This window comes from Corvus cornix, chromosome 1A (genome assembly GCF_000738735.6).
Source record: "Corvus cornix cornix isolate S_Up_H32 chromosome 1A, ASM73873v5, whole genome shotgun sequence".
Classification (NCBI taxonomy): Eukaryota; Metazoa; Chordata; class Aves; order Passeriformes; family Corvidae; genus Corvus; species Corvus cornix.
Window position 1 is genome coordinate 32,446,233 of NC_047057.1, and position 241,907 is coordinate 32,688,139.

General features: G+C 40.8%; 2 protein-coding genes across 3 annotated transcripts; both read left to right on the forward strand.

Annotated features, from left to right (window-relative positions):
* The first annotated feature begins 32,161 nt into the window (after positions 1 to 32,161).
* On the forward strand, positions 32,162 to 43,791 carry RXYLT1 (ribitol xylosyltransferase 1). Its single transcript, XM_039571195.1, is given in 7 exon segments — positions 32,162 to 32,270; positions 32,272 to 32,338; positions 32,726 to 32,905; positions 33,899 to 34,001; positions 39,208 to 39,522; positions 41,143 to 41,313; positions 42,350 to 43,791. Coding segments are annotated over 7 exon segments (1,329 nt in total). The 5' UTR covers positions 32,162 to 32,195; the 3' UTR covers positions 42,768 to 43,791.
* Positions 43,792 to 76,765: 32,974 nt separating this feature from the next.
* SRGAP1 (SLIT-ROBO Rho GTPase activating protein 1) lies at positions 76,766 to 223,640 on the forward strand. Of its 2 annotated transcripts, none has more exons than XM_039570768.1 (22): positions 76,766 to 77,041; positions 149,728 to 149,923; positions 152,340 to 152,502; positions 160,710 to 160,772; positions 170,781 to 170,963; positions 171,352 to 171,480; positions 178,618 to 178,839; positions 179,606 to 179,707; positions 181,341 to 181,538; positions 181,658 to 181,742; positions 185,983 to 186,010; positions 188,363 to 188,465; positions 192,332 to 192,392; positions 192,554 to 192,631; positions 194,159 to 194,293; positions 204,445 to 204,550; positions 207,753 to 207,977; positions 209,103 to 209,182; positions 217,452 to 217,632; positions 218,188 to 218,322; positions 218,449 to 218,794; positions 220,524 to 223,640. In XM_039570768.1, exons 1-22 carry the CDS (start codon positions 76,975 to 76,977, stop codon positions 220,899 to 220,901), a joined length of 3,264 nt encoding a protein of 1,087 aa, XP_039426702.1. In that variant the 5' UTR covers positions 76,766 to 76,974; the 3' UTR covers positions 220,902 to 223,640. The 2 variants fall into 2 exon arrangements, with proteins under 2 accessions (XP_039426702.1, XP_039426703.1); XM_039570769.1 differs by lacking the exon at positions 188,363 to 188,465 and adding an exon at positions 188,974 to 189,007 and having other exon boundaries at positions 76,770 to 77,041.
* Positions 223,641 to 241,907: the final 18,267 nt, after the last annotated feature.

The following is a 241,907-nucleotide window of genomic DNA, read 5'->3' on the forward strand; positions in this document are numbered from 1 at the left end:
GAGACTTATCAGCAGGACAAGCTCTTCAGCTGTCCTTGGGACCAGTTGCTTCCTGCCCAGTAGCCACAGCAGCAACAGAAGTGAAGTAGGGGTATGGGGAAAATTTTTTAGGAACAAAGAAACTGAATAAAATTTCAAAAATCTTTTTTTACAAATATCTTTGGCCCAAATTTGTGTCAGTAAAAAATTTAGACTAACCTTTACTGTGAATGGAATAATAAGGAAAGACTTTTTAAAATTAGTAATTACAATCAACCCCAGATAAACTTTCACCCCCCATCAAACACATGCACTTGTCCTTCCGTAATGGGACCACATACAGCGACCCAGGGCCACATCCATAGCTATTCATTCTTCATCTTACCTTTCTTTGGACTCCTTCCTTCAGCTCCCAGCAGTGTCTTCGCATAAATAATCAATTTTGTTGGGATGAATTATTACTGGCCAGAATATGCCTTCCTTTTTCTCTCAGAAAAATCAATGTCAAGTAATAAAAAGGAGTCCCTGAAGATGAAAATCCTGTCTAATATCAACTCTCACCTTGAACTCAGCTGGAGGCTTGCATCTTCCTTCAGAGTACTCTGAAAAGTCACAGAGTGCTATTGTTAGCATCACGTACTAGCTACATTAGTTTGCATTTTATTTCCTAGCACACTCCTTTCAGAAATAGTACATGAAAATATTCATGCTCAGGTTTTATTTTAACTAATGCATGTAAATACAGACGTTAGTAATTCAGAAATATATATGGAGGAATTTGGCCAAGAAAGTTAGAACCAGTAATATCACTGATAGTCCAGAACAGAAAACGCATCTTTTATACACTGAAATTTATCCAATTTAAATATGATCTTGAGTAGAAAATCATTTCAGAGATTTTTGTGGGGCTTTCAAAGAGAGATGGTAAAGAGCCGTGTTCAGTTCATTCTGAATATGAAGCAAAATAGCTGGTAATTGATGTCCAGAGACCACCTAGCAAAAGGAGGAGAGCTTTGTTCTCAGTACATTAGGGATAATCCGGAACACCTCATGGCATAGCATTATTCACTGCCTGTGTTTGTTTGAACAGAGTTCATTGCAGCTAAATACATTAAACCCACAACTTCCATCTGAAAGCCCTTCACTTCAACATAATGTGCTCCTGCTGAAAATACAGCAAGGCAGGCAAAGGGAAATTTTTGTTCATTCAGAAGCTGTGGGAATCACAAGGGGGGTGTCAGGCCTTTCTTTTTATCCTCCCTGATAACATTCAAGTGAGGGCTAGAGTCACTTTATAAATAGCAACAGAAAAGCATTTGATCATAGTATCAACTAACTAATATGTCATTTTTTTTCTCTTGGCTGATGATAAGATCATCATTTCAAAGCACAAGTTTTAATTATTCAGTTGCAAAACAGTGAATTTCAGTGAACTTCTGTCACTCTCTAAAGAAATCCATATGCTCTGAAGCTGCATTTATGGACCAATTATTTCTAACAGAAACACCCCACATTTGGCAAGGCAGGTTTAAGTCATCTGACACAAGCCCCAACAAATACAGAAAATGAAAGCATCCTCTCACTTTTAGTATTTCCATGAAATGTGCTCTCAGTGGTGGAGGAGGCTAGGTTGTTTGAATATGTTAGAGTACATATTTCATACAGTATATATCTATTTTTAGAAGATAAGCTGCTATTTTTTCCTTAAGGACACATCAAAACTTAGGAACAGTCAAATAAAAAAGGTCTTGTATGCCAAAAGTTCATCTTTTTCACCCAGATGTCTACGATGACCCAATAAGAGATATTACTTTTCACAACCAAAACCCCACTAAACATATGATAAATGCACTTTTTGAGAGATGCTCTCAACCTCTACCTGCAATAAATATTTACTGTTTACACATAACAGCCTGTGTTAGGGCTTTTTGTGAGGGTACTTTTATCCTTCTGGCTGGTGTCTCTAACACCAAAATAAACAGGGAATAGGAGGACAAACTCCTCCTGGTTTCTAACAGTTATCTAGGGAGCTCCGCAAACACTTTGTCATTTCTAGATGTCATTCCGGCATTTGCAGTCATGAGCCAATCATTGAGTTAATTATTCTACAGCCAGACAGTACAGGTTGTTATGTGAAGGCTGTTGTCCTGATTGCTTTTAAGCATTGTTTTTTGAGACAGTTCCACACCCAAAATTCATTTGAAGAATCAGTTTCAAAATTTAGGGTGTCTTTCACAAGGACTCTGCAGGGGAAGTGCCCTTTACAGGCTGTAAATTTAGATTAAATTGTCAAAACCAAATGACAAAATCAAGTCTGATTCTGTGCACAATGGGTACCATAAATTTCTAAAACATCTTTCATTCACATAAGGCAAGAAATTGATATCTTAATTAACAATGATGGATGGATGGCATCCTTGTTCTTTTCCCTGTGCCATGTGCCCTACCTGGCTGCAGAAGAGGGTAACAGCGTGTGGAGAAGTGCAGCCACTCAGTGCCATCTGATGCTTTCCATACCCAGCACGGGAACCAGGAGACATAGTGTAACATTTCATTGCCCTTTAAAAGAGTGATTTTGGGAAGAATTTCTGCACCACAGATCCTTTTATCCATACTGTGCCAGTGAGCATTGCAGGAGCTGGAAACCCTTCTTAACATGTTAGAAAAGCTTCAGAATGTGCTCATTGCCATCAAGCTCACAAGGCTCCAGTTCTGGGTTTCGGGGGCATCACAGCTCAAACTCTCATTTTTTAATCTACTTTTCACTGTTTTCTGTTTATACCACAGTGGAAACTAGCATTCAGGAAATCAGTATGTCTGACGAATTGGTGAATTATCCAATAGCAGCATAATCTTCAAAGTATACTTCTAAACTTATGAATCCAAGATTTTACTGAAATAAAGAAAATCTCAAGCTGAAATCTTGCCAGTTGGTTTGGAGTTTGACACTGGGGCTGTCCTTTCCCTCCTTTGCCCTGAAATCATCCCCACAGAATTAGTTGCAGGTCACTGGCACTGGAAATGCTGCTCTGTGCTGTTCCAGCAGCCCTGCACTTGTCTGGACTGGCAAGAGAGCCAGCCAGCATCCAGCATATTGTGTTGCCAAAACAAAGTAAAATAACTGCAGTGAACGGTTTTCCCTGCTCTGCATTTTTTGCATATGTTTGTACTCCAGGGAAGCAAACGGTTTTGCAAGATTCCTATTCTTTTGCATGTGTGTATGCAATGAAGTGAACAGTCTTCCTGCATTGCTTGAGCACGTGCTTTTATAGGTATATATTCGCCATGAATAGTCCCCCTGCTAGTCCCACCAGGTAGGCAGCAGACTCCACTGAGGTGCATGGCTTGTGCTGAAATCAAGCAGCATAGGTGGCAGGTGGAACTTAGACATCTGTATTCCAGGAAGATCGTGGCTAATGTTGCTGAGTTAAGTTGCTAAGCACTGTCTTTGACTAATAACGTGAAAAGGGAAGTGGCCAGCTTTGGCAGACTTTGACAAGCTGTGTAAATCAAGCACTGAGTACACAGAGGGCTTTTAGGCCATGCCAGATGTTCACAGGCAGTCTCCCCCTCCTCATTGCCCTGTTAATGGATTAAACTGTCACGGCATGGCCCAATATAAATACCATATGAGAGCAGAGCCTTCAGCAGCAGGTGGCTAGGTTCAGAGCCCCTGAAGCCCTGGGGGTAACAAGGAAGGTTCTCTGAGCCCAGCTACGCCATGCCCCTGCTGCTGTGTGATGCCCCCTCAGGCATCCCATGATGGGATGAACCCTTGGAGTGGCAGGTGCCAAGGGAGGTGAGCCCAGGGCCCCCTGCTGTCCTGACACTGCAGAATTGCTCTGCTCCCTTCTCTCATGTAGCACACAGTTTCATCTCAGCCCCATTAACATTACCGAAGAATTTATTAGCACCATCACTAGCCACCTGTATAAAATTGAACAGACTATTTGCAGCCTTCTGTCTTCCATTTGCTGGCCCTCTTCTGAAGACAGAAGCCCATCAGACCATTCCCCTACTCAGTAGCCACAAATCTGCTGAGTGATGGCATACATCCAGTTTTATCACAAGGAAGCAGAACTGATACATGTTCTCATCAAATGCAATTAAAAAGTATTTCTTCTGGGCGCAGACTCAGCAATTGGTGATAAGCTTTGGCTGCAGGGCTCCATCTCCTGGTTATAGGAAGGTATTGTCTGACACAAGGAAACAGCCCATTTTCAAAAATACTTGAGAAATCAGGACATTATTGATACACTGGAGAGATACTGAGATGGGTCAAAGAGCTATGTTATTCTTTATTTCTGAAGTACTACAAACATTACCAAAATTTTATGCTAATATATGTTGCTATGTGTAGCTTCAAACTTGCTTCCTTGAGATTAAATGCAAACCCTTTGACCAGTTAGGATACTCCTGCTGTCATGGAGCAGCGTGCTAAGATGCAAGGGGCTTCATTTCTGCCTGAGCCTTTAACTAGTTGCTGTAGCTGAACTTTAAAGGTCCCTTCCAACCCACACCATTCAATGATTCTATGGTAACATTGCAAAGCGGCATTTTGCTGTTTTTCTTTTCCTTGGACAAGGTCACTGGGGACATCATCTTAGATGTGGGAAGTGGAACAGCTGTTCCTCTGGGATGTGCAATTTTCCAGACCCCTGTCATCTTTTTCTATAGAATTCATCTCACCACCTCTGTCCAGACATGCTGGAAATACTGACCTTTAACATGGGTATGTCCTCACTAGCACTCACTCACCAAATAATTTTGTAATGCATCTTTATTGGTGTTTTATCTCAATCAAATGAAAAGACTAGGAGAATACGTTCACATATTTATCATCCACACACTACTCAGGGACAGATAAATAGCAATGTGGTCAGTTCATGGACCCAAAGCTGACTAACAGGACAGGGATTGCCACTTTTCCCTGCACTGCCTCAATGCAAAGGCTGAGCAACTAAAATAAAAGTAATCACAGCAGAGCAATTTGGAAAAACCACTCAAACAACAATCCTTGTATGAGAAGTGAGACCCAGCTTTACTCCCAAATACTGTTGTTCATGCTAGCTCCAGACATACATAAAACATCTCTGGAAGGTAGGATGAAGGTCAAACCTTAAGGTGATCTACAAAGGCAATGTTAGCAGAGGAAATGCAGTACTTGCTGTGAAATGAGTAAGACAATCTGCTATGTAAGAAAGCAGAGATCACCTCACGTAAAAGCTCTGTTTCTTTATTTTTAATTGCTGAAGAGAAAGGCTTTTGAAATACTGAAATAGTGCATTGAAAATGCAAATAGTGCATTGAAATATTTTTATTTCAAGCTATGTATTTTAATGATGACTTACGGTGCAGAGTAAGTGCCATAGAAAAGTCAGCATTCATCACAGTCATCATTTACAGTTACTATTTGAACATCAGTCCAAAAGGCAGAGCATATCAAGGAAATAGCAGATTCTTACACCACAAACCCTGCAGTCTGAGCTTCTCTGTTACCTGTCATTCAAACAGCCAGAAAAATCCTTTCAGTTCTTCCTGTACAATATTCTAAGGGGCCTGTCCTTATCTTCCCACTGTCTCTGAAGTCAATGGCAATCTCCTACTTTGCAGTGGTCATGCATCTAGTCCCACCTCTTTAAAAAAGCTACTACGAGCAGAAATTATTCCTCTTCAGAGTAGATAATACTCCACGTGGATCTGACATTTTCAAAGGCTGCAAAGGTAGACATGCAGGACCTTAAGACATTTGACCCTAGTTTCAAATTGCCCTGTCCTTCTCACAGTCTCCTTGAATGTCACGTGTTTTTCATACAACTGTGGGCACAAAAAAAACCCTACAATTTTCTGTCACGAAGTGCTGTATCTCTGTTGCTGTATCTCTTTTCCCCAAAGAACATTTTACCTGTCAATGGATGACATAAATATAACCGATGGTGTGATGTTGAAAGGCAATTTCAATGTAAATGAGCTACAAGAGAACAAGATTTGAAATGTAGCAGCTTTCTTGTGTCTGTAATAAATGACAGATTACTCTGCTCAGTGATCTCAGTATACACTGAGGAGTGTTGTGGCAGTGCTCAAGCATTTTGCAATGCAGTAAAGTGACCCTTTACAAATACTTTTACACACCCTTTTGATGAGGTTCTGGCACCTTTTTTCTGCTGCATCATTCCCATAAAAACATGAAAAAGGCATGGGAATGAGTCACCATATGGTACTTTTTTCTCTTTTCTCTTTTTTTTGGAGGATAGTACTTACGCATAATCAAGTTACAAAATAATTTGGCCAAAACAACTATTTTGTAAAGATAAATTAGGCATAAGGCCAAATGGAGGTAAGAGCTTCATAATAGCTTGAAATCAGACAGCCTTAGATTTGCCTGCATTTAAAGTGGCAAATGAACCACTGGGAACCAAATTCTCACAATTTTATAAAGGCAAGATTTTATTAACTTCAGACCCTACATAAGTTCCAGATATTAGCCATGAGAGTATTGTGCATGACTACCACCATGTTCCTCCAACTTACACCTTTAATTGTTGCCTAGGGTGGTGGCTGGTGGCTCCTTGCTTGTGTGATGCCGGGAATTGGCAGGGCTGACTTTAGCAAAGCTGCAGCTGAGAATATGGGGTAGGGTACTGCACTGCCTTGCACAGGGGATGCTAATGATAAAGCAAGGGGAGAAGGGCCCTACAGGCAAACTGGGTAGACCTTGGCTGGCCACCAGATGACCACCAAGTCATTTTCTCGCTCCCCCTCTTTAGCAGAACAGGGAGAGAAAATATAAGGGAAAGCTTGTGCGCTGAGATAAGGACAGGTAGATTGCTCACCAATTACCACCATGGGCAAAACAGACTCAGCTTGGGGAAGATTAATTTAATTTATTGTCAGGTAATGACAGAGTAGGATACTGAGAAATAAGAATAAATCTAAAAACCTCTTCCCCTCACCCCTCCCTTCTTCCTGGGCTCGACTTCACTCCCAATTTGTCTATCTGCTTTGCCACAGTGGCACAAGTAGACAAGGAATGGGGGTTGCAGTTAGTTTATCACATGCTGCCTCTGCTGCTCCTTCCTCCTCACACCCTTACCCTACTCCAGCATTGGGGGCTTCCCACTGAACACAGCCCTGCATGAGCTACTCCAGCTTGGGTCTGTCCCTCAGACTGCAGTTATTCAAAAACCACTTCAGCATGGATCCCTTTCCACAGGGTCAGTTCTTCAGGAACAGAGTTCTCCAACATGGGTCCCCTGCCAGGAACCTTCACTGCATCCTCCTGCATGGCATATCTGCCTAGTCTGGCATGAAGTCCTCCACAGGCTGCATGTGGATCTCTGCTCCACTGTGGACTTCCACAGACTGCAGAGGGGCCTAACCATGGTCTTCATCACAGGCTGCAGTGGAATCTCTGCTCCAGTGCCTGGAGCACCTCCTCCACCTTGATGTCTGCAGAACTGTTTTTCTCTTTTTTTCTCACTTCTTTTCATCACAGCTCTTGCTCAGCAATTTTTTACTCTTTCTTAAATATGTTATCACAGAGGTTCTACCAACATTGCTAATGGGCTTGGCTTGGGCCAGCAGCAGCTCCATCTTGGAGCCTGCTGACATGGGGCAGTTCCTGGTGTCTTCTCACAGAAGCCACCTCTGTGGCCCTGCAGTACTAAAACCTTGCCGTGCAAACTCAATAAAAAGGCAACCACTTCAGTAGTCCACTCTAATCATAAATGTCAATCAAGACCAGAACTACCATATTTAAAATCTGCTTATGTGAATATGGTATCAGCTTTTGGTCAACGTTACTAGTGATACGGAGCTGCAGCTCTATGAATGTACATCTGATGTCATGAACAGCACATCACTAGATGCAGTGAAAAAAACAAGATTCACCTGAGCAGAGAGCTGGAGACTGAATTCTGGATTTTCAGAGAGCAGTCCATGCTTCAAGACAGTAGAAATCAAATGTGCCACAAATTCTCCCACTTCATTCTCCAATTATATTTCTAGATAATTTAAAGCTGAATTCAGAAAATTATTCTACCAGTATACGATGCTTTATGTAGCCTGTACAAAACACTACACTGCTTCTTTTGTGGTAATTGTTTCTTTGTTTACTTTTTCCCTCTTTTTTTTCCACATGTTTTTGTATGCATCCTTTCTCTGTACAGCTTTGAAATGCATAATGAGATGCCAAAGAGCAATGAGGTCAGAATAACAGCTTCAACTTTCCTGATCTTATTTACTATTGAATTTCAAAATGCACATTTTCTGTTGCCCTGTGAATAATGTAATTCAACAGAACTATTTTAAAAAGATGGAGAAATCAATAAAATGTTCTGTTTTGTTCTAAGGAAAGCTGCATCTGTGAATCACTAAATTTCCATTTTGTCCCCAGACTACCATTACTTGCTTTTCCTCCCTACCACATATTATTCTCTGGTGTCTCAGGTGTACCATAAGGATCAGTATTTGTTTCCTGAAGGCAGGAGAGAGCTTTCTAATCCTCAAGTTGAAAGAGCTGGTGTATCATTCATGCCTGCATTACCTAAAACAGTGTTTCTCAAGCAAGGGGCAGGGGCCGATAAGGATGTATGTCAGTCCCCAGTGCAGATAGCACCCCACAGTAGCTGAAACCATTGAGTGGGTCTCTGAAGATTTCAAGGCAGACACCAGCCTGTTTTTCCCAAACATATTCCCTGGTGTGTCAGTTGTGGCACTCTTAAATATAAAGGTATGGATCAAGCTCTTTATTTTTGTTCCCCCTTCCCAGTAGCTGAATTATTATGGGGACATGTTGTGCAAATTACATCCTATTGGTATTTGGTACTTGCTAAAGGAACATTATTGCCTACAAGCAGCTAATTCCACATCTAATATGGTGATTTACAGAGACCACAAGTTTTCCCACAAGAATGTTTTCCTTCAGTATCATTATCATGTATCTATGGAGAGACTTTTATCTGCTTTTTTCCTCAGTCATAAAAAATGTTGAGCCTGTTTCTGACACGTACCTTTTATACAGGAATTATTTCAGTGGGATTTTTGCTGCTTTTCAGTGGACACCACCTTTGCCTGATGTAACTCTTTGCAACTAATTTGCTTTACTTCCTAGTGAATACAGTATGTTCAGTCAACAAGAATGAATAATCTGAGGCCACTTTTTGTGACTCTGAGGTCCATGCCCATAGTCAATCACAGGACTCAGGGAAAGAGCGTATAACTCACGGCCTGAAGCCAGGTATTTTTAATATCACCTCCTTAAGGACTCAGTTTGATGGTGATGAATAAACACCTACTTCATAGTTTACTTCTGGCATAGCACAGAGTTAAAACAAGACAGAAATTACTATTATACTTCTATGAAACCAAAATCTTGCTGCTTTAGCTATAAATGATTTGTGCTATTTCGTTATGCCATCATAATTGACATAACTATTATTGAAACTTACTTATTCACAGAATTGCTATTGAAACTTAGTCACACAGAGATCCTAGATATGCAGATAAGTTCTCATAGCCCTTCCAACAAAGAAAAAATTATCCAATATGAGAATCAACAAAACATTTTTCTTTTTATCTTTTTCAGCATGACTGTTGAAGCTTCCAAGAGCTTCCATTGCTTTGCTGAGATAATTTTGCCTCTGGAAGAAAAGGATGAGACCACTGGGAATTGCTGGTGCAAGATGAATGGGAATCTCTCTCACAAATGTCTGCATATTTCCAGCCTCCTGCAATGACGTCAGTCCTCTCCCTGTCATTCAAACGCCAGAAACAACAGAGGTAGGCAGTAGATGCTGAGGACGTCAGAAGAACTTTTATGAGGTGGGTTGGCATCCCTTAAATGTCACAGCAGTTATGATGAGAGACAGGATATAGTACACACAAATATAATTGAGTTCCAGTTTCACCACATGACATATTTTAGTCAAAGAATACTACATTTTTTTTTTTAATTGCATGTGTCATTTGAGAAGGTTTTGGAGGGAGAGACACTATGTTTTTTTAAACCAGTTGATGGACTTGGGAAAAGTGAGCAAGTTTCCTTGTTTGGAGTTCCTTCGTTAGCCCTGACAAGTTGCAAGTCCCTGCTGTTGTTTGTTCAGATGACTCTGCTTGACAATGAGCAGGAGGAGAGAAGAAAGAAGGGTCACAGGAAGGTAGCACACTGAAACACACTATCTGAATGTCTGCTGTGAAACCTTCCCATTTTCTCATTATCTATCCACCAGAAACTGTCTTTTCCTATACATATATATAAATATGTTTATTTCAGAAGCTTCAGTTGCAATATTCTCATTTGATTAGTGCTTCAGTTAGAAAAGCAGTATACAATTATACAAAGAGTGTTATATAAAAGTATAAGAATAATGTATGCAATCTACTGTCAGTTGCTACTAATTCCCTCCAAATCTCAAGTTTTCAGGAAAATGTAGAAAATGCTGTGTTTGAGTTAAACACGATACATTTCTGGATCCTCAACCCTCCTCAGAATTCTGAAAAATATACTGACCCTGGCTTTCCGCACAGTTGCTGCTGTCCATTTGAAGCCAGAGGGATGTCTGAATTCATGCCCTGCCACTGAGTTGTGGGAATGATTGCTTCAGCTTCGCCACTCTACCATTGGTCTGCAGCGTCCTAGTTATGCTACAGTTTTAGGAAAATCACACACAAAAAAAGTGAACTTCCTAGTTTCACACGAAGATCTCTGCAAATAACAAGCAATAGGACAAGAGGAAATGGCCTCAAGTTGCACCAGGAGAGATTTAGATTGGATGTTATGAAAAATTTCTTCACCAAAAGGATTATCAAGCATTGGAACAGACTGCCCAGCGAAATGGTGAAGTCAACAACCCTAGAGCTATTTTAAAGACATGTAGATGTGGCACTTAGGGACACACTTTAGAGATGGACTTGGCAGTGCTGGGTTAACAGCTGGGTTTGATGATCTTAGAAGTGTTTTCCAACTTAAATCATTCTATGATTGTATGATTTTATGATTCTATAGCCCTTTATGAATGCAGATCATGATGCAAATCATAAAGGAGCCTTGTGTCATGGCAGTGCCATGACACAAGGCACCACAAAATGCTGAGTACTGCTACAAGCTAAGAAGACACAGGGAACAGCACAGTTTGCACCAGGACTCTGCAGCAAGTATTACTCATCCAAATACATATGAAGGGTTTGCATCCTGAGTGTGATGTAACAGAACAAAGAGGGCTGTAATTTTAATTCAGTCTGTTTTAAGGCAAATACTCAATCTGAAGGCATCTCCCTTCCACACATGACATGCTGTGATTGACACTACCTTGAATTCAAAGACTGGAACAAGCACAGCTTTTTCCCCAAATGTAAGGTCTGTTTTCCTTGGGCAACCATATGAAATTCCTCAGGGAGTGAGGACCTCTTTGCTAAGGGAAATGAACAACTGGCCAGGCAGAACAACACCAGATCCCACCTGGCTACAGCACTCTCCCAACTACTGCATGAATTCAGCTTCCCAGATGGAACTTGGGTGTGCAACAGCAGAAACTAAGGAGCCAATGTACAGAAAACAAACCCTGTCACAGAGAACAGCTCCCACACAGGTTGCTGTCATTTTCCAAGCCTGACTTGTGTTAGTCATTTCAAAGGACAGAACTTGTTCTTCTTTGTATTTAAATCCCTAGGTGAATTCCTACTGAATCCCTGCATGGCTGTGTGTTCAGCAGAATCTAGATCTGGTCATGGCAGTACACATGTACTCACTGGTGCCAGCAGCGAGCTCCACAGTTTTATATTTGCAGTAGTCCTGGAAGGCAGCATCGGAGGGAGAGGCAGCACAGGCTCACAGTTCCCGTGTGTTTCCCAGCAATATCTTTAGCACCATGAATAACTATTTAATGCTGATGAGTAGAGCCCTCAAATCTGGGTGTATTTAAGGAGAGGAGAGAACCTATGTTATTGCAAACCATAATTCAGCACCAAAATGAAATTAAAAATTTAAATAAAAAATACATTGTTGTATAACCAAGGGAAATGGTATTGTCAGAACTAAGAAGACAACAGGAAAATACGGCTATAGAGTGTGTTCTGTCACATGGCAGGTAGCATGTTGCTGCATGTCCAAAACCCCAGTCATAATCTTACACAGTACTAGCTTTTTCTGTTCCCCCACCATCCTGTTATCAAGAGGGAGCAAGCAAGGGGAAATCTGCTCAGAGCCTTTGCTTGTGTAATCTGCAAACAGAGCTACAACACAGTGGTGGTCCAAGTGAGAGCATGGTCTCATGGCACAAAGTCAGTTCAAGGAGGCCTTGCTTTACTCATCTGGGCAGCCCACAGGCTTTCAGTGGGGTAACCCAAAGAAAGGCTACTGAGTAGGAACAGTGCCCTTGAAAGGTTTTCCCTGCTCCAGTGGAGTATTTGTAAATTACTTCATGCCCAAAGGAGCACCAGATGAGTTTCAAAGGAATGTTTGGGGGAACACTTCCTTTCTATAACACTGTAAGTATAGCAAGAATTTTCTACATTTTGGCAGCTGGTGACATTGCAGGATGAGAACCTCATTTATGTTATAAAAAACTTTGGCTAGATAATACTTTAAAATGAAAAGAATGTTCATAAAATACATTACCTTTAACTACATTAATCTTTGTTACCTTTTAGGGTATTAAAAAGGGTATTTATTTTATTATGGTGGATACCATATTAATTCCTGTTACATTAACATCGAACACTGCATTTTTCTTAAAAAGTCACTGAGGTCTAATAAAACAGGGAGAAAAAATCTGCGAAACTAAATAAAACTTAAAACACCATTACAGCAGATATAACTTGCAGAAGCTGGATAAAATAAATAATTAACATACATTTCTTTGCTCAAAATAACTCAACTGCTGCTATAAAAATATTGTTAGTGCCTTCTGTTCCACAAAGAAGGCACTAACTTAAAGATATTAAGGCTTTAAGTAAAGATATTTCAGGCATTTTCTTCTTCACTGCGACATCAGTGGCTAGGCACGCATTAATTAAAATGTAATTAATCTTTCCCCACAGTCTGTATCAGCTTCTGTCCTTCTTCTGCCCAGTGCATTTCAGCACTGGAATGTTACATATGGCACATGTATGCTGAGCTGCAAAAATTATTCTGCTAGAAAATGAGGAAACCTCAGAATTAATGAGCAGCTGAGTTTTGTCTGCATTTTAACTTTTCACATGTAAATGTTTGCATCTGGGGTTTCAGCTCATTCAGAAAGAGGAATGAATGTCAGGCTTGTACCTCAACTGCTGTGAGATGCAGTGTTTTGACCTCAGGCCAAGTTTAATTTGTCAGTGGCTGCCAAGTCTTTTACACAAGATTGGACTTTAGAAGGTGATCCTTAGAGGTCACAGAGGTCCTACTCATTTCAGTGAAGACCCGATGTCCTTACCATGAGCCAGACTGCAGAGGTAAATTTGGTCACTGATGAGAATCATCAGAAATTTAATTTATTTTATTAATTTCAATCTAAAGATGTTTCTATTTTACCTTATTCATGATTTGAGCACTTACTTCTGAAGCCTGTCTAGTGACTTTTCAAATGTCAAACTCTCAGGGCACCTTGAGGGCATATGGTACACACCACTGACAGCATCTCAGGATCAGGTGCTAGGACTATTCTAGTATAAGTAAAATAATAAGAGTTTAAATCAGACACAAATGATCACACTATCAAGGATTTAATATAACTCCCCAGAATTTCTTGCCTAGGCTTACCTTTCCTTGTGTTTCTAAAGATGAAAAGTTGTCAAAAGCTCTCACTCCTACTGCCTGCCTTATCTAAACACAAGAATGGTAAAGTCAGACACATGTTCACAGAGTTTTCAATCATAAACAGTTATCTTCTTCAAATCATTTGTAGACTGTGTATGTGGTTAGAAGACTATTACTGGTAAGAATGTGTAAGTTAGCAATAGCTGAGAAGAAGAAACTTTCACCCCCAGATTAAAAGGGGGAAAAAAATCCGTGAAGTCACAAAATGTTTAGCAAAGTTCTTTTACACTTCATTTTCTCTGGCCAAGTTTAATCCAAACCTTAATATCTTAAGTGCTATTAGCATTAATTTCCAGACATGTGATATAGATGAGGCCTAATCAGTTTCTATGCCATGTCATCTAGCATTCATATGCAAATGTGCCCAGATCATTTAATCACATGAGGTATTGTCCCTTAATCAAGCTACTGAAAACAGAAACCCTGCTAGAGAAAGGAAATTATCCCCACAGATAAGACAAAGATATATATCTTCAATTACAATTTTTTTTTAATCTCTCCCTCAAGAATTCTTTTGAGTTATTTTAGGAAAATTAGGAAAGCACATATTCTGTGGCCTTTAGATTTTTTTCCTAAACATTTTTTTAACCTGTTCATTCTTTTCTTTGACCCAAGTTCCCAGATCAAAGTGAGTTTGATCTCTCCAGGCACACCTCTCCTGGGGCTATACAGTGTGCAAGGGAGGTTATCAGTTAATGCTGTAGCTAAAATGAACAGTAATTAATTAGCTAATCCAGTTGTTAAATAGCTGCTGGATTAACAAATAAAACATTGTTTAGTAAAGCAAAACATTCAGAATTCTTTCTTAGTTTCCATAAAATTGAATTTGTTTATAGACTTCATTATCAGAACAGAAAAGCAAGAATCATTATGGAATTCTGTGGGCTTTGTTTGGGATTCATCTCATCTAGCCTTGGCCAGCTCACATCCGCATTTACATCTGAGCTGATTATACGTTCTCTCTCTTTCTAGTGAGCAGCAAGAAACATGCATTCAGGGAATGCAGTTCATTGCAATTTATTTTATACATTTACACTTATATTTGAGTGAATGAGGGCTATCCTAATCAGTAAATATTTAAAACTGTATCAAAACCGTCCCTCAATGTCCTAGTTTAAAAACAGTCTAGTTTTTGGTGGGCAGGAGCAAGCTGTCAGAGTTTCTACTATGTCCAACACAGAGCCAGCCACTGAAGGCTCTGATGATGGGCAGGTTACCAGCCCAATTAGACAAGCTGGTAACACCTCTGTGATGACATATTTAAGAAAGGAAAAACCATGGGAAGCTCTGTTTCTTCTCTTGAGGGATGGTGAGGTGGTCACCAGGGCCCAACCCAGTGGGGGCCACTGGGGGACACATGGCCAGGGCCTTCCCAAGGCTGAGACCATGTGGCTGGAGCCCTCCCACGGCAGAGACCAGGTTGCCACCAATGAAAATGTGACAAACAATTCCCCAACACAGAACACACACGAGATCAACCTTTTCAGCGCAGTGAAGATCTGTAAGAACTTTTCAATTGATAGAACTTGAGAACAATAATCCCTATGGACAACAATTTTCTTCAGAGTCAGGGAAAAGGAAGAAGTGAGGACACGTGAGGAGAACCAACATGGCAGCACTGAGTTCTGTGAAAAGAAGCAGAGGGAGGAGGTGCTCCAAGAGCCAGAGCTGAGATTCTCCTGCGAGCCATGGTGAGGACTATAATACAACAAACTGTTTCCCTGTAACTCATGAGGTGCATGGGGAGGTGCACAGATCCACGGGCAGCCCATGAGGAAGAGTGCTCATCCTGGAGTACGTGGATCCTGAAAAGCTGTAATCTAGTGAGGAACTTGAACAAAGAGAGAGGACCCTTGCTTCCAGAGATAAAGAAAGAGAACCCTTGCTTCCAAACTAGAACAGCTCATCCTTAAAAGACTAAACCATATGAACTAAAATGACCCACACTGGGCAGTTGTGGGGAAACTGCACCGTTCATAGGAGGAACTCAACGTTATAGCAGGTTTGGGTGGGACTGCTGTTTGTGAAAGTTAAAATCATGCTGGAAAAGTTCGCAGAGAACTATCTCCCATGGGAAGGATCCCACAGCACAGTAGAAGAAAGAAACTATTTTCCTTAAGTGTACCAAAGGAAGATCTTTTTCTAAGAAGTGAAAGACTGACCAAAACCCCATGTTTTGTCTCTTTGTGTGGTCAGTGGAAAGAGGGAGGGACTGGGAAAGAAAAGTGTTCTAAAGGTTTATTTCAGTTCTCATTACCTTTTTTTTTTTACTTTAAATTCCGTTAATAATAAATATTCTTTATACTGTTTAAGTTTTGAACCTGGTTTGCCTTAAAGTGTTTTTCCCCTAATCCTTACCTCAACTCATGAAGCTTTTAATTCTCCCTCCTCTGCTCACCTACAGCAGAGGAAGATAAGTGAATAGTTTCATGGGTGCCTGGCGCTTAGCTAGCGTCAAAACCCCGACACTCACACAGACACAGAAGCCCTTCATATTAGAAAAATTAAGACCTAAAATCCAGCACAAGTTTAGATATGTGGGGTTTATGACGGCTTGAGTATCTTTAATTCACCTGTCTTCAATGCATTTTGGCACACTCTTTAATTAAAAGATCACATGCTTTTTTTCCCATCAGATGTCTCCTTCACTTCATGCATGATTAATGACCTCACATTCAGTGACTGAGAAAGGGAATAGAGGCTGTGTGGAAAAGTCAGAATCCTTGGCACTATACAACATTTTGATAATTAAAACAAAAGCAGTGTGGTATACAGAAAATGAATTTTTAAAAGCTGTTGACAGGTTGCAAAACACATTTGTAAACAGTGAGGTCTCATTAAGGGCATGTATTCTTGAGGCCATGTTAGGGTCAGTTCTTGGCCTTTGGATTTTTATTAATGCTCTGGAAGAAATGAGAGAATCCTTACTGATCAAAGCGTGCATGTCAGTCATGAAGAGGGTACACGGAAACAAACTAATTGATAAGCTGCTGCAAGAAAATGACATGGCCATCAATACAGATAATTGTAATTCAACAATATTCAGGAACTCAAAACATAATGAGACACTGTGTTGGGAACAGTAATTGAAATGATTGGGGCATTGTGTCAGTCAAATGCAGATTAGCTCCTAGTGCAGTATGAAAAGGGTATAACAGCAAAACAAAATGCCAATCACATGATGAATGAGCAGAATAATACCAAAAACTGTTAGAAAGGTTATGCAACCTGGGACTAACAAGTCTCCTTCTGAGATGCTGTTCAAAGTCCCAGCACCCACAGCTGAAAAAGGAATAAATTGGGTCTCTCTGGTTCAGAGGTGAACCAGGAGAAAGATCAAAGGACTGGGGAAACTGCCATGGTGGAAAACTGAAGTTCAGACTATTTATCTTAACAAAAAGGCTAAAGGGTGTCTTGATCACAGCTTCTAATTACCTCTAAGAGAAATAGAAATTCGATAATTGAGGGCTCTTCAGTCTCAAAAGCACAAACACAAAAAGATCAAGTGCCTGGAAGTTGAAAGCAGAGACATTCCGAAGCAGAAACTGAATGTATTAGTACTATGAAAATTAATCACTCCAATAATTTAACAAAATAATGATAGTTTGTTCATACTACAAATATTTAAATGGAGATTTTCTAACTTTTTAAAAGAGGTGCTGTAGTTAAACTAAACCTAATTCAGGGAAGAACTGACCTGTGCTACGATGGAGAGTAATCTACCATCTCTGAATTTAGGATCTAGAACACTGTTGCTTCATTTAATTGCTGAATAGGGCCTCCATGTCTTATTTACAGTACATTATTCAAAACCTCATATGGTTACAAAATATTCTTTTTTCATGGAATTTCTTTTCCTATATTGTTAGGGTGTGGCACCAGCATTAATCTGTACAGCAGGTCAGTTCAAGATAGAGAAATGGAACTGTGGGTATTTTGGGGAAAGAGTATTAATATGAGATTAAATTTGAAAGCACCTGTTAATTGTGGATGCACAATTTGAAAGGTTTGTACCTGATCTTTGAAAATACCTCGCACTTCTTAGCAATTCACATATATAAAGCACAGCTCCTACCAGCATCAGTCATGGCTCTGAAATATCAATACTCCCACAAATCAAACCCTAGCAATTCACATGGGAACTCAGAAATTAACACGACACAGTTAGTGACCACTTGTGGATGAAAACTTATTTCAAATTACTCCTGCATTAGAGAACTGCAGGAACTCTGCGTCCAAACCCAGTTTGAAGCAATGTTCAAATACTTAATTCAGAATCAGTCTTTCCTGTTCTGAAATCCCTTTTTATGATCTGTACAGACCATTTTGCTCCTGTAGTGTAGAAGGCAGGGATAATAAATGGCAGTCACCCTCACTACACAATCCTAGTTAATCCTTAGGATATACCCTGTCACCACAGTCAGTCTCATAAAGGTCCTATGAGAAAATGATGTATAAAGAGGAAATGAAGGTACAGTATAATGCATATATATCCAGGATGCTGTAGAGACTTTTTCTGCCATTCTGGTATTTCTTAATTATCAGGAGTCTAAATTGGCAATCTTGGTGGTTTTTCCTGTTTGTAACAGTTCAGTTTTAAAACTATTAGTTCCTAGGTTCTTCTATTAAGCAGAAAAGGTACCACTGTCATTTTACCAGCTGGTTCTTCAACAGAGTAAAGATTTTTCAGACCTAGAATTGTGCCATACAGGCTAAAGGAGGAATGAGCTCCCAATGGGCAGCTGACATTCTTCTCTATCCCTACACACTTTCTCACTGAATTTCCTACACAGCTGTCTAAGGAGAGTGTTCTGCTACCATAGATCACTCCCTCATCAACTGCAGTATGTCCATCCCTCACAGCTTGTCTCTGGCCCAGACCTTCCTTGGTTTCACCCACGACTTCCTATCCATCCCTGTGTTTGCACGGATGTAAGGATATAACTGTGAGCTCTTGCAGGTGCAGAAAGTAAGGGGAGGATCTTCTTGGCATGTGTCTGCATGCAAGAAAGGTAGGACAAAAAGGGGAAGTCCAGAGAAAACAGAGAGAGAAACCGGGAGAAACAGCTTCTCTGGACACCTTATGTGCTAGAAAGGTAGTCGTGGGATCTGAATCAGAGAGCAGCCACCAGAGCTTTGTATCAAAAAAAATTCCTTTGGCTGTTAAGTACGTTGGGATGCAGTGGGTGCATGGAGCAAGCTGAAGGCCAAGCAGAGGTTGATGAGGCCATCGGGTGCCAGCCACCCCTGCAAGGCTGCTGCAAGCCAGGCTCTGCACAGCGTCCTGGAGCCGAGCAGCGAATGCTTCCCTAAGCAAGCTGGGGCACCAGCATGGGCATGGTACTGCTGTGTATGGGCAGCACTGCAACGACATTGGGAACACCAGACTGCCCCACCATCCTGGCCTCACTCACCAGACACGCATTGCTAACTTGACTACTTTACATGTTACATAATTCTTTTAATAGCATAAAGGTGCCTGGGAGAAAGAGACTTTCTCTAATACGCAGGGAATATATTGTGCCTGACTAATTTATGGGTACTTATTGACAAAAGGCTTTATCTGTGTTTTCTATCCATTTAATTATAAATCTCTGTGAGTTTTGACTCATGGGGACCCATATAATAGTTTGATGAATGATTCTGTATTTTATGATAAGGCAATGAAATTTTTTGGTAGGATACAGCAATTCATTTCTTCATAACTAATGGGTCACAGACAACACATTACAGAAATAACTGATTGTTGATCAACAAATATATAAAGGTGAGCCAAAGCCTAAATAAACTGCCAGTTATGAACTAGACAGTGTCTTTGTAACAGTATGAAATCCAACACAATGTGTAAAATTTAATTATAAACAAATTTCCAAGCAGTCTTGGTCCTAGATATTTACTGCCTTACAGATGGATACTGCCTGTATCCATCTGAGACACCCTTTCCTCCTTCAGTGCCTTGTGCACACTGTGGTGCCACCCACTGTGTGTAACACCTGGTCTCACAGACTGTGGGCCTGGAGTTGCTACAACTGCCTTCTCCTTCGTCATCACCTCACATGCTTGGTGATTTCCAAGACCCTTTGAGTGGACAGTTTTGACCACACAGTTGGAGGGATGGCCTGGGTCTGCGTTGTTTGCAATGGAGAGGCAATTTGTGTCAGGAGGGCAGATGCTTCTCCCCAGAAACATTCCCATGACATTTGTCATCTAATGAATATGCCATTTGGGTCATTACATGTTCAGTAACTAGAAACTTGTACAGACCATTCTAGAAACTTGTATTTCAATCAACACTTAATGACAGTGTGAATATCAGCCATTATCAAAAGCTTTTTATTCTCTACATAGAGGCTCTCAAAAAGATAATGTTTCTTCATCTCATTTGTGGAAAGGTCAAAATTGTATTACAGAGGATCCTGCTTGTATTCTGTTTATATTTATTATGTATTTGGAGAAACCAAAAGTACCTCCCATGGCTGACAGGCTAGATAGGATAACAGACGTTGATACCTCCAAACAAAACAAGCTCTCCATAATTATGCCTTAAAGTATACAATTGTGCAAATCTATTTTAAAATACTAATGTTGCCTTGTTTCCATCCAGTAGCCTAAGGTAGTGCTTCTACAGTTTATTAAGAACATGACCAAAAAAAATAAGCAATTTAGAAGCTTTCAGTTTCTTGCCACTGGAATATCTCCACAGAGAGTCTCCTTATAATCAACGTAATTTTTGAAATTTGTGCATTCTTTCATCAGCAAAGCCTTTGTCTGACTTGTCATATATGAACAGATGCTTTCCACTGCAAGTGTTTGGCCCCTGTGCCCTGGATCAGCTCCCATTTGTATTCTGAATATAATGAAAGGTGGTGGGTTTAACATTTAAATCAGGCCAGAACTCCCAAAGCTTGGTGGTACCCAAAGGAGATAAGATCACATGCCTGATGTACAGGACAAGCTGTAAACTCTGCATTGCTGAGTCACACAGATAAATTCCACTTACCAGCATTTCTCTGTGATGACAAATACTGGGTGCACACCTGCCTGCCTCCTTGCAGGATGTGCTGGCAGGTGCAGACACCACAGCTGCTGGAAGTCATCTGCCTCTGGTACAGCAACAAAGAAGGTGGAACAAAGCCAATTCATCCTGAAAGGTTAATGAGTTTGTCACCTTGGATCATGAGGCTACAGACATTCTGCTGTGAGGAACAGCCAGCACCACATATGGCGTGAGAGCCAAATTAACTGCTGCTGTCTGTTGTCTGTCACAGGGTATGTCATGACATGGTGTCAACAGAGAGGGGATTTTGCTCTACAGCACTCCTAGGGTATCCTTACTAGCACCATATATGTGTCTGATGCTCTGTGCAGTGGCTACCTGTCCTGCAGGTCATGACATCAGATAGTCCAGTGACACAGGGTCCTTCCATGAAAGTCCCTGGCCACTCCTGCTGGAAGGGTTATCATTTGCAGGCAGTCTGGGCTGAGGCTGAATTTGGGAAGAACCTGTCTGATTCTGTGCTCAGGAAGCAAGAAAAACTGTATACTGCTCATCTTCAGGGTGGTCTGTTGAGGGCTGCAGACAACTTGATAGGGTCTTATTTACTTAACGGGTCTTACATTGTCTCAGCTGGTGACCTCTATCACTGGCAAGACACTTAACAAGGTAAATCTTTCATCTGATCCATACACAGGCAGTCTTGCCTTTGAACATACTGACTTTTAATGCAAGAGAGGCCTTCCCAAAATTTTATATCTATGAACTAAATTTGGAAGTAGAGGTCAGATGTTAACATAGATGCCACCAGTGTAAGGGCAGGACGTGGTATAAGGGATATGCTGGAAAGTTAACTTTTAAATCCTGTTCACTACATTAATTACTTTTGCAATCTGCTTAGAATAATATCAAGACATAATAAAGACTAATTCTAAATAGAATAAATAAATAAGAAACAAGGCAACTATTTTGGGGAGTTTGCTGTAAAACTGTTATAAAAGGGGAGTGAATGCCTGTGATGGGACTTCAGTATCTGATTAAGAAACCAATCAACAGTCATTAGGTCTCAGTCTTTCCTCCCAAGACTAGAAGATAAATCATTTATTTTTTCTAGATCTATTATTAATCTAATCTATTATTACTAGAAAATAAATGTCATTTATTTACTCAGTGGCACAATGACTTCTTTCCTGATAATATTTAATGTGAGGCCTTTTTGACATTCTCTGATGGTTTTAGAGCACTTGTGATAATTCTAGGTCTTTTCCCCATGTATCAAAACAACTGATTCAGAGACAATCACTCTGTATCCTCAGTTAGAAAGAGTCTTTCTTTTTTCAAACCAAAAGCATTAACAGCCCTTACTGGCACTGAAATTCATCTGCCCTATTGCTGTGCAGTTATTCAGATGAGGTCTTCTCTACCTTAAATGAAGCATATTGTAATGCATACAACAGCCAAGCTAATCCTTTTACATCTTTGTACGGACATCATGTAAAACATAGCAGAAACAAAGATAAGAATTTACAATCTAACACACACTATGGTCATTCAAAAGACTAAACATAATGTAACCCTAAGAAAAATATCTCTCCCTCTTTCTCTTTCCCTTTTCACTCTTTTTTCCTGTTTCTCTCTTCTTACCTGGTAGATTTCTTTTTTACACAGATTGTGGCAGAAAAGGATTTTATATTCAAAAACATCATCAAGCTGTACTCAGTATTGCCAAACATTTCAAGTTTAATGAACTGTATTCCTTCAGCAACTTCATACAGACAAAAATTAGAAATAAACCCCTCTCTATTCATTGTACTGTTAGAATAAATAGAAGGGGTGTTCATGAGATACTGTATTTGAAATTAAAATCTCTATAGAGTTCTCAAAGAATGTATATTACTGAATACTGATAAAACCAAACTATTAATCATAATTGAAATATTCAAGGGATTTTTATAGTGGTTGTGTGAATTTTTATGAGGAACTGTTATCTTGTAAATAAAGATTAAAAATGCTCTAAAGTTAACTGGAAAATAAGGGATCAGTCCCAACAATGAGTGAAAGACACTGTCAGCTGACCCCATACTGTCATGCCTCTGTCAGCTTCAGGCAACTGCTATTCTGTTGCAGCAGTACTTAACAGTGCTGATTGCTCTTATGCAGGTCATGCTGCCCTAGAAAGCAGAACAGATATGCTGTTATGGGGATCAAGACAGTGACTGGGAGATGAGTTTTTCCCTCTTCTTTTATTGAGCAATGTTTTAATGTAAAGAAAAACAAGGTGTTAAACAGATTAGAATAGATTCCTGGCCATACTCATCATGTGTTAGGAGGTTCAGTGCTAACACAGTCTCTTTCCCTCTGCTTTCTATCTTGGCTGCCTAGTTTGTAAATTTGTTATGCAATTTTCTTGGGATTTGATAATTTAACTTCTTACAACAACCACTGAACAGCTCTTTTACCAAATTTGCAGCTATACCATTCTCAGAAGTTCCAAGGACTTCCAAATCAGGAGGCACTGGAAAAATTCCCTAAATGTATCAATTCATCTGAGTGTCCCTCAACAGCAGTGTTGGTCCTGCGTCTCCTCTCTGGATCATTTCCCTGTAGAGGCCCCAGACTAGAGGCACCGACATCATAAACCTGACAGCATGTAATCTAATTCTCCTCAAATATTTGCTCAAACCAGCAGAGGTTATGGGTATTCCCACCAAGAATGTCACAGTCTCCAACCAAATAATCTCTCAGAAAATGGCAAATGTCCTTTATGAATTAGTGCAAGCACTGCTAGTGTCAGCTATTTGGACATGGCAACCCCCATACACAGCTGAAATTAAACTCTGTAATCAATATTTATAAATCTGTATTTAAATGTGGGTATTTCAATATGTATAGGTTCATTACATCCACAAGCAGCATCCTTGTCTCAACAATATACTACCCTGCACAGTGAACTGTCGACATGTCCATCCAAAAGATTTTAGAATGGAGCAAATACATACAGGTGGGTCAAATATGCACCATCAGAAACACAAAATAAGTATATCAAACATATGCTAAAGTCTGCAACATTGACACATAAACTCCTTTCAGTGGATTAGAAATCAGTGCACAAACACTCACTCATCCTATTCCTGCTCTGGTGGGTGCACCATGCTGGCTGTGTAACTCCTTGCTGGTAGAAAGTGAAACGGCGCTACGGGAATATCTGAACTGTCTTCACCTAAGAATGGTATGAGCAGAGAATGCCCTTCCTCAGGCCCAATACTCTGCGTTGGATTTTACCTTCTCATGACAGTAGGTGGTGGATTAGAATTTAACTCTGGAGTATACACAGAGTATTCACAGAAAACCTAAACTGGACTTCAGCTTTAGGAAAATTGAAATCATTCATGTGGGACACTTGCAATTTAACTCCTTCCCAAAGCCTGTAAAGATGCTCTCATTAAGATGTAGCAAAAACTTCTCCTCAAACTGCTAGAAATGTGGTAACTGACTTAATTCAATCAGATCTTCTTGTCAATGAAGCTTGAGTGACAAGTCTCACAGCAGCACCCATGAGACCCTTGAGGAAAGAGATCCTGTTACCTCTGGCCAGTACAAAAGATGCAGCGTTAAAAAAACACTTCCTTCATCATGTCAGGACATCTAAACAGCTTCAACAGGAGAATAGATTTGTCTTTCTGTTAGAGCATGCCTACCTGATGGACAAGCAGTGCTCCCATATTAAAAGAGAAACATTCTGTTCTGATTTAAATAGCTTCACTTATTCATTAGGGAACTGTGAGATTGAATAAATAGATGCCATTTGGAATATAAATGGTGGAGTCACTTTATTTGTTCCCTTGTGGCAGAGTACAGTCTGAAAGGATGATAAGCAAAGATAACTTACCTTGACATTCCATCCTAACAAGCAGTAAATTACCCTGCTGAAAGCAGGCTTTCAAAGTACAGTTCACACAATTTCTCAGTCCAGCACTCAGCCAGATGCCTTGAAAGCCATGTAAGCCACTTTAGAAGCAACGGTAGATGGCAGGCCATGCTAATGGGCAAAAATGAGACAATCACATCAATCTCTGAAAATAAGAGCAAATTAATTTCAGAACAGTAGAAGTTCTGATGCTAAAAAGCATTTTTAATAGTCTTCCATTTATTATCAATCCAAAGACTCTGAAAGAATTTGCCATATAAATAAAACCTTTCAGTGGGATGAAAGAGCTGAACAGGAAGAATCATATGCTCAAAAATAAAAATGTGGCTTCTAAATATAAAATCATACTGCTTGCTACAGCTTTAATGATTAGCTTTTTTTTCAGTTCTTTCAACTCATTTCCTACTGGGATATGTTCAGAAAGCCTGGGGCTTCCATTATTTCCATGTCTAGTAGGAAAAAAATACAAAAAAAAAATTAGGAAGATAAAATAGACACAAAGGATTTGATTTAGACTGCATACATAAGAAGAAGGGCACAGCTGTATTTCCTTAGGTAATTCTGGTATAAATAGCTGAGAGAAATGCTCACAATCACAAAAAAAAATGTGTTCGTGTTTCAAAAAAATTATCTTTGCTGAAATTAGCTGCTTCTCAGCTAAGCAGCAGTAACTAACTGATTTTGTGCGTCTTCTTAAGACTTAGTGAGAAGTAAACTGGAATCTCTTAAAGCGCCTTCAGGCTGACCACCAACATGAAACCCAAACAGAGCTGTGACTGTACTCTTCTTGGTAGCTAGCCCAGCTAGGGCATGGAGGAGTGAAGATACTATGCTTAAGGAAGACAGAAGCTTACTTTGGTTCATCTCAGAGCATTTCCTTCTGTTTTATCACTACAGATCAAAAAAACCCAAACACAAAAACCCCCAACACCATGACACCCAGCCTATAAACGTTTGAGCCAGAACAACTTTCACACATACCTGCTCTGCCTACTGATAAACCCCCAGACAGAGGAAGTAAATGAACCAGAGCTCCCATTAACTGTTCAGACAGGTCACTCACTGCTGCACTTTGCCAAGTGTTCCTTCTCTTATCACCCATGTAACTGCAATGTAAATGAAGCCCATACCCAAATATCATAGAAAATAGTCTGATGAAGTGCCAGAAGCAGAGCTGTTCCTGTGCCAGGGGGAACCAGAAACTACAGCTCTAGAATTCCTCCATGAGAGATTAAGTTCCTTGCCTTCCAGAAATTGTTTTCTAAAGAATTTCAGTGTCAAGTGATTTTTAAATGGCACTGTAAACACCTCAATTAACACTGCAGACTTCAAATGATCCCTTCTTCCCCATGACACAGAAACTTAGATGACTCACACCACAGTGTGATATGCTAATATAGTTTTATTTTAAAATATAGCCAAAATTCCTGCTACTGTAAAACCCACTGCAGTTCTTCCTGTAAGAATAAATTCTTTCTGTTTGAGTCTGCTAGATGACAGTGTCATACAAATATGTCTTTATGTTACTCGGTAACAATGGGGTGAGGAGATATTATAATCCTATTTATCCACAAAGAAATCATATATACCATGAAAACATTGAAGATCTATGCAAAAGGCCAATGCAAGGATGTTGGTTTTATAAATGTTTATTTATTTCATAAATGTTAAAACGTTTCTGTCTTAGATTTGTACAGGAGATTGGAAAAGATTGTGAAAAACAATGATTTTTAAAAGGGTGTATTTAGCCTATTGAAATAGCAAATGAGCCATAAAATTTTTATCTGGGTGGAAACATCCAAAGAAATGTTAAAGGAGCAGAAATGTTAAATGTTAACTGTTAACTGACTTTACTGCCTTCCTTTATTATATACCAACTTAGAAAAATACTGGAGATGTGACAGTTCAGGAAACAAGAGGAAGCACGGTTCACAATAGTTTGGTATGTTTAGTAATACATGTGTGAGAATGAGACAACTCTTAAAAAGATTAATTTATTGAAAACAGAAAAATTGAAAAATTACAGAAATTAGAAAAATATAAAAATTTGGGATCCTATAGCTTGGTAGATGGTATGCCCCAGGAGCGCAGGGATTGAGATCTTTCTGGCTGAGACAGCACTAAGACCTCAGGTAGAGAAAAAGAACTTGCAGTGCTGGGCTGACTTTTAAAAAAATTACTAAAGGCCCCTTAAAAGCAGTAAGGCTTTGAATGCCCAGCACCGACGTCTAACCACAGCTAGCCTGCAGAGAGCGAGAGAGGAAAGAGGCCCTGCCTCTCTGCCTTGGTTTTTTCATAGTGTCTTGCTCCGCCCCCCCCCCAGTTCCGCCCACAGCCCGCCCTTCAGTTTAAAGTGATTGGTTCTTTCCCCTTTGATAGATTCATCTCCATCCACCAATGGCTCATCATTGTCGGGGGGGGGGGGGGGGAGGGGGGGGGAGGGGGGGGGGGCGTGGTATTAGTTGAGATAAGGGAGCTACAATGCCTTCATTAAAATTGAGGTATTCAGGTTGCCATGGAGCTTGCCTGCAGAGTAATGGCTCTGTAGCTAAAAATAGCTGCTGGCTGTTAGAACTGGGGTTTTTGGCCTTGGAACCAGAATGTAAGTGAAAACACCTAAAAAAGGTATTAAAATACATCCAACACATCTTAAAACACTTGTAAAAGTATACAGTAAACACAGGAAAGGTAACTCTTATGGTATACAGACGGTTTGAAGTTTGAAAAGGGAGCAGTAAGTTGGGGATTTTTAACTGGGGAATTTTTAACTGGGAAGGGTGCAACTCTCTTCATAAACTACTTTGAACAATTGAAAACACTGATAATGGAACTGGAATTTTGTACCTGGGCTGATGGGTTAATTTTAAGATTTCAATTTAAAAATATTTAACTCAAAATTAATTAATTAAAGCACTTAATATGCAAAGACCAAGCACAAATAGGGATTTCATGTATGACACATGGCTTACATCAAACCCATTTCTGTTGTTGGAAAGGTCTAACCCAGTCCTGACACAGATATTCAAAATGTATAAGACATGAAAACAGTCTAGAAAACAGCAGCTATGAGTCCTTTCTTTCCGTGTCTCAGGAGGAAACACAGTTTTCTGAGAGGCTTTATGCTTTCACAGAATAGAATATAATGGAATAGAACAGTTTCTGTACAGACTTCAGCCTGGAGACACTCTAAATGTAACACATGGGACCACTACCCTTTGTTATCTAAAAATGTCTTCAGATAGATGTATCTTGAATGTGAGCGCGATACTGAAGTATGGCAACTGGTTTTGCCATTTCATTAGGCTGAAAAATTACTTTATTCTGATGCTCCTGCAGTGCATTAGTTTCTCAAGAAGACTGTCCTCACTTATACTATGAACTTAGAAGGCCACAGGTGAACACCCTCCTATTGATCCATCTGTACCAAAAAATAAGAGCTCACTGCCCTTAGTTTTTTACCACCACCAGAAGTTCCTTACCATCACCTCGCTGCCTCAAGCAATACCCTGTTGAAGTGACAGGGCAGCCACTGTAATTAGTTTCAGGTAAAAATGAAATTAACCTGAGCCTTGTTCTGCCTGAAGGATGATGTCAGGGTGTACTCCCACAAACCAGAGCCAGCAGAATGGAGCATTTCTATTAATCCAGTAGTAACAAGCACCAAAGACTGTTACTTCTCTCATCACAAGAGACTTACCCACAGCACCTCTGCCGAAGGCTAGGAATGGGCACTGTGATCTGTGGCCAGCAGAGAGGCCTCTCCAGCTTCATATCTCTAATTGTCTGCTGCAGAGTTCTCACTTTCATTCATCCTTGTATAGGGCAGCCTTAAGAAGAGATTCAGGCTTTTGTAGACAAATTTTAACAGCGGCTGCCTACAACACTCTGCAGGTGGCAGAAGAAAACCCTGCAAACTTCTTAATTAATGAGAACAGGACCAACAGAACAGCAACTGCAGCTCAACACCTTTCTGCAGGGATTCTGGCAACAATTGTCTTCATTCCATGTTCTGGTTAGATGTCTAACTGGTGCTTTCTTTCATTCCTAATTCTGCTTTAAAACCTTGCTCAGATCTGCCTGTATCACATGTTGATCAATACAGCTTCTTAAGACTTCCCAGTGACATCTGCAATTCTAACCCAATAGTCAATGAGCAGAGACCAAGATAAGACAAGCAGTTCTGCAAGAATTTTGTTGGGAGTAACAGAGACTGAAGAATAATTAATTGTAGGCAGTCATGAATAGTAAAAACAAGTATCAGGAAATACGGCTTTTATCATAATATGTACAGAAAAGGAATACTTTTCACAAGAAAAGACCTTACTTTTTGAGTTGCTTACTCAAATTACCTGATGTACAGCAGAATGTATTTTGATTTAGGCTTTAAGCTGCACTCAGTCTTAATTTTGAAACTCCAGGTTAATTTTCATTTGTTTCAATGAATTCTTGAACAGAATAGACATTTGAATGTCTCTTTTATATTTTTATATTATATCTTTCTGTGCTCTTTTCTATTTTTCTTGTCTCTAAACAGTTACTGAACCTGATGATACATTTTTAAACTGTCTCCTAATTTATGATGGCTGATATGAAAAGAATTCGTAAAGCTTAATTGTTTACTGCTCAAAATCCTTGTTATTAAATACACTCTCCTTTTTTGTTAAAACTCTGTCTTTATTGAGTAACTTTCATTCAAAGAAAACATCAACTATTTTATATCAGCTAGGATTCCTAACGGTCCAAGAAGCTCAGTTTTGTACATTTTACAAGGGGTCAGTTGGAGCCCCATGAGACAAGATAAGCTGCCAGAAGATCATACAGCAAGCTGTCTCAGAGCTAAGAAAGAATCTAAGCCTATCAGATCTGGGTTCAGGATTTTCCGAAGTGTCATTAGCTGTGGCTCTTGGACTTTTCATCCTCTCCTACGCTGTAGGGCATGTCTGCTTCTTAATGCCATCTAGAGATATAATGATCTTGTCTTTGACAGAGGTCCAAGACATCACTGATGCTTTTGATCTCTCTTCCCTTCTTGTGACATAACACTTGGCTTTCGGTCTTCTACAACAAATCAGAAATTTGTTATAGACTGCTAGAAAGGAGTACTTGCTGGGCTTTGCAGGCCCCTACAGACACTGTGCATGAAATTGACTTCCAAAATTTGGTATCTGCTGCACGTTTTTCCATGATTTCAGGGAATACCCTGGTTAAGGTGTTCTTCCAGTTTAATGTTTCCGTAAGTTTTACTCCCATAATCCCTAGACAAAGCTCCTACTCCAAGATCTTAATTCATGTAGGCATTCTGTTAAGTCCAGCCCATCACACACACACTCTCCCCCTTAGTACATTCTTAACATTATATTCTTAATTCCCACTAGTTTCTCTGTGTACAGGAAAACCATTTATTTGAGTCTGTCCTGAACTGGCTGGAAAAGAATATAAAATTTTATAAAATTAATATCCTTTTTTACATTATGTATAGCTTTTTACATCTTGTTTTGCCCATGAAACGAGCCAATGCAACTTGCAAAATGTATGAGTTAATAAGGGTAGGAAATATAAGATGCTATGCTCAAAAGTATATGCTCTTCCTTCTCACATGTTTTCACTTCTGGATTTGGGGTTCTTTCCAAATGATCAAGCATCGCCATCTACTATAATTGTTCTAAGACTTTGATTGATATTACCTGTTTACCTCACTTTGGTTAGTTTACCTTTCTTCTCTGCTGAAAGTAAGACTACACTATCATCACTATTGTGAAAGACCTGCTCACTGCTATTCCAAATCATATTCACTTTCTCATTTCTTATTGAAATGCACACAATTAAATGCAGACTTTTAAGACACTATTTTTGAGATGATCTATAACCAAACTCTTCTCAGATTAATTCTTCTTGACTTTTTCTTTTCAAGTCTCTTGTCATTTTTATAAGAAATAAACTGCATCTGTGTGGGAAGAAAACTTTCTAATCATCATCCAAAGCAGTGAAGTTGTGCAACAGGAAGCCTGTGTTTGCAAATGATTAAACATTTTTCATTCTTCTTTGCCCTTTGTAATTAATTTCTACTACCATCTTATTTCCCTTTGGTTCTATGTTTATCATACTTTTATTATCATATTCTGTTTTAAAGTGTTTGTACAAAGATTATTTTCCTTAAATTTTAGCAGCTCAGCACACAGACGCAGTTACTGATAAAGTCTAGAAAACAGGCTGCAGTTAAAACTGGTAACAGTTTACTTTAATATTGACCACTACAGATACCATGTTGCTGGTCTTCCCCAAGTTTGTGACTGCACCAGTTCCTTGCACATTCACACAGATGCACTAAGCTAGAAAGGCAAGAGAAAAGCTTGGTCTTCATTTTGAAAGCATTTATGAGGTGCACTTCTTTCATAAAATTGTAAATCACTATAACCAAAGCAAAGTGGCCGTGATGCCTAACCGGAACAAGTGTATTGACCTGCAATTTTGCAACAGATTAGCAGTAGTATCGGCAAGTGTTATTTGCATTATATGGGTTTTAATGGATAGGGCTTCAGTATACAAAAGAAGCTTAAAAGAAAGAGAAAACCTTTTTACCAGGGCTAGTAGCAGCATGACACAGGGCAATGGCTTCAAACTGAAAAGAGGAAATTTTTTATTATGAGTGTGGTAAGACAGAGAAGTTGTGAAGGTCCCATTCTTGGAAGTGACCCAGGGCTTTGAACAACCTGGAAGTATCGCTGCCTGTGGCAGGGGGTTGGAACTTAATTATCTTGAAGGCGCCTTCCCACCCCAACCATTCTGTGACTACTGCCACAGTGGGTCATCAGGCTAGACTTACAGTTCAGCAAACGTATAAGCAATTAAATTAGATTAAGGATTTGGCAGTAGGCTGACTATAAGCCTATTTCAGAAGGCCTTCTAAGACAAGTAGTTACATTTAAGTTGGGAACAAGCAGTGGTCCATTAAATGAATTTTAGGTCAGGGTCAGAGCAAGGTTTAGTGTTCATAAGGGTAAGAAAATTATCAAGAAAAAACCCACTCAGACCCAGAAAAGGCTGTAGGGTTGTGCAGTGCATTATGATCTATACTGTTCTACACTCTCTCTCCTTAGGGTACATGAAGGTTGCTGTGCTTTTGGCTACAATTAGGGTCATGGTGTTTGTATACAGGCTGGTAGAGGCTTTAAAGAAGCTGTAGCACCTAGCCTTAAAAAGGACTCACGGACAATCTTCCTATCTTTCTCTTTCTATGGAACATGACTCGCTCTGATCTGTCCAAGATTTCCCCATTATATAAAATTCCCATAACCTGACTGTGCTGTTCATCTATCCGTTTACAACCTGGTTACACATCATCGCACAGCTCTCCCGGGCTGCGGGCAGGAGCAGGTCATGGGCACCGGCGGCTCTGAGCCTCCTCAGCGGCGGACGCAGCCCCGGCCGGCGGGCGGAGTCTGCTCCCGCCGCCGCCTCCCGGCGCCCCCCGCCGGGCCTTCCGCCCGCGCTGGGCGGGTATGCGGGGCGCTCGCAGGCGGCTCTGCTCTGCCCTCATCGTCGCGTACGGCCTCTTCTCCCTCTACGCGGCCTACAACCGTGTTCCTGCGGCCGCGCCGCCCGGCCGCCCCTCGCCCGCACCGGGACCGCCGCGGCCCGCGAGGTGAGCGCGGCGGCGGAGCTGCTCCGAGGCGCCCGGGCCCGGGCCCGGCCCGGAGGCGGCGGCCTTGGTGCGGGGCCGGCCCGGCGGGCGGGGCCTGGTGGCGGCCCCTGGGGGAGAGCGGGGCCGGGGCCCCACCGCTCCCCATCGGGCCTGCGCCGGCCGCGGCCCATTTCCGCAGTGCCTTGGGTGGCACCGCGCGGCCCGGCGGGGGAGGAGAAGGCGGCGGTGGCGCCTGTGATGGTGGTTGTGGTGGCGATGGTGGTGGGCCCGGCCCAGGGCTGAAGGAAGGTTGCCAGGTGCTGCTTGAAATCACAAATTTCAGAAAATTCATTAGTCTTCCTAAAGTTGTGAATTTGATCTTTTTTTATATGTAATTCACGCTTTTAGGTTACACAGATCATGTTGCCTTGGGAAACGAAGAGTGGAATCCATGGGATGCAGACGAGAAAAACGAGCTGGCTGCTTCTCAGCAGAGATATGAAGCTAATCTTAAGATGATAAAATATGCGAGATCTCACCTAGAACAGACCAGTCTTAGAGTACAGATTTGGGGCAAAGCAGCAATTGGTAAGCAGATATAGTCAATGTCTATTAGTTATTTAACCTTTCTAGTAATGGCACTTTTCTCTGTTTTCTGATGACTAAAATTTATGTATATGATTCAATAGTATGTATATATGTATGTGAAGAGTATTAAGGAATGGTAGCTGTTACTCAAATTTATAGCAATAGAAGAGTAGTTGAACTCCAGTTTCTTTGTATCAGTTCTTTTCAAGGCTGTTTTTCTGCATCTGTCAAGGAAAATGTCTCAAATGGCAGAGAAACATAGTTACTTTTCTAATCCAGTGTAGTTTACAGTACAACACAAGGAGAGGCCTCTTACTTGCCTAACCAGATTATTTATTTTTGTCGCATTTACACTTCGTGAAATAAAACATCACACAGTGAGAAATAAAGCATTTCTTGTAGTGCAGTGTACTGCAGTACTGCTGCCACTGATAAACTTGGAAATAATTTTGTTGTGGAAGACACTGACCTTCCTCTGCACAAACTGGGAGCCAAGGTCTTCTCAAACTCTTTAGCTACTGCTGAAGACACATCACTGTTCTTACTTTAGCTTTTTTGTAAATTCCAGGTTTAAAGTGGAACTTCATGTAGCATTGTACAACACATAGGTATATTACCTCGTATATTACCATCACAAAAAAATGGTGTGTTTCACAAAAGCTTAAGAGATGTATGCATGTCCTGAAAATGCTGATTAATATTTGCTCATTTTTAGTGGTATGTGTGCTGGAAAGAGTTGCTAACAGAAGCAGTAGTGTAGTATATCTTCATCTACTGATATTTTATCAGCCAAAGTATCCTTTTAAATGCCAGTGTGGGAAAAATTCATCTTAACTAATTGCAAGTCTATTATGCAAGAAGCTCTGACATTTCTTTCCCAAGTTCTTATGTTGTGATGCTTTTTCATTTTCCAGAAATAATTTTATTTGTTAGGAGTGTAGAGTAGGCAAGATCTGAACCTTCAAATTCTCCATCATGTCTTCATTTGTGTAGGTCTTTACCTTTGGCAACATATTTTTGGAGGGCACCTTGAGCCGGCTGATGTGACTGCACAGTGGAGAGAAGGAAGCCAAAAAGCAGGAAAAACATACTTCAGGTGTTGTTCATTATCTTGATTTCAATTGTGTAAACTTTAACAAATAAGGCATTGGAAAGATAAACTACATGATGCACTGCTCAGGTGCATTATTTTGCCTATCTCAAAGTTGTGGTTATTTTAATACAGTTGCAAATCCTTTAATTTTGTCATGTTTTGATAACTATGGAATATGCACCCAGCTTCTCATTCAAAATTATCATTTATACATGGAAACACATACTTGATAAAACTAACCAATTCTAGTCCAAACACATCACCATTAAAAAATAGAAAACTAGGGAGCAATTTCATCTGGTTTATGGTGTTTTGTGTTATTAAAAAAAAAATGGGGAAAGACTTACCAATGCTGAGAAAAAGAGCAGCCAAGAGGCCTCAGTGGCAGGGTCAGGATGCAACCCCAAGAAAAGTGTTAAGAACTGGAGTTTGGGGGCTCGTAGTTGACAAAATCAAGCATGCATGTATGAGGCAAGAAGATGTCTCCTGCTGTTTGGTTTCTACTGTATTCAGGGGAAAGAGACTTGGCTCATTCATTCATTCATAAACAGGAATATGTCAAAACTGTAATTTGTTTCTGTTTATAACAAAGGCAATATGTGAGGCCTAGCTTCTGGTTAGCTACTTGATTTGCAACCCAAAATTTTATATGGAAAGGAACATTACGCTTAAAGCACTGTTTGCACTAACAGTGGTGTTTGATCTGTGATCATGTATGTTTTAAGATTGTTGTCAAATGTTTTATATTATTCAGTGAATGATACACAACAATTCTGAGTCCCTATTTAATACCATTTTAAGACTTTCTGTGAAGACATAGTGAAAGCTGCAGGTCTGTTTGGCCAGTTAGCCAGTCTCCAGAAGTAGGTAACATTTAGTCACTTGCTCCAGGACCTACCTGTTAAAAAAGTTTTCTTTTAATACATACATTACACACTTAAGTAAGTTTAACTTCTGAAAAGTGTGTTACTTCAGAAGGCTGTTTTTTCCATGCACAATAAGATGTGGTTCTAGTTGGAATTTGAAGATAGTAAACGTGTTGTGAATTGAAAGGAGGTTTTAAGTGATTACAAAACTTCTTTAAATCATTTTGAATTGTTTATCAAAGTTTCTAACAGTGAACATGGTATATATAGGACATAGAATCTTTTCAGAAGAAATGGATGAATTTATGTACTCTTTAACAAAAAAAGCTATATTCCTTGTCTGCAAATAAAAGATGATCCTACAAGTTTAGAGAATCAACTATGAGTGAGGCTACTGCATCTTGGTAGTCTCCTTGACAGAGCAATAGGGCTTTCCATTCACAAATATAGAGAAAGGATACAATGCTTTCTTTGAATGTGGACCAGTGCCTGCAGTGCAGTCTTGGTGGCAAAAGACTTTGTTGTTTCCAGAGTTAAAATCTCAGAAGCCGTAGAAATCCATGATACTCTGCCAGATAGGTTATCTTCTTGGTATTGACAGGAGAGTTTCTTTCAAGCTCTTGCTTTTCACGTTTATAACATGAAAATAATTTGCTGTACTTAATGAGTCTGTCACTTGACTGATTATGGTTATTTTCTTTCTAGTGTGCCTGTTTCAGATGATTAATAACCTCACATGTTTCTTTAGGGTTTGCATCTCTCAAAGAAAGACTTATGTACTTGCATTTAAATATCTTCTTGTTGTCTGGATGAACCAGGGATAATCGAGTGCTTATTTTAATTTCAACTTAGATCCTATAAAATTACTAAGCTTAAGTTTAGTACCAACATAACAGAGGTTAACTTTTGACAGGCTAGTAGAAACTTGTTGTGCAAAGTATAGAAAATATGCAATATAACTATTATTTTAACAACGAGGTTTCTGAAATTAAATAGCTACTTTTTACTCAATCTGGAAATATTAGCTTGTGTTGTGAAGAAGAAGAATGTGATTTTGGCTCCTCACTTGTTATAAGATTTTCTAGAATTGTTTACTGCCTGGCTGAGGTAAATTGTCTCCATTTGATTACTAGATGAGGCTAGAGGGAGCTAGCTGAGGTGACATATTTGGACAATGTGTGCTGCTCTGCAGTTTTCTGTGGTAAGTCTAATGATTGTTAAAAAATAGACCTCTGGTGAATGTTTTTAAAGAATGCCAAATCTAAAGACGCAAAAATGCCAAAATACCCCTTGAACACAGTTGCAGGAATAATCCCATTTTGTATATTTAGGATGGAGAATACACATAATTAATATAGATTTTGATAGCTTCACGTTTTCACCAAAGAAGTTGCCTAAAAAATGCAGAAGGTACCAGCTTCTCCATAAAATGGAGTGATGTTTATTTAAAAACAGGAGTGGAGAAGGAACTGCATAGCTGTGGGTTTTAGTAACATCTTGGCACTTTCATACAAAAATCAAGAAAGCAGGATTTAACGCTTTCTTTGACCTGAAGCAATTCACACCATTCTCTCCTGTCATCTAGGAGGATGTTGTAGAGCACCTGTTATTACTTGGTAAGAGCTTTCCTAAATTTCTATTCTACCAAGTCACACCCTCTCTATTTTATAAACATTCAGTGCTGCCTTGCCTCAGTCAACCAGCAGAGGTTTCTGTCTATCAAAGGATTCCACCAGGGATAGTTTCTGGCAATTTAATTTTAATAAAACCCTTTAGTGAAGCTTTTTGAAAATCCAAATACACTATGTCCACTGGATCCTCTTTATCTGTGTTTTTATTGACATGCTCATAGATCTTCATCAGATTGAAACAGGATAACTCATTTCCAGCAGTGCTTATCCATATATGTGATCAGTGGTGTTACCTATTGATAAGATTCAGTGATCTTACTGTTTATTGCAGACTCTTCCAGAGAGGGAATTAATACTGATTGTTCTCCAGCGTCCTCTCAAGTTGTTTTGTAGATGGAGTCTACAAAAGATGGTGAACCACTAATCAAGCACAGTGTCTTTTCATAATGACAGCTCCACACCTTTGCCAGCTGTTCTGCAATTATGTGTTTGTGTTCCTTCAAAACTCTCAAGTGAATGCTATCCAGGTCCAAATCCTCCGTTTGATATAATACTTGTGGTGTTCAACCTTGTATTTCTTGCAGAAGCGAATAAATTAGGTGTGGGAATCTCCCTTACTTTTCTGTTGAGCCAGATGGGGTTGGGGGGGTCTGTGTTGTTTACTTTTTGGATTGAAGCACACAGCATGCCTAGGCTTCTTATACACTGTTTTTGAACAGTCTACAAACTCCTTGAAACCTTCTTGTGATTTGGACTGCTCCTTTCCAAATTCTTTCTTGATTTTCTCATTTTTATGTAATTCCGTTATTGCATAATGAATATGTTTGTGCTGGATGTATTTATTATGATCTGCCGTGTTGCAAGTGTTAATCATTGCTGTTACAGAATGGCTGTCTAACACCTTCAGAATGGGCACTGTAAGACTCAGTCTAAAATAGTACCTTTTTGTATGACTGTATGACTAGTAAGGAAAAGCAAGTCACGTATTTAGTCCAAAAAACATGATCTTCCCAAATTATCTTTGATCTAGCCTTCATGTGAGTAGTTAGTACTGTTAGGACTACTCCCTTAACTTTGTAGCTTCTGTAATCTCTCTTCTGTTTCCCAATCCCAGTTGTGTTCTGATTGGGAGTTAATAGTACAACCCTAGCACAGTGTTTTAATTATTGAAGTATGGGATTTATGAGACTTGCACAGTGTTACTTTTTTTTCCCCACTGTAGTTTTATGCTGTTCAACTTCATATATTCCTACACACAGGTCATTGCTTCCTGACCTGTACATGTTGTTATTCCTGTAAAGTTGTTACCCTCTAAGTGCTGTGTCATAGAAAAAACCCTTTCTCCCCAAGTCTCTTTTTGCAAGGTGATCACTGGACCATGTACGTATCTTAGTCCCTACTTTAGCCATTCCAAAGCTCAGGGTATTCTCTCTTAGGAATCCCAGTGATTCTGTTCTCATTGTCTGTTAAAGTTTGGATTTAAGTCTTGATCTGACTTAACATATAATGTATTAGAAGTCTTGTTTCTAAGTCATGAGTCTTACGAATCTTGGCTCCAAAATACACCCTTCCCACCAAGCCAGCAGCATGTCAGCTTAACTCAGGTTTAAAATACACTTGTGTAAGGTCAGTCTGCTCCAGCTAACCTCACTGGTGTAGTTTTTACAGCTTTTGTTGTGAAGGATTTTTTTCCTCAGTAAGTATATTTGAACTGAAACTAGCTGTCAGTCTCAGGACTTCGTGAATTAAAACTTATACTCACTCTAAATTAAGTTTTGCTGGTAGCTGAAAAACTAGTAATGCAGCAGACCTAGAAAACTAGCACTTAACTGACTCCTAGAAAAAAAAATACTGTTTTCTCCCTTCCACTTTTTCCTAAGCTGTGTAACTAGTACTTCTTTACGTTCAATCAATGGTCTGTTAATACACCAGGTAACTGAAGAGCAGCAGCTGGCAAATACTGGTTTGTTTCATTGCAGTTCATAAATGGCTTTTGTCAGATACTTGCAAATGATTAAAGATTTAATGATTTTGCTACATGACTGAAATTCTTCTGTTAAATGCATTGTGCAAGATATAGAAATGCCATTTTATAACTAAAATATTTGTGCTTTACTAGCTTACATCAGAGCCTGAAGTTTGACCTGGGTCATACAACAATGCTAGGTTTACATTTAGAGAGATGCCTTTTGTGTTATTGATTCTGCTCAGCAGAAACTTAACCAAAATACTGAGAAAAGTAGTATACAAGACTAGCTAACTGTCCCTCGTAACGATAGCAGATTTAGTATAGTCTTCAGGTTTTTGGGAGGGCCTCTCTCTTGTTCTAATACAGCAATCATCAGTTATTACTGGAATTAAGAAAATGTTTAACCTTTAGTGAACATCAAGGTGCACCCTTTTTTGAAAGGTGGTTGATTTACACACATTCTGAGGTTTGAGTATGGTACTAGTTCTGATGTATTGACAAAATACCTTATTTAAGTCAATCTCCTTTTTCCTGAATAAAAATGAAAGCAGCTTTACTCCTGTGCTAAGCAGTAGATACTAACAACAGAAGCGGCTACAGTTGTACAGTGATTTTGCAGTATATTGCATTTACATTATTGAAGAAAAAATCTCTGAAGTACATACTGTGTAGTAAGACTAGTTAGAGGATCAAGGTCAATAACTTGTGTAACTTTGTTTAGTGTTGTATTTTGGTTTTCTCAGCTTCCTCACTGGCCCATCTGTGGTTCCCGGCTACTTCTCGGTGGAAGCGGAGCATGTGGTGCTGGTGCTGAACGGGAGGGAGCCGGCGAAGATCGCCTACGCCATGCAGTGGCTGCACTACGCACAAACACTGATGGAGACTCGCAAAATCCAGCATGTGGCAGTGGTGCTGCTCGGCAACGAGCAGTGCAACAACGCGTGGATTCAGCCATACCTGAAACGAAACGGGGGCTTTGTGCATCTGCTCTTTGTTACATATGACTATGCGTTTGTAAATGAAGAAGATATTTTCCAGTGGCCTTTAGGAGTAGCTACGTAAGTGCTGTAGACAGAAATTGCAATTGATTAATTAATTGTTATGCGTGTGGTATGGAAAATATGACTGAGTGATGCTGCTGCCCAAAACAATTGTAAGTAATTTGCAGAACATGATCCTATCAATCATTTTCTAAATCAGGCATTGGAGTCCTTAAAAGTTGCATTTAGCAATAAAAATGATAACAAGAAAAGAATACTAGTGTTTAGGAAGCTTTAAGAAAATGAACCTGTGTCTCCTGAGGTTTTCTATTCCTTCTTTCTTCAGTAGATTTGCTCTTGCAATTTATGACTGCTGATGTAATATTTACCAGTGATGTGGAGATTTAAAAGATATTTGTGTAATAACGCTGCAGGTACTATTTGTTCAGGAAAGGAAAGAGTGCTTTTTTTAACCTCCATTATGGCTCAAAAGGCTTCCCGTGTGGAGTTGTTATACTCTAGTATTACAGTAGTGTAAGCTGTCTTAACTGCTTGGTTAAAAAACCATTTTTGTTATATTCAAGTGCTCAAACTATTTATGTGGAGTAAATAAAGGTTTGGTTCAGCTAGATGCATTTTTACTTCTCACTAACAGAGCTGATAGTGGTTTAGCTACTTACCAGGGCAATAGAAGCTGAAAGGAATACAGGATTGTTTTCATACCTTGTGTTGAATTTGAATTCAGTATCCTGTATTGATCCAGTTTGCTGAACAAGCTGGAAAACAGTGTAGAGTTTTTTTACATGCAGCTTGAACTTGTTCACAGTATCCCTGAAATATGATATATTTGGATTATGGTGTCAAAGAATTGATGGCATTGGAAGTTCCTAAGTGGAAAGAAGTTGAGTTTTGAGATGCTGAGATTAAGGTGACAGTTAAGAGAAAGCAACAACACTTAAAGCAATAAACTAGGGTGCAAAGCTGGGTGGAGGAAGATAAACTGGGTGTCAAAATGGGGGTTTCCAGCCTTTGCATACAACGGCTGTAAAAAACAGGGTTAAAGGCATGAAAATGTGCCAGATTTTCCAAATAAAGAGAGAAAATGAAGATGTAGAATGATGCAAAAATACTTGTCATGAATGGACTAATGGTTATTAGAAACTGAGTGAATTAACATTCATCATGCAGAAGTATGAGGAAAGGACTGCTCTGTCAAAAAATGTACAACAAGCTATTTAGTAGCCAAAAGATTAGATTATTGAAGTTCACTCAGATCAAAGTGAGATTTTGCTTTGAGAGATACCAGTGGTAGTTCCAGTTGATAGGCATATCCACAGATAAAGGTAGGTGAGACTTAAGTGCCACAGTTACCATTAACCTGGCCATTTCAGTCAAAACTTGTGGTTTCATCAAGAACAGCTTCTTTGGAAAAGCATGTTAGTCAAGGACATTCTGTAATATGCACATACAATATTTCTGATGTTGAAAAAAGAGGTAAGTTATTCTGGAAACTTGGTGAAGGGAGTGGTGGGGGCAAAGGGAATAAAGATACACTTTCAGGACAGGACTTCAATTGGTTTACTTGTGGATTGACAACAAGTTGGTGTTTTTAGTCTTAATATATGATGCAGTGAAGATGAAATGCTGCAAAATGTTTTCCTTTGATATAGTTGTCTAACTTATACATTGTTTTTACAGCTACAGAAGTTTTCCAGTTGTAGAACCCAGCTGGTCAATGCTTCGTGATCCAAGATCATATCTATGTAATTTCTTAGGAACAGTTTATAAGAATTCTTCGAGAGAAGCCCTAATGGAAATTCTGAAACAGGATGGGCTTGACAAACTTTGCTGGATTGCAGCCAGAGAACAGTAAGACTTTAATTTACTTCATTAAGATACTCAGACTTTTTTGCCTGGTTCATTATTACCAATCCTTTCTTGTGTTAAAAAATAGTACAAATAAAGGTAGTCAGTCATTAAGTCAGGGAACATTGCTGAGACGCTTTGTTTAGGTCATCATAACATAACAGCCTTTCTGTTGTTATTTTACATAAAGCACGTTTTTAAATTTGGTATAGAAAATCTATATATATAACCATCAAAGACCATCTGGTTTTTTTCTTACAAATATTTGATTATGAGAAGAAGCACTTGTCTTGTATTTTGTGGAGTTTAATGTCTTTAGTAGAAGAAAGAAGACAGCCATATTTTGTTGTGTTCCACATGAGAGTGGATTTAATCTGTACTGCACAGTTGGTTTTGACTAACGAGTAGGGTTCTGATCGTATTTCTTGAATTGTTGTTTGAAAAGCAACACCTATAAAATGTTGGATAGCAGGCACAGCAGTGCTTAGGTAGACCTCACCTGCCCTAATGAAGAGTCTCAGGAGATGGATTGTATCTGTTACATAAACTCTTACATCCCAGACATACTGAGGCACTTCAAGTAGATTAATTCAGGGTAAACGGATTGCTTTATGTCCTAACTCTTGAAGAGCAAACCTCTACTGATTTAAAGTATTTGAGGCCAAACAAAGTCATTAAAAAGTCCATTGAGTGTCTCCCGTTTTGTCTGTTGCTAAACTGTGCTGTGAAGTAAATTGACATGTGCATCATCCAAGTCATGCAGAAGATTTGAAGTGGCATTTCAATTTGTTTCTTACACTTCTAAGTATTAATAATTTCCGAAAAGGGCCACATCTTACAGTCTATTTTTAACAGTGACATTTTCAATAAATTTTTAGAAGACTCCTTTAAAAGCAGTTAAGACTGTGTGTGTAATATAAAATTTTTACACTGATAGCATTTTCAGTTTTATAAATAATGGAAATTAAAGCATATCTCTACCTTTTCATTGCAGTGCCTGTGGGGAAAATATTAATTTTCACCCTTTTTATTTTCCTAGGTGGCAGCCTCAAGAAACAAATGAAAGTTTCAAAAACTATCAAGATGCCTTGCTGCAGAGTGATTTGACATTGTGCCCAGTGGGAATAAATACAGAATGTTACAGAATTTATGAAGCTTGTTCATATGGATCTCTGCCTGTTATAGAAGACGTAATGACACCGGGTGTTTGCGGAAATTCATCAATGTACCACAGTGCTCCATTGCAATTATTAAAAACCATGGGGGCTCCATTTATCTTTATTAAAAACTGGAAAGAGCTTCCTGCTATTCTAGAGAAAGAAAAAAAAATGAGTTTAGAAGAAAAGATTCAAAGGAGAAAAAAGCTTTTAGAATGGTATCGAAACTTCAAAGCATGGATGAGACAGAAATTCATTAATACCTTGGAAAATTCATTTTTGCATAGTGATAAAGGATAAATTGTCCCTTTTGAAAATCTAGAATAGATGACATCTTAATTTCCATTAACCTTCTGAGGCAGCTTTTACTCAAGAGTAACCCCACAGGACAGATGCATTCCTTTTAAAGTCAACGGAATTGCTCTAAGCTTGGCTAAGAGCTATGTTTGGCCCTCCGTCGTTAATGATTTTCGGAGAGGTTGTTGACTTAATAGGATGGTACAAGGATGCCAACAATTTCATTGCTATTTTCATAATTTCTAAGTTGCTGTGTGACCTGATAAAATTTTTAAAGGATAATATCTTTGAGCATGTGAATTTGGTAAAATCCAACATAACATCAGTTGTGTTTGAAGAAAAGAGAACGGAGGCTGTATGACAGGGTAATTTATTAGGTAGACTAAAGAAGAAAAGTATTATGATAAAATTGCCAGGTTTAGCATATTCTGGTAAGTACTTGTTTTGAAAATGTGAACTGTTTACTTGGTTGACATTTCATTTCCAAGAAAGTGACCATAAAGCTAAAGACTGTGGAATAAAAATGTCTATTTCAAGGTAAAAATAGAGAACTCTTTCTTGAAAATAGTTGGTAGCAATATATTTCATCTTTAACTTCAGATATCAAAATTGATTTCTTTTTAGTCTTGGGCCATATCTTTCTACATGTCTGCTCTTTCATTACCTGCAGTTACAGCTGCACATTCTGAACACTGGGCCTTAGACATGAACCTGCTTGTAGCTTATCTGATTCCTCAAAATCTGCTGAAACATGTCAATGCCAAAAGATGGCAGAAGTGTAATACTGCATGCTTATGGTACTATGTGTACCACAAACAGTTTCAATGCTTTTTTGTTAAATGTGGGCAAAGGCATCTGTTGCTGTTCTTGAGTGTGTGCAGTTCCCTCCAGCATGTTCTGCTGAGCAGTAGGACTGCACACACACACCACTGCCATACCAAAGGGGTGTAATAGCCACTTCTGTCTGACCACCGCATGACATGTGGGGTCATTCTCATGCAGGAATTAAAAGGCCAGTGCAACTGTACAGCTAAGTAGTACTCATTTGTGTAATGATACTGTCTAGTTCTGGAGTATGTGTCACATAAGAGCATTTCTGTGGGTAATCTGAATTGTATGTCTAACATGAACTTCTGTGACTTACCATCCGCCCATTTCATCTGAAGCATCCTGCAGTTGTGGTACAATGAAAACATACTCCATTCAGCTGAGACTGGAAGTAGTGAGTTGATGAGCACTGCTTACAGGCGGACCTTGTTAGACCAAATGCACAATAAATTTCCACACTTAGGACCTGAAGCCCATCAGTAGTACATAGCACTTGAGGATTAGAGGAAGCTTCAGTATCTGCAATGATCATAGAACCATGGAATGCTTTGCGTTGGAGGGGACCTTAAAGATCACCAATCCCCCTGCCATGGGCAAGGACACCTCCCACTATCCGAGGCTGCTCAGAGCCCCATCCAGCCTGGCCTTGGAATAGTTCCAGGGATGAGGCATCCACATCTTTTCTGGACAACTTGTTCCAGTGTCTCACCACTGTAATAGTGTAATCTCACTGCCGTATTTTTCCTCTAGTTGAATCTTTATTTCTAAACAAGCTACAAAACTGCAGAACAATGATTTAGAGCAGTGTTTCTCAACTTGTCAGCAGGAGATCCCTTGGCACTCCTGCAGGATTTCAAGAAACTGCAGAAAACAACTCTGAGAAGCCTTTACCAGTCAGCTGAGATTCTTACAAAAGAGGCTGCAGCTCCTAAAAAAATTGTAGTGGTGTGCAGGTCAAAGTCTGAAAAACAGGTCAGTGTGTTACTTGGTCATCAGCAGAAGAAACATGCTGCTATTCATGTGCTCGTTTCTAAGTAAACGTGTGAGTTTTTCTGAACTCATGGCAATTGTATTTTAAGGGAGGCTGAGACATGCACCAAAATTTTAGTAGAATTTCGTTTTGCAGCTGCTTGCCTGCTTTGGGACTTCAAAGGGAATTATTTTATGTATTTAACCAATTCTTGACACTTCAAATTCACCTTTTTCAGTCCAGCTGGAATTGGCACCAAGAGTTTTTTCTTGTGTTCTATTTCTAGTGCTAATGGAGCAAAACATCTTGAAGTCAAGGGAGGGTTCCTAACACGTTAGGAAGGTTGCTAGTGTTTTAATTGTTCTCTCATTCCACTGCTCAACTTGTGGGAGAAATTGTCAACTCTGCTCTATTTAGATCCAGAGCTGAGGAAGACAACAAAAGGGACCTTAGCAAAGAGAATGAGACTGAAGGAGGAAAGACACTGAAGTCTGCAAGGAATCAGAGAGGATGTCTTAGAGTGGTAGAGGAAACTGGTTCAAACAAGGGAAGTGGTTAAGGCACTGGCAAAAAAAGATGGTGTGCCACATCCACCTAGGAGTAGGTAGTATCTACTGTCAATGAGAAAATGATGAATCAATTCAGTTGTTCAATACTGAGAGGAGAATGAATGCTCTGGTTTTGCACTTAGCCCTCTGGTTTGAGACTGGGATGATGAAACATTGCTTTCTAGGTACAGAACAATGCCTCTAGTAACTGTGCCTGGTGTCTGGGAGAGAGGCACAAAACTGAGCCTGTCTGGAGTCGAAATGCCAACTGTAGCTCCAAATGTTAGACAGATTGCTAATTATGTGGTGTTTTGCATCACGCTTAGATTGATGTGTGGAGTATATAACTCTACCAGTTTTATTATCAGAAGCATTTCCTGCTGATGAAGACTCTACAAATTAAGCTGAATTGCCTTGCTATAAGAAGAAACATCCAGCTTCTCCCAGCCTTAGTGTGACTCTCTCTCCTACATTATTCTGAACCCATTAAGAGTGGCTGTGAACATATGGCATAAATGGTGTAAAAGATCAGCTTCTAGAGAGCAATATGATTCCACAGAAACATAACCAGTCTTCATAACTGTTTGTAATCCTGCAGATAAGGACATGGCTTGCAAAGGATCCATCTGCCATTTGCTTACCATTCTTGGATATTTGTGATAATGTATTTCAATTGTTAGGTTTACCGTCTTTCCATGGCTGAAACTTACACAAGGAGTGATACAGCTGAGAGTTTTCTAGAAGCCTTTCTCACAGCAATTACTAAGTTTGAATTAGGATCACTGTGTGCTGGAACCAGCAGTTTCTGTCTTGGCTTACTGCCCTCACCAAAACACTTGCAAAACCACAGAAATAAAATCCTGTTACTTCTTGGCAAATGCTGCATGTTAGTAATAGCCACTAACAAACTGGGCAAACTCAGGAGCAGCTTCCATGCCTAATGTGTCCTAAAATAGTTCCAGGAATTCTGCCTACTGTGATCAGAAAAATGAAGGATGATTGAACAAGATTATGCTTATTTTGGCCTGTTCATAAAGACTGACATCGGGAGAGGCAAAAGTATTTCAAATGCAGTTCCAACTGTGCTGTAAGAAACTGTTGCTTCCAAGAAAACTGCCAGCATAAGGCGTGTTGGGACTGCCATTTCCCAATAGCTAAAAAGGGGTTTAATGTTTATGTAGTGCTGTGAATCCTACACAAAGGGTTTGATGAGTAAGATGAAAAGAAGAGCTGACTTGGTGAAAATGTGCCTGAAAGGATGATGTGCAGTTTGCATTGTATCCCAGAACTCCATGTCGGTTGGGTTTTTTTGCTTTCTGAGTCCACAAAGTTAAATAGTTTGTACAATAAACCCTTCAGGGATCACTCCAAAGTGATGCTATAAAAACCATGCTGTGTAGCAGAAGTCACAGTGGATCTAAAATATCTTTCCAGCAGCTTATGTAGTTACAAAGAATTACATGGAATTCTTACTCCTCACCAGTCCATGAATTGTAGCTGATAATCGCCTTGATAAAGAAACAGCTGCAAAAGGTCATGTTAGCAGTTGATATTTAAACTATTTGGGTGGGTCAAATTTCAGGATTTCTTCAATGTCTCATAAACAATAAAAACCAGTAAATAGTTTTCAATATATTTTACCAATGTAAATTCCTTTTACTACTAATCTGAGCATGGAGGACTGCTTTGAGTGTTAAAATTTCACCACATGACTCTAGTTTTAGAGTTTTAAACTCTAATTTGAAAAGCTGAAAAGGCACTAGAGGTAAAATCTGAGGACCAAGAGGAATGCTAAAGAGAAAAAGGTTAATGCCTACATACATGTTGGATTTATTTAATTCAAGGGTGTGAAGAGACCATCCATCTTAGACTGGAATTACATGGCAGTAAAATAATGAAGCAAAGATTTTCAAAACAGGCTATGTGTACCATTAGCCCCCAGGGTCTGGTGCTTCAATTTGGCTACTATTTTAAGTGTCTCAATTCAAGTTCCCATAAATGGGTCTCAGTCTTCAGAGGAAACTGCTACACATGTTGGGAATCAAGAACCTGTTCAAATTGCTGTAGTTCAGTACCCAAAAGCCAGTGCCTGGTGTTGAGAAGCTGGCCACCCAGGCAGGTATTTGTACAGTACCATCCCTTACATCCTGCTTGTGTCAAGTGCCTTGGCAGCACAGGCGTTGGTATTCACATTTTTTTCCCTGAACCCTCTTGGAACCTGAGTGCAACTCCGTGAATGCTGCTATAGTAGAATGCAAGATATTTCTGATCCGTAGCCCCACAACACAGATGTGTTTCATCAAGCACGCCATGAAATAACATGACTCATTCTCTTAGCCAGTCTTAAACCAGATTAATCACACAAGGATAGCTTGAGGTAAGAATCTTCAAATTGCTTCCTATATTCAGCAGTCCCGTTTGACAGTGCAAAATTTCTGAATTTCACATGACAATATTCACCATTCTTATAGTCTTAATTATTTCCATCTTCAGGAAAATATCCTTTGTAGCGTGGGCTGCATTTTAAAACAAACAGAACTGAAGTATTATTACACACAGTTTCATTAAATATGTGCTTTCAGAAGATATGAGATGCAAAGCGAATGCATCAAACAGAAATGAGTCATTAAGATCCAGATGAAGACACAACCCATTGAAAGACAGCAAGTTGTGCAGGTGGCCACAGATGAAGAAAAATAAATCTCTGAATGACTGAAATTAGCCTGATTCTTTCAGATTAAGTTATTCAAACAGCACCACACTGTTCAATGTGGTGTTTTGAAGTTTGCTATGTCAAAGGGGTTTTGTTCAAGGTCCAAAATGTAAGGTTTCTACGTAAGTGATTCTCTTAATGTTTTTTCCTCTGCAGTGGAGTTCTTTTCTGAAGAATAAAGGTAGTCCATGGCCATGACTGGAGATCCACTTTAAGTAACATTTTTATAGGAGATGCTGAAACATCTTCCTCTCTGGCTGTTTATTTAATACATTTTCATATTTGTGACAACCCTTGTCAGCAATGGGGCTACCACTGTGCTATATCTTATTGCACAAACTTCCCTGGGATGTGAAATAACCTTGGTGCAGGCCTTCCATCCAGCCTGGACACTGCCGATGCCCAGCTGCCGTTTCAGAAACACAACCACAGGGAACTTCTGTGTTGAATCTCGTTGCTCCTGCTTTTGACAGGGGGCTGTGGAAGGGTGGGAAGGGATGGTAATAGGCTCCTAGGGTATTTACCCTCATTCTCACTGAATATGGAAATGGAAATTAAGGGCAGCTCTGTTTCCCCCGAGGGGAAATGGAGTGTACTGATTAATTGCTGTAGGAATTTAAATGGTGCTTCACACTTCCTTCAAATGCTAGCATAGCTTTAAGACAGCCGGTGATGTGTGTTTTCTGGTATGCAGTCTTTAATTGCATATCCCTTTTTGCTGGAGGGTTCAATTTATTAATTTAATAGTATTTTATCAATCTCTGTCAATGCAACCCTTTGCGGGTCATTGTGGAGTATCATTACTTATACAGTGAAAACTAAATAGTCTTATTAATGCTAAAATTGAAGACAATACTCCATCTGATGAGTACACAAGCAGGGATCTGTACCTTATGCCATGTTGTACCAATTTTGCTTCCTTCCCCTCTCTAATCAGACTCTGACTGTTTCTTCTTCCATGTCTCTTTTTTTTGCTGACCCCCTTTTCACATTGTTATTTTCAGATTAGAGAAAATTGCTTTCTGTCTGGTAGGGATATAATTTCCTTGTACCCATGGAGAATTTCACTGGGTACCCAGTCTCGGAGTAGATGTAATTAGGCTTTTGCTGAATTCCTACTGTAGCAAAACTCATGCTATTTCACAGCATGCTGCCAAAATATCTCTACGTGGGATATTATGTCTTCTGAGTGCTTGTTTCTTAAACATTGAGTCTGTTGTTTAAGACTTTTGACTGTCTGTATTAAGAGTTCAGTACAAAGGATTATGTTTGTAGGAGAAACAAGAGGATTAACTTCAAACATCTCTTTGTTTCCCATTTTACAGCAAGGAATGCTCCTCAATTCCCTGAATGAAACTTCATATGCAACTATAGATACCTGAACACAGCTTATGGTGTTTGACACCAAAGTCTCAGACATTGGCTCATGACTTTTGGAATGTGAATTCAGTTCCCCACAACATAAATTACCAAGGGCCAAATCCACCAGAGGATATTCTTATCCAGGGTAAAGCCTAGGGCAGGGCAGTTCTGCTAGATTGACTGTCCAAAGGACCAGTGCTTTCAACTACTGCTAGGCAGCCTGCAGTGCTTGGTCTGCCGGTGAGCTGTGAAACACCACAAAGTGGTCCTTAAAATTGTTGCTTTTTTTGTTTCTCAATTGCAAATGCACATTCCTCACATGCAGGTAAACAAGAGGTTCCCAAATCCACGTGTTGGACAGCTGTACATTTTGAAACTTGAGGAGTTTGAGTGTGCTTTGCTCTCGATAACCCAGCAATTTCTACACTTGTTTAGTATTTTCTGATCGTGATTTAATATACTGTTTACAAATGCCTTTAAAATAATTTTTCTTAAACAGCTGACACCTGGATATAATACTCTTCTGTTTAATATTTAAATCAAGCACTTAACCTGCTTCTGGGTCTATAATCAACAGGATATTTCTGCTGTATATAGCAACTACCGATCTCCCCCTATTTTGCTGTTGACTTTAATAAAAGTATTTCAGTTATTAACTGAAACTCCTTTGAACAACATTAAATTATTTTATCAAAGGAACATAGCTTCTCCCTGTTGAATTCACAACTACCAGTAACACCATCTCCCTCCAGCATCTTGATTGATCTGGTATTTCATTAAAGGCAGCTCTTCTCCTTCAGGGTTTTGACTGATTTTGGTTCCTCATACTGCAAGACTACTCATCATCATGGCTATCCTTCTGCTACCTTCTGCTACAAATAGAGGTAAGAGATGATCCTGAAGAGAAACATGGTTTTGTTACGATCTGACATCTTGGAATGACCACACATCACTGTGATATATCTAATCTCACTATGAGAAGTATAAATCTTTCAAAAACTTCTTAACAATTTGTCAGCTGTTTAATGTAGCAAGAGTAAAGTGACATTCATGTGAAACGTGTTAAATGCTTAGAACAGTTAAGGAGGCAGAGGAGCACTCACTGAATAATATGAACTTGCAGCAACACTTGACAAAGAAACATATAAGTTGCTAAGCAATAAATACTACTGCACCAAATTAAGTATGAAGTTTTTAAATCACTCAGAATCAAATATCACTCTGAGTTTTGGTGACCCTTTTTATAGTGTTTTGTAGTTTGCATTTCACATGGATGGCACTAGGGGTCAAGACTGAAGGAGCAACAGAAGGACAGAAACCTGAGGCTGCAACAGCATGGAAGAAATGCGGTCTGGGGACAGCAGTAGCAAGCTCTGCTTCGAATATCTCCAAGCACTGCCCAAGGCAGTAACTTCACTCCCTGCTGTAAGAAACTCAGCCGTGTGATACTTGTACCACCCCCATTAAGTGTATTTCCTGGAGAGCACTGCTTCAATAGTCACCTGTGAAGTGACTCAATAATGTGGTGTAGATGCATTCTTGCTAGAGACAAAAGACTGCCGTGGCTGGAGTAGATTTTACCTGGGTTTGTCCCAGATATGCTTGACCTCCTGTGGTGTGCTGGCTGAAAGCCTGCTATATAGGCTCTGAAGGGCGCTCTGCAACCATCTAAAGGCCAAACCATATCTCAGGTAAGCACTCATCAGCACTCCCTGATACATCTGCCTAAAGAGAACTACAGACATGGACAGTTACTGCGTGTTGACCATGGCCAGCAGCTAAGCACCCACACATCCTCTCATCAGGACAAGAGAGAGAACAGGAGGAGTGAAAGCAAGAACGCTCATAGTTTGAGATGAGAACAGTTTAATAAGTGAAGGAAGGAGGAAAAAACAAGTAACATGACAGCATTCATTCACCACCTCCGACAAGAGAACAGTGCCAAGGCAGTCTCAGAGCAACAGCTGATTTGGATCACAACCCCCCCATTTTTTAGTGCTCAGCATGGCATCATCTCACAGGAAATACCCTTATGGCCACTTTGGGTCAGGCAGGGGGCCAGATTTTTTACTTACCCCCCCAATCCTACTCACTGGAGAAAAAGGGGGCAGAGTGGGAAAGAGAGACAGCAACAACACTGTGCAAGCACTGCTCATTAATGGACAAAATATTGGTGGTGTCAACTGTTTTAGTCACAAACCCAAACCACAGCATGGGGGCTGCTATGTAGAACATATACTCTATCCCAGCCACAGCCAATACATCTTGTGCTGTCTACCTTCCCTAGACATTCTCCTTTCCTCTAATGGTAAGTAGTTGCTTTTCATGGCTGACTTCGATTCATGTAATTTCAGGTAGAGAAACTTGAAGAGCTTTTGCTTCAATGCAGTTATTATGTGAATTTCACCTCTGCCAGATGTGATTTCCAAGAGATTCTGGGGAGAAGCCATACTGGAATCATTCAAAATGTGTCTCTCTTCGTTGCAGTAGCAAAAGACTAGTCTTACCACGTCATCCCTTGCTGTTCACTGAAAGCTGAATCCACTGAGGCTGCAGTGAACATAATGGCATTTAGAGAAGGCCAGTGGTCCAGAACAGGCATTACTAACTTATCATAATACCCTAGTGCAAGAGCTTTTGAGTCAATTCATGAAGTTGTTCTGCACCACTGGTCCAGTAGTAGGTCTGTTACAATTTAAATATTCCTGGTAGGCACAAGAAAGACAAACTACACTTGGAACAACAAGGAAAACTTAGACATTTCCCAATATGAGATCTTTGTGATTTAGATTAATCAATCCAGATTATCAGTAGGTACATCAAACAGGTGGACAGGTTGTCACATGGGCAGCTCTGTAGACACCACAGGCTTGTATGTCCTTCACAGCAAGTATCTGAGGGAGCAGTGTGACCTCAAAGAAGATGCCAGCTGTGTTCCTACATCCATTCTCTGTTTATCATCCAAGCTTCTTGTTCCTGTTGTACTCATGGCTGGTGATTCTGATTCGTGCTTCTCCCGATAAAAGCTGAATCAGAAATAAAGAAAAAGTTCTTAGAGGTTTCTTGTTTAAAATCACATTTAATTCCTTTCACTGAAAGTAGATGAACTTCTGCTCACCCTTTCTTTCCCTCCCCTGCTGAGTTTTCACAGAAAGAACTGCTTTGCTGGAGAAATTGAATAAAAACAAACTGCAGAGAGCAGAGCTGTAACTATTTTTTATTTAAGCAATAAACAAAGCAATACTGCAATCCTTAATTAAAGGAAGTTGAGACAACTATGTGGTTTAATGATCTGGTAGAACCCTTTTTATTCCAAGAAGAGCCACATTTGTCGAGACAGCAACAATCAGGGAAATACATCTTGTTTATTTCACAGAACGACTATTATCTCCTGAAAATAGCAGAGTTCTCCATTTTAGGAAGCACAGTTAGAGTTGGCTTCGCAGTCCCCTCTTTGTGCCCCTGAGTAAATGCATGTGGGGATTTTTACACAGGAGTACTCAGAAGACATGGAGCTGGCATTGCCTGCTTGGTAGCGGCTATTCTCCTTCATCATCCCATCCCAGTAAGTTAGCTATGCTAGATAATAAATCACAGCACTGCAGAGGAGTATTGCAAAGCGTACTTGGCAATCCTGGACACTATTCTGTGTAGTTATGGGACTATCTCTCAAACCCTCCTCTGCTCAGTTCTCTTCAGCTCCTTATCCCCCAGGCCATACATGTATGAGTTGCTTCTGCACAGCAAGGTGTCCTCTGTCTCCACACTGGTAACATATTCTCTATCTCAGGTCCATGATCTTTCCTCAGCAGCAACTTGCCTATGAATGGGAATGGGAAGGGACTTGCAGAAAAGCACCTGTGTCCTGCTTTGTCTGGAGGTGTTCCCCTGCGATGCCCTGAGCCGCTATGACTAGTCAGAGCAGTATTATGCTCAGTTAAGATCATGCACAGACAGGTAACAACTGAAGCAACACCTTGTGTCCTTAAATGCTGTTTTGTCCTAAAAGAAAATTGAAGTTGTCTCTTTTTGATAAGCACAATGCCTTCCTCAAAGTAGCAGGTGGCTGGAACCATTTAGTCAGGTTCATCATTTTCCTCTGATGATCACATTTACTGATGTTTAGGTCCTGGGAAGCTAATGAGACACACACCCATGGTATCAGGAGCACTGTGCCAAACGCTGGGAGGTATGTTCTCTGCCTTCATGCTTTTAAGGAACAGAAACACATGCCAACCCTGCCAGTTGGTCAGATAGGATAAGGAGAGGCTTATTGCTGGAACCACTCCAGTTCATGAAGAGTACCTTCAGAACTGTTTTATGAATAGGACCGAAAAAGATGAAAATACACATCAGGAGAGAAATTTTTTTGCACCAATTTTGTCTTTTTGGGAATCCTCATAACTGCTAGGATATTGGACTAGGGGTTTTTCCACATGGGATGAGTAGAAAAGACACATTTTCCGTGGTTACAAGCTAGTATCAACTAGGAATATTGAAGTTGATCTGGGCTTCTTTTTAGATTTTCAAAGAGAGCATTTCCATGATGAATATTTAGAAAAAAAAAGGTGTGTAGCCAGGCCAGTTTTCATATGGCACCTTTTCACCAGAGGGAAATAGCACTTTATGATAAGGTGCTTGTCAAATGAAATTTTTATGTGTCTTTTTCTGGAAAGGCTCTCTCCATGCATATTTTGGTGTAATACTTGTTTATCTAATACATATTTACATAATAAATCCAAGCCTTTTATTTCAGAAGGCTTTTGCAGATATCGACTTATCCATACAGTGGAACATAAAAGACCTGACCAGACCAAAAGTAGTAGATTTGATGGGTCTGCTCAGTAAGGCCTGAGATTAACCTTTGTGTCTGGAAACTAAGCAGTTACATGAAGCTAGACAGGAGTAAGGCTGAGCACTGGCTGTACTGCTGACCCTGTATGCTCATGAGATGGGACACAACTAGCTATGGGGAGAGGAGAACAGAGGATCTGCCTTGTCAGCTTGGATACTGGAGCTGGACACCCTGTGTGGGGCTTGACTAAGGACAGCTGCCAGTCAAGCAGGAGAGCTCTCCTGGCTTATGTGTTCTGCTAGAAAGAGCAAAGCAAATAATCCCATACCAGGTGAGCAGATAGCAGAAGGGTGCTGAGGGGTTCCCAGGGCTGGCTGAGGCAGGGCTGAACATATTTGAGTTGAGAAAGAGAGGTTGTGCTGGTGGCCATGTGCCATGGCCCTTCTGCACAGCCCATGCCCTCGGAGGAGTGTGGGAAGTAGGGGAATATTGAGACCATTTTGGAGCTTCCCCTGTGCATCTGTAATCAGAGGAAGATTAAAACCATTCACAGTCAGACCCTGTGGGATGGAAATTGGTGCAGCACAGACAGTGCTGGGGACACTCCTGACTCTTGACTCCCCTGTCCCAGTTTCCATTGCATCCTGGCAAAAAGGTAAAAATTAGCACCCATTTCACCTGAATTCAGGATATCAAGAACAAGAACTGATTCAGATGCCAAGGAGTATAAAGGAAACAAAGAAATAACTTGCAAGAGGAATTAAAGCTTTAAGAACTAAATTCTAGCTCCTCGGTGTTGGCCTGTAGGATGATTTGGATGATTAAACTAACAGTGTCCCATAGCCTGCTGAAAAATACAGAGAAGGCAAAAAGGAAAATTGTGTAGGTCTCTGTGTCAAACATCAAATCACAGAACCACAGGATATGCTGGGTTGGAAGCGACCCATGGGGTCATCCAGTCCAACTCTCAGCCCTGCACAGCACATCCTCAAGAGTCACACGATGGGCCCGAGAGCATGTGACCATTTCTCTCCAAGTCACTAACAGCTTGAAAATAAATATCCATGGTTACATCTGCTCTGTGAAGGCAGAAAGAGCCTTGCATGTTGATATTTGCCACAGACCAGTATATCACTTTGGTAAATATGACCACCAGCACATAAACAGCTGTCAGTAACATGCAGGGAGAAAAATCAGGATCCCTGTGAGGGATTTCATTATAAGTAACTTAAACAAAAGACTCATAAAGCCAGAATGAAATATCCTTTAAATTATTCAGCATTGTAAATGATTATTTGCTAACTAGCAAAATACTGCATTCAGTATTCTAGTCTTGTCAAAACTTCATCTTGCAAAGGAGAGGAGAAAAACCTGTGCAATAAAAAAGCAATAGTTGTTTAGGTTACACTGGCTGTTTTCGCTATGAACAGCCTGTTTGCTGTGGAGCAGAATCTCAGCCAGCTCTTCAGAGACTGGTGATTGCCCCTAGAAAAAAAGTGTCTGGGTTTGGGGGGTTCTAGCACTACAGGTATTTAAATCAAGATTGGACCTTTTTCTGAAAAACACATTCTGTTTCAGTCTGAACTATGAGACCTGAAGCAGCCATTCCTGAAACCTCTGCTCTGTATACTGCAGAAGATCAACCTAGGAGATCCATAGTGACTTCTCAGTAACTCCTAATAACTTAATGACTTAGTAACTATGACAATTAATGTAGGCAAGTGTCATAATTTACTGGTGATGCCATATGCCCAAGCACCTGATGTTCTCAGTGGAAACAGTATAAGCTAAACTTCAGAAATGTGGTTTAATTGCAATGCTTGAAATTCTTTATGTACACTTGCCTCTAATAGAAGGTGCTCAATTTACATTTTGCTGTATATGCTACATTTTACTTACAGAAGAACAATCTTTTCTAACACCCAGATGATGTGACATATCATGACAAAAAATAAAAGAGAATTATTTTCAAATAAGCAAGTCTAACAAAAGGAATTATCCAGGGAGTCAACACTCTATTGACAAGTAATCCCAGGGACCATGAGCCAGCATATTTACAAAAATAAAGGAGGAACTGGCGCAGTGTCAAGCCGCTCTAGAACCTACACTCATCTGTCGCTTGCTTTTCATCGTCTTCTTTTGACAGTTTTAATTTCTTTATTCCTGGTCAAGACAGAATGTCAGGTCCCCAGAGATCTAAGCAAATATTTAGAAACTATGTGCTCTGTTAAGAAAAACAAACAACTTTAGTCTGACATTGTAGGTTCAGCCTTGTGAGGATGAACTAGTTATCATCCTGGTTGGGTACTGAGATGTCTAGATTTTATAGAGTATCATTAAATCAACAACATGTGATCTTTACTGTTACAGATGAATATCAAAAGGAGCTTGAAATGTTGGTAGAGTTGACGGTTTTGTTCTGCTGGCAAAACAGGTTCCTGTGTCTATCAATCAACCAGGTCAGGTAGTCAAAACTCCAAATGCTCTTTTATTTGTCTGTAACTTTTGAACCATTGTTTTAGAAGATAGTATTATGCTACTCAGTGCAGTCAGAAATACTGCCTTGACTCTTCGACAAACAACACCTGTATTTCTCATCAACTCTACTTCCGGAGGCATTTTTATCTTAATCCAGTCACAGGAAAAAAGGTAAAAATTTCTATGAAACATTCAGTTTGAGCTGTTTTGAAATAAGCTGGACTATGCTGATAATGGTATAAAGACAGTGAGATTTAAGCTAGCACTGAAATGTATTCAGATTCAATTCTTGCTCAGCAGGGTCTTTTAAATGACATTCATAGGAGGAAAAGTCAAGTCACCCTGAAATAGAAGAAAAAAGATTATGTCCTTTCTGGGAGAAAGTTTTCAGAAGCATTTCTTGTCTCTTAGTGACAGTATATTTAACAGTGCGCTGATATTTTTAAATTTATTTTTATTTTTTAATCTTGTTTTCTGCTAGTTTACTAACTGGGCTTAATGGATGAGATCAGACAGTGCAGAGGCAGCTGGAGGAAAAGGATGCTTCCCTTAGCATCTCCGGCCCAGCCATGGTGCTCACAGCATGTTACTCTCAGCCACTAAGGAGCCACCACAGTACCTTGCTGCTGTACCTCTATAGAGGAAAAGCTGGCTGAAGTCAGTTTATCATTACTATTTTTAAGCTGTATGGGATGAATTTAAAAAAATGTTTTATTTATATGATATAAACAGAGAAATTCGGTAGATTTCCTCATTTTACAAATATTCCTCGTGCTGTGTATTCTTTAGAGATTAACGCTCTAAACCCCCTGTAAATTATGACAGGATATATGTAATCTACCAGTGACACACTTCAATGCTTAAAAGACTTTGGCCTCCAGCCTTGGGCATATCAGGGACCAAGAATGTTTCTCTTAGATCATCCTGTTCACTCCCTCACGGGTCACTGCCCAAGGGCCCAAACCTGCCCCCACTGAAGTAGAAGGCAAAGTTCCAACCTTAATCAGTGTTTGCAGAAGTTTAAGCCTTTTGGCAATGGAGACTTTTTTGTTTCACAAACAAGGTCAAATTAAGCACAGGGAAGAGTCTTATAGCTATTAGTGAGGAAGATTGGGATGATGGAGAGAGACCCAGATTTGATGACAGTTTGGGGTTCTGCCAAAGGATCTCCATAATTTACACATACCGAGTACAGCTGTACTACTAATCCAAGCCTGGGCTGGCTTGTTGTAGCTGTTCGATTGTGCCAGCTCTCTCTCAGCTTCTGTCTTCAAGACAGCTAAATTTGCATTTATGCTACAGATGTTGTTCCACGGCACAACTTTCCACATGGCAGGTGGTTTTCTAGTAAGACGACATTTTGTTCCTTATTAAGGTATGCAGTCCTTTGCGCAGGATAGGTGATCAAAACAAGCCCTGCCAAGAAGAAAGGAAAAAAGAATTCACGGTTTGAACACTGGGCCACCTTTCCTAACTATTTCAGGCAATTAGTTCTGAAGCTGATGTAAAAAGTATCCTTCCTTTCTGTTCCTCTTACATCTGCTAGATTATGATTATATTGCCTTCCTCAAGATCGTGGACAAGGTGAGACCACCGGAGAACAAGATGCTCTGGGTAACCCGATAGGCAAGGAAGCCTCCCTGTTCTTCCTTTACTTCCTCAATGGATTTTCATTACTGTATCACAGAAATTAATGCTGAGCTGCTGTGTATCATCAGAGAATTTAGAAGTCCATCCATGGAAAGGAGATTTTGTAAGATAACCTCTTGATCCCTCTTAGATGATGGAAAGCAGAAGATAGTAGGTGGCAATAGATGCTGGCTAAATCAGTGGAGCTCTGGAAAGCCACTGGAAACAAGGTCTGCATCATTTAGAAGCTGGGAAAGTAGAACTGGTGTAACATTTTGCCTACCAAATCCTGGCTTCCAACTCTGACTTTCAGATGACCACTGCGTGGCTGGGAGATGCTCCTGCTTAGTATCGCTCCCATACAGCCCAGTGCAGGCTGCTCATCATAAGCAGTAGCGTAACTTTCTTTCCAGGAGCTCAAGGTCCACAAAGCAAGCTAGAAGTGGGTATATGCAGACATATGTTCTGGCATAGCTCGAAACTGAAGTGCAGATTAGACAGCATGCATGTAAACAAAGCCCTTTTTCACGTGCGAGCATGCAATGTGACTCTGGCACAGCCTCTCTCCAAGCTTGTCAGGAAGGAAACGCAAAACACCAGCACAGGTACCCTCAGGCAGTGTGAATGCAGCCAGCCCCAGCTGTGCCAGGTACAGTGCAGGCCAGTAAATCATTTGACCCATGTTTATCTTTCAGTACAGCAAACGTTACAGCCAGGCTGACAGGTCCTTGGTCCAGACAGAAAGCACACAGTGACAGCTTGGTGTCCTCCTGAGGCCAAAGCACTAACTAAAACTGAAGACAGGACTTCTGTGCCTCTGACTGCTGTTCCTAAATGGAGCATTGAAGAACTTGTCTCTTGTCACCAGGCCTCAGCAAGCACCACCGCTTGAAGAGCTTCAGAAGCTCAGGAGGTGCTTTGGTAAGGGCTGTGTAAATACCACAGACACAAAGCATCTCCATTGCTCCTTATGTTCAAAGGTTTGTTGCTTCCTCAGGACTGTTTCTCAAATGTGGAGTTTGCTTTAGCCACCTGGTTAGTGCCGTGACTTCTCAGTAAACACAGAAGGCCATGTGCTCCCTGCCCTGCCCTCTGATAAAGCCTGTGCCACTCTGCCCCAAAGTTTGTAATTCCTAGCCAGACACTTAGAGGACACTTTGGGTACATCTGCATTGTCACCTTAACTCAGAGCATCAGCCTGCAACTAGCCAAAACTCCCTGCTCCCTAACATGCTCTGTCTTGCTCTGTGCCATAGACCAGACAAAGGCGACTACTGTGACCCTCCCTGCAACTCAGGTAGCCCAGCAGAGAGCGACACCGGCCCACAGGTGTATTCAACACCCCTGGGCTGGTGGGTGCCCTGGTTCTGCAGATTTGTACCCGGCAGAGCTGGCTGAGCCTCTGCACACCAGACTAGGTAGGCCAGCAAAGCACACAGACGTGTTGCCCTACTCACGGCTCCTGCACTGTTGAAGCAGGAATGGCACCTGTTGCAGTGATGGATACAACTTAGTGCAATTAGCAGGAGTCCTAGAAAGTGGAACACACTTCCTTTCCTGCTGGGGGAGGATGGTCTTTTGTAACACACAGTGAATGAAGAGGACAGGGTAGGTGTCTGGTTGGACAGATATGGGCCATGAAGGGTCGGAAGAGGGACTGAACTGACTTTACAGACTTGGTGACTTGGGCTTATCACATACCTGGAGAGGTCAAATGACAGGTAAGTGCCCGGGGAGGCACAAATACCCAGCAAAAGGGAAAATATGCAGAGGGGAGGGCAGTGCAGGAGAAAAGTGAAGCAGATTCTTGGGACAAAGGGCAACTTATTCATTTAATGCTGGAGCCTCTCCTCAAGGGGTTTTTTCCTTTAATTCCTCACACTACAGAAGGAAGTTATTAAAATATGAAAAGATGCTGGAATAAAGCATATACATCACTGTACGCTCAATTTTAAAATCTACACCAATATCCTAATGAACTTTTAGCTAAGGCACAGCAGTCTCTTCTTCTTACCTAGTACTGTGAGGAAAATTATCTTATTTGTCCTCACAGTATGAGTCATCAATAAAAAAGGAGATTATTGCATGTGTTTGCCATAATTAATGACACCCACATAGAATGAGACTTTTGCCCCCTCTGTGACCTGAAGCTTAATAAGCAGAAGGATCCTTTTGAACACAGTGGCACTAAACTTATCGGTGTCTGAACACAAAGCATTTTCATCTTGTTTTGAAGCATTGATGAGGGTCTTGCAGAAAGAGAGAATAAAGTTACCTTTCTCTCCTACATGCTCCTTCATTACAAGTTCCCCAAGGATCATGGAGAAGCAAGAAACATAATGAATATTCATTTCCAAAAGTTCAGTTAATACTTGTGCATAAAGACTTTCAGCTGGCTCATGCAAAAGCACACTGGAGATTTTGCTGTGTGTCTGTACATAAAGCCAAAAATATCAAGAACTCAGAAAGAGTCATGGTTCTTTCTTTCTCTAAATTGTATTGCAAGACCTTATTCCTCATCTACTTCATCTTTTTATCATCAGAAAACTTTCATCGAGAAGATTACAGGGTACAGTGGACTGAATATAACATGCAATAAGCCTTAAAAACTTTGCCATAGGACTATGGGTAGAAGTGCCTCTCTTCAATTTCTTCAACCTTGAGAAATTAATTCTTTAAAGTCTATGTGTTGTCTTCTTCATTAAACTTAGTAACCATGCTGAATCACATTTCTTTTTTTGTCATATATTATGCAGAACAGATGTTTTAAAATGTGACTTCTCATTTAATTACTCATCTGCCTGGCTGGGTTCAGTCCAAGTGTCTGAGCAGTACAACTTTAATTCTTTGCTTTCTTCTCAAAGTCAACTCTAGTTTCTTCTTTTTGAGGACTAAAAAAAAAAAGGAACAGTATTACAAGTTCTGGTATTTTTTACTTTTTTATGACTTTCAGTAATAAAGGACTTTCAATATTCATCATCTAAGCCACTTTTCATGGCATTGCAAAATTTCAGACAGCACAGCATTTTGAGCTGCGCTTCCGTGACATGCCTACTACCACCACCATCTCTTCCATCCTTAGCCACGAGGTGGCTGCTCAGGCAATGGGGCTTCCTGAAGTCCCCAGCTGCAATCCAGCCATTTGGCATCCAACCCTTTGCTCTTCCAGCTCCCAAACAGGCAGGAGCCCTATCCCTGGCTGATTTAAGGTAAGAGAGGTCTGTGGATATATTGTGTCAGTGTGACAGGTCCAAGCTACAGGCAGGAATCCAGAAGGATAGAGAGATTGGCTTGCTGGTGGGGTAGTTTCTTGGGACACAGTGTGACAGGAAGGTTTAAGGGTAGCGTGACATTTGCAGAGGTGCAGTGAAGTGGCGATGGAACACTCCATGGGCCAGAATGCTAGAGCCAAGAGTGGTGGAAATGCCACTCCTGGGCTCTGCCCCTCAGCAGTGTGGTGTCAGGGGGAAGGAAGGGAGATGGATCAGAGTTGCAAGAGCTACCTCCTGCTGTCTCTTCCTGGCCACCCCAGGAGCTACACAGCTTTACTTGCAGCGAGGAAGTGTGATGCTGGGAAGAACTGAATCTATGTCCCTCTTCTTATTTTGTTTCACTGACCAGGAATTCATCTTGAAAAACAAGAATTAAAAAGACTTACTGCTTAGTCTGATTTAAGATGTAAGGGAAGATATTTTCTGGCTGGTATATAAGAGTTGGACTTTGAAAAGATTTGAACAATTATGAAGAGCAATATGAAATTTTTAGTGCTGTAGCAGGACACAGTGATTGAGAATGAGGAGAAGTCTCAGGTAACTGAATTGATGTTAAATGGAACAAGGGCCCTGATCCAGCAAAGCCACTTCACAGGCTCTGTTCTGAAAATGAGCTTTGGCTGGGATGTTGTGATACCATTTAACGTCTGGTTTAATATCTTAGTGAATGAGCTACTGATGGCATAGCTGAAGAGGGGAAATAGGCTTTCCTTAGCAAAGAGAATACAGAATATTGAGAAGTAGAGAACTGCTGTCACCAGAGCTTAATTTTCTCTCCACTTTTGAGCCTGCTTTTTGTAAAAGGCATTAGCTTCATACTCCCTTGGCAAAATCAACCACAACAAATATCCCCAGTTTGAGCTGTGCAATATAGGAGCTCTGAAATGTTCATTTTCACAATAGTTATTTCATACGCACATTATTATTTCAGTTGCCATGTTAAAAAAGGTCAACGAGATTTCTGGCAGTAAGAGAAACATCTAGATAAAATGCTTTCTAAACATTAGATATAGACTTATTATATTCCTTTCTAAATAGGAATATTAAGCCCATTCTTCCCAGTTCAAGATAAGTTGTAGCCACACATTCAGTGAGCTCCTGGGCTGACTCAAGATAACACAGAAACTGCTAAAAAGAAAAGTGACTGAGGACTTTCTCATTATGTCTGTTTTTTCGAAAGAGCTAATGGAAAACAAGCTGGTTGAGATTCTGCTTGCCTGAGGTAATCAGTTTTTTGATGTATGAGTAAGGTATGATTATTTTTTTTCATCATAGTAAACATAGGTGAGTAGAACTGTGAGCCCAGGCTTGCAAATTTTCATGACAGCTTTGCATACTGAAATGATTCATGTAGTGAAATAATGCTGGAAGTTAATAAAAGAAACACATCTTTTCCTGTCATCCAGGTACTCTCCAAGATACAGAATCCTACAGCCTCTTGAAGTCAGTAATATATCAAATGAGTTCAGCAGTTTGGAACACACACATAAAGACCAATTCAAATTCTCCTTCCATGTTGGTACCTGCTTTGCATGATTACTTGTTTAACACTAAAGATAAATTAATTACTCCTTTGTTTCATTAGCAAAGTAATGAAAATGTAGGAAAAGACAGAGTCTAGCTCTAAATAACAATCTGAACATAGGCCTGCCCTAGCAGAGGACTAAATCATTGGCCAGGCACCTAACGTTGCTGCATACACACTTGTCTGCGTGATGGTCCCCTCTATTCCTGCTTTTGTACAGGAGTGGTTTGGGCCTGTAATTAAACAGGTCCAGAAAACAGAGGTTTTGATAAAGAAGAAGAGGAAACAGAGTTTAATGTCTACAAGTTACACGAGCTCAAACTTATGCACTGCAGGGATTAATGTTGGATGTCTGGGCCCCAAACCAGAGTCCAGGAACCTCCTACAGTTTTATATTGAATGCCCAGAGTTGGTCAGGTATCCTACTTCCTACTGACCACTATAGTTGGCCTGCTCACACATCAGTTTTATAGCTCTCCAGCCTGATATAATTCATTCTCCACAGGCACAGCATTGCTTCATACCTGAGTTTGTACAAACTTAGGAGATACTTATCACAAGCCTTGGGACTCTGTTTTGCATCCCAAGTGCTTCAAGACCAGTACAGTATCTGACTCAGCAGCACTCAAGTCCTCTCTTGAATTCTGCCAAGGGACGTAGCAGTTTAAATCCATCAAACAAACAATTGGACCTAAGAAGAAAAGGAAAATTTTAACTGCATGGAGCCACATGCTGTGGGGCCTTTGGGGAAGGTGCAGCTGCAGTTGCTTTATGTTCTTGAGGAGTTGGCAAAAGCTGCTGCTCTGCAAAGTGAACCTGATTTAACTTGTTCCCTGCAGCTCCCAGAATTGAGTCATCCTCTTCAGTATGTCCTGCTTTGGTATAAAACCTGTTCATTACATCACCTCCAGATCAACTATGCAAGTAAAATGGATCTGACACACGTTTTTAACTTGCAATAATTGTTTTTGCCAACTTTTCCTAATTAGTGCAGATGCTCTCTGTGACCCATTTTCAGGAACTGAGCAGTTCAGTCAAGCCTGGATGATAAGAGCCTGTGTTTTCACTTCTACAAAATAACGTAAAGCTCATCTGTAACTGCAAGTTTCCCTTTAGCTGCTGCTGTTGCAAAAAAGTGATAGATACCAAACAGGACATTTATTTTCAAGGTTAAACCTTGAAAGTCCTCCAAGTCCTCAGCACTGAAGACATTTTTAATCAGACAATCTCTTCTCTACTTCATTTCCACGTATTATATCTATAAAGCAGATGTGACTCTCCCACCTCATTCCTCACCAGTCTTGCTGCAGAGGAAGACTTGCTCTCATTTTCTCTCTTGTGGTCCTGCCTGTTTTTCTTCAGTGAATCTTACTATCCTGTCTGAGCAGCCACACAAGTTTAACGACTGGGGCAGAGACTACTTCCCTGGCTGGCTGTTGCCTGTGGTCTGGTGTTTCTAGTTACGTTCTTGGGCAGTAAGAGCTGTGAATTCCCCAGGCTATGGCAGGTGTGCTTTCCAAGGGAGTACTCCAAGACACCCACTCACACACTGGAGAGCTGAGGAGGGATCCCAGGCTTATTCCCATGCCTGTGTCTTCTGGCCCACACAAGGCAGCTCCCACACAGCACACTAGATTTCCTGGGCAGTCACTTCTCCCCACACACTATGAAAGTGGACAGCTAGGACTGCATTTGGCACTAGGCACTGCAGTGCTTGAGTTGTAGGGAATAAAATCTTGCACTGGACCAATCTGATGTGTACAAAAGACAACCTCTGAAGTGCACTGATAATCTTGTATCTATTCTTCACTGTTCTCTTTATGAAAAACAATATAAAGTCCTCCCAGTCTAATACAATTTCAAACCAAAGCAATAAACTGTCCAACAAAAAAAAAATCTTTTGCTAGATGTTTCTATCTTGCTCTATCCTGACTGCTCAGGTGGGATGCACCAGCTGCTGGTCCCCCAGCTCAGTGTGACTGCTTGGGAGCTGCCCATCAGGCTCTGGATTTCAGGATGGGCTTTTTCATTCTGCTCCAGAGGCTGAACTTGCCAACTTCTGAGTCATGTCCTATTGCCATGGGTTTGGGTTTTGAGACTAATTTTTTTTCTCTGTAGATACTTTCAAGTTAGCTGAGAAGGTTTGGGGGAAGGGAAGGGAAGGGACAGATAGTAATTGGGTCTTCTGATCAGACTCCTTTCACTGTACGTTTCACAGAATCACAGAATGTTTGAGGTTGTAAGGGACCTCTGGAAGTCATCTGGTCCAACCCCCCTGCTCAAGCAGGGCCACCTATAGCTGTTTTCTTGGGACCATGTTAAAATATCTTATTATCTTTAAGGATGGAGACTCCAGAACCTCCCTGGGCAACCTGTGCCAGTGCTGAGTTTAATGAAGTATACGTTCATATTCATACTAAGTTTAGTGCATTTCTTACATTTTATAAAATTAGGTAAGGACTCCATACACAGAAGGAAAAAAAGCCAGAAAGTGTAATATTAAATTAGTGTCCAATATTCTGAGTATGAAGCAATAGTACCTGAGAAAATCTTTGTTCCTATGTAATCATACAGTGAAAAAGCTGTATAGAACGGAGTATGATATGAGGGAGTATTCTTAAGGCCATCCTCTCCTAGATGATCTCCCAGGGCTATTTTCTTAGAAGGAGTCATCTAGCACTCAGTTATTTCTTGAAGGTTTCTTAATGGACAATTATGTGTTAAAACATGAAAGGAGCACAATCTCAATAGGGACTTGGGACCATATATAAAAATAAATTAATAAAATCCAATTGGGGTTTAATAAAATATAGAAATAAGGTAGAACTGAATACCTATGTACAAGAATTCAATTCAAAAAACTCTGCAGCAGCTGGTTAGTAATGCTGGAGGCACCCTGCCTCACTAGAAACTTGCCGATGCCACTTGAAAATTTTTGTTTGGTGTAGCTCAACTTTCCCATGCATCTGAGATTTCTTGCCTACAAGCAACTAAGCATCTCTTTTAAGTCTCTTAAGAGGTCCAGTCCAAATGGCTGTCCCAGAGTTTATTAAGGCCCTCAAATATGAAGGAGTCCACAAAAGAGAGTTGTGAAATTGTGACACCTTTTCTATAACCCACCTTCTGGCTGGAGTATTCATCCCTATGATAGAAGACCTATTCCTAATTCACTCCATCAAAGTGGGTTTGAATAGGGAGGTGACTCCCATGTTTCAGGGTGTCCCAGGCAGTGTGCTTCAGGGGATTATTGACTCCTTTCCTACTGCAGCTGGACCTGCAAAGACAGATGATATCTACAATTTCTTCTCTAGCTATGTTCTTCAGAGATGATAGTAACTGAAGACTGTGGATTAGACCGTGCATCAGCTCCATGACTTTGCAAAGTGTTTTACTAATGTAGTTCACTCAGAGTCTTAAAATACAGTGCAGGAATTACCGTTTACAGATATCTGGAAATATAGTATATATATGGGATGTAGCTTTTCAGGTGTACTTAGTTTACCTAAATCCAGCTGAAGGATGTTGTAAACTACTGATACGTGCCAAGACGGTCTGCATATTAGTGCCTTTCCTTACACAAGATGAAGTCCAGGCCACAGGAGAGCAAAACAGACCTAATTTCTTGACTCTGTGAGTAGAGAGATGTAAGCACATTCTGACAGAGAAAAAAAAAAAGCAGCAATAGTCCCTGACTACGTGAAGGAGGCTTTTTAAATTCTATAAATCCTGAAATATTCAGGGAAAACAGGTTCTGCATAATTATCCTTGGACTGCAATACTGTAGTGTATGCTTAGGAAAAAGACTAGAAGCACAGAACGCTTGACTGAGGCAAGGCGTATTAATGACTCGGAAAAGGAGCTTTATTTTTTAATAAATGACATTTTTAAAGCAATCAGGCAGATTCAGTGTTCTTAATTCTGTGGTCATACAGTATCACAGGGACATAATTAAAAACAGTTACTTTGCCAAGCTGAGAGACATGCAGTTGCCAGGCAACATATTATATACTTTGAGAACATATAACACTACACATGATTTATGTAGTGCTGCTGTTGTGTCTCCAGATGCTGATACCATTGTATCAAATGCAGATTCTTACAGGCTCAGCCACCACCTATCTATAACCATTATGCTGAATTTATTCCTTGGTTTGCCAGCACTATCCATCAGCTGCAAGCCCATTTTTAAACCTACAGCTTGAATCACTACTGAACAGTCAGTAATGTGAACAGAAGTTGATTGGAAAGGAGTAGTAATGAACTGCATTAAACTCCTTTCATTTTTTTTATTTTAATATCAAATAATCAATCTAATAATATTAAATCATTAGTCTAAAAATTATTAATATAGATGATGGGGTTTACTGTTTTTGTGAAAATCAAAATATTTATCAAATGGTAATGTCACAAGACATCATCTCCCAAGAAGCTAGAAAGATTTATGGGATATGAAAATCACACAAAAAAATGACACCCAGAACTAGAAGTATTGGAAATCTCCCAAAATAATTGTTCTGTGTTTTCAGGTTCTTGGAAAGAAAGAACACATTTCCAGTCTGGATCTGCTACTTACCCTGGACTAGACTTTGTCATTCACATGGACACGGCTTCATCCACTGCCACACCTGAAAACTCATAAAAGAAGGCATCAGCTCCTGTGAAGGCTCAAAAGTAACAGTAATCCACGTTATGAAAACAAACCTACATGGAGTTACATATGTTCAAATGAATGGCATATCATTTGTGTTGGACTTGTTGCAGTAGTTTGATGTTGCAGAATGATAACTTGGAGGATGTAAACATAGGAAACCTTCCTCATCCTAGTACATCTCAGATGTTGTGTTTCATAGGCCATGCCACCCTACTCCAAACGAAAAACTGTATTTACATGGCAGTCAACAGGAAATAATTGGTTTGAGTCTGTATGAAAATCTGGTCCATGTGTGTTAATTTTCTCAGATTTTATACAAGTCTTGGCTTCAATATTATTACATTGTGAGAAGGGAGAGCCAGCTACTGCGTTCAGGGGGAAAAAATGTTTTAAAAAAAATAGTGTTTTGAATATTTTCTGTTTGAGGTTTGGAAGCTTTGGGTGGTGCCTGCAGAATCCTCCTCCTGGCAGTGGCCCGCTGGAGGGAGCTGTGACATCTCAAATACATCAACAGCCTCGGCTGGAAACTGCCGTAGAGGCCCCCAGGAAGGATTTTCTACAGATCTTTAGTCTTCTGCACTTTTGAAAACCATGAATAATCTTAAACAGATATTATTTTTGGTCAAAATGAATTTTTGAAGCAGTGGATGTTAACAGAAAGCTTTCGGTTATATGCATGTGTCTGAGAAACAGACTCTATAAAAATAACTTCATTTGGAGACAAGAGTTTGTGTGTAGTTTGCAATATTTGCACACCCAATTACTGTGACATTGGGCGGCTGAACAGAAACAACAGAAGGGAGCTATGACTAAGAAATGTTCAATCACATGCCAAAAATGAAAGGAAAAAATTGCTCCTGAACTCCTTACTTAATTTTCTTCCATGTGGGACGCATCTTCTTGGACACTGGCGTAAAAGCTTAAAAGCTTTACTTTGAAGCCACAGTTGTGAGGCTAAGATCATTATATTTTACCTTTGAGCTACTGTGTGCCTCCTGTTGATGAGAGCCAGCAGCCCAAGTGTGCAGAGAGGGTCAGCTGAAACCTGAGGATATGACAGAAAGCCAGGTTTAACCAACCAAGCCCACATGGGTACCCACAGTGTTTCCTCCAAGCACCCAGCGATTCCACATCTCCACAGAAGGAACTTGGCATTGCCTGAGGAATCACTGACACCTCAAAATTCACCCAGAAAGGGAGACTGCAGCAAGGAACACCCTCCCTGTACAAAGTCACACTAGTATCAAACACTTAAAAGAACAATTTTCAGGTTAATCCTTGTCTTTTAAAATCCAGTGGCAGGGTCTCCTTAGACCCAGCTTGGTGCTTGTATCCCTTCCTACCTCTATTTCACAGTCTAAGATTTCAGTTATGTTGGCATTAGCATTTCCATATAGGATCACAGAATATTTTGAGTTGGAAGGGACCCACAAGGATCATCGAGTCCCAGGTATCACTACCTTTAGCCATCTGACACCCCTCCTGCATGAGTCTGGTTCGTCTTTTTCCAACTGCAAAGGCAAAAGGAGCTAAAGGAAAATAAGGAAAGCAGCATCATACTATCAATAATCAAAAGAGAAGATGCTACAGATAGCCTTTCTTTTTCTGCTCTTGCCTCTCTCCACATATGCTTTCTTTCAGGAAAGGGCTCAGCCAGAGGGTAGACCAAGGGGCTTAATCAGAGAAATGACAGCATGCTGCATAGACCATTAATAGCCAGGCACTTTTTTAGCTGGATAGGCTGCAGCTGTTCCCACCCATCTAGCCACATTAATGAACAAGCAGACTAGCTGGATGCTTCTGAGAAAATGAACAAGGCTGACATTTGAAGTGTCATTGCTGGGCTTCAAAATTAATGCCCTTTTGAGATAAATGAAGGTGATTTGCAACCTTTAAACTACTGGCACAGACTGAATCAGCCCAGAAAGCTGAGATTCCTGGATGGGAAGTCTGGATGGCCCATGAAGGCCATATAAGGATAGCAAGACTGGCAGTTGTGTTCCTCCATCTAAGTCCTGAGGGTACAGTCCAGCAGCCTTATTCATAGAAGCATTCCAGTTAAAGTTAGATAACAGCAGCATGATGAAGTATATAGGACTGATCTTTTAAAATGTGATGTTCTTAATTATCTGATGCTGCTTCAAGCAGTTCCTTCTTTTAAACTTAACCCAACTTCCAATGTTCTCCACTCAAAACCATTAGTACGAGAAGGTTGGGAGTAATAAAGCAGCAGAAGTATTTCATTTTTAGATGAGAATGGATGGAACAAACACAAACAATGCAAGTAGAAAATTTAAACCCAGAAGCTGTTTATAAGAGTTGCAATTATCTGCTCATCAAAGACTTTAAATACCACTAACATAGCCCCATAGGCTCACTTGGAAGAGTTCTTTTAAAATACACTGGTGTTCCCTTACCAGGCTTGGAAAGAAAAGCCAAACAACCTTAGTGTTTCTCTGGATAATATATTCTTAAATTTAAGAAGTAAGATAAAGATCCAGAATAATGCTAGTGTGTGTAAGATGGCAGGTGTAAGGTGGGTAAAGCTTACAAATTAGGCATTCAGCTCATTATGTTCAGAAGCGAAATACTAGAGTCTCAAAGGCTACCAAAGAACAAAAGTAGCCCCACAGAGAACACAAACCCTGCAGTGAGGATGCAATTATTTCTATATTTCCTCTCCTTCCAAATGGCAAGACTGCCTCAGTCTCTTCTCATTAAGTGAGAGGGTTACTACTTGGAATTCATTCCCCCTTGTAATTACTAATTGGGAAGTGAATAGCAATACCATATAAAAAAGGGTAATATTCTTAACAACAGTAGAAGGTATAAAGTAGCCTCATCATTTTCTATGTGTTATTTATGTCATTAGTCCTATTAGCACTGCTCAAAATGAACAAGCTAACAAGGAAACATTAAAATACACTTCAGAATTGTAAAACCAAAGGACTAAATATTAATGTACCAATCGCTTCTTTAAGTCTCATTAAATTCTTCAAACAAAATAGCAATGAAACTAATGTGGGGAGGTTTAGGTTTGGTGCTTTTCTTTTTGCTTTAGAAGAAGCACAATGCTTGTTCATGTCCCAGACTCTCTCAGTCCTCCAGGACTGAAATCTTACCTTATTGAACCAGAAGGATCTCTTAACATTTCAAGTCAGTGATTTCACTTGGAAGATTTTTTTTTTCTGCTATGTGAACAATTCTCCACTGCATTCAGATGTATTTCATGCTGAGAGAGCTATTGCACACATTTGGACATGGCAAATTGGCTGTATACACACATGCATGCACACACATATATAGAAAAGGTTGTGTTCCTGAATCCTCCTTCAGATGACCAGCTGACAGGATTACTTTCCAATGTGATTGCAATTAGCAAATGAAAAAAATGCAGTCTGCATACCCTTAGCTGTGCATTTTATTCAGGAGAAAAGGACTACAAATATTCCTAATTGTTGTTAAGATTCAGCAATATCACTTTCAGGTTTTTTGAAGAGGATATCATTCCTGTCTTGTATGACCTCTGGTTATGATACTAAGGAAAATGGGAACAAAATCTATACTAATGAAGTGTCTAAAATAAGTGAATTTTAGATGCCCACCTCTCTTGATTGACTTTTGAAGGAGGCTAAATGACTTGGTTAAATTACAGAAGCACAGAATGGGTACAGCTGGAGGAAACCACTGGGCGGCATCTAGTCCCGCCTCCCTGTCCAGACAGGGTCCCTAGAACATGTTACTGAGGATTGTGTCCAGACAGCTTTTGAATATCTCCAGAGAAGGAGACTCCACAACCTCTCTGGGCAATCCATTCCAGGATGCAGTCACCCTCACAGTAAAAGTTCTCCCTCATGTTCAGGTGGAGCTTCTGAGCATCAGTTTCTGCCTGTTGCCTCTTGTTCTACTGCTCAGCACCACTACGAAGAGCCTGGATTCATCCTCTTGATATTCTCCCTTCAGATATTTACAGACATTGATGAGGTCCCCCCTCAGTCATCTCTTCTTGAGACTGAACAGGCCCAACCCTATCTGCGTGTCCTCATAAGAGAGATGCCTTAATCATCTTTGTAGTCCTCCACTGGACTCACTTCAGGAGCTCTATGTCTGTTTTATACTGAGGAGCCCTCATTTGAATCGGGCATGAGACTTCAGTTGCCTAAATTAGGGTGTGTGAAGCTCACAAAATGGACATTCATTATATCCAGAAGAAACTCAGCATAATGGACAAAAAAGTAACCTGAGGGAGTACATAGTAAAGCCTAGGGCTTGAAAATGGTCATGGATCCTGGTATAGCATGAACTTACAGCATGTTACCAATTCTACATACTCCACCTGTACTTACTGTGGAACAAGAATGTCTCTTCATCCTTTATTCTGCTTCTGGAAGAAATTGTGTATACATGTCCTTACAATCAATATATGCATGCCAGCGGTCAGAGTACTGCTCCTGGAAATGAAAGGTGAGCAAGAGCTTGGGCTCACAGAGAAACTCAGGTAAGGGAAATATCTCTCCTGAACTACTGAAGTTTGGGCAGCTCACAATCTTCATTTCATTGTTGTGAAGGTCCAGCTGAATGCTTTGGAGCCACTTTCAGGTCAGCCAGGGTGAAGTCCTGGCTCTTCTGCAGTCTGTGACAAACCCCATAAGCCCAGATTTCATCTCCATGTTTCAGGAGTTTATGAGCACAGAGCAGCATTAAATGCTGCAGTGGTTGGGGGCAGGGGAGGAAAAAAAAAAGCCTCAGTGGTTTTACATCTTAGATAAGCAACTGTATTTGCTAAAATAATCTCATTCCAAAGCAAATAGATTTGATTCTATAGAAACGTGCATCTTATCAGTGACAAACATTTGAACAAGCTCTTTGAATGGTGCCTCTTACTGATTTTTCAATAACAATCAAATGTTTCATTGTTTCAATTAAAGCCTGGTCTTTCACTTAGAGACTTACTGTCCAATTGTAAAATGACTGATTGACTGCAATTATAAAGCAAGATGAATTATTTGTCTTCTTTTCAGACTAAAGAAAATTAGTGTAGAGTTTTATTGTTTAAGGGGGTCAGTGTATTCATTATGTACTTACAGAGAATAGCTCAATGATACTCCAGCAACCAGTTATAGGGACTATTTTTATTAGCAGCACAAGAAGGCAAATACTGCTCAGCTCATCAGGCTGTGTAAATGAGATGCAATAATGAAGTTCTCAAGCAAGAATCAAGCATGCCTGCGTTATTCCTTTTTGCACTGTGTATGAAATATTGCAACAACTTCTCTCTGTATAAACACATCTCTGTTCTATCATACATAATTCAGGTTTTCCAATTCCCCAGTGGAGTAGATTATCTAACTCCATACACTGAGGTACAGTCCACAAACCCTGCACCAGAATTGTACCACAACAGTACTGTACTATACTGCATTATTGATACAACTCTGTCTCTTGCCACAACATATGTGCTCTCAATCAGCTTTATCCTAATATTTTTTTAAATGTCTATAGCATCCTCCCTGCCAAGACCTGGATATGCTCTACAAGCAGTAAGTTAAGAGTTCACAGAACAACACTGGATAAACATGACTTCTCAAGCATCATTCATGAGTACACAGGGATTTATGTAACAAGACTGTTCCACAGCTCCAGCACTCTCTGCTCTCAAAATTCATGGGAACCCTGTGGGGATCTTTGGGAACAGGTCTCAAATGACAGGCATTTCTGTAATAATCTTCTGTGTCCTGTAAGTCACCTCAAACGTGGCATTGCAGAGCCCAGGCAGGCTCTGTTCCTGTGCAATCACTATCCTCACAATGGGATTGCAGGCTGTGTAAATCAGTGCGGAATTGAGTCCGGAGACTTGAGCTGCCATGAACATCTTAAAAGAAGATTACACCCATGTAATAATGCACAATCCTTTCCCAATCCCTAAAGGGGGGGGGGAGAGGGTGGGGGGAAAGCAGGGGGAGGACAGGGACAGGGGGCCGGAATCAGATTTCTCAGCCAGCTCAATCCTGGTTGTCCTGGAGTCCAACCCTAACTCAGGGATCCAGAATCTGTGCAGCTTTGAGCCTGGCACACTCAAGCCTGCTGGGTCCCTGGCCCATCCTTCCTCAGTGGTCTTGCCACAGACACATAGCCCTGACCTGAGTGGCTGAATACAGGGAGGTCAGTCTCCAGAGCCTAAAAGTGGTTTCTTCATAAGCAGTAACACAATTGCTCTGTCTGCAGCTTCTGTTTTGGCTCTGTAGAGCCAGGCTGATCCTCTGGATGCAGGATCTAGTGCTGAGGGAATGGATGGTGTAGGCATGGGCATTCAGCCTATCTCTGCACCCTTCTCCTCACAGTCTTTCCAGCATAGGCTCAGTGGTAAGAGAGGGCTGTGTCCTTCAGGACTCAGGAGAGGAGGCACAGAACATTTCTACATCTTCAACCACATTTGGACATGTTTTATATGCCCAAGTCATAGATAAGAGAGAAAGGGACTGGCCTGGCTGAGGTGCCAGCCTGCACAACCTCACACAGGGCACAAGGGGACTTGAGCACTGTTCCCTGTCCTGTTTGCAAAAACGCTGTCCCCTGAAAGACCAGACAAGACTTACAGCTAATCTCCAGCTAGTGCCTTGTGGTCCCAGGGAACATGGCCCACTGTCTTGTAAATCAGCCAGTCCCCAGCCAAACAGATGGACTCGAACAGCCAGGACGCAAGATGTTGGCATCAAAGGTTGAGATGAAAATCAAAGTGGCTGGGATTACAGAGATGACTGCTCTTTTGAGGCTAGGCTTCTTATTCAAGGGATATAATTTGACTATCCAACTTAAATTTCTAAATTGGTTTTAGACAATAACCTCCTGTACTAAGATAGCATTAGGTGATCTGAATTGGGATCAGAGCTGGACAAAGATTGCACTGGCAGGGCAAGAGGAAGATATGTAATAAAATTACAGAGAACAACACATGAAGAAAGAAAAGGGAACAGGAATCCTGTTACCCTGATCCCCTAGCAGGAAGAGCATGGTACCTAATGAAAGATGAACTGCAAAGGACAAATGTACACTTACTGTTGAAATGCAGAGGTGTGGAAGTGAGCAACTCTAACAACCAAGGCAACGTGCTTATAAGAATTAAAGCAAGAATGTCTTCATGAGTACAGTTAATTGTGCCAGTGATCTCTGAGCACCAGGTCCCCATAGCACTCAAGCTCAAATCCAGCCAAATTACTGGGTAGCTGAACCTTGAACCTTCCCAGTTGCAGATGATCCCACAATTCACTTGTCCTGAAGAGTTAAGTCCTGGCAGCATCAGGGCTAGCTGTCCAAGGTAGGATCTCTTGGAAATTTCACTACACAAATTATACAGCAGCTATCTTTGGAAATTCATTGTGAATAGTGTGCATCTTTGCTTAATCACTCCTGGACATCCCTGACATCAGTGGAGGCCTCTGTCTCCAGAATGTCCCCTGCCTGTTTTGAACCTCCTCAGAGCTGACCTCCCTGCAGCTCAAAGTCTGAAGCTGTGCCTTGCTTTGACTTTTGGCTTTGACGCGTGAATGACAACACATTCTTTGTTCATCACAAGGCAGCAGTGTCCATCATTCTGCTTTTTCAATGGTTTTTTTTCAGAAAGCTCTTCTCTGGCAAAAGCAAAATTTCACAGCAGCTGGGTCTAAAAGAAAAGTGGGTTGTACAACCTGAGCCACACCTGAGCCCTTCTGCAGTCCCAGCCTTACAGCCAGGGACCTTGGACAAGCATGGCTACCAGCTCTGTGAACCACTGTGCTTGACTCCTGGCAGGCATGGTCTCAACTGCACCTGCAGAGCTGGCAGCCAGTTCTCATCCTCCACAGCCTCCAAGGGCTGAACCAGGTTTCAGCTCTTCAGGCAGAGAAGGCTGTCCCCACTACAGCTGGAGGCACCATGGACCAAGGGCATGCCTGGGTCACTTATGCCCTTTGACAACTCACCTCGTGCTCCAAATTTCAGCTATTCTTGCCCTCCTGGGCCACCTTCCCCTTTTCCCAGTCCCAGCTTTGCGGGGAGGGCTGTCCACCACCACTTGCTGGGCTGGAATCCATCCTTCTAAGGCTGACATTGAACGTGACTGTCACACAGGGCCAGCCCCGATGCATGCCATGCACAGCAGCTCAAGGGAGCAGCATTTTGAGCCTTGCTTGCTTCCCCCAAGAGCTGTAGGGAGTGCCCCACACAGGCATGCTGGCACTCCTGCCCTCGAGAACAAGCTGCACCCGTAGGGGAGCACCGGGCAGACAAGGACGGTGGAAGCAAGATCTGCTGTGCTGAGGGTGCAGCTCTCCCCTTACGTGCTGCCATGCTCTGCCCCCCCGGGTCCGGCCCCCTACGCACACCGGTGCAGCCGTGCCCTGCCTCTGGAGACACTGGGGAGGCACATGGGGTCCCTAAAGGCCACTTGTTCCCCCCGGCTTCCCCCTCCCCGCGCCGCTTGGCGCTGTGGGCAGCACGGGTCTTTAACTTTCCCCGCCGGATGAAGGGCCTTCTGTAGCTGTGCCGCGGCCTCACACCCCTGTTCCCCGAGGGCATCCGGCCACCATGTGCTCGATGGGGGCGGCAGGGCGGGGATCTCCCTCCTCCCACCCCCGCCCGAGCCCGAACCCCCACGGCTGCTCGGCCTCCGGCTGCCGGCCAAACGGCTCAGGCGGGCGCTGTGCCCACGGGTCTGGCCCGGGGCGGTGGCCGGCCGCCGGCGAGGAGGCGGAACGGGCGGACAAGGCGAGCGAGGACCGGAGGCGGGCGGGCAGGCAGGAAGGGAGGAGACAGCGGTGGGAGGGCGGGGAGAAGTTTATTCCCGGAGACACCTCTCCAGGGCGCGGCGGGGGAGCCGCCCCGAGCCGGTGACTGTTCGCCCCTCGAGGTTGGGACATGCGCCGCGGCGCTGCCGCCCGGGGTTAGTGACGGCGGGGCGCCGGCCCCGAGTTCCCACCCAGGCGAGCGCGGCGGCAGCAGTAAGCAGTGCCTCTGGCGTACGGACTGAGCGCGGCCGCCTGCCTCTCGCCCACCGCTGTCTCCCTGCTTCTCTTCCCCTCTCCCGGGTGCGTGAGGAGAGATAACAATGGTGGGGCGCAGCCGCCGGGCCCCCGCCCTCGCCTAGTGGAAGCGGGTGCCCCGCGGCCACTGCTCCGCCGCCCCGCCCTGCGGCGGCCCCGGGCCGCGGACCGCGTTGCTGCCGGCGGCGGTGCCGGGAGGCGATGGTGCCCGCGCCGGGGTTTAGTCTGATCGCCGCTCTCCGCCTCGCCGCCTCCGGTGCCGGCGGTGCTCCCGCGGGGCCAGCGCCCGCCGCCTCCCCGGCCGCCGCGCTCGCTCGGGCTTGCGGCCGCCTGACACAACTTGGGAGCTCCTCCAGAAAAACAAGAATAATTAGTAAAAATAATTTAGAACAAGGCGAAGGAGCGGAAGAAGCGAGTGGATAATGTCAACCCCGAGCAGATTCAAAAAGGACAAAGAGATTATAGCGGAGTATGAAAGTCAAGTGAAAGGTAAGAGCGGGGAGGCAGCGGGAGAACCGCCGCGGGGGCCGGGCGTCGTGCCGGCCCCTTCCTCCGGCTGCCGGCCGAACCTCCAGCGCCGGCGGGGCGGCCGGTCCCAGTTTCCCGAACTTCGGGGCGGGAGGGAGCGGCGAGAGGGCGGCGGAGGCTGCCCCCCCACCCCCAGCGCTCCGAGCGGCGCCGGTGGGTCCGAGGGGCTGGGGCCGGACGGCAGCTGCGGCGGCTCGGCCACAGCCCGGCCCCGGCCGAGCACCTTCCCTTCCTCCACCGACTTCGTAACACCCGGCGGGGGGGTGGGAGGGGGGGAAGGGGAAAGGGAGGACAAAAAAAAAAAAAAAGCTTGGCAATTACTGAGGCGGGAGACAATGCTAAGCCATACCCCTTTCTTGAGGCACATGGCTGGTGTCCTCCACCCTCCCCTTAGGGCTGTAGTTTCTGTGCCGGGCTGTAGAAGATGGCTAATAAAGAATTATCCTTGTCTACTGAATGAGCCCATTCAGCCATCCCAGGAAGTATTTCAGCCTCCCATTGCCCGGCTGTATCGCATTCAACTATTGTGCCAAGGACAGCGCCGGCAGATCCTGGCTTGAGCCACTGACGCTTCCAGACCCTCGAGTTTCCTCGCCTAGCGTTTTCCCTCTGCCAGTGTCTTGGGCGGAACGGAGATTGGGAAAGTAGCGACATGGCAATGGGGTGTGGGTCTCTTGGAGCGCATCCTTCTGGGTGCTGTCGGGGAAAATATTGCATAATACATAAATTGTAAGAAATCCAGTGATGGATGTAAACCTGAAACACGGCATTTAAAAAGCTATGCAGCACCTGAACTCTGCTTTTTAAAATGATACTGGTGCGCTCTTTACATAGGTAGGGTGCTCCCTCCTTGGTGCTGCCAACAGTCTGCGATGTGCAGAGATGGAGCGTGTCCTCATGCAGGTCCATGGGCTTCAGGAACAGCCTTCCTGCCCCACGCAGGCAAGGGCGGGGGACCTTCTATATGAGGCATCTGGAAGAGGGTGGGAGGGACCACTCCTCAGCTGTTGAAATATTTATTGACTTTGTGTACTAGCACAATATTTTTTCCTCTTACTCGATCTTATGACATTAATTTTTCAAGGCAATGCTTGTAGTTTTGTTTAGGTTTTTCCTCTTAAAAGTAAAGAGGTAGTTTTTGAATTTTTTTCTTTCTAAGCTTAACTTTTTGTGAAAAATACCTGTCACTATTGAAAGTCTTTTTGTATCCAGAAAAGGATCTAGGCTTAAAATAAGAGATCTGCCAGATAGGTGGGCAGTGAGGGGTCTGAGCTGGCAGATAGGCCACGCTTCAAGTGTCTGACATAGGCAGGTCCAAGACAGTTCTCGCACAGCTGTTGTATTCACTGCCATTGAGCCATTGAAGGGTTGGTGCTTTTGCTTCTCTGTGGACATGGTGCAGATTTGTCTTGGTCACTGAGCATGAAAAATGTTCGAGATCTCAAGCTCATTGCAGAGTGTGCAGACTGTTCTTTGCCTCCTCCTAACTTGATTGTTAAAGGCTGAGCCTTTATTATCTGCAGCCAGTTGCTATATATGCCAGTCTTTTCTTTTGAATAATGAAGAAAAAATACCATGCCCTTCAGCTACATATATTGCCTCATTTCAAAAGACACTAAAGATGAAGGCATAAAGTACCACTGATAACCTGGCTCTCCTTTGGTATCATGGTCCCCTGTCATAATCGCAGAGGGAGATGGCATTTGTAAATATAGCTTAATAGGAATTTTAACTTGATTTGCTTCTTTGTGGTGGTCTGGGGTGTGTGCAGTCTGGTCCCACCCAACTGTCTTGCCTGAATTGTTGATTAGCAGCCGTTTGAAAAAGTATGCTGGGCTAGCAAATGTAGTCAGAGATGCTTTTTCTTTAACCAGTATCACTACAATTGTATTTCAGGTGGCATGAACTGTCTGTGCTAAGATACAATTCTGCTTGACACCAGCTCAGTGATACTATAAAAATGCAGTGATACCACTGTGTGATACCTTGAAAATCTTTTTGATATTGAGGGTTCAAGGCCTAAGGAATCAGCCCTTGTTAGCCAGCAAGGTAGCTTTAAGGGAATGTAAATTCAGGAAAGTCAGATCCCTATATACTGCTTGGAATTTCTTATATTAGGTTAGGAGAAAGGGTGTGGCCAAATTGCTTTTGCTGCCTCTGATTTCTGGTGTTTGCTGTGGCTAGCTGATTTCTTACTGCTGATGTGTGTAGTTGCTGAAGGATGTGGACAACTGGGCAGCAGACTGGCCATTTGAGGTCCTCTGGACAGGCGTGTACATAGGAGCGCAACAGCACGGATCTCCCATACCTTGTTGTGAGACTGCATTGCCCAGGTTGCTGAGCATCAGCGTTAGTTCTTCAGAAAGCATGCCACTGATGTGTGCCTTTGTAAATCCTGTCCTAAGATGTCTGAATATTGATACTGGAGGAAGAGGGGCCTGTAATGTACATGGCCTGTAGCATGTGTATATGGTGCCATAATTGGAAATTAGGATTTGATAGTACCATTCTTCACATAGCTTTTCTGCTCTTAACTCCTCAAATAGGAAGCAGTAACAGATGTTAATTGTTGTGCCTGGCTCCTGAGTGGTGTAAACTGACCTCTTCTCCTTGGATTTTTAGCAGTATCACTAGATTCTGCTGTTCCTATATGACCTCTACTAAACCAACAGCCAAAGTCTGTAAATGTTACCTGTTTGTCAAGCTGAAGTAAACAAGGTACTTCTGACTTGTTGGGCAGAACATTTTATTGCACATTTTTTTGCAATGTCCCTGTTCTTCAGTCTGACTTCTCTCAAGACATGTCCCAGTTAAAGCAATAAGGTGTGTTTACTTCCCTGCACATTGTATAGAAAGCAGAAGGATATTTCTTAAGGATGTCTTAATACCAAAGTTAGATCTGTCTAGCTGGATACCTATACCTGTTGTTCTGGGAGATGTAAGAATATTATGATGGCATAGGTACCTTACTTTGTAGACATAAAGGCACCTGGGAAGTAAAATAACTAATAAAATATTCCTGGTCATCCACAGTATCAGTTGTATCTGTGTTTTTCTGAAGAATGTGGTAATTTTATTTGCACTCTGAAGTCATTAGAGGTACTTTTACCAACCTTACAACTGGTGTGGGGGATACAACTAGAGCTAGAACATGGAAGGAATACTTTTTACATGAGCAACAGACTGGTGGTATGGTTATGAGCCAAGTACTAACTTTCTGGAATATGACCCTGTTAGATTTATAGACAGCATGCCTTAACTCAAGGATCAATTGACTATAGGAGCCCATCATACCTTTTGTATTCTGGGGACTGGCTGCTCCTTGGTACTGCTGATAATTTCAAGTAGTGTCTATTGATAAAGTTAGTGAGCAGTTCACAGTAGCGAAGAAATACTAGAGCATCCTCTGATGTCCGTGGGTAGATGTCTTGAGTATGGTAAAGGGTGAGCTGGTGAGATCTTGAATACCTGGCTCCCTTTGGAAATTTATCCTTCTGAAAAATAAATCTGTTGTGGTAGCAGAGGATTGGGGATTTACTGCTCCGGAGCTTTTCCATCATTCATGTTAAACTGGCATGTTTGCATTCTTAGGACTTTCAACTGGCCTTCCATGCGCAGGAGAAATGTGCTTTGACTAGGTAAGCACTGTACTGTCTAATTATCTGGGCCTGTCTCTTCAGAGAGATGATCCATATGGCCTGAACTGTTGGGAAGCATTGGAGTTTAAGTCTCTTAGCCTTCTTAAGCAAATGCATCTCCAACGGAAATGGACTGAGGGAAGAGCTGCTTAGATCCCTCCTTTTTTCACCTTCATTTTTCGGTTGGAAATGACCTAGTTGAAATGCAAGCCCAAAAGCAGTTTGTGGAGGAAGACACTTCCCCAAGATCAATATTTGCATGGCCTTCTTCAGAACAAAATACTTCTATTTTTCATCCCAAAGACTCGGTAGCAGTCTGTATTATATTGCGTAATTAATTTTTATGGAAAACGAAAATTCTAAATTGTGAACCTGAATTTCAACTTCACATTAAAACAACACCAGGAGCCTCTCTGAGAAAAGGCTGAGTTCTGAAGTACAAATTGGGCTGTTTAGTAAACTGATAGCTATTTTGAATAAAATATTTGTAATGAAATATTTGGTACCTTGGATGATACCAGAATTCTTGAGGTTTATTTAAAAAAAAATCTGATTAATAGATGCCAGTTTTCAAAGTTCATGTTTATCAAGCGTGGTTTAGCAGAAATTTTTCTGGTCAAAGAACTTGACCACACACAGGACTCTGTCTGATACAGAAAGGATATGGTTCTCCATGCTGTTTTCCAATTGGAGTTATGTTGTGTAATGAAGTTCCTTATCTTTTCCCCCACCATTTTCTCCTGGCTCTCTGATCCTCCCTTTCAGAGTACAAACTGCAGTTGTCCAGGTAAATAAGTTTGTAGTTGACTGTGCAGCTGAAAGGGGTATCTGCAGATTCAGACAGTTCAGTCATAAACTGAACAGTTTTTTGGTTTGTTTTGGTTTGTGGTGGGTTTTTGTTTTGTTAACTAGCGTATTTGGTACTCTTACTCTTCCACGGCTTTCTTGAAATGAAAGCTAAGGAACTTGGTTTATTACTATGCTGTGTACGAAATTATTTGGGGCATGGTCGAACCCTACAAAATGCCTGCTTCCCAAAGGTCGTGACTGAGGAACTGGAGAGGTTTTGGTTTCTTAGTCTTTCTATATAATTAAAGAAAAAACCCGTCTTTTCTTCATGCCTTTTTGAAAGTATGACCAAGAGTCAGGAGAGTACATTTTTTTTTTTTCCTGCCTTGACCACACACTGCAGCTGGTATGTTCCTGCACCACAGTGAAGATACATTTATTATTTTACTTGAATTTAAAGGTGAATAAAGTCTTGATTACTATAGCACACGTGAAAAGGTAAGTAGTGAAAGGGTTGTCTGAACAGCGCTTCTTTCTTGCAGTATGGCAATCATAGTGCATATTTAATGCATATGTTTAGTAGATCCACATTTTTGTTAGTCTCCAAGATGAAGTTTTGACTTGCCTCTGACTCTGAAGCAATTTGGAAACTTTTTGTGATCATTTCTTTGGGGTGTTTTTTTCCTCTGCGAGCATACTTTCTGTGCAGTTTTGCTGCAGAGCCATGCTCTAAATCATGCTAAGGTCATTTAATTTCCTGCCATTATCTTTTATTGGTCACTTTTTTATGAACTGAAGTTCTACTTGCTAATAAAATTAAACGTAGCTTTGAAGTGGCTGCTGTAAGAGAGAATGGGATCTGAATTTCTTTCCATTTTCTGCTTCAGACTTTGCTTGGGTTAGGTCTTGCCTTTTGTGAAAACTGGTCTCCTTGTCAGTCAGAGGTGATGGATGGTAGTGCTGGAAAAAAGCAGGTCAGTGCTGTTGAGACTGGATAAGAAGTCCCCTGCTGACCATTACACAGCCTGTTAGAAATCACTGACCATGACTTGACAGTGCAGCGTGTCTGATCTCTGCTTTGGACAGGGATGGACATGGGGGAGAGCACAAATGGAGCTAGGCAGGTGTCAATGCAAGCTCCTGTGGTGTTTGTTCTTCCCTTTACCTTTTTTTTCCCCAACCCTTCCTACATCTGTCATGCTATCCCACATCTAACCTTTCTGGTCTCCCTAGTGGAAATCACTGCTACCTTAACTTGTATTAATCCTTATTAGAGTCTAATCTACTCTTACTGCTTGGCTTTCACAGGGCAAAATAGGCTTTGAAAGAGTATGGGGGGTTGTTTGTGTGTGAACGATTAGGCTAAATGTGTAGCAGGGCTGCCTGTGCTGGGGGTGCTGCTGCCTCTGCTTCCTGCAGGTTTTAGTCTCATGGCAGCATTTCCTCTGTGAGTGGCTTCTCCCACCTTGCTGTGTACTGACCCAACCCTTCCAGGGATCTGCCCTGTGCTCTCTGCTGTGAGCTGTCTGGGCTGATGCGATAGTGTGTTGGCCATCTGTGAGGCGAGGCTAGCTGACCTTGCACTGTGCTGGTCAGTCTGGGAGCTGTGAGTCATGAATAGCCTCTTGTTCCTGAAGTTATTTCATCTTTTCTTTCCCTGCCTTTTGTCTCTTGGGCCCTGTGCCCCACACTCTGGTTCAAGAGATTGTGGGGTATGTGTGTAAGTACATACATATGCATGTGGAAGAAGAGCAACAGCTGGAAATTGAAAGCAGTGGTTAAAGGTGCAGTGACTGGCATCACTGCTTGTGTACCAATAACAGGGATGAGGCTGGTGGGCTGTGCAGTAGCAGACACTTGGGGTGAAGCACAGAGGGCCATTGCTGAGAGCATGGGTTCATCTCTTGGGTAAGAGACAGAGCTATCTGCACAGGAAGACTGCTTGCTGTGTGTCTTTTACATCACTAAGGCTATATCTGGCACCAAATCTAAAGGAGTTGGTTATCACCGCTTTTTCCTTTGTTTCCAAGACTTAAACAACTGCAGGCTGTTCTGGCAGTTTGTGTGGTGGCTTGGTCCTTTGGGAGTGCTCTAAGACAAACAATTCACTTTGATCTGTTGTAATGGAGCCATAATCCTGAGGCACTACTTCCTCCGGAACCTACTGTTTTCTGCAGCTTGTGGAGAAGTCATCTTCTAGTAGACACTGAAGTATGTCACAAGTGAGTTACATCCACCTGGCAGGCTAAAGGTGTTTTACCGATACTCTGCCTGCTAATCCATCTTGTCCAGGCAAAGCACTCATATTCTCAAGCCATTTTCAGTTAACTTCAGTTCAGTAACTGATCAAGGAAATCTCTTTAAGAACTCCTTCCCTCTCATTTGTTCTCCTCTGTCACTGTTTCTTAGGCATATACCAGTATGAATTTCAAGATGCAATATTCAGTCTTGCATCATACAACCCACTGGAAACCTGAATTTTACCTGCAGGTGACTGATAAATCCTGAAATTGAGATGTAATGTCATTATGAAAAATGAGCATTTTTGAAATAACCCTAAGCAAATCTGATGTTCTGTTTCCAAGAACTGGCTTGTGTACGGGCATGACCATGATTTCACATTACTCTGTTGTCTTCTCTGGAAGGTGTAAGTGCTTGGTTTAGTTCCTAGTTGGCACAACAAAATAATCCCAGCTTTAGGTGCATGTTAATGAGGTAGGTGTTGCAGGTAGGAAGGGAAAACCCACTAAATGCTCTAAGAAAATGTTGTGGAGAAAGGGTATGCTTTATGATTTGACTCTTTAATAATCATATCTGTGAAATAAGTTAAAGATGGCCTGTGTTATTTACTTCAAACTCTATCCAGTGAAGGACAGTGCTGTTGATTTGACTTTAATGAAGTCTCTCCTAAGATATGTGGGTTCTTTATCTGTGTTTACCTAGATCATAGCATCTGAGGGGTTGCTTTTAATTAAGGTGGTGAGAAGGGAAAAGTACTTCTTCTTTGTCTATTTTTCTCAAAAAAGATTCAGTAGAACTTGCTTAGAAGTGTGAGCATGGATTCACCAGTTAGAATATTCCTGTTAACTTTGTTATGTTATCTATTATTGACCAATAAAACATGCTTTAGTTTCAGTTGCAACCTCCTGAGACTTTCCTTTATAGATGCAGAAGTGCTGACAAGCAGGCAAGGGAGCTGTATTAGCATATTAACCAAAACATTCTCGAAATATACTAGACCTAAGTGGTTTTTTTATTGTGAAATAGAAGTTACAAAAAGTATAATTAGAACACTTATGGTGCAGTATTTCTTGTTAGCTATATTCAGAATAAAAAGCAAATGCAGCTGGCTTACCGGATGATGACTTCCAGGAAGTAATGATTGTAACCCTTTACATAATTAGCTGTTGTGGGAAACAAAACTGACTACAAATTCATGTAAACTATCCAGACTCCTTAACTGACTCAGTGCTTGCTCATCTGAATTACCCTGCATGTAGGATCTGCTAGCAGTTTGTTGGTGCTGTCTTGCGTGGGGAGTCTTCAAGATGCTGCTTGTTTCTTCCGGAGTGTCAGAAATGGAGTGGTGCACACTTTTGGCTTTGCTCTGTGTGTAAAACTAAATAAGGAGACGGTCTGATCCCCTTTCATCTTCCAGTGTACATTCTTTAATATGGGAAAAGAAAGCAGTCTCTACTGTTTTAGCTAGTTCCAGAGTATCTGCTTCCTGAAAATCAGAGGAATCTATTCATGTTTACAGAGTACACCAGAAGTCTAATAAGATTCAGTGATAGCTCTTGTATGACTCTGTTCTTTCAACAACCTGTCTTTTTTCAAACCTTGCTGTTCTCTGCCTTTCCCCTCGGATTCTTTTTTAAGCAGAGAGAGGATAAACAATCTAAAGCATCAGGTCAGAGGCAAGATAAAATAAGTGTTCATTCAGTACCGAGATGAGCAGGCATCTCAACTGAAACTTTCTAACTCAACAATTAAGTTACTGTTTTACACAATAATGGAGAAATTGAAATGATTAGAAGTCACTTAATTGAATTTTTAAAATATAGATCAGATGATCTGTCATTCTGCTTGTTCTACTAAAGCGAAAAAATACCACCCTAGAAAGACTTTTGCCTTTTGTTATGCACTTCAATACTGGTCTCTGTGAGTAGTTGCTGTGATTAAGTTGCTAGGCATAAAGTTACTTTTATTTCTTTGACCGTATTTATGCAAGCGCTCAAAAGGCATACTAAAAAGAAAAAAGTTCTTAACCCTTATCATAGGATACTTAATACACCAAGGTTGCTGTAAGTGGTTAGACAGCGCAGCAAGCTCTACCTCTTGTAAATCACTGATTTGCCAGTGAGTAGAAATGAAAGTGTATAAGATCTTGTCCGTAGGTGCCTTGTGTAGTTTGCAAATTGGTGTCTGCATTCTTGGCTTAACTAATCCTAGTTCCTTGAGAAACCAGCTATGTAGCAGAAATCTAGCTTTTGTGTGTGTTGTGTTGCAAATGGATAATTGGTATGTTTAAGAATGTAACAACTGTCCTGTGCTTGCTGCCCAGCAGACTACTTGAGGTTAAGGCCAGTGTAGTAGGATTGTTGGTATTATGTACCTTTTTTTGAGGCCGTTTTCATGTATTTGTGCCTTCCTAATTTCCAAGTAACAGTGCATAAAATTAGGAGATTCTTAATGTAATGACAGAAAATGGAATCAAAGTGTTAATCTGCTCAGATACCTTAGCATTAAAATCACAACCATGTGCAGAGTGGGAGAAGGTTCCCCTGTGCAGAAGAGATGAGGGAACTCAGAGCAGGTAGCAGGTCCCCACCTGCTAGGTGCTCCTCTCGTCCCAGAGTGCCATGGAGGAGCCTGGTGGCAGCAAGTGCTGTCATGCATGCGTGGCATCACTTCTTCCCCAGCAGCCTGCGACAAGCAGTCTATGTGCATCTGGAGCCGAGCTCATCGGATTATTGCGGACTGTATTGTAATCCTTTAATTACCAGCCACTTCTGATGCCGTGATATTGTAGTTGTGGGTCAAATCCTGTGCTTCTTAAGCAGTATTCCCACTTTACCTGTGGGATGGTGGAATACACTACACCTTGTGAACTTGATCATGTGGCCTTAATGAGGAAAAAAGCAGCCAGGAGCATACTGTTTCTTGTAGCTCATTGCATTCTGGGCAGGCAGCTGTCAACAAACTTGTTTAAGCTAGAATGTATAAATTTGGAATGGAATAAAATGGAATAAATGGAATAAAATGTTAATTTTTCAGGTTTCTTTTGTGTCTGAGAAGTTACAGGGTGTGAGAGTTGGGCCTTTTATTGTTTTTCCTCCAACCCTCCTGTGAGATTTCTTCCTACTTCAGGTGTCTTTTACCAAGGTTTTAATGCATTATCATGGTAATTGTTTTGAATAACAGCACCCAAGGAAGATATGATACCTGGCCTTTGGGAGATGTTTCTGGTACTTCAAGCAAAGAAAAATACAAAAATGTTAATGGAAAAATTGTGGACAAGAAAAATAGTCTGTATTTGGGCAAGACGCTAGTGCTGCTTCTACCTGCTAACAGCAGAACAAGGGGAGGTGAATACTGAATTAAGCGTGGCTTTGGCTGACTGTACCTACATCCAGAAAACTGGAGCACCTTTTCCTTACAAGACTGTTTTTATGTCTAAAAATACCTTGTGAAATATATGCGTGATGCACTGGACTGCAGTGAGACATGCAGTATTGAAAGGGTGGTGAAAGAGCAAAGATAACTTTTAACTAACACAGACCAAGTAGCCAATGCACATAAGATTTGCTTTGCAGCTTTTGCCTGTCTTTCAGAACATAGAATGTTTTGGGCTGGAAGGGTCCTTAAGTGATCATGTATTTCCATAGCCAGGGACAACTTCCAGTGTTATCAGGTTGCTTAAAGCCTCATCCAGACTGGCCTTAAACACTTCCAGGGATGGGCCAGCCCCAGTTTCTCTGGCAACCTGTTCCTGTGCCTCACTACTCTTAAAGAATTTCTTCCTTGTATCTAATCTAAAGCTACTTTCGGTTCAAAGCCATTACCCCTTCTCCTATGACTACGCGCCTTTGTAAATATTCCCTGTCCAGCTCTCTTGTTCCCTTTAGGTACTGGAAGGCTGCTCTGAGGTCTCCTCTGAGCCTTCTCTTCTCCAGGCTGAGCAACACCAACTCTCTCAGCCTGTCCTCATAGGAGAGGTGCTCCAGACCTCTGATCATATTCATGGCCCTGCTCTCAACTTGCTCCAGCAGGTCCCCATCCTTCTTACGTTGGTGGCCCCAGAGCAGGATGCAGCCCTCCAGGTGGGGTCTCACTAGAGCGGAGCAGAGGGGAAGAATCGCCTACCTTGGCCCACTGGCTACATTCCTTTTGATGCAGGCCACGATGTGGGCCAACATTGCCAGGTCATGTTGAGCTTCTTGTCAGCCACCACTCCCAAGTCCTTCTCAGGGCTGCTCTCAATCCATTTTCTGTTCAGCCTGTATTTGTCCTTGGGGTTATCCTGACCTACATGCAGGACCTTACACTTGTCCTTGTTGAACTTCATGTGGTTTGCAGGGGCCTACCTCTCAAGCCAGTCTAGGTGCCTCTAGATGCCATCTCTTCCTTCCAGCATGTCAACCACACCACACAGCTTGGTGTCATTCTCAAACTTGCTGCGAGTGCATGTATTCAACCCCATTGTCTGTGTCACCAATAAAGATGTCAAAAAGCCCTGGTCCCAATACAGACCCCTGAGGAACACCACTCATTGCTGATTTCCATTTGGATGTTAAGCTGTTGACCAGAACTCTTTGAGTGAGACTATCCAGCTCATTCCTTATCCACCAAGCAGTCCATCTGTCAAATCCATGACGCTCCAGTTTAGAGACAAGGATGTTGTGTGGGATAGCATCAAGTGCTTTATGCAAGTCAAGGTAGGTGACATGTTGCTCTTTCCTTATCCAGTCGTGCTGTAACCCACATTACACAAGACCACCAAGTTTCTCAGGCACAATTTGCCATTATTAAAGTCATGTTCACCAATCACAGTATTTTCCACCTGCCTTAGCATAAATTCCAGGAGGATCTACTGCATGATCTGGCTAAGCACGGAGGAGAGACTCATCTCTGGGAAACCTTTCTGGACAATCATAATGTTGAGCAAGAAAAACCCTCTTTTGCGTATCAAAAGGGAAAAAAATCAATGAAAATAAGAGCCAAAGTGTAATTCCTTCAATATATATTCCCTAACAAGCAAACTAGTGGGTTGCTGGTGAGAGAGTATGGGTGTTCAGAGGGACTGTTCGAGGAGATTGCAAGCACATGCTTTGCTATTGGCCTGCTGGGAAGTTCAGTATAATTCTGTGTTGTTCCCTGGTGGTTCCAGGATAGCCTCTGTCCATGGGGGGGGAGGGGGTAGTCTTTTCTCAGGCCTAAGAGGACAGACTTTCAGGCTACAATAGCAGTTTTCAGTCTTCTATGAAGGTTCAAAGAGGCTTAGGGTGTAAATATCCCATGGGATTAAATTTATGAAAGAACTCTAGCTCTTGTGTTTGCCTTTCAGATGCCACGTTTAGTTCCACTTTGGTTGCTGCTTTGCTTCAGAGGTGTTGGTATGTTTGTGTGACTGCATATACTGGCCTACGTGTTTATTCTGTAGTATAGTTTGAAATGCAGCATCTCTAACACTTATACATTTGTATAACGTTTATAGACCAGACTTGGTCTCTGCCTTGCCTCCAGCTGGCAGAGACCAAGTGCCAGCCTCAACCATGCTGATGTCATCTGGGTTGCCACCAGAGTAGACCTAAAAATGTTGCTTTTTCTGCTGAGCCACATGAAAATGTGTATGAAATTGCGGCATCAGGAATCTGATCAGTGCATCCTTCCTAGAGATTAGACTGTTTGCATAAGGAGTTAGTTTCATATTTTGCTACCTTTATCATACTCAAAATTGAGTCTTGAGTACACATCTCCCACCTTGCAAATGATTGCCCTGAGAACTGAGGAACTCAGTATTCTTAGACTAGTCTCCCTGGATTCTTGTTTGTTGAAGCTCTCAAGCTCTTTCCCAGACTTAATGAATATTTAATTATTTACAGGGTGATTATGAATCCTTTGCCTGGTAGTTAGAGGAGCCACCAGAGAGGTAGGGTTCTCTATGAATTCCAGCAAGAGCGTGTTCCTGCTCTACTTTTTAAAGAAATGGAAAAGGAGGAGGACAGTAGGATTGAGGTTTATGTGACCATTCTAAATTAAGAATACTTACTTTATTAATCTGGAGGGGGGAGTATTCAGAGGATACTTTATTTCTTTATCACAGTATGCAGAAAAAACCACAGCTTTTTCCTTTGTAATGATTTTTAATCTTAAAGCTCTTCCAGCATTTGTGCCAATTTTTGGCAGATTGTCTCTAGTTTTGCAGATAATCTGTGAAAGAAATGTTTGCTCAGAGTTATTTGAAAGGTTCACAGATGAATGTCTGTTTGATTGAACTTTTGCTTCAATGACTTTTTCTGCAGCACTCCCTCCGTACAGCATAGTCAGTCCTCTGTCCCATGGCAATTCTGCTCCCCAGGTTCCTGAGTTGCAGATTCACAAACAGCTTTTTTTTTTTGCAGCCACCAGAAACTTACTCAGCAAATATTCCTGACTTATTTCATATTTGTGAAATTTTAGTTTTTTTGTTTTGTGTGGGATTTTTGGGGTTTTTTGAGAGCAAGAAAAATTACTTCAACTAATGTTTAAGGAGGAGAGAAGGGCAGTTGGTCTGCAAATATTACCAAGGCAAACCTGCAGTTTTTAGTCAAATAACAGTGAATGTTTTGGGGTTTAGTGACTAGAGGTGAATGCTTACTGTGCATTCATATAGCTGTAAGGAGGAAAAATGAAGAACTCTCTATCATTCATGACAGCTGATCAGGTTATTTCGTTTGCAGAACTGTTCTGTAGGGACGCAGTCCTTTAAGAAGCCAAGCTACTTGTTACTGGCTTGGGACTTTGGCGTATTAATGTGCTTGTTCTTTACTTGTACTGCTGCAGCTATATGTGGTGAAGTCAGATTGTTTGAACATCTGTATGCAGAGTGCCATAGCTGAGAATTGGGCAAGAAGATGAAAATGACTGAATTCTTTTCCACTTAATTTAAAAGTGAATTAAAGGCAACCCTTCAGGTATGCTTCTGAACTTGTGCACTGGCATGTTTTGCGTTGGAAAGGACAGTTTGTTCTTAGGTCTGTTCTGCACTCCATTCAGTTATCTGATAATAGTTGTAACTAGTCATGTGGTGAATTTTTTTAAAATTATAATTGACTGTTGGGTTAAATGAATAGCTAATGCATCCTGAATCAGTAGTAGTTCCACTGGAAAATAGTATCTGACTGGATAAGTGTATTGAAGATACTGTAAATAAGGAGATAGCATATATATGAAGACTTAATAGAAATTTCAGTTCCCTAACTATTTATATGTAATCTGTTGTTTTTTCAGTTATAATATCTGAGTTGCAAAGCACATGTTGTTTACGTTATGTGGCTTTGTTTTTGCTTAGCATTGTTTGTGTTAGGATATTTGAAAATAAATTTAATTTAATTGCCTTTTTTTACTTCCATCTCTGCAATTACTTTTTTTCTCAATTTGTAAGATATCAGTAGTGTGGGAGATCATGGGATTAGCTATGATCACTGAAAACTCCATCTTACTTGTAGGTCTGTAGCAAGATGCTCTGGAAAAAAGTTTTCTAGGTTACAACTTAGACTGTGTGTAGTGCAGTGGGGATTCAGACCTGTTACTAGGGTCATACGGGCCATTATTCCTATTACAGTGTGTTTATAGCCTTGGAATTACCCCTTTGAATCTCATCTCAAGAGTCTGTGATTTTGGGAAGACATGCCTCTTTGTATAGTTCTTCTGCAAACAAACTACGTAGGGGAGAAAAAAAGCTTTTGGCCTCTCATAAGTCAGGGCCAAGACTCTGCTCTAATGTAAGCAAGAGGATTTAATTTAAAGTGAAGAGACATCTTGTTTCCAGGTGACTGAATGGACTGACAAGAGTCTCCTTAAGTGTACTGAAGGTAGCTGTTTTTGAATCAATAATGGAGTGCCAAGTTCTTGTTCACAACAGTAAATGAGTATTGATGAAACTGGTGTTTCTCTTTGGGAACTTATTTTTCCTATAATGGGTAAGATTTTTGCCAAGGTCTGGTATTTAGGTGGTTTCCTAAGCAATGAGGGGGGCCTTGCTGAAGCAGTGCTGCATGTGGATGGGGTGGAGCTGGCACTGGTAGGTGCTGAGGAAACTTCTCAGTTGTGTAGACATGTCAGTGCTCTTTGATGTGCCTTGGCTACAGGAAAAGCTTGAGACCCACTGCAGTAAAATTTCAGTCAGTTAATGAATTAGGCTTTGAATGCATTCAGTGCACTGAACAGTTGCTAACTAACGCAGGATTGGAGGGATGAATGAAGTGGTGCTGCTTTTACAAGCAGAATAGTTGCTATGTGTCCTGTTAGGACAGCCTTGCTTACTTCAGAAGCACATGAATTTGTTGACCTCAGTAGAGCTCTTAACCTTCCTAGGGCTACTAATCTCCATGATGTCTGAAGGATTTGGCTTAATTTTGGCATGGGCATGTGCCAAACGGATGAATCAAACCATGAGTCATCATTTTTTGTAGTAGAACATTCAGACCTAGTCCCACAGTCAATGTGTCTGACTGATACTTGCCTGAGAGCTTGCAGGATCTGATCCATACTTTGGGAATCCTGGCTTCTTAAGTGTAGGAGAGACTGTTCTGATACAAAGGAGATGTAACGCAGAATATACTGAAGCAAAGCAAGAACTGTCACTTGACTCAGATGCAATTCATAAAATAAAATTAGCGTAGGTTCTGGATGGGATTATATATACATTACAGAATGTTTCAGTAGTACTCAAGATGCCTTGTGAAAATGGTAGAAGTGATGTTTTCAAGTTACTGACTGTTACTTCCTTTTTTGCAGAAAGCTTAACTAAAGCATGGCACAATAAAATAAAGCCACTTCTAAAATTTATTGGAGGCATTGAATTGTGGAGGTAATGGAGAATGATGTGAATGTCACTTTCATGTCTGCACTATAAAATGCAAAAGCACAAATGTAGTAACCACAAGGCTCTTTTTGATGTTTTAATCTTTTAAACCTTTGAAATGGTGGTGTGCTTGAAAGGGCTTCTAAATCCATTGGCTAGTCTGTGCTGTCTCGTATTGTGTTCAAAATCATAGCAGATAAAGGAAGAGTGATCAGAAAGCTTAATGCAGTCAGAGCGTCACGACCTGTTATGTAAAGCAACATTTGGCAGGGCCTTCCCAGCTGCTGTAAATGAATGTTAACAGCATTTTATCGTCTGCTTTCACTGTCTTTATTACATAATCTGAATATTTATGACCCTATTAATATGTTTAGCTTTGAAATTGCAATATTGAAGGAATGAAGGTTCCATAGAATATTGAACAACAGGAATGATTTTATTTTTTGCCTCATGAACAAAAGTTGTGTTAATATTAAAAAGCTGTGAGTTCGTGTTTCAAATAAGTTTACTGAATTGCTTTACAGGTATATATTATTTATTCCCTAAATTATATATTTTTCTAAACATTGTCATAAGAAAAGTATTTTGGTGACAGAACTTTGTTACTGAACATGATGTATCTGTGTGTATATGAAATACAGGGCACTAACCAGAAAGTGATGACTTTTTTTACTTGTAATGCAAGTCCTTGAATTCATTGTGATGATACTCTGTAGCCTTGATCAAACATAGCCAACCTAGACTAGGTCCAGGCTATCAGAATCACCTCCATCAGAGAGCTGCTCCAGGTAGGATCTTGGGGCAAGCCATGGGCCTCGTTATTTTTACAAGGGTTTTTGTGTGGGTGGAGGGGCTTTTGTTCGTTGTTGGGGGGTTTTTTTGTAACCAAAATCTTGCTTTCTACTGTACTTCCTTAGAAACCTACATGCCCTCGTTCTGTTGTGACTAGCTATACTGTTGTCGTGTGACCTGAAATGCGTATCACGTAATTGGGGTATGTGGTACCACGTTACATGTCTGGGGACTGGTTGCAGATGCTGTCCCACTACTGAGTGCACACTTGCCTGTATTGTGATTGTACTTGGAGTTATGTGTAGGATGGTAATATGCCAGGTCAGAAGATGAATGAGGAGCTGTAAGTCGTTTCCCTTGGGAGCCTCTTGGATTATATTATGTCCACAAACAGAACTGAACACCACCATTTCAATAGTCATCTGCAAATTTCTAATAAGGTAGTGTGTTCAGCAAGTGGCTCTCGCTGATGGAATTTACGAGTGATATTGGTATTGTGGTTCTTTATCATCCTGCAGGCTAAATAGCTCATTTAGCTGCAGGTTCATATCTGCAGGGTCTCTACAAAAATCCAAAGTGGAAAACAAAGTTTTGCATCTGAGTGGAATGAAGTTCTTGGTCGCTTTTATCTTTGAGTACAAAATCTATAGCCTGTCTGAAAGCTGCTGTCCTAAATGTCTTCCTGCTGATTGCCCGGGCTAGAGTTTGAGAGATGTGGGTGTTTGTGGAGGTGGGTCCCTTTTGTTTCTAAAAGTCTCATGGGTGTAGTGTGAATCCTGTGGTGTATTGTGGCACTATACCTAACAGAGTAACTCTGTGTCATAGTGGTCTGTACTTCCATCCTCTCCACAGTTCAAACCTCCTGTGCTGGTGCAGGAGGCAGCTGCACATGACTGTAAGTGTACAAATTCTTAGAAATGTAAAGATCAGTGGTTACAGGGTGTGGAGTGTTAAGAGTCAGGAAGTAAGTTTAGATAAACACATATTTTTTAACAGTATTTTGTCCCCAAGCAAGGTTGTTATAGTTACTGCAGAATTCCAAATGGACTCTCTTCCCTTGTGGGGATTAGAGATTTAAATATGTATTGTTCTTCTGGGCAATAGTATTGAGCAGTCAAGTAAGGTTCATAATAGAACAAGGAAACCTTTATTTAGGACAGGAGTTTCAGTTGCATTCTTTTTTGCTTTGTGTAAGAGAAACTTGCATTAAATCAGATAAATAAAACAATGGAGGGGTGAAGGAAGTTTGGAAGAAGCACATCTATTTACAAAGTTAAGTGCTGGGTTTACAATAGACCGGATAGTTTTTACTTGGGAAACTGTTAAAACATGATTTGCCTTCTCCCAGTCCCTGAGCATCCAAGTCAAGACATTTTAAGGAGATGGTTTTCAACTCATTTGGTGGTTTGAGGGTTTCTTGCTGTCTTTAATTTGTCATCCGGGAGATACCTTTATTGCAGTGTAAAATTAATAGAAATGTTTACGTGGTTTGAATGTGTTGGGTTAGGTATGTACATGGATTGTAATTGCATTCTTCCCTTACTCAACTTTGTACTTACTTTGTGTGACCTAAATACAATGCAGTATTTCCTTTAAACATAAAGAATGATAATAAATCTTTTCTGGCGTGTTCTGGGGTGTACCTTGCTCTGTGTTGTTGAGGTCTTGAAGTCAGTAACCTTATCTACAGCCTCAGCAAGTTCCTAGTGTGCAATAGATTATAAAACTGGCACTTTTAAGGAATAATACCTAATAGCTTCAAGGGTTTCTTAATTTGTTTCTGAAATTAAAAAAACCAAGTCTCCTCTTCCCATCAGACGCTGGTAAGAGGAAGCCTAGCAGATTTGAAGCTGGCTTTCTTTGCACTAGTTTATTTAATGTTTACTGGCTTATTATGTGCTATGAGTCAATGGAATAATCTGTCTTAAATGAGTTTTTTAAAGGAAAGCCTCAAAAAGATGGTGGTGGTGAATTTGGTCATCTGTCTTATGCCTGTCCTCTGCAGTTTAAATGCCAAATCCAACAATGACAAAAGACTGCTGTTGTCTGGGAAACTATTGATTCTGCTGCTGTTTAGGTAGAAGAGCTCTCGGACATGGTTCGAGGTAGTCCATTTCCCTAATTACCTATCTCTTTGGTATTTTACAGCCTTCTGCTCAGTCCTATCAGGAGAACATTTTACAAAGCAAAATCCATGTCCCTTTAAAGGACCTAACCAAATTTGCTAAATTCAGAAGAAAGCAACTATTGGCTTCATTGGACTTTGGGAAAGGAAGGGCAGAGCCCTTTATGTTAAATAACTGATGTGATCTTCTTTGCTCAAAATTTTGTTCTGTGGAATGTTCTAGAAAAATGTTCCAGTTTTACTGGGTGAGCAGTAAACTCCACTTTAAGTGCAGAACAGCATCTCAGTTGTGGAGGTGTAAAGGATACTTCATAGTAGCAGTATACTTGAAATTTACTGAAACCTCCTGCCCTTACCCACATCTTGCATCCCCTTTAGTACATCCCATATGAGTAATATATTTGCCAAATAAAGCTATTGTACTCCCTCCTCTTGGTACAACCTCAGCTGGCATGTGGGACTCTTTACCAGGAAGGAGAGACAGGGAGATTGTGTTGCATTTATAGAATGTGCTAGTAAATGGCTCTTCCTGTTGCCTGACTTGATCATGACTGGTTCTTCTTTGTCACAAGGATCAGTACAGTAGCTTTGTGTAAGGGAGACATTAGTAACCTAAGAGTGGAAATTCAAAAAGGTATTTTTTTCCTGAATATCAATTAGTGCCTGTTACCTCTTGTTCTTTCAATGGGCATTGCTGAGAAGAGTCTGGCTCTGTCTTCTCTCTTCCTTCCCTCTGTTTCCCATTAACTATCTTTACTCATTGTTAAGATCCATCTTGAACCTTTTCTTCTTCAGGACAAAAGTTGCTCTAGTGCTTTAATCATTTTTGTGGTCCTTTGCTGAACTCACTCCAGTACTCCCATTGGACTGGAGAGCCCAGAACTGGACACAGCACTGCAGATGAGATCTTAGCAGTTTTGAGTAGAGACAAAAAATCTTCCTCTCTGTGCTGGCAATTCCTTCCTAGTGTAACCTAGGAGGCTGCTGGCTTTCTTTACCACAAGGACTCATTGTGGACTCATGTTTAACTTGGTGTTCATCAAGACGTTTTTTGTCAAGCAGCTTCCCAGTCTGTATTGTGTACGGGTGCCTGCAGGTGCAGAAGTTTGAACTTCCCTTTGGTAAATGTTATGAGGTTCACATCTGTCCATTTCTCCAGCCTACTGAGGTCCCTTTGAATGGAAGTTGATTCAACCATATGTTGTATCAACTTTCTCTTCTCAGTTTTGTATTATTTGTAGGTTTGCTGCGGATGCCCTCTGACCAATCATCCAGGTCATTAATGAAGATGTTAAAAGAGTAGTGGCCCCAGTATCAGCCCCTGGGGTATGCCACTAATGACTGCCTGCCAGCTGGACTTCATATTGCTGATTGTAAATCTTTGAGATTGACAGTTCAATGAGCTTTCAGTCCACCCCAGTGTTTATTCATCTAGCACATACTTCTATCAGTTTTTCCATGAGGATATTGTAGGGGAACAGTGCTGGAAGCCTTACTAAAATCAAGATAGACAATATTCTGTGTTCTTCTCTCCTCTGCCCAGGGAATCATCTAATTGTAGAAGGTTGCCAGGTTAGTCAATCCTGATTTTCCTTCAAAACTGCATACCAACTATTTGAAATCACCTTCTTGTCCTTAACATGTTTGGAAAGTATTTCCAGAATTACTTTCTCTTTCACCTTCCCTGGGGTCCTGGCTGAACTTTAGCTCCTGGGTCTTTCTTCTTTTCCCTCTTGAGTATAAGAGTTGCATTTGCTTTTCTCTTGTCCTGAGGAACCTCTCCCAATAGTTAATGACCCTGTGAAGATATTCAAGAATTGCCTTCTAATGGCATTAACCAGCTCTCAGCATTCATGGATGTGTTCCATCAGGTCTAGTGCACTTAGGTATGTCCAATTTGCGTGTTTGCTAGACTAATTCACTTGTTCCAAAGGTAAGTCATGCCTGACTTTCCCATAGGTCTCAGGAACCTGAGAATGCCAAAGCCAAATCTTGCCACTCAAGTCCAAAGTGAAGATGCCATTGAACATACCTGCATTTTCTCTGTCCCTTGTCACCATGTTCTCTGCTCCATTCAGCAGTGGTCCCACATTTTTCCCTCATCTTCCTTTTGTTGTTGATCTACTAGCAGAAGCCCTTCTTGCTGTCCTTCATGTCTCTAGCCAGATGCCGTATCAGACAGGCTTTGGCTTTCCTAACTTTCTCCTTGCATTCTTGGATAGTGTCTTCTTCCTGGGCTGCCTCTCATATGCCTCCTTCTTATGTTTGAGTTTTGTCAGGAGCTCCTTGTTCATCTGTTTAGCCTTCCTGCCACTCTTGCTTGATGTTCTCCTCACCAGGGCATACCATTCTTGAACTTGGAGGAGGTGATCCTTGAAAACCAATCAGTTGTCCTGCTGCTAGCAGGTCCCTGAACTGACCAGAGTCTGCTCTCCTAAGGTCCAGGGCTGTTGTCCTGCTATTTGTTTTGTTCCTTCCTCATACCATCCTGAATTCCATCATCTTATGGTCATTGCAGCCATGACTGCTCCAGCCTTCACATTCCTGGCTGTTTTTTTCCGATTTGTAAGTATAACAGAGTATCCTCCCTTTTTGGCTCCTTAATCACCCATGTCAGGAGGCTATTTTCAGGGTGCTCCAGAGACCTCCTGTATTGCTTGTGCTTGACCTTCCAGCAGTTGCCTGGATGGTTAAATTCTGCCATGACGATTGCAGTCGGCAAACACGAGGCTTCTTCCAGATGTGGAGAATGCCTCCATGGTCTGCTTTCTCATGATTGAATGGTCTGTAGTGGACACCCATCACAGTGCTGTCCATGTTGGTCTGCACACTAATACTGTAAGGTCCCATCTGACTTGTTGCCCATCCCAAGACAGAGCTTCCTGCATTCCCACCCCTTTCTCATGTAAAAGGCAACTCACTCTCCGCTCTGTCCTGGCTTGTCATTCCCCAAAGAACCTATATCTGTTCTTTGTAGCAGTCCAGTTGTGTGAGCCATCCTGCTACATCTCTGTGATGCTGATGGGATTTGTAGCCCTGCAGTCAAACTTCTTAATTCCTCCTGTTCGCCACCCTCCAAATGTTAGTGTACAGGTGTGTCAGAACAAGTATCCCAGTCATGTTGATTTCACAGAGCAGGTATGAGGTTCCCCTGTGATACCATTCCTGTAGGTACTTTGTTATTGCTGTCCATGCACTTGAGGTTGCCTTCAATGCTCTTTTGTTTATTAAAGGTCTCTCTTCTCCACATTAGGCTGGCCTTCACTTGTCATCGTGGTCTCCTATTTCCACACTGAATTGTAGTTTTCTTCCGCCCCGTCATTTCAATTCAAAAGCTCTCCTCACAACATTGGACAGAGATCCTTTTTCCATCATTTTATGTGGGATTTGGTTACATGTAATGGTGGCATTATCACAGAATCATAGAATGGTTTGGGTTGGAAGGGACCTTAAATGATCATCTTGTTTCAATCCCCCTGCCATGGGCAGAGACACTTTCCACTAGACTAGGTTGCTCAGAGCCCCATCCAACCTGGCTTTGAACATTTTCAGGGATGGGGCAGCCACAACCTCTCAACAGCTACCTGTTCTTGTGCTTCACGTCCCTTACAGTGAAGAATTTCTTTCTTATATCTAAAGCTGCTTTCAGTTTGAAGCCATTCCCCCTTGTCCTGTCACTACAGGCCTTTGTAACAAGCCTCTCTCCATCTTTCTTGTGGGATCCCTTCAGGTACTGGATAGCCACAATTATGTCACCCTGAAGTTTTCTCTGGGATGAACAATCCCATTTATCTCAGCCTTCCATCACAGGAGAGGTGCTCCATCCCTCCAATCATCTTGGTGGCCTCCTCTGAACTTGATTCCGCAGGTTGATGCCCTTCCTGTGCTGGGACCCCAGAGCTGGGTGCAGCTCTCCAGGTGGGGTCTCAGCAGAGCAGAGGGGTGGAATCCCCTCCCTGGCCCTGCTGCCCACGCTGCTTTGGATGCAGCCCAGGACACGTTTGGCTCTGTGGGCTGTGAGTGCCCACGGCTGGGTCATGTCCAGCCTCTCCTCCACCAGCACCCCCGAGTCCTTCTCAGCAGGGCTGCTCTGATCTGTTCATCCCCAGCCTGTGTTGATACCAGGGGTTGCCCTGACCCAGGTGCAGCACCTTGCACTTGGCCTTGTTAAACCTCATGAGATTCCCACAGGCCCATTTCTCAAGTTTGTCCAGGTCCCTCTGGATGGCATCCCGTCCATCAGGTGTGTCAACTGCACCACTCAGCTCGGGGTCATCTGCAAATACGCTGAGGATGCACTTGATCCTTTTGTCGCTGTCATTAATGAGGATGTTAAGTAACACTGGTCCCAGTACGGACCCCTGAGGGACATCACATGTCAGTGATGTCCATTGGGACATGATGTGCCTTCAGCCTGGACAAGGTTTCTGTGCAAGATTGCACTGTTTATCCTGTCTACAGGAGAAAGCTCCAGGAAGCTTTCCTGATGCTCTTCTGTATCCATTGATTTGTGGTCTGCCAACTTTTCACCTACTCACCCACTCAGACACAGAAGGTGGTACAGAGAAAGGAGATGGCTAATTTGGGATAATCAGGAATTGGTTGCTATCAGGACTGTCTGTGCTGCTCTTTTGGATACATTTTGACATACCAGGGCTGTTCTAATATGAGCTGTCCCAGCTGCTATTGGGTAATTTCTGAAACTGCACTGTCCAGGAGGAAAAGAGAAGAATATGTTGTTTATAAAACTTCCTGTGACTGCTCTTCAAGCAACCTGTGCAGATTAGGAGCTTTTGTTTGTTTGCTTGTTTTTCCCTAGTTCCAATATAAATCAGTTTCTCACCTTGATCCAAATAGGACAGATCGCATGGTGAGGTTGTACCAGCAGTGAATGTGTACTTGTGCTGGAAGGATTTCTGGAGCTTATTAACAAAATTTCATACAACTTAGATTACATAGTTAAATCAACTCGGAAAATCCTAGTATATAGCTATTAAAGCTGTACACTGCTCTGATACTAAGGGTCTTTGTGAATTAACTTTTTTGGTTAAGCCGTAATATTCCTTTCTAAACTTTTTAAACCAATCTTGCACTGAGTAATTTTAGAATAAATTCTGTAGGGTGGATTTAGTACAAGAATGTCCTAGGTTAGTGACACATGCTGACTAAAGTCTTTGCAAGAATTTTTTCTGTGAACAACCAAAAAAAAAAATTAGGTGCATCTTCCACTATAATTGAGCCCTTGAAATTTGTGCCTACAAACCAAATGAAAATGGAAACTAGATGTCTTGTCAGCAAATTGCAAGCTATCAGTCACAGCAATGGATGAAAGCTAGCACGACCTACATCTGTCGTGTTGATACAATGGTGCTGGCATTACAGTTTCATTGTTTAGGTTTAGGGTCAAGCCTGTTGAGACCTCTTTTTATTCAGCTTTGAATGTATCCATTTTCATTAACTTTTTCAAAGCTGTGTGAAAAACTCAGCAGGGCAAGATGTGGTGATGCCGAACCTATGTTAGTCTTGCAGCTATCAAACTGTCTTGTAGTTGCAGATGGTCACTGCGATTGTCCACACCAATCTACCGCCGGAGCTGCTATTGAAAGGGCACAAAACTGATGGTACAAAGAGACGCCTTTTTCCTGCCAATAAATGAAGCTAGTGTTGCTGTGAGCTGGCATTGTCGGAGGTTTTGTGCAGAAGAATGGTTGTTGACAAACCAGTTTCCATGCTGAAAAATGCTACTCTTATTTCTAAACTTAGAGATCTTTCCTTGGTTGAGTAACTGCTAATATCAGAGTGACATTTTGCAAACTATTTCCATTGATTATTTGGATGATGGTTGTACTGGGAAGTCTAATACTGACGGCAGTAAATGTGAGCTTGCTAGAGTAAGCATGTTTCTGTTTCGTAACTCCAATAGAAGAAAACCTCTTTGACTGTACACTGTTAAAAACATCGAAGTCCTTAATTGCCACATTTCTGTGTTCAATCCTCAAATGGTAGTGTCCTTACATACATTGAAGGAGCTTGGACAGTTGTCTCTTTGTGTTGGGTAACTTGGTTAACCAGGTACCAAATATCTTGCTTTTCATGCTATCAAAATGGATAGTTTTGGAGCTAGTAAATAAATCTTCCAAGTCTCTCTTATTGGTGATGTGAATGTCCTTTTTGTTTTGTTTGTCTTTAAACAGAACTGCTTTTTCCATTTTCCTACCATTTTCCAAGTACTATTTTCTTCCTTTTCTTCCTTTCATGGTGGGGTGAAAGCCTCTGTACAAATGACCTGCCTGTTTGTTAACAGACTGGAGAAAGTTTTGGTGAGATTAAAACAGTTCTTGACTGAAAGAACAATAAAAAGCAATAAAGCTGATTCCTATTGTATGGGATCCTTTGTGACCTCTGATAGATCCTTTTACCAGTGGCAAAGGAACCTTTGAAATTCAAGTGACCGCAGTGATGAAATAGATGCTTGTTCCTGGATGGAAAATATAGCACTTTTGTGCAGACCAGCTGAATGATTCACCACGTAAAAAAGTACAAAGTAGAAACAAAGTACAATTTAGAAATCATACTTTAATTATTATAGTATGGGGATTTGGGGTGGGTTTGCCACCCCCCTTATTTCAGCAAAGCTGTCCATTGGTTAGCCTCCTGTGCTATAGGGGCACTTTTTAGCCCGCTAAGGCCCTCAGTAATTTCTGAGTTGCCTTTTGCCCTCGGAATTTCATAGCTCTCTGAGTACATGAATGTTTGTTTGTTTGTTTGTTTAGTTTCTTCGTCTGGCTTTTCAGTCTGTTGCTACATGAAATGTCTTAGGTATAAGTTACAGAAGAGTAGACTTTTCCTTGTGAGAGGTGGGGAAGCTGGTAATGCACTTAAATTTGCAGTCACGAGAATGAAATACTTCTGTGCCAAAGATGGAACTGAAAAAAAGGAATTTTTTTCCCATAAAATGAAAATCACTTGCAGAGGGATGGATTTGACTGTCCCAGAAAGAAACTTCCAACTTCTGGCTTCATTATTCTGTTGACAAGGGAATCTAACGAATGAGACTTTTTGCCAGGAAAGTGATGAATATTGATGATTTTCAGATTTTGCAAGAACTGAAAGGAATTTGACACTGACCTAAAGCTGAGTCGCTTGTGTAACTAGTGCTTCTTAATGACTTCAGTCAATGTGTCCTTGCTTCTGTGATCATGCTTTCTGCTGCCTTGCTTGGTCTTAGCTCTGGTATTATTTTCCTATTTCTGCCTTACAGTATACTACGTGCAAATAAGTCCTTAAACAAACATGATGTGAATTATTAGAATTTCTCAATAGTGATTTCCTGGAAGCCATGTCCTGTTTGAGGGGTGGTTTCTAGGCTTGTGGTTGCCTTTCTCATAGCTAATTTGTGTTTATTATGATGTCAGTGTAGGCTATGCTGTGTGTTTTTCAGGCAGAAGCTTTTCCCTGTTCTTTCTGATGTACCAGGTGCTTGGTAGAATAAGCAATATATGTGCTTGAGCCAAGCAGCAGAGATTTCACAAATTGAAAGCCTTGTGCAAAAACAGTTGGCCTCTGCACCCCATGGACTGCGGAGCTCTGAGGGATGGGAGGAGGGATTGGTGGGGGTGACACTCTTGTGATGTGATCCCATAGCCTGGCCCCTCCAATGCAAGGTTGAACCAGCCATAGCTGCTTCAGCAGCCTCTGTGCCAGGCAGTCCTGGCACCTCCTGCCACCTACATGATACGCAGAAGGGCTTTTCTGACTGATTGGTTCTGGGACCCTCCCAGCTGTGGACAAGCAACCTGTCAGTGAACTGGTCAGGTTGAATTAATTACTAGTTTGAGTAATACTGAAACAGAACTATTTTGGATTTTCCATAGTTGCTGTCAGAGAGAAATAGCACTTCAGCCTCCCTTTTCAGCTTCAGTTTAACTTCACATCCAGAAAGAAATCAAGATCTTGCCCTGTCAAATGCAGTGGAGTCAAGCAGAGGATCTTAAAGACAGGTCTGTGAGTTGCACCAACACAAGTACTTGCCATGTTTCATTTCAAGATGTTGTTTTCTGGCTTTGCACACAGAGTCAGATTTCTAAGAATAAACGTAAAGGAAAAATTTTGGACTGCAGTATGCTCTGCTGAGGGAGTAGTTCCTGGTATGTCTGGACTGGTTGTACCTTCTTTGGTTTCCAGTGCAGCTGTAAGTTAGATGGAACAGCAAATCCCAAAAAACTGTTAAAAGATCTAAGGAGTCAGGTGTGGTTTTGGGGGGTGGTGTTTTCTTTTTAGCCTTACATTGCAATTAAAGGAAAATCTATCCTATTAGTTATCCCATAGGTTTTAAGGTATTAAATAAATTGTATTGGCAGCATTCATTATACTGAGGTTTCAGATAACAGCAGTATTCTGAAAGAAAGTGGAGAGGCTTAAGGTTTGGATGCTTGAAGAAAACTCTTCCTCTTTTGTGAGGAATTACTACTCTGCACTTCAGGGAAAAGCTAATGTTTACACTGCAAAATTAAACATGTTTACATTGTCCCAGTGTCATAGGAATATTATACCAATTACCTACTTAAATGCTCAAAAACATTCGGTTTGTACTCCCTTACTATCCTTGTGGTTTAAAATGTTATTTTCTTATCTGATGTCATTTCTTTTAGAAGATGCTTGTAAAATTAAGTTTATGATTCCGCACATACTGTAATATAGTTACATACTGTAACTATTTTGTAGATTGTAAAATTGCTTCTAGATGTTCATGAACCCCAGAATATAGGATTTTTTACCTTATGTGATGATACAGCTGAAAGGACCTGCATGACCTTTAGTTTTAAAACAGAATTAAGACGTTTGGCAAGTGTTCTATCTGCTGGTTATTACCATTGCCATTTCCTTCAAGACACCAATTTCCAATAACCTATCCTGCATTATGGCTTTTCTTCAGACGAAAAGGAGAGATTCTACCCCAGGTAATTGTAATCACCCAGACCATTTTCATACTTTCTACAAGCCTGAGGGATGTTTTAGCATTCCAGCGTAGCCAGGAGCATACAAGATCCTAGACTTCATCAGCTTGGGGCTGTTGCTGCATGAGAGCTTTCAGTGTGAGGACACTTGGGAGCTCTGCAGCCAGAAAACTAGGAAGACAAAACTGTAGGTAACAGGTTTATATCTGTTGTTTAGGTATCTCTTCTGGAAAATGCTTGCAGAGTTGATCAGCTCGGATGGGATTGAAATGCGGTGCAGCCACGGAACTGCGTACCACCGTATGCCTCAGCCTACAGTTTATTTTAACTGCTAGGACCATTTTTCACTGGTCTTTGATGCTTCCCTTCTTTTATGTTCTTTCCTTTTGCATCCTGTGTCTCAAAGGTGGCTGTTGCTACCCTTTTGCCTGAGGAATGCTGGCAGTCTCACCTCTGAGCTCTTCCACCTAAATTCTTAATCAAAGAGTCTGCAGCATGAGAGCAAGTGTGCTGCCTCTGCATCTCCTCTGCCAAGAGCATTGGATTGGTATGTTTGTCTTTCTGTGGTGGATGGACCTTGCCCACTCTGTGTCTCTCTGGCCACAGAGGGGTTAAGTGTCTTAACCTCTTCCTGTGGTTTTGGGGTGTCTGCTATTGGTTACCGCCAGTTAGACAAACTGTTGCTACTTTTAAACCTTCTTTCCCTCCATCCCTTGACTTCCTTTCAAAAATACGCAAAAAAATAAATGCAAATATTTTGTGTACTGCTGTTGTTATCAATGCAAACCTTTCAAGGCATTCTCTTGAGGGAAATTAGCAACACCTTATTCATCAGTGTACTTGACAGTAGTCTCACTGGCATGGGGTATGGGGAGGGGGAAACTGCTTGCATGTTTTGTAAGTAGTTTATATCAGGAAAAAATGGAATATGCTTTGACTCTAAGCATATAATTCCTGCATAAATTGCTTATGAAGTTAAATGATTAATTACAGCTGGAGCTTTATATAAAACTGAGGAGTTGCAGAGTAGAAGACTTAATACCTTGAAAGCAGTACATTGCACCTTGAAAGTGGTATGTTGCAGAGGGAGCTGGAACTGGGCCCCACACTTCCTGAAGAGTCAGCCAAAACTCTGTGCTTTAATTTTGTCAGCTTTGCTGTGTGGTGCTGTCTGTTTGAAAGTAGTTGAAGTTTGATTTTTTTTTTTTTTTTTTTTTTTAATTTTTAAGGTGGAGTTTAACCTTACAGTTCCTCAGTACATTAAAAAAATTTTTTTTTTGAAAGCGTGTGGTATAAAAATCTCAAAATAAAAAAGCACAAGGGAACTTCCAACTGCTTGAGCTGCATATGCTTAAAGTTTATGAAAAGCTGTATTCAGGGACAGGGTGCAGCGTTGTGTCTCGCATCCTCAACGCAGCTGCTTAGCAGCGATAAGGAAGCAATGCTCTATTCATGCTGACCTTGTTTCCAAAGAAGCCTTGTCCTAAGAACTACTGAAAATAAGGAAGAATTTCCTGTGACATGCTGCTCGTGTTGGCTTTTTAAAGGGGAGTAGAATGAAATCTCTGAGCACGACACATACTGTATCTAACCACACAGGATTTCCTGTGCTGGAATGTAAGCTTAGTGGAAGCCACATTTTTCTCTTCCTCTTAATTCATTCAGAAAAATAGAGGTCAGCATCATGAATTGATATGGCTATAGTCACTGTTAAAAGCTAAAATCAGCAATTGCTAATGGATACATTGTGATGCCAAGAAGACTGCAAGACAAATTTTTTTCCCTTTAACACAATAAGGCCTGTACATATCCTGATTACACTTTAAAGCTCTCATAAAAGAAGAGTTGTGCACTTGAAAATTCCATCTCAGTGAAGGTATGAAAAATAATGCATATATTGCCTTAGACTTCAATGTCTTTTTGGCAGTAGACTTTTTGCTCTATTCAGAATTAATTAAGCTATTGATGAATTGAGAAAGACACAGGGCAACACGTGGATTTTACCTCTGGAAATATTGAAAATACTTTTTTTTTCTTAAATTAAACCTCATTTTATAATACTTTAGTTGCAGAAAATTCCCAGTGGTTTTCCTGTCTGTTGCTCATTTGCAACATTATCTTCCTGGGAGGGTCTCATTGGGTTTGAATGGTAAAATCGGAACTTCCTGCTACAACCACAGTGAAAGCTGGAGTTATACAATGGGTTTTGATAGGATAGAGTGCATATATTTTTAATCCTATTTAAAATATAATCATCCAGTTTGCAGTAGATCTTCAGAGAATGAGCTAACAGCCTGTGCTTAAAGGCAAGTCATCCAGATGTGCTCACACTGTCATGGCACCATGCAAGCTCACTTTGTTCCAGAGCCAAGCTGACCAAGCAGCCTCCTGACTGTGCTGTCTTAATTGTGAACTCAGAGCTTTCCTGGTACTTCTTGGCTTGGGTTCGGTGCTTTCAAGTTGTTCAGGCATTTTTATTCTTCTTTTAGTCCAAATAGTGGTCTGCTGTCCAGAGACATAATGGAGTTTGGGAAAGAGTGTGTTTACTGACTCACGTTGCTTGTTGTGACTCTTGTGCGCATCTTCTCCCCAACTACAGCATTCACAGTGGAGAGAGATTAATTCCTCTGTAGCTTTTACTTTTAGTCAGTAGTCTTATTTGTATTGCTTTAATGTCATGCAGATTTGCTTGGGCTCATGCCCACGCATAGTTTTTTTTTTTTTTTCCTGAGAAGCAAAAGGTTTTTTTACACCTGGAATGGTTCTGCTTCTCTCTAGCAATTCTGAGACCTATTATCTTAAAGAGCTCTTTTTCAAAAGGGAAGACGTCATCTCATGGCAGACCTTCAGTGCTTCTGCTTGGTAGAATCTCCATACTTCTTTGTTTCCTCACACAGTATTCATGGCCTGGTACTGCAGGCCCTCAGTGTCATGACAGCCAACAAGAGGTATGTGTGAAAGGCCTATATGGATGGACTCAGCCTGCTTTTAAGCACAGTCCTGTTTGCCATACTTTCATGTTATGCGTATCAACCTAGAACTTCAGCTGTTTCTGTGTTATGTGTCTGCAGTTCAGGCTTTATCTGAGTCAGGATTTACATTTGTATGTTACTGAGGGGATACTTGGATCTTGTATGTGTCATTTAATTGATGGAATATTTTAATATCGAAGCGAAATCGTAAGAGGCAAAGTATTAAGGAATTTTTGTGATGTTTTACATGAGGACTTCTTTCTGGGCTGCTTTACATATATTTTGATTGTGTACTTATGTTGAAAGTGACTCCAGAGTAGTGTTCTATTTTACAGACAGATGGGTATTGTAGATCAGAATATTTCCACTCAATTGGATGATCTGTTAAATAAGGCAGAATTTAAAGGCACTTCAAAATGCAGTGGGTTTTTTCCTCTCTCTTTTTCCACAATCCCCAGATTCTCCCTGGATAATTATTTGCAACAGTGTTCTATTTATTACAGAAGTTGGATAGTTAAAGAGGGATTTTGATCTCTTTTGAGTTCACTGTAACATAGGTGTATACATATATATATACACATATATGCAACTATTTGGAGTTGCATAGAGGTTGCATAGAGGAAAGGTAGGACAGGTTTTCAAAAGATATTTTACTCGAAACACAACGTATCATAGGCTTTTAGAGTGACAACTTAAAAATTCTTTATATCTTGCAGTACATTTGAGAACTGAGGTAGTTTTTCAGCTTTTCATCAAAAGGATTTTTCACCTTTGGTTTTCATATCATACGGCATGTTATACTGAGGGTGAGGATAGTAGCATACACTGTTAAGCAAGACTGTAGGTGTGTTGGCCCAGCAGGAATAGTTTGGCAACTTACCCTAAGTCCTAGAAGTACTTCATTGTTAGGAATAGTTTTCTCAACCCTTCCAAGGGTCTTACTAGTTTGGGCACCATTTCCATGTCTCCTGTTCCTTTGGTTTCCAGAGGAATCACACATCCATTCACCAGGCAAATACCCTCTTCTGAACAATGTTTATGGTTTTGCACAGCACAACTGAAACAAAAATGCAGTGTTTATGGGTCTGCCGTGCACTGCTCCTCAGGCTACCACTTCTTTTACTTGCCAGTCACCTATAATAATGCAGCTAAACTTCAGTAATAGGTTTTACCTGGTCTGTAGGATAGCATCTAGTGCATTTATGCTGTATTTTCTGAACCTTTCCATTTTACTCAAACTTAGATGTGCTAAGAAGACATGAGTAGCCCATGTTTCAATGTATGGCTTCTGGGCTTCTCTTTTGAAATTCTGCAAGCAATGCCAGGTACAACTTAGCATACTCTTACCTGAATTACAGTCTGGCCTTAGTGTAAAGTTTTGCAACCCTTTACTAAGATAGTGTGATGATTATGCTCTGTACCTGCCTTTAAGGAAGTAAAAGTAGTTTTAAAGTCATAATTTGCCATTAGCAACAATGAGATAACGTCCCAGAGTTGATAAAACCTAAAGGGAGATATCTGAAATTACACAGTGTGTGTAAGCCTGTGCTGTCGTACTGGCTTAGAGGGAAATTTTGCTATGTATTGCTTACCACATGCACTAAATTTATGCAGAACATCAGTCCTTATTACTCTGATCACTGGCTTTTCTTTCAGTCAATGAATGAATGAGTTGTGAAGAATGTCTTTGCATCTGCAGGTTGTAAATGAAACATTGGATTGCATATTACTATGGTGGCCTTCCTGTGTGGCATTTGGTTGCTCAGAGACAGTATCCACAATTTCTTTTGATACTGAATTTAAATACATGCATTCCTTTGTGTATGGGATCGTATATACATATAAAAATATATAAATATATATATATGTATGTGGATACATATATATATAAATATGAGATTTGTAGTATGAGGGCAGCATTTTAAACGGATGGTCATCTTTTACCATGTTTGTGGTAACCCAGAAAAACCAGTTAAAAAACAATGGAGTATTGGGATTCATATGGCAAGCCCGCTGTATTAGCGTTTTCTTGACGTTATTTGTGTGTGTGCCTGCTGAGGACTGCATTCCTGAAGGCTGTGAAGGGGAAGGTGGGATATGTGCTGAGCTTTCTAGGTATCAAACAGGGTGTTACTGGATGAATATGTTTAATGCTTGCTGTGAAGATACTGAAAGGCAGATACTGAACTGAATATTATCCCAGTTCACCTTTCTTTGTCTTTTTCACCACGTGTTTGAAGGCAAAAGAAATTTTGTTGGAAGCCCAAGACGCCTATCTGATAGTTACTTGTCTTCTTGCTTGTTAAACAGTTTACCACTGTTGCCCATCTGAGAAAGGTACACTAGCACAGTTATCTGCACAGGAAAGAAACACTTACCAATGCTATGGAATAGACACAGTGGAAAGAAGACAGTAAATATTTTAAATTTAATTTTAAGCCTTTTCAGTTTGAAAATATAAAATCGTTGCTTTTACTTTATAGTGGCAATGGTTGTTTCATGTTGCTTGTAAACAGAAAGATTCGACAGCAAATATGCCAGTCTGCTAGCAACTGCGTCTGTGCAGCTACTTCAGGTGGTTACTGGAAGACAGTAGCATATAGGGATTAGTAAGGACATATTGCCAAAATTAAAACTGGAGAATATCTTTTTGAATAATAGATGAAATGAGGAAAGAGGAGTCTCTGTGTATCTACCATGATGTGTGTTTTGTGCCCATGCAGAATAGGAAAAGTTGTGTTACTGAACAGGGAATCCTTGACATAGGAGCATGTGATAAGGATTTGATTACTTCTTTGGGCCAATACTTTGTATTGTACTTTCTTTGCATTTTTATTGAGTTGTTATTGCTAGTGTCAATGAAAACAATTGCTAATCAGTCTGGAGAGTCAATAGTTTTGATTTGTTTAAGTAGACTAGGATCATCATCTTATATCCATTTCCAATTTCACCACTGGGTGCCCCAGTAAATTCTGCAAGGACCTACACACACACATGCACACTTTGATAAATAACAAATGGCAGGTGCAGCTGGTCACAGATGTTACCAGATTTGGCTGTCTGGTCAGATTGATGATGTTATGTTGAAGTGTTCCCTGCACATCTTCAGGGAGCTAATGCCTGTGAGGTGCCAAAACATCTTTGGCAAGCTGGAGTCACAAAGTACACGTGGACTCACTGGAGAAGATAAGATTTTAATTATGTTCAGGGAGGACAGCATCTTCTGGTAGATTGCTTATTTAAAAGAGATGCAAAACTTCCTTCTAGAAATGCTCTGGTTTAGGAGTAGTCATTTTACCGAAGCAGTCCCCACCCCAGCATCCACAGCTTGCGCCTTTCACCTTCTCTTTTGGACCAGGCAGGAGGGTAGGTTGCAGACCACAATTAGTCATCACAGATTACACTGTGGTTCCTTCTGTCCCAGGGGACTTGCTTCCCCTTGGCTGCCACCGGAATGCTGAGGCTCTCACATTGTATGCTGAACACACGTCTTATCACAGAGGCAGATACACGTGCGAGACACCTGCATTGGGCAGATGGTAATCACAAGCAACTTCCAGTTGTGTGCCCAGCTGCGCCTCCTGCCATGGCTTCTGCGTGTCTGGATATAGGAATCCCTACAAGCTATGGAACTTAACACTTGTTTCTCCAGAATGTTTTCTCTACTGGAGGAGTATCTAGAGCACCACTACTGAAGGCAAAAAGTTGGAGGTATCCTGGAAACGTGTCAGAAATAGCATGGCCAGCAGGACTAGGGCAGTGATTGTCCCCCTGTACTTGGCACTGGTGATACTGCACCTTGAATCCTGTGTTTAGTTCTGGGCCCGTTGCTTCAAGAGAGGTATTTTGGTGCTGGAGCAAGTGCAGAGAAGGGCACGGAGATGATGAAGGGTCTGGAGCATAAGTCTTAGGAAGAGCAGCTGAGGGAGCTGGGGTTATTTATCCTGGAGAAAATGACACTCATGGATACTGCTCTTTACAACGACCTTAAAGGCGGATGTAGCGAAGTGAGGGTCAGTCTCTTCTTCAAGTAGCAAGCAATAGGACAAGAGGAAACTGCTTCAAGTTTTAGGGGAAGTTTACATTGGATATCAGGAAAAAATTCTCCACATTTCTCTATCAAAAGGGTTTGGAAGTGTTCCACCAAAAAATGTGTAGATCCTCAAGTGGCACTTGAGGACATGATTTAGTGATGAAGATGGCAGTGCTGTGTTAATGGTTGGACTTGATGATCTTGAGGTCTTTTCCAACCTTAATCTATGAAAAAGAAAATTATTGTTACTCAACTGTTCATTTTCTTTCATTATACATTATTTTGAGCTACATCAATTTTTAAGAAACTTTGAAGAACAGAAGTCAAAAAAGCTATTTCAATATCACTTTGAAATTTCATGTATTTATATATTAATTTATATATATAGGTCATATATTGACCTATAGCAGGCTTTTAATGCCTTCTAGCCTTGAATTCTTTTTATCTGTCCTTTAGACTCTTGTCTAGTTTCTCATCTTTAAAATTATTAAGGTACCAATTACAGTCTCTGGAAGAAGTAGAATCAGGATTAAGAAGTGGGGAGGAACCCCAAACAAGATAGTGGTAGGAACTTCAACAAATCAGAAGGGCGAAGAGAACCTACTGAACTTTGGATTTTACCTGAACTCATGATTGGAAAACTATTGCATACTATTGTATTTAACTTGTTAAAGATAGGATGTGAAGTGTGTTCTCTATTTTTTGGTGAGCACTAAAATCACAACGACATTCTTCAAAATAATCTGGCTTTGTAATGCTTTGTAAATGAGATCATGGGACATAAATCTATGTTCTTTGCACTTGAGAAGGTACTACTCTTTGGTAAACAGTTGTATTCATTCTACATATTACAGGAGTTCATGAAAGTTCTCCAAGTTTTCTGGTTTTTTGGGTTTTTTTGTTTTGGTTTTTTTTTTTAGTTCAGAAGTGCAGTAAATGTTTAAGTATGGATGTAGCAGATCTGGGCATGGTTACTGTTGCCTCCAGCTGAAAAGGCTCAGTCTCGTAGTTCCCTTAGGTGATGAGCATGTCTTCATCATCAGACAAAAAAGCCTGTTGAGGTGAGAGCCTCCTCCTGGCCTTCCTTCTGGCAGCATTTAGTTTTCTGTGTATTCCTCATAATTGTTAGAGAGTCTGAGCTAAAGGGAGAACAACTTCTTTTTAGTGATAGAAACTATCACTGTTCAGTGGGAATTTTTTTTGCAAGCCCCTTAATGATAAAGAGGGACCCTATCCATACATGTTTTTTGCTAAGGACTAGGTGTGACCATCAGACTGTGATCACGGAGGGGCTTTTTCTCCTGATCTCTTGAGACAATGAACCTCTGAACTCAGGCAGCCTGAAGTGAGGCTTCTCAGTATGGGTTTGGGGACAGACTGACTCAATTCTTTCAGACGGGAGAATTCAACCTAGGTTGTGTCAATACTTGGTGAATAGACTTCCCAACAGGCTTTTGAATACCTCCTCGTTTTGTCTGCCTCTCTCAAGGAAGAGTTAAAAGTTTGAATCCTGTCTCAAAGTGAACACCTTCAGTGTGTATCTCAATGCAGGGAGCTGTTTCTAAGTCTCAGATATAGCCTGCCAAGTACCTTGGTGGGCTACCTTCCTGCCACAGTGGAAGACAAAAATCTTCATTGAGGAGTCTGGAAGCACCATAATTGCATTGTGCTGGAGCAAGTAACTCTTGCTTCTCTATCCAGTCTTCTCTCAACCTAAAATTTGGAAAAATAAATGAGAGCAAACAAATGGGTACTTTCAAGTGATGTCCCTTCCATGGTAGAAAATGTCAAAAATTGTCTGGGAGGAATGGAAGTATTATCAGGCTTTATCAAGAAACCAGCTGACAGTCTTATTTAAACAGAGCACATAAAAACAGATAATCTAACCAACACTCAGTCTGGAAGTGCTTCTATACAAATGTCAAACTCTTACAAGCTAATACAAATGGATTGGAGTGTCTAATTTTTAGTTAGGATACTTTAACAGTGAGTATTCCAGGACTGTAATATTGGTTTATATGTCAGAATAGGAGCAGGTTGCACCTTTGGAATAAGGGCTTTGTGCTTCAAGGGCAGTGAAACTCGATCACATTAAGAAGTCAAATGTATCAACAGGTGCCTCAGTCCATGTGGATAGAAATTGAGTGAATATATAGCAATTATCCTGGAAATATACCAGCAGTTATAACACAGAATGGTGATAATGATGCAGAATATAGAGAAAGATGAGGATTGCTGTGATGTCAGAAAACAATAATGTCCAAAAAATTTAGTTACTTCTCCATATGCAAGGGAGAAGTCACAAAAGGTATGATGTGGAAATAATGGTCAAGTATAAATGACTGTGTTAAAGAACCCACAAGAAAAATTCTGATTTTGTATTGGGTCTTCATTCACAATTTATATGCTGAAGAGTGTTCAGTTTTCTCATTAAATGAAAAGGCCTCCCAAAAACCCCTCACTTCCCATTATAATATTTCAGAAAGGAAGTAGATAAAAATGAGGAAACAATCAAAGGCATATTAAAAGGAGAAGCAGAAAGGGTAAAATACATAATAGACTATGGATTAAACCATGGATTAAGCTATTAAACTATGGCTCTGGTTTAATGTGTTCTTTGTAAGTGTTCTAGGTCAATAGGATGCTATATATCAGAAAGAGTTAGCTATATAAATCCACGGTGCAGAATTTATTAAACACTGTATATGATTGTAATCTCTCTATCTTGTAGCAAAGATGACGTAATTGAGAAAGTACAGAATACATCGAACCACTTGGGTGCAAAGGTGATTCCAGATGACCTGGGAACAAATGGCTGGGGAGGGAAATGGGGAATTGTGTTGCTGATGTCAAAAAAATAATTACGATCATGGAAAAGATGACTAGGAATGACTGAAGTGGCAACATTCTGGAACACATTCTTCCTGGAGCATGCATAGGTTGGGGAGGGAATTAGACAATCACTAGCCTTCGTTAGAAGTGTCCAGTGTTAGAGGTGATGATCATTAACCTGGAAAGCATCTGCCAACCTGCAAGTTTTTCAGCCACCAGTTGAAAAAAATCTGTGTGCCCAATGAATATGATGTAATTCTGACTTGCTGTGTTTAATTCCTTACTAAGAAGACAATATTCAATTCAAGGATGAAAACTAAGTATTTAAGGCTGAAAAGCCTTGTACTGTGAAAAGTGTCACCTATTCAAAAGCTAAATCATTTTTGAAGAAAACATGTTTCCTCAGTCTTTCTGTACTTTGGTAAGGTCACTTGCTGGACATGTTTCTTAAATTGACTTTTTTGGGTAGTTGTTAGCATTTCACCAAATTGCCTGAAAATACTGCTTTATAATAGAGATGGAAAGGAGCTGGTTGTGGGCCTCTTTGGAACAGATCTTCAGGAAACAGCTGGACTTTCCTTTTAACCTTTTTCTTTTCCTTAAACTGGCCACCATTAAGTAATTTTGCTGCTATTTGCAGTATGTTGATTACATACTGGAATAGTAAAATTTAGAGTACATATTACTCAAATATGAATACATTCATATTTTTATTCCTGAAGAATTTTCTTCCTAAAGCCTGAAACTTACATTCCAGCACAGATATTTTTCAGGAACAGAAGTAAAGATTTTTACCCTGAATATTGTTAGGCTGATCTGATCATGCTTATGTTTTTGGATGACACTTCTTCCAAAAGGTAATGCACATAGCAGCATGAGTCAGTGGCTATTGACCTTGTCGTGTTAAAAATGTTCAAAAGAGCTTTTAATCTGCCCCAGTGCACATCAAATAAGCATAGTTAACAGTCACTGCCTTTTAAGAACTCTTCGTATTCTCTCAGGAAGGTATAGATGTCTTCCTGATACAGGCAAATTTTGTGCACAACAATACTCAATATTTTTATTTGGAGAATTATTTCTCTTATTTCCAAATGAGTTTAGTATATTGTTCATTGGAACAAAATTCTTTGTTTAGGGGACTGTCTACAGTCTAAGGAAGAGTTTGAGTTTTCTTTAGCTGTACTTGTGAAGCTAAAATTATTTATTATTTAAAAAATAAAAAAATATTTTTGAGAAGTAGGTGTATGTGAAGTAGTTGTATATTCGCTTTGCCCGTGAATGTGCAGTTTATCTTTTCAGTCCCTCTATAGAAGCATGGTATAATTTAGGTTGGGAGGCATGTCTGGAGGCCATCTAGTCCAGCCTGTTCCAAGCAGCCCCTGAGATGAGGTTGATCAAGGCTGTTTGCACTTTAGCTTTGTGTACATCCAAGAATGGAGATTTCACTAACTCTCTAGGCAACCTGTTGCCTTGTTTGACTGCCATCACAGAGAAGACTTTTTCCTTGCAGTTAATCAGTTTTCTGTCATGCAGTTTGTGTCTACTGGTTCTCCCACCATCACTCTGCACCTCTGGGAATACCATGGTCTGCCTTCTGTATGTCTGCCTTCCCATTAAGCAGCTGAGGACAGCACTAGTATCTTCCCATGTGTTTCAGTCCACAGTTAAAAGTGAAAAAACATTCAAGTTGCCATTTTGTTTTCCTGTGGGAATTGTAACATGAAAGTCTTTTGCCTCAAAAATCCTCTGTCAGCTGAACATTCTAATTATACAAAGTTTTTCCTCCCCTTTTTAAGTAGGTGTAGGTCAGTTGTCAATTAGATAGTAGTGGAAAGTATAAAGCACTTTAATTACAACTCTCTGAGAATTACAGTTCCATTTTGAATCCAGATATTTTCAGCTCGAAGTGTGAGGATGTTTTTCAGGCTCTCTTCCAACAACATGTCAGAATCTCATGTGTGTAAAGCAGTCTTTTATAGGAAAAACTGGAGCTTTGCCATTCAGTGTAAAATTTGGTTTTCACTTAAGTTTGCCAGAAAGCTTTTAAGCAGATGTTTAATGCATCTTAATATAGCTGAATGCATTTCTGCTGCTGCCAAAGGAATTGTACCCTAGTGTTTTTTTGGAAATGATTGCCTTAATCATGTTTTCCCAAGACTTCTGAAAGTTCATAATTTGTGTATTCTAAGTTATGTCAGTTTTTGATGTTCCAACCAATTTTGAATATGTTTCAGTTGTTGACTCTTTTTAATAACCAGCTAATTTTTCTTCACTACTACACCAAAAAGTACACGAGTGTAGTTTATCTGTGCTTTTCAAGTATTAAACTTGAACTTTCTTTGAAATATCCAGAAAATAAAGCAAAACAAAAAGGCAAGAGAAATTGTTGTGTTGAACTGCAGTGTTTGGTTCTGTCAAATCAATTCAAACAGTTTAACTGCTCAAAATTTGCCATGCATAAGTACACACATTGCAGTACTTTTGACAACGAAACCCTACTGCCTTGGTATTGCAGAGCAAACATTAAACAAGATGATTTTATCTTCTAAGGTTTATAAAGAAACATTTTGTTTGTTGGTTGGAGGATTACATGATTTAAAACTTACAGAATGCTGGTATTTTCAACTGAATAAGAAGGAAAAAGGAATACAATTTATTGTAGCCTCTCAAACAGTGACACTCAACTTGTTCGTTTTCATAAAATACAATGAGATTCTTAGGGCCCAGTGTTTGAGGCTGATGAACATGGCTCCATGGCTATAATTTACTTTGCATCACCCCTAGATGTGTTTTACCTGGCTTGAGCCTTTTAAAAGGACAAGACACCTTCATCTTCTCAAGCTCATTCCCTGGAGGGGAGGTTTTGAAAAAATCTTTTCATCTTGTAAGGTTTTAAAGTGACTCATTGTGGCAGGAGGAGGCAAACCCTGTCCAGTGCTTGGATTCCCTGCAAGGAATGAAAAGAAAAAATTAGAAGAATTTTCAACTTATTTTTTTATGGGCAACAACATTGATAAAAGTTAATACATCTAAGGTTAGAAGGACTGTGTGAAAGCAGTGAAAATCTCTTTTCAAGTATTTCTCATGACACACACTGAAAGTGCTCATAGCAACTATCACCAGGGAGACCAGTGAAATCCTGAAAAACCCTGAGGTCAGATGTGAGCACCAGGAGACATTCCATCTTGATTAACTGGGCTTTGGACCAAACAATCCCTTCCCCCATTTCAGTCTTTTTTTTAAATAGTTGAAGAACACCATGCCTTAGAATAAAGTAATTCTTCATTGCTGAAAAAAGTTACACAGATACCGACAGTATTACGTAAGGCAAGCATGGGGCTGGCATTGTAATGATGGCAAACCTCAGAGTAAGCTGTCAGGACACCAAATGGCTGTAAAAATTAGCTGTAATGGACATAGTTAATGCATATTAGGCATGAGTCCACAGTCTAACAGCTTGCAGCTTCTTTACTTTTTTAATGTATAATGGCCACCTCCTGCAGGCACTGACTTTTTTTTTTTTTTTTTTTTTAATGGGAAATTTAAAGTAACATCAGCAAATTTCTGTTTGGGGTACCATGAGCTGTTAAATGCAAAGCCTGGAGATATGCCAAAGAATGTGTTGTTTGTGTTTGTTTTATTCTTAGCTTACAAATTGGGAGGAAGTATTTCATAATACTCTCATGAATATTAACTAAAAAATTATATTAGAAATTCAAAATGTGTAATTGGTGAATCCTGGGACAATTTTTTCATTATTTTTGAAAGGGTGACTACTAACAAAAAAAAAAATTCTTTTTTTGTTTATAAGCACTCACATAGTGTGTATGGCATTGTCAGTGGTAGTTAGGTATTTTATGTTTGTTTTTATTTTCTTTTGGTGCTTTCTTGAGAGAGAGTGCCTTTGCATCTACTTATTCATATCTCTTAGTTGCCTTCTTTTTTCCAAGTTTATATTGCTTTATCCAGGGCCTCACTCTATTTCATTGCAGTAAGTCTTAATGTATATTGCTGGCTCGAGGTTGATCTGTAATTTCTGCCAATTTTATACTTGGGTTCTGGGAAATGCGTAACAATGGACGTGACGCCCTGGCTTGCGCTCCAGCCAGTCACCGTCCTCCACTCATCTGACACATCTTCTGTTTTGTGGCCTTTTTATTGCTGCTTTTTAAATTGAGAGCATTAAATAGGCCAACTGGCATAAAAAGTGGGGAGAGCTGTTTTCTGCTATTGATTAACTTATGCATGACCACACTTTTTAATTTGTGTGGATAAACAAAAACGAAGCAGCCGGTCCAGCAGCTCATTTCTTACATAACCTTGCCAAATGAGTCTCTTTGGGCTGCAGCCTGGATCAGTCGGTCTGGCGTGTATTGATGAAACTTAGCAGTAGTGGAAAGACGTGGCAGCTGTTAGTGTTGTCACTGGCTTCCCAGGTCTGTGGCCTCATGAGCCCTGTGTAAAACAAATGGGTAGAAAAGTCATTGGTGTTTATTCTGTGGTGGAGTGTCCTTTACATTCAGGAACAAATCAGATCTCACTGTAGTGACTGCTGTGTTTAAGCTTCTGCTAAGAGAATCTTCAAGATTGCTTATGCTGCTGTTAACAAGAGGTTGCAGACCATGCTGTTTGAATGCTGATGCACTTCTGCTGCTGCTGCCTTCCTGGTGCCCCCTTAAGTGCCCCGACAAACTGAGAGGATTTTGCAGTTTCTGGGGAGCAGTCACCGAGCAGCTCTGCTGGCTGCAGCCCTACTGAACCCACAACAGACACGGAGTGCGAGGCTCTGGTGGGAACACGGTGCTTTGTACAGGGGTCACCTGTTCAGGTGAGGCCAGCCCAGGCAGGAACAGTGGTGAGGTAGGCAATAGGGCGGCATAGGGGGTGAGGGTCTGTGTAGGAGCAGGTGACAACTAGTGCTGTGTTCCTAGAGGGCTGGAATACATCCGCTTTCCTTGGGGTGGCAGCTGTAAGAAGAAAACATAGTAGAAAAGCAGAATGCCTTCTTATATAACAGACCAAGTCAAATGTCTGGGTCTTGTATCACTTTCCCAGTGTCAGGATGAGGTGTAATGCCAGAGACATTTTTATGCCCATGGTTGCAGGATTAATACCAAAGGATTTATGGCATTTTCCACTAGATGTAATGTTTATACATCTAAATTATTCAATTTTGGTGTACCAAAAAAATTGGTGTGGTTCCGAGCTGTTAATGTCTACAAGGGATGTCTTAGTTTTAAATTAGCAGATTATCCCTAATATTTTAAATTTTGACTTAAAACACATAATTAGGTGCCTTTCAAATGCTTCTGGCACCTTCATAATTGTGTTGTATGATATCCCTAGCTGCCTTTGTGCTGATCTTGGTTTCAGCTTAGAATAAGACTGAAACTTCTTTCTGAAGTTAATGATGCTCTTAAATCTACACCACCTTAATTCAAGCCTAATAAACAATTGGAAAATTTTCAAGGAAAGAACTGATTTTGTTCTGGAAATCTAGATGTTTTTAATACTGATCTTTCATGCTGTGTGAAAGAGCAAACTGATTTGACCTTAGTATTTTCTTTATGTAAAACTGAAAAAAAAAAAAAATCTGTATTTTCAGTACCTTCTGTGTCATTTGCAGAACTTTGGGGTTTGGCTGACAGGAATGGATTGTTTGGTTTGCGTTGGGCATTCATAGTAGGAGTGCAAAACACAAGAGTAGGAAATAGCTTTTCATGAGACTTCTATAAATGCCTCTAAAATGCCTTTTATAATGATACTCCTCCCCAGTCTAAGCAAATAAATAGCATGACGTTTGCTAAGAAATACATCTTGTACCATTTAGTATTTTAGCTTCATAACAAAATACTCATGAAAAGAATGCAGACTTGCATAAGAATATGTTGTTTGCTCTCAATAATGGGAGGAAATGCTTGTGACTTAATAGACATTTTTTATTTTACCAGTAGCGGTGGAAGTATGTTCTATGAGATGACAGTCTTCTCATACAACGGAGGAAAATAAATCTTTCATTTCACTAACTTGCTCATAAGACATCAATTTGCTTGGCAGGGTTATAAGATTCAGGGAATCTCAAGATGAAAAGAACTGGGTTGGTTTGTTAACGCTGCCTTTTAAGTATTTGATTCTTTTCTGTCTTGATTCTTAATGGGGAGAACATGGTAATTCTGCCATTAAAAAGTACTGGGCTGTCAGTGTTACCTTATTGATTAATTTATAAACATTATAAATTACTTTACTGAATTAATTGCATATATTATTTATGTGTTTCCAGTTCTGATGGCAACAGGGATAGTTTTGGCTTTGGAAGATTGCTTTTGTTTGGGTTTACAAGCTGTAGCTCAAGCATTCTTCTTCACATTGGTTTACACTGAAATCTTGCTAGTTAGTTCACTTCTACACTGATTTATAGCAGACTTCATTCTGGTTGTATGCTAATTTTTCTGGCTTCAAATGGTGCTGTATGGTTCAGTGACTGCCACAAAATGCACGTCCTGAAAAATCTTGATTGCTGGGTGGGCAGCAGCCTGCCTGTGCCTTCCTGTCCTCTGCGGTTATGCCATGTCTGAGCAGGAGATCTTGAATCCTCCCCATCTCCGGAAGGAAGCTTGGAACTCTCCCACTCTTAGGCGGGATCCCGAGTTTCAACCTCCGATGATAGGTTGTGGTTTCCTCACCAAGCCTAATTTATTCCCTAGACAGTGTAATTTTGATCTTTTTGGAGCAAAAACGCACTGGATTTAGAACAAAACCTGTACTAAGTGAGCTTTGGCTTTGAAAACAGTAAAATGGTTGAAATGCAGTGCATGTTTACCAAATGTTTAGCCAGCACTGGATGATCCCAGATCCTTCTTTGGAGCTTCCCTCTTTGCTACATTGTTTCTTGTAGCGCTGACTCTTGGGAACCTCTGGCAGCTCTTCCGCACTTTGCAGCAAATGCGCTGTGTATCCTGTCAGGTAAGCCTTTGGTCTGCTTGTTGCCAGCTTGTGCAAGGCAACATTGTGCCTAATTGGAATCAGAGAAAACAAATTCCTTGAGACTAACAGCTTGGCCCATTGTATTTCCATGTTTGCTCTTCCCACAGCCCCACTGAATTTCGGCTTTAAGGCACACAATAACTGTTCTATTAGACGATGCTGAGTCAGGGAGTCTCAACAGCTGGCTTAGGTGCAGTGCTTTAACTATTTTTTTCCATAGCAGCCTTCTTATTATTCATAGCCTTATTGTGTATTATTTCTGTTTCACAGCTTTTATTATCCATCTTTTGAATTATGGCTGATATATTGATGTTTGTTACTCCAGGGGCAGAATAAGATCCTATTATGGCATTTCTATTAAGTGTGTTGGATTCAAACAACACAATGTGTTTTTCGTTATAACTACTTTGCAAAATTTGTGATACTTCTGTCTTTGTAGAAGCCAAGAGTGAGCTCTGCATCTGCTGGAATTTTTTGAGACCTATGTCTGCTGGTAAACTGCTTCCATCATCTCCAGTAAAATGGGCATTAATAACCATTGAAAGAAGCTGCTCATAACAAAAGCTTAAACACTTGTAGCTAGAACAGAAAAATCACAGTGAAATGCATGATATGTTAATGTTAAGTAGGGAAGAATTTAATGAGGCACCTGGCCACTTTGAGTTAAACTACTGGTAACTCCAAAATGACAAATGACTCATTAGTGAGCTACAATTAAAAAAAATTTAAAAGGTGAAGGAGGAGAAGGAAAGTGGGTTGGCAAGCTGCCTACATGAGAGGAAAAGAGGCTAAGAAGATCATACTTTGTGAAAGTTAGTAGAGCACTCACTGAGGTAAGACCTCAGTTTTATCCTGCCATGGTTGGAGATTGTGGTTAAATCCGTTGTATCAGGTCTCTGCAGATCTGGATTTCTTTCTCAGCTCAGCTGAATGGTTTGAACAATGTAAAGTAGGGATGGTACTTTGTGATTCTGCTGATGGTAAACTTTAGGAGAATGTTGTGCACTACTCTTGTATTTGCACATCATTTAGCACAGTGGGGTTTTTTCTCAGCTGGGGTTTCTGGGAGCTTTTATGCTTAAGGAATAGAATACTTTTATCTACTTCAGTTATTAAACCATGTGTATCTTCAAAAAAATGAAGATGGCAGCTAAATTTTCTTGTGCTGTGGAAATAAACGTAATACACTTAGCTTTTGTATTTAAATATACACTTGGTACTGAACAATGTTAGCCTTGAATGGAAATTTCCCACCAAATCTTTTACACACAAAACCTGCTTTGAAAGAGAAAGGGGTTTTAGTCCTCTAATGTGGAAAGAGTTTGGCTATTAAATGATAATCATGAATCTTATTTAAAAAATAACATCAAGATGCTGTCAGTATAGGTGCACTCCCAGAGTATTCACATTGAAGATGTTCTTTGCAGGGGGCACTGACTAATCAGGTGAGCTATATTTTTTTCCAATCGACAGATGTAGGCAAAACCTTTTAATTACAGAGTGCAGTAGAAATCTTCCAGGGATAACAGTAAAATCAAGCTTCTCTTGTAAGTATCAACATTCTCTAGAGAAAGCCTCTTGCTGATTTGCATCAAGAAACCCCAGTTCTTCCTGTCAGTAATAATAGGATATCAAGGTGGTGTGTTGTAAAATATAGCAGAAGTCGTATATCTCCTTTATGAGATCACTGTGCTATATTCTCTTCTACCTAGTTTCTCAGAGTCATGCTGGGAGCATAGTGCAGGTTGTATTAGCTGCTCTGATGAAAGCAACCTGCTCTGCCTCCATCATGTTACAGAAATGAAGACAGTCGTCATGCATAATTGCCATTTATAGAATAACAGAATATCCTGAATTGGAAGGGACCCAAGATTCCACACGGGGCAACCTAAAAGTTAAACCATGTCTCTTTAAGTTCATTGTCCAAATGCTTCTTGACCCTGACAGGCTTGGGGCCATGATAGTTTCCTTGAAGAGCTTTTTACGGTGCTTGACCACCCTCTGAGTGGAGAACTTGTTCTTAATACTCAACCTGAACATCCTCTGTTGTCCTGATGGTACAGAAGGGAAAGGAACCGCGCCTCAGGAAAGAAGGTGAAGAGGAACACATTTCCATGAAAACTGCTCATAACTGCAGGACACTTAGGAAAAACAGTCACTGGGAGGCAGCTGCACAAATTATTCTGTTTGCAACAGGCTATTTATGCCCAAACTCCTTCCTGGAGTTCTCCAGCCTTGAACAGGAAGGAGTCAGGATTTAACGGCAGAAGCATGTACTTGTGCACAGAGTCATGTGTGCCCTTTAACTCCAGTGCTCACAGGGAATGATCATAAAGGTGTCATGTTCTGCAGACACATGAATGACCAAGTTTCCTGTAAGGTGGAGACTGCCAGTTCCACCCTTTCCCCCTGTTAAAGGCTGTGTGACCTACCACAGCATTAGAATCAAGAACTACTATGCTGCTACGCAACACCATACTTGGAGCTTCTGTGATGGGTTTCATGATTCTCCAGTTATAACTGAACCCTTGGAAATACAGTGTTTCTGGTAGAAAATCAGCTCCTAGCTGGTAAAAATCACTGAGAGATGCAGAAGCTATCTGAGTCTCTTTCTTCTTCCACTTTTAATATCTGATTGTATTCAGCAGTTGCCCATGAGGTGCCTGTGGCTGTGCTGCTTCCTCATACATGAGGTAATAACTTGGACTTGTTAGACAGTGAGTGTTCAGGTATTAAGTGTATTCTGTCTTCAGTAAATTCCAGAGAGCCTACTGATGATTGGTAGTAACTGATGTGTTCACATCTAGGATACTTGATCTCCTTTCTTGTCACTTTTTGCCTAGGAAAAAGGAAGGTAATAATGACTGTAGTGTTGATGGCCAGAGGCAAGACCTAGTTCTGGGTGTTACTAGACCTTATGAAGTTGAATTTGTTTCTCTACCAGGTGTAAAGGTGAAGAACCACAAGTGAGGACGTGTTACCTCCTTCAGCAAAGAAGGCAGTAGAACTTCCTTTGGTTTCATTGATGCAAAATTGGATCTTAAGTGAACAATAGTCTCCTCATTCTTATGTGTTTGTCCTGGCTTTAGTTTTCATTATTTTCTGAACTTAAATTTTTTAATAATAATTCACAGAGCTGTTTAAAAAGTGCAAACATCAAAACACAATGAGAACTGTAGCCATCTTTGAAATGTTGAAAGAATCATGCACTGGATTTGTACTGGACTGTCAGTGGTGCCTTTTGCCTCACATATTGTGAGATTAACTAAATCCCAACACATGAAAAAATTTCTTCTTCCTAAAGATAAACTTTCAACAAAAGAAGCCATTACCATTTTAATTTTTCTGGGTTTATGTACTCTATTTTTTAAAAATAAGAATGTCAACATAGTGCTGCCTGGGACCCTTGGAAGTCTGGCTCTTTGCTCTCATTGCATCACACTGACACATAGCTCTGTTAAAACCCAAGTATTTCTGTTTGCAGTCTGGAGGACTCTCTTCTTGAACTGGATTTGGGGAGCATGGCCTTCTCCTTTTTGTGGGAGTCAGGCTTTCCTGAGTCATTGACCAGCTGAAGAGTGAGCGTATGTTTTACTGGAAGACCCACTGTGCCAGCATAACTGTGTTATTCATGTTGGAAATACATGTCTCTTCACAGGGGCGTGGCTGCATAAGAAATTTTTATATTATGTGTGAAAGTTTTTGTTGAGGTAGCTGCCAGTGGGATTTGATGACAGCACTGCTATGAGCATCAGAAGTAAATTATGGTTTAGAAAATGGGCATCACTTTAGCACTGAAGTTCATGCTTGCTCTTCTGACTTCCTCAGTGTAGTGGAATTCTGCAAACACAGTTATGCTTCACATAGTGAGAAGCTCTCTTAAAATTTGAAGTTCTTAAATATGCGAAGCTACCCATCAGCATTCCAGTTTGCCTCTCTTCAACCCAGTTCCCATTTTCCTCCTAAAGCATCAGATAATGATTTGTTTTCTCTCAGCATAAATAAATAAAGTTTTTATTCCTTTATCCTTCAGATTTTTATCCTGTTTTCTCAAGTAAAGATGTACCACAAGGTCCTGCTGTGTCCATCCGTTCGGCTGCCTGCCTTGCTTTCTCCAGCACCTTTTCAGCTGGAGGGCAGATCTCAGCCACACGGGTCAGGAGGGTCATCAGTCTGAGAGACAGGATGCCCCTGAGAGCCTTTGCAATATGCATAGCTGTCTGTAGAAAGGAGGGTTTATTCCTGTTTCAGCTGAGGAGTGTGCTAATTAGCTCATCTTTCATTAGCTATCAGGAGACAGAAGCAAACAGGTTACATCACTTCTGCTTTTATTTTTCCTTTTCCTCTGCCCTTGTCTATATTTTTTGCCATTTGTTTCCCCTCTCTGAACAATGCCACTCTCTTGGGAGATCCTGTTGTTTGTCATCCTGTTATTTTGACCAATACTCTGTCTTTGCTCCACAGCTGCTTATCTTTTGAACTTCGCTTGCCTAAAAATTATTGAAGATGCTGCAGGGAAACCAGCTGGGAGTCAGAAAAGTCATTGAAGCTGTGAGGTCTGTCAGGAAACAGGAAACCCAAGTTGTACTGTGGGGGTTCTCTGCTGCAAGGCTGCAGCCAGTGGAAAGTCTAATCCCGCCATCCTTTACTCAAGTGACCAATCCTAGTTCATGTGCTCAGGCTCTCGGAAGCTAGCAGAAACTATCTGTGTTTGTAATGATTGCTGGACCAAGTTCTTATTTTGAGAGAAAGATAAATTGTTTTTTGCCTTTGAAACTGCTGCCAGCAGAAGCAGACTGCGCACACTGAGAAAAAAGTTGTACTTTGGGGAGCTAATAGCTTGAATGTTCAACACATGGCTAAGTGGTAAACTTTAAGCAGATTATGTTTCACTGAATTGTTTTCCCTGTTTGGTTTTTTTTTCTAACGTCAAATATATCACAATGTAATTTATGAAGACATGCCTTTGAGTAGAACCACAAACACTTACAGGGACACTTGCTTCAGACAACATATGGCAAATCCTATGAATTATGCACAGCCAACATACGGAGAATGGAGACAGCCTAAGGAAATGATTAGACCTGTTATCGTAGCAGTGACTGTACATTATTTTCACTTGACTGGGAAAAATTGAGTTTTATTCTAGGTTGGGGCTGAGATTGTTACTGCCAGGTGCAATATATTAACATGCATATGAATATTTAATGGTTTCTAGGAAATGTGGGAGGTTAGTTCTCTTCTCTGCTAAACCGTGTTTCTGATGTAGTTGCTACAGTCTTGTTGCAAGAGTAGCAGCACAAAAATAGATCTCAATTTTTTAAATGTATTATTGTAAAACGTAAGTTACACACCAGCAAGCATCCCACGCCAGATGGGTGGCTTTCATCAAGTTTGTATTTACCAATTCCTGCTTTTCTTGTTCTGAAGAGTAGATTTAATGTTTTTACACTCAGGTTAATTGCATTGTTCCGCCAACAGGATTTGTTCATCCTCCAGTGGAAATGCTATTAGTAAAATGCTGATAATGAGGAGTTTGGACTCTTCTGGGGTAAAAGGCCCAAAGGTTTTTAATTTAAATCCTGTCTCTAGCATCTACTTGCTGAAAAAACTGCCTAAAACTAGCTTGTTGCACTACAGCCTCGCCCACAGCGCTTCACTGAAACTCTAAAAGTGCCCGTGGGTGAGTAGGCACCCAGGACATTTGGGCCAGCTGTAGAAGTCAAAACTGGGTGGCCTTGCTGCTCCCAAGATTTCTATTACAGTTAAAAAGAAATCTGGAGGTGACATTTTAAGTTTAGATGGTTGCAGTTTGCATTAAAGTGAACACCTTCTGAAGCTTCATCTGTGTGATTCAAGTATTTCAAAACCAAAGAAACAGAATTCATAGAAAAAAATTACCGTCTTTTGCACTTCAGGGTTTCCAGCCAGACCTGCTGTACCCTGGGAACCTGTTTAAGCACCATATTGCTGCTCTCAAGCCTATCTGGAAAGCACTTGTGCCATCCATTATCACCTCTTTTCTGATAGCTTAGCCATTTAATTCTTTCCAGATGACTGATACTTAAATAAGTTTTCTTCAGGCTCTTAATTTGATATGTTTCCCATCCCACTTTCTCCTAGCCAGCCTCCTAGGAAGTGCTATGGGATGATAATGAGCTAAATCAGAATCCTTACTCCATGTTAACAGTCTTACCACTTTTGCTTTCAGCACTATATAGTAGGTATATGAACATATGTTGGCTAAAGATAATAAAGCATCTAGTTTTTACACTGTAAATCCATAAAACTCATATGATTCCAAAACGTTGGTAATGCTTTGTGGCTTTACTTTTCCTAAAGATGTCTGTCAGAGCACAATGTAATAGCTTTCACTATGGAGAATTCATCGATGCTTCACAACATGTATATGCAAAAATTATGGAAAAGCTTTTACCTCTTCTGTGGAGGAAGAAGAGTAAAGGGTAAGAAGTGCGTCAGTCAAATGATGAACAACTATAGTTTCAGAAGAGGAAATTTATAGGTAGATCTTCATGTCCTCGTGTCTAGGCCATATCGTGAAAGGTATTTATCTGATTGATTCTCTTTCTGAAAGTTCAGGGCAACTTCCTTTACGAGGAGTTGGAGTGAATATGACTCTCCTCCATTTGAAATTACCAAGATTTAGAGCAGTGCTGCCTTTCTCTGTCTATGTTTATGTTAAGGCATTTGTGCCCATAATGATGTGCAAGACTGATAGATTTGGATTTCACATCCAGCTGTAGATGATGTAAGTCTTAAAAGATAGTGAATTTATTCAGCATGATCCCTCTAAAAATTGAGATCCTAGTTTTACTACAAGTCTGGATGTTTTCAGAGTTTTACTACAAATCCAAAGTCTGGGATCCTGGATGGTTTTGCTTTCTTGTTTATCGTATCAGTGTCTGTAGAAATGAATATCCACACTACAGGAAGATCAGGCAGTTCTGCCTTTTAGTGTATTGAACAAAATCCTTATACAGTCAAAATTTAGAATAACTTCTGAAAGATCTAAAATCAGAATAGCGTATCTTGATAATGTCTTTTAAAAAGCTCTGACTGAATCAGTCTTCTCATGTGTTATGTTTAGTGAGGTCAAGATTTTCTGAGAGAAGTTATTCCAATGTCTTTTCAACCACCTTTGCTTTTGTCTGTTGCTCTGACACGCTTGCTGAGCTTTGACTAGCCTTAGTTCTGGATCTCTTGACATAAATAAGAGTTTCTAAACTGGAGTTGTGCTTTTATGGTAATATTTCATATTAAATGCCCTGAATATTGTAAAAAATACATATAAATTTTAGGTTATAAAGATGCCATGGACTTGGAAGTAAGTGAACAGGAAGCTTATTTGTCCAACGGCATTCTTACTAAGAGGCATAATGACCTAGGAATTACTGCTGCAGCTCTGCTGCCTGCTACAATGCAAGTCACCAAACAGGCTTGTAATCACAAAAATGGCCTTTTACTTTTGAAGGAAATACATTTTTCCTCTGTGGGAGGCAATGAGAGTAGCACCCTACATTTTAGAGGCACTTTTTAATTGGGAGTCACAGGTGTCTTTGTTTCTGTGAGTCTGAGGATTTGAACTTCAACTTAGAGATTTTCCGCAATACTTTCTCGACTCTGAAAAATGTAATCACCTTATTGAGTTTCTTCAGACAAGTTGAACAGTTTCAGGAGGACAGTTTAATAATCTTATTTGTAAATCAGAATTGTCTTTAACTGCTGATTTTCATCTCACTCATATATGTACTAACTCTTTTCCAGATCAAACAGCATTTTCCAGACAGGAAGCAGAAAATGCTAAGGCAACTTCTTATTACTCAGAAATGTCATTTAAACTTCTAGTTAGAATTTTAGACTTGCAGCCAAGATAATACAGAATAGCTACGACTTCATTTTGGAGCCTTCAAAGATGAGTAAAGTTACAAAGGAGCAAATCATACTGTAAATGTAGATGGGTTGAAATACTGCCTCACAATTTACTTCAGATATTTTTATATGACTGTTGTCTAGTTGTGTCCTTCCTTTCTTCCTGCCTGCCTGCCTTCCTGCCTCCTTCCCTCCATCTTTATTGTTTTCAGGCAATTTGCCATCTGTAATGGAACCTCTTGCATGCTTCTCAACAGAAGCACTTATTTCCTCTTGTAGCCCCAGCTGCTGGAAGTAGATGTAGAGAGCTGTAGGGCTCTCCTGCTTATGAACTAGTGACTAACGCAGAGGTTTGGTTTGCACACTGAAGGCAGCATTGCACACAATCGCCTCTCTTCATCCTACAGATGTCTGCATATTTGAGTTGTAGAAATGGACTTCTTGACATCCAGAACAAAATGTTTTCCTTAAGGAGTAGGAGGAAGTTATTAGTATGCAGACTCACAGCAGAGCTTTTAAATCAGATGTTTCAAAAGTACTACGAGTATGCAGGTAAACATGTGTCCTGTTTTCTCTAACCAAATTGTTCACTCTTCCTGGATTTCTTTTGCCATCAAAGCCAGGCATTGAGTCTGTCAGCATGCTATGGAATCAAGACTATATCTCACAAGAGGAGCTGGTTTGGGTGTCAGAACCACTCTCATGGCTCCTTATGCTGCTACTCAGTCATTTCTTGAGTGCCGTGCCCTTGATTCCTTTGGTGGGACCTCAGATAAGTCCTCCTCCCCCATGCCTGCCTTAGTTCCCCAGGCACTGCACCAGCATACCAATAGCTGCCTCACTTCATACAGTGCTTTCTTAAAGACAGTGTAGAAGTTCACTGTGGTATTAATTGTATGTTGTTTTAATAAGAGCGGCCTCTGTGAGTCACAGCAGGCGAGCACCTGTAGCTTGGAGGCTCTCATTAACCACAGGAGACTAGAATAGAGTCCTGATGGTGGGGAGCAGCTTAGGAAGGGGAATTGATTGTGAGCTCTGACAGTGAGATGTACCGTAATATCTGTAGCCCCTAGGTCCCTTGTGCCTGACTTCCCTAAGGTCAGCAGAAGAAAACAGGATACTCTGATCATCTCAACACCTTTTCTCCCCTGCAGTGTGTATGGAGTGACAAAACCACTTTTTCTTCCACAGTATATGATGGCAGCAAGAGGAGAGAGATCCTGCCATCTTTTTCACTCCCTGGCAGCAGATAGGCAGGAAGAGATGAAATGACATGTATAAGCCTTCTCCAGAGCTCTCACCATGCCCTGTAGCCTGAGAAAAGCCAAGGAGGAAAAATTGAGAGGGAGGATAAGGGACTGAAAGTGAGCTTCCAAGATAAACAACTGTGTCTTTGTAGCTCAAAAAGGAAGAGGGCATGAGGGATAGGAAGAATAACACTGAGACAGGATCAGCAGTGGAACACTGTTGGCACTTGGCTGTTTGGAATATGGTAGATCTGAGCTGGGGGTCCATCACATGCTCCGTTTTGATGACCAGCAGCCAGCGTGGGGTCATGACAGTCACCTGGAAACAACAGCAGTGAATCCTTGAGGAAAACACTTAGCTCAAAAGATTAGAGGGTGAAATGCTTTTCAGACTCTTGGCTTTTTAATCCCTGTGAATTTCACTGTTAGTTAGGTTTCTCTTTTCGTTTACAGCATTGATTCCCCAGGAGTTTTTCATCTTTTGTTGGGGAGTATGTTTTTAACATGTCAGCAAAACCCTCCAAAACCCATAAAGTTCAAGTCACAGGGTGGCTCCCTCTGATGGCTTGGAGATGACTGAGTTGAATCTAGTAGTGTTTCTTTAAGATTGAAAATAATAGAGGAAATCAAGCCAGGCCAGCTGAGCTCTGCGGAGAAGATTATAACCCCATTAGAGCTTCTCATTCTGCCATAGTTATGGGCTTGTCATTATTGTGGTTTTCTAGCTATCATCTTACACCTGGAAAGCATTAACACAGGATTCAGTTCCTTGTAGAATCCCTTCAAATGCATTTGTTTGTGGAAGTAAGTTATCTATTGCATTTGATGTGACATAATAATTATAATTGCTTTCTTCTCAGACAACTCGTTGTTTGTTCTTATGAATGCTTTTTCTGCCCCAGCATTTCCTTTCTGATATATTTGTTTTATAGTTTTAAGTCCCTTTGAACAAAGGGATATTTGGTTTTGTTCCGTATTTAATTGCCATAATTACACTCTTTCCTGACTAGTATGTTTGTAGGTATTCATAACTTCTTTTGTGTTGGCACTCCAACATCTGCACTTGGCATTTCAACATCAGTTAAGTGCCTCTGCTCCATAATAAGTGCTGGCTATCATCTTCCATGGAGCTTTTAAGCAGTTGCCTTAGAACATCAAATATATTACATTCTATCCCTAACAGAAGAAAAAACTAGTTGGAAAGACCAGAAGCAATAAGGGAAGTGTTGTTGTAGTCAGAAAAGGTATCCCACTGGTGCAGGAGAGGTTGTCTCAAGTCAATCTAATCCGGTGCACAGCAAGGAGGCATGTTTCTACTTCTTCAGAAAACAGCAGTATGTGTCCCTGTCTAGCATATCTCTAGTAGTCAGCTGGTGACCTGGCCAAGCTCCCGCTTGACAAATCTGTCCCTTTCGTGCATTGATGCACGGGCTAATGTTGTATCCAGCCTTTCACTAAAGGGAGAAGCCCCGAGCAGTGCCATGGATCAATGTCCTACCTCCCTGGGACTAGCTGTTTCAGAGAGCCAACTCATGTCATGGGAGTCTTCTCTCCCTCTCCAATAAAAATAACCAGACCTACAGGATAAGGTATTTCCTTTTCCTCATAGTGAATAACATCCTGACACTTCCGTGCCTCAGACTTAATGCACACATGAAGAAGCAATTATATGACAGACGGTTTCCTCCCCAGCTTTCTCCATTATTCAATTGCTTCACATTCCCATGTCCTCTCAGCACTGGCTGATCTGTCCCTTGTTACAGGTGTTCCGGGACCCTCAGGTCTGGCAACCTGAACAAAGGTGGTGGAGGAGGTGTTCACTCTGGGAGTTGTACCTGCTCCGAATTCCCTGCAGGAGGATTTCTTTCGTGGTTGGCTGCATGAGGAGTATTAGGTTCCTGAACTAGGTACTCCTGTATCTTAGTTACTTAATGTGAATGCTTGCCTTCCAGAGGCATAGAATCCTGTGGATTGCTACTCTGTACCACTGCAAATCCAGTAGTGAGGTGGATGTGTTAAATGATGGTCTGATCCGCAAAACCAAAAGGAAATTCTTCCACAGGAAATAACGGTGAAATGTGTGGTTGTTCCTGCTGCAGAGTTTAGGCAAGAGAGTCATTTATCAAGGAGGAGGCTGTATCATCTTTCTTGTTAATGCTTTACGCATGCATTTTCAGTCAAGTGCTTGACAATATCCACTGTACTTTATGGCTGACAGTAATAGAAATTGCCCCTGTGCTGTAGGATTTGGACTGGAAGCCAGTGAGCCCTTGGCATTAGTGCCATTACTCTTGCCAAGGCATCAGAGTGTCACTTCTAGGAAAATGTATCCTTGCAAGTATTTCACCGGGGTGTCTAATGCACAGCTGACAGATAAGACAGTGCCTATGCCAGACACTGTGAGAAACAGCAGAGCACATGATCAGATGACAGTGTATCATGCAGGGCAAACAGGACTTTTCTTACTCTTTTTTTCCCGGTATGTGTGACTACATATCTGACTGATTTAGGTGAATTTTGGTTCATGTGCCGCTGCGCTTGAACCAAAGCGCAGTTGTTCTTTCTGCACTTGCAGTTGTTCTTTCTGCTCCTCCCTGACTGCTGTTATGGGGGGGCTGCTGCTTCCTGTGTGAGGTGCTAGGGAGCTGTGTTCCAGTGTGAAAAATGGATTATACAGAAACTAATGGTTTAGAGTCATCAAACCTTTTTGGAGAGGGGATGGTTTCTCTGGTTTCCCTCTGTCATCTGTGGAGAGAGTAGCAGTTCTCCCAGGGAGCAGACCCCAGAGTGCATGGCATTTGGCTGCTGCTCTGAATCAGTGGCTGAAAGAGAAGCAAGGTGGAAGATGAACTCTCCTAGGCCAGAGTGATAATGTAACCCCATTGTAAGGGAACCTGCATGGATGGAAAACAATCCTTACCCTCAATTCCCTCACCTGATTTTTTTTTTTTTTTTCTGGTTGGATTCAGGCCTTGGTCTGACAGATCATGCAGCCTCATGTGTCTTATCTCTGGAAGGTCTAGAAGGAAAGAGGGGGTGAGCAACCAGGGAGAGGAGGGAAGGTGGGCCCATATATTTTCTTAACAGGCCACAGTTAATCAGCTAAGAGAGATCAGCCAAAGCTTCAGTCCATCTGCACTTTAGGTCCCATTACCATTCTGGTTTGCAGTAGCCTTCTTAGCCCCCATCATATGTTCTTGCCTTCCTACTCTCACAGTGGCAGTGGTGTAGTTGCAGTGAGAGCTGATATGAGGGATAATCGTTTTTACCTTGTTAATTTTTAGCAAGATCAACACCCTAAGCACACATAACTCACATTAGCACAGATGCGCTGCTCTCGATCCAGCTTAGGTCAGCTTAAGTTGCATCTCTGCAGTGTGCTAAGGGTGGTCAGATGGAGACTGTTAACAGCAAGTGCAGAGATAGGCAGTAAGGTTTCTGGTCTCTCATAACACCAGATTTGCTATAATATTAATAACAATTCTAATTTTGATAGTGCCTGCAGTAAATAGGATGCCTGTTGGGTTTTTGTTCTGCTGCATTTCCTTTTTCCTCAAAGAATCACATAGGTCTTGCTTCCAGAACACAAAGATATGCTCATCCTCCCCCTTCATTGTTTTTTCCTGAATGTCAGAGCTTGGGTTTGCCTGCCTGCTGTTGTCTGAGGTCAGCTGGATTTTAGGCAGTGGTAAGTAGCCCATGATAGAGAAACCATGGCCAAATACAGTCCTGTCAAACTGGAAGGTTTTGCTTTTATTCACAGCAACCACTCTTAGCTTCATATTGAGATAATACTCCTTCATTTAAAAGTACTTTAGGTCCTTTGTAACAATCAAACTTCTTACTGGAATGTCACTTACTAAAAAACACCAAGCAACACACTTCTTTGCTCTTTTTCTCTTCTTTTTTTTTTTTAAGGAAGTTAAAAAAATGTAGGGTACAAAAATATTTTGGAACGGGTGAATAAGTGACGGGGCCTTGTTGATTTCTGTCACAGAAGAAGGTAAAACATCTTCTCAGATCACACGAGAATCTAGTGAAAACTGAGAATAAAATCCCTATTTCCCAGGTGTTACGCTTGTACTGTCTTCACCCTTAGCCAGGCAGCTCCTGTCTTTCCTGCATTAGTTCTGGGGTGGGATACTTAATGCTACACAAACCCCACGTTGTTCCTGTATGTGCAGCATTTGTCAGACAGTGGTTTGGGATTTAGATGGACATGTTTGATAGAAAGGTCACCATTCTGTGCTGCACAAGAATGAGCACGACTGTGCATCCATTCATTTGATCGTTACTGCTGCTGTTGTGAGCTGTGAATGGCTTTCTAGACCAGACCTTAACAATGGGTGTCTCATATTGAAGATGGTGCAGTATTCTGTATTTTTATGCAGAAAAGGAAGTTTTCTGAGCTGACCTGGCCTTTGCTCTATTTTTTTCTGAAGTAGCACATCTGTATTGAGATGTTTGTCTACAGTCTTTAATAAGGAATGTCATTAATGTCACAAAATCTTGTTCTGTTTTTTTACAAAAGAGTTTTTCAGTCTTTCAATTCAAAATTTCATGTATTCATCCAGCAGATTCTTCTGTCCTCTGATGCTCATCCAAATGTTTGCCATATTAAGCTGCCTGAAATGGAGCAAATGATTCTGCTCCTCCAAATTTATTTTTTAAAAACCCCAAAAACATATGGGGAATACAGAGGGAGCATATGTCTGCAAAGTAAAACATCCTGGTAAATAGAGGAGCATCCTCAAACCAGGGTGTTGTACATGGCTGCCTATGCCTGTGTAAAAAGATGCTGAAAGTATTTTGTTTTGCCCCCAAACAATTAAAGTTCTTGCTATCCCTCCCTCCCTGCATTCAGAGAACATCAGCAGAGGTTCTTGAGCAACAGCAGCATTTATCAGGATGTCCATATCGGGCAGTGGGAATACAGTGAAGTCATCCAAAAACCCGTTTTCAAAAGGAGACCTGAAACTGTTACCAAGGTAATTTTGGATTCATTTTCTTGGGAGCACCATCCTGAAGTCACCCATGCACAGAGGAATCCAGAGGAAGGATGTAGGTGGTGAGGAATCTAGCCCATATCAGAGGCAGATGTGTTTGGCATTCTAGGAGCAGCAACTGGCCAGACAGTGTGTTCTCTTGCATAGCTAACGAGAGCGGGTTTCTAGTAAGACCGAGTGTCTGAGATGTGTCACCCTGCTGAGCTGATGGAGTATGCACTGTGTGGCAGCACAAGGAACAAGAACAGCACTTTTTCTTACTGTATCTCGGTGAACAAATGCATAGGTTTGAAGGTGCAAATTGGAAGAAGTCTGGCGCTTGGGAGAATGCTGACAGTCTTGTCCAGTATTCCCGTGCCAGATGCAGCCTCTGCAAGGCTGCTTATTCTCCTGGATCCACTATTGTTACGTCACTGAAAGCTTTTATTTCTTGCCTTAAAATTCCTTTGGCAGAAGTTGTTTAGGTCTTTTTACTTGGAGATTTAAATGATAAAATTTCTATCTAAATCAAACCAACTAATGACATATTAAAAAAAAAAAATCAGAATTTTCTTTGCACAGGAAATGGCAAGGTTTGGAACTTCCATTTACATCTTAATTACAAGCTTTTTATAAATTAAAAGAATGAAACTTTGCAGAGGAGGGAAATTTTTAATTAAAATCATTAGGTGCTTTGGAATGAATATGTTTGTTCTCCTTTGTTAAATCAAAATGCTTAAGGGCTTTCCTGATTAGTTTTGTTTTTTTTTTTTTATTTTACATCAACCCTGCCTGCACTGTGCTTGCATCCTCATGGATAAAGATATGCTTTGAAAGTATCTTTCTTTTTTCTGCACAACACGGGTGCATCTGCAGCTCTGCCAGCGATTCTGTCTGCAGGACTGAGTGCAGGAAGTGCTCAGGAAAGGCAGGCTCTCCGGCTTAGCATTCCCAGCAAAACACCTGAGGGACAGAGGCAGGTCAAACTGAGTGACACCCTTGATACAGGATGGCAGTGAGGAGGTGCTTTGAGAGGAAGGATCTTTTTTGAAAGTTTTAAGTGTCCTAGCCTGACAGAACTCTGGTGCATTTCTATGAAAATGCTGGTTTTCTGTCTAGCCTTAGTGGTGATTCAAGAAGCTAATTAACTCAACAGAGTTAAAATGTTGCAGATGTGCTTCTCACTCAAAGGACATGAGACAGGTCTTCAGTTACCATCTCATCACGTTGCTTCTGTCAGAGACTACACTAATTCTGGGTGGCTTTTCCACCCACTCTGAGAAGCTCAAGCAGCTTGTTTGGCTTGAGTATGAACTGCTTGTAGGTCTGCTGGAAAACTTGTTTCTAGCAATCTGGCTTACAAACAGCTTTTTCTGTTCAGGCTATTGGCTTTTCTGATCTGAATCTCCTTCAAGAGTGCCATGTACCTGAATGGTTAGAGGACTCTCTCTGTGGGAAGTAGGAAAAGCTTACTGGGTAACATGTGCACTGATCTTCCACACCAAGGGAGGCTTTTGCCTACTCGTGTCTCAAGCAATTTTGTAAATAGAGCTCTAGGGGAGAAAAATAAGTCTAGTTGTAACTGCTTGGTAGATTTCTATATTTGCAAGCAATTTCCACGTGATTTACACAGTTCTGGGCAGGATTGATTGTTCTCCAAGCAAATTCATTTTGTTTGGAAGTTGGGAGAGGGGGTTCCTGGTGAGTTTAGCTGGATTCATTTGGGTGTTACAGTTCTGTTGAGTCTTCTGACAAGTCTTTCTTCATGCCTGAAGTTCTTTATTTTCTCAAAATTTGACCTCATTGGTTAAAGCCAATGCTAATTTGGGATGGAACTGGGTTTTACAGACTGGGAAAGAACCATTATCTGGAACAGTGCATCAGAAAGGCTTAACTTGCAGAATGCTTAAATACTGAGCACTTACTGTCTTTGCTTTTCATTCTAGGTAAAGAGCTTTTTTTTCCTCTTCTATCAGCATTTTGTTCCTTCAAAGCAGACAAAAGTAAATGTTACTCAAACCCCTTTCACAGTGTCTCCTGGCTATCTTATTCTTGTTCTTCATAACCTGGAAGTTTGTGTAAACAAGTAAAAATACATCTCCAAGCTTTTTGGTCACATGACTTGTTTAGATTGGACTCCCATCATTTGGACCTTGCTATTTGTAGTAAGGTTGTGTTTAGAAATATAGTGTGGGACACCAGGATCGTACAGTTTCCAGCCCTGTGTGAAGGTGGAATGAAATTTATAGTAATGGTGTTGTATGTTTCTGAACAGTATTTCTGGACATGCCCACAAACAGGTCGTGGCACCTGTGGTCTGGGAAGTCACCCACAGACTGCTGTGGTTTCACCATTAGCGTTTGATGTGTGTTGCCTGCAGTCTCATCTGAGCTTGGCACTGTGTTCAGCACTGAGCAGGCGTATGGTAAACTGGACGTAGGAGCTGGCTGATAGATGACTGTCCTGAGGAAGGGTCAGCTAGTCATGAAATGATTCTTGTTTTATAGAGAAACCACAGCGGAGGTCTTTCTGATAATACCCAGCTTGGACATGAGTAATCTACAGTTTTAGACTGAGCCAGCTGGGGTGACTTGAACTTAATGCAGAGGTAGTCTTCTTTTCTTCGTGATATTTACATGACAGGATTATGACAGATTATCACCAGAGTGACAAAGCAGAAGATCAGCACTAAGATGAAAATGTCTGTCCAGGCAGAGAGGACAGGACTGATGCTTCAGTAAGCACTGTCACTGTACTTTGACAGACTAGGTGCAGGAAGGAGGTTGTGGCAAAAAATGCATGTTTTGCAGAAACTGGAAAGAATAAATGCTTTTTTTAACTGGTTAATCTGTATTTTTGTGCCCTTTAAGGTTTGTTGATAGGTTTTAAATGGAACAGGAATAGAATAATTTGAGGCACAGGACTGTAGGTAACTTGAGGCAAAGGATTGCAGGTAATTTGAAACTGAAGGTCAGCTGGGTTTAAGTTATCCACTATCTGTTGATAAGCTTAAGTAACTCCAACGGCTTGCCACGGTAGTTTTCTTTTCCAGGAACTGACCTGGTTGTTCCTTATCTCTCTACCTGTCTTTGTTTTATTAATATGTCTGATGAGAATTTCAGTAACTTATTTAATGCAGAAGTAGCAATTTCCTTGCCTAGAAAACACTGGCATCTCTCTCTGCTCCCCCTGCCCTTTCCAGGAGATGCTCTCCAGCCTTCTTGGTCACAGCAGCCACTTTCAGGGAAAGGGGACAAATTCTTGTCAGAAGTTTGGCTACTGCAATCCTGGGTTCATCTGGCCTGAGTAGGTGTGCACTGCCACACCTTATGACTTTTTGGTCTTTACTTAATCCTTCTGTTTCAGCTCTTTCCCAGTGCTCCTGACTGACTCTAACTCATCTTTGTTTAAAAAAAAAAAAAAAAAAGAGCGGCCCTAAGGTAAGCATTTGGAAATTTAGCACTGTTGTAAAACCAGTATCAGGAGTATTTAGACTATTCCTGGTTAAGGAAACTTAACTCAGAATAAAACCTCCTTTGGCAAATTGTCAGAAGCATATGAGACTCATATTGCTTGCTCATACGTCTGGTTTGTCCTTCCAACTACCCTTGCTTTTTTCCCCAGTTGGTATCCCTGTTTACTGCATTTATTATTTCAAAAAAATTTCCCTAGTATTTTGGTTATGTTCGGATGATGATCTTCTTACAAGATGGAGATTTCTCCTTCGTAGATGTCACATCTTTCATTTCTTCACTAAGTTGTGCACTGCCTTCTGTGAATTGCCAAACTCTGTTTTTTCCCAGAATAAAGAATAACTACTTTTGCAGGTTACCACTTTGCCATCCAGCTGCTATGGCTGCTGATGTGCTTCTCAGAGCTGGAACTTTATACTTACAAACATCAAGACTCAATTTCAGTTTAGCCTGGGAAAGGGCCTAGGAGCTCCAGCTACTGCCCTGCCCATTGCAACTCTTCTCCTTTACTCACTCCAATGCAGCTTTGGCTACCAGAATGTCTATTTCCAAGTGGAGATAGGCTAAAAACATAGGCAATAATAGGGGTTTTATCGCCTTTTTAAATAAAGGAATTCTGAACTAAGCATGTGAATTATTCATCCCTAGTCCATTCACTGAAGGTGCCCTAAGTGGCACATCTGTTTCCTACAGCTGTTCTTGGTGTCTTTGCTTCCATAGAGCAATCATCAGAGCCCTGCTGGAAACCCTAATCACCCATATGTGTGTTGGAGAGAACCATTTGCGGAATACACAAAACAGTGAAGTAATGCAGAAAGGCGATGCAGATACTGGGTTCTACAAATCATCGACTTTAAATTTTGTTGGTTCTGATATTTCATGTCATTAAAGAAAATGGGAGTGATATTTTTCTTTTTTTTTTTTTTTAAACTTCTAATAGATTGAAGACTGTTTCCAGGGGACCTGGAAATACGCAAATTATTTTAGCCCAAATTTCATTTATTGCAGATACTATTCTTTGTCTTACTGTTGAGTGAGTAAGCAACAGTTACCTACAGTCTCATGGGATATTTTTTTTCTATTCCCATTATCAGGAACCTTGGGTGGTAGGGGCTTTCTTCTCCTCCTGCTGTAACCATTGAAGATAAATTTAATTAAATGTGGTCCGCAGTCCAATTTATACTTCCCTGTAGCAGGAAGAACCTGCTCTGTGACACTGAAGGATTTGTTTTTTCCCAGCTGCTGTTAGTGAAATTCGAGGCTCTGAGTAATTGGGTTCAAACTTATCAGAAAACCTTCCTTTGTGGTAGGTGTTTTATTTTCTCACTTAGGCATTACACCTTTTACCAAATCAGAGTGGTACATAGACAAATGTATTTGAAGCATGGCAGAATTTATACAGTCTTATTAATTAGGTGACATACAAAAATACCTGTCTGTTACTGCTACTTGTATAATAGTTATAATCAACCAGCATGGTGATTATCTGATGATCTTTTTTACACTTATTAGTATTCCCACAGACAGAATAAATTCCATCATGATAGGGGTTATTCCTTTGTTTAATTAGTGAAAACACAAATTTTCTGCTCAAAGTTTGGCATACAGAACTTTTGTTTTTCCATTCCCAAAATGTGATGTCCTTTTTCTTAAATCCTCTGTTGAGTCAAATTCAGTATTATTTGCTATGTGAAAATGAGACAAGACACTGAAATTTACTTTTGGATAATATCACAGACATGCTCAGAAGACCACTAATCCCTCAATGGCGCTTTGCTTTGCAGACTTAGGCCAAGTCTCCACTAAAAAATTATGCAGATCAAGGTCCATCTCGTCTGACAGACATACTCCTCAGCCAGACTTGCACTTTTGCAGTCAAATCTGTACAAGAAGTATGAAGCATGGTGATAGAATTTCATTCAAAGATTTGCTGGGTAGTAGATGCCACCCTTCACTCGGCACTGAGTGGGTGAGTGAGGAGCTCTAATCTCCACTGCCACCTCACCAATGCAGGGCTGTGGGGACCATCCCTGCTCTGTGCTGCTGGCAAGGAGGGTGCTCATGGGCAGGGGCTAATGCTCTGCCCAGAATTGTGCCAGCATCCCAAGCAGCATTCTTTGCCCCACTTGGTGGGCTGGGGCAGACAGGGCCTTAAGTAACTACAAGGATGTTCTCAGGTGAGTAATTAGCATGGGATATGTCCATAAAGTTTAAAAACTGGTGTTGGAGGCATCTCAGTGGCATAGCTGTTTGTCTCACTGAAAAAAAAGTACAGATTTCGTTTAGAAGAAAAACAAAAGGTGCCCAATATATTAAGTTGGGGGGTTGGAGCAATAGTGAAAGTATTTTACTGTATGTTAGGTTGGACTGAAAAGGAATATGGGTAAAATGCTGGCACACAGCACAGATTACTGTTTCCTTTTTGTGCTTAACTGCGCTATTACTTCACCTTGGGACTTAATGAGCTGTCACTGAAAGTCATGGCTGTGTCAAATGCATGCTCTTACTTATGGCATGCACCAGGGTGTGTGTCATCCTAAAGATGTTTTATTGACCTCCTAAAGATGTGCCATGCATGGAGAATCATTTTCACAGGATGTAGGGAGGGCATTTTCTCTAGTTATTAATTTCTGAGTCTTATCATAGTGATAGTTATCAATGTACAGGAGATGCCTTATCTGTCTGATGTACAGGTTTCATTACTTTCTTGCTTATCCTGCTGCTCAAGAGTTCCTGGCCTGCACTTCTACCAGCATAACTCTTCATCTTAAGAGCTATGTCACCTGCCAGAGGTTCAGAATAATTAATATTTTTGTCAAGAAAAGGCACATCTCTCAACATCTCATTTCTAGAAGAAGGCTTTCAGATGTTTTCACTTGTCAAGTCTCCACCTAATTAATATTTTTGTCAAGAAAAGGCACATCTCTCAACATCTCATTTCTAGAAGAAGGCTTTCAGATGTTTTCACTTGTCAAGTCTCCACCTGAGATATTAAGAAGGAAGGAAGGGTTTTATTGTGACAAATAAGTAGAGATTAACAAAATGAAGTGGTGCTGGTCTGCATGCAATCTGTACCCACATCGGTATGGTCAGGAGGTTTCTGCTTCTCTGGAGGTAAAGGATGTGTGCCCGTACTAAGACTGGAGTCATTTCAGGGTAGTGTCAGTGGACAGGTGATGCAGTGTTTGTTGCAGAGTGGATACTGCTGCACTATCCAAGGCAGCTCCATCATCAGCATCCTCAGCATCCTCCATCCTTGCAGCAGCTGAGGCAGGAACTCAACCTGATTTCACTCAGTTTACAAGTAAGGAAGCTAATTAAGAGCATTAGGTTTTCATTGCTATTCAGATCGTGACAAACTGGGTTTTCTTTCCTATTGGACCCCCTGGTTTGTGTGGATTTTTTGTCTCATAGAGTGCTAATGCCAATCAGGCCTTCAAGACATTGTGCAAAGAATTTTTCAGAGGAGACCCATGAGTCATTTTTCTGTTCTATTGGCAGATACATCATTGATGAGAAGATACAAAAGATTTGGGCTACTGATTTCTTCTTAATTTTCTCATGTGCCCAAAATTTTAAGTCTGCAAGGAAAGGCTCATGATATCTTTAACAAGCATAAAAAAAAGGATGATCGAAGCCCGTCAGAAGCTTCAGAATAAGTTTTCACATAGATCTTGACAGTTTAGATGCCCTAAATGGGTTTTTAGAGACCTACTTTATGATCACCTATCTGCTTGGCAGACAGTTGCACAGACTCCTTTTTCCTCACTCCCTCCCTCTCTCTCTCTGTCTTTGTTTGCAGAGCTGATTTGCTCATGTGGAAGTGGGGCAGTTGGATTTTGGGAGAGTATCTGCTCCCACAGCAGGAGATTAGGGCTGGTCACTCTGATGAAAGACCTTGAATCAGACTGTTGACGCAGAGGAGGCATCTTTCCCTTTGCTTTCTACTCTTCTGGTTGGCAGTATTTTGAGATGAGATGAACTTTTGCTGTTGAGCAATATAAAGTTCCTTCTCCTCTGAGGGACAGAATTTTTTGCCCTCAATCCCAGCTCCTGTGACTACAAGGACAGAGTATGCCGGGCTCAAGATTTGGTAGGATATAGTGCCAGCACTTAGTTATGTGTGCAAAGGAGCAGTTGCCACAAAAGCAGTGGCACTCAAAATGTGGTGCAGGAAGACTGCCTGCTTAAATTCATGGTTGCTTGGCAGTAGCACTGTGGCAAAAGTGTCCTGCCAAGTCATGAGCTGGCATACTGCCCTCCATTTAGACTCGGACTGTAGGCAGCCAAGTGACCAGCAGCTGTGGCTGTGAATAGCAGGAGGGCATTAGTCCAAGAACAACAAGAAGAAAAGCTTCTTCTTCTATGTTTAGAGATTTTCTTGGCTCTTCCAGACATGTCTTCTCATTTCAAAAGGATCTGGAAGGTGGAAGATGCCCTAATGCAGCTGCCCTTTTTGAATCCTGTCCACTGGGATCCCCCAGTTACAGGATTCTGCATGGGAGCATGGTGTTGCCCAGTCTGTGACTGTAGTAGACAGGAGTGTGTTTGCTTGAATGTGTAGAATGAAATTTGCGGCTTCAAGGAGAGGATTTGTTGTTTCTCTGCTCCCTTTGTTTGAGCAGGACAACTGAAGTGACCCATAAACAATTGTCTGCATCCTGCAAGTGGCTTCTACACCAGCTTTCCTGCTAATGGCTGCACAAGGATTGGTTTTTATCTGTAAGGATGCCAAAGCGCTTGAATGAACGTGGTTTACAGTTTTTAAAGGGGTTGACAGATGTCAGCAGGGGCTTCAGATTACTGACTCTTTGTACAGCCCTTCAGATACCAGGCATGATTCTCACTCCCCATCCATTTCTACACTACAGCCTGAAGACGTGATCTGTCACAAGCGACGTCAGCCACATCCCCCAAAACCCCCAAACAAACAAAAAATCTGAAATTGATTCTCTGGAAAATAGCACAAAGTCAAACATTAATGCTGGGGTGTGCATGGCAAAGGTTGCATTTTAAATGGGGACATGTATAAAGCTGTATGCTCAATATACTAAGTGAAACTGGTGGGGGTGAGGGTAGAACAAAGTCCACAAAAGCCCTGCCTGTGGAAGCTCAAGGGCATCACTGTCTCTTACGTGGTGGACACAGGGAAGTGATTTCCCCTAGTCTGTCATAGAATGTTAATGTTGTGGTACAGGCTCATGATCTATTTAAAGGCATTTCTGCAGCAGCCTCCAAGGTCTTTACCCCAGCATCTCTCATTAGCTGTCAGTCTGGTGGAATTTCCTGGCTTTTGAAGTGGATTTTCCTGCTTGTGGTTAAAGAAAATGGCAGTAAGGACCTGGGAGAGAGTGTGAGCCAGACTCCCTGCTGACCACAGAGCTTCCCTCACCATTTGTCATAGAAATCCTTGAATAGCTTTCTAGCCAAGTCTCTGAGAAATAAAAACTTTCCAGCACTAGCATCTTTAGGTTGTGTATCTCAGACAAGTATTGGCAGCTGGGTCTGTGCATCCACCATTGATCTGATACCTCTCATCATCTTTTATCTTCTTGTCTGTTGAGAGGAACAATAATGTCCCTGGGAAGTGTGGGAGCACTGATGGCACATGGCATTAAGGAGTACTAGCTGTGCACAGGGACACCTCCAGGCCTCTCTCAGTGATTCCTGCTGCAGTTTCTCTGCTGGCAGCATCCTCAGTGGGCTGGAGATAAGTGCTTTCTGAAACAAAACCTAAACTGCAGATGTTGGCCAGCTGCATGCAGCTGGACCAAAGCTCTGCTCATCTTGACAAAGAAGCCAGAACCAAGTCCTTACAAAGGCAATGGCTGGAATGAAACTGAAAGGATCCGTCCCCCTATGCAGCACCTCAGCTTCTAGCAGCAGGGGTAGACATGAGCAGTTCTTCTAGCTAAGTAACTGGGGCACAATGAGAGGCATGTAAGACTCAAGTGTCCTCAAGGAGGAACTGCAAGATGATTAATGCTGCAATAGCTGCTTAATTATAAACACATGTTGGTGGCCAGATTATATCTAGGCTGAATTTAAGGTCTGAATATTTCCTATGAAATATGATCTGGATATCACTGGCATGACAATGAGGGGATATGTGTGTTGATAGCTCACTGGGGTAAAAAAAATGCCTAAGTGTAATGGTTTAGAAATGCAAAGTCTAAGATACCATGTATTGGTTTTAGTGCATTTGATGAGACATTTCTGAGTGTTTTAAAACTAATCTAATTTTTTTCCTTTTTTCTTTTTTTTTTTTTCCCCGTGAAGGAGGCTTTTGAAGAAAAATGGGAGGGGATACGCCTTTGTCTGGCTACCCAAGAGATAAAACCTGCAAACATAACTATGTCTTGTGAGAGCCGCTGTACTCTCGAAGAGTTCTGTTGAGTTACTTGCTTTTGTGATCTTTTGCAGGGTGAGGCCCTGAGGCTGTTGGTATGATTATCCAGTAATGCTACTGGATTAATATGTCTGCATAGTTTGTATATTGTAATCATGACTTAAATATAGCTCCTTGCCAGGCAGGGTGAGGCAGCAGGTGGGAGGCTTGCGGTGCAGCCGAGGGGGGTGACCAGGGAGACATGTCCTGCTCTGTGGCATTTTCCGGAGCTTTCACCAAACACCAAAGCCCATGTCAGGGCTGCTCTGCAAGCATAAAAGTTAGTTCCACTTAAATGGGAGCTAAGAGTGGCAGGCTGCAACAGCTCTTGGGGTGGCTCAGACAGGAAGCATCTTCTGGCAGGTGTTGATAGCACCGTGAAGCATTCTTTACAGTTGCTTTGTTCGAGAGTTGGTAATGAGTTTGTGGTGGTCTGAAAGGTCTCCAAGGTCTGAAAGGCTAGACATAGCCTAGTGCAGCACGGCTGGAGCACTGCAGTACCACAGGGCAGGGATGGGGGCGGGCGTTGCAGTGGGGAGTTCTGCAGCAGGGCAGCAGTCTGCATGCAGTGTTGGTCTGTCCATGGGTTAATTTGGTTAATACCATGTGTTTAGAAGTTGTGCAGCTACTGAGGTCAGCAGAGGGTTTCCTGTGACTTTTTTGGGATGTTTGGTGGTGCCTGGTGCTTTTGTGTGGGAAGTGAAGGTGAAGAACTTTGTTCCATGCTGGTGTGTAGCCAGCATTATCATTGTGTCACATTGTAGTGTATCTCTCCACAGGTTCCTTCAGGTAGGGCGCTAGCCTGTCACTGGTTACATACATGTCCTTCAGGGTAGTACAGTGTATTACTGCAGTGCTATGTAAATCACTGTCTGTATGTACTGTACTGTGTGCAAAGAGGTAACCTTGATGAGTTATTTCTGATTATGATTTGGGTGATGTCAGTAGTTCAGCTTCATCTGCTCTGACTTAACTTTCAAAGCAACTGTAATCTTGTCTCTTTACTTTTCATGGTGCACAGATTTAACCACTTGTCAAGGAAATAAAGATTTGTTGAAAGGTTGGAGTTATATCTTCAAAACTGGCATAAACAAAATCTAATTTTATACTTAATGCAGTAATTCTAGTGGAGAGTGTCTGTGAGGGCATAACTAAAATAATTTTTAACATTAAAATCTTTAGAAATAAAACTTTACCCAGTTTATTGATCTAATTGCAGTCACATTAACTGCTTCCTTGCTTTGACTGTGTGTGCAAATCTTGGACAAAGTGTAGGGTGGATTTAATTTTTTTTCCATTTGATGTGATACCAGTCTGTTCAAGCTGCAGTATAAATGGATGGGATTTCTTTTGAGCCAGCCCCTGGCCAGAAAACCAGTGAGCATGACTTAAAGCTGCCAAGAGAAAGAAGGAGAAGGTGTTAACTCGTCCAGGGTTTAAATGGGCCTTTTCCTGGCACAAAATAGCCTGGAAATTTGACATCAGCCACTCAGCACAGCAGAATAGGACAACGTCATTGACCATTACAACTGGTACCAATTTGACTTCGAATTTAAATGTGTCAGCAAAATAAGAGTAAGGACAGGCACCCTTCTCTTACTTGCTGCACCTGTCTCTGTATCTGTGGAGTTTGGACTTCACTGGCTTTGTTTCTTTGAATACAGTGCAGCAATTTTCCATGCCACTCTTTCTAGCCCTAGGGACATCACACATGTGAACTGGTTAAAGAAAATGGCATTGCCTTAGTGCATTTTTCCATAGCAATAGGTAACGGGTAGTCTATTATAGTTAATAGTACCTGGACAGTTGTGATTTTGTCATACACAGCTGCTCAGGCTGCCTGCCTGTTATGCCAGTGCTTGTTCTGGGGGTTTGTTCTTGGGGTATTTTTTTTAATCCACTGCTCTCATCAGAAAATGGAAATCACAACATTTTCTGATCATTTTCCTTGCCCTCTCCTCAGCCTGCCAGTATGGCATTACACATGTTTTTAGTAAAAGAAAAATTTAAAACTGGAGTAGAATTACATGAAAGACTGGAAGGAGAACTGCTGCTGAAGTCACTTCTGGACTGACTGTGATCAGCCAGCATGAGTGGGATATACATCTCCCCTTTTCCTCCTCCAGCAGGAGGCCATAGGCTCAGCCTTTTGGACCCAACATGTTCTTTCTCTTTTCTGAGATTCAAATAACCAGAAATTACAAATCTTCCTTCATAAAGCTGCAGCCCCCTGAGCTCCTAATTTTATCAACCTTACTCAGAGCTTGTATATCTCCATCAGCTTTCATAGATCATGCTTCAATTTTGTTTTCTAAAATACAAGTTTGAAGGAAGCCACTATTGTACATTGGAAATCCAGACAGCATCAAAAAGCTAAGGCAGTTTTCTCTTATTTTATCTGTTGTCCCTTATTCATTGTTTCTTGTATTTCTATTCATATATTCCTGTTTCTAAAATCTTGCTCATTCCTGTTGCTATGGTAAAAGCCTGCCTGAAAAAGGAGAATTATAGCAGCAAGATACACTGACCTACAAAATAATCAGAACATAGTTGCTCCATAAAAAACGCTGCTTTCAAAGTAACTGCTAGAAAATCTTGAGTGGGAAAGGGAGATGGCCAAAGTATAGGGACCATGTACATGGATCTGGATTTAGTAAAAACCCCAGCTTATGAACAAAATTGCTGCCTCTGACCAGTGAATCTGTACAACTGGTTTCCCATAAACAGGAATTTTCCATTATTGCAATATCAACAGTAGTAGACACCCAAAAAAGTGGTCTTGAGTGTCTGTTTCTGTTGTTAACCTTCCAGCTCCGATGCGATTTTCTCCTCTGTGTACATGAGTGTCATTGATACAGTGTTGTATTACAGTGGCTGATCCTTGCTGGAGGCATGGTTTCTTTTCCAACAAACTGATCTGAAGTGAAGTGAAAACCAAACCATGAATTTTTTGGTTCACCTCCCAGACTGTAAAAATGGATGGTCTCATTAATGATTAACACAGCAGCTGGTAGCTCTCGGGAGATCTGGAAGAACATACTGCAGTGTCTCCCTCCTCCAGCAAATATATTGGCTTAACATTTTTCTGTGCTTGTACAACTTATTTCAGTATACGTGCTTGAATCCCAGCAGAGTGGATCTCTGCCTTCATACCTGCTCTAAGATCAGTAAGGATGCGTTAGATCCTAGATGCATCGGATAATTTTTTGCGATGTTATTACTACTTAGTGGTTTGCAGTTCCCTGTGATGCTAGCATGACTTTTAGAATGCTCTTCTATTTCAAACTCTGCTGTGGGCATCGAAGATTTCCAGTATCTTTTTGCCCACAGTGTGGTTAGGTCATTACGAATCAAGTAAAATTTCACAACAATTTTGCATTTACATGGGCATCACTTCTGGGTTTTTTGCTATTGATAAATCCTTGTTACAGCATTAAACTGTGTAAAAAATATATGCATCTATTATTGTCACAAAGCGTTTACTCCTGTTTTTACTCCGCAGTACTGGAGTACACTGTGCCTGGGCAGCTGACAAAAGTGTAATGAACTCTAAAGAACCAGAGGGATCTTTTTAGACTAAGTGTTCTCAGAATGTGTTTAACTGGTTAGCACTCAGGAAAAAAAAATGCTAAAAAAATACCACCCCAAAAAAAAAAATTTCAAAACCCCAGAAATCTCTAAAATAAAAACCCTACCACTTAGTAATTTTGCATATAGTAAAAAGTGGTAAGAAATCTGGAGGCTTTTCCCTATTGCTCTAGAAGAGATTGTGAGCATATATTGTCTTCCAAACGATCTGATTTTTTTTAATCCTAAAAAATATACTACTGTCTCTGGAACCTTGTGCAAATTTTCAAGTAGTTGTCTCTAAATATAGGTACATGTTTTCCTCTATATTTGCTGTAAAACCTTGGTGAATGCATGTATAGTACACCGGTTTCCTCCCTGGCACAGATGGGGCAGATACGAAGCTTACCTGTGCACAGTTACAATGGATAATGCCTCCAGAATTTATCACAAGGTTGTTTCTGTGGTGTACATGATGATACAAGCCAGCATAGAACACCTGACAGTCAGCAGACTCATCCTGGCCCAAAGGGTGCTTGTTTATCCAGCCATTCATCGGGGCAGCGCCACCTTCTTCAAGGAGATCACTCCAAGCTGAATGTTGTGCTAGTGCCAGAGGCCAGAAGGAGGATGGGAGAGGAAGGTGGAGGCTCACCTGAGCCCAGCAGAGTCCTGAGCCCCTGCCACAGCCGTCTGTGAGACAGACAGCAGGTGGGAGATGCTGGGCATTAAGCGTGTGGTGGCAGAAGTGAGATCTGCCGCTGCTGCATCCCACCATGGGAGCTGAAATCCAGATCCAGCTGGTGTAGCTGTGAGGCTGAAGTACACTGGAGTGTTCGTAATTTTGGTTTGTAACACTCAGTTCATTTGCTTTCACTGACCTGAGTGGATGTGTTTCTCTCATTAGAGATCCGAGCTCAACTCGTTGAGCAGCAGAAATGCCTGGAGCAGCAGACTGAAATGAGAGTGCAGCTTCTTCAGGATCTGCAGGATTTCTTCCGCAAGAAGTCAGAAATAGAGATGGAGTATTCCCGAAATCTGGAAAAACTAGCAGAGAGGTTCATGGCAAAAACAAGAAGTACAAAGGATCATCAGCAGTACAAGTAAGAGAAACTTGCTTGCCCATCACCCCCATGTTGTACCTGTTTCTGGTTCCAAGGCCTGTTTAAAATCGCCGCCGCTGCTTAGCAGTGCAGCAGTTCTCATTGCGGTTAAAGGTAGGTGAGTGCCTAAATACTGTTGTTGATGTGGCTCTCTGCAGTTACTCAGGTCAGGTTCTGACAAGTAGTTTCAGTTTATTAAAAGGTAAGTTGCACAAATATTATCCTTAACCTACCATATGGATTTTAAACCACCCAAAATACTGCCAGTATCTAGAGGAGATGCAGAGCCACAAAAGGGCTTGGAAGCTGTGTGCTGATCTCTAGTGGAGTTGATAGGATTTTAAAGTATCTGCATGAAGGTCAGTCAACATTACAACAGCAACAAAAAAGACATTAATAAAAAAACTTTCTGATTTGTTGTTGCATGTGAACTTGGCTGTGTCTTCACCCCTCTGATTCCTGGAAATAAAGATGATGTGAACATTATGCATTGTTTACAATTTAATGTATCCCTTTAATAGCATAGTATCTTTTGTGCAAAACAAGTGGGCAGGTAGTATCTGGCATACTGTGTACAGTATGTTTTCTGAAGTGTTTCAAGTGCATCACTTGCTGACATAGTCTCATGTGGTTATTTTCCTGACTTGAGCTGATTAATGAATGCATGTGTCTGGCCTTGTTATGCTTAGGGATTTAGAACAGTATTTTGTGTTTGTAAAACTAAAAAATAATTTTCCCACTGTTCACTCAGTGCTGTGCTAGAGATACACAGATAGAACTGTTGTTTCAGGACAAGTCTTTTCCAAATACATTTGGCAAAGGAAAGGTTAATGAAATACAGCTTGCACTGTTCAAAGAGCATTAATATATATTTATTAAAATTTGTTTTAGTGACTCACTGATTCTCTGAAATAACCAACTTGTGCATATGTCACCACTTCAGAGAGAGCCCTGGCTTTTATTCTGCTTGTGGCAAAATCTTTTTTCCCTGTGCATACAAACATCTTTCCTTGTTCTTAAACGTGTTAAATCCAGACTGGCAGTTGTGCATGGGGGTTATGACTTGAGTTCTGCCTTTGGCTTTGTTCTTGCAGTTCTCTGCTTTGAGAAGAGGTTACAGCAAAAGTCGCTTTAGTTGTTGGTCCCCTGAGCTGCTCCCACCATTGCCCCCAGAACAATCAGGAAGGTCTGTGGAATCAGCAGTGAGGACCAAGTAATATCAGCATGGACTTTCAGGAGTGCTCATGTTGTCTGACCTGGCTGATAAAACCCCTTGCTGTGAAGTAACACTGTTACGATGTCCATCTGAAACAAATGGAAGCTTTCTTAACTCCTGATTCATAGCAAAGCAAAGCACTGATGAAGAAAAGACTTTTGTCTGTTAATCATTCATTGTTGCTTTGATTCTGGGGGTGAGAGCTAAAAGTAGACAATTAGATGGGAATTAAAGGCCATATTTCTAACAATGATAATAGCTAATTATCAGAAGAGTTTGCCAAGAGTTGGAGAAGTTTCTCCCTCAATTCATCACCATTTCTGCCTGTTTTATCTTCATGTGCTTTATCCTTTTAACTTAAGGAGAATCCCTGTAAAAGAGAAAGAAAAAAAAGAGCAGCAAGTTTTTAGAGCAGTTAGTTGAAAGGCAAACTTGATACTAAAATGTCAATAAAAACATAAGACAAGTTTTATAAACAAGTTTTTGTCGTCTGTGAAACAGTTGCTGAACTATATGTATTTTCATTTTGCCTTGTGTAGAAGAAATGAGAAGTCATCTTTGATTTCATTTTTTGCTATATTAAAGCTGGGAGTGGGCCTACATTGCAAAAAGTCTGTCATGGGAATTCAGAATTGGATCACTGGAAAAAGTCCAGTCCTGCTGTTTGTCTTGTAATTGACACATCTAGGACTAGCAGTAGCAGTATATTTATGACTGCTGTGAATTTATGAGCACTGCTCACAGAATATGGATGCTTGAGACATTTTCTTCTACTTCATCAGTTAGACAAATCCAATGCAGTGAAACTGCTACTCCTGCAATTTTGCTCATGAAGGATTTGGGTTGTGCTTCCAGTGCTCATTTATTTCTAATGTCAAAAATTAATTACTGTCACTCTTCCAGGAGTGGCCTTTGTTGATTTGGAATATTTACGTGTACTCCATTTCTGAGCTTTGTGGCAAGACATTTTTATACTTCGAGGTGGCTTGCAGAGTATTTCCATGCCTCATGGAACTTGAATGTGTCTTAAAAGCCATCTGAGGCTTGCCTAACCTGGGTTATTCCAAGAATGGGTACTGACTGTTCAGAAGCAGCTATTTTTATGTAACAAGTTATGACTGTAAATGTCAGTGAGGTGTTTCAGTTAATAACATAACTTTTTCATTTCTATACATTATACGTGTGTATCTCCTTCCTTAGGAAAGACCAGAACCTCTTGTCGCCAGTGAATTGCTGGTACTTACTCCTAAACCAAGTGAGAAGAGAAAGCAAAGACCATGCAACACTGAGTGATATCTACCTGAACAACGTGATCATGCGATTCATGCAGATAAGTGAAGACTCCACCAGAATGTTCAAGAAGGTAATGCCTTTCCTGCAGTCCTCCATCCAGGCTTGTAAGATGCATGAGGGAGGCAAGTGTCCTAATAGATAGCATTTGAGGAGAAGATTCGGCACACACAGCATAAAATCTGTTTTAGCATACATATAAATTCTTCATGACTTTTCTCTTGAAGCAAATACTTAGTGCTGAAATGCTTGGGACCCTGCCGTATATGCTGGTAACCTGAAGAGCTGACTCACAAATATCCAAAAAAAGCAGGGGGAAAAGCCTGTCCTTCTCTAAACAGCACACTTGTCCGCCCATGCAGAAAGGAAACAGTTTTCGCTTAGGACTCTTGAAATAGTAAAGCTGTATTAATGAATTATTTGTAAAAAAGAATTTCATTGTGAATGAAACAGATTGAAGACAAAGCAAGAGTTTACTTTGTAGTTCCTTGACATAAAGTTGGTAGCTTATGCTGCAGTTCTCCTAAAAGTGTTTCCTTTCTAATATTAAATATGAACATATGCTTCTGGTAACATAAGTATTTCTATTACATCCTGTAAGTGTTGTCTCTGTACATGCTTCTCCTAGTCCATGACTGTTACGTTTTTTCATAACGCATGCAATGTGTAAATCCATCATGTGCTAAGCAAGGACTCTAGGTAACCTTAGCTCAAGACCTACATAATGTGTTTGCAGTCATTGTTGTTAAAATGTTCCAAAAGGCAAATAGATTATAAATGCATATTTGTTAGTCACAGTGAGATGCTGGTAGACAATCAGCATACAAAAGAGCTCGAGAAGAGTAAAGGTTAAAAGATGTAAACTATGTGACGAAATGTTAGCGAGGGTACCTGAGGTAGTGTTTTCAAAATAGGGAACTGGTTTCACATACACCCCACCATAATTCTAGATAGCACTGGAGTGGGGAGAAGAATCGTTTAGGGAGCACACAGGTTGTACTTGAAGGAAATAAAAGTAAAAACTTAAATCAAACTTCCTGGTATGCATTAAAACTTGTAACAGAGACAGAGTTGAAGTTTATAGTTTCTCAATCAGTAATGGCTTGTTCATATAATAGGTCTGATATGTAAAACTAATTCACTAAGCACTTAATTTAGTAATATGGAAGATTTATGAAGTTGAACCAATAATGAGAAAAGTGATTTGAACAGGCTGCAGTACTGTCTATGTGGGGATATCTCAGAGTTGCAAACCAGTAAGAAATTTCTTTTGGTATTGAATCTGGAATAGCTTTCCAGTTGTTTATGTCTTACCTCAGAGGTATCTTCTTCATTAGGTGTGCGTTATTAGACAAGCCTGTTTGCTTTCAGCATGGTTCAGTTCTTTGGCACTAGAAATTTTGCTTTTCCTTCCCTTCTGTCCAGAAGGACTGTACAATGGTATATAGTTAAGAGTTTTCTGTGAAGTGTGTGTCCCTTTATATTCACTCATAATTTATTAATGGAGATTGCTGCAACTTCTCTCTCGAAAGGAGGAAAATACATGGATATTTTCAGTGTATTAACAGGAGGTGTATTGTCCCGTATGTCCTCCATTGTCTCTGTCCTCCGTCTTGTGCCCATGCAGGTGCAACATTTGAGATTTTCTCTTTCTAGCATAGCTTCTTGAAGAAGAGCAAGCAGCTTCTCTTGCTTTTTTATTCCTAACTTGGATTTTCTAAAGGGGAAAGAAAAGAAACTTGAGGTAGTCCTGCCGTGCATAACCTGAAGCTCACATTAGTAGAACCCAGATACTCAGCAGCCCTTTCCTACCTTTCATCAGGGTTTGCCATCTGACACTCAGCCTGAGAATGTTATGTCAGACAGCTGTTAGCTGAGGTGGAGCATGGGCAGAGTGAGCTTGGCAAAGGCTATGTGCAGGGATCTGAGCCAGTCCCATAATGTGAGGGGAAGGGTGGCAGGAGGACATGCAGCCTCTCAGCATGGTCTAAGTGAACTTCATGGGCATGTGGACTGAATGTGGTTTGTTCACCAGTATCAAGTCTGAGCACACATTTTTAAGACAGTCTGTCAGGCTCAGTACTTGTTGCAGAAGGTTTCCACTGAGCCCCAGTGTGCACAGTTCTTGCTGTGATGCTTACTGCAGAGTACTGGTGATTTATTTGCTGTTTGTTCCCAGTTGCAGAACTGATGATGAAGCTCTTCCAGCCCAAACCCTTCCATGATCCTGTGGTAATTTGTGTCAGATGTGAATGAGCAGTCTAACTTAAGGTACTCACAGAACTGCATAATGGATGTTTACTGGGCCACAAAAAGATCTGATTCAAAACACATGTCCTGTGGTACAGTTCTCTTTGCAGGAAAGAGATCACAGGGGCAAAGAGAAGGTGCACTTAGAGTGAGAAAGGTGACAGCAAACAGCATCCTCCATCAAAATAGTATTCTCTCTCTAAAGAAAATTACATTGATTTTGTTGGAGATTTTTGAACATCAGATAGAGTATTTAAGCATTTTTTTGTCCATTTCTGTGATTCTTCAGATTACTTTCAAAAAAACTGTATTTAGAATAAAATATTGTCAGAGAAAATATAATCAGTCTCAATAGGTGTCATATCCCTGTGAAAGCATATGGAATTTGTTCACTGTTCATAGATTTTGAATTAAAGTAGAGACAAACCATTTCCTGCAGATACTTCTACATTGGAATCTGATCATACTGTTCTGTGAAATATGTGCTCTCTCTCACTCTTATAAGTAATAAATATAAATATCAAGAAAAGCAGTAATGTGAAGATTTTAAAAATAGACTAACAAATGCATACTTAGTGTCTTACTGCAATCCATGGCCAAGAGCAGGAAATACCTGTACTCTGTTGGCTCTCACAGCATTACACACAAGAGCATTTAATTTCTAAAATTCTGTGATTCTGTAACTTACAAATACCAGTTAGTCAAGCTTCTCTATATTCAATGATTAGATCTTTTAGTTATATATCTTACAGCTTATTAATCTAATGGTATTATGCATCACTACTTTTTGCCTTGTTTTAATTCTCCATCAGTCTTGCGACAGCAAGGTGTTTTACTCCATTTCCAAGTCGGGAGAGTAAGTACATACACCAAGTCCCTGATCAGAACAGATCTTCATTGTGCTGCTCTGAAACCCCAGTCTTGCTGCCACAGAAAGGAAAAATGTCTCAGAGTGGATTGCCTCATTGCCCAGAAGCAAGATAAGGGGAGACAACAGCAAACTCATAATCACTCTAAACTTCTTGACTCTTTCTACTCCCTCTTTTTTTCTCCCCCTTTCTTCTCCCAAAAGGATGGGACTTCCCTTTCTGCTTCTCAGTGGTAGACATTATTGACTTTTTCCATCTTGCTGGTGGGCATGTTGGTTCTCTAATGAATTTTCTGTGAAGTGAGCCCAACATTTTCTAGAGGAGTACGGTTTGAATTCATATCTTAAGATTGACTCCAGCTTGAATTGTAGTAAAGAAAAGATCAAATAATTTCCTCATTTCCCAGCCATGCTTACCACTAGAGTATTATTTTGTTCCCTCTCCTATGTGGGATATAGCATAAGCCATAAGTTTGTAGCAACCCCTTTTACTACTCCTTCTGTAAAAGGTGTGTGCAATAGCCAATGATGATCTGGTAAAATGTAGTGGTAAGGGTGTCTGTGCTCCTTAGTCTTTGTACCTTGTCCTTGTCTCGCTCTCTGTTCTTCATCATTCTGGTTTTTCCTTTTGTGTGCATCTGGACATTTGGATTGTTCTGGGGAAATGATTCCTACTGGGTATACCCTACATGGTCTGATGGGACAGGATGTGGTATATTCAGGTACCTGATTGTACATGGCTTTGCTGTCTGGTCTGGCCTCCTTACCATGTAGATATTCATTGATTTTGTTCTCCCAGGAGCTATTTGTCATTCTTTTTTTCCAGGGGTCAGGAACTGGCATCTGTTTAAATGTACTAAATCCAGGACAAAGATAGGATCTAGTACAGAGATTTTGTAGTATTTATTGGAAGACATTATGTCAGGCCTCATACTTTCAGCTAGGCACCTAATCTCTTCTTTGTAGTTCCTGGCATATGAAAGCAGTAAGATTGCTGTTGATGCCTGGCCTTCGTGCTGCACATAAAATTACAAAAATAAAGTAGCAGAGTTCAAACCTTGCATGCTTTCACGTTTCTTCAGGCAGATGGGGTAGCTGGCCTCCTGGGGACAATTAAAGAATAAAGTAATAAGGAGAAATGTCAAGCAGAAGGGAAAAGTATTATGCAGAATATTTCATGCAGTGATTCTGGTTACCACAGCAGTAATAATCAACTGTATAAACACATACCCACAAAATCCTTAAGCAGATTTGTATATTTATAATTTATAAACATGTATTTTCCTTGGACAGAAATCTACATAAGCCAAGAGGAACACATCATCCAATGTTTACAGTAAAAGATGCTGGAGAAACCAAGCACAATAAATATTTTAGTTCCATAATCTGGCTTTTAACAAGGAATATTGACTACCTACTGAATCTATTTGATTTTATACAGATTGTGGCACATAGATTTTTTGCATCATTTCCTTAAACATTTAAAAGTTTAAAATTATAGCAAAGCTGTTTGTTGCTATAGACTGTCAAGTCTGGGACAAAATTTTGCTGAGTTGGTTATGTTAGGGTCACTGCAGCTCATGAAACCTCCTTAAAAGAAGGGTTTGCTCTTCACTTCCCACAGGGACTCATTTAAATGCAATAGTCACAGAATATTTTCCTTAAATTATGTAACTGAGTAGCATTTTGTATGCTAAATACAGGCACTAAAGAGTTCCAGGAAGAACTGGACTGACTCTTAAATTTCAGTTAAAATAAACAAGAGTAAAGCTGGAGTGCCAAATTATGCTCTAACTGAAAGGGATGGAAAAATTTTAACAGACTTCAATGAAAATATATTAATGTGGAATAAAATTTTAAGTTTCTCAGACTTTAATCCACAAATACAAATCTTGATAACATTAAGGACCACTGATGTATTGAAAGCTGAGCACATACTGAAAGGACGGTTTAGGTACATTTACTTGTCTGTTGCACGGGTATGATCTATCCTGCTGTCAGATGAAAAAAATACACTACTGTCTCTTAATGCCTTGAACCAGATTAGTAACATGTATAATATTTTTAGCAGGAATTTGCATATGCTGTAACATTTTTATTATATTCTTTGTTCTCTTGGTTGGTAGGTACTAGTGCATTTCTCAGGGACACAGTGAATAAATAAGCACCTAATAAACAGTGATTGTTTGTCAGATTTTAATAGCCTGATTAGAGCTATCAACTCAGCAACAGGATAATGTGTGCTGCATCTTACATTCTGTTGTCTGGGCACCCTGAGAATGGGCTCCTAGAGGAGCACACCATTCACACATGCTGAACTCTACTGTAGGGAATAGGTAGCATAAATAAGAAAGAGGAAAGCAATTAACCACTGAAAAATAAATGCACTTCTTAACTAGTGCTCTGACGTGCCATATATTACACACCAAAAGCTGTATTGCTTGCCACTCACGTCAGTATTTCTTGATCTTACATGCTAATGTAAAATATATCAGTTCTTGAAAAAGGAATCCCTTTTATACTGCTAAGTTTACCCAAATATATGCTTGATTTTTTTGGATAATTCCTACAAAATCTTTCATCAGAAAGATGCATCAATTGAAATGTTATCCATCACTACAGGCACCCTCTGTGAGTTGGAGTCCACAGATGAAGTGGTGGAAAATAACTCCTTTGTGATTGTGTGGCATTGCTAGGTTGTCACTTCCCAATTTTTTGCTCTTTTTGCTGATCACCTGCCTCCTCCTCTTTTTGCTTTCAATTTTAAAGCTTATTGTCCTTTTACAAAAGCATCTTCCTCTTTCTCTTCCATTTGCTTTCAAAGTTACCATTGATCACTGTGTTGCCCTGGAAAAGATCATGTTTGCATGTTAGCCAGTAAATCCTGAGGGCTGGACTGCTTGTGTTTCAGTGCTGGACAGAGCTCAAAAGGAGCAAAGAGAAGAAATGGCTCCTACTAAATAGTGATCATTCACCAAATCCTCAGCTCATCTGGTGTCTATTTGCATTAAGGTGGGACTGCATTAAGAGCAGAAAAGAAGGGTGCATCCTTCAATGTGCCTTGCTTGCAGCAAAATCTCAACGGTTAAAGAGAAAATTGGTTTGGGGTTTTCTGTCTCACCTTCTCAAACAAACTTTTGCACTACCAGGTTAAAGCATTCTGCCTTAGGATTGCTGTTGCTGTATTAAGGGATTGACTTCTCAGCAGCCTTGAGATGGCTGTGAGCAACAGTTGAAAGGGATAAATTGCTTGAATCTGGAGTTTATCTAGAGTTTCCTCCCACATGTATATGCTTTCATCTTAATGTCAAACATCTTATTTGTATGTTTTGCCCTTCTTTCTGCTAAAGTAATTTTAAAAACCACTCATATTCAGCACTATAGAAGCAGCTATCCAAGAATAAACAGGTGGCCTCCACTTGGAGCTTTAAGGAGGTGTGTAAGCTGTGTTAGAGCTGCACTGCTGACTTTTAAAGGCAGGGTGCCAGTGTAAAGCAATGAAAAGCAATTCAGAATTTTTGCTAAAGATTTTACGGCATTTCCCTACAGCAGCTTGCAAATCTGCAGTCCTTTTCCAAATCTTCATAAGCGCTTTGTACTGTTACATATAGGAAATTTTGTCCTTCTTATTAGATGAAAATAATCTGATATTTGCAAAGAAATTGAAGTAGTAAGCCTTGTGTTCTAGATACTATAGAACTAATGCATACCTCGTGAAAATACCAGACTTTGAAAAGTATAAGCAATAAGGAAAGTTTCATAGTAATTCTGTGTACCTCAGCTTCAGAGCAGCTGTCTTACTGTGCCTTAGCTACTACAGCTAATGCTCTTAGGAATACAAGAATTTCACTGAAGTGTTTTCTAAATTCTATTTCTGGCTTCTTGTCAGTGAAAAATCATCTTGAATATAAGGATCAGAGTGAATATTGATAAGTGATATGATGGGTGCCTTAAAATACTGCCCAGAGTTAAAGTAGGATAGTAGGAGCAGGAGGAAAAAAACCCCAAATTTTCTGTTCAAGCTACTGTATGTATCTGTTTCATCCTTCTGGAAGACACAGTGGGTGGGATGTGTGGTGTGGTTTCTCCTCATACATGGACATTGTGCTGGAAATTCTCATTCAGAAACCATTATTCCTGCAGGTGTTCTAGTGATGGCCAAATATGTGTTAGCAGCTTTGGAGATGTGTCCCTGAGGATTTTCCTTTGGCTTCTGTACAAATACAAAGTACTTCTCATAGCTAAAGGCCATTATCTATCATGGAGATGGAGTTTTTAGAAGCCAGACTAATGATCAATTTATTCACAGAAAAAAAAATCTGACATTTCCAGCATGGATGTTAGAATGCTGAGCATCACAGAAGAAATGTAGCCAGGCTGTTTGCCAAGTCCTGTAGCTCTATTCTGTAGCTGTTTTCCAAAGGCTGTGATATGAATGCCTTCAACTCTTGCACAGTTGCCACCATTTTCATCAGTTTGAAATGCTGTGGAAAACTAACAAAGGAATATATTTCAATGAGACTCCAATTAAATACTCTTGTTTTGACATATTTGCTTTGATAATAACTATTGCTAAGCGTTTCTTTTTTTCTGGGTCAGAGTGAAAGTAAAGTCACAGTCCAGAAAAGCTAAACAAAGTTGGTTTAGCAGCCCACGCTCTGGAATACTATGCAGTTGGGTATCTGCTTCAAAGAGGAGCCACAATTACTTCTTGCATAAATATTTAGATAGTTGCATGTGCTGAGAAACAAAGACTATGCTAGATGTAAAATTCAGCAGGATGTCCCTCTAGAATATCACATTCTGCATGGTTTAGTTTTTGTGTATATCCTAGCAGTTATAAAATAGTACACAGTTTGTTCTATTAAAAACAATAATCTTGAACTTTACGCTTTCTATTGGCACCTAATTTCCTGATGCTTTATGGGAAAAATATCTCAAATTACTTCTGGGTTTCCTTGTAGAAGTCCTCTGTCCAGATATTGTCTGTCTGCCTCTGCATCCCTGAATCACTGTTATTAGTGCACTGTAATTCAGAATGGTTTTTGTGAGCAACATTGCATTCACTGTCTAGGATGAACAGTGAGTATAAATATCGAGAAACAAATGTATGCTGCAGCTTTTACATGCCCTTTCCTAATGATTTTTTTTTTTAATTACAGAGTAAAGAGATTTCATTTCAGCTTCACGAAGACTTAATGAAAGTACTTAACGAGCTTTACACAGTAAGTATAGTTACTTACTTAGCTTATCTTATACAAATTCCATATCAGACTACTTCTGTAAGCTTTAAGTGGACTTTCATCAACTAAGTTACCCCCAGTGGAGATACTTATTTTTGTCTTTTACACAAGCCTAAGCTATATTTTTGAAAAGAGTATTCACTTGTTTAAAATACATATGCTAATGCTTTCAGGATTACTCTTTGCTTTCAACAGTTTTTTCCCCTCTGACTCTGCTAAGCCAGTTTATGATGAGTTTTGTTGTTTATTAATGAGACATTTCTACTCAGAGCTTACCAGAGCAAAGCTTCTTTCTTTTCTCCCTTGTTTTTGTCCATGCTGCCATCTGCTTGGTTACCTGTGGACTACACTCAGTAAAAAATCCATAGGTGTTTGCAGGATCAGTGCTGTGCTGTCTAAATGTTACTTATGTGCCCTCCCCCATCCCTGACTGGGATAAGTAAATAATGAAAAGAAAAACAGAGGGTTTTGTAGTCTTTCCAAACCATTTAGAGAGGTCAAGAAAAAAAACACTGTGAACATTCTGGCAAGCTCCTACTAATGCGTAGGAAAATCTGAGCAAACTTAGGTCTGAACCCATTTTCTTGTTTGAAACTCATTCACACAACTTGTTACTGCAAAATGATGTCTACCTGATAACTATTTCCCCAGCTATTTTCTGAGGTGGTATGTTGTGAGAAAGAAAAAAGGCAAGAATTACTCTTTTTTTAGAACACATCTGTAGAATTAAGAGGAACTGATGATATGCACCTCTTATAAAAGCCTGTTGATTCTTACTCATTGAGGAAGTTGTACATTTAAATTCTCTTTTTTTGTTTGGAAGAACTGAAACATATATGCTCCAGTACCCTGCATAGCAATCTCTAGACTGCTGTGTTCCCCATTCTCAAGATTTGGAGGACTATAAAAAACCCTTACAATATTGATATCAAGAAACATTTGTGACCTTAAGGAAGTTTAGGAAGCTATCAGTGACCACATCTCCACTGGCAGAACTCAAACATTACTTTTGTGCATCTTGATGATTTTTCTTTTGACCTAGGGAAAATTGTACAACCATCAGTGGACGGGTTGAAGAACATTTGAACTCAAGAACAACTTAGGTGGCAAAAAGGAGATCCAAAGAAAATTAGTCTTGTCTTACTGCCCTCAGTTCTTTTGAATTGTTATGGACACATATAACCAAAGCCGTCCTAAACCACCACTTATTTTTTTCCTTTGGGATTTTCTTTGGGGCTTTTTTTGTCTGAAACTACCACTGATTTTGTAGGGTGCAATACTGGAAAACCTTCTTGGCTGAGGCCTGTAGTCAGTGAAGTGTTCTGGGATCAGCTTCTGCAAAGTAGCGATAGCCGCAGACAATGCACACAGCTGCAGGGGATCAGTGACTGCAGGAGCCATGGCACAAGTGGGACTTCAGTGCTGAATAAGCCCTGAAGATACAGTCTTGTTTCAATTAAACAGTTGCATAACTCCAGTGTCTGGCAAGGCTTGGGATTAGTGCCTGTGCTCCCAGGGTTGGGAAACAGTGAAGCATGTGCTGAAACACTTTCCTGAAGTACCAGTGAAAATCTGCAGGACTGGACTTTGGTATTTTCACTCTTTTTCTTCACATAAGTGCTATATCTTCACACTGATGGTTACAGATGTAATCAGGTATTAACTTCCGTATTATGGCCTCCAGTGCATGTTAATTTCTTTCTCAGAATTTAAGATTTATTTTTTAAATGGGAATTTTTTTGATGTTATAAAAATTCTGAATTTGTCCACAATTTGAGTCAGGCTACTGCTGCGAGATGGTCTCTTTGGATGGAATTTACTTCACCTGATTTGCAGACATCTGCATTGTAGATACAAATATCTTAGCATGCCATCTGGGTTCCAGGTAAAGTCCCTGGAAATCTAATATGGGGAGGTGAGACCCCTTTAATCAGATGCAAGAATCTGCTTGAGATTAAGTGATCTGTACTGTTAACTTCATTGTCTAGCTTTTCATTGATTGCAAAGGGCTTGGTCAGCTATACATGTCCACATTTAGCTAAATAAAGCCCACACATAATAAAGTGATAATATGGTGCAGAGTAGCATCTGTTTCACTGCTTGCATGTTTAGAATGGTCATCACCATGTCTGTGTATTATATCTGCTCATGTACATAAAGATAGAACAGTATCTAGACAGTTGGGAACCTCATGCACAGGTTTTTAATTCTGTGTGACATTTACTGTGTGCAGAATAAGATCATAGTGCCCTTATCGAAACAAGTATCAACAATTTTAATCTCCAGCAGCTACATTTCTCAGTCACTTACAAAAATGAGACGTCATCTTCTTGTTTGCCCCATGATTTATAGAGGGGAAAAAGTAAAAGAAAAAGAATTCAGTCTTAGTACTGTGAGATAAATCTTTGTGTCCAAAAAAAAGCAAATTAATTTCAAATCTGTGAGCAATATACTAATACTGAAGTCTCTCCCTACTACTTAGTTCTGTTTTTTTGAAAGGAAAGATGCCTTCATGAAGTATCACTTAAAATGTGAAATCATACTGGAATTTAAATACCTGTAAAGCCTTTGGGTGAGGGGCAAGTATCAGAGCTTTTAATATGTATGAAGAAGGTTTAATAATCTGGTTATTTCTTATCATCATTCCTTATCTTACAAGAAAGGTCTGTAAATTAAAGCCTTTGGCTTGTGCCATCCTCATTAAAACTATTCGTCATGTACAGGATTGTTGAAAAAGTAAGAATAGAAGCAGGTGAACCACAACTTCAGATGTTCTTAGAACTGTGAACAAAGCAGGCTTATTTTGCTGGAATAATCAGAATTTTTGTAAGGGAAGCCATAGTTTTTAATTTTCCATCTCTTTTATGTAAAGATTTTTAAATGTTACATTACATATGTTTTCTACATGTTTTATGACTAATAAAAATGCATTTTTAAACTCTATATTTTCAATTCTATGCACAGATTTTAAAATTATGACTGAAAACATCATGCTAAAAACGATTGAATAGCTAGGCTTCATTCTGTATCTTTGCAAGCTCAGTAAATTGTGACTGACAAGTACTTACAACTATGCCTGGTTTCTCTGTGGCTGTGCCAGCCAGTTGGTATTTTCAGGTCTGCACCATCCCAGCAGCTGCACTCCTCTCCTTACTACACTTTCAGCCAGTGCAGGCTAGTAATCAGTCCTGTGCTTTACATAAGAATATAAGCTATAGAAACTACAATGAGGTGTATCTTTTGAGTGAGGGGGGGATGGGGAAAGGGGAGCTCAGTTAGTTGTGTAGGGTCACAGGAGTTTTTCCTGGCATTTACAGGAAGAAAAGTTGGTCACACGGAAATCTGTATGATATTTGGGTTGTTGTTTTTGGTGAACCGCCTGATTTAGAAATCTTCTTACGTGTTGATTTAAAGAGACGACTGATTATTGACTTTGCAATAGATCATCTTTGCAACAGAGAAAACTCCCCAGTCAAACTCTTCTTCCACTCTCTGGGAAGCTAAAGTACCTTGCCTTGTCAGATCAAGTACTGTATATATTGTATATAACAATAGTACCTGTGTGATGGGGAATGATAGGGAACAGAAGGTAGGCAGACTCTTTTCTTGTATTGGAGAGAGGTCTCCACTGGACTTATTTAGGGGTCATGACATACTCATAAATGTCCTCTAAAGAAGTCAGGGAGGTCACAAGTGTGTTAAAAATACAGAGCTGTTCCCGTAATAAGACTGAGGGCAAATGGTGGAGAAAAGTGATGCACATCATAGAAGTATATCTTCATGTCTCCCACGTGGCTTTTCAAATTAATCCTACTGGCATCACACATTTCACAAGCAATGCAAATGTAAAGCTCTCAGAAAAATGAAAAACTAGGGGCAGTCCAAAGCAACTTGGATGTTAAAAAAGAAGGGTTTCTGTGCCACTTGCATCTTCCATTGATTTATCTTACTCTTCAAAAATCTTGGCTGTTTAATTTCTCAAGGTGGTTGCTGCCAGATTTTCTTTTTTTCTTTGCTGAAATAACACAGAATCTGAATTCTCTTTAAAAAGTTTAGTTTACTGTAGCACGTCAGAGATCTGAGAAGGTGAAATCAGTAATCCTGTATTGATAAGAATATCAGTAAATGACAATTCCTAAAACCACATCAGAGTTCGGCTTGAAAGTGAGTGAACAGGATGCTGACAACAGCTCATACTGAGCCTGCTTTACTGCTAGAGGCCACTGGTGTGGTAAAACTGGCACAAGATTTTACTTATTTCTTGTGCAGAGCACTAACTAACACAATTTAATAAAACCCTTATGACTCCACCTTCTGATAAGAACTCACATCTTAGCAGCAACAATTCTATAACAATTCAAACATGGTAATTACACCAGGGATGAGCTACTGTTCCAGGAAATTCCTATTTCCTGAGAAACACTATGAAAAAGCTCTTAATTATGCACTTTTATTATAAAAATAAAGTACATGTTAACACAGTAATTCCAATATATTTTAACTCTGTAGCTTTCAGTCTTCCCTTGGCTTGAGAAGTTTTCTAGAAAAGAAGTATGCATGTAGTAAAGGAAAGCCAGTCCCTTGCTATGGGAATATTCTTTTCTTATAGCCCACAGAAGTACAGCACTAATTACTGTCTTGTTGATGGATTTTCCTAGATAACAACAGTGGGTTTAAATAAAATAGTTATCTAAGGATGTACTCAAATGTGCCCTTCCCTGTGATAAATACTATCTTCTGCCTTAAGCCTATTTGCTGAGCTCTTACGAATGATGGTGAAACTTTGGCACAAAAATTGAGATGTTTATACTACTAAGTGAACAGTCTGTCACCTACAAATGTGAGAGTACTTGGTTAGGGTAGCATAATCTTTTTCATCTGCTTGTAGTCTGACACAGTCACCTGACAGAAATCTATATTTTACATCACTGGATCAGCAAAATAAACCTGCTAAATTAATAGGAGATAAACTCAATATTTAATTTTAGGAAGGTACTAATATGCATTTAACAATGCTGGTTTGGTACAGTGGAGAAATGCAGTAAATGTCATGATGGCAGTTCAGCATGCTCTCTTTTGTCAATGCATACTTGATGGCTGATCAATAAGCACTTTGGAGACTAATTAAAGTCAGTTCAGTGATGGATACTCTCACAGGATGGTCTGTCAGTTCAACAGTTTGGTGGACATTTGAGAAGCATTATTGCTTGTTTCATGAAATTATTCGTAGTTTGAATAACAGATCTATGAGTCTGTTGCATGTTCACAGATCAGAGGCCTACGATGCTCAGAACTTTTCATACAGTAAGTCTATTTGTAGGATTTAGGAAAGCCTGTTACTATGTTTGACAACATCTAAGAGTCTTTAAAACTCCAAGGCAAAAAGATGGCATAGTGCTAAGGGAAAGAATAATATATGCAGTTTAGCATGCAAATTCTAAGCTAATTTGTTGAGGAAGTATGCACTGAAATACTTGGAAGCCTGGTCCCTAGCTTGTTCCCATTTATTTTTCCATACGTGTCTCTCTAACACTTTTCAAATTAAGTTCAGCTGCTGCAATATCAGCTCTTAAAAAAGCATTGACACATCATGAAAAAGGCTGAAAAATCATGAAAAAGTTTTCCTCAGAGGCTTGCAAAATAATGATTTCACTAGTGCATGAGTTAAGCAGTGCTGTCAACGTAACAAACTGGACAGGAGTCACATGCTTAGGCTGGTCACTGCTCTGTACAGAGTCTGTATTGATTCCTAAGCCAGTGAGGCTTGGGTAGGACTGACTGACTGACTGATGTCCAGTCCCGTGAATACAGAGAGAGGGCTTCTTTTTAAAATTTATTATAATTATTTAGGAATAATAATATTTATTTAAAAGTTATTTAGGAAACCATTTGTGCCAAGAACTTGTGCAGAGTTTGTTTTGAGAACATGGGTTTCAAGTAGACATCTTAGTTCCCCACAAAGACTATGAGTTCCATGTAGTTCTCCCACAAAACTTGCCTTTCAATCAGTGTAGAGTGAGACAGTCTGGATTTGGTAGCATGTGCTATAAGCAAGCAGTGAGAGGAAGAAATACTCCTCAGTGATGTGAAGCTAGTGGAGTCGGTGTGGAGACATTGGTGAGAACAGGTAGCGATACACTTCTACTCCTTCAAGAAGTGCTGCTTCCAACAAGGAGGCAAGCTGAAGTGTCAGCCTCTGCAGAAGGACATTTTTGCCTAGTCTGCTAGGCCTTCAGAAAAATAGTTTAAAAAACTTCAGTGCTTACTGCTTTTGGCAAGCAGAATGAATCCTTGTTTCACCTCTTAGGCGCTTTGAGATGCAGTTAGAAAACTCTCAGATATTATTTGTCGCAGAATCACAGAATATGCTGAGTTGGAATGGACCCACAAGGATCATTGAGTCCAGCTCCTGGCGCTGCACAGCACCATTCCCAAGAGTGACATCGTGTGCCTGAGAGTGTTGTCCAAATGCTTCTTGAACTTAGGCTTGATGCTGTGACCACTTCCCTTGGGAGTCTGTTCCAGTGCCCAACCACCCTCACGGTGAAGAACCTTTTTCTAATATCCAGCTTAAACTTCCCCTGACAACTTCAGGCCATTCCCTCAGGACCTGTCACTGGTCACCACAGAGAAGAGATCAGTGTCTGCCCCTCCTCTGTCCCTCACAAAGAAGTTGCAGACTGCAATGAGGTCTCCCCTCAGTCTCTTCTTCTCCAGGGTGAACAGACCAAGTGACCTCGGCTGCTCCTCATATGGCTTCCCCTCAAGTCCCTTCACCATCTTTGTTGCCCTCCTTTGGGCACTCTCCAATAGCTTTATATCCTTTTTGTATTGTGGCTCCCAAAACTGCACACAGTACTCAAGGTGAGCCCATCCTCTCTCTCTTTCCTGGCTGGCAATGCTGTGCCTGATGCACCCCAGGTGGCCCTCCTGACTCATATTCAACTTTCCCTTGACCAGGGCCCCCTGGTGCCTTTCCATGGCACTGCTCTCCAGCTTCTCATTCCCCAGTCTGTCCATACATCCAGGATTGCCCCATCCCAGGTGCAGAGTCCAGCAGCTTTCCTTTGTTGGACTTAATGAGGTTGGTGATTGCCCAGTTCGCTTAGTTTGTCAAGCTCTCTCTGCAGGGCCTCCTTGCCTTGGTGGGAGTCAGCAGCTCCTCCCAGTTTTGTATCACTTGTCAACTTCCTTAGCATCCCTTCCAGTCCTGAGTCCAAGTCATTAATGAAGATGTTGAAGAGCACAGGACCAAGGATGGAGCCTTGTGGAACGCCTCTAATGAAGGTCACCAGTCTGATGTTACCCCATTCACTGTAACTGTGCCCATTGCTCATCCATCACGTGGTGTTTTTCCAGCTGTGTGCTGGACATTTTGTCCAGGATACTCTGAGAGACAGTATTGAAAGATCTACTGAAATCCAAGAAGATTACATCAACTGGTTTCCCTTGGTCAACAGGACTTCCCTCTCATGAAGCCATGCTGCCTGTGACCAGTGACTGCATTGTCTTTCAGTTGTTACTCAGTAGCTCCCAGAATAATCTTCATAGCTTTACCAGGCACTGAAGTGAGGTGGACAGGTCTGTAGTTTCCAGGGTCCTCTGTCTTGCCCTTTTTGAAAACTGGGGCAATGTTCGGCAGCTTCCAGTCATCCTGAACTTCACTGATACCCAAGACTGCTCAAAAATTGAGAGGTTTTGTGATGACATCAGCCAGCTCTTGGAGAATTCTTGGATTAATTCCATCAGGGTCCATAGTTCCCTCTGCAAGCAGAGTACAAAAGAAAATAACTTTTCTAGGTGGTAAGACACATGAGTTAGCCGTGTCCCACCAACTAAAAAGTTTCTAGAGATGACACAGAAAAAAAGATAAAAAACAAAAGGAAACACCCCTAGCCTTATGTAAAGAAACACTTAAAAGAATTGGATAGAAAGGCCAAAAGAAAAGGGCACAACCTTGCTTTTAATTTCCTTTCTCCATTATTTTTAATAAGAGCCATATCACTTTCTGTGCTTCTCTGTTTTATTATATAAACCATTTCTTTAAAAAGTCCGTTTCTTCTCTTTGCAGTAATTCTTTTGCTTCCATGTGGCTCTATGAGTTGTGGCTGTATGAGTTAAGCTCCCTGGGTACTGGTTATCGACAGCTTTAGGAGTGCCTTTGGAACAGTGCAGGATATAGGAGACTGAACACGCTATTTGGTTAAACTGGGAACCTTGCAGCCTCAGCTCTGTGGGCTTGCCTTCTCTTTCTAACCCACCTTCCTTCATCTCTGGGGATTTTTTCTGCCTCATCTGTGCAGATGTGAGCTGGTGGGGCAGCAGCTGTTCCCAGCGGGTGTAGGCACTGTTTGGGCAGGGAGCTCTGCACTCAGCTCAGGCCTTGGAGCACAGTGTGCTACAAAGGAGCAGCAGCAATAACACTAAGTCTTGCTCCAGGCAGTGTGGTTTTTTTCACCACAGAGCTGTAAATATACATTTCTTCAAATAAAAACAGGGCCACTTTTTACTGCTTGTCTCCAACTGTTTTACCTTACTACAGGAAGTTGGTGAAGAGTTGCCTGTTTCATTTTTAATATTGGTGGCATCCGTCTTAAGTAGTGGTATACACAGTTATGGTGTAAAACATACATGGCTATGCAAAATTGCAGCTCTCTGAAAGTGTCTGTCTTTCTGTTGCACAGGAGTTGAAATACACATCAATTCAGCCACCCACTGGCATGGCATGCAGTTGGTTTGTGTTGATCCATGCTAAGACATGCTGCAGTGAATTTGCAGTATCTAGCTGTAGTCTCCCCTGTTTTGCCACTCTATGGATACTCCTAAGGCTAGCCTAACTACTCAGTAACAAAAAGTACGCTCTCCCAAGGGAATGTTTCAAGGCAGCTTCCCAAAACAGTCTCTCTCCTCCATGGGTCACACAAGCAGCTGGTTTGATTCCTCCCTGCCTGTGTCCTTTGGAGATGTGAATGGTTTGCATGGCCTCCACCCAAATATAATATCTGTGGGCGAGAGCTCTGGCACCCTTGAGAAGAAGAGTGGAGGCCTCTGGCTGCCTGAGGATCCCTTCCTGCTTTGTTCAGTGCTCTAAACTTAAGACATCAACACAAAGAAACAAACAACAACAACAAGACTGGAGAAGGCAGAATGGTGCTTCCTTTGCTGGAAGTGGGCAGAGACAGCCCTCCCCAGCAGAGGTAGGGGTGGGGGGGTTGTGACTGGTTGCTGTCCACTACACTGCATTCAGGCAGAGGTTTTTCTTGCTTGAAGAAGGGATGACTGGGCTAAACCAGTCCCTTTCCCTCTTTGTGGTCTGTGCAAGCATGTATTTGCATACTGGCAACAAAAGCTCTCTCATCTGCAGGCTCAGCACGTGTGTGAAGGAAAGATAACTTTGGGTCTATGGGGAAAACATTTTCACAATTTATCTATCAGGCAGCTCCTTCTTCAGCTCTCATCTGATTTTACATCAGGGCCAGTCTTCCGGCTGCGCAGTTGGCAGATACTTCTTTCCAGGCCATGGGCAGTCATCCAGCTACCTCCAAGGCCAAAGATTCCCCTTGCCTCTCCTTCCTTCCCCTTTCCTCAGTGCTGAAGGGATCCTTCTGCTTTCAAACACTTAATATCCACAGCCAAGCTGTTACTTAGCCCAGAAGATAATTGTATATCAGATAGATTTGGTACTGATACAGATTTAGTTTTGTTGTTCATTATTTTAGATTTTCACTTGAAGACAAGAATCCTGAAATTTAATAAGAATGATTTTTGCTCTTTCCTATCAGAGAAATGAAGGAAAAAATCCCTATTTGAAATACTGTTAAATAAATCAGAATAGAAAAATGCAATCAAAAGTCCTCAATCTCCATTGGCAAAGAAACTTACCCAAGATCCATGTTTATAAGACAATATTTTGCTCGAAGACTGGTTTTTCTGTAGATACCTTTATATTTTCATTTTCTCCAACTCTCCTTTGACTCTTGTCTTTTCCAGGTCATGAAAACATACCACATGTATCATGCAGAGAGCATCAGTGCAGAAAGCAAACTGAAGGAGGCAGAGAAGCAGGAAGAAAAACAGATTGGGAGGTCAGGAGACCCTGTTTTTCATATTCGACTAGAAGAAAGGCACCAGAGACGGAGCTCTGTGAAAAAGATTGAAAAAATGAAGGAAAAAGTAAATATTCCTTTTATTTAGCTTCATTTGAAATAAATTCAGTGCATTTCTGACATTCTTTGGCATGATATTAGACAGAGAAATCCAGCTGGAAAATAAAATTAAGCAAGGTACACATAACAAACTAGCAGTGGTTTATAGATAACTTGACCTAATTGCATTTCAGAGAGGGGAATACTTTATTCCCAGTGTAATTCCTACTGTATAGTTTGTCACATTTGAAACAAAATACTAAGTTTTCACTTGTATTATATTTGTTGTATGTATAACAGGCTGGAAATTAAGATTCTTTCTTGTTACTAGGAATGTGTGCTTGAATTGTTACCATTTTTGCTGCATACCAAAAATGAAGTAATTAAAACACATTAATATGCAATGTCTTTCCTAGCGTCAAGCAAAATATTCTGAAAACAAGCTGAAGTCTATTAAGGCCCGTAATGAGTACCTGCTCACCCTTGAAGCAACTAATGCTTCTGTTTTCAAGTATTATATTCACGACCTTTCGGATTTAATCGATGTAAGTATTGGCACATTTGTTTTTATGTTTATTCTGTTCAAGAATAATACTTTTCCTCAGTTTTAAAGGGAATACATTAGCCATATGGATTGCCTGCTTACTATTTATAATAATGTATGATATCATCAGAAGTTTTTCCCTTTAACTTTGTGTTTCACAAAATAAAGTTCCAATAAGGTGGTGAACCCATTCCTTAAAGTTAGAACATTGTGTTTGCTCCTCATGTGTCAATAGAAAATATGACATTTCCATTACGTACAATTTCTGGGATATACATATTTTTTACAAGATAAACTTCTTAAGTGGTCATCTAGTGGTATTTAATTCTCAAGAAGGAATTTCTTCCATGTTTTCAAAATTCTTTGGTTTCATTCCTTTAGTCATGGAATCATATATACGGTGGCTTCTTATTCTTACTTCATGTAGTTTGAAGAACAGACACAGTCAATCCTGTACTCTATGCTGTCAACACACGTGTTACTTATTTTCAGTAAGTTGTTTGTATGAGAACATCCTAGAAGAACGAGGTTATACACTAATGTTGACTTGTGCCAGCATTTAGTCTCCATAACCTGTATGACTGACATTTTTACACGATGCGGAGGGAGCATCCTGCAGTCTAACGCATCCCACCCTCTTTGTAAGCTGACTTTATATGTGATAGAGAAAATACAGAGACAGCAAACACAAGCCCCGGAACATTCATTCACTAGCAGTGTAGGGTTAAATAGCTTAGTGGGTATGCCTCTGTGGCCCGTTTGAAATCCTAGGTATTCGAATATGCTTGCTACTGCTACAGTAACATACATTACTTACAGTAGTAAACAACATTCATATACAGCTCTGGTTTCTAATATGGAATAAATTAATACAGAATTTGACAAGTGCCTTCTCATTTCCACTGACTGGAGAAGCAAAGCTTCACAGAGAAAGGGAAAAATGCCTTCTTGAGATTAATGGACTAAAATAGCTGCATGTACGTGTTTTATTATATGTCATCTGAATACTGATAGACAGTTTCTTTGTCATTTCTAGTTTTTCTGTAATTTGTAAAATCTTGCCTGATTTTGTTATAACTTTTCCCTTTCAAATGGTTTTGCTTCATTCCTTTCTTGCTTTCCTATAAAAGATGGCAATGAATATTTTTTGTGTTTTCAGTATTTTTTTCTGTCTCTATCTCAACACCTCTTTTATTCCTTTCCTGGTTGCTATTGCATGTTTTCTTCTGATTTCTTCTGGTTTATTCTGCCTGTGGCCTGTCCCTGTCTAATCTGCGTCCATCCACTTGTACAACCTGCTCCACCCATCTAGGCTGTCCAGGCAATGAAAGCATTTACCAGGATCTATAGGTGGATGATGAGGGCAGAAAACTAAAGACAAGCAGTGTACCTGCTGGGGTACCCCCCAAGTGAGAGGTTGACCCTACCTAACAGATGATTTTCCTGCTACTGCTTAAAGGATAACAAATTTTTCATCTCTAGTTAGGGCATGTCTCATATGTGTGAACTTCATGAGTTCTTCTCGGATGCTGGAAGGAAAGAAAGGTCTCTTCATTTTTGTTCCCAGCCCCCTCACCCCTTCGGAAGCTGGAAAGATGCTCATTTTGTCACCTCTCCTGCCTTCCCTTTCAGAATTCACATTTCTCAGAGAATGTGTCCAGTATGTGTTTCTACTTGGTCAAAACTTTACCAGGTTGGAAAATGCATTTGATTCTTATCCACTTCGGTGATGCCCACAGAGGTTTCTGTAGCAGTGAAAACTGAGGGGAGGAACCACAAGCCTGGAGCTTTACAAAGAGTTGTGATGGGAGGAGATGTGAAGCTTTCTGTCCATACACACACAGAGACAACACTCATTGGAGTTAGTGTATGTAAAGGTATTTACACAACCATGAAGACTAGAGCCTCCTAACTGCTAGTTTTTAACAAAAATATACATTCTACAATATTTAGTAATGCCGAAAAATTGTATCTGCTCTGTCTTTTTGAAAGCCATGGACCAATGTACACAATAACATTCTTTTGGCGAAATGGCTTGAGAAATTACTCTTCCCTAAGGAATTTAAATGGAAAGTCTAGCTGCCCTTTGCATCACTGTTTTGTAAGAGTAGACTGTAAACATGTCCAACCAGAATTTGCTTCAAATGTAATCCAATTGTGAGCTCGTTTAAATGAAGTGTCTTTCAGACATTTGTATTTAATCAGAATATGCTGTGAAAGCATTGGTATTTAGACAGAGTGTTTCCCACTTGACAAAGGAAACTCTTTTTGTAAATGCAAGAGTCTTGGCAAGGTTTTAGAGTTATATCATTGGAATGTGAGACATGCTTCCCAGTGGCCATATGTTGCAACAGTCCAGACTACCTCATTTTGTAAATCTGTTAATGTCGTGGGACAATTTGGAGCTTTCAGAGCTGGTGGCGATTCCATTGTTTGCCCTTTCTATTTTGTCCCCGTTTTCCTGCCTGACTTCTGTGCTTCCCTGAACTCTCTCTCATTGCCTGTACAGAAGGAGATTACCTCTCCTCTGTGTCCAGCTTCCAGTTAACATGGAAGGAATTTAGATCTCCCCAAGCTGTTGGTGTTGCCCATAAATGAAATGGAATGTTTTCTTATGTTAGTGAAAAATGGGTCTGATAAAAATGGGATAAATACATGAAGTAATGTAGTAAACAGTTCAATAAATTTTTTTCTAACTAGGTTGGGGAGGATAGTGGAACTACTTGTTTTTACCAAAAGAAACCCTGCCTATTTTTCATTTGGACTTCACTGCCTTTTCCATATATGAGGCTTATATGGAAAATCCTAAATTACAGTTCCCATCTGAACTCAGTCTGAACTGTTCAACTCCGTCATTTCATTAACAGAGCTCAGGGCTTCTGACTTGAAATTACGATGTGTTGCTCATTTGAAGCTCTTGTGATAAAAGCAATATAAAAATATTGCTGGAGTCTTAGCTGGATGATTTAATGCATTTAGCGAGCTGAGGGATGAGACTAACATTTGCAAAGAAGCAGAGAGATAAACAGGATTTCATATGCACAGTGTATTTCTGTCCTCTTCATATTGTGCTAGAGGAATTTGAACTTTCTGTTAAATATTTCTTCTCTGCTGACTAGAGTGGGATCTAGTTCAAGTGGAGGACAGAATTAGTTATTTTCTTTATTTGTATCTGTAAAAAACAGTAAAGATTAGCTGAATTAAATAAGCTTTACCTAGTATATAGAATTTCTTTTTAAGATTTTGAGTTTCAGAGGAACGACAGGCTACACACTGCTGCTAATCTGGCTGTTAGTGCCAGCATCTGTCCATATGGCACATACTTTTACTCATTTACGTTCATTAAATTTACGTGAGTATAAGAGGAAGATAAGGAGCTTTTTTGAGACTTACTGTCTGAAAACTTACCATCTTACTCACTTTATATGATCTGAAGGTAAATACTAGGAAATAGTAATCAAAACAACTTCACTGTAGTTCTCTTGCTGAAATAAATAAAATATTAATGTGTTGGTCTTTCTTAAAGTGGAATTTTTGAATGTCTAATTGCAGTTTGCATGCTTTGGATCGTTAAGAAGTTAAGCAACATTTAGCTATTGTGAACTTAATTCATTATGTAAAGGTTCTTTATTAATCATTCGTAAAACCAAATTTAAAACTAGGGTAAAGTGTGTGCACTTTTGATCTTTATTACGTAAGTCCTCATAAATATGATATGTACAGCCAGATCCCTTTGATTTGAATGTGGATGTCTGTGTAACAGAATACTTAGAAAGTGACTTATTCAGAGGTTAAGGCTTTTTTTATGAATTCCTCTCTCCATTGACATTAGAATTTTATTACTATTCCTGAAACAAAATTAAATGAAATAAGAGCAGCTTGGTTTGGTTGAAGCTCTGTGCTAAGCACTGCAGTTTGTTTTGTTCAAGCCTAAATATACTCTGGGGTACAATAAAGGCAGTAAATGCTCTTGAGACTGCTTCAGATTTAATTCCAAATAAGAATAAAATGCAAATTACAAAATTAATTTTTCACACATATCCCAAATGCATCCCTCATCTCCCTCCACTTTGCCCAATCAAAAGTCTTCATGAATCCCGAAATGCAAACAAACTCATAGTCTGTGACTTCATTCTCTTATTTTTCATCGTCATGTCTTACTGCACCAAGTGACATCTCGCCTCTCTAGCCCATAGATAGATAGCAGATCCATAGGTAGATAACCACCCAGGCTGTACCCTCGGTGTGCTGACTAGTGAACCTCTGAGACTCGTATTTATTTTGGCTAAGTGTGGTTGCTCACTTGAACTGTACAAGTATTTCCACAGATCTACAGATTTTTCCTGAAAATCCTGTAAATATGTGTGCATGTGTGCATGTGTATCTGCATACATGTAGTACTTTTTTGCAGCACCAAAAAGGCTGATGATTGATTTTTCCAAGCATGATGAGAGAAAATGTGGTTGGTCAGGGTAGCAGTTTAGTGGCAATACCTTAAACTTCTGGCCTCAGTAATGAACAAATACCAAAAGTGCTATCCCTGTTCTAGACAACTCTCTTTTCTATACCATCTTTTCAGCAGATTAAAACAATGCATTTCTTTCTGGGTAGCCACGAGTTGATACTATGACAGATGTTTCCCAGTTATGATCTGTGTCTCCAGATTTTGGGGAAAATGGGCTATGGTCTGGCAGAATTAAGAGTTGTGATGGCTGAGTGTTTAGTTTTGCTTTTAAAAAATAACTTCCCTCATACCAATTCTATTTTTACATGAGTAATTGAAGCAAAATTTCAAATTCAGATGTTTTTAATTCCATTCAAAGAGGTACATGTGATAAGGCATTAGTTCAGGATCTGCATTTAATTTTTGTTTTCTCTGCTGGCATTGGCATTGGCATTACAAGAAAATGCCTTAGCCTGGCAGGATATTCTGCTTCATTTGAAAAATCCTCTTCTTGTCCGAGAGGCCGTATTTGTTGCCTTGTTCAGCTGTCACCACTTGCCAAAGATGATCGTGTGACTGTGTGGATTAAGGGTTAAACAATGAAGTTATGTCACAGCGTAAAGGCTGCAATCTTATATTCCAGCTTGCAAAAAAGCTGCATCAGAAACCCACACAGCTCTAATTGTAAATCAATAAGCTTTCTTGTGATACTCAGATTAATCCACTAGAGCCAGAATTCAGGCTGTAGTTTTATAACACTTGGTAGTTGGCAATGTTAAACCTGGCATTGCCCTCTATTTTTAATTCCTTTTCAGTTTAATCTTCCATGAGGTCTCTCTGAAACTAATGCACATGAAATAAAACAGCTGTCCCAATTCACTTTCTTATCAGCACTCTTAGTCTGTCTTTTTCATCCAAGATAGTGAATTAAATATGAGATCTGATTTGACATAGAACAAGAGAAAAACACCAAGAGACTTTTCCTTTTAGAAACAATATTTTTGAGGCTGGTGTTCCTTGAAATATGGATGCGCTTTAGTATAAAAGTTGAGTGGCTGTTTCAGTAAGTGTAACACAAATTTCCATTTTATAAATGCAAAAGAGTGAGGTTAACATCTGTGTGTTTGATTGAACACGACATCTTTTTCATTTTATTTGAATGGTTCATCATCTGGTTTTTTGGAGAGCCACTGTCCCATCTGCAGTCACTACCAGGAGTACTTGCTAGGAGTGAAAACTTAGTCTTTCTGGAAGCTCTGTTGTGAATAAAACAGCTCTCTGTTAGATTTCAGAGAGCAGCTTCATCAGTAGTCATTACCATACCTAAGTCAAGGTGTGAAGTCTTTCGTTCCCTTCTACTCATACGTGAAGAGTTTCATTCCTTTCTATACACGGGTTTTGGTACAGTAAATAGGTTGAAAGCTCTTTCCCATGTAGCGTGTACAACTCAATGCCTGTCTCCCTCTCTCTTTCTCTCCTTTTTCAAATAAGAGGAAAGGGAGAGGAATGTGATCCTATCAGTCCTGTGGTGTTTGTAATACTTGTGAGGGAAGTACTGATATAAAAGGTGTATATATGCATATAGCATACAGTGGGCTGAGTTCAAGTTGCTTCTTCACCCAACTCCATAGTTACCTTGCGAGTCCTGCAGGGATGGATGGCTTCAGGCTGTGGGTGGGCACCCAAGGGGAGTGGCTGGGGACTGAGGGATGCGCTAAAGCAGACTGCTCTGACTGCTCTAGCCAGGCAGTGGCCTCTGATGGGGGCAAATCTCACCCATTTGAATAAAGAGCACTGCTTTGTATGCAACTCTTAGCAAACTGATGTGCCACTATTGAGGTGACACCTCCCCTTACCTGGAGGCTCACGGAGGAGAAACTGAGGGTATTTACTGTACAATGTAGGGAAACATTCAATTGATGTGCTACTGCTGTGACATTTTAAAAATACTTAGCTGTTCTCTAAAATATTAATCAAACATTAATAATGGGAACTGAGGATGTTTAAAATTCAAGAACAAACACAACTTTATGTTTTACCAATTAGGTTTCAATTACATTCCATTTCATAGAAAAAAAAAGGACATAAGTTATGACTTTCTGCGTTTAGTAGCATGATGTACATTGCTGGCTCTGTATGAGCATGGGAAATAAGGTGTACATTAAATACATTTTCACCATCAGTGGAAAAGATGTTAAACCATTCCTGTTGCATCAAAAAGCTCAAGGTATTTGTGGATGTTTTTGTTTGGGCACAGGCATGGTAAGCGGGAATTGCTTCAAGTCCACTTTGGTGCTGTCATTAACTTAGATGATAGTTATGCCAGGGTGGGTTTAAATAGGTGATTTAAGGCTTACACATGCTATTGATACTGAAAAGCCCACTTGTGTGTGTAGTCCTAGACTTTTTTTGATATAAATACAGTGCCTGCTCTTCCGTCTGATAAGCAAACTGTCACACATGTACACTTGATCTCTTTTCTAAAACTGTCCATTAATCTTTGCAACAGAATGAGGATACTACTTACTGTCTTGACCCCAGTAGTGTGTTTTAATTTAGAAGATATTTTGTTAAATACTTCAAAGGTAGAAAAATTTCAGGACAGAAAATTTTAGTGGCAGTTTCAGGATTGAGATATTGGAATGGTGTTCCTCCTTTTAAATTTGTTGTCTTTTCTGTTTGTTGTTTTTTTAGTGTTGTGATCTTGGATACCACGCTAGTCTGAACAGAGCCCTAAGAACATACCTGTCTGCAGAGTATAACCTTGAAACTTCCAGGCATGAGGGATTAGACATCATTGAAAATGCAGTTGACAGCTTGGAGCCACGCAGTGACAAGCAGAGATTCATGGAAATGTACCCCACTGCTTTTTGTCCACCAATGAAATTTGAGTTCCAATCTCATATGGGTGATGAGGTCTGTACACTGATAAGATAAGTATCCCCATAGTGACTGTTTCTGTATACCAGGATAGAGAATTTATTCCCTTTAACAAAGAGCCTGGTAAAAGCTACCCAAAAGATCAGCAATAACATTCTGCAAAACTTGCAGCACTGTCTGTTTCTTCAAAGTTCTCATGTAAAAACTGTTACGTGTCATTTTATTCAGTATCACTCATAATGACATTGGTATAAATTTGCTGGCCAACCTGTGCTCAGTCCAGCACTAGTGTAAGCAGTGACTTTATGTCTTTACTACCTGCATCACTCATAACAGAGTTTGTGGGTGCGATTTGAGAGCAGCTGCAGAGCCGCTCCAAATAATTCATGCTGCAAGGCAGCCTTTTCCCCTTCTTCTTCCCTCATTTTATCATCTGGAGATTTCAGGCATACTGGTACAGCTGTGCCCTGTTCTGCTATACCAAAGCCCAGTAGCAAAGCAGAATTCAAAATCATCACCCATGTACATCTTTTTTTCTGAAAGTTACTCTGGGGTTTGCATTTCTGTGTGATACAAAAGCAACAAAAAGCAGACATAGAAAAAGGTTGTGCTTCTAGTACATACTTCCACACCTTGTAACATACAAATACTTTAAATTTAGATGGGCACATTTTATTGTCTGTTTTATTAAGTTTTAATGGCTTTGGTAGGAATTCACCTAGCTTTAAGAAGAACAACCAAAGACTATTGACTGTTTTTTTAAATTACTTGCATCTTACAGCTCTTTTTGATTCTTCGTTAGGTTTGCCAGGTCACTGCCCAGCAACCTGTGCAAGCAGAGCTTATGCTTAGATATCAACAACTACAGTCACGATTGGCTACACTCAAAATTGAAAACGAGGAGGTAAGACCTATGTCTGCAAGGGCTAAGCATTGAACATCATTTTCAGGAAGGTGCAGTGTTTTCTACCTTGCCAAAAGCTTGTAAATGACCCTGAAGTGGCTCCAATCTGTATAAGTGGTTTTAATTTTAAAAATCAAATACTGGCAAATATGCTAAGATATATCCTCACCTGCTTTACAGAGGTTTGAAAACTTTGTCTTTTACTTCTCCATACATTCACATTACTGAGTTCTGCGTTTTGCAGATGCTTCCGTGTAAACTTGTTAGAGCACATATTTTTAAATTCTTGTGACAGAAAGCCACTGAGAACAGTTACTGTCTTCTGTGGCCACCCTCTGTCCAGTCCTCAACTTGCTACTTCTGTAGTACAAAGGAATTTGAACTGTCTTTTGTGGTAGCTGACTCAAGATCTCTTATGCTCTCAGCTACAGCTATTCATCAACATGACTAATGAATGCCTGTGACGGGAACAGCAAAATAAAGAGCATATTTTTGTAAAATATGGAATAAACAATGCTGTTCTCTTTCCCCTGCTCTGGCAGTGGAAATAAAATTCACTTTTATCACAGTTAAGACAATGTTAAAGTCCTTCAGTTTAAATGAGAATCTATTTTTAAAAGAAAACATAGAAATAATTTAATTTCTTCATGTACTTTACTGGTAAGTTTCCAGGATGCCAGTTTTTCTCATTGTAGTTTGTATGTTGAATGTCTAGAACAAAATATTAATATCCGTGAGACATGTACAGTCATCTTTAAAAAAGAAACAACCACTTGCATTCAGAAAGTCTCTCAAGGTAACAAAGACAGAAGAGGAAAGATTATTTCTTTCAGTGAAGTGAAGGGCATGGGGCAGAAATAACGTTTGACAGGCATGGAAGGAATATTTGCCCCCATTGGAGTTGTGTGTAGAAGTGTCCATGATTTGGTCGACCCTAATAGAGACTCCATCTGAAGCAGAACCGGGAAGTAAATCACATCCTTGTGAATCTTGCCAGTTACTTTATTGCACTGTGGAAACTGCATCCCTCATCCACAGCATCCATGCCTGGGTTTCCACTATGAGTAGTGGTGCTGCATAGGTCACAGGAAGGGCTGGGAGTCTGGTGTAAATTGTTCTTTCTCGAGCCCTCGCTGTCCACTTCTGCAGTCTAAACATCCCCATGCCCCTCATCATAGCGCTGCACAGTACAGGGTCACAGATTGTTTTCTTGGAGGATGATGTTGTTCTGGCCAGATCCAGATCCCTGGATGTACATATTCAATATGACACATTGACCACATTTAGGAGAGCTGACCCTCCAGAGTAGTGCATCATCTCTATTGCCTCCCAGATTAGGGACCATAACCAAATCATGTCACATTTCAATTTTAATTTCAAACAAATGCTTGATTCACTACAAAGCCAACACAAGAGTACATCTGTGTTTGTGGGTTAGACCATGGTAAAGCAGAGAACTAGACAGGAAACCTGTTACGTAGATATCTGTTAAGCACATCTAACTTTTCACATTTGCACACCAGTTTGTTTGGGGGAGTGTGCCAGAGAATTACTGCGAGTAATGAGTTTCCCTTCTAAGCTGTTCCTATATATATTTATGTTGCATTTGGCAAATCATGCTTTTTAATACCAGGTTAAGAAAACAACAGAGGCTACCCTGCAGACAATACAAGATATGGTCACCATTGAAGATTATGATGTGTCAGAGTGTTTCCAGCACAGTCGCTCAACAGAGTCTGTGAAGTCAACAGTCTCTGAGACATACCTGAGTAAGCCTAGCATTGCAAAAAGAAGAGCAAACCAGCAGGAAACAGAGCAATTCTATTTCATGGTATGTTGGTTACTTCCTCATTCATGTGATACAGACCAAACACCTGAAGTAAACATTATCCAGAAGTTCCTGGAATTTATGTGTCATGCATAGTAATAGATTCATCTGCATCTCTACAGAAATTCAGAGAATATCTGGAAGGTAGCAATCTCATCACAAAACTTCAAGCAAAACATGACTTGCTGCAGAGGACACTTGGAGAAGGTAAATGTCACACAGTAAACTGAAAAGTGTTTCCAAGCTATACAGTGAAGCCACTGAAATGCCAAAGATATGCAGGAAAAGAATTACAAAACTTAAGGCTTAATTGTCCTGTAAGCATAGATTTGATTTTTACCAGTCACAGTTTCAGTGCAGTGGTAAGAGTACACACAATAAATTGATTTTTCTTCTTCAACACATACTTACTTCCACTGCACAGATGTTTAGACACGTGACTCTATCTGGTGACAGAGCTATTGAATGAAAAATCTCACGTCTGAAAGGAGAGCGACACAGTGCAGGTTGATTTAAGAGCTGTGACAAATGTACTGTTCCTACATCCTAACAATTTCTGTTGGCTTGAGGTTTTTTTTAAAGACTTGAGAGAGAGTGATCTTTTTAAAGCACATAGAATTATCCAGGATGCATCTTGTACAGTGGACTCACTAGTGCAGCATTTCTAACACATGGACACTAATGTCCTTCTTGCAGCCTAACAACTCAGTGGAGCATTTATCAAAGGTAAAAGGTGAAATCCTGACCTCACTAATGTCAGTAGTAGGTTTCTTATAGACTTAATCTAGTGTTATTTTTTACAAAGTATTTGCATTTTGTAAACTTAAATGAATGAAAACTTCATTAATCGCTCTATACCTGTTGATTATCATTATTGCACATAAAATTATTGCATTACAAATTACAATAGCAGAGGATTATCCGTTGTCCTGAACACTCTCCACAGTTTTTAAAAGCACATCTTAAAATCTAAAGCAAGTCAGCAGAAGTAAAGATCAAATGAAGTAAAGCTGAATTAAGGCAGTAATGAATCGCACACTATGCACAGTTCCGGCCTGTCTCTTACCAGCCTTCCCAGCAGACACTTCCTCATGCACCAAAAGGGAAAAGGGGAATTGCAGTACAAACCTTGAGGACTAGACACAGAGTGGAACAGACTTGAGAAGAAGTGAGATTACACCACAAAGAGTAAAAATTCTCTCCTGGAGGTTAGAGACTCCAACTTAAAGTTTAGACTCAAGAAAGAAAACCTGTTTGCTAAAGGAATGTCTCTAAAAGATGTGTCAACTTATTTTCTTTTTACTGCCAAGTATCTGTTGTTAAACACATCTCTTCTTGGTTTAAATACAAAAGCCCAGGTGCACAAATCCCATGGAGGTGCCTAAACAGCTATTAGCAGTTCAGTGGCTATAACCCAAACGAAGCCCCTGTCCAGGGAATGACTGAGGTTGGGGGTAGCATATAAGCAGCATTTTCTTTCAAAACTGAACTATAGAAGATGGTAGCTGTTTTTAGACAGCTACCTGTGTTATCTTCTTTCTCATGAAAGTTTTCATTCAATAGATTTTTATTTTGAATGTGTATGGTGAGCAGTTTATTTGCACAAAAAAGTGTGCAGCTGACTTTAGTCAAAAAAAAGAGGACATTTTTCTCCTGGAAGCTCATTGAAAATATATTTGGAAAAATAAAGTGAAAGGGGAAACAAAAGGCAACAGAATCTGCTGCATTAACCATGTTGGAAAAAAGTAAGGAAAGAATTCTTTGAAAGGAAACCTAAAGAAAAACTTCTCAGCAGGGTGACCTAAGTGATAAATTGCCATTAGGCTCTGGGCCATTCTGCCATGCTGGGGCATGCTTGGACTATTCTGTTTGAAGAGTTCCCTTCTACACACCAGCTGTAACCCCCACGTAGTTAATCTGTGTTGGCCACAGTGGTTTTGCACATATTTGTTGTCCCATCACCATAGCACGGCGCATACAAATAGTACCCCAAACACACACATTTACATTCAAAGCTGGTATTTGGTGTGAAAGCCATCATTTTTATCGGTTAAAAAGTTCAAGTACCCCCTTCAGCTGAGGCATGTCCTGCATTAAAATCCCCATGCCTGGGACAGAGGACCTGGATTCTGAAAGTTTCTTGAATGGGGAGGATTAAAAGGATTGAATTACAGTGGAATTATGAATGTTACTGCTAATATAAAAATGAATTTGTAGGAAGTGAACTGCTCCCCTCAAACTGCCTTTTCTGGAAACTTTCATGTCAACAAGACTAGACAAATAACACAGTGTGCTGTGTTAAATAAAGCTAGGGAGACTGGGGGGAGAAGGAGAGCATTGTATCAGCTGCAGGTTTTCCTTTGGCACCCTTTCTTGCTACTCTACGGTGTAAGGATATAGGCTGGATCGATCCAGGCTCCCATCTGGTGTCCATGATGTTAACAACATTGGGCTTCTGTTCTGGTTCATCACCTGTCTACTACAGTCTTGCTGTTTATGGACACAGCAGATACATATTCATGATCTGCACAGGAAAGACAGATGAAGTGCTCTGTGCTGAATCTGCATCTACAGACTTGGAAAGTAAATAAGAAACACTCAAATGAAATTGATACTAAACATAGGAAGCACACTCATGTTCATATTAATCCTGATCCAAAGGCTCCTCTATTGAAGGAAGAAATTAACAAAGAAAAGAGAAGTGCAGGAAAGGAAACAAGGAGTTGTAGAAGAAATTGCCCCTAAGACCCAGACACCTTTTGCCCTAAACTGTTAAATATCAAAGATGTGTTTAAAATCCCCCAGGCACAGCATTTGTAACATCTTCTGTTTTACTACCATTTATTATTGGGATTCTTAGTGTCAGTGAATTTCCCTTGGTAACCTGAGTAGGGAGAAGTCCTTGGCTTACTCCTTTTCTGTTATAGGTTATTTTTCATACTCTTCTTTGATCTCTCTTTTTCCCCTATCTAAAATAGATGCCAACAAGATTCACATGCCTTAATGTCAGAGATTTTTCCCAGAGCTGCTTCTTTGTGCCACTTTCAGGGAATCCACACTCTTCTGGTACTGGAAAATACATTTTCAGACTAGGGTCGTCAATACTGTGCAGTACTTAGCGTGCATCTGAATATTGGCACATAATACTGTGGTTTTCATATCACTGTTACTCCTGAGTCCTGGAATCTAACAAGCTGTTTTGGTGTCACTTTCGAACTGAGACGTGTACTTAGACCTAGCCCAAGTGAAGCTCAGAGTGATTTTCAAAGTTTGTATCCATAGTTCTGTTCACTGGTATAGGTGTTTAATTCTTCCCTAATACCTTACTTGAACATGTTAATAGTGAATTTTGTTTGCACTGCATGTCACTTAACCCCTTTGAAGATTTTCATAGTTTTGTCAGGATTCGATACAAAAGTATTTCAGTGATCTGCACAGTGCTCTGCCTCCTTAGCTGCTGTGATCTCTCAAGACATTAGTAACTGCCGGATGGATTGCATAAATGGTCCTAATGGCAAGGCTGTTACATTTTCTGCCATGATGAAAAAAGACCATTTCAAGTCCACTGGGTTTCCCTTTTCTTCACTGGTTTTTGATCAGTGAGAATATTTTGCCACTATATCTATGGCTGTTTAATTGCTTTAAGTCACCTCCTGTGATGAAAGTTATCAGTAGCCTTTGAAAGCCTAAGTAAATTAATTGAACTGATTCTTCTTTATCCAGTATTTTACTGACATGTTCAAAGATTTTTAATAAATTAATAGCGCACAATTTCCCTTTGGCAATGTTTGGCTCATTGGAACTTACCATACCATGATCTTTGTCCTGTTTCATTATTTTGTTTTTCATTATGATGAGTCAGGCATGCCTGACTTACTGGTATGCTGATCTGCAAAGGAGCCTTTCTGGAATATGATATTTGCTTCTTTACAATTCCCTGCAGTGCCCTGTGGTGTTTCTCAGTGATAGTGTTGTACTTTTTTCCTGCAGTACACAGAGAAAAGAGAGTAGGAAGTCTTTCTATAACTACTTATGTCTAGAGCTCTGTATTTTCAGCACTGAACAGGTTTAGGCACAAGGCGCAGGGGGAGATGTAATCTAATCTTGGCACAGCTCTATTTCCATACTGATTTAGCCACTGAAACATATGAGCACCAACAATAGACATTGTTTGGAATTTTACTTGAAATTACTTACAGTATCAAGTGACTCTTTATCTGTGGGCAGGCTTCTTAAAAGTTGTTCCGCAACATGGGTTTTGTTTGTATTTTAAATGCAACTGTGGAGATAGTAGATAACTACACTGCCCTGTTTGCTTTATAGTTGTGTATCTTTTGCTGGTAGCATGAAAGTTAGGACTAAAAATAATTTGCTAAGTGTAATTTAGATACAAAAATTTCAACCTAAAACCTACAAATCATTGTTTCCTGTTTATTGAACTTTCTAGGTCACAGGGCTGAATACATGACAACAAGGTAAGATATTTTTATCTGACTTCGTTTAGACTTAAAAGTAGGTAAAATCCTAGAATTTACAAATTTTAGAACAACTTCGTAAGGGCTGTTGCTGTTGATACGTAAATTATGTATAGACCCTGTGTGTTTTAACATTCAGCATTTCTGTTTCAGCATGCTGATGAGTAAAGGACCAGACTGTTGATCTTCCTCATTCTTGTGAGCTGCTTTGGCCAGTGTCAAGTGTGGGACAAGCTGGGAGATCCTTAAAAATCTTTGTGAATCACACATCAGATTTGGAAGTTGCAGGGGGCACTTCGGTGCTAGAAAAGAAATATTTTTCAGTTGTCAAGAGATACCTTGCCCCTCATAGTCTGTAATTCCCTTGTTCAGGATACACAGTTTAAAAGAACCTGGTAGGAAGATCAGTTTGGGCAGTGGGCTGTATCTTTGATAACCTAGCTCTGGACACAAATACCTGCCTCCCCCAGCATCCATGTGTTCCGTGCTTAAATGGCTCTGTATATCCACAGAAGAGAAGGGATTCAGTGTTGGATCTCCCAGCTTTGTGCTGCACGTACTTTTTCAGTTGTGTAATCCCACACCTTTGAAGCTGCCTCCAGATATAAACCTGGATAAGCTCTGCAGCCCCCAGAGACTAGGAGGGGGGCAGTGGCAACTGCTTGGATTTGCAGCTGCCACTTGTATGTGTTACTGCTACAGGCAGTGTGTCCTGGTAAAGCAGGAACATTCAGCCCAACTTTCCTGGTCTCGCTCTTCCCTTTCCGTGCAATACATCCTTGCCCAATGCCTTCAAGAACCACCTTGCCTGGTCCCAATGTTCCCGGGACATCTCTACAGACTTTACACCAGATTTTCTCCCACCACTCCCATGTTCTTTTCTAGCTCTGTAAAGTTGGACTTGCTCAACTAGTTTTCTTATATGACCTCAGTTGAAAAGTGGTAACAAATCAGAGCATTCTTCCCAGTTGCTGACATTAATTCTGACAACTGTATGTTTAACTCTGCCTCCAGATGTTACCATTCCAGGAATGCGTGGAAATCAACAAGTTTATGTCTAATGAGAAAAACCTCCTTTCTTGACTCCAAAGCAGGCGACTCATCAGGCTCACATCATCCTAAGTTCCCTGCTGTGTAAACAGCTGAAAGAAGATGGTGGATTTAGGCAATGATTTTACCTTAGTAAAGTGCGGGAGCAGTGAAGCCATCTTACCTTGTATCTCCTCACAGCTGGTCACTTAGAGAAAGATACTCTGAGGAGTAGAGCCTGCCCATCTGTTACTCAGCACCAGCTCCTGGGCTTTGGCTGGGCCCTGCCTGTTGCCCCAAGGTTCAGTTACATTTCCTGTAAGACTGTGAGACATGCAAACAGAAATGTTCTTCAAGGTCAAAGTTAAATTGTAGGCGGGAAGAGGATATATTTAAAGATGAGTTTAAAATAGCAGATAGTACTCAGACTGAAGTCCCACTGTTGAATGCTCTATGCCTTATTGATCCCCCAAAAACATTTGAATTTTTGCTAATTCCAAAAAACCCTATAGAAACTGCTAGTGCATGGGAACTAAGAAAGCTGTTGGCATGACATTCACAAAGGAGTTTGTGACCTAGAGAACAAACAGCATTTACTTCCTATAATCTCTTTCAGTTGTAGTCATCACAGGTATAACACACTAGGTAAAATTTTGCAGACCAAAGTTTTGTGTGTTCTTCCAATGCTTCTTTTTGTGTTATGCTGGTTTTACTTATTTGTTCAAGTTGGTGTACCTTTAATTCCATTAGCTAATTAGCAAGGTGGGTTTTTTTGTGTGTGAAGTTGTTGGTGGTTGGATGTGCAAAGCTAAAGCTGTTTAACCTTCCTGGCTCTGGTTGAAAATGCAGTCAGTTTGGTTTTGAAGCATCTTAGGAGTGTGCTGAGCAGCTTTAATTTGCATTTGAAGCTTCTCCAGCATGAAGCAACTTTTCTGCTTGATAAGAGGTGCTTGGAGTGGTCTGTGTTCTGCCATGGCTGGCAGGATGAATTTCAGTGGTTTCTGCACATTTTATGCATGACCACAACAAAAAAAGCCATTCTGATCGTGCAGTGTTTGGAATAAATTTATATGGTAAAACTGCAAAACAGGCATTCATAAAGAATGTCATTATTTATCCGTAAGTAATGCATTATTAATGGGGCAGTTCTCCACTCTTTAATCAGTGTTACACTTATATTTGATGAAAAGCCTTTTTTTGATAAGTGCTGTGTTTGTTGCTCCCTTTACAGTGTTCTGTTGTTTTGCCATGAGCTTACAGACATTTCATTTTATTGCGTGACTTAATTCTACCTTGCTCAGTAATCATATTCCCTTCCCTTAGGCCTCCAAATCTTCCCCCTAAGCCCCAGAAACACAGGAAGGCCAGACCCCGATCACAGTATAGTGCTAAGTTGTTTAATGGTGATTTGGAGTCGTTCATCAAGGTACTGGCACCAGCCACCCCAGTGGCTGATCTCAACGCTTCTTACTATAATGGTCACCAGCTCACAAAAGCTGAGGCAGATCATTATGTTTAAGTCTGTCCTGGGGCTCTTCTTTCCCGGTTGATCAATATAATACTTCCTGAAGTCAAAGGGAAAGACGGGGATTTGTTTCTCACATTAGCCTCCCTACAGTTTTGTTAATCAAGTAGGAATACTATTGGCAGCCTGCTTTTAAGAGGAAACTTAGCTTCATGTAGAAGATAGGATGTAGTGGTGCATCCCACAATTTACCACAGTTTCCTGCTTGTTATTTTCATTACTTTCAGTGTTCAAAGTCTATGGACAAGCAGTACTTCCCTGGGTTTGATATCCAGATTTTGATTTCCTATGACTTTAGGAATTTATTATATTGTGTGAAATTGTGATCACCGCTATTCTGGGTCTTGTATCTTTGCTGTATTTACTATCTTCTTCTTTCTCATACTTTTATTTCTAATAATGCTTCTAGCCGAGGCCGAAGGAACTCTCACACAAGACATCAGGTATAGTTCTGGTGACAAGAGAACCAGCTCTGCCTGGCTCTCGGGTTGCATTCATGCCTGGCTCAAAATCAGTTCTTTCAAAGACCTGGAGGGAGAAGTTTGCATTAAGAAATGAGTGTACAAATATAGCAGGCAAAACTAAACCAGAGCAGAACTCTGGAGGGATTGTAGTCTTAAATGATGGATATTTTCTTACTCATTTTCAAGCACCAGCCCATCACAATTAGTGCCTCTGGACGCTAGCTGACACAGCTACAGGAAAGAAATCTTTAAAAATGGTGAAATTACATTTATAAATGCAATGAATAAAATTCTTGACTGCAAGCTCTGTGAATTGGGTTTGAATGTTACAGAGATTTATTTTTTTCTTGTTCAGTATAGCTAGTGGCAAACACTTTGCAGAACAAATTCTGTGCTCAGTGGCACTGTACAGGTTTAACTGTCTTTGAGTCAAGCTTTCAGAAATCCTCAGTATAACTGTAGGGAAAACTATTATTATTATTTTCATTATTATTGTTACACAGGAGGTGCCGTGAAATGCAAAGACTTTGAGAAATCATCTCATGATGAAATAGATGAGTATCATGAGCTGTTTCTTGCTTAAGTGTGGATGCTGAAAAGCTTGATGCCGAGAGATTTTCCAGCTCTCTGCCAGCACTCATGTGAAAGTCCTGCTTTCGCACAGATGCTGGCTGGGAGCTGGAAAAATCTCTCAGCATCAAGCTTTTCCGCATGCACACTTAGGGGTGAAAGTAAGCAAGGAAGCAGAAATTCTCACAATGAAAGCCCCTGGACTAGAGAAGGGCAAAGCAAATCAGGAGAAATGGTACCTCATCATTTTCCTTCACAGAGACAAAGGTTATACTACATGGCAGTGTGGGTGACAGGGCTTACTTGCAAGTGGGGAGTCCTACATAATTTCAGAAGGAAAGAGGTCAAAAAAGCTGGTAGCCTTATGACAGATTTGCCAGTGTGGGAGCTACCGTAGGATAGCATCTCTGCCCAAAGACCGTGTCATTCCTGATAGAGATGAGTTATTTTGACAGGCACAAAAGGATTACAGCTAGTGAAATACAGTATCACACCAAATAGCTTTTTGTTAAGAGTTTTGCATCATAAGAAATTATAACTAGCTGCAAACATACATTCACTGACTACACACATCAGATTAAATTCACAGTAGCAGTAGGCTCACTGTTCTTGACACTCACCAACACAGATTGTTATTTCAAATTATTGTTGTTTGATTAGATCCAAAAGGCAAAGCTGTTAGTTTAGATTATTTCAGGGTTGTCATAGGTTATCAAAGCATAGTCCCGGAAGTGAAAGGCACAAAGTTAATTTCTGGGCATAGAGCAACGATATGGGATACACATCATAAAGTCACCCCAAGACAAGGGTATTACTTAAGTACAAAGTTTTGTGTGGTTCTGAACAGATTCTCCAAAACCAGGTATGAAAGTGATTTGGGTTTGGGGTTTTTTTTGTAATTTCTTACTGCAAACGCTATCTTTTCCTGGGCTTCACATTCTTTGCATGAACCAGTGTACTAACAGGAGATGTGGGTGCATGTTGTGCACGTTTTCTAATACTCTGCTTTTCTGGAGAGCCAGGCTGCTCGGTGTTGGTGAAGATGATGGTGTTCCTGGGTTTAACAACTGATGTGTTCCAAGGGGTTTTTTATTTAGCTGTTACCAAACCGTGACACAAGTCAAAGAGGAAATGCTAATGCAGCCATTACTGGTTCTTGGCTAGCCAGTCTTTGCTAGGTTTTGAATTAAAAGACGAACAAGCTGCAATTTAAATAGCATAGTTAGTGATAACAGTCTTTTGTAAGCCCCACTAAACCAGCACGGATTTTAGTAGTTTTTTCTACTTGAGCTTAATTCATAAACTTTCCATTAGTGTAGTTTAGTATGAAAACGAAGTACTAGCTTGTAAGAGGAAATGTGTGGTTTGAGTTACAAGGTGCTTTTGAATTCATGGTTTTATAATTCAAACTGATTTTGTACTAAACTTTCAAATGAATTAGTCAATTCTCTGAGCACTTACATATTGGAAATGCATTTGGAAAGAAAAATTACAGCTTTCAAGACAAGAAATTCTAAGATTACTTTTGAAACTAATTTTTGCAGCATAAGCACCAACTTTTCCAAATAATTTTTAACCATATTATTTATGTCTTTAATCTGTATTTAATAACCTGTGGTCACTAGTGTGCTTGGGTTAAAACATCCCCTTTTTAAAATGCCAAAACAAAAGGACTCCAATGATTCTTTCGGAAAATAAGCAGTTTAAAAGGAAAAGACAAGTAACTCACTGAAAATTAGTGTACAGTCATCTTCACCCCTTTCCATCACAAATGTTTTTTATCCTTTTTTAAAACACTTTTGTGTAACTGAAAATGTAGCTACAGACCTGCTGCTGTATCATTGCTGAGATGAGGAGCTGTGATTCCTGAACTCTGCCAGTGGCAGATGGGGAGGTGTAGGCTGTGACCTCCCTTTCCCAGTAATTTTGTGCCTAGAAAAGAAGCAGCTGAGCCACATGCTCAGCTCAAGGTAGCTGCAATTCACCACCCGGTGATTACCAGCTATTTAGAGCAGCCAGAAAGAACATGCCAGGCCATCGTCTCCCCATGGTAGGGCACACAAACCAGCAGAGCGCACAGCAGTGCTCTTAGTCCGGAGGAAGACGTTCTGCTACCCCATGCAATGTCATTCAGTGGCTCTGCTCCAAGAACGTTTCTGATTGTCCAGCAAATCCAGAAATGCCTTGCAAATTGTTTGCCATAAACTTTTTTTTTACCAAAAAAACCCTACTAAATAATAAAAAACCCCCACATTGAGGAATTAAGTCCTGCATAATTAGGTCCACGTAGGATTTTCTCCACCAGGAAAAGAAAGGTCAGTTAAATTGATGCAGAGGGATCATCTTCATCATGAATTATTATTCTTAGTAATAATCTTTCTAAAGGGCAAATTCATTGCTTTAACTCATTTTGCTTCAGAAATCTAAAATGCATGCATGAGCCTGGATGTCACATACAGTGTTAGCCAGATATGGTAACAGGGGTAGAGAACTGAATTTCCTGATTAAAGGATTTTAAGAACCATAATTCTTTTCTTCACCTGTTCCTTTTCTTCCCTCCCTCTAAATGGGAAGAGAACTCTGTTAGAAGTGATATTTTTACTTAGGTGTTTTTTTACCAGCACTGTATGTCCATCTAGATTGACCAAGAAAGTCCATTTTCACATTAGGCCGTAGTAGGGAGATTTCCTCTTTCTGATCTGCAGCTCACTCGTTCTGCTCTTGTTTCTGCAGGATTCAGGGCAAGTCATTCCTCTTATTGTGGAAAGCTGTATCAGATTTATAAACTTATATGGTAAGCTCTGACAAAAACTATGTCATTTCATTACTGCCCTGACTTTTTCATAAATCTTTTACGTTCCTCATTTAGCACTACAACTGGTTTTTAAAATAGAGGTTAAAAGTATTTTTAAAAATTAATTCATTTTTCACCACTGTCTCCCATCTTTTCTGCAGGTCTTCAGCATCAGGGAATTTTTAGAGTGTCTGGTTCCCAGGTGGAAGTCAATGATATTAAAAATTCATTTGAGAGAGGTAATTGGATTTTCATTTATTTGAGCACCTTAATATCTGACATTTAAAAATCTTCTAAATTCTAATTATTTTCTTGACTGTTTAAACAGATTGTATGTACTGTGTGTACTGCACCTAAAACTTTGTGCCATCACATGCTTAAACATGAAGTACAATGATGACATGTGCATGTTTATCCTCCATTATGTCCTAGGAGCTTGAGGGTTTTTCTTATTTTGTTCAGACAAGACATATGACTCTTGAATCAACTGTAAACATTAGTTTTTTGTTAATGGTAAACTGCAAATAATAGTTTCTGTGTATTTTATTTTAAAGATCCTCAGAAAAGAAAGGTAATGAGTTTAATTTGATTCAAGAGACTACTTAATGCAATTTGAAAGTCCTGTTGCTTGATCTTCTGGAATATGAGTGCTCAACTTTCTGGTCCTTCTGCCAAAGTTGCATCACAATCCAGGAAAATAGAGAGTAAAAAAAAAGGGGTCATTCCATTTTTCATTCCCAAAGGAAACTTCAGCCCCAGAGGAGGAATTACATGAAAAATACCAGGAAGTAAAACCAGCTTTTTAAACATTAGTGGCTTCCAACTCCCAGCCTAGGATTGCTCTGCTAGGGAAACCAGGGTCCAGCAGTCCTCTAACTGTGTTAAAGCAATACTTGTTACATTTTTTTTAAATCTTACATTCCTTTTTTTGAGTCTTAAAAGCTGGGTTTTTTTAATTTCTAGGGAAAATTAAAACTTTTGCAGATCGTGCTAATGACAAAACCCTTGGAGTAAGAAGTCTTGTGACTAAAAGCATGAGAAAATATGCACAGTATTTTTCTCCCCAGTATTAGTTATATATATCTTGTTAAACCTGATCTTGTCTTTGACAAGATACATAAAGCAGCTGTTTTCACTTGCTAAGTGAAGCCACATCCCTCCATTCTGCAGCTTTTAAATCTGCTTATTCTTAGCTGCTCCTCCTAGGTAGTGTTATCCTTGAAGATCCATACATTTTAAAGCATTTCAAAATAAAGGTTAAGCCTTTAAAATTACATAAATAAAATAGTGCAGTCGTGGCTGAGGTTTCAGTTAGGTTTTCAACCAAATGGTTGCATATATTCCTGATGTTTTACATTTTTAGAATGAAGACACATCTTTCAATTCAATGAGTGATCTTACTCCATTTGCTTCATGTAGGGGTCCAAAGAAAAGTCTGCAAAACTCTATTCAATTAAGAACGTTTGGCTTTTTTATTTTACTAACTGTAAATCACGACATGTCCATAAATACCTAGCTGGAAGTTCAGGACCTAAGAGATCCCTGGGTTATGTAATTGTAGGGAAGCTTTATTTAGGCTGCCTTTTTTTAGTTTAATCATAGTCTGGGATTTCTACATCAGTATTTATTATCTTACTTGAATGCTTGCATTGCCACCTCCCACACACTAAAAACAAAAACCGCCCAAAATGTCACTCACTTATAAAAATGTTTCATGCAAGAATGCTCCTGCATGTGTGTTTCATTCACTTTATTTACTTTTTAAGGTGAAAATCCTTTGGCAGATGACCAAAGTAACCATGACATTAACTCAGTTGCTGGAGTACTGAAGCTCTATTTCCGAGGGCTGGAAAATCCTGTCTTTCCTAAGGAAAGATTTAATGATCTTATTTCTTGTATCAGTAAGTAGAAATTTCTGGTTTTTCTCAATAGAATTTTACTTTCAGATAATGCAGTAGTAGCCTGAAAAAAAGAGCTAACTTCACAGATTTTCCTGAGATGATTTGTTTGCCATGTGTAGTAGTCTGGGTCAGTTGTTAGTCATACTCACAGCTGTGGTTGTTCCCTTTTTCTAATGGGATTAATGTACAGTACAGTTCTTTGTTTAATAGGGCAGGAAGAATATCTTTTGCTGTACAAGGGATAGTTAAATTTAAACGCATTATTATTTTCTTCTGTGCACAGACAGAAGGGAATGAAGTCATGAACATGCAAACAGATTGTGTTACTTTCCAAGAAGGTTTTCATGCCCCACAGCTTGGGGTCAGCACTGGTGAATAAGTAACTAACTGCTCAACATTGTGTGATTCTGGACCTTTATTGTGCTCAGCTCAAAACTACCGATCCAACCCAGAAAACTCTTCAGTGCAGGGATAGAGGGGAACAGCTGAGAGTTGTCTGCGGGAGAGCCTGGTCTGCCTTCCCACACGCAAGTTGTAATAGGATGCCTTGGAGGAGCATCGCATGATCTGTGTGCTGCTGGTGCTCATAGCCAGACACAGAGAGGTTGTAGTAATTTGGAAAGTTGTCAGTGGTTGAGTGAATTGCTTTGACATGCACAAAACCTCAGGGACCCAGGTCACTGACCCCTGCAGGTGTTGAGGGGTGAGGCCAAGCCAACCATCAGGAGACTTCGCTGTTTCCTGTGGGCACAGTGGTCAGAGGAGCTAGCTTTGAGGAGGAATTTCCTTTCTACCCTTCCTTTATAACTTGCCTGCTTCAACCAAATGGAGAAAAAGGCAGTTCCACAGGTAATGAGAGCCAGTCCTTTGGAATATTAATTAGGTCAGGCTCTACAAACTGTTGTTTTGGCAGAGGTCTCAGCCCAGCAGGCAGGGCCACCAAGTGATGGGTGCAAAGTGTCCCAGGCTGGCGATCAGGTGGGGTTTTCAGCTCTCTACTTGGGGGACACGATGTGTGTGGTTTGCTTCCCACATAAGGAGGATTGCAGTAACTCCTGCTGGAGGTTACAAATACGTGGATCACTGTGACCACATATATGTACAATATTTTGTGTTTCTTTTTTTTTTTTCAGCTGTTGCTATTTACAGACTTGGTGGCACTGAGGAGTCCTAAAGGACCTGAAAACCACAGTTTAGCAGTCTGATCTCTGATGCTGAGGGGGACACTGTCTTTTTAGGAAGCGTAGTCCTGGTTCTGCTTCAGTTCAGCTTTAGCTAACGATTGTGCCACAGCCCAGAAAATCTCTGCAAGTCATAGAAATTGAAATCTAAAAAAGGGTCATTTTAACTCAGTGATTTTCTGCATGACAGGGATGATAGAACTTTACCTAATAATCCTGCACCGGTTTCCGTAACTTCTAGATGAATTAAAGCATATCTGCTGGAAAAATTTATTGATTTAGTGGCTTCAGTTGATAGAAAATCTACCACATTCTTGGATAAGATGTTCAAATGATTAATCACTTTCGTCATTAAACATTTGTACCGGATTTCTTTCTCAAAGTTTCTGCTGTCAGATTCTGCCCATTTGATCTCTTTATGTCTTCACTATTTTGACTAAGCATTAAGAAAAATATAAATGGTGGTTGTTACATGTGGAGATGGTATTGCAGTCTGCTGTGTTGAAGAGCTTTAAATACAATTGTAAACTAAATTGTAAAATACCAAGAATGAGTGTTCAGTTTACAGAGATTATACAAGTGAATGCTCAGGAGATGCAAAGATCTTTGCCCAAAACAGCCTTTTAAATGTGTTCCAAGAAGAGGAACCTGGATGATTTCAAAGAGTTTTCATTCACCACTGAAGGGACTGAAGAGGGAATGGGGTATTTGGAAAGACGGGTAGAAGTTCAGTGGACTGAGCAGATAGATTATGTGGCACCTGCACAGGCAGGAGTGATTCACCAACCTTTCAGAGCACCACTGTCTGAGAGGGTTCCAATTCAATTGTCCCAAAAAAGGTATTTATTTTGTTCTTAAGAACTTCAAGAAAAATGGCTGCGAATAATAGATCCTTAATACTAGATCTTGTTTTCCATAGACAATGTCCAACTATTGCAGTGAATTATTTTCTTGTGAGTTGACAACCTTTTATTTAAATAATAGTATCATCCAGCAGAGCTGAAATCAGGAACAACAATAGCCTGGAACAAAGTCACTGCTTTTCGCAGCAACATTTTAAAATGTTTGTTGAGAAAGAGGTGTTGCCATCTGATCCTGGTTTAGACTGAGTGTTCTCTGAGGGTGTCATAAATCTGGGTTATCATCTCTATGACAGTTTGTCAAAACAAGGTGTAATGACTGAGTAGTTCTGCTAGCTTTGACTTCTGCTATTGCTGTTGTACAAGAAAGCAGAGGATTTTCTTCGTGATAATATGTTGAAAGAGTCCAAGATCTGTTTTCTGACAGGTTTTGGAGGAAGCATGGGGGGGGATGATTTTGTCGTTTGGTTTGGTTTTCACAAGGTTATCATTAGGGGCACACTGAAATGGCGTATCAATGCCTTCAGCACAGGGAGGAGAGTTAAATGTGGACCAAGGCAGGACAAAAGGGGTTTTCTCTTTGAGCACACCGGGGTGAGTTTACTTTGTGTTGTCACAGAGGGAGGAGTTTGAATGAAGTATGAGGAAAGAAACAGCTCTTGTGCCTTGCACACAGAGCCAGCCCCAGAAGCATATGCTGGGAACAAGGGGCTGTGTGGTCGCATCTTCTGGTTATCTGAGAAGCCTGAGGTGGAGTGTTTTTACAGCTGCGTACTGTTCTATACACTTCGTTGAATGGTGCACCACTTCCAAGGAATAAGAATGTTTTATTGGGAAAAAACTCCAAAACAAACCAGCAAGCATTTCGAAATATACTGTGTAGCACCTACATGGTACATGTTATCATAAACTGTGGTTCTAGAAGACTATTTGCATTGCTATATTTTAACTTTAACACTGGATATCTTGCAAAAAGGAAAATCATCTAGGCAAGATTTCGCCTCCATTTCAGACTTTGAATCAATCATAGTTTCATTAGGTTTTTTTCCTGTGCTTATGCGGCCTCAGATATTATGTATCTTGGTCTTTCTGCTAAGGGAACAGGTTTCTGTGAGAACTTAGGTCAGTGTAACTTCTTTAGATCACAATTGATACATAAAGTCCAGAAAACTTTCACTTGTTTAATTAAATGTTTTTAAATACTCTTAATTCATATTGCATTCATGATCTGAAAAATAGTGAGGAAGGGAATAAACATTCTTTTCAAATAGTTTTTCAAGATAAATGTCAGTGTGGTTTCTTAATCATTGGCAGAAATTGTTACAGAAGGGGAGAGGGAGAAAGCAAATTTGTAAAGTTAATGTTCACATAAAACTGTAAAAGGGCAGAATGTCACACATTTTATATGGAAATGTAATGTTGCCAGTGAAAAACCCCTTGAAACTGAAGTACTTAGTTATGGATGTCAGGCATAATTGAGGCTACAGCTGCAAAATGAACCTTTCCTCAGTACAGCCACCAAGAAATTCCTTTACATTTATGCATGTATTTCCAAATGAAATAGAGCATTGTGAGTTAATGCTTTCCATTTTGTAAATACAGTGGAAACAATACAAAATTACTGTGATTTTTATGGCAATTTGTATTAATTAGACTCATGAGAACAGTGTTACTCTGTTTGGGCTTATGATCTAATTTAGATAAAATTTGGGCCAAGTTATATGCGCTGGGCCAGAGCAAGCATGAAAGTTAGAATAGAACATAAAGAATCCATCTGATTGTGGGCCATAATTCTTCATTCTCATCTTAAAGAGTGGCTACTCTTGGTCCCAGCAGCATTCTGTAATCCAGAGGACAATCCAAGATTGGGGTGGGAAGGAGGAGAGTTGCACTGCACTTCTGTCTGCCCCTTTGTAGAAACAGGTTGGGCCAAAGACAAGAAAAGTATTTGTAGCAGGAGCTACATGGAGGCAGAAGGTACAGAAGCTGAGCTTAGTAGGGCTGGCTCGAATTCACTGCTGGGGGACTGCAGTTTCACTCCTGGTCGGAGCTCTTACACACGTGACTTACTCAAGTTCACATTTCTGCCATGCAGCAGCAGATCCACCTCAGCTATTCAGACTGCTTAACGTCTACACAGAGCATTCCAATTCTTCATGTTTTCATCTCCCTTGCCTTAAATTTCATAGACAAAAATGGCAAGATGAATGAAAACTCACATCTTTTTTCCTTCTGCTTTTTATCATTTTAGTCCCTTGCCACCAGTGGTGCCTGTTTACCTAAAGATATAAATGTTATGGAAGAAAATAGCTTTACTGCTTTTCCAGGCTATTGCCCACTACTTAAAAAGTAAAAAACAATTCTGAATCGTCAACTCTCCATGAAAAAGTTTCAACAAAGTGGGAAGTGTTTCCTTGCCTAGGTGACAGTGAAGACTGCTGGGTTTGTAATGCCTTCTTAAATAGATCTGAAAGAGCTGTAAGTGGCATTGCTGAGTTAATATATACGTATCTTTGAGCTGGATTGGACTCATCTACCAAAATGAAAAGAGGCACAAACTGTTAACTTCAGCACTAATACATATTCATGTAGATAACTTGTCAGCTGCAAATTGACCATAAAAATTACATCTGCAAGTGTAACTCAGTCCCATTTGACATCCACAGGGTGTGTAAAATATGCATTAGGCATTCACTCTGTTACTAGTAGGCACCACACCGAGTGGGAATAGCAAGTAGCCCCCACAAAGAGATACTACATTGGATTTTATCCTTCAAAGCCGTGTTCCTAGAGTAGAGAGACATCTTACATTACCATTGTTTGCTTCCTCCTTTGTGCTACCCTTGCTTGTGAAATATGCTTACCTTGCACAGCACTGGATGTTAGTTGTAACACAATTCATTAGTTTCTGACACCAGGTTCTGACACCTTCTATATGTTTTGATCAATAATATCTTCCCTTTGCCAAACGTTTGCAATCCTGTTGTTCACACTGAGATTGGCCCGTGGAGGCTAGCTGTTAAGAGAGGTTCATGTAACATCCCCAATCCGTAACTGATGTTTCTGAGCTCTACCTGCTCCCAGGCGGAACCTTCTCGTTTGGATAACCATGTCTCACCTCCAGTGCAGGAGAGGCCATGTGTATGACCAAATACAGTGCTTTCTTTTCCTTTTTAAATTAAAAAAACAGAGTCATATGCAGCTGTCCATTTGGCCCAAAATGCTTTGAAACCACCAGTAATTGCTCTCTTGCAAAAAGACTTTTATTCTGCATCACTGCATCTATATATTTGAGTATGTTGCCTTTTACATGCTCCACTACCTGAGTTTGCTTAATTGCTTAATTTACATTTTAATTTACATTTTCTTAATGTTATTTAGGATGAATATATCCCTATTTTTATTTCTAATTTAGTTTTTGTTTATTTGTGTTTGGGGGCTTCTGTTAGTAATTGTGTTTTCTCCCCTCTCAGGTTTCCTTTACTCTTCTGTGGTAGATTGTTCACTTCTGATCCGTTTCACTTTAGAATTACCTTTGCAAAAACCTCATCATGAGTGACCAGGTGGTTAAAACTGTTACTTCTCCTGGAAAAGTAGAGATTCATTGTTTCTGTGTGTCTCTCCAGTAAGTGAAGGTGACACTGCCTCTCCAGAAGAGGTTCCAGTGTTCTTGGAGACTGAAGATCACACTTTTCAAGGCTTGACTGCCTAGGATTTATGTCTATCTCATGCAATTGAGAACCAGTCCTTAGTGTGTGGCTGACAAAGAGACAGCTAGCTGATAAATATATGCAATGACATTAATCTCATCTGGATTCATTCATCCAGGTCAAGGACATGGAGCGTCTGCAGAGTAAGCCCATGTGAGATCAGTAAATAAAATCTTTTCTAAGAGCAATGCTGTATTGCACCTCAACAGATTTTCTTGTGGAGCTTGTGATCTGCCTTTTTGGAGGATTTTATGAACAAGTGGAACAGACACCACTCAGAGGGGATTAAAGTGAAGTCAGAGGCTAAGATTGTAGACTTAAATGACCTCTGAGGAGTCCTCTGAGCTCTTTTTTTTTTTCATTTTTTGTAGTAGCTGGAGGCTTCTTAGATCCCAAACACCTCAGAAACTTAGATGCCTAGATAATGTTATGAATACACAGAAAATCAAATTCCTTATATTATTAGGGTACTTTGTTCCTCTCTTTTCTTATGAAAATACATTAATAGTTCTGGGCTCAGGTGCCTGGCTCTTCCAGAAAGTGCTGCAGTCATGAAACTCCAGAAGCTGGCTTCTTCCCCTTCTCTTGTTTCACCTACAACTATCTCCTGTGCAACTGCTTTGACAGAAGCACAGTGTTCCCACACCAAACAGCCTCTCATCTTGCTGACAGGAAACTCTTCTGCTTGTGGGTTTGACCCCCATGGCCAAGATGGGTCTGGAAGGCAGATGTGTCAGACCAGAGCTCCAAAAGTTTTGCTTTGCTCTGAGAACTGGGAACTAGAAAATAATAACCATTTCACTGTGTGGTATTTACTTGATGTTAGTCTTGATTTGTTGATATTCCTGTGTCCTTCTTAGAGATCTCTCTTCCCTGTCTCTCTCCACAGTCACGAAAAATACATTAGTTCTCAGTGTGTTTGGCCTTGCCAGAGGCTTGTCCTCTTGCTTGTCCTTGGGAATATGAGTCTCATCCTATCGTTAGAGTAATGAACCAGTTTTCAAATCCCCTGATTTCTATTTCAGCTTGGCAGCTAAATTGCCTTATTAGGACAAATCATGTAATAGCAAGCACTTCTGTTTTCTTAGCTGAGAAATGGGTAATACCTCACCAGGCACTCAGATAAAAAAAATCAGAGTGATGAAAAGAGGGTCTCCAACAGAAGTACTGTGAGAGGGGAGATATGGCCAGTTTTCTTCAGCATTGGCTTTGCCAGTATTTCCTTGCAGCAACCAGCTTATAGGTTGGATGGCCCTTCTGCCCTGAGGCTCTCTTTAGCAAAGCCATTGGAGGCAAAGCAATGCTTTAGCTTTCCTCTGCATGGGAAGAAGCAGAGCTGCAAATTCTTTCCGCCTGCATGTAGAAAGATTGCTCTGTATTCATTCCATCTTTCCTACGTACCCGAACACTCATGTACTGCATACTCTCAAGCAGTGGTGAAATTCAGCTCCACATTTAAAAGCAGTGTGCAAATACATTACATCATTACCTAGCTCCTTTAAACCAAATCAGTGCTGGAAAATAAAAGCCTCTTGAAATAATGTGGAAAGCACATAAATTTAACACTTAACAATAGTTTGGATTTTCAATAAAGGGACTTTCATGGAAGCTGCGTCCGGGTTACCAGGAAAGTATTGGAAACACACACATCTCACTCAAGCATGTATGGCATGTAACTGCTTCAGTTTAGAGTTCAGGTCACTTCTAGTGCTTAGTATTGATCATGCTCCTGGTAGGACAGCTGGGATAGTTCTACACAGCCAGACTCTCTGTACCTACTCTGCCGTCTCTGTGCTGCCTAGTGGGACCAGTTCCTGACTCATGCATCCTGTTAAACTTATCTAGGAATTGCTTGGAAGAATTGCAGGTGGCACAGACCACAAGCACATTGGAGAGTGTGGTAACTACTGAGCGGTAGTTGCCTGCCAGTGTGCCCCATCCTGGTTTAGCTCACTAGTTCAGACAGAGCTATTGCAGCCATACAGGCAGCACACTGCTAGAAGGAGCTGCTCAACCCACCTTGGGTCCCAGCCAGTGCATTTCTCAGGTCTGATTTGAGTTCAGCAATGACTGAACCTGGCCCAGGGCCAGTCTCCAGAATTGTCTGGAGGAGGCAGGACTGTAGTACAAGGCATTAGCCAGAAAGGCTGTAATGCAGAAGGCAACTCCTGGTGTTGCATCAAAACTTCCCTCCAGCTTCCCACATGCAGTACACAGTGCTGCTGAAGCAGGACTGTTGAAAGATGTAACCAAAGTTCCTTGGACTTTCCTCCTTCAGCCCCACTCCACCTGTGCACATGCGCACAGGCTCAAAACCACCCAGACCTACAACTCCGCTTAGAGAGGTTTACCGACAGGCGTGTCAGGAGGAAAGTCAGCTGAACTGGAGACTCACAAGGCACCCTCGCTGTAACAACAGCTGCTTTTGTTCAGAGAACTGGAACTGAACTGCTTCTTCCACTGGGAGGGACTTAGATGAGGCAGGTGGAGAGAGGTTTTGCACTAAAATTGGTGGCTGTGGTCTATGCAGAGCAGCAGTGTGGCACTGCATTGCAGAAGTGGGGGTGTGCAGCATGGACATCTCCAAGATGTGGCCTGCATTGGAATGGGGGAGGAGAGCTGTTGAGCTGCTCTGTGGATCCTCGCTGTGCAGGCAGCTCCCGAACTTAGCAAGTTCCTGCCGTGGACACCAGTTCTTAACCAGTAACCAGAAATGCTTCTTGACTTGTGCAGTCCATGTTTAACAGAAACATAAAAATAAACTTCAGGTCCCATTTTCTTCCATTTGAGAAAGTGTATTGGCTTGAACGGATTTCCAGCTAGTATTTGGGTTCAGAGTGACTCATTAGGTAATAAATTATACAGTTTATCAGCAGTCCTTTTCACTACCAGCTCTGCAGCAGCTCAGCAGGGACACTGTCCAGCCTTCAGGGTCTCTGCTGGGGAATAGGTTTTTACTTCCTGCCAGAGTTTTGCTATTCTGCTCCTGTAGTAGATACCATAATCCAAATGGGCACCCTTCATGCAAGCGGTGGTAGGCTGTTCTCCTTCTGCAGAAACTCTGATGGAGGCCAGTTTGAACCCATCCCAGAATCTTTTGTTTGCAGCACACCAGTGGTGCTGAGCCAGTGGCATCTCCTGTGAATGCTGATGTGGAAACATCTCACACCCTTTTGCTACAGTGGCATTTCCTAGTGAACTCTAACACTTCTGCGTGGTAAACAAAAGTCTTGCTGCCAACATGCTCTGCTTATGCTTAGTTTTTATTACCAAAATAACAGTTACCAGTTGTTCTTCTAAGAAATGTAAGTCAACACACATTTTGCATCTACAAATAAATAATGATTGGTAGAAATAGCCATACCAAAGAGCACATAAGTAACACACATCAGTAATTTTGTTTACACTTACCACATTTTTATGTAAGTAATTATTTTAATTGTGTGTACTCATAAATACCATGTTTTGTGGTACAATTGGCTTTTCAGCTGTTGGAATCAGCTCCTGCTTCTGATTTCCAAATTTTTGAATATCCACTTTAGTGCCACTGGACAGGATTTCTCATCTTCATCTGCTAAGGTTTCCCCTAGATGTTGCTAATTGCAGCATACTTTCTTGGCTGACATAAAAAGCCTTACTGAAATTTTAGGTTGTTTCCAACTGTGTCATTTACACAGAAAACACACTGAGTTAAAAATTGAGATACTGCTTATTCTGAAAAAGTTCAAGCTTTTATCCCATCATTGCCCCACTTGCACCCACATGGTCTTTCTGACCAACATAGAAGATAGTGCATCCCTGCTACAAGACATTAGGAACTGGTTCTTTTATCAGATGATTTTTTTTTCCCACTTCAGAAGAATTTCAGTGGACTGCTATAAAATCATTTGAGAAAAATGCAATCTTTGTGTTTCTTGGCTCCATACCAAAAAAACCATAAGGCCTTTCTCCTATTTTGCCAGTAAGAGAGTTATAGCTGGACATTTGATTAAGAAAACTTACTAGAGAAGCTCGATGATTGGAGTATATATCTGATGTGAACTTTCAAATAAAGAGAATGCACCTGTATTTGAAATGAATGGCGAACATCTTTCCTTGGTTCCTTCAGGTTATTTATGTACTGATTTTGTGGTTTTGTGAGCTATCAAGCTCAGCAAGTGGCCAGCATTTGACTTAGACAGATTTGTATCTTCTTTAAAAACTGTTACTTTTAAACTGTGTGGTTTTAATGAGGGGGAGAAGAACTTCTAGATCTTATTTTTCTAATAGGCCAAAATTAGACAATACTGACTAGAGAGGCATGTGATAATAAAGGGTTGGAGTAAATTGAGTAAATTGCCTAAATACTCTTTTAGACAATCATAAACAAGGGAACATAAAACACTTTCTTCTGTTTGCAGGAATAGACAATCTCTATGAGAGGGCTCTTCACATCCGCAAACTCCTCCTTACTTTGCCCAGGTCGGTCCTTATAGTGATGAGATACCTCTTCGCCTTCCTCAATCAGTAAGTGCTTTATACTTAGCCCAGGTGCTGTACCTTTATCAGCCTTCCTTTGCTGGTATTGAAGTTCTCTAGGTTTACTCATACTCTATGTAGAAGTTACATTTAGACTCCATTTAACACAAAAGATGATCTTCTAAGCAACAGTGAAAATAGAATGAAAACACTGGATTCCATTCAAATTAAAATTCCATTAGTCCAAAATTGAACTAGACGGATTAAAGTGTTGTCTGAAATGGGGAATGCAGTCTATAGCATTAAAGCTGACAACAAAATAAACCTGTAAGAAAAATAACAAATACAAACTGTAGCTACATTAAAACTAGTTTATGCAATTTAAAAATACATTTTTTTTCCTTATCTCAAGCTGATTTCTTCTGATGGGATAAAACCCCAGTATATTCAAGCAACACAGGCACTACAAGCTACCTATTTGATGCTAGGCACTGGCAGGGTGAGGCTTCACCTTGCTGCTTCTGTTTTCTGATAACAGGGGTACGAGTATAGAGAGCACACATCCGCTGTGTATCCTTGATAGAGAGTAGCTTGGTTCTCGCAGTGCAAAACACAGGCTGGAGGGAGGGTTGTGTGAGAGGGAGAGCACTGTTCACGTCATCATCCCAGAAAAAACTTCTTTCTGTAAGCTAAAATAACAGACAGCTTGGGCAATTGAACTCTTTCTCCCTCCAGTCCTTCATGGCCCTCTCTGGTCTTGCTGACCCCAATGGTTTCACAGAAAATTTTGCTTATGTATACTTTGCCCTGATTCTGACTTTTCTCTTTCTACTGTCAATTTGTCTGTTTTTCCTGTTACATCTGTTTTCATATCACCTTTTTCCTCTTTTTTACTAAATTTGCCCTTTGCTGATTCATTCTGTCTTTGTGACCTTCCCCATTTCATCCAGCCTGTCTGTTCCTATAGAAACAGGGTCTTTGCAGCCGGGTTATTTGTTCATGCCGGTAGTCACATCTGTTCCTGTTTCCTTTCTTCTAGCAATTTCTGAACCACTTTCAAGAAGTATATAAGAGAGGGGCAGAGGTCTAGAGTTTTATGAAAATAACGGCTCATTTGGAACTGAATCCATCCCCCAAAAATGACACCATGTAAATGTCTTAAAGGCTTACATCACAGCTTCTCCTCTGCAGAGACATACAGATTGACCAGTACTTGTTATGTGGTCATGTTAGCTACATCTGTGCTCTCCACAGGAATGCAATTTGGAAAGCAGACTAAATACCTTACTGCCTCCAAATTGCTCCTGGTGCATCCACAGGAAAAATATTCCCTTTATTTGACTTCCTGCAAATCCCATCCTGCTTTTCGCATATGCAGTTATGCCAGCTTGGCCACATGAAGTCATCAGGTCTCATGGCAGACCTAACCTGGTGTAGCCTCCTGCTCAAAGCTCTAAAGTTACATCAAGTTGCTCAAGGGTTTGGCCAGTCAAGAACAAATGTCAGCAACTCCACAGCCTCTCCAGGCAGTCAGTCCCAGTACTTGGTCACTCTTACAGTAAAGAAATCTTTTCCTGCTTTCATTGGAATATCCCTTGCTATGTCTATTGCCTCTCATCTCTTTGTACCTGTGTCTGTCTTGCTCTTGTTTGTAATCTCATATACAGTAGGAGATTGCAGCTAAATTCTCCAGTAACCTTCCTGTCTCAAGGCTGAACAAACCCAGTTCTCTCTGCTTTAGTTTATAACCCATATGCTTCAGCTTCCCAGCCATCTCAGTAGCAGTCCTTTTATGGGCTTGTACCAGTTTGTCAGTCTCTCAAAACTAGCCACAGAACCGCATGTGCAACTTCACGAGCACCAGGTGGAAAAGGAATAATTAATTCCCTTAACCTGCTAGCTTTTCTATTACTAATATAGCCCCAAATGCTGTGGAATTACTTCCATCCCATGAGCAGGACTTTGCATTCATCCTTGTTGAACTTGATTGAATTCCTGTTTCTCCATTCCTCCATCTTGTCAAGGTCCTTCTAAATGGTGGCACATTTACTGCCCCCTTCCCAGCGTGGTGTCATCTGTAAGCTGGCTGACTGTGCACTCCATCCCCTTGTCTAGGTCATTCATGGAGATGCTAAACAGTACCAGCCCTGCTATTGAGCCCTGAGGAGCACTGCATATTAACAGCCATCAGCAGAATGTCACATTTCACAATTATAGTTACAATCTTTTTTAACAGTTTTGCACGTATAAAGTCTGAACCACCTGTTAAATCAGAAGAACAAGATGTCTCCAATTAACACACGGGACAGGATAATAAATCATGGCATAAGAAAGGGGCGAACACAATTTTAAAAGCTAGTTATGAGGGCAGTCATTTAGAAGGTTTGCCTTATGCATATGTATTGTTTGTACGTGGAAAACACTCTCTAAAATTCCCTTTCTAGAGGGAATATGGTGTTGTATTTGAACACAACCAGACATCAGAACTCCTGTGCTGCTTCAGAGTGCAGGACGACATAGCAGAGGGCATCCCAGCACTTCAGGTTCTGTTTGACTGGCCCCGCACAGAACCATTCAAAAGCCAGCTTTTCCAGTAAAAATGTCAATGCTTTTAAACAAGGGAATGGATAGCAACTTCTCATTCAAAATTGAAAACTAGTAACATTGCATTTTCTGGAAGAAAGGAGAGCTTGCAAAAGTTGATTAATAACAACAATGAAAGCCTTTTGTTTGGGCATTTCCATAATGAAACTATTGTAGGAGTTTGTGGGCAGAAGGCAAGGTGCTTAGGAATTTCAGGCTGTATGGTAAAAACAGAAATCAGAAGTCACAAGAGCCTTTGCCAGATCCAGGAACTTAGTTGCCTCCAGAAGACAATTTGGTCTGCTTAAGTTACATAGCCAGCTGTTGAAAGAGATGCACCAAGGTCCAGTGAGAAATGTATCCCCACTTCGCATCCAGCTCACTTGGAGTACTGATGACATAGAAGCAGCAGCAGTTGATGTTAGCCCATTAAGTCAGCATACAGTCAACGTGGTGGCGTGGGAATACATACATATACATATAAATATGTGGTATAAACTCACTTTATAGTGAAGAAATCTTTTTTATTGTTCCGTTACTTTATGTGGAATTGTCAATGAGAACAGGAAATCTCTAAGTTGTGATTAAAAGAGGTTTTCTACAGTTTTCAGAATAAGGTTAGTCACAGTGGAAAAGTCAATTTTTCTTGATTTTTCTGTTATAACAGCCTTTCACAGTACAGTGATGAAAACATGATGGATCCATACAACTTGGCCATTTGTTTTGGGCCAACCCTGATGCCTGTTCCAGACATACAAGACCAGGTGTCTTGCCAGGCACATGTGAATGAGATAATCAAAACTATCATCATCCATCATGAGGCTATTTTTCCAGATGTGAAAGAACTTGATGGACCAGTGTATGAAAAATGCATGGCTGGAGATGACTATTGGTAAGTCACAATATTATCCTTCTGTCTCCTAAACAAAATCATTAGGCCGGTTATCTGGATAACTGCTGTGATACGGAATTCCTTTTGTGCACAATAGAAGTATGCAGATAAATGAGAAGAGCATTTAGGTCCACACAATAAAGTGTTAAGTATAAAAAAGTGAAGCAAAGGCAATTATTATGAGGTTTCCTACAACATTTTGTGGAGGAAGCTGCTTTGTGTTCAGCCAGACAGAGATAGAATTCCAGGTGTACTGTGCAGAGCACACAGACAGGTAGGAAATTGTTTGTTTGGCTGTGAACCACCTTATCAAATTTCACCTTATGATGCCTGCTTCTTTTCTTTGTTGTGCTTTAACTGGGCAGGTAGCTAAACACCACACAGCCACTCGCTCACTCCCCCCACAGTGGGATGGGGGAGAGAATTGGGAAAAAAAAGTAAAGTTCAAGGGTTGAAATGAAGACAGTTTAATAGGACAGAAAAGAAAGGGCAAATAACCATAATTAGAATATGCAAAACAAGTGATGCACAATGCAGTTGCTCATCATCACTGACAGATACCCAGCCAGGGCCTGGGCAGCAGCCCCTGACCAGCATTGTCCCAAGTTTATATACTCAGCATGACACCATGTGGTCTGGAATATCCGTTTGGTTGCTTGGGGTCAGCTGTCCTGGCTGTGTCTCCTTCCAGCTTCTTGTGCCCCGTAGTCTGCTTGCAGGTGGGGTGAGGTGTTCAGTGTAAACACTGCTCAGGAACAACTAAAATATCAGTATGTTATCAACATTATTCTCTTCCTAAATACAAAACACAGCATTGTAGCAGCTACTAGGAAGAAAATTAACTCTATCCCAGCCAAAACCAGGACACTCCCTTGACAGCAAACACACACACACTTTTTATTTATAAAGGATTCAAATGTTCTGAGGGCTTCTTAATATCTGAATTTTGTTTCAAGGAAACATATATAGGCTTTTTCATTAATGATGTATCCATAGCACACTAGGATAATTATGTTGCACATAACTTTGGAGCATTATAAAAATAATTTAAAATAATCTCATGGAGGTGGCATATTTTTGATGTTTGTGGTTCCTCTCTCTGCTCAACCTTCTGCTTGCCTCCAGTGACAGCCCATACAGTGAACATGGTACATTAGACGAGGTGGACCAGGATGCCAGTACAGAGCCCCACACCAGTGAAGACGGTGAGTCTGTTACATTACCATGCCTTTGATGGGGGTGAGTTCTACAGGTGTTCCACACAGGAGGCCTTCTTCCTTTCCTAATTGTGTCTTATCTGAAATAAGGAGATTTCAGTCCTGGTGTTCTCTAGCAAATCTTTAATCTCTGTTTGTGTGCTTTTGCACTCTTGATTCATCTGTGTTTGACCAGCTGTTTCCTGTTCTCTCCTGATTTGCCCAGTCACAGGAAGGGCAAGAGAGAAACTATTTCAGTCAGCACATATTATCTTCTGACATGATGTTACATTTTTAGTGACTCTTTTGTCTACAAAAACTAAATTTTTCAAAAGTGTGCCTTTAAATATTGCAGCTAGAGAATATTTGCCATTCAGGCTCTATTTTTATTTGAATTTTAAAGCTAGTCTCTCTAAAGGATTTACAGCAACTGAAAAACATGTGTGTATCCCCCATGGTGAAACTTTTGAACAGTAGTAATTTTCTGTAAATATCGATCGCATATACTTCTGGGTATGAGAAGTATCCATAAAAAAATTGATGCAACTCTATTATATTAATTCTTTTTATCCAGGTCATAAAGGTGTATTCGACTGTGACAGTTTGACCATCCTTCAGATGTCCCTCGCAGTAACTTCTGCCAAGTTTCAAGCGAATTTAACAGATAGAAAAGAATTCTCAAAATTGTTATATAACTACTATTTTAGTGAGAGTTAGTAGCCCATTAGAGGTGAAGGATTCAGAATAACACTCTGTTATTCTGTCATAACAATCTGAGAAGAGCAGCAGTGTGAGCTCACTGCCTCTCTGGCCAGCAGGCGACCTAGACAGAGCAAAGAGCACACGTGGACTTAGCAGCAGTAGAAACAAAAGCTTCCCCTTGTCCATTTCAGAGGATGTGTGGAGGAAGGAAGAGGAACTGACAGAGCAGAGGAAAGGGGAGGAAAAGAGCTACAGCAGAAAAGGATTTTTTTTTTTAAGAGTGTCATAAGGGATACTGTTTAGGAGCTGGGACAATTGCTTTAGGGAAGGGAAACCGGACAGTGTACGTATAGGAAACCTGGCTGCACTGGTCCCATTGCACTGAGAGCGAAGTAAACAATAGTTCCACTCTAGCTGTACCCGTCGGCTTTGTCACGTACTCAAGCTGTCAGTGGCAGATTGTCTGCCTCTTCGCCTTTGCCAAGGTGAGGAGGGGCAGGCAGAGTCTGTCAATGCAGCTGTTTGGAGAGAAGGGACATTTGGGTGGGCGGACATTACAGAAGGGGGGAAAACTGAGGGTAGGAGAGAAATCTTGATCTTCTGCCTGGGTGTATAGCCATGCCTGTGCAGCAGGGAGTACCGACAGCTCTATGAGACAGGCTGTGCATGGGCTCCTCTTGACCAGCTCTGTACAGCTAAACCCACCATCTTTCAACAACACTTCTCTTCTAAACAGTGTGACCAAACTCATAATTGCACTTTATTTTTCCAAGACAGTATAGCTATACTTTAGAAGAACTCCTTCTTCCATTGGAGGTGTGAAGCAAGAGTGGAAGCTGAGGAAGTCCGCCTGTCTCTCATTTAGAGAACAAGTGAAGTGCAGGTGACACACCAATATATTGGGGCCAACTTCAGGGTCACATGACCAAACCGAGAGGCAAAGGCACAAGTGGACATGGAGAAGTGCAGCTTTTCAGCAGCCATCAAAAGCAGTTACTTCAAAGCCATGCCTAAGAAAGCAGGATCCAGAGGAGCAGGACTGTGGCATCTGTGCCTTGATCATCATGGGCTCTATCCCACCACTGTGTTGTTATACCAGTTTTACACTCCTGTCCTAGTATTACTTGTGTTATGACTGTGTCACTGGGGAAGACAAACCCTGAAGAGAGTACCTGTCAACAGGACAAAGTTCTGTTAAGAGATTTAACTGCTCAAGACATGCGTTTTTGTTCACCAGATCAGCCAGTAGTTTAATTCTAGTTGCCTCATCACATCTTTTTAATTAATTCAGTGCCAAAAGGAAGCGGACATTTGTGTTTACAGAGAAATAATTGTTAGCACAAAAATAATCGTAAGCTAGGTAAATACTGCTGCAAAGCTGAAGATTAACAAGCCTGGATCGCACACAAAAACTGTTGGTCTTCAACTCCCAACCTGCAAGCTCTAACCCATTTTTTTCCATGGATATGGCTTTCTGTTGTAATAGCACATGTTTCTAATGTAGGTTACAGACTTTAAATTAAATGCACTGACTCTCTCTTTGCACATACATTCATGTGTTTGTGCTCTGGACAGTTCCTTTTATAAAATATTACTTAGACCAGAAATGAGGATAGGTGAGATTTTTTCAGTTTGCTTATTGAACTTCATGCGAGTCACTGATTGACATGTGATGGATAAAAGAAACCCCTTCTACTAAAGGGTCTGGAGTATTTTGGGGGTTTAATATGATTGATTCATTGATTATAAGCTGGATGCATCACTACCAGCTGAATGTGGAGAGAGAGAAAGGGAGGTGCTGCATTGCTGCTGTATTGATCGGACACGTGGTATTTACATGGTTCCCTCTGTTAGGACATGGAAGAAGCAGATTCTGTAAGTGCTAAGGGGTTTTTTGCATGTTGAAAATCTTACTAGTTTTATGCTAAAATGTTGTATATATATGTAAGACTAAGCAGCCTACCCCACAGGAATTACAGGGTCATTGAAACATAATCCAGAGGTTACGGTCAAAACCAAAAGGATTTCTTTTACTTACTGTTGCTATAAAGTTAAACTGCAAGTGGCTCTCTCTGTGCCTACTAGAAAAAATGTAGGGGCTGTGTCAGTAGTGCTAGAAATGTTTCGTTACAATTTGGAAAACAGCAAGACTTTAAAAATTGAAAATTAAATTATGTCTGCAGAGATAAAATGCAGTAGATTGGGGGAAAAAAGACTAGCATATGTAAATGAGCATATAAATACTTCGTAACTGCTTTATTTTAAGCATATAAATTGTTGTGGTTTTTTTCCCCTAAGTTTACTGGTGTTCATGTATTTAAGTTGATCACTGAAAAGGGAAGCGGGAAAGAGAAGGAGCTGCATTTTACTGTGGTGTTTTCAGGCTTTTCTAGATGTGCAGAAAGTATCCTGATAAGGAAAACATATAAGTCTTTCCTTTCTCCTAAATCTGGAAATGAAATTTAATTTGGTAAGTTCAGAACATTTGTACTCAAGCTGAGACGCAAAAAAAATCTATCTGTAATTTTGCTGCAGACAGACCTTTACCTGAAAAGGTCTCTGCAGTAAAGATTCGAAGGACATTGTTCATGTTTTACTGAAACAGCTGTTAGCATATTTCCTTTACCTTCAAACTGATGGAGATTTTTTGTTCTTCTTGGAGTCATATGGTAAAGGGTGACTAGATCTGTTTGCAAAGGAAGTAAACATTTCCTGAGGAAGTTAGACAGATGGAGTTCTGCTAGGAAAACATACATAAAATTAATACCATACTCTTCATAGATATCTCATAAACTTAGGATAAAACTTTAGATGGTATTTCTGCTGAAAACAAAACTTATAGGGACATGTCAGACTGTAAGTTGTTGTACTCCCAACACATAGTCATTTTCTTGCCCTTCAGTAGTGCATGCTGTGATCGACACTTTGCCAAATTCTGTTTTGTCAACACTTTGCAACACTTTGTGCTTTTGCTCTTCCAAATCAGAGAACTGCTGTCCTGAGGACAGGACTTTGAAATTGCAAAACCACTCTATTCAAAACCACTCATTGATGGGATGCAGAAGAAGATAAAGAAATAGGGAGATAGCATCTTCCTGGGGAGTTCAAGGACATGCTTTATTCTCAACAGACAGGGTACCCCTGGGAAAACTGAGGAAGTACAGAGCAGAGCAACAGCAACTCCTGTAGAAAAAGTGCAGGGGATGGTGTCCCCTCCTTTCCTTAGCTCCTTGTGCCCTGAGGCACAGAGGGCAGCCCAGTGCCAATTCAGTGCCATCACCTCTGTAGGGAGGTTAGGTCTACCTCTGCACTCTGGTCCCAAAACTAAAACTAGCGCTTACATTTCTTCTGGCCTTTCTGCTCTCCTGAGCAGCAGAAGTTTTTCCCACAGTTCTTCAGTTTGTCCTAATTTTTCACTTCCATTAGCATTGCCTGATGCACTAGAGATGATAGGTGGTGAGATCCTGTATGTCATCAAATACTTCTCTCTACTTTAGGTGAATGCCCGCAGGTATGGACAGAGCAGTGCAATTACACTTCCTTCCGAGCTGTCAATTCTACTGTTAGACATTCAGTTCCACAAAGAATTTGAGTTACAGATCCCAAATTTAGCTTTCATTGCCTTAGCTTTTTGGAAATACTCGTCTGTCATTCAGTAACCTTGATATTAAATGGCTTAACTTTCCAAAATGCATTTATTTCTAGTAGTAACTGTCATGGTACTTTGGTTTTCACTATTAAAGCTTGACCTGTAACAAGGTGAATTACTATTTAAGTACAGTCTCAGTGCTGTTTGCTGTAGGAAAGTTGTCTCTCTGTATAAAGAAAACACCCCTTTCACTGTAGAAAGTTATCTGTGTATAAAGAAAAAAACCCACCCTTTTCACTATAGGAATACCTGTCTGAACTTATTTTTTGTCCTTTTTACAAAATCTGTGTGAAATCTACTGCGCACTCCTCCCTGAGGAGGTGGGATTTGTTGCCCAGGCAATCTAATGTACATGTCTCAAAAGTCACATCCATTATGGGTACATTAACAATTCATACAGCTGGTTCCAGTGGGACATCATCATTCAGACCTCTGAGGGACTATGTGAGTCTTGCAGGTGGTAGAAGGATACAGTGAACAGATTCCCATAGCGCACCACACTTAGATTAGCATAATTCCACTGAGTGAGATAGAACTATTTCTAGTTTAGTCCACTAATTTGTAAATAAAAATACCTGTCTAGTCCGTTGTGGGTTACTATGTGGTCTGTTGAAGTTAGCAGAGAAACAGGAAATTCCATAGCTAATCAGTTTATCCCTCAACCCAGTACTCATGAGCATTACCAATTAACTGTGGAGAATGTCTAAGGAAAATATGTGCAGGAAATTTGGGATGTTATGACTTAGTGTAGAATTTTTTTGTTTGATTAACTTTTTTTTTTTACATTTTAAATTATTACGTGTTAGTGAGTGACTGGCTCTCTGAAGCCTGGGAGATCTTATTTCTGAATTCTTGACCAACTCTACCATAACCCATAAATTAGCTGCAGTCTGAGAACAGAGTGTTCATACAAATGTCTGCTCATTTTCAATCCTACCTGATTCCAGGAATTCCTTCTTACAACAAACTCCACAAGCAATGCATATGATACATATAAGAACTGTGGGTTTTTGTCGGTGTTACATTATTGCTGTTTGATTTCATACTTGCCCTCTTGAAGACACTGCAAGATAAACAGGCGTGTTTGGTTTTACTTCTTTTCATTTGGCAGTAGTGTCTTTCTGTGCCTTATAGTCACTTTGATGCCATGATGATTTTTTGCCTTTTATACCCCTTTTATATATCTTTTTATAGCTTTTGTATTCTTAGTGGGCTTTAGCCTACATTCTTAGACTTACTTTGTTAAGCTAGGAGACTAAACATCTTAGAAGCTTCATAGTTAGGGATCAGAATGCCCCAGACCCCAAGGTCCTCTCCAGAACACATTCTGTAAACTAAGATAGAACCATCCAGGGGAAGGTTCCTCGGGGAGGGGGGCTCATTCAAGCCTCTCATTGGGGACTGTTTGATAGATCTGCTAATTAGTAAGACCTATAATGATATACCAAATCGATTGTATGTGTGCACTGCGGGGTGCATTTCGGCGCATTCCACCTGGACGTGGTGCACCTAAGGATCCTTAAAATAAATACAGCCGTAAAATCCCTTTTTCCCTTCTAACCATGTTTGATTCTTGATTTTAAGACCAGGAAAAGGCATCAGCTTTGTGGCATCTGCATTTTCTGTTAGAGCGAGACTGTAGACAGAATATCTAGAAATGACAACAGGGTAACATACCAGAATATCACACCACCATTAGAGGTTTTCCAGAATGTTTCTTTCTATGTCAACTTTTCTTTGCTTAAAAACATGAAACCAAGAAACCCTTCACCCTCACGCACAAGGGAATGCTGGTGAGGTGAGCGAGACATTCATAGGGGCCGTGATGTTTGTTATAAATTCTCATCAGGCTGAACAAAGACATTGGACACGTGTCAGGAAACTCTTACATTTTATTGTACAGTCACCATAACTTTGGCCACCACCCCTATATTTAGACTCAAAAGGTATTGGCTAACACACCCTTAAATTTCTTACAACAGAATTCCACAAGAGTGGAGGTGAACAAGTCCTTAATTTTGTACAGTACACTTCAGTAAGTTCTCAACTCCCACAGCGCACAACCAAAGGTGCTGACTCACAAGCCACAGTACATCTGATATTCAAAGGTGCTGGCTCACAAGCTCTTCCCTCCCACAACAAACGTTAAGGCAGAGTATGGGATAGAATATGATAGCTGTGCTTTAACCAGGCAAGGCAAGGGAAGAAAACAAAAAATAACACCAGTCCTTAGATCCTGCATTGGTGCTGCTGTGTCAATGGTCCAGAGCAGGGGCTGCGAGACAAAGGAAAAGAGAGAAAGAGAGGAGGAAGACAGAGAAAAGAGAAAAAAAGATAATAGGGTCCTCTACAGCCATCCAGTAGGGATGCATTTTCAGGAATGAATACTGTTATTGCTAGGTTCTTATTTGTATTTATATAATTGAAATAATGTCTACCACCATACATTACTTTTGTGTTTGTGACAGTGAATTCCCCATATCACTGTATTCCATCTCTGTAAAGTTTCTGAGTTAGTGGCTTCTAAACACGCTGCAGTTTGTCACTGACAGGAACTCTTAACGTGACTGCAGAAGCAGCAGCCTTCTGCAGGTTGGGCAAGTTATTAAAAAAATGAGCTGCAAACTACAACCTCAGTAAAGGTGCTATCATTATGTTTTCACACTGTAGAATGAAGTTAATTTTAAAAAGTCATTCCTGTGCAAAATGTTGTCATAAAGGGACAGTGGCTTTCATTACCAGCCTGGTTCTTTGGGGAATTACAACCTCAGCAATTCTAATTTGCACCAGACAGAAAGTTGCTAAGCTAGTCATTAGCCCAGATGTTAATTTCCATCTAAATATTGCTCTAATTATGTAAAGAAATTAGTAATTTCAGGGACTCTTGAGTTACTGGAATCATCAAAGTATGTGATTTTAAGACCTGTACTTCGCAGTTTTTTCTTTATATTTTGAGACTTTGATGACAAAGTTTAATCTGTTGGAGCTCAGGTGCTTTTGGTTTTATGCAGAAGAAATAAGAGGTGGTTAAAATCACAGCTGTTTGCTGGATGCCCGGGCACAGCTTTGGCCATACCTGCATGGCCCCTTTGCTGACATCAGTAGGTCTCCATGCCAGTGCAGGTTACGGGGTGGAGCCCATTGCCAGGCGTAAAGCTGAATTTACCAGAGCATTAGCCAGGACTGCTGTAGCCAGTGTCTGGCTTCAGAAAACACCGGCCTCCCTTGCAGAAACCAGGGCAGCTCAGGATTTTGGAGCAGGCAGAGCGGCTTTAAGCAACTTGAGGCCACACAGGGACTGTCCCTGTGGTCTGGAGTCATGTGTCTCGCTCCAAAAGGGCATTAAGGAAGTGGATTAAAGCATGGGGCTTCAGTGCTGCGTAAAACACTAGGTTTCAGTAGGTCTGCATGCTCGTCACATAAAAGACAGAAATCCCATGGCCCAGTTAGGCAGGGTATCCCTACTCATGCACAGGCTAATCTTGTCTTCCTTCCTTTACTACTGCAGATGTTAAAAGCACTCACTCCTCTTTACTTTTCCCTTATCACGCTGGTTCCTTGGGCCTTTGATTATTCATCTGAGTTTATTTTCTTTTTGGAAGTCTTCATTGCCTGGCCTCCATCCCACTCTCCAGCCACGCAGGAGCCCTTCCAGCAGGAGGCAGAGGCCTCTCTCCCAAAGGCAGTTGTTGGAATATTTGAGTACGCTGTTGTTTTCTGCAGTTCCTGAAGCAACCCAGATGTTTCACACCTGGGGCACAGATTGATTATGTTTCTTTGTAAGGGACACATTGTAACTACTGCCTGAAGTCTGCCTTTGTTCGGCTGATCTCTGTCAGAGTGAGCGCTGAGAAAATGCAAAAGATGGGGTTTATGAAACCAAAATGAACCTTATGGAATCTGATATTTGTTGTTCTTCCCACCCAGAGTGCGAGCCCATAGAAGCTATTGCCAAGTTTGACTATGTTGGAAGATCTGCACGAGAACTCTCTTTCAAGAAAGGAGCTTCCCTTCTGCTCTATCACCGAGCATCTGAAGACTGGTGGGAAGGAAGGCACAATGGAATTGATGGCCTTGTCCCTCACCAGTACATAGTGGTGCAGGATATGTAAGCAGTGTCTGGTGTGAATGGGTTCTTGGGTGTAAAGTCTGAAGCGCTTAGTGGTATTTTTCAAATGGGTCAGTGGTTTGAAGGGTCAGATGGATTAAACATCTGCCTTGTATGCAGGATACCTGTCTTTACTGCCCCAAATTGACAGCTCCATCAAAAACTACTAAGCTACTTCTATGGATGCATTCCGAGTACATTAAGAGACAGATACTGCTTCACCTATTTTAATTTGACTGTCTCTTTGTAGCAGTTACTGACTTTTAACTTCAGAATAGCAAAAGCTGGGGAAATGCAGCCCTGAACTCTTGTTTTACAGTATTAAGCATGTGCTTTGCCAAGGATGACAAAGTTCTTTACAGAAAGGTTACATACACTCAAGTGTAAAGAGCTCAGTAAACAGAAGGATTATAAACAATTCTGGGAGATGTGCAAGGGCTGTAGCGCATTATAACATGCCTGCTTTCCTTAAGGGGATTAAACTCTGAGAGTGCCAAGGTGCTCTGTCACACTTCACTCACTGACTTCTCACCTCACTACCGGTGTTCTGTTCAGGGATGATACTTTCTCAGATACATTGAGCCAAAAAGCAGACAGTGAGGCCAGCAGCGGACCCATAACTGAGGACAAGTCATCATCAAAGGACATGAACTCTCCTACTGACCGTCACTCAGATGTGTATTTAGGAAGGTAAGCTCCAGCATAACATGTTTTCAGTAGTCCTGCTCACAGCTCAGCTAACACAGTAATTACTCCTCCACATGCTCATGCTGGGTCACTACAACTTGTTCTACAACTGTTTCTTCACTGGTGCAGGCAAAGAAAGAGATCGGAACCTCCACCTCCCTTGAGGCGCCCAGGCAGGAGCAGTGACAGCCACTGCCCAGTACACCCACCTCACCCTCTCTCCAACTCAGCCATGGAGCTGGGCTCCCCCAGCCTGGCAACTCACTGCAGTCCCAGAGCCCTCCTTCAGAATCGCAACCTCAACGCCGACAGCCCAGAACGGCGGCGCAGGCCTGGCCACGGCAGCCTCACTAACATCAGCAGGCACGATTCACTGAAGAAGATTGATAGCCCTCCCATTAGAAGGTCTACATCTTCTGGTCAGTACACAGGTTTCAATGACCATAAACCACTGGACCCAGAGTCAATAGCTCAGGTTTGTGTCTTTTTTATTTATGGCACTGTCTGATTTTCTGAGGAGCAAATCTCATTGAATAGCATAGCACAGGGCGCATGCACTGGTGGGAAGGTGTGTGCAGGGGAATATCCTGCTTGGCTTTCCAAACAGAGTATGTGTGAAAGAAGATGCATTAAGCAATCCTGAGTAGAAGAAACACAAAGGGGAGTAAACGTTACAGAAGCAATAAAAACAAATTATTTCCCATTATACTGTAATGAAATTGCCTCTGCCATACAGAGCACTAGGACAGTATTACAACAGCTACATAGATCGCTGTGCTCTGTTGAAGGCTGGCCTATTCTGACTTGCATGTAATTAGTGTTCAATTATTTCTCAGTATTATGGTAAGCAGAAAAGTGGTCTGACTGGCTAGTAGTGACCAATGCCATTCCAAGCAGAGATTTACAGTCCAAGGTCTTGTGGATTTTATAGTTTTCATACAGTTCATACTGTGTGTTGATTTGATGCATGTAGTAGAACCTGATGTGCAAGACATTGCAGCTGCATAAATTGTGGGCCATCTTACGCCTTTGTGAACAGTCACCAGTCTTATTCCTAGCAGTGAAGAGGTGAAAAGAATGGAATAGGAAGCACTCTGATCATCAGATTGATCTGTTGTACTGAGCTGGTAACAGCTCTTGAGTAAAGAGATACCTCTATCTTCAGAACTCATTTTGTCTAGGTAGGATAACATGATTAGTAGGGGCACCCTGAGGGTGCTCTATGATTGCAAATGCATTTTACAATAACTCTGGCACTCAAGTTTTAAAATTTAATGTACTGGTAATGCTTACTTTCAAACTCTGCTTCCAGTGAGGAATAGAAGGGACTGACATGCTTATGTACCCATGTATTGGGGTTAGAAAGTGCAGGTGTTTTTACTGTTTTATTTTATTCTAAGCTATTCATTACTTTCCTGGAACAGCACTGTTTGGCTTAAGGTATCTCTTTTTTATGCCCAGACTGGTGATCATTTGGCAGTGAGAGAACCCAAACTTTGATTAAACTATGTGAAAGTCAGTGTGAGCAGGCAGGGAACACCAGATATTTTAAGCTTAGTTGTATCTCAATACCTCTGAAAAGAAGTAAGCTAGTATCTTGGTGCATTCTTTTAGCCTTCAGGCCAGAAATAAATGAATTGGTTTTCTTAGGTGTGCATACTGAACAATATCTTACAGGTTTTTCCTGTTGAAGATTTAACTCAGTGAAACAAGAGAACAGAAGAGTTGATAGGCACACCAACTTTATTTCCTTAGAAAACTAGGTTTTATAATCTGTGTGAGGGAATACAGACCCTGAACACCTGAGACTTAGATGAGAGGAGCAGTTAGCTAAGAGTGAGCAAATGGACTAAAATCTTTACAGTTGTCAGTACCCAAGCGATGACAGAAATCTTCACCACTCAAACACTGCTAAGCAAATATCAATTGCCCTGACAATCACTTCGTAAAATGGCTTGCAGATTTTGGTGTAACACCTTTTTCTGATTGTCTCATGTGAACAAGGTTAAATGTTTGTAATGACCACCCAAAGCTGCTATGTTGTCAATTGTAATAAGTCTGGTGGAAATTGATTTTAGCAGTATCATAATTGTTAGAGGATGAAATTAATTCATTTATTTCCTTCCCCATCCCCTTGTTCCTCTGGTGCTTTGCATTCAGTAGCAACATGAATGACATGCTGCTCTCTCTGTGCTCTGACCCAGGACATCGAGGAGACGATGAACACAGCACTGAATGAGCTCCGTGAGCTGGAGCGGCAGAGCTCGGCCAAACATGCCCCTGATGTCGTGTTGGACACCTTGGAGCAAATGAAAAACACCCCCACCCCTGCCACCTCGACAGAATCACTCAGCCCTCTCCACAGCGTTGTTTTAAGGAGCTCCGAGCCTCAGATCCGCCGTAGCACTAGTTCTTCCAGTGACACCATGAGTACTTTCAAGCCCATGGTGGCCCCTAGAATGGGAGTGCAGCTGAAACCTCCTGCTCTTAGGCCAAAACCTATTGTTCTTCCAAAAACAAATCCTAGCATAGGGCCTTCCCCTCCTTCCCAGGGTCCAGCCGACAAATCTTGCACAATGTAGGCAGCTCAGCCACCCACAGTGCCCAGCTGGGGTATGCTAGGGAAAGGGATGGATTAACAATAGAAGTCAGGGCTCCATAACATCATTTGGTCATGTTTGTAACTGGAGAGGCTTTGTTTTTCAGTGTTTTTGAATGTATTGTCTGAAAGTAGCTACATTAACGTGGGCATTTGTATTTTGTATGGTTTCGATTAAACGAAAAACTGGACAATTGTGCATAGTTTAAAAAAAACAAAAACATAGACTTACTTGAAAACTTGATGCTGCACCATTTGTAATAAAATCAACACAGATCACAAACAGCTTGCCACGTTGTAACATACTTCACAGTCTTACTGTAGCTATATAAAAACAGATCCTGCACAAAACTAAGGGGCGGGAGGGGGTTCAGGGGACACGGAGCCCCTCATTTCTGGGTCACCAAACCAAATCTCAAGCAGGTTAGTAAGAACTGAAATCTAGCATGTGAGGATTAAGTGTGTGTGTGTGGAATGTCTAAGTCATCTCAGGCCACATTTCTTATTTAAGACACACAAAAATAAAATTCACTAAGCCCTCACAACTCATAATTGGCACCAAGTTTTAGCTTTCTTGTTGGCAGTCTCACTAGAGGCAAGCTCTGGATGGAGCTGGAGATCACATTGCTCTCACTGATACGAAGCAGCATTCCAGGACACAGCTAAAGCACATCTCCAGGATAGTATCTAGAAACTCCTTTTACAGCCCTCTGTAATAGTGTACCTCTTCCCATGAAGCTAGACCTTCATTCCCTGGTACCACATTTTTTACAAAAGCTAAATTTGTTTGAAGTTCACAGTTAAGCAAGCCAGGCTCTGGGGAGTGTGTGAACCTGTTGGTCCATTAGGCAGCGTGAGGGGCAATTAAAGGGATCAACTACACAGTAATTCAGAGAAGTATCCCGTTGACTTTACTGCTCAGTGTCCAGTTAAGGATGTGATATGGGTTGCAGTAGCCCGAGTTTCGAGCTGACCCAGCCGTGCTGACTGCCTTGCACAGCGCAAACGCTCAGTTGTGCTGATGGCAGCAAGACAGGGACTCTGAAGAGGGACTACCCCCTGCCAGTGGTGCAGGGGTCACTCACAGGACAGGCAGCTGAGTTTCTACTGCCTACATTCAAGCTGACTAAAGTTTTCCATAACCCCTTTCTCCTCCACTTCCCCTTTTTTTTAATGACAGAAATCAGTACCTTTCTTATGTCTGTGCAAGTGGAGACTGTCAACTTTGCTTAGTGCTCTGTTGTTAAACTTCGTTAGGCGTGAACTAAACCTACAGCTGTTTTGCACACTGCAACAGTAAGCCATAATATTATTTCTGTGAACATATTTTCAAACATCCAATCCATAAAAGAAGTTTCAATGAGTAAAATGGGGGAAAAAATCACTTGTGGTCCACCTACAGAAGTACAACTGGCTGTAATTAAGATCTGTCTTTCCACATATTCTGTAAGATCTCACTCTTGGAAAGCTTGAAATTGTACAACTCACTATACATAAACAATCGAGTTTGGGAGGAGAAGAGTAGTGACAAAATTGGGTAGACGTAATTGCTGAGGTAACAGGAGTAATTTCCTGTTGTTATTTAGGAGCATTTTATTCCCGCTCTGGTTGACACCTTCTAGACGGGTGATGCAATGCAAAGCTCCAGGTGTGAGAAGTACCCCATGAACTGCCTCTGAGCCCCGAACTATTGCTGGTATTTGCAAACCCTTTTCAATCCAGTCACAGACTTCACACACATCTAGGCTAGAGGCAAGGTCTTGATCGACCACAGTGGGCTGTGCAGCATGGGTCAGCAAACCTCCATCCTAGTCAACTGTACTGCCTGGTCCTAATGCCAGGGCCAGAGCCTAAGCCAGGCCAGCCCCAGCTGCTGACCAGTGCTGGTCTGTAGGGTCTGCTCACTTGTTTGGGACCAGAGACATTTACAAGTAGTTCCCCAGTTTACTTGATTCAATGGAACAAAACTGGAATTTCAGCTTTCATTTACATACAGTTTTTGTCTAGCGTTTTTAAATTAACCCACCTGGCACAATTGAGATGGATACCTGTATCTTTAAATTGCATAGGGAATTTTGTATGTTTAAATAACTGTACTGGACTCCATAATGCTTATATTAGAAATTGTTTAGCAAAAGAAAATATTAGAAACAGTGCATTTAGTGAATGCATCCTCTTAGTGCATTCACACAGTTAATGTGTAGTTTGATGGTTATTATAGATACTTTAAAGCATAGTAAGTGGATATGTAACAGGAAAGACTGCTACATCTTCAGGCATACTAAAGGGTAACTCCTGCACACCTAATCCAATCAGTATTGTCCTTTACTGTCAAGTTTGATGAATTGCAGTACTGGTAGCTTCCTGCTTGTTGACTGTTACCTACTTGTGTCAATGTACATCTGTAGTATGTACATGTGAAAGTGCCTTTAAATTTTAGAGGAGCTTTAGCTTTGCTCTTGTACTGTTGCATTTCCATTGCATCATTTCCTGTTCGTGTATGGCTGCATTCCCATTGCATTCCTTCCACTCTTGAAGATCAAATAAAACATGGAAAATCCACAGTTCTGGAAGAGAAATGTACTGTTAATCTGTTGTGACAATGCACTTTTATGTATAGTACTGTACATTTTTGGCATGTACCATTACAAGCTTCAGTATACATTCAAGTTTGTTCCTCATAGTGTATCTTTATAATAAAGAAGATAGTTCTGTCTCTGTATGTAGTTTTGCTGGGTAAACCACCATATCTTTCAACATGGATTGACAATCTACTTCCCATATAAGGGAGCATCCAGCACACCAGCCTCCCCCAGCTACCCACACCCCACGCTGCCTCAAGTGCTGTCACCCTCTTGGCCTGAAGAAGCATTTGTTCTTGGAAACTGCCTAACTTAAAGTCCCTCTGTACCTGAAGACTCGTCAAAAAGAGCCACCAACTTCACACAGTTCTGCCTGAGCACCCATCAAGAGCAGTCAATCCTTCTCCCACTGGCTGAGGAAACCCCTGGCTGCCCACTTGGCCAAACACCCTGCCACCCCACCTCCTACTTCCTGCAGGAAAAATGGGGTGAATAAAACACTCCAGCTTACATATTTTAAAAATAGAGCAAAAAGAATAAAAAAAGGGACATTTCTTAAAATGGGGATATTTCTTGGAACAAAAGAAGAGATGGTATCAGGCTGGGAGGGGGTGGGAGTAGTGCCACAGTTAAGGGTTATATTCAGTGACCTTATGTCTGAGAAATGGTGGCGATACACACCCTCACAGCTGGCTCCAGGGACCAGGGAGTCTGTGATTGTCAGGCTGACAGCTGCATGAGAGATGTTCTGCCATACATAGATCAGATGCTATCAAGGACAATTCCTGGGCTTGGACTACAGCTGCCCAAATAGGCTCGCCATGCTGTCCTACATAAATATTTAGGGGGAGAAGAGCTGTTTGGAAATGTGTTCTCAATCCTTGCTGAAAAAACCCAAACCAGTCATCCCTGGTTGTTGTTGAGGACCACCACGTGCCTGAAGAAGACAAATGCCCCGTTCCTGGAAGAGCTCAAGGCCAGGCTGGATGGAGCTTTAATCAATCTTCCTAAGGTGGAAGGTGTCCCTGCCTATGGCGGGGGATGGTGCTTTCCAACCCAAACCATGCTATGATTCTGTGTCAGGCAGTGTGGGGTGGTGTGGGGGAAGGCGCCCAGCAGCCACCCCGGCTCAGAGCAGGGCTGTCACTCCTCTTGCTGAGAAGCTGCTGTAATGCAACTGCTCATCCATCAGCCCATGGCAGCAGCCTTTGCGCTGCAGTGTCCAGTGACCTACTTTGGGTATTTCTTCTTGTCCCCTACTGCACAAAAGCTGACTAAGGCACACAGGAGGGGACAGCAAAGGTCATTCTTCATTCAAGGTCCTGCACAGCCCAGAGGATGCATAACCCAATTTCCACAGTCAGATCATTCACTGGTGAGGGGAGGGGCTTATGTGGTGGCTTTTAATCTGTTTTAAAATAAATAAGAAAACACAAGAAGAGGAGTCTCCTCTTGTTTTATAATATCAAGTTTCAGTGTTGCACTGTGCTGACTTCCTAGCTTCCTTCAGTTTTTGTAGTGGAAAGGAGCCCAGCTCTCTTGGAGACAGCCAAAGCTTTTGGCAGGTGGTGGAGGAACTGCTGACTCTACTGGTGCTCAAAAAGCAAAAGGCTGATGAGCTGTTTTGCTGAGAAAAGTGTATTGGCTGAGCAGAAAAAGAGTAGCAGTGGCAGTAGAGTGTTTAGCTCTCAGGCCACTGCTGCAAATCATTGTTTCAAGCCACATGCGGCTCCAGGATGTGGCATTGCCCTGGCCTGCTCAAATGCCTCCTCAGACAGCATAAGGAAACCACAGAGGATCCACCCAGGTTTTAAGTTCTCCTTGGCAGAGACACACAGTTTGTTTCTTGCTCTGTGGCTCACGTGGAGTTACCCTGACCAGAAGGATCCACAGTTGCTCTGTTCAGTCACTGCTACCCCGTGGGACAAGCCTTGATGTTAGTCTGGATAGACTGATGCATGGGGAACAACTGAAACCAGAAAAGTATTAACTAGAGATAGTACAGGGTGAAGATACCATTCTTGTACATAAGAATATTGCTTTTTCCATGGGCTTGCCTCTTAAAAAAAACTCCCACCATAATATATGAAAGCTCGAACAGATCAACAGTTTAGCATCCTAAAACCCAGTTAGCTGAATCAGCTCAATTATTGTTTAAAAAACAAACAAACCAACCACTCATTCGGACATGCCACTGTAACTGCAGCTACTCCCTGTCTTTGCATTTCCCACAAGGGCGTTTGCAGATCACTCAGCTGGCAGCACCAGTCTCTGCTGGGTCTCCAGCAGACCCAGCCTGGGCATGTTTTTCCTGCCGGGGAGCCCTTATGGCTCAGAGGTGTCACTCACTCTCCACTGCAGTGCTGCAGCTCACCTGGACTGCAGCTGCCTTGGACTCAGCCCCAGGTCCTGCCACCCCTCAGCCCTGTCCTGGCAGTCCTCCTCCTGGCCCCAGCAGGGCTGTAGCCCTGGCACAGGGTTTTGGTTTCCCTCTTCCAGCCATCCCACTGATCAGCAAGGCCAAAACCAGTGGAAAGGAAAACAGAAAATGGCAGGCCTCAGAGCAGCCTGCCTGATGCACCATCCCCGCCAGATGTGAGAACAAAACTTGTGTGGTGGCACTAAGCTGGAATCAAGAGAGAGAAGAGCTCTGTATTCCCTTACCTTGTTACACAGCAGTAAGAGCTACAGTAAGAGCTGGCAGGCCCGAGGGCTGGAAGGAGACATGCAAAATTTGATGCTGACTGAGGGATTAGAGTTAAATGACATAGTCTGGGTCTGGCTGAATTGGTCAGGTCAGCAGGTTTTCTCTTACCTTTCTCAATACATATATGCAAATTAAAAATGCAGGAATACACTTTTTACTGTAACTCAGCAGTCACTTGAGCCTCTGCCCCACAACTGCCCAAGTACAGTGTGCCCCATGACTGTCTCTTCTCCCAAGTAACAAGTGATAAGCCAAGAGGAAACAGCCTCAAGTTGCATCACAGGAGGCTTAGATTGGATGTTAGGAAAGATTCCTTCACTGAGAAGGCTGTCAAGCTCTGGAACAGGCTGTCCAGGGAAGTGGCTGTCACCATCCCTAGAGGTGCTTAAAAGCCATATAAATGTGGCACTTGGAGACATGGTTTGGGGGTGCACGTGGCACTGCTGAATTAACAATGGACTTGATGATCTGAAAGGTCTTTTCTGACCTAAATGATTCTATGATTCTGTGATCCCCAGTTGTGTCACTGCCATCTGCCAGCAGGGTCAGGACACAGTGGTCACTGCAGACACATGAGAGCAGCTCAGTGATTCAGACTGGAGGTTGAGGATTTCCCTTTTCTTAATTAACAAACTGCATTGATTTTTTTTCAATTAGCATAGTAATGGAATATGAATGTGAAGCACAAGGCAAAAAAAATTCAGCTGTAAAATATAGACAAGTTATGCTGTACGAAGGAGGTCAAATACTTGCGGGATGAAAATCAATAACAGCTGCACTGAGTGCAGCACTGTGGATAAACCAAAATGAAACCCTGCCTGTTCTCGTCTCCGTGAAGTACATCGATTCCTCCCTTAATATCTGCCATGTGCCTTTTCACTAGTGTACACTGACATCTATAAACACTGACCAAACAACATAAAATAGTGAATTACATTTATTTGAATGAATTACGTTCATGGAGAGACAAATCACTGCGCCCGGCACTCCTCTGGAGGTGAATGAGACGTTCATTGAAATGGTCAGGCTTTTGGCAGTGAGTTTTTGATTGCAAAGAAGTGGCATTAACATGGATATTGTTACCAGAGTCATGAGTAGAGAATATAAATGTGCTAAAGGTGGAAAATGCATAAAATCCTTCACAACTTTGACACAGAACTGCTGAGTACCTAATAACTCACTGCAACATATATTTTAATTGGGTTTTTTACCTGCCTACAATCTTTTCTGAGACAGACATTACAGTAACACTCCAGCACCCCCAGCAAACAGCACCAAGGTGAATGTAACAGGTTTATTTGTCAATACTCACACATTTAAGATGAATTTCACTCAGTTTTCTCAGCTATTTAAATGGGTTTTTTTCCTGAAAGCTACTACAAGAATATGTCAAAAATTAATTTCAGACCTACTGGGAAGACCATTTTATAATTTGTCACACATATCATAAAGCTTATTTTACGGCTAAGTCAAAGTTATTCTGAACAAAATCAGTTTACACACAAGGTTACAATCAGAGATAGAAATGTGGCTAATCTGGGGCTGCTAAATCATGTAGTTGATTCTGAACACTCCTCCATGCCCCTTCCAAATTACAAACAAATAAATATATATGTATGCTCATTTCATCTCTTGAAAGCATTGGGACAGGTACATTGCAAAGTTCCTGCTGCATGTTTTATTTCTGCTAAAGAAAACATGGTAATGTGGTCTGTTTTGGAGGGGGAAAGCCCTCCATCCCTGGGCAGCACGTGGGGAACCCCCATTGGAGGGATGCCCATTTTCACACCTCCACAGGACCACCCTCCTCCTGCACCCCAGTCTGGCAGCACAGCAGGTTCTGCCCAGCTTTCTCCAACCAGACCCTGAGCAATGCTGTCACTGCACCTCAGGCCTTCAAAATTCTCCCAGTATTAAAAATTAACTTTGTCAAACACTGGAAGTTTGGAACTAATATAATTTCTTATGTCCTGTAGGCCTAAATGCCATTGGTATCCATGTACGTCCATGAGTTGTGCACATGAAAATGTGCATGTTCAGGGAAGCAGCAGCTGATTTACAAGCTTTTATGTAAAACCTTGAGTTTCTTCTCTACCTGAATTGTAACATTGGGTGTCTGGCTTGGCCTCTATAGAAATAACTTGATTTTCTGTTTGCATGCCATCAGCTTGGGTGTTTTCCATTTCACTGTGTTAACATTTTCCTGCTTTATAGGCATACCAGCAGGCTCCAGCATTTCAATACAAGTTCTGTGTACACATCTCCAGTACCAGGTACATTTTTTATTACCTCAAAGCAAACTCAATTTTTCCAGAGATCTATTAGTAACGCTAGTCATAGAATAATTCAGTTATGCTTAACGTGCTTTTCATTCTTAGCTAATAAAATTGATGGGAAGGTAATTCCTGCAGATAATTTAACTTTTCCCAATATTTTCTTTTCTTGGTGAAATAAATAAAGAGTTCTGCTCAGGGCTTACATATTTAGCAGCATCTGCCCCAGACATAGCTGCAGAAGGAGCCCCGTTTGAGGGTGCCCATGCAGGGTGGCAGCACTACCCTGGTCCCTGCACTGCGACCTCCAGGGCTCACCCCTGCTCATCACAACATCAGTGGGACATTTTCCCCTCTGTTAACCTGAAGGAGACCAAGTGTGAGAGCATTCAAATCTATACAACTCCTCTAATACACTCTGAATCCCGTGTGCGATGGTAAAAGTAAAGCAGCACTCAAACTCAGTAGGAGACAGTCCACACCTTGCTCTCTTGGAGGAGGACTGGAGGTAAATATGTCACCTGTGCTGTTCCTACAAGGCTACTGAGTGTCAGACATCATTCCTGAGGGTCTTTGCCCTCTTTGCTAAAGCCAACACAAGTACCTCCAGTGCCTGCAGTGGCCCAGTTTCCCCACTGCATCCACTTTTCAAAGCACTGGGAACAGTCATGTCTCATCTGACTAAAGGAAGGATTTCAGTATCAAATAAAACACATCAAGCAGGGAAAAAACCCCATTTGTAAGTGGCAGAAATGCTTCCAGAACAAGGTGCTGCAATTCTGCAAAAGGAAATAAAAATCACTCTGTGGTTATGCTTATGTGCAGGAATATTTTCCAGTGTTGTTTGCAGTAGTCTGAGTAAGAGTGGGGGATAATCAGGTTTGTTCATAGCTTCTGTGGAGATAGCGCTGAAGTGGGACCGGTGCTCTTCTCTCCAGGGCATTTGTAATTCACTCCTGTCTCTGGGAAATGTTGCCCAGCACCTCTGGGGACTTTCCTGGGGACAAAGTTTGACACGGGAAGGACCTGATTGCAGGATGCTCCTAAACTGGGCAGAAGAGGATTCTATGCTGGAGTGGCAAAAATATGGGACAAAAGATTCAGCCAAAGAGGCAATGAGCTGGGTCCAACTTACTCTCATGTACCCAAGTGCCAGGAGATATTTTGCTGCAGGGTATCCTCCCTGCCAGGACAGGGTGTGCAGGGAAAGGAAGCAGCAGGGCCTGGGGGAAGTTGCAGATGTTTCAGCACTTAGAAGATCAGGGAGGAAAATAAAAGGTCATTGTAATTCAGGTGAAAAGTGATGCTTGAATTCCTGTCAAGCTTCCTATCCACCACAAGTGATTTTGTGTCCACTGCCATGCTGTTGAAGGCAGGAGTGGCAGCTCAAGCTGAGCTGGCCACTGAGGCCATGCAAGGAGCCTGGATCATGCAGGAGGTGAGACACCAGACACGGACAGGCAACGAAAGGCACCACCAGATTTTGTGCCCACACACAGATCTGGTACAATTCTCTCTCCAGGACGACTGTTTATAAAATTGTCCTGTTTAACCCAAAACAGAGAGTCCTTTGGAAACTTCATTTCGCTTCAGGTACCATTGCATGTACTACTCAGAGTATGAAATTTAAAACAATTTATTTTAAGCTCTAGCTTGTACCTCAGGGTAACTGAATATTAAAAATTCATGGTTCAGTTCATAGCAGTCTCATAATTTGTGTGGGTTTTCCATGGGGTTTACCCTTTAAGGGGAGCTGAATGCACATTTCATGGTGGGAGCACTGGCATTTAGCCTTGAACAAAATCCCAGACCCCAGCAAGTTAACCTATACAGGAACATAAGACTTATTCTACTGGCTCGTACTGAAAAATGTCTGAATTTTTTAAAGGAAAAACCCTCCAAAAGGCCTAAACTGAACTGTCCAAGAGCCCCTGGGTAGCTTCTGTTTAAATCTGACTATTTTACAAGCGACATCTCTCTTCCATATTCAAACACCAAACCAGAGAGTCCTGCCATCTTTTAAGAGACTCAAGAGTTAAATTCAACTGCATCTCTCATTCCATATATAGAATATTAACTCTACATTGCATCTTTATGAAGTATTGTATACCTAAGTTATAAATTACAAAAGCCTGGACTGTAAAGATATCATACAGCAAATAATTCTAAGCAATCAGAAAGTCAACCCCAAACTGAGAAAATGCTATTTCTTGCACAGGCAAACACCTCATTAATACAAGACATAAACCAAAGCAAAGCAGCACAGAGAGAGAAAACAAAGCTGGCTTTAATAGGATTTCCCCTTTCACAGCAAATTCTGCAAGCTTAAATATATTTTCCATAATAAAAATGGACAAAAGAATCTCTGTAACTTGTTCCTAAAGAAATATTTTATTGAAATGCTTTGCTGCATTTTTCATCCTTATAGGATAAATGCATTGCATTATAAAATCTTATATAAAGCAACTCTGCTTTAACATAAGAAAAATGCTTTTTTGTTTGTTTTGCTCTTTCTAGAATGAAATACTGCTGTGAAATATGTCTTCAGGAAATATCCTGGGTTTCACAAAGCAACATTTCCTGATGGCACAATGACTTACTGGAAAATTACAGGTCAGTTCTGGCAAATAGCTTTGGGATGTCTCAGCTCCCTCATGCAGAGAAAGCCCCAAGGGCACACAGAGAAAACCCAAAGTACAAGTCAGGGCGCTGGAGACCAAATATTGCTATTAAAATAGTAAGACTTAAGAATGCAAAGGAAAAGCTGTCAGACTAAGAACTTCTATTTGAGAGAGACAGATGAAAAATTTAGTAGCCTTGTGTTTTATTTAAGGACTTCAGTGCAGTGATCTGAGGACACTGAAACCCCACTGCTCTTCCTTCCTCCAGCAGCGCGTGCTGCCCATGGCTCAGCAGGACCCCCAGGAGGAGTTCAGGTGTATTTACAAGTCATATAATTTGAGGTTTTCCTAACACTCTTATAAGTGGCACATCTTTCCCCATACTCACAAGTCTCAGCTCTTACCCACCTAAAGATCCTTCCTATGTGTTTCCTTCAGTTGTGAGCACCACAGGAAGGGATGGAAACTCGTGGCCTTTTAAACTCCATGTGTTAATAATTTATGGTTTGCAAATGTCCTGCAGCCACTCACTTTTCAGAAACACTGTCTTTTTGAGACTACTTCCTTTTAAATGTATCTGTTAGCATCAAGTGTCCCTTGGTGAGATCTTGGAGTGTTTTATAAAGAAATAATCCCCATATTTATTTTTTTTAGAAGTCACCTGATTAAAATGCTACAACATCATTTTTCACTTCTCCCATTTATTGTGCAGCCAACTACTTCTGGATCCCTGCAAGGACAGATTCAATATCTTTTGGTTTCTATTTCCAGTTTCCATTACAGACACACATGAACACACGCATGCAAACAGGTTTCACACCCCTACTCCAAATCTTGAGGACCGGTGTTTCCCACTCCCAAGGCTTCGCGAATTCCCCTAACATCTTTCCTAAGCCAATAGATCCATCAAACAGGGGCAACATTCCTCAAGTGTTTTATGAATATACATGTATTTTCATATTTAGGAACACTAAAGGGGACAATATCCCACGCTGAAATCATCTTTGATGCAGCACATGTGTTTTCCACCATCACAATCAGTTAATGAGCATCCCAGTTTCCTTCATGTGAATTCCAGCTTCTCCTCCCTCTTGGACTTGGCATTTTAACAAGCAGTGTTCTGCAGTCCTTTCATGGCAGGGCATCAAGAGCCTGTATTCTCTTGCTTGACTTTGTTCACAGAAGGAAAAAGACTGGGCCACACTGGGCCAATTTCTTTTGGTAGTTCTTTGTAGCATGCTGCAACACCTCATCAACACTCCTTGCCATGTAAAGAAGCGGTGATGTACATATCAGAGGAGTTTCACTTCTGTTTAAAATTGTCTCTACTAAGTTACTATTTGCAATAGTTTGTTGAACATCTTGGAAAAGTCTCTAGGATAAACATTCCCTCATCAGAGCTTCCTATTATTTGTAGCAATACTCCTCCTAGCAAGAGAACAAATTTTTGAACCAATGCTGTCCCTGTAAACAAACATGTTCCCCAAAGACGAGGGGTTTAACTGTATCTAGTAGAGCTAGTTTAGCATCACTGAAAAGTTACCTCAGAGCTCATAAAACCCAAATTTACTCATTAGTGGACTTGCACATCCTCCAATCTTGTGAGCAGTCTCTGCTGTAAGAAGTTAGTCATGCGACTTCCAACAGGATCCTTCATCTCATCGAGCTTCAAAGTTTTTCAGCAGCTGAACACAGTTAAATCCACCTCTCTCAAAATACAGTGACAGAAGCCATGCCCTTCATTTGGGAGGAAGAGGGGTGGGAGCACTCAACAAGTCTGGGCATAAATCTTCTAATCTGTACCAGTGTAATGCCAGAGTTATTCATGATTTCAAAGCCAGTTTTCTTTTATCATCAGAAAGACTGATAAGGTAGAAAAAAAATCACCCTGGTATGAGATTTCTTGAGGTCACTTGCCAAAAATCATATACAATAATATACCTGCAGAACAATAGCACAGTTTACAAATCTTTATTCACTGGCGTCATCCGATCTGGGACACAGCTGCACTGACATCACAGTTTATGCCTGACTAGATATCCAAATAAAGATCCTGTGAAGTCTTTCATACTTCATTTATTTGTAATTGCCCCATGACCACAGACTTGCATTAACCCAAACAAAAGTAAACTGAGCAGATAATAGCAGAGAGCAGGGACGATCTGAAGAGGCTTTGAAAGGCTTCCAGGGCTGATGCAACATCAGAAGAATAAGATGGGCACTGCACAAGCCTCCCACTTGGTGATGATTTTTTAGTGTTGATGGGACAACCCAAGGACACTCTGGATTTAAGTCCAGCACTTGAAACATTCAATTGAGCAAAAGCTTGGAATATTTTGTATGAAAAGCAAACAAATGGTAGGACAATGAAATGATACAACAGAGGTGGCACACCTGCCAGATCTTTAATGAGATAGAACAACATTTTCCCAATATTTTACACAGCTCCTTATAAAACTAATGGCTCTGAGAAGCCTAAGAAGTCAATCAAGGAGGGCTGCACCATGCTTGAGAACCAGTCCATGTAGCTCTGCATCTCATCACTAACAGGGACTCTTAAATGTATCCAGGAAATTTTGGAAAACCAGAACTAGCATGCAGGGGTAGCTCAGTAACCTGCACCTTAGAGTTTACCTTGCCCAGAGGCCTCACTTACTTGGGTTTTTTCTTTTTTTTCCCCACTTGTTTTTTTGTTTTTTTTTTCTTAAATTAGTACATGGAAACCACACAGCTCCGTGAATTTCTGAAAACTTAGTTCTTTGGGTTAAGGAGTTTAACATCTTTACTTTAGGAGTAGTTATAATGCTCCAAACAAGGGGAAAAGTAAAAGAAAAAAGCCCCCTGGCTTCTGTAGATGCCAACAGTGGTGCTGTAAGAGCTGGACTTTGCTTAGAGGAACTAGAACAAGCACTCCAGGACATGCAGCCAGTGGTGCTCCTCACGTCAGTAGAATGCTGAAGCACACAGTAATCAGATCTTTTTTAAGGAAAAAGGACTTAAAACATGTCTGTGGTTACTTTCCTAAATCCAAAGCGACACAGCCTTGAGCATAGCCTAGATTCCTACCCAGCACTATACAGGTCCAAATCCCAGGATGTTTCTGAGCCAATATTGTTCCTACGCTCCTTGGCACTTAATACAGTTCTGCTGGCACACCCAAAACTTACCTGCAAAAAAGCACAGGACAAAATGAAATTGGAGACACTTATGAAATATCAATGCTATTAAGTTGTGCACTCCAAAGTCAGATTTTCCCTTTCTTGGACTCCCTGGTCCCTACAAATCAGTGTTTATGAAAGTAACATGTAAGCCCTGTTGTGAAACACCACTACTGCCATTTCTCAGGCTTCATTTTGAAGTGTAGGGTTTAGCACAGAAACTTACATGTAGTGAAGGGATTAGGGATTTTGAAAAGTAGCTGATGAACAGAATATTATGTTCTTTTAAAATAGCCATCACCCTGAGCCAAGCTGAAAGCATTTTTATCCTTGCAAAACCAAATTGCTGGATGTGCTCTGCAGTCTAGGAGATTACCTTCTTGCGCAACTGCAGAAACATAGTTGATAGGCATGCTCATGGTTGCTACAGGGGTAAAATAGGCATTACACCCATCTCCTAAAAAATGAACCATCAAAAGCAGTATTATTTGCATACAGTGCACCTGTTGATCGCCTATATGGAAAAAGGTCCTGACAAGGATGAACTCATGCCTAGCTCATGAGTAAGGGCAAAAGACAGTGTATTGTTCTTAAAGCCCAAGAAGTAAGAGAAAGCAAAGGCAATTTAAATAAAACTGAAAAAAAAGATGCATTTCCAAGGCAGAACACACATTTTTCTGTGTTAAATGGGAATATTCAAAGCACATTTACTTCAGATCAGCTTAAAGTTACTTTTTTCAACTGGAGACCTAATGTTCTATTGAGTTGTGTCATTGGCAGAAGTGAAGAGAACACACTAAGTGTCTGGGAACAGCCCTGGTGCCAGAACTATGTTTTATTAACACACCTTGTATAATAATGGTGCACATAATTAGGTTTGGCTTCGCAATTTATGGCTTATCAGAGTGTTCTTAACTTCATAAATGTGAAAGAAAAATTTAGCATCAGGACATGGAAAACCAGGTAATAATGACACTGGAAGGACATGTTCACTGCAGCAGGTTCAAGTGTATCTGTACATATGAGGCAAATGGTCCAGCTCAGAGCCCCCCAGAATGGCACCCATCACCCTCCTGAAGGAACGTGATGAAAATTCTGCTCCATCACCATGACAACTCGTGCCACACCATTGCTATAGTAACTGGCTGAACATTATTAGTTTTTAACCATACACTCAATGGCCAGCATGCAAATGAGGAGGAGCCCCAGGGCACATAGCTCTGCCCTGCTGCTGCTCCCACCCCAACCTGTCTTTGCAGGGTAATCCAACCTCCTTCCATGTTCCCCCAGCCCCACACTGTCAGCCAAGCTCCCCAGCGCTGCCAGCTCTCCAAACCCAAGTCTGTCTCATCATTGCAGTGCTAATTTCATGTATTTTACTGTTGCCTTTGTGGTCTTTTTCCCCCCGAGTGATTTATCAGGCTAAGATTAAACGCAAGTAGAAAATTTCATCTTCCCAATGATTCACTGAAAATCTGTTCTATTAATCTCGTGCACCACGGGGTGGCTTTGCATGCTGCATTTGCATCCTACGCACGCACTCGCAATATCAGTTCAAAGGCACCGTCCTGTCCCCGGAAGAGCCAGGATTTCAACATTGTCATGGCGCAGAAATGCATTTACTGTGCAACACCAAACCCTGTGAGATCTTCATTTTAATACTCCAGCTCAGGCTGTGACGCTGCGCCCCGGCAGTGCAACCGTCGAGTGCAGTGATGTAAAACAGCAGCAGGGAAACACACACGAATGCTTCTCGGATCACATCAAAGCCCAAAAGGTTGTGGCTAGATAATGTCTTACATCCAGCTACCTTCCAACACAAAAGAAGGAAAAATAAATACAGTTATTGCGGGGTGTGACCCAGTCAGGGGGCAGAGGGTAAAGCACACACTTGGCTGTCACCACAAAAGGATGCAACAGGTTTGGAGGAGTTTGTCACTGCCGGGGGACACCATCCCCACCTGAATCCCGGGCACAGCAAGCCCACACTCCCAGGTGCTGCAGGTGTTTCAACCATGCTGAAAGTGCCATGAAATTGGCTTGCTCTCCTGTTGGAGGACAGATGGGAGAAGAGAAGGCTGGCTTCTCTTTTGACCCTTGTGTCCCTTCCGCTTTCCCTCCATTTCTCACACTCCTCCTCTGCCTCCTGGAGGTTCTCCTTGGGGTTGGTGCAGGCTGTAGCCTTGGCAAAACTCCTCCACCTCCATGCCAAGGGCACCAGTGGGGTGGCACAGGCACCCACCCACAGCCCTTGTGCCCAACACAAACCCAGCAGCATCTTGTGGAGCTCGTGAAAGGTGAAAGATGTCTCTGCCCATGGAAGGGGGTTGGAACTAGATGATGTTTAATCTCCCTCTCAAACCAAAAATCCAAACAATTCTGTGGTGACCCAAAGTAGCACAAGGACATTGGTCCCAGGGCATGAGCCACCCAGCCCCTGGACTGCCCTGTCCCTCCCCTTGGCCTCCACTGCCCAGTGGTCTGGCCATGCTTTGGCTGGTACAGCACAAACATTTATCAGACGTATGTGGTGATACCAGACACATATATATGATTATACCACATGCCATGCACACACACATATATACACACACTGTTATATACCTTAGATACCACAGTAGCTCTGCCCACATTAGACTATCAAAATCCTATTACTTTGCATTAGGCTTAAACCCCAGCTTGATGCTCCCTATGTGGTCTGTAACAGATCATACTGCACTGCCTTGGTAAACAGTAATTTTTTTGTTTTCTCACTGTTTAGGAAGAAAGAAAAAAAGGAAGGAAAAAACCCGCTTGTCTTTTCTAAGCTGGAATGCAAGTTTAAGTGAATGGGTAGTTTTCAAGACAAAAAAAAAAATCATAAAAGCTCTTTTACAGCTTTTTTTTGCAATCAATAAAAAAGTTTCTCGCAGAGAAGATGAAACAACATCGTTTTGGTATTCATATATACGTTAAGGTATGAAACTAGATACCCAGTATTGCTGTTTACAGCTGAAACAGAACTACAAATCACTCTATGGGGAAAAAAGCCAACAAGACTCAAATAAATCTGACTAGAGCAGTAAAATCTATCCCATGTTTATAAATGTGTAGGAGGAGAATATAAATTAATTTATTCTGGAAAGAGATTCCTAATTGCTTTTTTTCTTTTTGTAATAATACCACCCTCTAGTGGCACTTTTTCTGCTTTACTGAAGCAAAAATGTGGTTTAGGGTATGAATCATACACATTAAGAAATGGTACAAAAATTGCAAACAGGAATCTGTTGGCCTACACTGAATTTCAAGCCCACACTCTGCAGTCTCTGAATCTCTGCAACTTTGGAAAAAGCTGTATCTGGCTCATTTCAAACATAATTTATAAAAGTAAGTGCTTAAGAAAATGCTACCATGAGAAGCATAAAACAATAAAGTCCCTTTAAGGCACAGTTGCAGAATAACATTCCAGATGGATTAATTCCTCAGTGTTTGGTGAGTAAATTACACTCTGAAATAGGAGCCTTATAGCTTCAATATATTATTATCTTAGCCCCCTAAAGATATTTTCCTTGACAGCTTTAAAGGTAGATATAGCAAGAGCTTGTGACTGTTCCACCTGTTGACTTGCATTTCCTTCTTGGACACACTACAAATTCATCAGTAAGGTGGTAGTGGGATTTTTTTACCATTCTTTTACAATTTCAGAAAGAAATAACTATGAATGAGGAACAACTATAAGAAATAACTATAAGAAATAACTATAAGAATGAGCCATTCCTAACTTAGAAGCCATTATTTTAACAAATCAGTCCCTAGCAGAGATGAGCCTGAGGCACGCACAGCATATTTAGATATTGAGACCCTTACATTTTCAGGATAAGGATCTGGGATACCATTTCAGTCTACAGGGACAGCAAGAAAAATTAGATAGCGCCACAAATCCCACTAGGTTGGACCAAGATTTATACCCATTTATTTTTATACTTGATAGTGAGTAACACACAACTTTAGAAATTTGCCTCCTGCTTTTCTCGCTGCGAGGTACTGCCAGCAGGTCAGCCAGCTTGAGGCATCTCCTATGCTGGGAAAACTCAGCGTACAAAAGTTTGAAGTCCTCCAAGCAAAGCCAGCTTAAGCGTGCAGTGCAACCTCATCGTGGAGATGGCTGATCAGCTACATCCAATTCTAGTGAATTTGCAGGCAAAATTGCAGATAAGTTGCTTAGGACTTGATTCATTGCACTAATTCCCTGCTTCTGTAACGATAAATGAGGATCAGGTTTTTCCCAAAAAGCTATTATCCAATGACACTTGAAAGTAATTTGCTCTTGCTCTTTCCAGACAGGGATGCATGAGGAGGAAGGAAAGGGAGCTTTTATTTGGCCTACACATCTTGCTTTCAGCAGAGCTCCAGGCACTCTACTCAGAGACGAGCTCTACACCTAGAATGGGACTTAATCTACCAACTTTTCAAAATAGTTGGGCAGATTTGCATCACTGGATAAAAAGCAGAAAGCTAAACCTATTAATACTCCCTATCTCTCACCCCATCCCTCTGACAAGTGCTGGCCTCTCTCAGACTGAGGACAGGAGCCAGTTGTACTGCTGGAGGCAAAAGCAGCCTCAGCTCTCCCGCTAGAAGTCTAATGCAGAGCCCTCACATGAAAGGCATGGCATTATAACCCAAGTTTTCACTCTTTAAATGTTGTCTTCCTAGAGTTTTACCTCTAGGTGATATGGAGGTCTCAGGCAGTCATAGGCAGTCCTTGGTAAAGCATCACTCCCAGTTCCTGAAGAACCAGACCCAACAACAGCACTGGGAGAACATGTAGCTTCAGGCTGCAGCAGCCACCCCTGATCCTGCTGAAAGCGGGGCGGCCCTTTGGCTACTCTTCACTCTTCACAGTGATGACTGTGAACCAGTTCTGGGCTGCACCCACCCAGAAAGCAGATGAGTTTCTCCTCTTCAGACAATTTAACCTCTCCTCCCCCATATGCCAAGAGAATTTTTCAGAGCCAGGGAGAGGAAGCTTGTTCCTCACCTGAGAAAGCAGAGGAAATACCTGGAGGCTCTGCCAAGCATCTGCATAACCACACAGAAGAGGGAGAGGTTGACTTGGATTCCCCTGCTCAAAGCCAACACTGATCTTGGGAATGTCATTTTACTAAGTAAATGTTTAAGACACCATTAGGCTATTCCAGACTGTGGGAGGCAATTTCCTCTGCTTGTGTTCCCAGAGAGAACTAACTCCAAGACAAAATCAAAGGCTGGGAATTCACTTTAATAGGGACACCCCCAGCCTAACCTCAGCATCTCTCACTGGCCCTCATTTTGCCCAGGATCACATCATCCTTCCCACAGGAAACTTACAATTCTTGGTTCAAGGTTGTGCATCCCAGTACAAGACCATGGTGACGCTGGCTCTTCATGGCTCTGATCTGAGGAATTCAATTTGCACACACTAAAAAGCCTCTCAAGACCTTTGCAGCAAATGATGCATACCTCAGAGCCAAAAACTTAGTGCCACTAAATATTTTATCTTATCAGCAGCGAGCTGCACAAATAAAGCACAACATTTCACTGCTCTGAAGCTTCAGATGTTAGCATGTAGCATTGTAGAAGCATATCCCAGCTAATAACAGGATACCACAAAGCTTGTCTCAATCATCTACCCAAAATCAGCTGCTTTGCCAAGCCTGCTGGTACCTAAAGATGGAACACCACCCTCCTAGAAAGAGTATAGTTATTTTAAAGTAGTCACATAAAACAAGCAGCTGCAGCTACAGGTGGGGTTTAGCACAGCTTTTTGAGCAAATAAAATTTACATAGATTCCTGTGAAATTAGGCCAGCAATGCAGAGAGGCAAACAAAAATCTTCTGCTCATGGTCCCTCTGCAGTGCAGTCATTCTGCATCTGTTTTCTCCCTGCCTGTCTTTCCCAGAGCTGCCATCTGCCCAAGCCCATCTTGTAGTGACTTGTCTCCCCTTCTGCATTTTGCTCTTCTTGCCACTGCCCTGTACAGCTGGGGCACAGCCAGGTCCCAGCTGCAAGGTGGAGAACTCTCTTACCCTACCACAGACCCAGTGGCTGCAACACCAGGTTGAAAGTTAGGAGAAACTGAACTCAAACAGGCAAACTCTCCCAGAAAAGCTCCATTACCAAAATTACCAAAATAAGTCAGGCTATGTGTTAAGCGCATGCATGCACAAGAGAGGGAAAGGACCAGTTCCTGTAGAAAATGATTGAGTTCTTAAAGCAATGTCATGGCAAAAACCTGTTACCTTTATCCTCCAAAGCAGACTTCATGTTTAAATCAGTCCTTTGCTAACATGAAGTCAGAGTCCAGCTCCATCTTGCATTTGACTTGTGTATTGTTTTTGTCAGGTCTGCAAAGCATTATGCTATTGCTTTACTTTGTCAGCATTCTCATTTCCAAAGCCTCTTCTGCTTTTCCCAATAAACAGCTCCCTCCTTTCCACAATTGCAGCCCAAAGGCCATCCCTGCTGGGCCACTCAATAGCTGTTCCTGTGGGTGCAACACTGACCTACTGCTCTTGAGGCTCAGGCAGAGCCCAAGCAAGTAAGGAGTGCTTGGCCTCTGCTGCATCCACCTGGGCAGGGCCGGCTTACATCTCTGGGAATCTGAAAACAGGACTTCTGGCTACCAAAGGTTTCAGCCAACTAAGTTAGCTTAGTGCCAGCACTTCTGGAAGCAACCACAGAGCTCACCAGAAGCCCAGGACCAGCCATGCTGCGTGACATCCTGCTTTCTGCAAGATGAGGGGTTGTAGGCACTGGGCCAAAAAACAGGACTTGAGGAATGAAGTACAGCACACCGCTGATTTTCTCAAGCAAAGATTAGTCATGAGAAGACTGGGACGCAGTGCAAAGGCAGCAGCAGGCTGACCTGAAGCACATACACAAAGAATACTCAGATATATGGTATCAAAGAACTACCACCAGAATGATCACAAATGTCTCAAAAGGCTCCTGTATGAAGAAGACAGGACCAGAGCAATGATTAACTGCATGAGTGCCATAAAATTACTTTCTGCTATAGTGCAAATATTTTTTTTTAAGTGGATTAGATAAACACTAGGTGTTAGCATTCAAACCGATACCAGGAGCTTCCATTACTTTTAGGTCATTAAAGCCTGAATATTACGTGCATTATGCATATGTTGCAGTCCTTCATAGCACAATACAAAATACATTCGTTTTCATTCCCTGCACTGTCTTTATGCAAAGGGAGGAGAAATGGAAAAATGTCTTATTCAAGAAAAACCTGAATACCACATGCAAAAGAAAACAGCTTACAAGACATAAATATAAAATATCTAAGACTTCTTAGAATACATTTGCTGTCAAAATCACACTGCAGGCAAAGGATACTAAATTAAATATTCTGCCTGTATCCTCATGGACTCAAGCAAGTGATGAGGTCCATGAAATTTGCTACAAAATAAGCTTCAACACTGCTATTCTAAGCAATCTGAATGGCACTGGGAATATCAAATCTCAGTACCTGTTTTAAAAATGTTTAAATATGTCTGGAAGCAATGCCTTTCAGTATGCTATCATAAATATCTTTACATCTTGCATTTAAAGCAGTCATTTATACATGACCTTCAATGTACATTAGCACATTAAGTCTTGCTTAGCTAAATT

What these genes read in the sequence shown, in the direction of transcription:
- SRGAP1 (XM_039570768.1), top strand. Translation starts at nt 76,975, where the DNA reads ATGTCAACCCCGAGCAGATTCAAAAAGGACAAAGAGATTATAGCGGAG. An exon ending in TCAAAATTGAAAACGAGGAG is followed by an intron (nt 179,708 to 181,340) that starts GTAAGACCTATG and finishes TTTTAATACCAG; the next exon opens with GTTAAGAAAACAACAGAGGC. An exon ending in CAGATTTATAAACTTATATG is followed by an intron (nt 192,393 to 192,553) that starts GTAAGCTCTGAC and finishes TCTTTTCTGCAG; the next exon opens with GTCTTCAGCATCAGGGAATT.